Raw genomic sequence first — 278,839 nt, 5'->3', positions numbered from 1 at the left:
CCAGGCGGGAGGAAGAGGATGGTTCTTATCCTTCCCATGGCAGATTCCCCTAAAACACGGCCGGGAGTCCCAGGAGCATCCAACCCCTGCCAAAACCTGCCAGAGCACAGGCAGAGCCAAGGCAGGCTGCAAAGATAAAACCAGGGGGGAAAGGAAAGATGAAAAGGGGGGAAGGGAAGGAAGGAAAGAAAGGAAAGGAAAGGAAAGGAAAGGGAAGGAAGGAAGGAAGGAAGGAAGGAATTTTGGAAGGAAGGAATTTTGGAAGGAAGGAATTTTGGAAGGAAGGAATTTTGGAAGGAAGGAATTTTGGAAGGAAGGAATTTTGGAAGGAAGGAATTTTGGAAGGAAGGAATTTTGGAAGGAAGGAATTTTGGAAGGAAGGAATTTTGGAAGGAAGGAATTTTGGAAGGAAGGAATTTTGGAAGGAAGGAATTTTGGAAGGAAGGAATTTTGGAAGGAATTTTGGAAGGAATTTTGGAAGGAATTTTGGAAGGAAGGAAGGAAGGAAGGAAGGAAGGAAGGAAGGAAGGAAGGAAGGAAGGAAGGAAGGAAGGAAGGAAGGAAGGAAGGAATTTTGGAAGGAAGGAAGGAATTTTGGAAGGAAGGAATTTTGGAAGGAAGGAATTTTGGAAGGAAGGAATTTTGGAAGGAAGGAATTTTGGAAGGAAGGAATTTTGGAAGGAATTTTGGAAGGAAGGAATTTTGGAAGGAAGGAATTTTGGAAGGAAGGAATTTTGGAAGGAAGGAATTTTGGAAGGAAGGAATTTTGGAAGGAAGGAATTTTGGAAGGAAGGAATTTTGGAAGGAATTTTGGAAGGAATTTTGGAAGGAATTTTGGAAGGAAGGAAGGAAGGAAGGAAGGAAGGAAGGAAGGAAGGAAAGGAAGGAAAGGAAGGAAAGGAAAGGGAAGGGAAGGGAAGGACACAGGTGACCCTGGGACCCATCTCTGGGGGGACCAGCGGGATGGGGCAGCAGGAGCAGCCCGGAGCTGGCCAGGCAGGAGGCTGGGGGTGGCAGGAGCCCAGGGCAGGAGGCTGGGGGTGGGCAGGAGCCCAGGGCAGGAGGCTGGGGGTGGGCAGGAGCTCGGGGCTGGCAGCCAGAGCCAGCCGGGTGCAGATGGCCGGGACCGGGGGAGCTCGGGGCTGGCAGCCCCCGGAGAGCTCGTGGGGGCTGGAGCTGCCTCAGCCCCCCGGAAAGCACAGGGACACCCCCAGCTCCTGCAGGGACACCCCAGCTCCATCAGGGACACCCCAGCTCCACCAGGGACACCCCCAGCTCCTGCAGGGACACCCCCAGCTCCAACAGGGACACCCCAGCTCCAGCAGGGACACCCCCACCTCCTACAGGGACACCCCAGCTGCAGCAGGGACACCCCCAGCTCCAGCAGGGACACCCCAGCTCCTGCAGGGACACCCCCAGCTCCAGCAGGGACACCCCAGCTCCACCAGGGACATCCCCAGCTCCTGCAGGGACACCCCAGCTCCAGCAGGGACACCCCCAGCTCCTGCAGGGACACCCCAGCTCCAGCAGGGACACCCCCAGCTCCTGCAGGGACACCCCCAGCTGCAGCAGGGACACCCCCAGCTCCAGCAGGGACACCCCAGCTCCTGCAGGGACATCCCCAGCTCCAGCAGGGACACCCCCACCTCCTACAGGGACACCCCCAGCTCCTACAGGGACACCCCCGGCTCCTGCAGGGACACCCCCAGCTCCTGCAGGGACACCCCCAGCTCCAGCAGGGACACCCCCAGCTCCAGCAGGGACACCCCAGCTCCAGCAGGGACATCCCCAGCTCCAACAGGGACACCCCCAGCTCCAGCAGGGACACCCCCAGCTCCAACAGGGACACCCCCAGCTCCTGCAGGGACACCCCAGCTCCAGCAGGGACACCCCAGCTCCTGCAGGGACACCCCAGCTCCAGCAGGGACATCCCCAGCTCCAACAGGGACACCCCCAGCTCCAGCAGGGACACCCCCAGCTCCAGCAGGGACACTCCAGCTCCAGCAGGGACACCCCCAGCTCCAGCAGGGACACCCCCAGCTCCAGCAGGGACACCCCCAGCTCCTGCAGGGACACCCCCAGCTCCTGCAGCCCTGCGGCAAGAGCAGCCCCTGCTTTGGGCTCCTCCTGCTGCCCCGAGGATGCTCCCAGTTCGGGAGGGAGCCCAAATCCCTGTGCCTGGCTGGGAGGTGCCCCAGGGACACCGGGGAGCTGCTCCAGCACCTTCCAGACCCAAACTCCTTGTGCCAGGCTCCTGCAGCATCCCAGGGACCGGGACAGAGTGAGCCCAGGGACCGGGACAGAGCCCAGGGACCGGGACAGAGCCTTGGACCGGGACAGAGAGAGCCCAGGGACCGGGACAGAGCCTTGGATCGGGACAGAGAGCCCAGGGACCGGGACAGAGCTTTGGACCGGGACAGAGAGAGCCCAGGGACCGGGACAGAGCCCAGGGATCGGGACAGAGAGCCCAGGGACCGGGACAGAGCCTTGGACCGGGACAGAGAGAGCCCAGGGACCGGGACAGAGCCTTGGATCGGGACAGAGAGCCCAGGGACCGGGACAGAGCTTTGGACCGGGACAGAGAGAGCCCAGGGACCGGGACAGAGCCCAGGGATCGGGACAGAGAGCCCAGGGACCGGGACAGAGCCTTGGACCAGGACAGAGAGAGCCCAGGGACCGGGACAGAGCCTTGGATCGGGACAGAGCCTTGCACCGGGGCAGAGAGAGCCCAGGGACCGGGACAGAACCCAGGAACAGGGACAGAGAGAGCCCAGGGACCGGGACAGAGCCTTGGGCCGGGACAGAGCCCAGGAACCGGGACAGAGCCCAGGAACCGGGACAGAGCCCAGGGACCGGGACAGAGCCTTGGCCCGGGACAGAGCCGAGCTGCTCCCCGGGCTGAGCGAGCTGGACACGGCACGGATTTCCTCCTGCTCCTTGTGACGACACAGTTCCCCCCAGGAAGGCAATCCCGCCTCCTCGGCAGCCAGGAGCCCCTTCTGGCACGGCAAAAGCGGTGCCAGCAGCTGAGCCGGGGCTTGGCTGCAGCCCCGGTCACGTTCTGCCATTACCTCATGCGTGGTGTCACCTCCACAGCCACACTGCTCCCGTCCCCTTCCAACTGGGGCCGCTTTCATCATGTAAAAACATGTTATAAAAGCTTTAAAATAGAAATCTCTATTTATATCAGGCTGAAAGGATGAAAGCGTTCATCCAGGGGAGGTGGGGACTTCAGGCAGGACCTTTGCAGCCACTCCTGCACAGGCAGCTGAAGGTTTATAAACCACAGTGATTATTGACTTTCTTGAGCTGAAGCATTGCCGCTGTTTTAGGATCAGCTCTGAGGATGGAGGGAGGTTCATCAGAGCTGCCCTGGCCCCTGGCTGCAGCAGGGAGCCCCATGGGGTTGTCTCAAAGCAGGGACAGGATTTTCCACGTCTGGGAGGGAAGGGGAGCTGCCTGTGCTGGAGCAAAGCTGTCCCAGGGTGTGCATGGCAAAGACCCAGATCCAGCTGGGAGAGTGGAGATCCTGACATCCCTGACATCCCTGACAGCTCCCTGGGCACAGCCAGGTGAAGTCAGAGTGACCAGGGCCTGCTGGGCCAGCGATGCAGCCAAGGAGAGCTGGAGAGGAGAGCCAGGACCCCCAGGCCCATCCCCTGCTGGATCCCAGCACACCCCTCACAAGGCTGGGCTTGTGTTCTGTGGCCACTGGGGAACAATTCTGGCCACCATCCCGGTCCCCATGATGTCCTGAAGCTCCAAATTCCAGGGTCACTGAGCACTGCAGAGTGTTTTTGCCTTTGATTTACCCATGGTCTGGCCATTGCCTGGGCTCCCCTCCTCTCCTGTGAGGAGACAAATGGGGAATAATGGGATGGCACCCAACATTCCCACACTCTGATCATTGCCTGCATCCCTCCAGCCCCTCTTTCATTTCCTCAGGGCTCATTCCCTGAGTGCCCAGGGGGGTTTGTCACCTCCATGCCTCCGTGCCAGGGCTCTGGGTGCCTTTGCAGAGGCAGCAGCTGCCCCCAGTGAGGGGAGGTGCTGCGAGCACAAATCCCGGGGATCTGCCCAAGGTGATGCCGTGACTCATGCTGGAGCCAGGAATAGCTCGGGAGCAGGGCCCTGTACAGCTGGGGCCTCACCTGGGCACGGGGTCACAGCCCCGGCACATCTGGGGCACGGCCCCTGCACATCTGGGGCACAGGCCCTGCACATCTGGGCACAGCCCCTGCACATCTGGGGCACGGCCCCTGCACGTCTGGGGCACGACCCCTGCACATCTGGGGCACAGCCCCTGCACATCTGGGGCACGGCCCCTGCACATCTGGGGCACAGTCCCTGCACATCTGGGTCACAGCCCCGGCACATCTGGGGCACGGCCCCGGCACATCTGGGGCACGGCCCCGGCACATCTGGCCTTCCAGAGGGGCTGGGAGCACTGGGAGGCAGGGAAAGGCATTCAGAGAGGCCAGGGAGAGGCCCCCTCCTCTTTTCCAGCTCCTTTGCACCCCCCTGCATCCCCCCTGAGCTGCTGTGTGCTGGGAGCAGCGGGTTTGTCCCCCAAATATTTGTATGAACACTCACGGTGGGGTCGAGCCCTGCAGCCAAAATGCCCGGAGCAAACCTTCCCCTCCCCACCCAAACCGTGCCAGTGCCAATCCTGTCCCCAGAGCGTCCCTGCGTGCCCAGGATCGGCTCCAAATGTGCAAATCTGCAAAGCGAGCCGGGCCGGCAGCACGGCCCAGCACAGAGCCGTCACCAGCAGCGCCGGGAGGATGCTCAGGGTGCGGGTCCCTGCTGAGCTCCCCCCGGGGATGGAGGGGTTTGCAGCACGGAGCTGCCTCCCCCAGCAGGGCCGGGAGGATGCTCAGGGTGCGGGTCCCTGCTGAGCTCCCCCCGGGCATGGAGGGGTTTGCAGCACGGAGCTGCCTCCCCCAGCCCAGCCGGGAGGATGCTCAGGGTGCGGGTCCCTCTGAGCTCCCCCGGGGGATGGAGGGGTTTGCAGCACGGAGCTGCCTCCCCCAGCAGCGCCGGGAGGATGCTCAGGGTGCGGGTCCCTGCTGAACTCCCCCCGGGGATGGAGGGGTTTGCAGCACGGAGCTGCCTCCCCCAGCCCAGCCCCGAGCCAGCCTGGCTGGGATGGCTGAATGCCGGAGGGAGGGAGCTGCTCACAGCCTTTGCCTCCATCCTCCTCCCGCTGCACTTCCAGCAGCCGGGAATGCCAGCAGAGAGGATGGCAGATGCGGCCGGGAGAGGAGGGAATAGAAGGGGACAGGAGGAGCAAACCCGGCACCTCTGGCGCTTCTGGAAGGAACAAAAGGGAAAAAACAGCCCAGGGCGAAGGAGATGCAAACCCCCACGGTGGGACAGCGGCCAAGGCTGCGGAGCGAGGCCCGGAGCCGGGGATGCCCCGCAGCCTCCCGAAGCGCTGGGAGCCGCAGGGAAGGCAAAGCTCCATCCCGCACCCCTGGGGCTCGCACACCCGCGGGCTGCGGGAGGGGATGCTGGGCGCACACGCACACTGAGCGGCAGAGATTTGTTAAAAATATCGCGATTATTAGTTAAAAAGAGAGAAGGAAGGGGGGGAAAAAAATGAAAAACAGAGGGAGAGAAAAGGGGGAGGGGAGGAGGGAAGGGGGAGGGAAGGGGCATGGCGTCACGGGAGAGATTTCCTTATTGGGACTCCCTAGCCTACATCCTGAGTCCATGTATGGGCATTTACGTCACGGCAGCCTCACTGGGGACTCCAGAAATGGCTGCGGCGGAAGGTCGGAGCAGCCCCGCTCCCGCTATAAAGGGGGCGGCGGGGAGGGAGCTCCGGGTGTCCGCTCGGGCTGCGCCGCCGCCGGGCCCTGCCTGCCCCCCCCCGCCCCTGCACCCCCCGCACCGCCCCAAGCACCCCCGGCCATCACCCGCAGGGTCCCCGAGCATCCCTGGCATCGGGGCGGGCACCCCCCGGCTCATCCCCGAGCATCCCTGGCATCGGGGCGGGCACCCCGAGCGCTCCCTGCTCATCCCGGGCTCGCCCCGAGCACCGCCGGGCTCGCCTGGAGCATCTCTGGCCTCGCCCCTGAGCATCCCCCGGCTCCCCCCGGGCATTCCCCGGCTCATCCCGAGCTCCTCCCGGCTCTCCCCGAGCATCCCCGGCGCGTCCCCGCCCGCCCCCCCGGCTCCGGCCGCGTCTCCAGGGAAGATGCTCAACGTTATGGATTTCTCCTGCCCGGACCCGCTTTACTCCAAGTACGAGGAGAGCTGCGAGATGAAAACAGGAGACCTGCAGGGCTTGGGGCAGCCTGAGCAGCAACTTCTGGCAGAGGCCGATTTCCTCGGAGGTAAGGGAGGGGGGGAGCCGGGCAGGGATGAGGGACCCCGCTGGGAACGATCGCTGCATCCAGGGATCGAGAACCTTCCCCTCCTCCGCTCTCAGCCTCGGCCTGGGGGCTCGACAGTCCCCGCTAGCTCAGGGCGGGGGTGCCGGGGGTGCTGCTGGGGCAGGGGATGAATCCCAGGGCTCCCCGTGCGCTTTCAGGGACGGAGACCTCGCAGTGACGCACCAGCCTCCCGCTGCTCCCCGCATCCCGCCCCCGGCCCCGCATCCCTGCAGCCCTCTCACCACCCTGCTCTGTTTGCCAGGTGAGCTGCTGGGTGCCCCCGGCAGCGGCGGGGCCGTGGATTATTCGCTGCTGGGCAGCCAGCCCTCCCCTTCCCTCAGCTACACCGGCAGCTTCTTCATCAAGGCGGTACCGGAGCACCCGCAGGACCAGGAATCCCTCTTCAACCTGATGTCGGGGATCCTGGGCATCTCCCCCTTCGCCTCCTCCGAGGGCCACCAGAGGCACCTGGACGCTCTGTACCCGTGTCCCGAGGTGGCTCAGAGCCAGCTGGACCTGTACTCGTCGTGCCAGCCCGAGCTGAGCGGATCCAGCCCGGCCCCGTTCCCCGAGCCGGGCTACGGCGCCTTCCCCGCGGCCGAGGGCGCTCAGCCCCTGCCGGCACAGCCCGCCCTGGCCGGCACCTCCCAGTGCTTCTTCCAGCCCAAGCTCCTGGACAGCAAGCAGGACATCAAGCTGTCCTCGGGCTCTCCGCCGCTGGACAAGTTCAAAGCGCCGTGTGCGCAGTGGGAGCCCCTCTCCCAGCAGCACCAGGCCTACGTGCCCGCTGCCTTCCCCTCTCCCGAGGGCTTCCCGGCCCCCGAGGGCGGCCAGGGGCTGTTCCACCCGCTGGGCTCCAAGATGGAGAGCGTGCTGTCCGTCAGCTGCCAGTCGGAGCTCGGCGGGCTGCCAGAGGACCCTGCCTGCTTCGGAACCCATCTGGGCTTCGGCTGCGAGCCGGAAAACTTCCCGGCCCGCGGGGACTTCGCCGACGCCAAGCTCCACAACATCCCCGCGCCCTTAATGCCGGACTTCGACGCCTCCTTGGCCCAGCCCGAGGTCCTGCCGGGCCTGCTGGGCTCCGCCGAGCTCCTCCATCCTCACCCCTCTCCTTCCGTGCCCCCCACGGACTTTCTGGGCCACGCCACGTCCTCGTCGCTGCCGTCGCTGCTGCCCGCCGCCCCGGCCGCGCTGGCCGAGCCCAAGAAGAAGACGCGGCGCAGCAAATGCTCCTCCAAGTGCTTCTGCCCCAAGCCCCACGAGAAGGCGTTCGCCTGCCCGGTGGAGAACTGCATCCGCAGCTTCGCCCGCTCCGACGAGCTCAACCGGCACCTGCGCATCCACACGGGCCACAAGCCCTTCCAGTGCCGCATCTGCCTGCGCAACTTCAGCCGCAGCGACCACCTCACCACGCACATCCGCACCCACACGGGCGAGAAGCCCTTCTCCTGCGACACCTGCGGCCGCCGCTTCGCCCGCAGCGACGAGAAGAAGCGCCACAGCAAAGTGCACCTCAAGCAGAAAGCGCGGACCGAGGAGAAGCTCAAGGGCTTGGGGTTCTTCTCCGTGGGGCTCTCCTTCGGGGCACTCTGAAGCTGCGGCCTGAGCGCTGGCAGGCGGCTTTGCCGAGGTCCCCCGAGCGTCTCAGGGGAGAGCCGGGGTGGGAATTCCCTCCTGGGTGGTCCCGGAGGGGACAGCAGGCGGTGGAGGAGCCGCCGGGCACCGCAGGGAGCGAGGCGGTGCCGGGGCCGGAGCGCTCCCCGCGGGGATGCGATGTGGCAGCTCCGAGCCGCGGGCACTGAGCCATCCTACAGCTCCCGTTCCAAGGAGGGGGAAGGAAAACCCGTGTACAGACAGAAATCACCGCCGAGGTGGCTTTCTGGGACGCTCGGCGTTCGTAGCGCCCGGGCTGTGATTTCCCGAGCCGGCCCCTCGCAGGATGCTCCTGGCTGGAGATTTTCCGGCGGCACGGCCGGGGCTGCGGCTGCTCCGCTCCTTTCTCCCCAGGGAGAATCCGGGCTCTGACAACCGGTGCTAACAGGCCCTTGGGAAAGGTGATTTCGATATTATTATTATTATTATTATTATTATTATTATTATTATTATTATTATTATTACCATTCTGTTTGTAAAAAGAAAAGGCCTCTTTCAGGAATATTTCAAATTTGTGTCTATTTTTATAATTAAAGATTTGAGCTGATCCAAGACATCGATGAGGGTCCTCTCTGCCTTTCCATCCCCTGTTTCCATTGGGTTTTTGACCTCTGCTGCTGCATTTTGGGGGGAAAAAAAAGGTGTTTCCATAATTATTAGGGAGAAAAGACTCTGTCGGTGCAGCCTCCTGAGCATCCCCAAACCCAGAGGGGTCTCATCCCGAGGGGAGGTTTCATCCTGGGTGTCCCTCCAAACACAGGACGTGGCTCTGGGTTTGTTCTGATCAGTCCTGGAGGAATCTGCCCCTGTCCTGTGGGGACCCCAAAGCCCAGCCCGGAGCCCCCATTCCGGGATCCTGGTTCCCATACGGGATGTGGCTGTCCCTTGGTTCACCCCCAGGAAATGGGATCAGGTCCCCATTCCCCATTTCCAGCCTGGCTCAGCCCCAGGCACCGGCACAGAGGGAGGCTGCTCATTCCCTCCCTGCGGGAATTTTAAATGCTAATTTTAGATGCCGGAGGGACGCTGGTTCCCATCTCCCCGGGGCTGGGTGGCACTGGAGGCGCTGCTGCAGCCAGGAATGTCCCTCCCATGGAAGAACCTCCCTCCTCTGCTGGTTACAAGTCAGCTACGATCACCAAATCCCCAAACCTCGTCCTTCCAGTGGGAGATGCTGGGATGGGGCACGCTGGGCTTTGGTCTGGAATGCAGCAGGGCCAGGGCCATTGTCGTGGATGCTCGGGTGATTCAGGGGGCTTTGCTGGCAGAGGGAGGGAACCAGGCAGGGAAGGGCACAGCTGCAATCGGCTCTTTCCTTTCCTGATGGATTTTTGTGCAGCAGCCCTGGAGAGGGGGGATCTACTCCCCAACCATTTTATGAAGGAGAGGGGGTAACCCGGTTTTATTCCCTCGTGCCCCTCAGTCTTTTATCAACAGGAGGACTGGAGCATTCCAGGGATAAACACCAGCACTCCCAGCAGATCCAGTGTCCCAGTAATCCCAGAGGAATGCAGTGTCCCAGTAATGCCAGCAGATTCCAGTGTCCCAGTAATCCCAGCAGAGTCCCAGTGTCCCAGTAATGCCAGCAGAATCCCAGTGTCCCAGTAACCTCAGGGGAATCTGGTGTCCCAGTAATCCCATCAGATTCCAGTGTCCCAGTAATCCCAGCAGAGTCCCAGTGTCTCAGTAATCCCAGAGGAATCCAGTATCTCAGTAATCCCATTTGAGTCCCAGTAATCCCAGTTGAGTCCCAGTGTCCCAGTAATCCCAGTTGAGTCCCAGTATCCCAGTAATCCCAGAGGAATCCAGTGTCCCAGTAATCCCAGCAGAGTCCCAGCGTCCCAGGTGTCCCAGCAGAGCCCGAGCTTGCCTGGGCAGTGAGACCCTGTGGATTTGGGGTGGGAGGCTGGGCAGGGGATGTGGGGTTGGTAGCAGAGATGGGATATGGGAAGGAGCCAGAAGGAAACCTGGCTGAGGGGGAAATCCCAAATTTCTTCTCAGATGTGACCCTTGGGTGAACCCTCCCAGTGTGTGGGAACCCAATCCTGGGCCAGGACCACTCCAAGGGGTGCAGATGAGCCTGGACACCCAGGAAAACCTTTCTGGGGAGACACCCCAGCGTCGAGGGCCAGTCAGGAGCTCAGGTTTAGAGGAAACCTAAAGGAAGGGGCTGGGCTGGGCCCTCTCTGGGGGATGTCAGGTCCTGCTGGGAGCAGAGCCGAGCTCTCCCTGCACCGCTGGCCATGAATGATGCAGGAGGCCTTGATTAATACCCCTCAGGAAATCATCAATAATTGATGCTGAGCTGGAAGCTCTGCAGAGGCACCGCTCCAGCCTTGGCCCTCTGCTCCTCTGGCCAGCACTGGCAGGGAGGTGGGAGGGATGGGACACACCCCACAGCCACCCTCAGATACCCACAGCCACCCCCAGTCACCCCACAACCACCCTACAGCCACCCTACAGCCATCCTACAGCCACCCCAGAGCCAGGGTTAAACCAGAGTGCTCAGGGACTGTCTGGGCAACAAGGCAGGGCCCAACACTGATGCTCAGGGGTTCAGTCAGGACCAGGACAGGGATGAACCAGGGCAGACCAAGCTGGGAACCAGCCCAGGGTAATCAGTGGGTAATTAAGCCAGGGTAATCAGAGATTGGACTGGGACCAGGTCAGGGGGCTTGGAGACCTCCTGGGGACCAAGGCAGGGCATTCAGGGACCAACCAGAGCAGGACCAAGCTGGGAATCAAGCCAGGCTACTCGGGGACTGGATCAGGATCAAGTCAGGGATTAGGCCAGGGTGAGCTCGGGACCAAGGCAGGGACCAAGGCAGAGTCCTCAGGGACACCATCAGGACCAAGGCAGAGTCCTCAGGACACCATCAGGACCAAGGCAGGGTGCTCAGGGACACCATCAGGACCAAGGCAGAGTGCTCAGGACTCAATTAGGATCAAGCCAGGGATGAAGACAGGATGATCAGGGACTGTCCTGGGACCAAGGCCGTGCTCAGGCACCTGGGATGGGGCAGGAGCAGCTCAGGTGTCCCGGGGTGTGCCCACACACCTGGCACTGCATCCCCTGGGGAGGATGCTCGGGGTGATCCCGGCCAGGAGCAGCCGGGGCCAGGGGCTTCACTTCGGTGGTGGCGTCTGGGGGGTCTGGGCTCAGCTCAGGGGGTCTGGGCTTGGCTCAGGGGGTCTGGGCTCGGCTCAGGAGGGGTCTGGGCTCGGGGCTCAGGAGGGTCTGGGCTCGGCTCAGGAGGGTCTGGGGTTGGGGCCAGGGGGTCTGGGCTCGGCTCAGGGGGGTCTGGGCTCGGCTCAGGGGGGTCTGGGCTTGGGGCTCAGGAGGGGTCTGGGCTCAGCTCAGGGGGTCTGGGCTCGGCTCGGGGGGGTCTGGGCTCAGCTCAGGTGGTCTGGGCTCGGCCCAGGAGGGTCTGGGCTCGGCTCAGGGGTTCTGGGCTCGGCTCAGGGGTTCTGGGCTCGGCTCAGGGGTCTGGGCTCGGCTCATGGGGGTCTGGGCTCGGCTCGGGGGTCTGGGCTCAGCTCAGGAGGGTCTGGGCTCAGCTCAGGGGGTCTGGGCTCGGCTCAGGAGGGTCTGGGCTCGGCTCAGGAGGGTCTGGGCTCGGGGCTCAGGAGGGGTCTGGGCTCGGCTCGGAGGGTCTGGGCTCGGCTCAGGAGGGTCTGGGCTCGGCTCAGGAGGGTCTGGGCTCGGCTCAGGGGTCTGGGCTCGGCTCGGGGGGCTGCCGTGGCACACGCCGTGTTGTGGGGAGCAGGCAGAGGGAGCTGTGCGGGAGGAACCGGCAGCGCTGTGCGAGCAGCCCCGGCTCCGGCTGCAGGGGAGGAGGCGGCTGCCGGCGCTCGCCCTCCGCCTTCCTCCATCCCCGCATCCCTCCCTCCTGCCTCGCTCGCCGTGCTGAGCCCGCGCTGAGCCCCCAGCGCCCCGGGGACTCGCCATCCCCAGGGTGCCCAGAACCGCCACCCTCCCCGCACCCCGCCGGGGCCTTCAGCCTCGGCTTCCTTCCTTCCTCCTCCTCCTCCGCCTCCTCCTCCTCCTCCTCCCCCACCCGCAGCCACCACCCTCTCTCCCTCCTTCCCCAGGGCCTGCCTGGCATGGAGGTGCTGGCCGCAGGGAGCCGGGTGCTTCCCGCGGGCTGCATCCCTCCTGCCCCGCATCCCCGCGCCCGCATCCCCGGAGCCCCGCATCCCCCCGCCCCGGCACAGCCCTGAGCCCTCGGCATTCGCCTCCTTTGTGCGGCGGAGCGGCTGTGCGGGCTCCGGCCCCCTCCCCGCACCCGGCTGGGGGTGGCCCGCGGGCGAGCGGGAGGGATGCTGCCCTGGCCGGAGGAGCCCAGCGCGGCAGGTCGGCGGCCAGGAGCAGGTAAGGGGCTCTGGGGACGGGATGGAGCAGGGATGGAGCCCCGGGAGGGGGTGGCTTGTCCCCAGGATGCTCCTCACGCAGGGCCCCCGGGAGCGGGGGGACGCGTTGGGGACAAAGCCGCTGCCAGGATGCGAGGACGGACCCGCCGCTCCCTGCTCCAGGGGCTGCGAGGGGGCCAGAAACGCTCCCGGATTTTCATGCCCACCTCCCGCGAGCCCTCCTCAGCCCCAGCCGGGAGGGATGGGGACCAGCATCCTCCATCCCGGCAGCATCCCCCAGCTCCATCCCCCTCTCCAGCCAGGCAGGGGAGCTGCCTGCTGGTAATATTCTTTTTTTTTTTGGAGGGGGGGAGGGCAGAAATACGGTTAAACAATGCGAAGAAAGGCTCCATGATGGATGGCAGGTAGCGGCGCTGGAGCAGCCCGGGGATGCTGCAATCCCGGCAGCGTTTCCCGGCTCCGGGTCCTGTGGGTTTCGGGAGCGTGGCCGCCGTAGTAATGACTCCACGAATAATTCCCTCGAATCCCGGCTGTTGCCGTGGAGATGGGAGCGAGGAGAGGCTGTGCGGCCGGGGTAGGACCTGCCCAGGACACGGACCTGCGCTCCGTGCGCTTCCCCATCCACCTGGGCCGGATCCTGCCTTGCATTTCGGCCGGGAAATTGGGGCTGAGGCTGCCCGGGTGCCCCGGGGGACGTGGGCAGGGATCCAGGCCTGAGGCAGCACGGCTCCATTCCCCATCCCCGCGCTGGAAAAGCGCTTTCTCATCCCGAAGTTGCCGGACGCGCTTTGTGCTCGCCAGGCTCGGGTTCCGGCCGGCTGGGGCCGGTGTTCACCCAGGTGGGGTCAATGTGGAAGGGTGTGTTTGATAACGACCCCAAAACACAGCAGCCAGGCGGGTCTCAAACCCTCCCGGCTCACCTGGGGTTTATTTCTTTCCTTTGCTGATTTTTCCCTTTAAAAATGGTTTCCCATGCTCGTGGCCTGGCTGTCCCTCTGAGGGGATGCTGAGCCCACAGGGACGCTGCCCTGGGGACCAGCAGGGGTGGATGGAGCTTCCCTGGCAGCTCAGGGCTCACCAGCTGGTGGCTGTGGGGACTCTGAGGGTGCTGGGATGAGCGGTTTGTGGGATATGGCAGAGGGAAGGGCAGGGGATGCTCCCACCCTGGGTGTTCTGGGGTAAAAGCATTGCAGTTTTCATGTTTGAGTGAAAAATGAAAATATGGTGCCCTGAGGTGTGTCTGTGTCCCCCCAGGCTGGAGGGGACCGTGGGAGCCTCCTGGGGTGGATTTTCACTGGTTTATCCCATTTCACAAGGGTGGGGCTTCCCCACTGATCCCGTGGAGGATTCTGTGAGTGGGGGATGAACCAGGTCCCACAGGGACCCTCACCCACCCAGGCAGAGAGGCCACCCTGTCCCCTGCATCGAGCAGTGTGGGGTGCAGGGATGGATGAGAACCCTTGGGGATCAATCCCAGTCGAGGATCAGACAGTGTGGGGTGCAGGGATGAATGAGAACCCTTGGGGATCAATCCCAGTCCAGGATCAGACAGTGTGGGGTGTCCAGGGATGGATGAGATCCCTTGGAGATCAATCCCAGTCCAGGATCAGACAGTGTGGGGGGCTCAGGGATGGATGAGAACCCTTGGGGATCAATCCCAGTCCAGGATTGAACAGTGTGGGGGGCTCAGGGATGGATGAGAACCCTTGGGGATCAATCCCAGTCCAGGATTGGGCAGTGTGGGGGGCTCAGGGATGGATTGGAACCCTTGGGGATCAATCCCAGCCCAGCCTGGGTGGGCTGATCCAGCAGGAGCCTTTGCCTGGAGCAGCTGGATCCCAACACTTGCTCCTGGTGTGGGACACAGGGATGATCCTGGGCCTTGGAGACCCCTGATCTGCAGGGGCTCATTGGGTGGTGCTTGGGCAGGAGAGCAAAAGGGTCACCTCTGCCACCTCCTGTGACAAGCTCAGGGTGGAAGGAGCGATTCCCAAGGGCTGGGACCCTCCTGATGGCTCTGACCCTTCCTGAGGGGTGGGAGGCCTTCCCAGCCATTATAGATCTTCCCAAGGGTTCATTGAAACACAGAATCATTCCAGTTGGAAAAGACCTCTAAGATCATCAAGTCCAGGAGCTGTGGAGATTCCCAAGGGCTGTGGGTCTTCACAAGGGCTCTGGAGCTTCCCAAGGGCTGTGGGTCTTCCCAAGGGTTGTGGGTTTTTGCAAAGGTTGTGGAACTTCCTGAAAGCTGTGGATCTTCAAAAGGGCTGTGGAACCTCCCAATGGTTCTGGAGCTTCCCAGAGCCCTGCACATTCCCAGGGCCCTGCACCTTCCCAGGGCCCTGCACATTCCCAGAGCCCTGCACATTCCCAGAGCCCTGCACATTCCCAGGGCCCTGCACATTCCCAAGGCCCTGCACATTCCCAGGGCCCTGCACATTCCTGGTCCCCTGCACATTCCCAGGTCCCTGCACATTCCCAGGGCTCTGCACATTCCCAGGCCCCTGCACATTCCCAATAGTTCTGCACATTCCTGGTCCCCTGCACATTCCCAGTCCCTTGCACCTTCCCAAGGCTCTCACCTTCCTCAGCCCCACGTGCCCTCCCAAGGGATGCACATGGCTGGGAGGAACACGGGAGGGTGGCATGGAGGCACAGAAGAAGCACCAGGGAGGGATTTTGTGGACCCCCAGCCCCGTATCACTGACCCCCATCCCCGTATCACTGACCCCAGCCCCGTATCACTGACCCCCACCCTCGTATCCCTGACCCCCACCCCGTATCACTGACCCCAGCCCTGTATCCCTGACCCCCAGCCCCGTATCCCTGACCCCCAGCCCCGTATCCCTGACCCCCAGCCCATATCACTGACCCCCATCCCTGTATCACTGACCCCCACCCCCGTATCCCTGACCCCCAGCCCCGTATCACTGACCCCCACCCCGTATCCCTGACCCCCATCCCCATATCACTGACCCCCACCCCGTATCCCTGACCCCCAGTCCTGTATCCCTGACCCCCACCCCCGTATCCCTGACCCCCACCCCGTATCCCTGACCCCCACCCCGTATCACTGACCCCCACCCTGTATCCCTGACCCCCAGCCCCGTATCACTGACCCCCATCCCCGTATCACTGACCCCCAGCCCCGTATCCCTGACCCCCACCCCGTATCACTGACCCCCACCCTGTATCCCTGACCCCCATCCCCATATCACTGACCCCCCACCCCGTATCCCTGACCCCCACCCCGTATCACTGACCCCCAGCCCCGTATCCCTGACCCCCATCCCCGTATCCCTGACCCCCAGCCCCGTATCACTGACCCCCAGCCCTGTATCACTGACCCCCATCCCCGTATCACTGACCCCCAGCCCCGTATCACTGACCTCCAGCCCTGTATCACTGACCCCCACCCTGTATCACTGACCCCCATCCCCGTATCACTGACCCCCAGCCCCGTATCCCTGACCCCCAGCCCTGTATCACTGACCCCCAGCCCCATATCCCTGACCCCCACCCCCGTATCACTGACCCCCAGCCCTGTATCACTGACCCCCAGTCCTGTATCACTGACCCTCACCCTGTATCACTGACCCTCACCCTGTATCACTGACCCCCACCCCATATCACTGACCCTCACCCTGTATCACTGACCCTCACCCTGTATCACTGACCCCCACCCCATATCACTGACCCTCACCCTGTATCACTGACCCCCACCCCATATCACTGACCCTCACCCCCGTATCACTGACCCCAACCCTGTATCCCTGATCCCCATCCCCGTATCACTGACCCCCAGCCCCGTATCCCTGACCCCCAGCCCCGTATCACTGACCTCCACCCCCGTATCCCTGACCCCCGGCCCCGTATCACTGACCCCCAGCCCTGTATCCCTGACCCCCAGCCCCGTATCACTGACCCCCACCCCGTATCACTGACCCCCACCCCGTATCACTGAACCCAACCCCGTATCACTGACCCCCAGCCCCATATCCCTGACCCCCAGCCCCGTATCACTGACCCCCAGCCCCGTATCACTGACCCCCAGCCCCGTATCACTGACCCCATCTCTTGCAGCGCCCGGCACCGCTCGATGCTGACGGCTCCCCAGCACTGCCGGATCCCCCCCGTTCCATCCCCGCGCCATGTCCCAGCGCTGTCACCCCCCCTGTACCGGGGGCTCCCCGCCGTCCCCCACGCCATGAGCGGGGCCCTGCGGGGGCCCAGGGGAGCAGAGCTGAGCCATGGCCTCGCTGGACCTGCCCTACCGCTGCCCGCGCTGCGGGGAGCACAAGCGCTTCCGCAGCCTGTCCTCGCTGCGCGCACACCTGGAGTACAACCACACCTACGAGACCCTCTACGTGCTCTCCAAGACCAACAGCATCTGCGACGCCGCCGTCTTCCCGCTGGCCGCCGACGGGGCCCTGCTGGCCCCGGCCACGCGCAGGGACTACTTTGAGAGCACCTCCTTCCAGGGCAAGGACCAGCGCTTCTCCTGCGACCTGGTCCCCGCCGAGGAGCTGGAGCCGGCCCCGTCGGCCTCGCCGTCGCCCCGCTACGTGCACGAGATCGAGATCCCGCTGAGCGAGATCTTCACCCGCGGCAAGGCCGTGGCGCCCGCGCCGGCCCCGCCGGCCGCCGTGGACGCGGCCTACGAGGAGGGCCTGGCCCGCCTCAAGATCCGCGCCTTCGAGAAGCTGGAGGTGGACAAGAGGCTGGAGAAGCTGACGGAGGAGGTGGAGCAGAAGATCGCCTCGCAGGTGGGCCGGCTGCAGGTGGAGCTGGACCGCAAGAGCTCGGAGCTGGAGAAGGCCAAGCAGGAGAGCCTGCGGCTGAGCCGCGAGAAGCAGGAGCTGGAGGACCGGGCGTCGGAGCTGTCCCGCCAGGTGGACGTCAGCGTGGAGATGCTGGCGTCCCTCAAGCAGGACCTGGTGCAGAAGGAGCAGGAGCTCACCAGGAAGCAGCAGTGAGTCCTTTGTCCCTGTCCAGTGAGGGAAGGGGAGCCTGGCGCTGAGTCCTGGAGAGCCTGTGCTTCAAGGCTGGGTTGGATGGGGTTTGGAGAGGTGGGAAGAGTGGGAAGTGTCCCTGCCCATGGTAGGGGCTGGAATGAGGTGAGCTTTGGGGTCTCTTCTCATCCAAACAATTCCACAAGTCCAGAGGAGCCCAGTACCACCTCCAAACCCTCAGAGCTCAGGCATTGCCCCTTTGTGATCACCATCCCTGATCAGGTTCTGCACCTTCTCCCACCCCTCAGTGCCCACGCACACCTGGGCCCCTCCATGGCTGGGTCACGACCAGCCAGAGCTTGTCCCAGAGCCACCAGTGCTCCAGGACACGGCCAGCCTGGGCATCCCTGAGTTTGGGCTGAAGGAACCCTAAATCCCACCCCCTGCCATGGCCAAATTCCAGGTTTTTCTCCCAGAGGGAAGCAGGGTAGCCCCAGCAGCACCACCTCCATCTGTGGTGAAGCCTGTGACACTGCCCCTCTCATTTCCACCCCATGTTCCCCACTCAACACCCCCTACCTGCCCCAGTGCTGCTCCTGAGTGTCCCCCCCGTCCAGCACTGGGTCATTCTGCCTGCTGGTGGTGTCCAGGCAATCCAGACCTCGCTCCTCAGGGGTCTGAGCAGATCTGGAGGGGCCCAGAGGGGCACTGAGTGTCCTGGGGGACCTGCAGGGCTGGGCTGGGAGCACTGCTGGGATTCCTGAAGGAATTGCTTTAATTCCCATCTGAACATTTGTGAACCACTTTGGCTCCAAAATAATGACCTGGCTCAGAACAGGGCTCCCAGGGTGGGGGGATGTCCTGGGTGAGGAGCAGGGTGACCCTGGGGACGCCTCCAGGTTTGTGGGACAGGCAGTGGGGGGTTTGGGGGCTGCCTCATTGGGTGGGTGCTGCCCAGGGGATGTGTGGTGAGGGAATTAAGGACACCAGCGTGGATGAGTCTGGAGCAGGGCCTGGAGACAGCTAGACAGGGTAAATAGAGGGTCAGATGTCTCTTGGTGGAACCTGTTACCACCTAAAACCCCGGGTTTCTGCCCCAAAACTACCTCCTGGACCTCCCATTCCTCAGAGAAACCCTCCTGCCCCTCAGCTGTCCCCATCAGTCCCCAAAGTCCTCCAGCCCAAGGGACAGAATCCCCTGTGGGGCTGCAGGGAGAGCATGGGAACGCTGCTGGTGAGGGTGTGGGAAAATAATCAGAAATCATTTTAATGGGCAAAGCTTCCCCTGAAAACACTGTGGGGACACTTCCCAGCCCTGCCAGCTCCAAGACACCGTGAAGCCGTTGTCCTCCTGGGAGACCTTTGGCTCCTGGGCTCCATTTCCTCTGCCAGCAGTGTTTTTCCACCCAGTCCATGGGAATGAGAGAGATAACCACGATAACCATCAGCATCACCTTACAGCTGCTGCCCAGGCCACATTTGCCTTCCAAATCCCCTGGGGCCCCTTCCAGGAGCCTTCCCAGAGCACCCTCAGAGCTCCCAGCTGCAAGTGGCAGGCTGGGGCGAAATTAATTGATAATTAATTGATAATTAATTGGTAATTAATTGGTAATTGATAGCCAGAAGTGGGCATTATGTCACGAAGAGCTGCCCCCTCCTTTCCCTTTGTGCTTCTGAGCAGATCATTGTGTCCAGGTGTCCAAGGTCAGGTGTGCACCATCGGGTTTGGTGTCCAGGTGTGCATGGCCAAGAGGCCAGGTGTGTGTGGCTGGGTTTCTGTGCTCAGGTGTGCCAGGCCAGGTGTGTGTGGCTGGGTTTCTGTGCTCAGGTTGGTGTGGCTGGGTGTGTGTGGCTGGGTTTCTGTGCTCAGGTGTGTGTGGCTGGGTTTCTGTGTTCAGATGTGCCAGGCCAGGTGTGTGTGGCTGGGTTTCTGTGCTCAGATGTGCCAGGCCAGGGTGTGTGTGGCTGGGTTTCTGTGCTCAGATGTGCCAGGCCAGGGTGTGTGTGGCTGGGTTTCTGTGCTCAGGTTGGTGTGGCTGGGTGTGGTCAGTTGGTGTGTCTGGGTGTGTGTGGCCAGATGTCCAAGTTCAGACACCTGCCTGGTGCCCCAGCCAGACCTGCAGAGCTGTGTTTGTGCATCTTCAGGGGTTCCTGGATGCTGAGGGGAGGTGTGAGCAGCTCTGTGTGTGTGTGTGTGTGTGTGTGTGTGTACCTGGTGCACACCTGTACAGGGGTGCAGTGCCCAGGTGTGATTTGTGCCCTGTGTTGCCCAGGTCTGTTTTGGGCCATGTGTTGTCAGGTGTGTTCTGGGCCCTGTGCTGCCCAGGTGTGATTTGTGCCCTGTGCTGCCCAGGTGTGATTTGTGCCCTGTGCTGCCCAGGTGTGTTTTGTGCTGTGTGCTGCCCAGGTGTGATTTGTGGCCTCCCTGGGGTGTCTGTGCCCGTGTCCCCAGGGGCTCCCCCGGTTTTTGGGGAGCAGGTGAGTGTTTGTGCTGGGGTGGGGTCAGCTCAGGTCACGGAGCTGCTGTCACACTGCACGCAGGGCTGGAGAAACGTTTTTTGAGAAACAGCAGGCTCCGAGCTCCCGAGTAACTGCTAATTAATGTGTTAATGAGTAACTGCTAATTAACGTGTTAATGAGGGAGCCGGGGCCCTGCACCCACCAGGCCAGCAGGGTTTAAGGTGTCACTGCCATCCTCACCCTGTCACACCATCATCCTCCTCTTCCCTCTGCTCCACCGTGTTGGGATCCTGATTCCAGTCCTGGGGGCGGTGGATGAGGTGCTGGGGGTGTCACCTCACCTTTAAAAGAGGAGCAAAATCCCCCCTGCATGTAGGGAGCATCCCCTCACCCCTGTCCTACCTCAACCCGTGCCAGAGCCCACCTGGGCTGGCCCAGGCCGGGGATGGAGCAGTCCGGGTGTGCTGGCGCAGTCTGGGTGTGCTGGAGCAATCCAGCTGTGCCAGAGCAATCCAGCTGTGCTGGAGCAGTCTGGGTGTGCTGGAGCAATCCAGCTGTGCCGGAGCAATCCAGCTGTGCCAGAGCAGTCCGGGTGTGCTGGAGCAATCCAGCTGTGCCGGAGCAGTCTGGGTGTGCTGGCGCAGTCTGGGTGTGCTGGAGCAATCCAGCTGTGCCAGAGCAATCCAGCTGTGCTGGAGCAGTCCGGGTGTGCTGGACCAATCCAGCTGTGCTGGAGCAATCCAGCTGTGCCAGAGCAATCCAGCTGTGCTGGCGCATCCCTGCCGCGCTGCCGGCCGGCACACGGGGGTGAGGGATGATCGGGGACGGGTGGGCGAGCCCTGGTTTGTCTCCCCGTGCCAGGGAGGTGCTGCAGATCGACCAGTTCCTGAAGGAGACGGCGGCGCGCGAGGCCAACGCCAAGGTGCGGCTGCAGCACTTCATCGAGGAGCTGCTGGACCGCGCCGACCGCGCCGAGAAGCAGCTGCAGATCATCAGCAGCAGCTGCGGCACCACCCCCAACGGCAGCCTGGGCCGCTGCGGCACCCCGGCCACCAAGGCCATCGCCCGGGCCGTGCCACTGCGGGCACAGGCACGGCGGGGGTCGGGAACGCACCTGGGGATCGGGAATGCGCTGGGGACTTGGGAATGCACTTGGGAACTTGGGAACGCGCCCGGGGATCCGGGAATGCACCTGGGGACTTAGGAATGCACCTGGGGATCGGGAATGCACCTGGGGACTTGGGAACACACCCGGGGATCGGGAACGCACCTGGGGACTTGGGAACCCATCTCGGGATTTGGGAACACGCCCGGGGATTCGGGAATGCACCTGGGGATTCGGGAATGCGCTGGGGACTTGGGAATGCACCCGGGGATCCAGGAATGCACCTGGGGACTTGGGAACCCATCTCGGGATTTGGGAACCCGTCCAGGGACTCGGGAATGCGCTGGGGACTTGGGAACACGCCCGGGGATTCGGGAATGCACCTGGGGGTTCAGGAACCCGTCAGGGGATTCGGGAACCCGTCTCGGGATTTGGGAACCCATCCAGGGACTCGGGAATGCGCTGGGGATTTGGGAACGCGCCCGGGAATTCGGGAATGCACCCGAGGGTTCAGGAACCCGTCAGGGGATTCGGGAACATTTCCGGGGACTTGGGAACCTGTCCGGGGATTTGGGAATGCACCCATGGCTTCGGGATCGCGCCCAGGGGTTTGGGAACGCGCTGGGGATTCGGGAACATGTCCGGGAATTCGGGAAGGGACTCTGGGCTTTGGGAATGGACCCTCTGCTTCGGGAACACGCTCAGGGATTTGGGAACGTGCCTGGGGCTTTGGGAATACACCCAGGGATTGGTGAATGCATCCATGGCTTTGGGAATGCACCCAGGGATTGGGGAATGAGCGCTCTGCTTCGGGAATGCGCCTGGGGCTTTGGGAATGTGTCCAGGGCTTTGGGAAAGCGCCCAGGGATTCGGGAATGTGCCCCTGGGTCTCCTGTGTCAGGGGCTGAGCGGGGCAGTGTAGGGACCCCATCTCCTTCCCATGGGAAATGGGTATTCCTGGGTGGGGGATCCCAAAGAGAAGTTGTTTCTGGGTGGGTCGGTGTTCCCGTGGCGCTGGGCGGTGCTGGAGATGAGGGTGTCCCCCCAAAACCGGTGGGGTAGCAGGGTCCCCTCCCTGGCTGTCCCTGCACAGCTGGGTTGTGCCACCTGGGCTCCTCTTGTCCCTGTCCCCGCAGAGGGAGCGGCACCCGGGCCCGGGGGTGGCCGTGCACGGTCCCTACGGCGTGTCCAACCAGCGCTCCTCGTCCAGCACCGGGTGAGTGCCGGGCCCTGACACCTCCCTGCGATTGTAACGGGCTGAGGGGCAGGGGACACACACCCCGGCCAGCCCTGAGCTGGGACATGCTGTCCCCAGAGCCTCGAGCCGGGCCAAGGCCGTGTCGCAGAGCTCGGGCTGCTACGACAGCGACAGCGCGGAGCTGTGTCCCACGGACGACACGACGGACGGACAGCCGTACCCGGGCCGCGGCTCGGGGCTGCGCCGCCAGGCCATCCAGAACTGGCACCGCCGGCCCTACCGCAACAGCACCGAGGGCGAGGAGGGCGACGTGTCCGACGTGGGCTCCCGCACCACCGAGTCCGAGGCCGAGGGCTGGGAGCCGGAGGCGCCGGGATCCGCCGCGCCCCGAGCGCCCGGCAGCTGCCGCCTGACGGGTGAGGGCTCCTCGGGCTGCTCCGGCTCGGGTTCTGCTTGTTTTCTGTGTGTCCGGCAGTTAGCAGGTGCTGTGAAGTTGTTTATTGTAAGGGCACATCAGTTTTGAAGGGCGGAGTCACAGGGGTTAAAGTCCGTGCTAAAAGTTGTTGGTGTGGAGTTTTAAATAGAATTAAAGTCTCAGTTAGGAGTAGAAGCTGCTCCTGTTGAGGTCCTGGGAGGGCAGATCCTGCTGCTGCAGCTCCTGACTTCTTCTGGGTGATGATGATGCTGGTGAGAAGAAAAGTGAGAGAGCAAGAGCAAATTTTTCTTCAATATGCAAACTCTTATACACAAATTACCGATAAGCTAAAAACACAAACTTGAATAATTTTTTTTCTTAACCTATTAGAATTCTAGTTTCTTAGCACGCCAGGTTATGTTTGAACGACTCATATGGTCTGTCTTGTTCTATCTGAAAAATGTAAGCAACGTTCTTACTATAGTTTTATTATGTCTAAAGCTGTGTTCCTGGAGCCTGCACGGAAACTTGTTTTCAATGCTGGTATTTAAGATTAAGATTTTCAGTTTTCACTAGAACTTGTTGATTTCTTGCTGAGGAACTCAGAGAGATCTCTGTTTTCAGACTGTCACACTGGGGGGGTGAAGGTGGGGTGGCTGAAGCCGGGGGCAGGGATGGAGCTGCCCTCACCCCCTGCTCTCCCCATGCCCCAGTGGCCACCGACGCCGGGTGTCCCACAGCCAGACCCGAGGGCGCCGGGGGCAAGGTGTGCCGGCTGGACAGGGGCAGCCCAGGCCACTCCAGCGAGGTGATCAGCCCCGAGATCCTCAAGATGAGAGCGGCTCTCTTCTGCATCTTCACCTACCTGGACACCAAGACCCTGCTGCGCGCGGCCGAGGTGTGCAAGGACTGGAAGTTCGTGGCCCGGCACCCGGCCGTGTGGACACGGGTGCTGCTGGAGAACGCCAGGGTGTCCTCCAAGGTACAGGAGGGGTGGCACTGCCTGGGGCACGGCCCTTCTGCCAAAGGGGTACAGCTGTGCCAGCATCTCCCTGCTGGCCGGGGTGGTTGTGCCAGTGTGGGCATGGGGGGCACGGGTGGGCACTGGAGGTGCTGTGGGTGAATGTCAGAGGACAGGAGCTCACACCTGCACAGGTTTGCATGTGGCTTTGTGGTCAGGCCCGTGACTTTGTGGTCACACCCGTGATTTTGTGGTCACACCCGTGATTTTGTGGTCACACCCGTGATTTTGTGGTCACACCCATGAATTTGTGGTCACACCCATGATTTTGTGGTCACACCCATGAATTTGTGGTCACACCCGTGGCTTTGTGGTCACACCCATGATTTTGTGGTCACACCTGTGATTTTGTGGTCACACCCGTGGCTTTGTGGTCACACCCGTGATTTTGTGGTCACACCCATGATTTTGTGGCACATGCTCTGCCATGGCCTCGTACGCGCATCTTCACACATTTCTGCCATGTGCCCAGCCAGGGAGGGTGGTGTGGGACACGCTGGGGTGTCCCCCTCGGTCACTGCCACCCCTGTGCCCCAGTTCCTGGCCATGCTGTCCCAGTGGTGCACCCAGATGCATTCCCTCACCCTCCAAAACCTGAAGCCGCGCCAGCGGGGCAAGAAGGAGAGCAAGGAGGATTACATGAAGAGCACACGGTGAGTGCCCTGTCCCCGTGTCCTCCTGTCCCCGTGTCCCCCCTCCCACAGCCCTGCTGCTGCAGCTCCATGAGCTCCAACATCCCTTTCCATGATGCACAGCAGCTCCTGCCGTGGGTCTGGGTGTCCTGGAGCCCGCGGGATGTGTCACCTGCTGGGGTGGTGACAGGAGGGCGAGCAGGGGCTGCTGTGCTGATGTGATTCCCCCCCCAGGGGCTGCCTGGAGGCAGGGCTGGAGTCGCTGCTGAAGGCCACGGGCAGTAACCTGCTGATCCTGCGCATCTCGCACTGCCCCAACGTGCTGACCGACCGCTCGCTCTGGCTGGCCAGCTGCTACTGCCGCGCCCTGCAGGCTGTCACCTACCGGTGAGACAGCCACCAGCGCCCCGGGGACAGGGACAGGGCTGGCAGCACCCCCGGCAGTGCTGTGCTCATCCCTGGCACAGCACAGTGTGTGGCCCCACCCCAGTGTCCCCAGTGCCAGCTGTCCCTGCAGTTCCTGTCCCCTTCCAGGCTGTTCCCATGCAGGGTTTCACTGCCAGCCCCATTCCCATCATCCCATTATAATCCTGGAGCATGGCTGGAGTCTTGGCAAGGAGACACTGCTCTGTGGCAGGGAAGGGTGAGGAGGAGGTGCCCGGGGAGGTCCCACCTGGCTGTCACCCCTGATGGAGAATTCCAATGGAGACAGGCTCAGGGTCCCTCTCTCCTGGGAGGGAGGAATAGCTCTGCCACGGGAGAGCTGAGATTGAGCTTGGAGACCTTGCCTGAGGCTGAGGACACAAGATTCCTGATGATCCTGGAGGAGGTCACAGGTCCTGGAGGGCCTCACTGGCCATTCCTTAGTTTTGGCCACTTGTGGAGACAGGATTGGCTTTCCCTCCAGCCTCCAGGAGGATGATCCCTGCTCTGCTGCACCTGCAGACAGCCCCCCCAGCCAGGTGTGCGCTCCACCTGCTCCTCACCCAGCCAGACCCAGCTCAGCCCCAGCTCTGACCCACCCCACGGGACAGGAGACAGCCCAGAGCTGCCAGGTTGAGCTCCAGGGGCAGCAGAGGAAGCCTGAGCGCTCCTGGCACATCCAGAGTGACTCACGCTCTGCTGCTCTTGGCACCCTGCTCTTGGCACCCTGCTCTTGGCACCCTGCTCCAGCACAGATGTGCAAAGCTCTCAGATAACACCCAGCCTTATTTTTAGGCTTGCCTGAAGTTCTGAAGTGGGGCACTGAGACTTGGGAAGTGCAGCCTCAGTCCCTGGATGACTCCTGGTGTGGTGGCACAGTCAGGGCACTGTTTGGGCTGGTGGCATCTGGTGCTCAGGGCCAGGTCCTGTCCACAGTGACCAGATTGGTGCCTCTGGGTGCTCCAGGGGCAGGAACTGGGCTGTCCACAGTGACCAGATTGGTACCTCTGGGTTCTCCAGGGGCAGGTCCTGGGCTGTCCAGAGTGACCAGATTGGTACCTCTGGGTGCTCCTGAGCCAGGTCCTGGGCTGTCCACAGTGACCAGACTGGTACCTCTGGGTGCTCCAGGGGCAGGTCCTGGGCTGTCCACAGTGACCAGATACCTCTGGGTGCTCCAGGGCCAGGTCCTGGGCTGTCCACAGTGACCAGATACCTCTGGGTGCTCCTGGGCCAGGTCCTGGGCTGTCCACAGTGACCAGATTGGTACCTCTGGGTGCTCCAGGGGCAGGTCCTGGGCTGTCCAGAGTGACCAGATACCTCTGGGTGCTCCTGAGCCAGGTCCTGGGCTGTCCACAGTGACCAGATACCTCTGGGTGCTCCAGGGCCAGGTCCTGGGCTGTCCAGAGTGACCAGATTGGTACCTCTGGGTGCTCCAGGGCCAGGTCCTGTCCACAGTGACCAGATTGGTACCTCTGGGTGCTCCTGAGCCAGGTCCTGGGCTGTCCATAGTGTCCAGATACCTCTGGGTGCTCCAGGGCCAGGTCCTGGTCTGTCCATAGTGTCCAGATACCTCTGGGTGCTCCAGGGGCAGGTCCTGTCCACAGTGACCAGATACCTCTGGGTGCTCCAGGGGGGTGCAGACCCAGCCCAGGGGTGGCACCGCTGCTGGTGGGGCCATCACGTGTCCCCTGTGCTGTTGCAGGAGCTCCACGGACCCCGTGGGCCATGAGGTGATCTGGGCCCTTGGAGCAGGCTGCAGGGACATCATCTCCCTCCAGGTCGCACCTCTGCACCCCTGGTAAGGCGTGGAGCCACATGGGGTGGGTGGGAAGGGACCCTAAATCCCATCCAGCCCCCCTGCCATGGCAGGGACACCTCCCACTGTCCCAGGTGCTCCAGCCCCAGTGTCCAGCCTGGCCTGGGACACTCCAGGGGTGGAACTGGGTTAGGAGGAGGCCACCCTGAGTGTGAGGGCACCACGGAGCTGGAAAGGAATTTGTGTGCCAGAACCTGGTTTCCTTGGGGAGGGTCTCCATGGGATGAGCAGCAGCCTGTGAGAGCTGGAGCTCAGCCCCATCCCTCCCCGTGAAAACCTGGAGCTGCTGGGTGTCTGCACCTCCCTGCTGAGCGGGAATGTTCCAGGGAGGCTGGGATGAAAGGGATCTGGAGTGGCTCTGGGAGCTGGCACTGAACATCAAAGGGCTGTCTGAGCTCTCAGTGCTCAGCAGCAGCAGCAGCCCTGGAGGGGCTGGGTGTTGCTGGAAGGGTGTCACAGCCTAGGGGGGCCTGCAGCTGCTCTCGTTTGGGGAAAGCATTTTGGGGAGATGCTGCTGGAGCCTCATCTCCACCCCACCATGTGTGGGTGCTCAGGAGCTGATGGCTCACACAGCAGGACACAGCTCTGTGTCCCAGGAAACTGCCAGGGGTGTCCATGGTGGTGACAGTGTCCATGGCAGTGTTAGTGCCTAGGAGTGTCCATGGCAGTGACAGTGCCCAGGGGTGTCCATGGCAGTGTCCATGGCAGTGACAGTGCCCAGGGGTGTCCATGGCAGTGTCCATGGCAGTGACAGTGCCCAGGGATTGTCCATAGCAGTGTCCATGGCGGTGACAGTGCCTAGGGATTGTCCATAGCAGTGTCCATGGCGGTGACAGTGCCTAGGGATTGTCCATGGCAATGACAGTGTCCCTGTCAGTGTCCAGAGGTGTCCATGGCAGTGACAGTGTCCCTGTCAGTGTCCAGAGGTGTCCATGGCAGTGACAGTGTCCCTGTCAGTGTCCAGAGGTGTCCATGGCAGTGTCAGTGCCCAGGGATTGTCCATAGCAGTGTCCATGGCAGTCACAGTGCCCAGGGGTGTCCCTGGCAGTGTCCATGGCAGTCACAGTGCCCAGGGGTGTCCCTGGCAGTCTCCATGGCAGTCACAGTGCCCAGGGGTGTCCCTGGCAGTGTCCATGGCAGTGACAGTGCCCAGGGATTGTCCATAGCAGTGTCCATGGCAGTGACAGTGCCCAGGGATTGTCCATAGCAGTGTCCATGGCAGTCACAGTGCCCAGGGGTGTCCATGGCAGTGACAGTGTCAGTGTCCAGAGGTGTCCATGGCAGTGACAGTGCCCAGGGGTGTCCCTGGCAGTGTCCATGGCAGTGCCAGTGCCCAGGGATTGTCCATAGCAGTGTCCCTGGCAGTGCCCAGGGGTGTCCCTGGCAGTGTCAGTGCCCAGGGATTGTCCATAGCAGTGTCCCTGGCAGTGCCCAGGGGTGTCCCTGGCAGTGTCCATGGCAGTGTCAGTGCCCAGGGATTGTCCATAGCAGTGTCCATGGCAGTGACAGGGGTGTCCATGGCGGTGACAGTGTCCCTGTCAGTGCCCATGGGTGTCCCTGGCAGTGCCCATGGCAGTGACAGTACTCGGGGATGTCACCCAGCAGGACACCCATGGTGTCAGGGCTCCTGTCTGCCCTGGGGGAGCAGCCCATGGCTCGTGGCTTCTCCCCGTTCAGGGGCCCAGCACCTGCTGCTGCTTTGATCCGTGCAAGCAGCCAAGCTCTGCACCTGATTTGGGTCTCCAAGGTTGGAATCACAAAATCCTGGGATGGTTTGGGTTGGAAGGAACCTTAAACACCATCCAGTGCCACCCTTGCCATGGCAGGGACACCTCCCACTGTCCCAGGACGCTCCAAGCCACTCCAACCCAGCCTGGGCCACTTCCAGGGATGCAGGGGCAGCCACAGCTGGTTTGGGTTTGGGTTTGGGTTTGGGTTTGGGTTTGGGGTCCTGGTTTGGGGCTGTGGACGGAGCTGCCCTGTCCCAGTGCTCACATGGGGACACCCCCAGGGTCACCCTTGGGCTGGTGGGGTGGGGGGGCTCCCAGTGAATGCCAGCAGTGCCTGGGGGGCTGAGTGGCCGTGCCACCCCCAGCTCTTGTCCCTCCTGTCCCCAGCCAGCAGCCGACGCGCTTCAGCAACCGCTGCCTGCAGATGATCGGGCGCTGCTGGCCACACCTGCGGGCACTCGGCGTGGGAGGGGCCGGCTGCGGGGTGCAGGGGCTGGCCTCCCTAGGTAGGCACTGGGGGGGTCACGGGCTCACAGAACGGGGCACTGGGTTGGGAGGGGTCTGGGATTGCTGAGAACACCCTGTGCACAGTGCCCACCTTGTGCCCAGTGCAGCACTGGGGATCATGGGCTCACAGAACGGGGCACTGGGTTGGGAGGGGTCTGGGATTGCTGAGAACACCCTGTGCACAGTGCCCACCTTGTGCCCAATGCCCACCCTGTGCCCAGCACTGGGGATCACAGAACGGGGCACTGGGGTTGGGAAGGGTCTGGGATCCCTGAGATCACCCTGTGCACAATGCCCACCCTGTGCACAGCACAGCACTGGGGGGGTCATGGGCCCACAGAACGGGGCACTGGGTTGGGAAGGGTCTGGGATTGCTGAGAGCACCCTGTGCACAGTGCCCGCCCTGTGCCCAGCACTGGGGATCATGGGCTCACAGAACAGGGCACTGGGCTTGGGAAGGGTCAGGGATTGCTGAGAACACCCTGTGCACAGTGCCCACCCTGTGCCCAATGTCCACCCTGTGCCCAGCAAATCACTGGGGGTCATGGGCTCACAGAACGGGGCACTGGGTTGGGAGGGATCTGGGATTGCTGAGAACACCCTGTGCACAATGCCCACCCTGTGCACAATATCCACCCTGTGCCCAGCACTGGGGATCACAGAACAGGGCACTGGGTTGGGAAGGGTCTGGGATCCCTGAGAATACCCTGTGCACAATGCCCACCCTGTGCACAGCACATCACTGGGGGGGTCATGGGCCCACAGAACGGGGCACTGGGTTGGGAAGGGTCTGGGATTGCTGAGAGCACCTGTGCACAATGCCCACCTTGTGCCCACACTGGGGATCACGGGCTCACAGAACAGGGCACTGGGGTTGGGAAGGGTCTGGGATCCCTGAGATCACCCAGTGCCCACCCTGTGCCCAGCACTGGGGATCACAGAACGGGGCACTGGGTTGGGAGGGGTCTGGGATCCCCAAATTCACCCTGTGCACAATGCCCACCTTGTGCACAATGTCCACCTTGTGCCAGCACATCACTGGGGGTCATGGGCTCACAGAACGGGGCACTGGGTTGGGAGGGGTCTGGGATTGCTGAGAACACCCTGTGTACAATGCCCACCCTGTGCCCAGCAAATCACTGGGGGTCATGGGTTCACAGAATGGATCACTGGGCTTGGGAAAGGTCTGGGATTGCTGAGAACACCCTGTGCACAGTGCCCACCTTGTGCCAGCACAGCACTGGGGGTCATGGGCTCACGGAATGGATCACTGGGGTTGGGAAAGGGTCTGGGATTGCTGAGAACACCCTGTGCACAATGCCCACCCTGTCACCAGCCCAGAGCTCTGAGTGGCACCTCCAGGCCTTCCCTGCTCCCCTCCAGGGCTGGGGACTCCAACCCTCCCTGGCACCACCGCCCTCCTGCTCTGCTGGGACAGGCAGAGGGGCTGCTGGAGGCAGGGAGATGCTGTGGGGGGATCTGTGGGGATCTCTGTGGGTCTCTCTGGGATCTCTGGGGATCTCTGTGGGTCTCTCTGGGATCTCTGTGATCTCTGTAGGGATCTCCACCCACCCCAAGGTTGCGGGTGCTCCCTGCCCACCCTGTGCCCCCATCCCTCCCACCCCATTCCCCGCCTGCCCTGCCCCTCCCGCGGTGTGACAGGCTGCTGTGTCCCCCAGCCCGGAACTGCATGAGGCTGCAGGTGCTGGAGCTGGACCATGTGGCCGAGATCAACCAGGAGGTGGCTGCTGAGGTGTGCCGGGAGGGGCTCAAGGGGCTGGAGATGCTGGTGCTCACGTCCACGCCGGTGACCCCCAAAGCCCTGCTGCACTTCAACAGTGAGTAGCACAGCAGGGCCATCAGCAGGGCCAGGGCCATCAGCAGGGCCAGGGCCATCAGCACCACCCTGACACACAGCCCTGAGCACAGCCAGGAGCTGCTGGCACCAGGAGCTCTGGGGGAAGGTGTCAAACAGAGAATCCAGCATCCCCCCAGAAGGATGGGCTGAGGAGAGCTGATCTTGCCTTGGGCCACAGGGAGGATGGAGGAGCTCCCTCCTCGGTCCCCCAGGGTAATCATGGCCTCGGTGTTTGTGACACACCTGAGGTTTGTGACAGCCTGGGGTGGGTCACACCCTGTGCCGAACCAGGGCAGGAGGGTCACAGGCTCAAAAGGGTCTGTCCTGGTGTCACAGGCTCTGTCCTGGTGTCACAGGGTCTGTCCTGGTGTCACAGCTCTGGTGGCTGTGGCTGGACGTGCTGGGAGCCCACCCTGTGGGTGGCAGTCAGGGATTCCCAGGGACACCAGTTTGGGACAGGGCAGCCAGGCCCATCTCACAGCCCGTGGTCCTCCCCTAGCCAGGTCTCCTCCATCTTCAGGTGACATTCTCCAGCCACTGGAGGAGCCCAGGGTGGGATGTGGGGTCCCTGCTGCCCCCAGGTGTGCAGGTGCAGTGCTGTCTGTGCCCCAGGTGTGTGCCGGAACCTCAAGTCCATCGTGGTGCAGGTGGGGATTGTGGATTACTTCAAGGAGCCCCACAGCCCTGAGGCCAGGAAGATGTTTGAAGAAATGGTGAACAAACTCCAGGTAAGGGACCCCAGTCCCAGCTAGCACCAGAGTGTCACCAGCCCTGTGTCCTTCCCAGAAATGTTCCCCCTCTCCCTTCCTTGCCCCTTTCCTTCCCATGGCAGGGATTTGAGATGATGTTCCCTCCTCTTTCTCCCTCACCCCATGTCCTTCCCATGTAAGGGATTTCAGATGTTCCCCTCTCCCTCCCTGTCCCAAGGCAGGGATTTCAGGTGTTCCCCATTCCTTCCCTGTCCCAAGGCAGGGATTTCAGGTGTTCCCCTATCCCATGGCAGTGATTTCAGGTGTCCCCTCTCCCTCCCTGTCCCATGTCATGGATTTCAGGTGTTCCCCTGTTCCTTTCCTGTCCCATGCCATGGATTTCAGGTGTTCCCCTGTCCCATGTCATGGATTTCAGGTGTTCCCCTCTCCCTCCCTGTCCCATGGCAGGGATTTGAGGTGTTCCCCTGTCCCATGTCATGGATTTCAGGTGTTCCCCTGTCCCATGTCATGGATTTCAGGTGTTCCCCCCCTCCCTCCCTGTCCCATGTCATGGATTTCAGGTGTCCCCCCTCCCTCCCTGTCCCATGGCAGTGATTTCAGGTGTCCCCTCTCCCTCCCTGTCCCAAGGCAGTGATTTCAGGTGTCCCCCCTCCCTCCCTGTCCCATGGCAGTATTTCAGGTGTCCCCCCTCCCTCCCTGTCCCCACGGAGCAGTGGCACTGCTGGGTCCCCCCCAACCCCCCTGCCTGCTCCTCTTGCAGGCCCTGAGGAAAAGACCCGGCTTCTCCAAGATTTTACACATCAAGGTGGAAGGAGGCTGTTAGCCCTTCAGGGAGCCCAAAGCACATTCCCTGCTCTGCCTGGCAGAGCCCAGGGCCCTGAGACCAAACCGGGGCTGGGCAGGGACCCCCGGCTCGTGCACAAGGAACCCAAACTCTCGGGAGCGGCGGCGGGGCCGGCCCTGGGTGACAAGGTGCTACTCAAGGACAATTTTTGGCTGCCCCAAGAGCCAGGGCCGTGCTCTTTCCCAGGAGGGAAGATGGCTTTGAGCCCCTGTGGCTGCTCCTCGCCGAGGATCCGTGTTTGGGGGTGGCTTTTCCGTCGAACTCTGCTTTGGGGGATCTCTGAGCCCATTTGGGGGCTCCTGGGAGCGCTGGGCTGTCCCTGGCTGATGGAGGGGGCTGGAAGGGGCTGCTCCTCCCCAGGACCCAGCATTTCCACAGGGTGTTTCTGCTGGTTTTCATTTTGGATTTGCCAGAGGGGCACCCAGGGAGCAGCACAGCACCTCGGGGGCTTTGGGAGCCGCAGGACACCAGGAGAGATGGGCGCTCCTCCAGAGCTCTCCAGCCTCGCTTCCTCTCCACCAAACCCCTCCTGCCAAGGCAATAAACCATCTCCAAAGTCCTCATCCACCAGGAAACAGGGGCAGGCTGCTGTCCCCAGCTGGCACAGCCAGCCTCCACCCGGGGTCAGCTGTCCCATCTGGACAGGGACTGGCACAGGACACCACGTTTGCCATCCCACTGCCTTCCTGAGCAGCCTGGAGGAGAAACCCTGGCCAGATCATCCTGAAATCATCCTGGGAAAAGCACCAACCAACAGCCCTGGCTGATCTTTATCTGCAGCCACCATTTTCTAAATCTGATTTTTCTTCTGAGTCTCCTCTGCCTGCAAGGACATCATCATCCCCAGAATTTCCTTTTTCCATGGGAGAAGGCTTTGGAAAAGCATCCAGCAGGGTCAGCATCTCCACCCTGGGGAGAAGGCACCAGGAGGTGTCCCTGGAACTGGGGACACCCATCAGAGCACTGCCAGCAGTGGGGACACCCCAGGCTCACCCACAGCCCCAGTCCTGGGACCCAGCCTGAGCGGAGAGGAAGCGACTGGCAAGGTGGAATTGGGGCTTTTCCCTCTTCTCTGGAGCAGCACTGGAAGTTTTGGTGCTGGGCTGGAAGTTTTGGTGCTGGGCTGAAGTTTTGGTGCCTGCTGCCAGCGTGGCTGTGAGGGGTCACCTCGCAGAGCTGTCACCTCGCAGAGCTGTCCCCTCCTGGATCCATGGGCGCACACAGAGCATCCCCCAGGAGGATCAGGCTGCAGATCCTGCAGCACATCCCTCACCTGCGGCACAAGAGCTGCTGACCTCAGCTGGGGCTGCCAGGCAGCCCTTGGGGATCCCAGGGGAAGGAAAATCTCCCCAAATGAGGCTGCTGGGGCTCTGGAGGCAGCTCCTGCATCTCCAGCCCAGCCCAGCTGCCTGCCCTGGAGCAGGGTCAGGGTTTTGTAGCCCCTCTGCTCCCCTCCCATGCAGCTTTCCAGGAGAAGGCTGTGCCTGAATGCACAAAATGTTGAACCCCAAAACGCCTGTGAGAAGCTCCTGCAGCCCAGGACATCCCCAGGATGAGCTCCCCAGCACCGGGACCAGCTCCCTGCCGTGCCCACCGTGGCTTTACCTCCACCCCGGGGAGGCTGGGACACTCCAAACCCAGGGGCAAGAGGAGCAAGGGATGCCCCGACCAGCAAAAAACCACCCAGCAAAGCTGCAGCCCCCGGGGACCATCCGGCCCCACCCAGGGGAGATGTCACCACCACAGTGCAGGGACTTGGGAAATTCCCTCAAAAACAGAAACCAGAAACAAAGTATGTATTTATTTCTATAAAGAGAAGAAGGAAACAAAAAGATTTTAAAGGAGAATTATATACTCAGCATGTTTATACACTCTATGCTTAAAGACTCTGGTGGCCCAGAGTGGTGGCCCCAGCCCGAGGTGGCAGCTCTGGGTTTGTGGTGCCTGGAGCCTCTCCCGGCTCCTCGGGCCGTGGGGAGGCTGAGGATGAGCTGATGGAAAGGGTTGAGGACTCTCAGAGAAGCCTTTGTGCCGGTGGTTGTTGTGGTGACTCTGTGCCATCCCTCACTGCCAGCAGGGTTTTGGAAGGGACAGCAGCAGCCTGGCCTGGATTTGGAGTTTGGTGCATCCCAAGAGCAGATCCAGCCTCTCCTGGGGCATTCCCGAAAATTCCAGCTCAGCAAAGCCACCTTTTTACAGAAATCCTCTGAGGACACGGCCTTGGGCAGGTTCAAGGATTAGAAGATGGAGAGTGGGGGTTTCTCCCTGTTTTGCTTGGCCTTCAATGGATCCCTTCCTCCTCCTCCTCCTCCTCCTCAGCTGGGGATGAAGGCAGCGGGCACAGCCCCAGCAGTGGTGGCAATGAGGGCCCTCCTGCTGGCTCCTAATTGCCCAGCTCGTTAACGAGCTCATTAAGGGCTCTGAAATGTCAGCTGGGTCCTGCTGTGAGGTCCCCCAGGGCTCTGTCCCCACAGCCACGCTGGCCCTGGGTCAGGAGCCTCGGCCCCATTTCCTCTGAGCGATGGGAACACAGAAATCCCAAATTTCCTGGGAAAGCCTTCAAACCACACAGCACATCCAGCTCAGCCCCTCGGGAGAAGTGCCAAGGGGCTCTGCAATGACAATCCCCAGTGCAGTGCAGGGATCTGGGCAGAGGAGTGGGGTCAGTGGGGTCAGTGGGGGTCACTGGGGTCACAGCGATGGCCAGGGCTGGCAGGGGCTGCACGGACAATGGTTCTGCAGGACCAGTTTGGGGGAGATTTATTCCTTTTCCCAAAGTTTCCCCATGGCTGACATTGCCAGCATCACCCTTCCCCTGGGTTTGGGTGCTGGTCAGGGATTTCAAGAGAACAACATCACCAAAGCCCAGAGCTGTCCCAAATCCACGTTTTTGTGTCTCCCTGTGTTGGATTTCAGTGGTTTCCAAGCCCCAGGAGTGCTCTGGGGATCAGCTCCTGCCTTACCCCTCTGCCTTGGGGCTCCAGGCTCTTGGGGATTGAGGGAAAGGGGAGCCCCAGGCTGGCTCTGCCCAAGCAGGATTTCAAACCTTTGTCCCTCTTCTTGTCCCTGCTGCCACCAAGGGCACAGTGGTGGCAGGGGTTTGTCTGGATTCTCCAAACGAGCCTGGATTTAGGGAGGACAGAACAAAAAGGACCAGAAGTGTTGGTGATGGCTCCTGGAGTGGTTAACAAATGTTTTCCTTCAGCTTTTAGGGGAGGCCCCAGCCCAGGAGCTGGAGTGTTGCTTCAGCCTCCTTCTGGGGTGGAGCAAAAGCATTTGGGAATTGGTGCCAAATGAGAAAATGCTTTAAAAGGGGAAAGCAGGGAGCAGGGAGGTTTGGGAAACAGAGATGGGCTGTTGTGAGGTGGTGATGGACCTGCCCCATCAGCAGGAGGCAAAATAATCCTGGGGAGGCTGGGAGAGCACTGAGCAAAAGCTGCTGCAGCAGCCAGGAGAGAAAACTGCCCAAAAGCAAGGGAAAAAAGGAATTTTCCAATGCAGCCTCGGGACTGAGCCCCGTGGAGGGGAGCGAGGCAGGCTGGGGCCGGGGACAAGTGGGTGCAATGCTCTGGGGCAGTTTTGGGAAGGGAAGGGAAGGGGTGATGCACAGTTGCTTCGAGATAATCAGAGGAGATAATCAGTGCAGAGATAGAGATATATAAATCCAGGAACTGGAACCATTCCCTGCAGCCCTGGATGGGCTGAGGGGCCCTGTACAGCCACCTCCCCTCCCCAGGGTTCCCGTGGCCTCCCAAGTTATTTTTTTAACTCTATATAAATTTAGGTCTATTTTAGTCTTTCTGCAGCGATGTGCCAGTGTCTGGAGAACCAAACATCCCTTTTTTCCCCCATGCCCTGGTCCCTTGATGCTAAACCAGGCCCTTGGTGCGAGATCTGCTGGAGGTGAGGGCTGGGAGGGGGAGCTGTGCTGGGAGCAGGGCCCAGCTCTGCCCAGGAGTCCGTGGTTTTAGCACTTTGGTTGGAACTCTCACCTGTAGACGCACTTTGATGTTGTTGCTTTGAAACTTTGGCAAGTGTAAACAATGTGTATTTAAAGAATTACAGAGAAACAACCCCCAGCCAAGCGTGTAAAGAGCTATTTTATGATTCAGTGTTGAATAAAGACTCTGGAGATCCAGCTGGGTTTTCACTCTGGTCACACTGGACCCGCACCAGTGACACCAGTTGGTGTTTGGGACATACTGGGAGTGTCCTGACTCCCTCTGCAGGTCTGTGGGCTCCACTGGTCTGGCATTACAGGGCACTGGGACAAACTGGGATACAGGGGCAGCATGGGGGGAGCACTGAGGGTGCTGAGAGCACCCAGAGCAGCTGTGGCTGCCACCCTGAGCCTCCTCCCATGAAGCAAACTGGAAAATGAGAATGCCCCATTGGGCAAGAGCCAGTTGAGATGTCCCTGAGCAGCTCAGAGCTCCAAGCACACACAGAGCTGCTCCATCCCAGAGCACTCCTGGGATGTGCCTGCAGCCTGCCCTGCTCTCCAGCACAGCTCTGAAACACAGCAAAAAACAAAAAGATGGAACTCCAGTCCTGAGGTCTCACCGTGTGGAATGAAGCAGAGAACAGAGCACAGCCCAACCTGCCACAGAGACAAACTGGTTTTATTGTGAGCCTGGGCTCAGAGTGCCCAGCAGAACAAAACACAACCAGTATAAATAGGCCCAAAGCCCCTCCCTGTGCTGGCTGCTGCCCCCAGCAGGGAAATGCTCCAGGGAATGCCCAGGGCAGGGCCAGGAGCTGCCTCTGCCCAAACCCAGCCGGGGCTGCACTGATTACTGCGGTGTTTAACGAAGGGATGCCCTCAGTGGCTGTGGACAGGAGCTGCCTCTGCCCAAATCCAGCCAGTGCCACACTAATTACCAGGGGTTTAATGAAGGAATGACCCTCAGTGGCTGTGGGCAGGGGCAGCCTCTGCCCAAATCCAGCCAGTGCCACACTAATTACCAAGGGTTTAACGAAGAGATTCCTTCAGTGGTTGTGGGGCTGGCCTGGGGCAGGAGCAGCCTCTGCCCAAACCCAGGTGGGACTGTCATTAATTACCAAGGGTTTAATGAAGGGATGCCCTCAGTGGCTGTGGACAGGAGCTGCCTCTGCCCAAACCCAGCCAGGGCTGCACTAATTACCAGGGGTTTAAGGAAGGGATTCCTTCAGTGGCTGTAGGGCTGGGCTGGGGCAGGAGCAGCCTCTGACCAAACCCAGACAGGGCTGCCATTAATTACCAGGGGTTTAACGAAGGATGCCCTCAGTGGTTGTGGGGCCGGGCTGGGCTGGGCTGGGCTGTGGGCAGAGGCAGCCTGTGACAGACCCCAGGCAGGACTGTCACTAATTACCGCAGGTTTAACGAAGGATGCCCTCAGTGGTTGTGGGGCCGGGCTGGGCTGGGCTGGGCTGGGGCAGGAGCAGCTCTGACAGACCCCAGGCAGGACTGTCACTAATTACCGCAGGTTTAACGAAGGACACCCTCAGTGGTTGTGGGGCCGGGCTGGGCTGGGGCAGGAGCAGCCTCTGTCAGGACTGTCACTAATTACCATGGTGTTTAACGAAGGACACCCTCAGTGGTTGTGGGGCTGGGCTGGGCTGTGGGCAGAGGCAGCCTGTGACAGACCCCAGGCAGGACTGTCACTAATTACCATGGTGTTTAACGAAGGACACCCTCAGTGGCTGTGGGGCCGGGCTGGGCTGGGCTGGGCTGGGGCAGGAGCAGCTCTGACAGACCCCAGGCAGGACTGTCACTAATTACCGCAGGTTTAACGAAGGACACCCTCAGTGGTTGTGGGGCCGGGTGTGGGCAGAGGCAGCCTGTGACAGACCCCAGGCAGGACTGTCACTAATTACCGCAGGTTTAACGAAGGACACCCTCAGTGGCTGTGGGGCCGGGCTGGGCTGGGCTGGGCTGGGGCAGGAGCAGCTCTGACAGACCCCAGGCAGGACTGTCACTAATTACCATGGTGTTTAACGAAGGACACCCTCAGTGGTTGTGGGGCCGGGTGCGGCCGCGGCCCCGCGCAGCGCCGGGCGCTCCCTCCACGCTGGAGCGGGGGTTGCGGATGGTCTCGTCCACGGACACGATCAGGCACGCGGCCTCCGAGGCGGCCGTCAGCGCGTTGATCCGCACCACGGCCGGCTCCCACACGCACGCCGAGAAATTGTCAGCGATGTCCTCGTTGGTCACGTCCACGCCGTACCACATCCCGCCCTGGGGACACAGGGACAGAGGGGACAGGGATCAGTGACACTGCCACCCTGGGGACAGGGATCAGTGCCACATCCCGCCCTGGGGACACAGGGGACAGGGATCAGTGACACTGCCACCCTGGGGACAGATCAGTGCCACATACTGCCCTGGGGACACAGGGACAGATCAGTGACACTGCCACCCTGGGGACACAGGGACAGAAATCAGTGACACTGCCACCCTGGGGACACAGGGACAGGGACCAGTGCCACATCCCGCCCTGGGGACACAGGGACAGGGATCAGTGACACTGCCACCCTGGGGACACAGGGACAGGGACCAGTGCCACATCCCGCCCTGGGGACAGAGGGGACAGATCAGTGACACTGCCACCCTGGGGATAGGGATCAGTGCCACATCCCACCCTGGGGACACAGGGACAGATCAGTGACACTGCCACCCTGGGGACAGAGAGATCAGTGCCACATCCTGCCCTAGGGGAGAGAGGGGACAGAGATCAGTGACACTGCCACCCTGGGGACAGATCAGTGCCACATACTGCCCTGGGGACAGAGAGATCAGTGCCACATCCTGCCCTAGGGGAGAGAGGGGATAGAGATCAGTGACACTGCCACCCTGGGGACAGATCAGTGCCACATCCCGCCCTGGGGACAGAGGGGACAGAGGGACAGAAATCAGTGACACTGCCACCCTGGGGACAGATCAGTGCCACATCCTGCCCTGGGGACACAGGGACAGGGACCAGTGCCACATCCCGCCCTGGGGACAGAGGGGACAGAGGGACAGATCAGTGCCACATCCTGCCCTGGGGACAGAGGGACAGAAATCAGTGACACTGCCACCCTGGGGACACATCAGTGCCACATCCTGCCCTGGGGACACAGGGACAGAGAGATCAGTGCCACATCCCACCCTGGAGACAGAGGGACAGGGACCAGTGCCACATCCTGCCCTGGGGACAGAGGGACAGAGGGATCAGTGCCACACCCCACCCTGGGGATAGAGGGGACAGGGATCAGTGCCACATCCCGCCCTGGGGACACAGGGACAGATCAGTGCCACATCCTGCCCTGGGGACAGATCAGTGCCACATCCCACCCTGGGGACACAGTCCCGGGGCTGGTGGGCCTTAGGGACAGGCTGGGAGGGAAGGGCAGGCAGAGGAGAAGGGAGAGGCTGGAGCCTCCCTCCTTTTGCTGTTTGAGGAAAACACAAAAAGCCCAAACCGAGAAGTGTTTGCTTTCAGCCACCAGTGCAGCCACACTTCATGAAGAGGGAGCCTGTTCCAGTTTAGGATCACAGAGTCACCGAGGCTGGAAAAGCCCTCCCAGACCATGCAGTCCAAGCTGTGCCCAATCCCCACCTTGTCACCAGCCCAGAGCACTGGGTGCCACCTCCAGTCCTTCCCTGGACACCTCCAGGGCTGGGCACTCCGTGGGCAGCCCCTTCCATGACTGGGTTTTGCACCCTCATTGTGGGGCACTGCCCCATCAGCAGCAGCAGGGTGAAACGTGCTGGAGTGACAGAACCACTGGATCTCCACAGGAGCAGCACTCAGCACCTGCAGCTCCTGTGTAAAATGCTCAGCTCAGCCAACTCCTGCACTCTGCTCTTCCATGTTTAACACAGCAGCTCCTGACAAATGATGCTTTGAGAAGCAAATCACAACTCCCAGCTGGGATCAAAGGGAAAACAGCTCCTTTGCATTTACAGCAGCCTGTGCCAGGCCCACAGCTGATGGCAAACAAACACGGTGTTTAATCCAAGGGGACACGGCTGGGCCGAGTTACAGCCTCTGACAGGCTCCAGGAGAAAGGAGTCACACACACTGAACCACAGAACAACCAGGCTGGAAGAGACCTCCAAGATCATCAAATCCAACCCCTAAAACCTCAACTAAACCATGGCACTGAGTGCCACACCCAGTCTTTTTAAACACACCAGGGATGGTGATTGCACCACCTCCCCAGGCAAAGCATTTATATTCTCTATTACAGTAATTTCACCATTATAAACCACACTGAGAATGAGCCACACTTCTGGTTTTCAGCAACTTTTCATTCTCTGTCCATACACAAGCCACACCTGATTATAAGCTGCACATTACAATGCAGAGTGTGATAAAAGGTGTCTGTTCTGTCACCATCTGTTGAGGGTGGGGGCAGTGATCCTGATCTCCCTGGGAGATATTCTGCTAATGGGCATCCATTGAAACCAGGCAGGGCATTGTTCTTTATCTTTTCACAGCCCATCCTTCCTCCAGCCAGTCATTGTCTGCTCATGGCCATTGAGTCCCACTGTGGCACTGATAAAATTACTGCATCCCATTGGGAGTTGCTCCAGCCAGGGGGAAGACCCAAGCCTTTCCTACCAAGATAAAAACTGAGATTCTGAAACACCAGGGGAGCCCTTTTTCCACTGTATTCCAGAGGAAAACTGGACTTCTCCACATCATCCCTGAGCCTTTGGAAGGAAACTGCACCTTGTACAGGAGCACTGCTCCAGCTGAGCCACATCTGTCACTGCAGGAGGATGCAGCCACCATGGAATGGGACTGCTGCCAACACCCTGCCTGACAGGTGTCAGGCTGTACTCTGACTGTGTCAGGGTTTGGGGTTTGTTCTTTGTAGTACTGTATTTCTATTTTAATTTCCCTAGTAAAGAACTGTTATTCCTAATTCCCATATCTTTGCCTGAAAGCCCCTTGATTTCAAAATTATAATAATTTGGAGGGAGGGGGTTTACATTCTCCATTTCAGAGAGAAGCTCCTGCCTTTCTCAGCAGACACCTGTCCTCCAAACTAAAACAGCAACTTTTCATTCTCTGTCCATATATAAACCACACCTGATTATAAGCCGTACTTTGGGTTTGGACCAAAATTTTAGTCAAAATGGTGCAGCTCATAATGGTGAAAAACTTCTAACACCCAAGCTCCAGTCCCTTGGCCCCGTGTCCCCGGGCTCCAGGCCCCACCTGTGCGTGCTTGGCCCGCAGCTTGTTGAGGATGTTGGTGGCGTCGAAGCCGGCGTTGTCGCAGAGCTGCCGCGGGATGATCTCCAGGGCCTTGGCGTAGGCGCCGATCAGCAGCTGCTGCTTGCCCGGGATGGTGCGCGAGTAGTCCCGCAGGTACTTGGAGAGCTCCATCTCGATGGCCCCGCCGCCTGCCACCACCGAGTCGTTCTGCAGGGACACGGGGCTCTGTCAGGGCTGGGGAGGCAGATCTGCCCTGGAGGGATGGCCCCTGAACTGTGATCAGCTTATCTCAACCCTCCTGGAGGGATGGCCCCTGAACGGGCTGTGATCAGCTTATCTCAACCCTCCTGGAGAGATGCCCCTTACGGGGGTGATCAGCTTATCTCAACCCTCCTGGAGAGATGTCCCTTAGGTGGGGTGATCAGCTTATCTCAACCCTCCTGGAGAGATGTCCCTTAGGTGGGGTGATCAGCCTATCTCAACCCTCCTGGAGAGATGTCCCTTAGGTGGGCACATCCTCAATCCAAGAGCTCTCAGTGATCCCACCATGCCCATGGTCATCCTTTGTAACCCACTGGTCTTTCCCCCTCAGTACCACCCTTGCTTTCCCCCATAAAACCCCCAGCTTTTCCCCCAGTTCCCTAGGGAGCTGCTGTCCCTGACCCCCTTCAGAGAGCTGCTGGATAATAAAGGAACTCTGGAATTTGCCTTGCAATGGTTCTCTGTCCCGAGTCAGCCTGGGACAGCCTCGAAAGCAGGGCTGCAATCACTGAGCTGCAATCACTGAGCTGCAATCACTGAGCTGCAATCCCTGATCAGAGCTGCTGAGGTTTGTCTGGTGGCCAGAGACCAGCCAGGAGACCCCAGCAGCCTGTCCCCTGTGGGACCCTCTCTCTGGGAAGGCTGTGGCTTTACAGGCCAGGCAACAGAACCCCCCAGCCATCAACAGCCATGCACAGCCTGGGTGCTGCTGTCCCTGGGCTGTGTCACAGCACTGCTGGCAGTGGCAGGGACAGGCCAAGAACCTCCAGGGACAGCTCCAGCAGCTCAGCCCAGCTGTGCACAGGACAAAGGGGGGTTTGGGGACACTACACCCAAATTGAGGGATGGCAGCTCACAGAAATTTCCCTTCCATAAAGCATCCAAACCAAAGGTACTGGCAGCAGCACCATGCAGCTCAGTTCTGCTGTTAAGGAGATCAGGGCCTTCTGTCTAAAATCAAGAGCTCCAAAAATCCTGACATGATTCTCCTCAGCCCCTCAGGACATGCAGCCTCAGAGCTGCTCTTAACCAGAAGCCATTCCTACAGCCACAGGTTTTTGTGCAACCCAGAAACACCCAGAGCTGGCAGTGTCACCCAGGACCAAACACACACCCAGAGAGGCCCTGGACATCTCTGGTGCCCCCAGCCTGCCCCCAGAGCCAGGGCACTGCCATGCCCTCAGACTGGGCACCCACAGAGGGGTCAATGCCTTTTTGGGCATGGACACACACGTGCCATCAATCTGCTGTTCAGTGTCCTGAAGCACAGCCAGGTTATTTATTGTTCCCTCGAGGGTGGGGGATGGAGCAAGCACGAGGTCCAGCTGCACAGAAGTGCAGGCAAAGCCCAGGCGTGCCTGGAAAGCAGCTGGGAACGCTGCCAGAGCCAGCTGAGCAGCCAAGGAACTGCCCTTGAGTGATGCAGGGGATGAGCTCCCCTCACACAGCCCTCAGCCCAGCCCAGCGAGTGAGGAGGCTCCAGCAGCTCTGCCTGTGCCAAGGCACAAAGCCAGGGCTTGGGATGACTTTATGATGTTTGTACATCCCCAATTGTCTGTGCTGTTGGTGTTGGATATTGAGTTCTGCAGTTTCAGACTGATTCCAGGAGTGAGGGGCAGACAAGAGGTGCAGATTTGTTACCAGACTGCACTTGCTCCCCAGAACCCTTCTCACAGACTGGGCTGTCTGCAGTGGGCAGCAGGAGAGAGCTCTCCTTTGCTTCTGGTTAGTTTTTCGGGCTAGCTGAGACACAGAAATTCCCTGAACTGTGGCCTTTTTTCCTTTTTCTTGGAATTGTCTGAACGTGCTCTGAACTGCAAACCCAGAGGAGCACTGGGAGCTCACACCAGGCCTGGCCTGGGCTGTGACATTTCCCAGCACCAAAAAAACTAAAAACAGAGTGAGCTGGGCTGCAACCCATGGAAGGGACTCTTCTGAATTTTTCAGAATAGAGAGGTATCAGCAGTGAGAGGTTCTGCTGTTCATTGCTCATTTTTGTGCTGGGGAGTGCTCTGCCTGTTAAATAAACAGGTTTTTTCTACTTCTCTCCAAGGAACTATTTCCCTGAACCAGCTGGGGAGGGCCTGATGGGATCTGTTTCCTAGGGGGAGCCCACTGAGAGGTCTCCCAAAGCCCAAATCAGCCAGCAGGGCAGGGCAGCTCACCTTGATGGCTCTCCTGACGATCATGATGGCGTCGTGCAGCGAGCGCTCCGTCTCCTCCATGAACTGCTCGGCGCCCCCGCGCAGGATGATGGTGCACGTCTTGGCCTTGGGGCAGCCCGTGAACAAGTTGTACCTGCCACAGGGAGGGGGTGGGCATGGGGAGGCTGCTGCTGGGCACCCAGGGAGGCAACAGAGCCAGCCCTGTGCCCCTCTGATGTGGGTTGTAACACAGGATGTGACCAAAAGTGTCTGTTGTGTCACCGTCTGTTGAGACCAGGTGGGGCAGTGATCCTGATCTCTGTGGGATATCTCTGTTAATGGACAAGCTGCTAAAAACCAGCTGGGGCAGTGTTCTTTATCTCCATGGGAGATACCTTCTGTTAATGGTAATATTTTATAAGCCAGGCAGGGCAGTGTTCTTTATCTTTTCACAACCCATCCTTCCTCCAGCCAGTCATTTTCTGCTCATGGCCATTGAGTCCCACTGTGGCACTGATAAAATTACTGCATCCCATTGGGAGTTGCTCCAGCCAGGGGGAAGACCCAAGCCTTTCCTACCAAGATAAAAACTGAGATTCTGAAACACCAGGGGAGCCCTTTTTCCACTGGATCCCAGAGGAAAACCAGACCCTTCCACATCACCACTGGAGCTTTGGAGGAAACTGCACCTTGTACAGGAGCACTGCTCCAGCTGAGCCACATCTGTCACTGCAGGAGGATGCAGCCACCATGGGATGGGACTGCTGCCAACACCCTGCCTGACGGGTGTCAGGTTGTACTCTGACTGTGTCAGGGTTTGGGGTTTGTTCTTTGTAGTGCTGTATTTCTATTTTAATTTCCCTAGTAAAGAACTGTTATTCCTAATTCCCATATCTTTGCCTGAGAGCCCCTTGATTTCAAAATTATAATAATTTGGAGGGAGGGGGTTTGCATTCTCCATTTCAAAGAGAGGCTCCTGCCTTTCTCAGCAGACACCTGTCCTCCAAACCAGGACACCCTCACAGCCACAGTGGGTCCTGAGGAGCAGCCAGGGAATGCAGAAGTGAAATTCCAGCGAAATCTGTTCTCTTCCTGCTGCCAGGAATTCCCTGACCTGCTGCTCCCAGTCTGGCAGGAGCACAGAGTGCAGCCTCAAACAGGACTGCTCCTCCAGCAGCAGGAAGGACCACACTGTACTGTCCCCAATGACAGGGAAGTGTCAAGTGGGACATCACAAAAGTGCCACCATCAACCCCAAAAAGTGGTGGTTTTCCATTACAAATGCTACAGTACCACAGAAGTGCCATTATTAACCCCAAAATGTGATTGTTTTCCATTGCAAATGCTACAGCACCACTGTGTTCTTACAAGGCACTGCAGAATAAATGTGTATTTTTAAAAGCATTTACAAGAGGGATCTCAATGAAATCTTGCACCTGCCCCCTCCCTCAGCCTCAAAAAGCAGCTTTTGGCTACAATAAAATAGACATTTTTTAAACAATCTTGTTTTCATCTCAACAGCTTGAGAGATGTTGACCCTGCCAATGCTCTGAGCCCAACTTTTCCACCCCCCATGAGAAGGCTTGCACAGCACTATTTGCAGCTGGTGTTTTTACCTCTCTCCCCCAATCTGGGTCTCCTCAAAGAGCTCACAGCGGCCCAGCACATCATCTGACAGGGCATTGACACTGGTCTGGATGGATCCCCCACAGGCCTGCAGGGAATGGAGACAAACATGCAATTACCAGTGCTGACAACCCACACCAACCTCTGCAGGGACAGCCCAGCTTTGGGCTGGGGCAAACCCACCCTGCAGATTCAGGAAAACCCTCCCTCCCCTCCTCTAAAGGAGCCAGGCCAACCCTCAACAGCAAAATAAGTTTATGCAGCTTCAAGGTGCTGACACACAGGTTCCAAAGTCCAGGAGATACACAAAGAAAGCTCAGGGAAAAAAAATAAAAATTCATGCTGGAACAGGGAAGAACTCAGGAAAATAAATCTCTACTGATGCACTGATCAGATTTTTATATAAAACACCACACTGTCAGTGTGTGACTGCTCAGCCCACCAAGGAACAGCCTTGTCCTTTCAAATCCCTGGAAGGAGCAGTGAGAGCAGTGTTTGGGAATGCCCAGCCTGGGGGGCAGAACTGAGCAGAGGCTTTCCTCCAAGCCAGGGGAGCTCACCATCATGGTCCTCTTGAGATCCTCCTCTGGGACACGGCCAGCACAGAACATGTCCCTGTCTGCAAAGTACTGGGTGGCCACGTCCCCAATGGGGAGCTTGGACAGCACCACCTTGGCTCCTGACTTGTGGATTTTGTCCAGTTTGTCATACAGGATGTTCCACTCTGCATCCACGATGGCCTGGTAATCCTGGCAGGAGAGAGGGACACGTGTTCCTGTCACAGGGATGCCCCAGGTGCAGCTGCCAGGAGTGCCCTGCTCCCTGCACTGCCCAAATGCTGCTTGAACCTGAGCCTAAGGCCACCAGCACAGAGCTGGGGCAGGGTGACAGCTCCCAAATGTGTCCTGAACCTGCTGTGACTCCCAGCCTGCTGCACCCTCACCCCACAGGGCAGCACAACCCACCAGGTGCTCCCAAAGGTGAGGGATGGGCAGAAACTCCTTTAGCATGGAATGGTTTGGGTGGGAAGGGACCTTTTAAAGGTCATCCATGGGCAGGGACACCTTCCACCATCCCAGGGTGCTCCCAGCCCCAATGTCCAACCTGGCCTTGGACACTGCAGGGATCCAGGGACAGCCCCAGCAAATCTGGGAATTCCAGCCCAGGCAGGAATTCCTTCCCCACATCCCAGCCCAATCTCCCCTTTCCCAGTGAAGCCATTCCCTGTGTCCTGTCCCTCCAGCCCTTGTCCCCAGTCCCTCTCCAGCTCTCCTGGAGCCCCTGCAGGGACTCTGAGCATTCCCTGGCATTTTCCCTTCTCCAGGGGAACATTCCCAGCTCTCCCATCTCAGCCTCACCTGGGCTGTTGGCCCCAGGTGTGGCAGGGATGAGGAAGCAGCCCAGGCTCCCCTGTGCTCTCACCTCCACTGTGTTCACTCTGATCTCAGCATTGTCCTTCTCAGCTTTCAGCTCCAGCTCCACGTTGAGCAGGGCGATTTTGGGGGACTGGTACTTCTTGGGCTGCATCTCAAACCCAGCATAGGAGAAGGTTTTCTTAAAGGCAACTCCAGCCACCAGCTGTGAGTCCTGGAACAAAAGGCATTTGCCTCAGGCTCAGCCCTCAGGTTTTCTGCACAGGGTTAAGAACAACTCCCACAGGACACTCCCTGCCCCCAGAGCCTCATTTGCAGAGCCTTCCCTGCACTGTCTCCTTTATTAACCCACTTTCAGAGGAAACAAGCAGCAAGGATTTCTTTCAGCTCACAAAACAGCTTCCTCTCTATCCCTCAGAACTCAGCAGCCAAAAGCTCCTCACACAACCTGAAGATCAAGGAATGGAGCAATCAGTTCTCTCCCTGATCTCCCTCCCCTTTGAACTTCTGATATTTCTCATCCACAGCCCCACTGGGGGCTGGTTTTTGCTCTGGTTTGTCTTTCCAAGCTCCACCACCTCCTCCCAGATTTTCTGCAGCAGGACAGGCCTGTCCATCACCATTCCCTGAGCTCCTCCATTTCCTGGGTGTAGAAATCAGGATGTGCATCTCCCTCTCCTCTGGGGCTGCCCCACAGCCAGGAACAATCCCCCACCACATATCCACACACAACAGCTTTTCCAGCACTGTGGCATAAATCACATTTCCACCTGCCCTGCCACCACCACACCAGTTTCAGGAGGTTTTCCTTGCACTTTTCCAACCCAGTAATTCTACACACAGCCAGGAATTTTGGATCCAGAAGTAACAAAGACTTCCACAAAAACAGAAACATAACTTATTTGCAGAGAGAGAAATGGAATTTTATCAGTAACTTTTGCTGCAGTGAGGTGAAGAGTGTACTTAGCTCAAAAACCACAAACTCTACCTAAGGAAAAGAAACCCAGCCCTGTCTGCCAAGCTTCCTCCTCACACCAACAGCTTAGTTCCACTTTGGGAATTCCCACCAGGCACTGTCAAGCCAGGCTGCACTTCTGCTAGAGCCAGGCACCACCAGAGCTGGGATCCCTGTGCCCCATCCCTTCAGGAACTTCACTTACTTCCAAAGCTCCTCCTTGCACCTTCTTTATCCCAATCATCTTGAGCTGTAACAAGTCATCCAACATCATCACAGCATCCACAACCATCTTGGAGAAGAACTCCTTGCTCTGGGAGATCAGCTTGGAGCTCAGGGCTGTGGCTGCACACTTTTCCAGGAGACTCCTCTGCTCACTGCAGGAAAGGGAAAGCAAAGCTTTGGTTCCCTGCCAGATCTTTTCACAAGCCCCAAACACCCTACGTGGCTTCCTGAATCACAGGTTTGGGCTGGAAAATACCTTGGAGATCAATCAGCCCAGCACTGCCAGGGCCAGCACTGCCCCCTGTCCCAAGTGCCACATCCACAGGGATCTGAAATCCCCACAGGGATGGGACTGCACCCCTGCCCTTTCCATGGAGAAATTCCCCAATTCCCACCCTGAGCTGTTCCCTGTGTCCTGTCCCTGTTCCCAGATCCCAAATCCCCCCGGTGTCCCCTCCTGGCAGGGAGTTGTGCAGAGCCACAAGGGCCCCCTGAGCCTCCTTTTCTCCAGGCTGAGCCCTCCCAGCTCCCTCAGGAATTCTCCAGCCCCTCTGTCTTGTCATGAGGGGCCCAAAATCCTCTGTGACAGAGGCAAAGCTCAGTTCCCTGCTGTCATGGGAGAACAAGGCACAAATCCCAGACTGACAAATCCCAGGCTCCTCTTTACAGCTCGAGCATCAGCCCAGCACTGATGAGGCTGATCAGCTTTTATGGACCTAAAATCAGAAAAGTGCAGGTGCTTTCCTTCCTCCCAAGGCAGGAAGATGATTCTGTAACCCTCCAAAGGCAGCAGTTCCCTCAAGCACTAACTCAGGTAATAAATGTGCAGCAGGGTGGGTGACACAGAGAGATGTGGATCCACTCTATTTCCCATCACAGAACCACATTTGGCTTTTTTCCAGCATTTTTTTAGCATCTGGTTTGGACAACCCATTTTTGTTTATCCAAGATGCTTATGCAGTTGAAATATTTCAAATTAACTGCAGATATCAACAGGGTCAAGCAGACAAGAGCTTAAATTCCAGGGAGGAAAGGAACTGCAGCATTCTCACCTCAGCTGAAGGGATCACTGCTATGAGCATCTACCTTGGGCTATGACAGCTAAAAAGGGATCTGATGCTCAGGGAACTGCTGAGATTTAAACTGCCACTGACTGCAGCAAGAGCTCCAAGAAAAAGGAAATCAGGCCACTTATTTTGGTGCCCAGCTCCCTCCACGAGCACTGGGAGACACTGCCCTACATCATCCCTGCAGCCAAGGGAGAGCACTGCCCCTGGAGGAGCAGGGAATTCCAGGGAAATTGGGAACATCCCCAGTGTGGGGCTGCAGCTCCAGGTCCCAGCTCAGCACAGAACTCAGGAGCAGCCTCAGAGCAGCTGGGTGGAGCCCAGAACACAAGCAGGGCACCTCCAAGGGAAACTTACTCTTTATCCTCCTTCTTCACAGAGACAGCGATGTCTTTGATCTTGTTCACAGCCTGGCAAAAAGGCAACAGCTGCATTAATGATTTATTCTCCTGAGCTGGTGAGATCTCCAGCCTCTCTCTTTGTATTTTATCTTTTGTTCTCTGCTCCAACGTCACTGGAGTTTCAGGGGTTTAAGCTATTCCACCCCTGCCAGGGCAGTAATTCCAGGGAACACACCAATAAATGAGGAGTGGGAGGAGGCTCAGAGCTGCTGTTTCTGTTTTCAGCAGAGATCCTGGCAATCAAAGGGCTGTTGAGGAGTGAACCTCCAAAAATCACCTTAATGAGACCAAGAGGCTCCAGGGGACATCTGGTTTACTAAAAAGCAGCAGAGAACAGGAGAATGGGGAATGAGTTTCCCATTTATCCCTCCTTCCCTGGGAAAATCCCCAAAGGAAGCTGCAGCGTGGCAGAGGTGCAGGCTGGCAGTAGGAGATGGCTGGGGCACTCCCCATGCCCATTCCCATTCCCTGGCAGTGTCCCTGTCCCTGTGGGGTGGCCCAGAGCTGTCCCCCCGTGCCTCACCAGCTGCGTGGCCGTGCGGAAGGCGCGGATGATGATCTGGGGATGGAGCCCCTCCTCCACGTAGGGCTTCACCTGCTTCAGGAACTCAGCAGCCAGCAGGGTCACAGACGTGGTGCCATCACCCACCTGCACGGACAGGGGACAGTGTGTCACCCTCCTCACATTATCACCCTCACAGTGTCACCCTCACAGTGTCACCCCCACGCTGTACAGGCCACCTGAGAGCAGCTGCAGAGCCCCTCCAGAGATTCCAGGGAAACCAGAGCTCAGGATTTTCTCTGCTCTCAAATTTGTGGCTGAATTCCTCAGTGATTCAGAGCAGTCTGGATGGGAAGGGACTTCAAAGCCCATCCAGTGCCACCTCTGCCATGGCAGGGACACCTCCCACTGTCCCCAGTGTCCAGCCTGGCCTTGGACACTCCAGGGATCCAGGGGCAGCCCCAGCAAATCTGGGAATTCCAGCCCAGCCCCTCCCCATCCTCCCAGGCAGGAATTCCTTGCCCAGATCCCAGCCCAATCTCCCCTTTCCCAGTGAAGCCATTCCCTGTGTCCTGTCCCTCCAGCCCTTGTCCCCAGTCCCTCTCCAGCTCTCCTGGAGCCCCTGCAGGGACTCTGAGCATTCCCCGGCATTTTCCCTTCTCCAGGGGAACATTCCCAGTTCTCCCAGGCTGGCTCCAGGGCAGGCAGAGCCAGTCCCAGCACTCCATGAGCAGTTCCCAGTGCCAGAGCCCAGTTTCAGCTCTGGCACTACCAGGCCCAGCCAGGCTCAGCTCTGGCACAGCTGTGGCACTGCCAGGCCCAGTCAGGCTCAGTTCTGGCACAGCCAGGCCCAGCTCTGGTACTGCCAGGCCCAGCCAGGCTCAGCTCTAGCACAGCTCTGGCACTGCCAGGCCCAGCCAGGCTCAGCTCTAGCACAGCTCTGGCACTGCCAGGCCCAGCCAGGCTCAGCTCTGGCACAGCTCTGGCACTGCCAGGCCCAGCCAGGCTCAGCTCTGGCACAGCTCTGGCACTGCCAGGCCCAGCCAGGCTCAGTTCTGGCACAGCTCTGGCACTGCCAGGCCCAGCCAGGCTCAGTTCTGGCACAGCTCTGGCACTGCCAGGCCCAGCCAGGCTCAGCTCTGGCACAGCTGTGGCACTGCCAGGCCCAGCCAGGCTCAGCTCTGGCACAGCTGTGGCACTGCCAGGCCCAGCCAGGCTCAGCTCTGGCACAGCTCTGGCACTGCCAGGCCCAGCCAGGCTCAGCTCTGGCACAGCTCTGGCACTGCCAGGCTCCCCTCCCACCTCTGCATCCTGGGACTTGGCGATGTCCACCAAGGTCTTGGCGGCCGGATGGACGACGTCCAGCAGCTTCAGGATGGTGGCCCCGTCGTTGGAGATGGTGGCTTTGCCTGGGTTCAGGGAGAAAAGGAAGTTAAACACAGCTCTTCACTGCCAGGGGTAAAGCCCTGTCTCTGGGGGCTCCCAGGAGAGCTCAGCAGGTTCCTCTGCTCCACCAGAACTGAGACCTTTCAGCCCAATTGTGTAGCAGGTTCAGGCTGACAGCAGAACAACTTTCCACACCAACAAAGGTTTGGAATTCATTTCCCTCTTCTCAACAGCTTCCCCAGACAGATAAAACCATATTCTAGTCTGAGACTCATGAAAAAAGGGCCTAGAAATCATGTTAGTTATTAGATAAATTTAAATCCAATTATCCTTTTGAACAAGGATTTTATTACAGCTCCTATTTGTACAAACTACTTGAAGACAACACTTTTCACTCCACCCTTCAGGAACAAAAATATTGAATAATTTGTTTGGTGACTTCTTACACGTGTTTTCAGAATGAGGGCATTCAAGACTCTGCTTCTCCTGGGGCATGGACCTGCACTGGATACATCCAACCCCACTGACAGCAGGGGCAAATAGGGAATCCCAGGCTGGACTGGCAACTGTCCTTTACTCTACAGGGGACTGGAAATTGTCATTTATTCTATAGGGGACTGGAAATTGTCCTTTACTCTATAAGAGACTGGAAATTGTCCTTTATTCTATAGAGGACATCAATAGTCCTTTACTCTATAGGTGACTGGCAATTGTCATTTTTTCTATGGGGAGTATCAATTGTACTTTATAAGGGACACCAACTGTCATTTATTCTACAGGGGACATCAACTGTCCTTTACTCTATAGGAGACATTAATTGTCCTTTATTCTATAGGGGACATCAATAGTCCTTTACTCTATAGGGGACTAGCAATTGTTATTTATTCTATAGGGGGTATCAACTATACTTTACTCTATAAGGGATACCAACTGTCCTTTATTCTATAGGGTGTATCAATTGTCATTTAATTTTATAGGAGACATTGATTTTCCTGCATTCTACAGGAGACACCAACTGTCCTTTATTCTACAGGGGACAACAACTGTCCTTCATTCCATAGGGGACACCAACTGTCCTTTACAGGGGACAACAACTGTCCTTACTGTCCTTTATTCTACAGGGAACATCAACAGTCCTTTACTCTACAGGGGACATCAACTGTCCCTACTGTCCTTTATTCTACAGGGGACACCAACTGTCCTTTATTCTATAGGGGACACCAACTGTCCTTTACTCCCCAGGGGACACCAGGGTGTCCAAGTGACACCAGGACAGGCCATCAGTGCTGTGAGAGCCGAGCCCAGCGCAGGCTGAGGCTGCTGTATGTGACACCAGTGCCAGTGCAGGGCTGGACTGTGACTGCAGGGCAGGAAAGGCACGGGAATAACTGAGTGAAGGGCACAGGAATAACTGAGTGAAGGGCACAGGGATAACTGAGTGAAGGACACAGGAATAACTGAGTGAAGGGCACAGGGAATAACTGAGTGAAGGACACAGGAATAACTGAGTGAAGGGCACAGGGAATAACTGAGTGAAGGGCACAGGGATAACTGAGTGAAGGACAGGGAATATCTGAGTGCAGGACACACCCCGATCATCCACGATGAGCTTGTCCATGCCGCGCGGGCCCAGCGTGGTGCGCACGGCCTCGGCGATCACCTGGCACGCGTTGATGTTGCTCACCAGCTGCGGGATGCCCTGCGAGGTGTCCGTGCCCTCCTTGAGCAGGATAACCGGAGTGGGCTGCAGGGAGGAGCACAGGGCTGTCATCCCCACCCCACAGACCCCACACACCCCACAGACACAGACCGAAAATACAGATCTGTTGTGATTGCTCTGCTCTTCCCCCTCCCTGGCACTGGGAATTCCACCATAGTCCCGAGGTTCTGAGCTGATGCTGGCCTGGAGGAACCAGAACATGCAGAAATTACAGACACTGAGGAACCAAATCTGGGTGGTGGAAACACCAGAGCAGCTGTGGCTGCCCCATCCCTGGCAGCATCCAAGGCCAGGCTGGATGGGGCCTGGAGCAGCCTGGGACAGTGACGAGCTGTCCCTGCCACTGGATGGGTTTTAAGGTCCCTTCCAACCCAAACCATTCCCAGAGTGCTGCAACCAGCCCACAGGCAGAGCTCAGGCAAAGCCCAAACACAGCCAAAATTTGGGATGCATGGTTTGGAGCAGCTGCCAGCAGGCCCAGAGCAACATTAAACTGTGCTTGTCACACTGAGGGGTCACAAGAACAAAAAAAGGAGAGGGGTCAGTGATGGGCATAAAAAACATCTTTGGGGTCTGGAGCATCCTGCGGGAGCTGGGCCTGGTTAGGCTGGAGAAGGGAAGGCTGAGAGGGGATCCCATCAATCCACACAAATCAATCCACACAAATCAATCCACACAAATCAACCCACACACGGTGATGCCACGAGACTGGTGCCAGGCTCTTTCTGGTGGTGCCCAGCAACAGCACATAAATTAAAACACAGAAGTTCCACCTCAACATGACAAAGAACTCCTTTGCAGGGAGGGTGACAGCATGGGACAGGTGCACAGGGAGGGCCTGGAGTGTCCCCTCTGCAGACATCCCAAACCTGAACACCTTCCTGTGTCACCTGCTCCAGGTGCCCCTGCCTGGGCTGAGCTGAGCCATCTCCAGCCCTGCCTATTCTGTGAGCCTGAAACTTGGAGAGATTTTGTGGAAGAAAACGGACAGCTTTGCTACACACCCAGCAGAGCAGAAACCCCAAGAGAAAAGGAACCGTTTATCCCCGGGGCAAGCAGGGTGGAGACACATCCACCTCCCGCATCACCGCGGGGCTCGGAGCCGGGACCGAGGCCATGGGGCTGCGGGATGGAGCTCGGAGCTGCCCGCTCCCATCCCCTCCAGCACTGCGGGACGGAGCTCGGAGTTGCCGCTCCCATCCCCTCCAGCACTGCGGGACACAGCTCGGAGCTGCCCGCTCCCATCCCCTCCAGGTCTGAGGGATGGAGCTCGGAGCTGCCCGCTCCCATCCCCTCCAGGGCTGCGGGACGGAGCTCGGAGCTGCCCGCTCCCATCCCTTCCAGGGCTGCGGGACACAGCTCGGAGCTGCCGCTCCCATCCCTTCCAGGGCTGCGGAACACAGCTCGGAGCTGCCCGCTCCCATCCCCTCCAGGGCTGCGGGACACAGCTCGGAGCTGCCCGCTCCCATCCCCTCCAGGGCTGCGGGACACAGCTCGGAGCTGCCCGCTCCCATCCCCTCCAGGGCTGCGGGACGGAGCTCGGAGCTGCCGCTCCCATCCCTTCCAGGGCTGCGGGACGGAGCTCGGAGCTGCCCGCTCCCATCCCTTCCAGCACTGCGGGACGGAGCTCGGAGCTGCCGCTCCCATCCCTTCCAGGGCTGCGGGACGGAGCTCGGAGCTGCCCGCTCCCATCCCTTCCAGGGCTGCGGGACACAGCTCGGAGCTGCCCGCTCCCATCCCTTCCAGGGCTGCGGGACACAGCTCGGAGCTGCCCGCTCCCATCCCTTCCAGGGCTGCGGGACACAGCTCGGAGCTGCCCGCTCCCATCCCTTCCAGCGCTGCGGGACACAGCTCCGAGCTGCCCGCTCCCATCCCCTCCAGGGCTGCGGGACGGAGCTCGGAGCTGCCCGCTCCCATCCCTTCCAGGGCTGCGGGACGGAGCTCGGAGCTGCCGCTCCCATCCCCTCCAGGGCTGCGGGATGGAGCTCGGAGCTGCCCGCTCCCATCCCTTCCAGCCCGGCCCCGGCGGGGCGCGGCCCCGGCACAGCCCGAGCACGGCCAGGCCTGCGCGCCACGGCGGCTCCATCCCCGCGGCCCAAGCCGCCGCCAGCCCTCCACAGGCGGTCCGTGGGGCGCGGCGGGGACACGGCGGCCCGGGCAGGCCGGCGGGACGCGGGGACAGCGGCGGATGGCGGCGGATGGCGGCGGATGCGGGGGGCACTCACCATCATCGCGGCGGCTGCTCGCTCCCGGCCCCCCCACAATGCACCGCGCACGCCCAGAACCTTCCCGGGGGCGGGCGGGGAGCACAATTTGGCAGGGAGGGAAATGCAATGGAGCACTATTTGGCAGCGGACACCGCGGTGACAGCGAGCTGCCCGCGCCGCCTCGCGCGTGATTGATGGCGGCGCTGACCAATGGGAAGGAGCGCGGTGGGACCGTGCGCCAATGGGGAGCGTGGGTCGGGCCGGGGGGCGGGGCGCGGCGCAGCCATGCTGCTCTGGCTCTGGCTCTGGCTCTGCGTCTGCTGCTGGCCGGCCCGCGGTGAGTGAGCGACGGGGGGACAGAGGGAGGGACGGAGCGGGGACAGCGCCCAGGCCCGCGCCCCGACCTCCGGACCTCGAACATACCCCGAGTATCCCGGCCTGGCCGCATCCCCGCTTGGCGCACCCTGATCCGGGTGCGTTCCCCCTCCCGTGTCTCTATCCCGGTCTATTCCCCTCCCGTGTCTCTATCCCGGTCTATTCCCCCTCCCGTGTCTCTATCCCGGTCTATTCCCCTCCCGTGTCTCTATCCCGGTCTATTTCCCTCCCCTATCCCGGTCTATTCCCCCTCCCGTGTCACTATCCCGGTCTATTCCCCTCCCATGTCTCTATCCCGGTCTATTCCCCTCCCGTGTCTCTATCCCGGTCTATTCCCCTCCCGTGTCTCTATCCCGGTCTATTTCCCTCCCCTATCCCGGTCTATTCCCCCTCCCGTGTCTCTATCCCGGTCTATTCCCCTCCCATGTCTCTATCCCGGTCTATTCCCCTCCCATGTCTCTATCCCGGTCTATTCCCCCTCCCGTGTCTCTATCCCGGTCTATTCCCCTCCCATGTCTCTATCCCGGTCTATTCCCCTCCCGTGTCTCTATCCCGGTCTATTCCCCTCCCGTGTCTCTATCCCGGTCTATTCCCCATTTCCCCTCGGTGCTCCCCCCTCATTGCGTTTCTTCTCCTCCATCCCAATCCTTTGCATTTCCTTTCCTGCATCCCTGTGTGGGTGCATTTCCCCTCCTCATCCCAGTCCTGGAATTCCCTCCCTGCACCCTGCCCTAGCTGTGTTTGCCCGCCCAGCTCCCCGATCCCGCAGCATTTGCCCCTGGTGCAGTGAGGGTTTCCCCTCTGGGCTGTGATCCCGGTGCATTTCCCATCACTGCTCCCCACTCCACTGCATTTCCTGCTGCATCCCAGTGCAAGCACATTTCCCCTTGGTGCCTTGTGATCCTGGTGTGTTTTTTCTCTGGATGCCTATCACCCCTGTCCCACAGCACCCAATGCCACCCCCATCCCCTCTCAGCCCTGGGAACTGCCACATCTGCCCTTGCACACCCCAAAACCTTCGGGGCATTTTGGCTCCTGGGCCAGCCAGGATTTGGCATTGCTGAAGGGCATGTTCTCTCCCCCATCATTCAGGAGTGATAACTGAGACTTTTCCCCTTTTTCAGGGATTTTTCCTTTTCTCTGAGCTCTGTCCTTTCACCCCCAGGTTTACGCATCCATGAATATTTGTACTTCCAAGTGCTGAGCCCCGGAGACATCCGCTACATCTTCACTGCCACCCCAGCCAAGGATTTTGGTGGTGTGTTTGTAAGTATTAAAAACTGAATTTGTCATTTGGGTCCCTCCACCACAATGCTGCTCCTTGGGACTGGGTGATTTGGAGTTTTGATTAAAATGGAGCTCATCGCTCTTCCTCAAGCATCCTCGGCCTCAGCAGGATTCCAGAGGTGGGGATTGGCTGCAGGGCTGGCTCTGTACCTGGGAGCCCAAAATCTGCCCCAGAGCAGCCCCCAGGGGGATGAGCAGGGTGTGGGGTGGCTGGGGAGGGGCAGCAGCTCCAGAACCCCCGGCTCACCCCTGCCTGTCTCCTCGGAGAACACAAGGTACGAGCAGATCCACCTGGTCCCGGCGGATCCTCCGGAGGCCTGCGGAGAGCTCAACAATGGGGTCTTCATCCAGGACCAGATCGCCTTGGTGGAGAGGGGGTAGGTCTGGTGTCATGGGAGCTGCTGGGCAGGAGGGGAGCCCTGCTCACATCTCCCCATCACCTCCAGATGCTTTCTGTGGCTTTCCCCTACACAGATAAACCAGGGAAATGGGAGGGTGTTCCTACCCTGGAGAATTACATCTTGTATTTTTTAGGTAGAAAAAAAACCCTGTCTGGGTTCAGATTGAGACAGAGGAGGTTTAGATTACACAGTGGGAAAGAACTCCTCTCTGTGAGAGTGATGAGGCCAGGGCACAGGTTGCCCAAAGAAATCCTGGATGCCTCATATCCCTGGAGGTGTCAAAGGCCAGGTTGGACACTGGGGCTTGGAGCACCCTGGGGTAGTGGAAGGGGTCCCTGCCACGGCAGGGAGTGGAACTGGAGCTTTAAGCTTTAAACCATTCCAAGATTTTCTTTCCTATTTTTTTAGGGGTGTGGGTGGCTTGTGCTTAAAATAGAGACTCAGAGGAGTGGGGTTAGGAGGAGGTGTGGAGTCAGGGAGACAATCCCTGGTTTGGGTGTCTCCAGGCACGGGCAGGCTTTGGAGCTACCACCAGGGTGTGATCTCTGTGCCACAGGGGCTGCTCCTTCCTGTCCAAGACACGAGTGATCCAGGAGCACGGCGGGCGCGCCGTCATCATCGCCGACAACGCCTACGACAACGACAGCTTCTACATCGAGATGATCCAGGACAGCTCCCGGCGCACGGCCGACATCCCCGCGCTCTTCCTGCTGGGCAGGGACGGGTACGTGCCCAGAGTGCCCTGCCAGGGTGGCACAGCTCCCAGCCATGGCCAGTGACAGCCTTGTCCCTCACACAGGGAGGTCCCAGCGGTCAGTGTGGCCCTGCTGGCCTTTGGGAGCCGTGTTTTTCAGGGAGGTCCCAGCAGTCAGCGTGGCCGTGCCAGGCTTTGGGAGCTGTGTTTGTCAGGGAGGTCCCAGCGGTCAGCGTGGCCTGCTGGGCTTTGGGAGCTGTGTTTTTCAGGGAGGTCCCAGCGGTCAGCATGGCCCTGCCAGGCTTTGGGAGCCATGTTTTTCAGGGAGGTCCCAGTGGTCAGTGTGGCCCTGCTGGCCTTTGGGAGCTGTGTTTGTCAGGGAGGTCCCAGTGGTCAGCATGGCCCTGCCAGGCTTTGGGAGCCGTGTTTTTCAGGGAGGTCCCAGTGGTCAGTGTGGCCCTGCCAGGCTTTGGGAGCCGTGTTTTTCAGGGAGGTCCCAGTGGTCAGTGTGGCCCTGCTGGCCTTTGGGAGCCGTGTTTTTCAGGGAGGTCCCAGTGGTCAGTGTGGCCCTGCTGTGCTTTGGGAGCCGCGTTTTTCAGGGAGGTCCCAGTGGTCAGTGTGGCCCTGCTGCGCTTTGGGAGCCGTGTTTTTCAGGGAGGTCCCAGCAGTCAGCGTGGCCCTGCTGGGCTTTGGGAGCCGTGTTTTTCAGGGAGGTCCCAGTGGTCAGTGTGGCCGTGCCAGGCTTTGGGAGCCGTGTTTTTCAGGGAGGTCCCAGTGGTCAGCATGGCCCTGCCAGGCTTTGGGAGCCGTGTTTTTCAGGGAGGTCCCAGCGGTCAGTGTGGCACTGCTGGGCTTTGGGAGCCGTGTTTTTCAGGGAGGTCCCAGCGGTCAGTGTGGCCCTGCTGGCCTTTGGGAGCTGTGTTTTTCTGGGAGGTCCCAGTGGTCAGTGTGGCCCTGCCAGGCTTTGGGAGCTGTGTTTTCCATGGATTCAGCCCTGGTTAAGGGCAGGGTTGTGTCTGTGCTCGGTGTGGCTCTGCTGTCCCAGCCCTGGCAGTTGGGAACAGTCACCCCTCCCTCTCTCCCTGCAGGTACATGATCAGGCGCTCCCTGGAGCAGCACGGGCTCCCCTGGGCCGTCATCTCCATTCCTGTCAACGTCACCAGCATTCCCACCTACGAGATGATGCAGCCCCCCTGGACCTTCTGGTAGCAGCCAAAGGCTGTGGTGCATCAAGGACTTCCTGGTGGATCCCAGGATCCTGCCCTAAGGACCAGGTTTGAGGAAGGATCCCAACATGCTGCAGAGATCCCGCTGGACTCAGGCACAGGGAGATCCTTCTGCTGGCACCGGTGTGTGGCCCAGGGCAAACACCAGTGCCAGGGAGAACCTTGAGCCTGGCACCGAGCTGTGACTGTGTGGGAGGGAGGTGAGGGCCCAGAGCAGGCCAGCACTGCCCAGGAAACACTTGACCTTGTGCTGCTGATTTGGAGGGGTGCAGGGCTGGCAGGGATGGGGGAGAGCGATGCAGGCTTGGTCTGTACCAGCAGGGCTCACCTGATGTCTGTATATTTTTGTCTGAGCTAATGAAGTCTGATTAAGTTTTAGAGAAAGGGAAGTTTCTCTTTTATTTCTGGCAGTCAGCAGATGAAGGGATAAATCTCATCCCCAAATTTTTTCCTAGTTGAATTCCCCAAGTACCTCCTGCAGCTGGGGCAGGGCTCGGTCAGAGCCTCACAGACAGCACAGCCTCCAGCTTGGGTCCCCAAGGGTGGGCTGGTCACAAATCCAGAGCCCACACTCACACAGCTGTCTGCTCCCCCAGCCCCAGAGGCGTGTCCCCACAGGAGCAGCCCCTCTCTGCACTCAGCACCCACCAACACAAAGCACAGGTCCCCAGCTGTCACCAGTCTCGGTTTATTAGGAACACTGAAGGGGATGTGGCCCTGGGATGGCTGGGGACAAGCAGCAGGAGGCAGGGCTGGCAGTGATGGCAGTGTCACAGGTGTGCCACCCTCAGTCCCACAGTCCAGCTCCCAAGAATCCATGGAGGAAGAGAATAACCCTGGGTGCATCCCTGACCTGCTGCCCGTTGTCACTTGGAGCCGTGCTGTCCCTCCAGGGACACTGCAGGCTGTGGCCTTGAGGGTGGCAGCATGGGATGGATGACAAGGGGACATCCAGGGGGCCACTGTGCACTGGCACATCTCCATGTGGCAGCACTGGGAGCAGGGGAGCAGCCAGCACACACCCAGCCCACGCTGCATCCCTGGGCACGGCTGCTCCTGCACAGGCACATCCTCACCCCATGGCCGGCTGGAGGGAGGGACAACTCCCTCCTGCAAAACCCAAAATGTCCTCTGGATTTGGGATGGCACCACAGCCCAAGTCAGCTCCTGACATTCTCCATCCCCAGGCGGTGCTGCAGTCACTGCCCAGGGCTCTGTGTCATGGGAAGGATGGGCTGAGCTGGGAAGGCTCAGCTCTGGGCCACCCTCCAAGGCATCCCCTGCGAGATCCTCGTGCCCCTCAGTGCTGGCCAAGGCATGGAATGGAGGATATGTAAGGGCCCTGGCTCCAGAGTGTGTAGATAGTGCTAATATAGACATTAAATAGTACCCTCGTGCACAGACACACACACACACACTCACATTCCCCTCATCCCTGCAGGGTGGGAAGGACAATCCTCCACATCCACATCCCCATCCTGCACAGACACAGCACAGCGAGCTCACAGTGCTGTCCCAGGGCTGGCATCCTGCACAGACACAGCACAGCGAGCTCACAGTGCTGTCCCAGGGCTGGCATCCTGCACAGACACAGCACAGCGAGCTCACAGTGCTGTCCCAGGGCTGGCATCCTGCACAGACACAGCACAGCGAGCTCACAGTGCTGTCCCAGGGGCTGGCTGGGTCCCACTGTCCTCCAGTGTCCCCTGCAAGCACCAGCCAGCCCTGCAGGGAACTGGGATGTGGTGGAGGGCCACTGGCTCCCAGCTTGTCCTCACAGGGAGGACAGGGCCAGCCTCTCACACACACACACACACACACAGGGACAACACGGACAGGCGGGAGCAGGGCCTGCCTCCGGCACCCACCCGACCCCACAACACAACCCTGTTCTAGTAGTAAAGCTGCTGCCTCTTGGAGGAACCTCCAGGCCCTTCCCTTGCCAAGCCATCCCTTCCCTCTCCTCCTGCCCAGGGCCAGGATCACACATCAGTCATCTCATCCTCCAGCTCCGCATCGTCCGTCTCTCCCTCGCCCTCCTCCTCCTCGTCCGACGTCACGTCGGCGTCGTCGGCTTGTGCCAGGCACTTGGGACACGAGCAGGTAAACAAGTAGTTCTCCCTGCAGGTGGGCAGGCAGGAGACACAGGGTGGTGTTGGGACAGGTGCAGTCCCACACTGCTGCTGGGCAGGGCAGGGGGACAGGACAGCCAGGGAGGGGCTCAGTGTGTGACACCCAGAGGAGTTTGGGGTTCCACCCTGCTCAGGTGGGTGAAGGTGCCCTGGGTGGAGAGGGGCAGCTCTCAGCCCCAAAGGGGAGATGGGACAGGGAGGATCCCCCAGCAGGAACCTCTACCCTACAGAATCTGCAGGTGTAGCCTGCAGGGAGAGGAGGGACCCCAAATCCTTGGTGCCCAAGGCTGTGACACATCACAAGGAGCTCGAAGCACCAGGAGCACACACTCCCTGCCATGAGCCCACTGAAGGTCACAGCAGCCCGGGCACAGCCACAGCCCCAGGCACACACAGCCCCTGATGGGTTTTTTGGGGTGCCAGGGGCTGTGAGTTCCCCCCAGGTGCCCCCAGGCAGCCCCTACCTGAGTATCTTGTTGCGGCTGTGTCTGCTCCGCTCCCTCTGACAGCAGTCCAAGTAACTGATGCAGATTTCCTGTGAGCAGACACAAAAGGCTTGGGCTCAGAATCGCTCCCCAGGACCCCAAAGCAGCAGGATTGCCCCAGTCCCTCTCAGAATCAGGCAGAAACATGGGGTCTGGCAGCCCCTACATGGGATGGGGATTGAATTCCTCTGCCAAGATGATGACACAGGAGGGTTTGGGGCTGGGGTCCGTGGAGGATGTAGGGGACACAGGGATGATGTCACCTCAGGCACCCCCAGGCCCTGCTGTCTCACCTCTCCTGCTTCAATGTCCTCCAGAGCAGTGAGATGCAGGAGGAAGTTGTTTTCTGGGAAGGATGTCTCAGCATTGGGGATGCAGCTGTGGTTACCTGCAGGCAATACAATCTCTTTGCTAAATGCCTACGTGGCTCCTGGAAACACATCACAGCTGAGTGCATCCAAGGTGGGACTGGCCATTCCACAGCTGGGCAAGGTGCCAGGGGACACTGAGAGCAGTTCCCATCCCATCCCATCCCATCCCACCCCATCTCACCCATCCCATCCCATGCCATGCCATGCCATCCCATCCCATCCCATCCCATGCCATCCCATCCCAAGCACAAACCCCCTTCTCCAGAGGAAAAAGTGAGCCAGGACATTTCCCTCCCCACTCCTGCTTTTGCTCCCAGTCCTTGTGTTACTCACAGCAGCTCTGCAGCACGTAGAGCCCTGATCCCTCGCAGTTGAGGAACTCTCCTGACTCTGCAGCACAGAGAGAGGGGTTGGAGCCCTGCATGGCCCATCCCAGCTCTTGCACACAAAGCACAAAGGGATGTGCACGAACATGGAACACCCTCAGCCAGCACTGCTCTGGGTGCTGCAGGGTGGTTTCCCTGGCACTGGGAGGGGGTGGAGGACAAATACCCATGTGCTCAGGATTCATTGAGGCTCCCTGTCCTGCCCCTGCACCCCCACAGAGCCTCACCCTTCTCAATGTCCTTGTAGAGCTGGTCAATGAAAGCATCCAGCTCCTCCCGCTGCAGCATGGGCAGGTCCAGAGCATCGCACGCGTGCACCCACTGGCTCAGGGAGCTGGGGGGACAGGGGACACTGTCACAGGGCTGTCGGGGACAGGGGACACTGTCACAGGGCTGTCAGGGACAGCAGGACACTGTCACAGTCCCACAGGGCTGTCAGGGACAGGGGACACTGTCACAGGGCTGTCAGGGACAGGGGACACTGTCACAGTCCCACAGGGCTGTCAGGGACAGAGGACACTGTCACAGGGCTGTCAGGGACAACAGGACACTGTCACAGTCCCACAGGACTGTCAGGGACAGCAGGACACTGTCACAGTCCCACAGGACTGTCAGGGACAGGGGACACTGTCACAGTCCCACAGGGCTGTCAGGGACAGAGGACACTGTCACAGTCCCACAGGGCTGTCAGGGACAGGGGACACTGTCACAGTGCCACAGGGCTGTCAGGGACAGCAGGACACTGTCACAGTCCCACAGGGCTGTCAGGGACAGGGGACACTGTCACACTGTCACAGTGCTGTCAGGGACAGAGGACACTGTCACAGTGCTGTCAGGGACAGCAGGACACTGTCACAGTCCCACAGGGCTGTCAGCACACAGTGGGACCTTGCAAAGGGTGGCTCTGAGCAGTCAGGGTCTGGCAGAGGGATGTGAAAGGGTTGGACACAGGCAGGATGAAGGTTTTAAGCCTGCCTCTCCCTCCCCACCTGTTAAATGCAGCCATCCCACATCTGCAGTGCCCTGCAGGGAGCACCCACCAAGCCCCATTACCTGGTTCCTATGCCTTGGCCATTGGTCCCCACGAGGGCAAAGAGGGACCGAAAGCCTTCTGGAGTGAACCACTGCACAAAGGACAAAGAGCTGAGCCCGGGCCAGCTGCAGGAGCAGCTCCTCTGCAGTGCTTCAAAGGCCACAGGGAGCTCTGGGGAAGCAAGGAAGGAGCAGAGCCCCAGGGGAAGCCCTGGCCAAGGCTCCTGGGCTGCCTGGGAGGCAGAGCCACTCACCCTGCTGAGATACTCGTCATAAAGGGCTTCGGTGAAGAGCAGGCGCAGCAGCTCCAGCTGGCCCTGGCAGGACACAGCAGCACGGTCAGGCTGGGAGCTGCTGGGGGTGCCAGCCCAGGCTGAGCTCAGCCCAGCACAGGCCAGAGGCTCCACAAGGACTGGGGCTCCTCAGCCTGCCCTGCAAGGCTGGAGGCTGCTGCCCTCACAGCCTGAAATCCAATCATTTCAGCAGCAAAAGCCACCTACTCAGCAGCTACAAATCATGCTGTCCCAGCCCACAGCAGGAACATCTCCCCCACAGCAAGGAGCTGCACATCCCATGGAAGCATCACAAGGCCAAAACCCTCTGAGCAACAACAACCTCACTGTCAGGGCCCTCCCTTTAAGCCTGGACTCTCCAGTGTTTCCTATCCCTGCTATGAGACTTTTGCATCTGTGGGCTCACAGACACAGGCAGGAGAAGAAGGAAGGATCAAGGATTCAAGGGTCTTGCCTTAAATTTGTCCCCCAGCAGCTTGTGCACAATCTCCTCTTCTTCATTTGCTGTCTTGCTGCAGAACTGGGAGAAGGCCTTGATCCACCACTCCTTGTCTTTAGCCTGACAGAAGAATCAAGCAGAGGCATTGCACCAACACCACCTTCCTCCCCAGCCCAGAGAGAGGGAGGGTTGTCAGAATAAATGCTGAGAAAGCCAGGCCAAGGAAACAGAGCCTTGGGAATAACACCCACAGTGGGATAACAAAACCACCTGCTGTACCTGTTTGATGGTGGCAACCATCCTGGCCATCAGCATGATGCTGGAGGTCTCTGGGGGGTAATGCATGTTTCTGTGGGATCCAAATGGAAAAGAGATGAGCAGATCAGGGCTGGGAATGAAAAGCTGGAGGCAGCTGCCATAGGTGTGGTCATTGATCCATCACACCAAAGTGGTCAGAGCATCCCTGCTGTGTGGGGAGAGAAACCTGCAGCCACCTTCCTGCTCCACCCACACAAACAACCCCTTCCATCCTGCTCACTCTGCTGGGGCTTGGGACAACATGTGGGTCAGGGATGCTGCCTGTCCCCTCCAGGACCATTTTTTTTGAAAGCAAGGACAGGAATGGACCTGTGGGATGCTACAAGGAGGATCTCCCAGAGGCTGGAGGAGCACCATAAAACTGCAGGAGTGAGGGATGTGTGTCTCAGGGCTTTTAGAGGGAGAAAAATAAGGAGTGCTATCCTTATCCAATCAGCTGTGTGTGCAAACCCTGGGACTTCCAACACCACAACAGCCAGCCAGGAGGAAGAGCTGGGCAGTGTCCCACGGCCATCCCCACCCTCCAGCCACCTGTGCAGGGATGCACAGCAAGGAGCCAGCCCAGGAGAGCCACCTCCCCTGGCCGTGGAGCAGCAGGCAGGCCAGCCCTACCTCCATGCCTCCTGCAGCTTGTTGAGGGGGTGCGTGGGGTCGTCCCGGGACGGGCCGAGGCACAGGACCTGGTGGTACTGCTCCAGAGCTGCCTGCCTGCATTCTGCACTGCAGTACGTCACCTAGAGCCAGGGGACAGCGCTGTGGCAGCAGCAAAGGGGCTCCCAGACCCAGCTGTGCCCCTCCCAGCCCACAGCACCCTGGCTCTTCAGAAAGGCTGACAGCACAAGAGCCTGGTTGGATGGAAAGGATTCAGTGAGCCCAGAGGAGCAGGGTCCCTCTGGCAGCCGTACCTGGCAGCGGGGACACTGCTGGTGCAGGTCCTTGCGGATGCTGCACTGCTCCGGGTGAGGCAGCACCAGCGAGCTCCTCCCCAGCAGGCGCTGGGCGTTCTCCTCCGCCGTCTCCAGGGCCCGCAGGCAGTGATCACAGGCTGTGGGACACAGCAGGGGTGGTGGGTGGGTGGAGGGATGGGGGGATGGAGGGATGATGGATGGATGATGGATGGATGGATGGGATAGGGATGGATGATGGATGATGGATGATGGATGGATGGATGGATGGATGGATGATGGATGGATGGATCCATGGATGGATGGATGGATGATGGATGGATGGATCCATGGATGGATGGATGGATGGATGGATGATGGATGGAATGAATGGGTGGATGGGTAGATGATGGATAGATCCATGGATGGATGGATGGATGGATGGATGATGGATGAATGGATGGATGGATGGATGATGGACGATGGATGGATGATGGATGGATGGATGATGGATGAATGGATGGATGGATGGATGATGGATGATGGATGAATGGATGGATGGATGGATGGATGGATGGATGGAATGAATGGGTGGATGGGTAGATGATGGACAGATCCATGGATGGATGGATGGATGGATGATGGATGGATGGATGGATGGATGGATGGATCCATGGATGGTGGATGGATGAATGGATGGTGGATGGATGATGGATGAATGGATGGATGATGGATGGATGGATGGATGGATGAATGGATGGATGAATGGATGGATCCACAGATGGATGGATCCATGGATGGATGGATGGATGGATGGACGGACGGATGGGATGAACAGATGGATGCCACAGGAAATCCTCCAGAAAGGAAAGGAGCCAGAACCCAGGGCAAGAACCATTTGTGTAGCCACCCAACCGGCATCAACACCAGAGAGGAACAAGTGGATGGGTCTTGGAACAACCTGGGCTAGGGCAAGGTGTCCCTGCCCACGGCAAGGGTGAAATATGATCTTTAAGGCTCCTTCCAACCCAACCCAACCCATTCCAAGATTCTATGGTGGCACCTAGCACATTCCTCCAGAGCTGATGGAAGCCACCATCCCTCAGATGACACCTGAGCTTGCCAACAGTTTAGTGCAGCGGCAGAAAAGGCAGCAGGGCCACAAACCCAAACCCTTCCCCGGCATCGGGCAGCTGCTCTGGGGGCCGCGGTGACCGCACCGGACAGTGACAGCGATGGGGACACGCCACCAGCGCCAGCCGCTCACCTCGGTAGTTGTACAGAGCATTCCAGAGGAACTGGGATGACACCACCGGCCTCTCCACGAACACTGTCTCCCCTTTGCGGATGTTTTTGGTGGCGAACAAGCCCTTTCCCTGCCGAGGGACAAGCGCGGGTCAGGGACGCGCCCGAAGCCGAGTCATGCCCGGAGCTGAGGGAACAAATCCCTCCATGCCGAGGGGACCCTGCGGGTTTTGCTCCCCCTGCGCCGCCAGCCGGGCGGGAAGGGCGGGCCGCTCATGGAGCGGGGACCGCGGGCTGCTCACCTTGGCGCTGCTGATGAACCGCGCCTCCGCCGCAGCCCCGGCGTGTGGCCCCGCCGCGGCCGCCATCTTCGGGCGGCGACTTCCCCGCCCTGACCCGCCGGGCAGCGCCTCTTCCTCTTCCTCCTCCTCCTCCTCTTCCTCCTCCTCCGCCCCCGCCCCTGCGCCCCTCAGGGCCCCGCGCTCGCCATCGCCCCCTCAGCCGCGGGGCGCGGGGCCGCCGCCATCTTGGCCCCCCTTCCACAGTGTCTGAAAACACCCATAACATCCCCCAAAAACACCCCAAAAAAACCCCAAAACGGGGCAGGGGCGCTCCCTCCGACACCCCAAACCAAACAGGAGTTTGCTGTCTCTCCCCAGTCAGTTATTATTATTTAATAGTATAGGAACAGCCGTCACAGCCCTGTGACCAGCACAAGTTCCCCCCTCGCCTGAGGTCTCCCCTCATGGAGAGAGGTGTCGGCCACTGCACTGCGCACCCAAAAATGTCTCGACTTGCCCCAAAAAAATCCTTCAAACCACGCTGCTGTGGCCGCTCTGCCCTCGCTACCTCCTGCTTGGGGATCTGCAAGATTTAAAGCACAGGGAAATGCGTGTTTGCTTGTATTTACTAATTCACAGCGCTGCGGCTCAGCCCCGCTCCTCGCTGGCCAGGCGGCGGGAGCAGCGCTGGGATTTCGGGACCATATTCCGTGCTCGGGGCTTTAGGGAGTGATTTGGTGTCACTAGATGTCACTGTCGGCTCGTGGCGGGGACACCACACCGGGTGACAAGGCTGGAGGTGCCACCTCCATGGCTGGGGCAGCAGCTGGAGCATCGGGACTGGCCATGGCCCACGGTGTGGACACAGGACTGGACACCGGCCCAAGGTGTGGCCGCAGGACTGGGCACTGACCCCCAGCATGGCCTCAGGACTGGGCACTGACCCCCAGCATGGCCTCAGGACTGGGCACTGACCCACAGCATGGCCTCAGGACTGGGCACTGACCCAGGGCATGGCCTCAGGACTGGCCACTGACCAAGGGCATGGCCTCAGGACTGGGCACTGACCCATGGCATGGCCTCAGGGCTGGACACTGACCCACAGCATGGCCTCAGGACTGGGCACTGACCCACAGCATGGCCTCAGGGCTGGACACTGACCCACAGCATGGCCTCAGGACTGGGCACTGACCCACAGCATGGCCTCAGGACTGGGCACTGACCCACAGCATGGCCTCAGGACTGGGCACTGACCCAGGGCATGGCCTCAGGACTGGGCACTGACCAAGGGCATGGCCTCAGGACTGGCCACTGACCAAGGGCATGGCCTCAGGACTGGGCACTGACCCATGGCATGGCCTCAGGGCTGGACACTGACCCAGGGCATGGCCTCAGGACTGGCCACTGACCAAGGGCATGGCCTCAGGACTGGGCACTGACCCATGGCATGGCCTCAGGACTGGACACTGACCCCCAGCATGGCCTCAGGACTGGGCACTGACCCAGGGCATGGCCTCAGGACTGGACACTGACCCAGGGCATGGCCTCAGGACTGGGCACTGACCCACAGCATGGCCTCAGGACTGGGCACTGACCCCCAGCATGGCCTCAGGACTGGGCACTGACCCAGGGCATGGCCTCAGGACTGGGCACTGACCCAGGGCATGGCCTCAGGACTGGCCACTGACCCCCAGCATGGCCTCAGGACTGGCACTGACCCCCAGCATGGCCTCAGGACTGGCACTGACCCCCAGCATGGCCTCAGGGCTGGGCACTGACCCACAGCATGGCCTCAGGACTGGGCACTGACCCACAGCATGGCCTCAGGACTGGGCAGTGACCAGGGCATGGCCTCAGGACTGAGCACTGACCCACCCAGAGGGGGACAAGGGACAAACAAGGCCACCACGTTCGCAGGCTGTGCTCCATCACACTGTGCCCATGGCAGGATGACAAGGACAAGGGACAATGCTGCCGTGGCTCCTGTTGCCATTACATCCTCAGAGATTCATGGAGTATTGACATGGGAAAAGCCCTCTAAGACTAACGAGTCCAGTGTCCCCCAGCACTGCCAAGGCCACCACTGAGCCCCGTCCCCAAGTGCCACATCCACATTTCTAGATCCCTCCAGGGATGGAGTTTCCACCACCCAGCCAGGGCTGGGCACCCCTCCCTGTGAATGAATTTTCCCTGACATCCAACCTGAGGCCATTTCCTCAGCGATTTCTCCATGGGAAGGGGTGGAATGGGCATTGGCAGGGAGGTTTGCAGTGCCCATCCCTGGAGGTGGCACTCAGTGCTCGGGGCTGGGGACAAGGTGAGGATTGGGCACAGCTGGGACTCAGTGACCTTGGAGGGATTTTTCAGCTTCAATGATTCTGTGATTCCTCTGCTCCTGCCCCTGTTCCCTGGGATCAGATCCCAAATCCCCCCGGTGTCCCCTCCTGGCAGGGAGTTGTGCAGAGCCACAAGGGCCCCCTGAGCCTCCTTTTCTCCAGGCTGAGCCCTCCCAGCTCCCTCAGGAATTCTCCAGCCCCTTCCCAGCTCCCTCAGGGATTCTCCAGCCCTTTCCCAGCTCCCTCAGGGATTCTCCAGCCCCTTCCCAGCTCCCTCAGGGATTCTCCAGCCCCTTCCCAGCTCCCTCGGGAATTCTCCAGCCCCTTCCCAGCTCCCTCAGGAATTCTCCAGCCCCTTCCCAGCTCCCTCAGGAATTCTCCAGCCCCTTCCCAGCTCCCTCAGGAATTCTCCATTCCCTTCCCAGCTCCCTCAGGAATTCTCCAGCCCCTTCCCAGCTCCGTTCCCTTCCCTGGGCACACTCCAGCCCCTCAGGCTGGCAGAGCAGGAGCTGCAAGGGTTTGGCCACATCCACCTGCAGACACAGGTTCTTGTTCTCCAGGAGCCTGAGCACTCCATACTCACCAGGCATGAGTGCTCTTACTGAAAATGTAGTTTTCTCTCTGCAGGAGCTACCCCAGAAATAGTAACTCCCTTCGTCTACTTTGATATGGGGTCATCCATTAATTGAAAAAAAAGATCTTTATTATATATTTTGTCCAAAATAGTTTATTAAGAAAAAACCCCTCAAACTCTTTTGAGAAGGATGAAAAATACATTTGGATTTTTTTTTGGTCACTAATTTCAATTGAAAATTAAAGTGAATACTTGGAAATTTTTCCATCTGTTTATTTTTTTTTACACTCATTCCATCTCTCTTTTTAAAATTAACTCGACTTTTATCAAGAAACAATGCAAATAAATAAGTGACATGTATAAAGGAAGAAAAAAATATTTCTATAAATAACAATATAAGAGTAAAGTGATATACAGTGTTCTAGGTCCGAAAGAGACAGAATAAATTATCCTGAGCTGACGGCCCTGGGCAGCCGTAGGAAGGCAAGGTGACATCCTGAGTCCTCAGTCCTGGCCCCCCAAAGCCCTCCCCACCCAAAAATCCAGCTGTCAACTGCACGGGGCTGCTGCAGATGTGCTGGGAGCGCTGCAGCTGCTGATCCCAGGACACCTGCAGGGATAATGAGGGGAGAACAGCCCAGCTGCAGTCTGGGCGTGAACACACATCTGGCTGCGGGGCAGGGGGCTCTGAGCAGCAGAGGTGTTGGGAGCTGCTTTTTACTGCAGCCCCAGCCCTGCAGCCCCAGCCCTGCACCTCAGCCAGCCCCGGGGCTGCTCCCTGCAGCTGCAGCAGCAGCACACACACCCAGGGCAAGGACAGCAGTGCCAGGGCACAGAGAGGGTGCTGAATCCAGCTCAGGAAAGCATGGAAAAGGCACAGATACAGCAAGGCACCGACAGGAGGAGGCTCCAGGGCAGCATCAGACCCTGCTCATCGCATTGGGGGCTGTGGGTGCAAGCAAAGGGCTGCCCCGTTTGGGGGGGTTTGGTTGTGATTGATCTGAACATCAAACATGGGAGTTGAGTTAACGAAAAAAAGTGATCAGGGAGATTCTCCTCCCTCCTCCTTGGAGCACACAGGCACACCTAACATGAGTGACCCTGGTTTGAAATGTGCTCAGAGCCATCAGACAGCATCCCACTGCCTGCCCAGCATCAGAGACTCTGATTGTCACCCCAACATCAAAGTCACCCTCTGGTTGTAACCCCAGCACCTGAGCCACTCTCTGATTGTCACACCCACACCAGAGAAGCCAGCAGATTGTCACCCCAACATCAGAATCACTCTCTGATTGTCACCCTCAGAGAATCAGTCACTCTCTGATTGTCACCCCAACACCAGAGAAACCAGCAGATTGTCACCCCAACATCAGAATCACTCTCTGATTGTCACTCCAGCATCAGAATCATTCTGATTGTTACCCTCAGAGAATCAGTCACTCTCTGATTGTCACCCCAGCACCAGAGAAACCAGCAGATTGTCACCCCAACATCAGAATCACTCTCTGATTGTCACTCCAGCATCAGAATCATTCTGATTGTTACCCTCAGAGAATCAGTCACTCTCTGATTGTCACCCCAGCACCAGAATCACTCTCTGACTGTCACCCTCAGAGAATCAGTCACTCTCTGATTGTCACCCCAGCACCAGAAACACCCTGATTGTCACCCCAGCCTCTCTGCTGGAAGCTGCTTGTGTGTCCTGGTGCTTCATGAGCAAACAGGAGATCACCTGCCATCAAGTGATGAAACCCTGGGAATTACAGCACGTGGCTGCCAAACAGCAGCCAAAGAAATTCAGGGGTTCCTCCCAGCCCAGCTGCAGTTCAGTCCTGTAGCTCCAGCTCTCAGGTCAGTCTTGCTTGGACCAAAGCAGCACAGAAACGTCCCCAGGCATCCAAAGCCAGCCCAATCTGCTGGGCTGATCAAAGCTCCACGTCCACGGTGTCCTCCTGGTGCTCCTTGCTGTCCGTGGAGTCAGCACTCGCAGGCTGGATCACCCCGAACTGCGACAGCTTGGCTGCCTTCTGCTCCATGCTCTGCTTCCTCCACTTGATCCTCCGGTTCTGGAACCACACTTTCACCTGCATGGGAGGTGGCACAACAGCTTAACTCAAGGGCTCTGGGAGCCCTTTGCCAAGCCAGGTGTTTCTGAGGTGGATATCCCCAAAAAGCAGAGCTCCTTAAACGGGGACGGGCATTATTCCCTCAGGGAATAGTGAGTGGGGACAGAGGGCAGAGCAGGGATGGGAAAGGATCAGGGGAGAGGGGGATGAGAAGGGTCTGGGCAGGGAAGTGAAGGAAGCAGCTCCCTAAGGAGCCCCTGAAGCCATCCCCAGGACTGCAGTTGCCACAGGGTATAATGAGACCCCCTATAATTATCCCTTGTGCCCCCAAAACTGGCCTTGTTTTGCTCTCCCTTTTCCCCAGCTGAATTTAGATCCCACTGTGGACGATTACCTGGCTCCTTCTTTCCACACTAAACAAGCAGTTTACTGTGGGAGGAGCAGGAACTCACAGGGCAGAACAGAGGAAGAATTATATCCAGTGTCATAAAAGGAGGCTTGAAACAGTCTCCAGGGGATGGTAAAAATGCAGACCCAGCAACCAACCCTGCTCAAACTCTACAGCACAGCAGGGTTGTGCTCCTGAATGCTTTTTGTTCCACTTCATGGATTCAGAAATCTTATCCAGAAACCATCCAAACTCCAGGCACATCTCTTCAATGTCACCTGGCAGCAGGGTGTCCCCCAGGTCACTGCCACCACACTTCCCAGTGAGAACATCAGCACAGAGCAGAGAACATCAGCACAGAGCACAGAGAACATCAGCACAGAGCAGAGAACATCAGCACAGAGCAGAGAACATCAGCACAGAGCAGAGAACATCAGCACAGAGCACAGAGAACATCAGCACAGAGCAGAGAACATCAGCACAGAGAACATCAGCACAGAGAACATCAGCACAGAGCAGAGAACATCAGCACAGAGCACAGGGAACATCAGCACAGAGAACATCAGCACAGAGCACAGAGAACATCAGCACAGAGCAGAGAACATCAGCACAGAGCACAGAGAACATCAGCACAGAGCAGAGAGAACATCAGCACAGAGCAGAGAGAACATCAGCACAGAGCAGAGAACATCAGCACAGAGCACAGAGAACATCAGCACAGAGCACAGGGAACATCAGCACAGAGCAGAGAACATCAGCACAGAGCAGAGAACATCAGCACAGAGCAGAGAGAACATCAGCACAGAGCAGAGAACATCAGCACAAAGCAGAGAACATCAGCACAGAGCACAGAGAACATCAGCACAGAGCAGAGAACATCAGCACAGAGCAGAGAACATCAGCACAGAGCAGAGAGAACATCAGCACAGAGCACAGAGAACATCAGCACAGAGCAGAGAACATCAGCACAGAGCAGAGAACATCAGCACAGAGAACATCAGCACAGAGCACAGAGAACATCAGCACAGAGCACAGAGAACATCAGCACAGAGCACAGAGAACATCAGCACAGAGCAGAGAACATCAGCACAGAGCACAGAGAACATCAGCACAGAGCAGAGAACATCAGCACAGAGCAGAGAACATCAGCACAGAGCAGAGAGAACATCAGCACAGAGCACAGAGAACATCAGCACAGAGCAGAGAACATCAGCACAGAGCAGAGAACATCAGCACAGAGAACATCAGCACAGAGCACAGAGAACATCAGCACAGAGCACAGAGAACATCAGCACAGAGCACAGAGAACATCAGCACAGAGCAGAGAACATCAGCACAGAGCACAGAGAACATCAGCACAGAGCACAGAGAACATCAGCACAGAGCAGAGAACATCAGCACAGAGCACAGAGAACATCAGCACAGAGCACAGAGAACATCAGCATAGAGCACAGAGAACATCAGCACAGAGCACAGAACATCAGCACAGAGCAGAGAGAACATCAGCACAGAGCAGAGAGAACATCAGCACAGAGCACAGAGAACATCAGCACAGAGCACAGAGAACATCAGCACAGAGCAGAGAACATCAGCACAGAGCACAGAGAACATCAGCACAGAGCACAGAGAACATCAGCACAGAGCACAGAGAACATCAGCACAGAGCAGAGAACATCAGCACAGAGCACAGAGAACATCAGCACAGAGCAGAGAACATCAGCACAGAGCAGAGAACATCAGCACAGAGCAGAGAGAACATCAGCACAGAGCACAGAGAACATCAGCACAGAGCAGAGAACATCAGCACAGAGCAGAGAACATCAGCACAGAGAACATCAGCACAGAGCACAGAGAACATCAGCACAGAGCACAGAGAACATCAGCACAGAGCACAGAGAACATCAGCACAGAGCAGAGAACATCAGCACAGAGCACAGAGAACATCAGCACAGAGCACAGAGAACATCAGCACAGAGCAGAGAACATCAGCACAGAGCACAGAGAACATCAGCACAGAGCACAGAGAACATCAGCATAGAGCACAGAACATCAGCACAGAGCAGAGAACATCAGCACAGAGCAGAGAACATCAGCACAGAGCAGAGAACATCAGCACAGCACAGAGAACATCAGCACAGAGCACAGAGAACATCAGCACAGAGCAGAGAACATCAGCACAGAGCAGAGAACATCAGCACAGAGCAGAGAGAACATCAGCACAGAGCACAGAGAACATCAGCACAGAGCACAGAGAACATCAGCATAGAGCACAGAACATCAGCACAGAGCAGAGAACATCAGCACAGAGCAGAGAACATCAGCACAGAGCAGAGAACATCAGCACAGAGCACAGAGAACATCAGCACAGAGCACAGAGAACATCAGCACAGAGCAGAGAACATCAGCACAGAGCACAGAGAACATCAGCACAGAGCAGAGAACATCAGCACAGAGCAGAGCACATCAGCACAGAGCAGAGAACATCAGCACAGAGCAGTGGCACAATCAGCACACAGCAGCCCCAGGATCAGCTCCACACCCCTTACCTGGGTCTCTGTGAGGTGCAGGGTTGCAGCCAGGTCCACCCTCTCCGTGCCCACCATGTACTGCTGCTTGAGGAACTCCTGCTCCAGCCGCTCCAGCTGCTCTGGTTTGAACACTGTGCGGACTCTCTTCATCTTGCAGGGCCCCCCCGACCTCCAAGGCCCAGCAGGACCCAGCGAGTTGGTCCCAACACAGTGAGACAGCTCCAGACCTGCGAGAAAGCAGCAAAAATTCAAGGGGTCTGCACTAAAGGAGCTGGGAGAAAGTAGCACCAAACCCAGCAGGGATGTCCCTGCCCTGTCCCTACCCAGATAATCTCATCTAGGCTCCTTTTCCCCTGAGAACTTTTGAGAGTCTGTTTTATGGTTTTACCCCTCAGGGTCCATCAAGGACAGTCCTGGACATGCAGCCAGACCCAAAGAAATCAGCACTCTGTGAGGTGAGCAGGATTTGACCTTTGTAAGAGAATAACAAATTCATCAAGAGCTGCAGAACACAAAAATCCCACCTCTGTCTCCAGAACCCCTAAATCACAAAGGTTCAGAGTTTGGGGGAGTTTACCCCAGACTGGCCCCAGTGTCCAGGATCCAGCTCTCATGCAGGACCACATCCTGCACCTCTGTCCCCCATGAAGTTCCCAGGGGGTGCTGAGGATTTAGCAGGATTAACAAGTGTGTCTGACCTGTCTCCTCTCCAGCTGTGGCCTGAGGATAACCGTAATTAGCATAAATTAACATACAATCCACCACCAGCGCTGCCACTGGCACCTGACTGAGAGCAGGGCTCCTCAGTGCCTCACCGTCCCCATCCAGCTGATGTCCCTGCAGAGTTTGTTCCCTGGAAATCCCTTCCCAGCCCCACTCTGCAGTTCCATGCCCTGGTGATTGCCCTGCAGAGTTTGTTCCCTGGAAATCCCTTCCCAGCCCCACTCTGATTCCATGCCCCGGTGATTGCCCTGCAGAGTTTGTTCCCTGGAAATCCCTTCCCAGCCCCACTCTGTGGTTCCATGCCCCGGTGATTGCCCTGCAGAGGTTGTTCCCTGGAAATCCCTTCCCAGCCCCACTCTGCGGTTCCATGCCCAGGGCATTGCCCTGCAGAGCTCCTCCAGGGCTCAGAGCACAGCAGGGAGGGTTTGGGAGCCAGGGAAGGGCAGCCCTGGTGGCACCGCGGCTTCCCCAGCACCAGCTTCACTTAACATAACCCACAAATCACAACCAGAGGGATTTTCCATGTGCAAAGCACCGAATGCCCCGGCAGGATCCGGTCAATAATGATCCCCATCTCTGCTGTCCCAAAATATTGTGGCAAGGCAGGTTTGTGCAGCTTTTATGGAAATACTGCACATAACGATCCCCATTGACACCTGCTCTCCTTTAGTGGCTGATCTTGTCACGTTCTGCAGCACAAACTGCACCTTGACCTACTTCTTTTCATTAATTGGGTGTAAGTTCTGCGTGTGTTTGAGGATTTGTGGGACGGAGACCTGACAGCTTAACAGCTGTAATTGCACTTAAAACTATTTCCATCATTAAAATCTTTTCACCCATCACTTTTTGTTTCTATTTTAACACTGGAATAATAGCAAGTGTGATTTCCAACATGAAATGCTGAGTGGAAGTCGCTCTGCAAATTGTTTGACTGTGTTTTCATACCTGGATGTTTGATATAATATAAAGATTAACACAATTCTGCAGACGCTGTCTCGTGAAGGAAATAATATTTTAAATAGTTGTGCTAAGTACTTAATAAAAGACCAGCAAATCTGAATAGTGTAGCACGAGGATCAGAGCTGGAGTTCCTCAAACATGGAATACAGGCCTGGATTCAGGTTTTGCCTGGACTACAGCAAGATCATGGTCTGAATGTTAAAAAGGAATACTTAATTTCAAGAAAAATACTCTGAATAGAGATATTTTGTTAAAATCACTTGGCTGTTGTCCTTACAAAGTTCCAGTGAAAACAGAGCCTGACAGATCAGGCAGCATCATCCATCACCACGGTGTCAATTTTACCCACAGATCAACAAAAAACATTTTTCCTTAGATGCCTCTGCGCTAAAAAGATGAAGTTTTGAGGGCCACGTGCCGCAAAACACTTGGCAGTTTCACTCCTGTGAGTGAAAAATTACAAAGAAATCAAAATTAGAGAGGGATGAGGACAAGTTTGGGAGAAGAGGGACCCACACAGCAGCAGAGGTGAAGAAATTAATTTTGGGAGTGAGGCTTTGGGAAATTACAGGAGGATTTGATTAAAACTCTGGCAGTAAAATGCCTTCCTGATATATGAGAGGAGAAATAAATGGCAGTGTGTGTAAAGCCACCGTAAAATCTCCTGGAATCACCGATTGCTTTGGGTTGGAAATGTCCTTACAGATCATCCAGCCCCAACCTCCGCCGGCCCTTTTTAGCTCTGTCCCTTTACTATTGAATCTATTGCGAGTCTTTTGCTCCATCTCTAATGCAAAAGTTTGGATATTCTGCACCAGATTCGGAATATTTGATTGGTAAAATCCCGTAGCATCTTTAGGAATCAACTACAGGCTCTTTCTTTATCAAAGAGTATGCAGAGACATCAGGGGTGTTGGAAAATAAATGCCTAGCAATATAAAAAAAACTAAAAAACAAAAAAAAAACCCAAACCAAACCAAACCAAGACAACAACAACAACAACAAAAAACCCTCAACCAACCAGGTAAACAAAAACAAAAAACAAAAACCAAAAAACCTCCCCCCCAAAAAAAACCAAAAAAACTCCCACATAAAGCATTGGTTTTTGGTCTCGCTCTATGGATCGCTCACAGAGGGGAAAAGCCTCTAAGGACAATTTTCCCTGTCCCTCGCTCCTGTTCGCTGTCCCAGCATCCCGGCTCGGGGCTGCAGCGCTGTTCGCTGTCCCAGCGCAGCTCCAGGAGCTCCGGGGTGTCCCGACCCCGTTCCTGTCCCGTGTCCCGTTCCTGTCCCGTGTCCCGACCCCGTTCCTGTCCCGTGTCCCGTTCCTGTCCCGTGTCCCGACCCCGTTCCTGTCCCGTGTCCCGACCCCGTTCCTGTCCCGTGTCCCGTGTCCCGACCCCGTTCCTGTCCCATGTCCCGACCCCGTTCCTATCCCATGTCCCGACCCCGTGCCTGTCCCGTGTCCCGACCCCGTTCCTGTCCCGTGTCCCGTTCCTGTCCCGTCCCCGTTCCTATCCCATGTCCCGACCCCGTTCCTGTCCCGTGTCCCGACCCCGTTCCTGTCCCGTGTCCCGTGTCCCGACCCCGTTCCTGTCCCGTGTCCCGACCCCGTTCCTGTCCGGTGTCCCGACCCCGTTCCTGTCCCGTGTCCCGACCCCGTTCCTGTCCCGTGTCCCGAACCCGTTCCTGTCCCGTGTCCCGACCCCGTTCCTGTCCGGTGTCCCGACCCCGTTCCTGTCCCGTGTCCCGACCCCGTTCCTGTCCCGTGTCCCGTTCCTGTCCCGTGTCCCGGCCCCGTTCCTGTCCCGTGTCCCGAACCCGTTCCTGTCCCGTGTCCCGTGTCCCGACCCCGTTCCTGTCCCGTGTCCCGACCCCGTTCCTGTCCCGTGTCCCGACCCCGTTCCTGTCCCGTGTCCCGTGTCCCCGAGCCCCGCATCCCCGCTCCCCGCCCGGCCGGACCCGCTCACCTGCGCCGGGCCAGCCCCATCCCCAGCCCCAGGCTCCGGGCAGGGGTCCCAGCCCCGCAGCCGGGGGCACAGCCGGGGGCACTGCGGGTGCGGGTGCGGTTCCAGCCGGGGGCCAGCGCGGGGCCCCCAGCCCGGGGCTCCCGGAGGTGGCGGGGCCGCGGCGCGGCGGCTCCCGGGCCAGCAGCGCTTCGATGTGGAACGGGGTCTTGGGGGGCGGCGGGCCGGGCCGGGGGCACGCGGGGCTCTGCAGCATGGCCGGGCCGGTGTGGCCGCTGCGTCCCGGCCGCTTTTATGGAGGGCGGGGGTGGCCGGGGACAGCCGCGATCCTATGCAAAGCGGCGGCGGGGAGGGGCGGCGGGGGCTGCACACAGCCTGCTGGCCGCCAGCAGCACCCCAGCGACACCCCTGCTTCCATATGGATATCCCAGAGTCACCCCTGCTTCCCCACGGACACCCCATGGTCACCCCTGCTTCCCCACTGACACCCCAGAGTCACCCCTGCTTCCACATGGACACCCCAGAGTCACCTCTGCTTCCACATGGACACCCCAGGGTCACCCCTGCTTCCACATGGACACCCCAGAGACACCCCTGCTTCCCCACTGACACCCCAGAGTCACCCCTGCTTCCACATGGACACCCCAGAGACACCCCTGCTTCCTTATGGACACCCCAGCGACACCCCTGCTTCCACATGGACACCCCAGAGTCACCCCTGCTTCTACATGGATATCCCAGAGTCACCTCTGATTCCACATGGACAGCCCAGAGTGACCCCTGCTTCTACATGGACACCCCAGAGTCACCCCTGATTCCTCATGGATACCCCAGAGTCACCCCTGCTTCCCCATGGACACCCCAGAGTCACCCCTGTTTCCACATGGGCATCCCAGAGTCACCCCTGCTTCCACATGGACAGCCCAGAGTCACCCCTGCTTCCCCATGGACACCCCAGGGTCACCCCTGCTTCCCCACTAACACCCCAGAGTCACCCCTGCTTCCCCACTAACACCCCAGAGTCACCCCTGCTTCCACATGGACATCCCAGAGTCACCCCTGCTTCCACAGGGACAGCCCAGAGTCACCCCTGCTTCCACATGGACACCCCAGAGTCACCCCTGCTTCCCCACTGACACCCCAGAGTCACCCCTGCTTCCACAGGGACACCCCATGGTCACCCCTGCTTCCACATGGGCACCCCAGAGTCACCCCTGCTTCCACATGGACACCCCAGAGTCACCCCTGCTTCCCCATGGACACCCCAGAGTCACCCCTGCTTCCACATGGACACCCCAGAGTCACCCCTGCTTCCACAGGGACACCCCATGGTCACCCCTGCTTCCCCATGGACACCCCAGAGTCACCCCTGCTTCCACATGGACACCCCAGGGTCACCCCTGCGTCCACATGGACACCCCAGCGACACCCCTGCTTCCCCATGGACACCCCAGAGTCACCCCTGCTTCCCCACTGACACCCCAGGGTCACCCCTGATTCCACATGGACATCCCAGGGTCACCCCTGCTTCCACAGGGACACCCCAGGGTCACCCCAGAGTCACCCCCGATTCCTCATGGACACCCCATGACACCCCTGTTTCCCCGCTGTCCCCTCCAGTGTCACCTGCCCTGTACCTTCCCCTGCAGTGACCTGTGACCGCTGTTACTCCCTCCTTTCCCAAGGACACCCCATGGATGATGCTCCTTCCTCACGGACCCCAACACCTGTTCCCTCCTCAGCCATCCCCAACACCACCTCAGCTCCTTCGCACTGGACACCTCACAGCAATCAATCCCTTCCAATTCCCACATAAACCGTGTCCCCCAAACTCCCCAACATCCCCACCCCACAGCATCTCCTGGCCCTGCTCCTCAGGGCACAGGGACCCCAGGATGGGTTGTGCCAGCTCGTGGTGCCCCTGTGCCAGGGGAAGGTGCCTGTGCCTGCCCAGGTGTGCTGGAATATCAGGATAAGGGACAAACACAGGATTTGATGGGGCCATGCTCTGGGACTGGAACCGGGGCCATCCCTGTGTGACACCCCTGGAGCCTGGCACGGCCACATGGGCTCGTGGGGAGCTGTGCATGGCACACACACCTCTCCAGGTGGGATTCCTGCTCAAATCCCACCAAATTCTCACTGGAAATTCACTCTGGTGTGTGCAAACACAGAGAAATCCCGGAGTCTCCAGGTTAATAAACACGGAGCAAAAATCCCCTGGGGTTTAATAACCCAGCATTAACCATCTCTGCATGCACAGGCTCATGGGCCATATCCACTAAATCCTGCCTTAAACAGGGATTCGTGCCATCTGAAGTTCCTTTTGCCTGCACAATCCGTAAAAACAACGATCAAAATCTCTATTTTGGAGCATTTCAAAGCAGCTGGGAATACACAGGCAGGATTATCCTGCTCACGAGGAAGCACCCTGGTGATGGCTGCAGATCCTCAGGGAGGAGGATGCTCCAGGAGACAAAAGAGTCCCTGAAGTTTGCCTTTAAAACACTTTTTTCCCCCTGCCTTTTAGCATCCTGTCTTCCCCAGCAGCTTCCAAATAAGTGAATAAATACAGCTGCTGCTTTATTGCTCCTTGTCCAAACACACAGCTCTGCTCCCAGTGCCGTGGAACCGCGGCTTTAATTGGAATCACACGTTCAAAGCTGGGCGAGTGCTGAAGCCTCTCCCAAAAAAAGTCACCTTGGGGAAAAAAATGTCCTTGGAGATTCACAGCTCCTGGCTTTGCTGGCACGGATTGAACACAGGTGTGATTAGCTGAGGTTCAGGGTTATTAGGAGTTTATTAAATCAATTCATGATTTCTGCTCTTTGTAATAAATCCTGACTGCTGCTGTGATTCCCAAGGAAAGCGATGTTGGAGCTCTGCAGTTATTAAAGGATCTGTGTGGGGGTTGTTGGGATGGACGAGCTGGAGGCAGGGCAGGGGTGCTGATGGATCCCCTGGCAGGATGGGTGGACAGACAGATGGACAGGGAGCCACTGGGATGGACAGGGAGCTGTAGGGATGGACAGAGAGCTGCAGGGATGGACAGGGAGCTGCAGGGATGGACAGGGAGCTGCAGGGATGGACAGGGAGCCACTGGGATGGACAGAGAGCTGCAGGGATGGACAGAGAGCTGCAGGGATGGACAGGGAGCTGCAGGGATGGACAGGGAGGTGTCAGGATGGACAGGGAGCTGCAGGGATGGACAGGGAGCTGCAGGGATGGACAGGGATGGACAGGGATGGACAGGGAGCTGCAGGGATGGACAGGGAGCTGCAGGGATGGACAGGGATGGACAGGGATGGACAGGGAGCTGCAGGGATGGACAGGGAGCCACTGGGATGGACAGGGAGCTGCAGGGATGGACAGGGAGATGTCAGGATGGACAGGGAGCCACTGGGATGGACAGAGGGACCTGCAGGGATGGACAGAGAGCTGTCAGGATGGACAGAGGGATCTGCAGGGATGGACAGGGAGCTGTCAGGATGGACAGAGGGATCTGCAGGGATGGACAGGGAGCCACTGGGATGGACAGGGAGCTGCAGGGATGGACAGGGAGATGTCAGGATGGACAGGGAGATGTCAGGATGGACAGGGAGCTGCAGGGATGGACAAGGAGCTGTCAGGATGGACAGAGGGATCTGCAGGGATGGACAGGGAGCTGTCAGGATGGACAGAGGGATCTGCAGAGATGGACAGAGAGCCACTGGGATGGACAGGGAGCTGCAGGGATGGACAGTGGGATCTGCAGGGATGGACAGGGATCTGTCAGGATGGACAGGGATCTGCAGGGATGGACAGGGAGCTATAGGGATGGACAGAGGGATCTGCAGGGATGGACAGAGAGTCATTGGGATGGACAAGGATCTGCAGGGGCGATCAGGGATCTGCAGGGACGATCAGGGATCTGCAGGGATGGACAGAAGGATCTGCAGGGACCATCAGGGATCTGCAGGGACGATCAGGGATCTGCAGGGACGCACATTCGGCTGCCCCACCAGCCAAACCCCAGCTGAATTCTCACTTTGCCTTCCCCGGCGCTGCCTAACGAGCCGTCCTGTTTCCCATTAGTGCTGTGTGCTCAGCTAATGCATTTTGCTGGGAAAGCTGGAAATTTTCACCCGCTGGTAATGACTTGGGAAATGTAGCACCCAGCAGCCAGGCAGGGCGGGGGGCTCGGCTGGGACCCCCCACCTCCCCTGCCACGGCAGCTCCAGCCCCTCCCGAGGGGGGTGTGAAGGGATCTGATCCTCTTTGGTGTTCTGGTGGTGGTGATTTTATTTATTTTATTTTAATTCGCTATATCCTATTCATTATATTTTATTCCTGTTTTGTTTTTCAAGAGTGTAGAAAATAAAAGGGGAAGGAGGGGGGAATCTCTTAGGGGGAGTTTCTTAGGGAAGGGGTAAAAAAAAATCCCAACAACAAAACAACAACCCAAAAAGCCCCCCAAAAAGCCCCCAGCCCTTTGTAAACATCCCCCCTGAGCAAAGGGAAGGAGGTGAAAAGCATTTCCTGATAACTCCATTAAAGAATGAGGCTGCATTAACATTCCAAGTCCCTCGACAAGAGATGAAAGTGGGGAACTCGAGTTCAGCCTCTCCTGCTCCAGATGTTATTATGGGCTCCCTGAAAGGTTTTTTTATTTCTTTTTTTGCAAAGAGACAAAGATGTTGCCTACTTCAAACGGGGCTAATTGATGCTAATGACTATCAGATAGAGGGGGGGCGCTTTTCCCCCCTGCCAAGGGGAAAGAGAGAGCGCATTTTACAATCCCCCCATAGAAAACGCCCCACTCTTCAATCCAGGTTGGTGCTTTAGGGATTTTTGTTCCTCCCTGGCTGCTGCTTTCTCTCCTCCTCCTCATCCCCCCCTCCCCGCTTCATCTTTTCTGTCCCCCTTCTCCTGGGCACCCCGCAGCTCTCACTTGTTTGCCCATGAGAAATTTCACACCTCGCCTGTCGGTGAGGAGAGCCCGGCTCCGTTTCCATCCCCCGGCAGCCCCAGAGCCATCCCAGCGGGGAGAAAGGGGCGGCGGAAATTTCCCCAAAGCCACAGCAAGCACACGCGAAAACGTGACGGGGATTTGTGCAGCTGCGATCCCGGGATGGGGAAATCTCCTGCACCGGGAGCATCCTGCACTCGGGGATGGATGAGCCCGGGATCCCAGTGTTCTCTGGGATAACTGCCTGAGGGGGCTGAAAATTGCCTTAAAAATGGGATTTTAAACACCAGGGTTTGGCCTTGTGTCAGGTGTTTGCAAAGGTTCCTCCTGTGCTGATCCAAAGTGACAATAAATAATAACCCATGAACCAGTAATGGGCAATTAGGAATGTTCTGGAACCCCACGGCTCCTTGAGCTGCTGATCTGCTCCTTCCCAAACTGGATCCTGCTGAATCCTCTAGGGGAGGGGAGCAGGGATCCCTCTTTGCAGTGGGAAGAGGAGCAGGGCTTTTCTCTGAGGAGGATAAAGGATATGTTCCTATTAGGAGGATAAAGGATGTGTTCCTGTTAGTAGGATAAAGGATGTGTTCCTATTCCTCCACCACAACACCTGGAAAATACAAAATTCCTCTGGCTGACAAAGGCTGTGGGTGCTCTGTGCACCGGGAGCGCTGGCAGTGGGTGACAAGTGACCCTGCCTCAGCTTTGTCACCCTCTCCAGGCCTGGGGAGCTGGCAGTGGGTGACAAGTGACCCTGCCTCAGCTTTGTCACCTCTCCAGGCCTGGGGAGCTGGCAGTGGGTGACAAGTGACCCTGCCTCAGCTTTGTCACCCTGACCAGTCCCAGGGAGCTGGCAGTGGGTGACAAGTGACCCTGCCTCAGCTTTGTCACCCTCTCCAGGCTCAGGGAGCTGGCAGTGGGTGACAAGTGACCCTGCCTCAGCTTTGTCACCCTCTCCAGGCTCAGGGAGCTGGCACTGGGTGACAAGTGACCCTGCCTCAGCTTTGTCACCCTCACCAGACCCAGGGAGCTGGCAGTGGGTGACAAGTGACCCTGCCTCAGCTTTGTCACCCTCACCATACCCAGGGAGCTGGCACTGGGTGACAAGTGACCCTGGCTCAGCTTTGTCACCCTCACCAGGCTCAGGGAGCTGGCAGTGGGTGACAAGTGACCCTGCCTCAGCTTTGTCACCCTCTCCAGGCCCGAGGAGCTGGCACTGGGTGACAAGTGACCCTGGCTCAGCTTTGTCACCCTCACCAGGCTCAGGGAGCTGGCAGTGGGTGACAAGTGACCCTGCCTCAGCTTTGTCACCCTCTCCAGGCCCGGGGAGCTGCAGGGAATGCAGAACACGGGGCTGGGGTTGGGAAATCCCATTTCTTGTGGATCCCCAGCACCTCGCAGGGTCCCCAACAGCCCCAGTCTGGGTGAGGACAGGAGCAGGGGGAGCCCAGGTTCAGGTGACAAGGACAAGGCCACCCCCAAAGGACCCTGCCCAGCCCGGTGTCAGTCCAGTGTGGGATGGACGGGACAGTTTGGGGACGTTCCAGTTTGGCAGAACATCATCCCAAAGGCTGGCCCGGAGAGGGGTCCGTGCCCTTCTCTCCGTCCTTGTCACCTCGTTCTGTCAAACCTCCCCGGGTGCTGTCTCAACATGTCCCAGGCCGGGCTGGACACGGGTTTGGAGCAGCCTGGGACAGTGGAATGTGTCACAGCGGGATGTGTCACACGGCAGGGGACAGAACCAGACCGTCCCCAGGTCCCTTCCAGCCCCGAACATTCCATGATTCAGTGTTCATGGATGGGAAATGATCCCTGCGACCACCGAGACCCTCGGTGTGTGCTCGGGGGAGGCAGGGGACAGCAGCGCCCTGTCCCCAGCCCAGACGGCCAATACACACCCGAGCCGCGCTTCAGACAGCGCTGCCCGGCTTCATTGTCAGGTTAATTTGGGATAATGGCCTGCGAAGCACCGCAGCCCCATCCAGGCCTCATTAGCACTTGATAATATCGAGCATCCTGAGGAATTAGGGCTTGTCCCCCTCCTCCTCGCGGGCAGGGCTGATTCATCACCCGGGCATGTCCAGGCAGGGGCCGGGGGGCAGGACTGGCTCAGCCTCAGCTTTTCCTGGGGGGATATCCCGGTCCCGGCGGGTTCAGCCCCAGCTTTTCCTGGGGGGATATCCCGGGGGGCTCAGCCCCAGCTTTTCCTGGGGGGATATCCCGGTCCCGGGGGGCTCAGCCCCAGCTTTTCCTGGGGGGATATCCCGGTCCCGGCGGGCTCAGCCCCAGCTTTTCCTGGGGGGATATCCCGGTCCTGGCGGGTTCAGCCCCAGCTTTTCCTGGGGGGATATCCCGGTCCTGGTGGGCTCAGCCCCAGCTTTTCCTGGGGGATATCCCGGGGGGCTCGGTCCCAGCTTTTCCTGGGGGGATATCCCGGTCCCGGCGGGCTCGTTCCTGGATGCCACATCTGGCCCCGAATCTCAGCCAGATGTGGAATGAGGGAGCGGGACGTGCTGCACCCCCGTCCTCACCCCTGGGCTGCATGCTTGGGTCTCTGGACATTTAAAATCATCTCCCAAACCTGGAATTCCCGATTCTACATCCAGCAAAGCCTGGGAGAGCCCCAAAAATCAATTAACGCTCGAGATGCTGCGTGCCCCTCCCGTCACCCACAGGGGCTGCAATTCCAGGTGTCGAGAGCATCCCAAACCTGCGCATTTTAAATTAATTGGGAATTCTAAACGAGCCAAGCATTGAGGCAGCGCTGGGCCGGGCCTGAGTGCACCATCAGCCCGCTGCTCCCTTCAATTATCTTTTTTTTCCCCACATTGTTCTCCCCTAATGAGGAGACTAATGACCAAAGGATGGTTCATGAGTGGTTCCCAGACTCTCCTTGCCCAGGGCAAACACCGTCCACAATAGGATCACAAATTGTAGGGAGAAGCCCCGGCTGATCACATCAGAAACGGTGCGGGGATTTATCTCTCGGCCCCAACAATAACAGTATGTTCTTAATCGCCACTCCAAAGGGACAACTGGCGGGGGATCCGCCCGGCCTCATCATTAAAAGCTGGCAGCATCTTTGCTAGCGCTGCCCCTTTGTTCATCTTTCATTATCCCAATGCTCCGGCCCCGCTAATTCCTCTCCATCTTATTAAATCAATAGAGAAGGGCTGGGGGAAGGATGGGCAGCCCCGGGCTGGGATCCGGCTCCGATCTCGGCGGGGTGCGGGCTGGGAGGGGTGGGAGCCGCCCGGACCCCTGTGCTCACCCCGCTCCTGCGGGGGAAACTGAGGCACGGCGGGGAAACTGAGGCACAGCGGGGAAATTGAGGCACGGCGGGGGAAACTGAGGCACGGTGGGGGAAATTGAGGCACGGTGGGGAAATTGAGGCACGGCGGAGAAACTGAGGCACGACAGGGAAACTGAGGCACGGCGGGGAAACTGAGGCACAGCGGGGGAAACTGAGGCATGGGGGGAACTGAGGCACGGCGGGGGAAACTGAGGCACGGTGGGGGAAACTGAGGCACGGCGGGGAAACTGAGGCACGGCTAGGGAAACTGAGGCACGGCGGGGGAACTGAGGCACGACGGGGAAATTGAGGCACGGCTAGGGAAACTGAGGCACGGCGGGGAAACTGAGGCACGGCGGGGAAACTGAGGCACGACGGGGAAAACTGAGGCACGGCGGGGGAAACTGAGGCACGGCGGGGAAACAGCCACGGCTAGGGAAACTGAGGCACGGCGGGGGAAACTGAGGCACGACAGGGAAACTGAGGCACGGCGGGGGAAACTGAGGCACGGCTAGGGAAACTGAGGCACGGGGGGGAAACTGAGGCACGGCGGGGAAACTGAGGCACGGCGGGGAACTGAGGCACGGCAGGGAAACTGAGGCACGGGGGGAAACTGAGGCACGGCGGGGGAACTGAGGCACGGCTAGGGAAACTGAGGCACGGCGGGGAAATTGAGGCACAGAGGGGGAAACTGAGGCACGGCGGGGAAACTGAGGCACGGCTAGGGAAACTGAGGCACGGCGGGGGAACTGAGGCACAGCGGGGGAAACTGAGGCATGGGGGGAACTGAGGCACGGCGGGGGAAACTGAGGCACGGCTAGGGAAACTGAGGCACGGCGGGGAAACTGAGGCACGGCTAGGGAAACTGAGGCACGGCGAGGGAACTGAGGCACGGCAGGGGAAACTGAGGCACGGCGGGGAAACTGAGGCACGGCGGGGAAACTGAGGCACGGCTAGGGAAACTGAGGCACGGCGGGGAAACTGAGGCACAGCGGGGGAAACTGAGGGACGAGGGGGAAACTGAGGCACGGCGGGGAAACTGAGGCACGGGGGGAAACTGAGGCACGGCGGGGAAATTGAGGCACGGCTAGGGAAACTGAGGCACGGCGGGGGAAACTGAGGCACGGCGGGGAAACTGAGGCACGGCGGGGAAACTGAGGCACCGCGGGGGAAACTGAGGCACGGCAGGGAAACTGAGGCACGGCGGGGGAAACTGAGGCACGACAGGGAAACTGAGGCACGGGGGGAAACTGAGGCACGGTGGGGAAACTGAGGCACGGCGGGGAAACTGAGGCACGGTGGGGGAAACTGAGGCACGGCGGGGAAATTGAGGCACGGCGGGGAAACTGAGGCATGAGGGGGAAACTGAGGCACGGCGGGGAAACTGAGGCACGGCGGGGAAACTGAGGCACGGCTAGGGAAACTGAGGCACGGCGGGGAAACTGAGGCACGGCTAGGGAAACTGAGGCACAGAGGGGGAAACTGAGGCACGGCGGGGAAACTGAGGCACAGCGGGGAAACTGAGGCACGGTGGGGAAACTGAGGCACAGAGGGGGAAACTGAGGCACGGCGGGGAAACTGAGGCACGGCGGGGAAATTGAGGCACAGAGGGGGAAACTGAGGCATGAGGGGGAAACTGAGGCACGGCTAGGGAAACTGAGGCACGGTGGGGGAAACTGAGGCACGGCTAGGGAAACTGAGGCACGGCGGGGAAATTGAGGCACGGCGGGAGAAACTGAGGCACGGTGGGGGAAACTGAGGCACGGCGGGGGAAACTGAGGCACGGCGGGGGAAACTGAGGCACGGCGGGGAAACTGAGGCACGGCTAGGGAAACTGAGGCACGGCGGGGAAACTGAGGCACGGCTAGGGAAACTGAGGCACAGAGGGGGAAACTGAGGCACGGCGGGGAAACTGAGGCACGGCGGGGGAACTGAGGCACGGCTAGGGAAACTGAGGCACAGAGGGGGAAACTGAGGCACGGCTAGGGAAACTGAGGCACAGCGGGGGAAACTGAGGCACGGTGGGGGAAACTGAGGCACGGCGGGGAAACTGAGGCACGGCGGGGGAATTGAGGCACGGTGGGGAAATTAAGGCACGGGGGGGAAATTGAGGCACAGAGGGGGAAACTGAGGCACAGCGGGGAAACTGAGGCACAGAGGGGGAAATTGAGGCACAGAGGGGGAAACTGAGGCACGGCGGGGAAATTGAGGCACGCAGGGAAACTGAGGTACAGAGGGGGAAACTGAGGCACGGCGGGGGAAACTGAGGCACGGCGGGGGAAACTGAGGCACGGCGGGGAAACTGAGGCACGCGGGGAAACTGAGGCACGGCGGGGAAACTGAGGCACGGCAGGGGAAACTGAGGCACGGCGGGGAAACTGAGGCACGGGGGGAAACTGAGGCACGGCGGGGAAACTGAGGCACGGCGGGGAAACTGAGGCACGGCTAGGGAAACTGAGGCACGGCGGGGAAACTGAGGCACAGCGGGGGAAACTGAGGGACGAGGGGGAAACTGAGGCACGGCGGGGAAACTGAGGCACGGGGGGAAACTGAGGCACGGCGGGGAAATTGAGGCACGGCTAGGGAAACTGAGGCACGGCGGGGGAAACTGAGGCACGGCGGGGAAACTGAGGCACGGCGGGGAAACTGAGGCACCGCGGGGGAAACTGAGGCACGACAGGGAAACTGAGGCACGGGGGGAAACTGAGGCACGGTGGGGAAACTGAGGCACGGCGGGGAAACTGAGGCACGGTGGGGGAAACTGAGGCACGGCGGGGAAATTGAGGCACGGTAGGGAAACTGAGGCATGAGGGGGAAACTGAGGCACGGCGGGGAAACTGAGGCACGGCGGGGAAACTGAGGCACGGCTAGGGAAACTGAGGCACGGCGGGGAAACTGAGGCACGGCTAGGGAAACTGAGGCACAGAGGGGGAAACTGAGGCACGGCGGGGAAACTGAGGCACAGCGGGGAAACTGAGGCACGGTGGGGAAACTGAGGCACAGAGGGGGAAACTGAGGCACGGCGGGGAAACTGAGGCACGGCGGGGAAATTGAGGCACAGAGGGGGAAACTGAGGCATGAGGGGGAAACTGAGGCACGGCTAGGGAAACTGAGGCACGGTGGGGGAAACTGAGGCACGGCTAGGGAAACTGAGGCACGGCGGGGAAACTGAGGCACGGCTAGGGAAACTGAGGCACGGCGGGGAAATTGAGGCACGGCGGGAGAAACTGAGGCACGGTGGGGGAAACTGAGGCACGGCGGGGGAAACTGAGGCACGGCGGGGGAAACTGAGGCACGGCGGGGAAACTGAGGCACAGCGGGGGAAACTGAGGCACAGAGGGGGAAACTGAGGCACGGGGGGAAACTGAGGCACGGCGGGGAAACTGAGGCACGGCGGGGGAAACTGAGGCACGGCGGGGGAACTGAGGCACGGCTAGGGAAACTGAGGCACAGAGGGGGAAACTGAGGCACGGCTAGGGAAACTGAGGCACAGCGGGGGAAACTGAGGCACGGTGGGGGAAACTGAGGCACGGCGGGGAAACTGAGGCACGGCGGGGGAATTGAGGCACGGTGGGGAAATTAAGGCACGGGGGGGAAATTGAGGCACAGAGGGGGAAACTGAGGCACGGCGGGGAAATTGAGGCACGCAGGGAAACTGAGGTACAGAGGGGGAAACTGAGGCACGGCGGGGGAAACTGAGGCACGGCGGGGGAAACTGAGGCACGGCGGGGAAACTGAGGCACGCGGGGAAACTGAGACACAGCGGGGAAACTGAGGCACGGCTGGGAAACTGAGGCACGGCGGGGAAACTGAGGCATGAGGGGGAAACTGAGGCACGGCGGGGAAACTGAGGCATGGCGGGGAAACTGAGGCATGAGGGGGAAATTGAGGCACGGCGGGGAAATTGAGGCACGGCTAGGGAGACTGAGGCACGGCTAGGGAAACTGAGGCACGGCGGGGAAACTGAGGCACAGCGGGGGAAACTGAGGCACGGTGGGGGAAACTGAGGCACGGCGAGGAAACTGAGGCACGGCGGGGAAACTGAGGCACGGCGGGGAAATTGAGGCACGGCGGGGAAACTGAGGCACGGCGGGGAAATTGAGGCACGGCGGGGGAAACTGAGGCACGGGGGGAAACTGAGGCACGGCGGGGGAAACTGAGGCACGGCGGGGAAACTGAGGCACGACGGGGAAACTGAGGCACGGCGGGGAAACTGAGGCACGACGGGGAAACTGAGGCACGGCGGGGAAACTGAGGCACGGCGGGGGAATTGAGGCACGGCGGGGAAACTGAGGGACGAGGGGGAAACTGAGGCACGGGGGGAAACTGAGGCACGGCGGGGAAATTGAGGCACGGCGGGGAAACTGAGGCACGGCGGCTTCCTGGGAGAACCCCGGACGAGGTTTTAGCAGAGTTAGGAAGAGTTTATCTGCCCGCCAGTCCCTCACCTCATCCCGCAGCACCGGGGCTCGCTTGTTCAATGATCCCATCGGTTTTTACACTAAAATCGCACCGTGCAAAGGGTGGATGGTGCCGAGGTCACTCACGTTCATCCCGCAGCAGCAGAGACCGCTTGATTTAATGATTTAATGATTTATTCCGGTTTTACGATAAAATCACATCAGGCACAGAGGGTCTGGTGCCAGGGAAATCCTGGCTCGTCCATGCTGGGGTGACAGTGTGACAGTGCCACAGGGACGAGGGGTTCATTTTTTGCCACAAACCGTTTGCAAAGAGGGAAAATATTAAATCTCCCTTTTCTTTTTTTTTTAATTTTTTTTTAACAGCTCATTTCACCAGAACTGGTTTAAACCCAGAATTTATAACCTGAAGATTTTGTCACTGCAGTGCTCATTCCGCAGAGAACAATCCTCAGTTTATCGGTTCCTCTGCTGCATTTCACTTCATTTCATCCTTTCCGTGTATGCTGGGGAGTTTCATGTAAAAATGTGTAAAAATGTGTAAAAATGTGTAAAAATGTGTAAAAATGTGACGCCTTTCTCCTGGAGCAAGGCAGCCTGGGGTAAATTGATCCCAGACAGTCTGGAGATGCGGGATGCAGTGGGATTTCCTCCCAGCGCTCATGATGTCTTTTTTATATTCCCACAGAGGCGCGCAGCAGCCTCGGGAGCTCATTTGATGTTTCAATCGGGAATTAGCGGCAGGGAGCGGCCGGGGAAATGCTCCCGGACCGATTAACGGGATTACACGAGGGGATGGAGCCCGGAACGCGGGGCTGTGCCCTGAGCCGCGCCCGGCCCTGCTCGGGACACGCTGGTCCCGCTGAGAGGGGCGAGCGGCTCCGGGAATGGGCGAGCGGCTCCGGGAATGGGCGAGCGGCTCTGGGAATGGGCGAGGGAATGGGCGAGCAGCCCGGGGAATGGGCGAGCAGCCCGGGGAATGGGCGAGCAGCTCTGGGAATGGGCGAGCAGCTCTGGGAATGGGCGAGCAGCTCTGGGAATGGGCGAGCAGCCCGGGGAATGGGCGAGCAGCTCTGGGAATGGGCGAGCAGCCCTGGGAATGGGCGAGCAGCTCTGGGAATGGGCGAGGGAATGGGCGAGCAGCTCTGGGAATGGGCGAGCAGCCCGGGGAATGGGCGAGCAGCTCTGGGAATGGGCGAGGGAATGGGCGAGCAGCCCAGGGAATGGGCGAGGGAATGGGCGAGCAGCTCGGGGAATGGGCGAGCAGCTCTGGGAATGGGCGAGGGAATGGGCGAGCAGCTCTGGGAATGGGCGAGCAGCTCTGGGAATGGGCGAGCAGCTCTGGGAATGGGCGAGGGAATGGGCGAGCAGCTCTGGGAATGGGCGAGCAGCTCGGGGAATGGGCGAGCAGCTCGGGGAATGGGCGAGCAGCTCGGGGAATGGGCGAGCAGCTCGGGGAATGGGCGAGCAGCTCGGGGAATGGGCGAGCAGCTCTGGGAATGGGCGAGCAGCTCGGGGAATGGGCGAGCAGCCCGGGGAATGGGCGAGCAGCTCTGGGAATGGGCGAGCAGCTCTGGAATGGGCGAGCAGCTCTGGGAATGGGCGAGGGAATGGGCGAGCAGCTCTGGGAATGGGCGAGCAGCTCGGGGAATGGGCGAGCAGCTCGGGGAATGGGCGAGGGAATGGGCGAGCAGCTCTGGGAATGGGCGAGGGAACAGGCGAGCAGCTCCGGGAATGGGCGAGCAGCTCTGGGAATGGGCGAGGGAATGGGCGAGCAGCTCTGGGGATGGGCGAGCAGCTCCGGGAATGGGCGAGCAGCTCTGGGAATGGGCGAGGGAATGGGCGAGCAGCTCTGGGGATGGGCGAGCAGCTCCGGGAATGGGCGAGCAGCCCGGGGAATGGGCGAGCAGCTCCGGGAATGGGCGAGGGAATGGGCGAGCGGCTCTGGGAATGGGCGAGCAGCTCCGGGAATGGGCGAGCAGCTCCGGGAATGGGCGAGCAGCTCTGGGAATGGGCGAGCAGCTCCGGGAATGGGCGAGCAGCTCGGGGAATGGGCGAGCGGCCCGAGGAAGGAATTCAGGGTTTTCTGCATCTCTTTTTGGGGTGACATGTGGCTCTTCCTGCACTCAGCAGCTGCAGCTCCCTCAGCAGCGTCTGGGGCAAGCAGGAGCCCCAGAAACAGGGAAAGGGACACGGGAATTATGGAATGATGGGGCTGGACCTCAGAGCCTGTTCGGTGTCCCCAAAAGCAGGGAATGGGACACGGGAATTATGGAATTATGGAATGATGGGGATTGGATCACAGAGCCCACTCAGTGTCCCCAAAAGCAGGGAAAGGGACACGGGAATTATGGAATTATGGAATGATGGGGATTGGATCACAGAGCCCGCTGAGTGTCCCCAAAAGCAGAGAAAGGAAACAGGAATCATGGAATGATGGGGATTGGATCACAGACACTGCTCAGTGGCCCCAAAAGCAGGGAAAGGGAACGGGAATTATGGAATGATGGAATGATGGGGATTGGATCACAGACGCTGCTCAGTGTCCCCAAAAGCAGAGAAAGGGACAGGGAATCATGGAATGGTGGGGGTTGGATCGCAGACGCTGCTCAGTGGCCCCAAAAGCAAGGGAAGCAGCCGGGGCACAGGATGGGGGTCCCGCACCCCACAAAGGAATAATCCCGGCAGGAAGGAAAGCGGGGATGGGCACCCCCGAGCCCCAGCTCCGCCTGGTTATCCGCTCTCCGATCTCCCATCCCAATCCCATCCCAATCATTTCCCACCGGCCATTCGCACCTCTTCAGCAGCTCCCTGCATCCATCCCAGCCTTCCCCATCCCTGGGAGCCGCATCATTCCTCGGGGATCCTCCCCACGAGCATCTGGGGCAGATAACCTTTATCCCCTTAATAAAGCTGCTTAATTCTCACTTCCTCTTAATTATCTGTCGCTGAAAGCCACCTCGGCTTTTGCAGGCAGGTGAAAAATCAGCGTTTTTCTGAGAGATTGGGAAGGGTCTTTGGGATGTGGGGGGGTTTGGATAGGGACACACAGCTCTTATTCTTTATTCTTTATTCTTTATTCTTTATTCTTTATTCTTTATTCTTTATTCTTTCACTTTTATACCCAGACCTCCGGGAGGACGAGAGGACCAAGGCTGTGTCCCAAGCGCATCGATCCAGCTCAAAACGTTCCCAAGCATCTCTCCCTTATTTTCCACAGTGCCCAGACTTGATCCCGATCCCCGTGCCCGACCTGGGCCGAGCCGGGCTGAGCTGAGCTGAGCTGGGCTGAGCTGGGCTGAGCTGGGCTGAACCGGGCCGAGCTGGGCCGAGCTGGGCTGAGCTGGGCTGAGCTGAGCAGAGCTGGGCTGAGCTGGGCTGAGCTGGGCCGAGCTGGGCCGAGCTGGGCTGAGCAGAGCTGAGCTGGGCCGAGCTGGGCCGAGCTGGGCTGAACTGGGTTGAACCGGGCTGAGCTGAGCAGAGCTGGGCTGAGCTGGGCTGAGCTGGGCTGAGCTGGGCCGAGCTGAGCTGAGCCGGGCTGAGCTGGGCTGAGCTGGGCCGAGCTGAGCTGAGCCGGGCTGAGCTGGGCTGAGCTGGGCTGAGCTGGGCTGAGCTGGGCCGAGCTGAGCTGAGCCGGGCTGAGCTGGGCCGAGCTGGGCTGAGCTGGGCTGAGCTGCAGACCGCAGCATTGCAGGGGAAGGAAGCTCATTCCTACCCCTGCCCAGGCTGGAAGGAGCTCAGGAAATGTCCAGGATGAATCCAGATTTTCTACAAGCCATCATCTCCATCCCACAATGGGACAGACCTGGGGGCTCGGCTCTCTCATCCCAGCAATTCCTGCTTCGTCCCCCGTCCCTTCCCCACCCTCAGGAGCCCCCGGACAGGGCAGAGCTGGCAGGGAGGGGACAAGGGATGGCACTGCTGTGACTCAGCTGTCCCGAGGGCACGGAGCCACCCCGCACCCCCCCGGGGTTATCCCCGCCGTGACAAACCCCGAGGTGCCGGAGGAATGTGATTTAATCCATGCCGTGCACAAGTACATTTAGAAAGCCCGATCAATTTTAATTAAATCATTGCCGGGTCGGACGTTCCCCGCGGGAGGGGCAGAGCTCCGGGAGCATCCCCGGAGCGGGGTCGGGTCTGCCGGGAGGAGCCGAGTCCTGCCCGGGGCTGAGCTCCCGGGGGATTAAAGGTGTCCTGAGAACAAGGAAAGTGCCGCAATCAGCTCAGCCCCCGGCCGGGCGGGATTGAAGCAGCCCCAGAGCCCTCTTGTCTGGGGGCTGATTGGAATGAGCCCCCGGCATGCGAGATTAGCGCCTTAAACCCGCGCCCAGCCCCAGACAGACATGGGAAGGCATTAGCACAGTTTGGGCTCTTTGAGATGTGCCGGCTAATCCCCGCGGCGGCCGGGACAAAGGGCAGCTTCGACACTTGTCCCCTTCCTTCTGCATGTCCCCTTCTTTCTGCATGTCCCCTTCTTCCTGCATGTCCCCTTCTTTCTGCATGTCCCCTTCCTTCTGCACTGTCCCCTTTTTTCTCCACTGTCCCCTTCTTTCTGCACTGTCCCCTTCTTTCTGCATGTCCCCTTTCTGCATGTCCTCTTCGTTCTGCATGTCCCCTTCTTTCTGCACTGTCCCCTTCTTGCACTGTCCCCTTTCTGCATGTCCCCTTCTTCCTGCATGTCCCCTTCTTCCTGCACTGTCCCCTCCTTGTGCTGTCCCCTCCTTGCACTGTCCCCTTCTTTCTGCATGTCCCCTTCTTTCTGCATGTCCCCTTCGTTCTGCATGTCCCCTTCTTCCTGCACTGTCCCCTTCTTCCTGCATGTCCCCTTCTTTCTGCATGTCCCCTTCGTTCTGCATGTCCCCTTCTTTCTGCACTGTCCCCTCCTTGCACTGTCCCCTTCCTTCTGCGCTGTCCCCTTCTTCCTGCACTGTCCCCTTCTTCCTGCACTGTCCCCTTCTTTCTGCATGTCCCCTCCTTGCACTGTCCCCTCCTTGTACTGTCCCCTCCTTGTACTGTCCCCTCCTTGCACTGTCCCCTCCTTGCACTGTCCCCTTCTTCCTGCACTGTCCCCTCCTTTCTGTATGTCCCCTTCTTCCTGCACTGTCCCCTTCTTTCTGCATGTCCCCTCCTTGCACTGTCCCCTCCTTGCACTGTCCCCCTTTCCCTGGATCTCCCCCTGGCACCCTGCCCTTCTCCCTGCACTGTCCCTTCTTGCATTGTCCCCTTCACATCAGCACATCCAGGCGTCATTCCCCTCTGGGGGCACCATCCCCTTCTCCTGATCCTGTTCTCTTTCCTGGCATCATCATCCTCCTCCTTGAATTATTCCCTTCTCCTTGAATTATTCCCTTCCTGCACTGATCCCTTCTCCTTGCTGTCCCCTTTACTGTCCCCCTTTCCTGGACTGTCCCCTCCTGTCCTGCTCTGAGAGCCCTGGACTCAGCCAGCACTGCAGGGAGCTCTGAGCTGTGGTGAACAAATCCTCCCTCAGGATTCAGTGTCCTGATCTGGGAGATTTCCCAGCTCCCAACCCCTCTGGGATGAGCTGAGGCTGCAGGTGGCTCCCACTGCCCCAGGAGCCAGCCCTGCAGGAATGGGGTTATTCCTGCAAAGATCAGCCCAAGAGTTGCATAAATAATTTATTTCACCCCCAAACCCCGGGGGTACACCCTGTAGATATATATATATATAGATTAGATATTGGCAGCTATGATACATGCTATAATACACACACACAAAGGGCCCCAGGTGGCTCAGCTGCTCTTTGTCACAGTCTGTGCAGGGGCTGTCCCTGAGCTCGTGTGCTCCTGGCTGTCCCCTGGGCAGTCCTTGTCCCCCTCGTGGTGGCTCTGTGAGTCTGGGCTCCTCTGCTGGGTGCCCAAACCCACCTGGGCCAGTCTGGCTTGTTGCTGTTCCAGGCTTTGCTTCCTCCACTTGATCCTCCTGTTTTGGAACCAGACTTTCACCTTGCAATCACAGAATCATGGAATTAATAAATTTGGAAAGGTCGTGGAGTCCAACCCTTAACCTGGCACCCACCCACGTTTTTTAACATTTTCAGGGGTGGTGATTGCAGCCATCCCCTTCCAGTCTCCCAGTTAGGAAAGGGTAAAGCTTGGCTTTCCAAATCTGGCTGCTCCAGGGCTCAGGCAGCTTCCAGGGTGGAAAACTCCTCCCTGCATCCCAGCAGCTGGACCTGCTGGCAGAGGAGGAATCCAGCCTCAGGAGGGACACAAATCACAAATCCCTGTTCCCACACAGCCACGCTGTGCCTCAGTTTCCCCCCTGTGATGCTTTGCCAGGCTTGGCTTTGAGCAGGGGCAGGCAGCACTTGGAGATCAGGAAGCCTGGAGGGGACACAGAGAGGGGCAGGGTGGGGAGGTCCCCTCTGGAGTGGGGTCCCTCCTTGGGAGGTTCTTTCCTGGGGAGCAGAAGGAATCTCCGCTTTTGGAGGTGTTCTCTTTAAAGGTTTTCTGTTGTTTTTCAAGGCCCCCCGCATTTCCTGAGGGTCTCCTTGGAGAGGTGGATGCAGGTCCCTCATGGAAAAAAATCCCTTTGAGGGGATTTCCCATGTAGGAGCTGTCCCACATCTGGAGTTGTCCCTTTTTGGGGATTCTCCTGGAAGAGATCCCTTTGTGGGGCTCCCCTGGAGAGGTGAGAGCAGAACCCCGCCTGCAGATGTGCCCATGGGACAGGAGGACTCAGGGCCCCGTTTGGAGACTTTCCCGTGGGAGAGGAGGGCAGGACCCTCCCTGGGAGAATTCCCCTTGAGAGGGGTGTCCTGGGAGAGGCAGCCAAGGGTCTCCCCTGAAGAGATGGAAGGAGATTTGGGGATATTCCCCCTGGAGAGGGGGCTGTGGGTCCCTCTGGAAGGGCTCCCCATGAGTGGGGTCCCGTTTGGAGAGGTGGCCAAAGATCCCCCGGGAAGGGGGTCCCGATTTGGGGGTGTCTGCCTGGGAGAGATGGGCGAGTCCTGCTTGGGGAGGGGTCCCCAGGGGGGTGTCCCCAGGAGAGGGGGCTGTGGGTCCCCAAAGGAGAAGGGTCCCCCTTGGGGCGCGGGCAGGGTCCCCCCTTGGGGACATTGTGGGGTGTCCCCGGGGCAGAGGAGGGTCCCGGGCCGGTTCGGGGAGCGGTACCTGTGGCTCCGAGCCGGGTGACCCCACAGCCGGGGGTGACCCCACAGCCGGGGGTGACCCCACAGCCGGGGGTGACATCGCGGGGCAGCGGGCAGAGCCGCACGAACATTTATAGAGCCCGGGGACACCGGGGGCGGGACCGCGACATCGCCCCTGCCCCGCCCGGCCCCGCTCCGGTCCCCTCCTGTCCCCCTGCCCGACGGGGCCATGTCCCCATCCGTGCCCGCTGCTCGGCGTGGGGTGTCCCCTCCTTGTCCCCATCCTCAGCAGGGATGTGCCACCGCAATGTCCCCATCCTCAGCAGGGATGTGTCACTGCAATGTCCCCTCCATGTCCCCCATCCTCGGCAGGGATGTGTCACTGCAATGTCCCCTCCATGTCCCCCATCCTCGGCAGGGATGTGTCACTGCAATGTCCCCTCCATGTCCCCATCCTCAGCAGGGATGTGCCACTGCAATGTCCCTTCCATGTCCCCCAGCCCTCGCTGGGATGTGCCACTGCAATGTCCCCTCCTTGTCCCCATCAACAGGGATGTGTCACTGCAATGTCCCCTCCATGTCCCCATCCTCAGCAGGGATGTGCCACCGCAATGTCCCCTCCTTGTCCCCCATCCTCGGCAGGGATGTGCCACCGCAATGTCCCCTCCATGTCCCCATGCTCAGCAGGGCTGTGTCACTGCAATGTCCCCATCCTCAGCAGGGATGTGCCACCGCAATGTCCCCTCCATGTCCCCATCCTCAGCAGGGATGTGCCACCGCAATGTCCCCTCCATGTCCCCCATCCTCACCAGGGATGTGTCACGGCAATGTCCCCCAGCTCTTGATGGCAATGTCCCCTCCCCATGTCCCTTAGCTCTCGGTTTGGTGTCCCCCCCATGTCCCTCTGCCTTCAGTGGGGTACCCCCCATGTCCCCCTGTCCCTGGCTGGGTGTCCCCGTGTCCCCCTGTCCCCATTGGGATGTCCCCGTCCGTGGGGCAGAGACCCCCCCGTGTCCTCCCCCAGCGTGACATCGGCCCTGAATTGCTCCTGCAGGAGGATCCGGACACACAGGAGCCCAGTGTCACCCCGAGGCCACCAAATCCCCGGGCAGGGACTCGGGGTCCCCTTGGGCGCTGTGAGCTCTGTGCCCAGAGCTGGGGACAGCCCCAGGGGTGCCCTGGTGACAGCGGCGGGGCCGGGGGGCTCTGCCCGCACCCCCAGCTCGGCTGATGGGATTCAGATGGTCATTAGGGGCTGAGAGCCTTAAAAACCCGCGGTTCTTCCTAATGAGCTGGGAAAAGTCACACCTCGGCCGGCCAGAGGGCCAGAGCCTCCCCCGGGGCTCGGGGCTGTACTGGGGAGGAAACGGGGAGCGGGGCTGGGGCCACATCTGCACCACAGCAACCCCACCTTCGTCTCTGCCCGGGACAGACCCGGGCTGGGAGCCGGGACAATCCTCCCGGAACCGGGACAATCCTGCCGGGGCTGGGACAATCCTCCCGGAGCTGGGACAATCCTCCCGGAGCTGGGACAATCCTCCCAGAGCTGGGACAATCCTCCCGCCGGAGCTGGGACAATCCTCCCGGGGCTGGGACAATCCTGCCGGGGCTGGGACAATCCTCCCGCCGGAGCTGGGACAATCCTCCCGGGGCCGGGACAATCCTCCCGGAGCTGGGACAATCCTCCCAGAGCTGGGACAATCCTCCCGCCGGAGCTGGGACAATCCTCCCGGGGCCGGGACAATCCTGCCGGGGCTGGGACAATCCTCCCGGAGCCGGGACAATCCTCCCGGAGCCGGGGGACAATCCTCCCGGAGCTGTGACAATCCTCCCGGAGCCCGGGGACAATCCTCCCGGAGCCCGGGGACAATCCTCCCGGGGCTGGGGACAATCCTCCCGGGGCTGGGACAATCCTCCCGGAGCTGTGACAATCCTCCCGGAGCTGGGACAATCCTCCCGGGGCTGGGACAATCCTCCCGGAGCCGAGGAAATCTTCCCGGAGCATCCCCTGCTCTGCTCTGGAGCACCTCGTGGTGCCCCCAGATCCACACCAGGGGGTCTGCACACCAAAAAAACCCCCAAAAAAACCAAAAATAAAATCCCATGATGGGCACCGTGCCCGGGCAGTGCCACATCCCCGGGGCAGCACAGGGACCCCTCCCAACCCCCCTGCGGCCCTGGGCAGAGGGCAGGGATGAAAAGGTGGCAGATTTGGTGTTACCGAGTCCTAATGGGAAGATAAAAAGGCAGGAGGCCCTCGCTGGGCTCGGCTGTGTTTGGATAGGAGGTGCTTTCCCTTTTTTATTCCCTTTTTCCCCTCCTGTGTTTGATGGAGCTCAGCAAACACCCCGGAGCCCTCCCACGGCTGGGTGGTCCGGGATGGGGGTGCTCACATCCCTGAGCTGGGAGGGGGCTGGTGGCACCTGTGGGGTTGGGATCCGGGTGGGACGGGGCCAAAATCGGGATCCTGGGACCCAGAGGGGCTTTGGGATCCAGGGGGTTGGGTTCACATGGTCTGGAGCTGAAATGGGGCTCTGGTGTCTCCATGTGGTGTTTGGGATTTATGGGGGTTGGGTTCATGTGATCTGGAGCTGAATCAGGGTTCTGGTGTCCCCATTTGGTGTTTGGGATCCATGGGGTTCGGTTCAGGTGGTCTGGAGCTGGAATGGGGTTCTGGTGTCCCCATTTGGGATTTGGGATCAACACACATGGTCTGGAGCTGAAATGGGGTTCTGGTGTCCCCATTTGGGATCCATGGGATTGAGTTCACATGATCTGGAGCTGAAATGGAGTTCTGGTGTCCTCATTTGGTATTTGGGATCCGTGGGGCTGGGTTCACATGATCTGGAGCTGAAATGGGGCTCTGGTGTCCCCATTTGGGATTTGTGGGCATTGGGTTCACATGGTCTGGAGCTGCAATGGGGTTCTGGTGTCTCCATTTGGTATCCCTGGGGTTGGGTTAACATGATCTGGAGCTGAAATGCAGTTCTGGTGTCCCCATTTGATATTTGGGATCCATGGGGCTGGGTTCATGTGGTCTGGAGCTGAAATGGGGGTTCTGGTATCCCCATTTGGGATTTGTGGGCATTGGGTTCACATGGTCTGGAGCTGAAATGGGGTTCTGGTGTCCCCATTTAGGATTCATGGGGTTGGGTTCAGGTGGTCTGGAGCTGCAATGGGGTTCTGGTGTCCCCATTTGGGATCCAGGGGGTTGGGTTCAGGTGGTCTGGAGCTGAAATGGGGCTCTGGTGTCCCCATTTGGGATCCAGGGGGTTGGGTTCAGGTGGTCTGGAGCTGAAATGGGGCTCTGGTGTCCCCATGTGGTGTTTGGGATCAACGCACGTGGTCTGGAGCTGAAATGGGAGTTCTGGTGTCCCCATTTGGGATCCATGGGGATGGGTTAACACGGTCTGGAGCTGGAATGGGGTTCTGGTGTCCCCATTTGGTATTTGGGATCAACACACATGGTCTGGAGCTGGAATGGGATTCTGGTGTCCCCATTTGGTCTTTGGGATCCATGGGTTGGGTTCATGTGGTCTGGAGCTGAAATGGGGCACTGGTGTCCCCATTTGATATTTGGGATTTGTGGGCATTGGGTTCACATGGTCTGGAGCTGCAATGGGGCTCTGGTGTCCCCATTTGGGATCCCTGGGGTTGGGTTAACATGGTCTGGAGCTGAAATGCAGTTCTGGTGTCCCCATTTGATATTTGGGATCCATGGGGCCGGGTTCATGTGGTCTGGAGCTGAAATGGGGCTCTGGTGTCCCCATTTGGGATTTGTGGGCATTGGGTTCATGTGGTCTGGAGCTGAAATGGGGGTTCTGGTGTCCCCATTTGGGATTTGTGGGCATTGGGTTCACATGGTCTGGAGCTGAAATGGGGCTCTGGTGTCCTCATTTGATATTTGGGATCCATGGGGCTGGGTTCACATGATCTGGAGCTGGAATAGGGTTCTGGTGTCTCCATTTGGGGATTGGGATCAGCGTCATGTGGTCTGGAGCTGCAATGGGGCTCTGGTGTCCCCATTTGGTGTTTGGGATCAACACACATGGTCTGGAGCTGGAATGGGGCTCTGGTGTCCCCATTTGGGATCCATGGGTTGGGATCCCCAGTGATTTGTGCCACACTGGAGCTGTTTGGAGGTGCCCAGCAGGGTTTGGTTCCCTTTGATTTGTGCCACACTGGAGCTGTTTGGAGGTGCCCAGCAGGGTTTGGTTCCCTGGGCTCTGTCCCAGCTCTCAGGATCCTGTCCTGGGGACGGAGGGGAGGTGTCAGAGCTCGGGCAGGTGCTGCTGTGCAGGTGAGGGGCAGGCAGAGCTGGAGCTGGGGTCACTGCCCACAGAGCCAGGGTCTCCTTCCAGCAGGAGGGGGGATGTGAGTCCTGGCACCTCGTGCCTCATTTTGGGGATTAATTGCCAAGGCTCCGGCTCCTGAGCTAATTAATGACAAAGCTGCTCGTTAGTCCCGGGCCAGGCCGTCTGGGCAGGTGTGGATTGTGGAGGGGGGAGGCTCCAGGACCCCTGGACAAGCTCAGGGTGACCCCAGGACCCCCCCTTTGTGTCCATCCCTGTCCTGGAGCATCCCTCTGTCCCCTGTCCGTGTGTCCATCCCAGCTCTGGGAGACTTTCACCCCCAAAATCCTTCACAGCCAGCCCCGAAATGTGGGGCCAGGGACACCCCCAGTCTCTGGGAAAGGAGATTTTCTACCGGCTCAGCCGAAATTACTGGAAAAAACGGGAAGGGTTTGGATCCCCACTGCCATCAAGTGGCCGAGCAGGATCCAGCCTGACCCTCGTCCTCTGTGGGGTGGTTTTATCGGCGTGCCATGAAAATCCTCCGTGTTTTCCAGTTATGAAAGGTCTGCCACCCGCATTTGGGATGCAGAGCAAAGCTCTCCCTTAAGCACCCTGAGATATGCAGCTCCACTTCTCCTCTCCACAGAGCTGACCCAGCTCCGGGAGCTTCTCCCGAGGAGGGCTTGGACGTGCACAGGTCACCCCGGCTGCTTGAGGGTGAAAATGCAGGAAAAATAAAAAAATTAAAATATTTTAAACCCTGGCAGATTTTCCTGACCTGAGAACCTCCTTGCACAGCAGCTTTTGGAAGCTGGGAGCTCCACCAGAGGAATTTCTGTGAATAGCTGAGTGATGGGGGATAGAATGTGCCCCAAATCCCAGACTGGGGGTGTCCTGCAGCAGGGCTGGGTGCTGGGAAGGGATGGGGGATAGAATGTGCCCCAAATCCCAAACTGGGGGTGTCCTGCAGCAGGGCTGGTGCTGGGAAGGGGATCCTCGGGACTGGGACAGGTTCCCCAGAGCTGATTTGGTCACCCCAGGAATGGGATGGGTTTGGTCACCCCAGGAATGGGATGGATCCCCCCAGAGCTGGGTTTGGAATGGGATGGGTTTCCCAGAGTTGAGTTTGGTCACCCCAGGAATGGGATGGGTCCCCCCAGGGCTGGGTTTGGTCACCCCAGGAATGAGATGGGTCCCCCAGAGCTGGGTTTGGAATGGGATGGGTTTCCCAGGGCTGGGATGGATCCCTCAGGAGTTGAGACAACAGGGGAAAGTAATTTTCAAAGCTTTTTCTGTGCACCTGAAGGGAAAATTATGATTTTATTCTTTTCACCACAATCTTCCTTTTCTCTGTTCTGTTTTGGAACTGGGGTTCTTTCTCCTGGGCTTTGCTCCTGCTCTGTACCCAAACTCCTTTGGGTGATGGTGGTGTCAAAGGAGCCACACCCAGAAAAAAATAAAAATAAAAATCACTTTTTGGAGCATCTGGGTGTGATGCATCTGAAGGCATCTGAAGGGCTGAGCATCTCTGATCCACAGGGATCCAGGGATCCCAGTTAGTGACAATCCCAGTTAGTGACAATCCCAGTTAGCAGAGATCCCAGTTAGTGACAATCCCAGTTAGTGACAATCCCAGTTAATGAGAATCCCAGTTATTGACAATCCCAGCAGGGATCCCAGTTAGTGACAATCCCAGTTAGTGACAATCCCAGTCTGCAGGGATCCCAGCTGGGGAACATCCCAGTTAGTGACAATCCCAGTTATTGAGAGTCCCAGTCAGCAGGGATTCCAGTTAGTGACAATCCCAGTTATTGACAATCCCAGTTATTGACAATCCCAGTTATTGACAATCCCAGTTAGTGACAATCCCAGTTATTGACAATCCCAGCAGGGATCCCAGTTAGTGACAATCCCAGTTAGTGACAATCCCAGTTAGTGACAATCCCAGTCTGCAGGGATCCCAGCTGGGGAACATCCCAGTTAGTGACAATCCCAGTTAGTGAGAATTCCAGTTAGCAGGGATCTCAGTTAGTGACAATCCCAGTCAGCAGGGATCCCAGTTGGGGAACATCCCAGTTAGTGACAATCCCAGTCTGCAGGGATCCCAGTTGGGGAACATCCCAGTTAGTGACAATCCCAGTCTGCAGGGATCCCAGTTGGGGAACATCCCAGTTAGTGAGAATCCCAGTTAGTGAGAATTCCAGTTAATGACAATCCCAGTTAGTGACAGTCCCAGTTAGCAGAGACCCCAGTTAGTGACAATCCCAGTTATGGATCCCAGTTAAGAGCAGCCCTGGCAGTGGATCCCAGAGGATCCCAGCTGGGAGGAGCCACGGGGCAGGGTCCCAGTGGGGTCCCATTGAGGTCCCAGTGCGGTCCCATTGAGGTCCCAGTGCAGTCCCAGTGCGGTCCCATTGAGGTCCCATTGAGGTCCCAGTGCGGTCCCAGTGCGGTCCCAGTGGGATCCCAGTGCGGTCCCAGTGCGGTCCCAGTGAGGTCCCAGTGCGGTCCCAGTGGGATCCCAGTGCGGTCCCAGTGCGGTCCCCGGAGCTGTTCCCGCAGTGACCGCCAGAGGGCGATCCCAGACCGCGCTGGGGGCCGGTGGCGGAGGGGACAGAGGGACACAGGGACAGAGGGACGGGGACAGAGAGATGGGACAGGGGGATGGGGACAGTAGAATGGGACAGAGGGATGGGATAGAGGGACAGGGACAGGGCGATGGGACAGAGGGATGGGGACAGAGGAGACAGAGGGATGGGGACAGAGGGACAGAGGGACGGGGACAGAGGGATGGGGACAGAGGGACAGAGGGATGGGGACAGGGGGACACAGGGATGGGGACAGAGGGATGGGGGCAAAGGGACAGGGGGATGGGGACAGGGGGATAGGACAGTTGGGATGGGGGTACTCTGGTGTGTGACAACAGCATGGGGACAGTGGGAGAGGACACACCAGGCTGGGACACATGGGGATGGGACACAGCAGGATGGGACACACGAGGGTGGGACACAGCAGGATGGGACACACGAGGGTGGGACACAGCAGGATGGGACAGTGGGATGGGACACACGGGGATGGGACAGTGGGATGGGACACAGCAGGATGGGACAGTGGGATGGGACACTGGAATGGGACACAGCAGGATGGACACCCCAGGGCCAGCAGGTTTTCCCTGGATGTTTATCACAGAGGTTTATCCCGATGGATAAAGGGGGTTCTGAGCTGTCCCCTCTCTGTACTTCGGTGCCATCGAGCCACACGAGCTCTGGCTGAGCCTTTGGGTGTCCGTGTGGGACGTGTCCCCACCACCCCATGGGGACCGTGGGGAGATTTGTCCTTCCCTGCTGGTTTGGGACAGCAGGACCGAACTCTGTGCATCCCTGGTGCAGTGTCCCCAGGGCCAGCAGCCCCGCTGGGTCCCTCCCTCACCATCTGCCCCCAGGTGTGGGGGGGTCGGCTCCCTCCATCTGCCCCAAAGTCACCCGCGGTGTCATTGCCAAATCCAGAGGCGCCCGCGGAATTGATGGAGCCGGATTTCCACCCCGCTCTGTCAACACGGCCCCGTGGCCTCCCCCGGAGCCCCCTTAATCCCGCACACAATTGCGCTTTGCTGTGCAAACAGCTCGGGGGGGCCGTGCATGACAAACGCCAGCTCAGGGGGGGCCGGGAGCGAACCCCGGCATCGCTCACCGGGATTGAGCTGAGCCCTGCCCCGAGCCGGGGGGGCCGCTCTGCCGCTGTGCCACCTCATCATCCATTGATTGACTTCTGGGAGGGTAATAACAGCCGGAGATTGATGCTCGGAATCCCGGCCGGGGATCAAATGGAGCCAATTTCCCGTGTGCGACCCGCGGGGCAAAGCCCCGAGCGTCCCCTGGGAGGGCGGGGGAAGGGGACAGGGGACAAGGAGAAGGGACAGGGGACACGGGAACAAGGACAGGGGACAGGGGACAGCGGAGGGAGGACCCTACAGCCCTCCCCGCCGCACCAAACAATCAGAATAAAAGCAAATTATTTCTCCCATTTCCCTTGCCGAGATGAGCGATAAAGTGTCCATCCCGAAAAGCGCCTGATAACGCTTTAATTTCACTGCGAGGACTAAAAATGCCATTTCTACGCAAAGCAGGGCCCCGCTCTCCTCCCCGGCCGGCTTTTGATAAATGTTGGGTGATTTTTTCCTTCCTTTTTTTATTTTTTTTGCCCATTCCCCGTTCGGTTGGCGCAGGGGAAATGCCCCCGGAGCTACGAGCGCCGCGCAATAAAGCAAAATCATATTTTAGTCAAAATAGGCAGACGGCGCTCGCAGCCAACTTTCAAATTAGCATTTTGAGGGCAAATATGCAGCAATTTGAGATAATGAGGCCTGATTATTCAATCCAATGAATGTTAAATAGGCAGCGAGGGCGCCCGCGCCTTATCTCCCCCGCTTTCCATTTATTTGACTTTAGTTTAGTTTTAATCGTTTCCCATTTGAACTCTTTATTTGTCTCGGCTCAGGTCCCTTCCCCCACAGCCCCGGTCCCCTCCTGTCCCTCCTGCACTCCCGGGCATCCCCGCTCTGGGATCGGGAACCTGCGGGGTTCGGGAACCTGCGGGCACAGCCCCTTCCCCAGGGCTGGATCGGATTCCAGTTTGGATTCCCGGGAATTGGGGCTGGGGGAGCCGTGGGTGCCGCTCTCCGGGTCTGGGTGTCCGGGCTGGTTCGGTTTCGGTTGTTTTGGGGATGTTTGATCCTTGGGGAAGGGATTCGTGGATCTGTGGGATGGTTTGAGTTGGGAGGGATCGTAAATCCCATCTAGTTCCATGTTCAGGGACAATTCCCACTGTCCCCATGTCCAACCTGGCCTTGGACACTCCAGGGATCCAGGGAATTCTCTGGGAATTCCAGCCCAGCCCCTCCCCACCCTCCCAGGCAGGAATTCCTTGCCCAGATCCCAGCCCAATCTCCCCTTTCCCAGTGAAGCCATTCCCTGTGTCCTGTCCCTCCAGCCCTTGTCCCCAGTCCCTCTCCAGCTCTCCTGGAGCCCCTGCAGGGACTCTGAGCATTCCCTGGCATTTTCCCTTCTCCAGGGGAACATTCCCAGAGCAGAGGGGCTCCACAATCCTGGCAGCATTTCCATGAGCTCCTCTGGGCTCTCTGCAGCAGCTCCACGTGCTCCTGGATTTGGGATGCAGGGCTGGGGCAGCTCTGCAGGTGGGGTCTGACCTGAGCAGGGGGCACAGGGACACAATTCCCACCTTTCCTTGGGATCAGCCCAGGGCTGGGGGGTTTGGGGTCATTTCCAGCCTCTCACACCTTGAGGTGCTGCATTCCCAGCTCTGGGCTCCAGCACAAAACTGACCCAAAATCCAGTGAGCTCTGGGAATGGGATCCAAACTGGGAATGGGATCCAGCCCTGGAATGGGATCCAGCCCTGGGAATGGGATCCAGCTCTGGGAATGGGATCCCAACTCTGGGAATGGGATCCAGCCCTGGGAATGGGATCCAGTGAGCTCTGGGAATGGGATCCAGCTCTGGGAATGGGATCCAGCCCTGGGAATGGGATCCAGCTCTGGGAATGGGATCCAGTGAGCTCTGGGAATGGGATCCAGCCTGGGAATGGGATCCAGCTCTGGGAATGGGATCCCAGCCCTGGGAATGGGATCCAGTGAGCCCTGGGAATGGGATCCAGCTCTGGGAATGGGATCCAGTGAGCCCTGGGAATGGGATCCAGCTCTGGGAATGGGATCCAGCCCTGGGAATGGGATCCAAACTTGGGAATGGGATCCAGTTCTGGGAATGGGATCCAGCCCTGGGAATGGGATCCAGCTCTGAGAATGGGATCCAGCACTGGAATGGGATCCAGCACTGGGATGGGATCCAGCACTGGAATGGGATCCAGTGAGCCCTGGGAATGGGATCCAGCCCTAGGAATGGGATCCAGCTCTGGGAATGGGATCCCAACCCTGGGAATGGGATCCAGCCCTGGGAATGGGATCCAGCCCTGGGAATGGGATCCAGCCTGGGAATGGGATCCAGCCCTGGGAATGGGATCCCAGCCCTGGGAATGGGATCCAGCTCTGGGAATGGGATCCAAACTTGGGAATGGGATCCAGCTCTGGGAATGGGATCCAGTGAGCTCTGGGAATGGGATCCAGCTCTGGGAATGGGATCCAGCCTGGGAATGGGATCCAGCCCTGGGAATGGGATCCAGCTCTGGGAATGGGATCCAGCCCTGGGAATGGGATCCCAGCCCTGGGAATGGGATCCAGCTCTGGGAATGGGATCCAAACTTGGGAATGGGATCCAGCTCTGGGAATGGGATCCAGCTCTGGGAATGGGATCCAGTGAGCCCTGGGAATGGGATCCAGCTCTGGGAATGGGATCCAGTGAGCCCTGGGAATGGGATCCAGCCCTGGGAATGGGATCCAGCCCTGGGAATGGGATCCAGCCCTGGGAATGGGATCCAGTGAACCCTGGGAATGGGATCCAGCCCTGGGATTTCTCCCATCCCCGTTGGGGGCAGCTCCAGGCTGGGAAGCTCCTGGGCTGAGAGCTCTGCTCCCGCTGGGATGGAGAGCGGGATTTTGGACAAAATACGGAAAAAGAGACAAAAAGTCACTTTATTTGTGTTGTTTTCCAGCTTCCTGCCAGGAGGGGAGCTGGGTTTGTTGGGAGTCCACATCCAGGATGCCACTGCAGCATTTTAGGGGAGGGAGATTCCGTGGAGCAGGAGGAGGAATAAAAATTTAATTAATCAAAAATGGAAGGAAAGGTTAAAGTTGAGGGAGAAACTTAAGGAAAAAAAATTAACTGATCAAAAATTGAAGAAAGAGTTAAAGTTGAGGGAGAAATTAAGGAAAAGAAAATTAGGGAAAAAATTAAATTAAAATTGAAGGGGAAAAAAAATTATAGCTGAAAGTAAAGCCAAAGTAAAAATTGATGTTAAAACAAAAATTGAAGTTGAAGGAAAATTTAAAGCAAAAAAAATTAAAGTTGGAGCAAGAATTAAAGGAAAATTTCACTCAGCTCAGGCTTGCTGCAAAGGATCCCTGTGTTCCCTTTGATTCCAGAGTGGAATAAAAAATACAGTAATTGATTTCAGGGGTAATTAAAAACCCTCCTTATGCATCGAATGCAGAGGTGAGCGTGAAATCAAAGAGGTGAATAAATATGAGAGACATAAACAGGAGCAGGGCAGGGGAGGTGAAGGGAGATGGAAAAAAATCCCAATTATGGAGGTAAAAGATGGGAGAGGAGGAGATGTGGCGGGAGCAGAGATAATCAGAGCATAAAAAACAGGGAAAAACAATCAAAAGAAGGGAAAATCAAAAGCAGATGCTGAGTAGGGATAAGGGGCAGCGGGAGCAGGCCCTGGACTGGAGGGATAATTGGATTTTAGCTCATCTCAGGGGCGATAAGAAATTCCTGGGGTAGGATTTTTATTCTTGTATGAAGCATATTTTAATGGGGTATTTGAATAGGGCTGGGGCAGCACACCCCGACTGAAAATGCAGGATTTGCTGCAGCTCGTGCTTGGGAGCTTTTTGGGGTGAAATGGGGCTCTTCCTGCAGTTTGGGGCAAGCAGGAGCCCCAAAAATAAGGAGAGGGACATGGGAATTATGGAATTTTGGGGCAGGAAGGGACCTCAGAGGTCTTGTGGTGTCCCCAAAACAAGGGGAATTATGGAATGATGGGGGCTGGACCTCAGAGCCCACTCAGTGTCCCCAAAAGCAGAGGAAGGACATGGGGATTATGGAATGGTGGGGCTGGAAAGAGACCTCAGAGCTGCTCAGTGTCCCCAAAAACAAGGGAAGGGACATGGGAATCATGGAATAGAGGGGCAGGAAGGGTCACAGAGCCTGCTCAGTGTCCCCAAAAGGAAGGAAAGGGACTAAGGAGCCATGGAATGTCTGTGCTGGAAGGGACTTCAGGGCTGGCTCAGTGTCCCCAAAAACAAGGGAAGGGACACAGAAATCGTGGAATGATGGGGGCTGGACCTCAGAGCCCGCTTGGTGTCCCCAAAAGCAAGGAGAGGGACACGGGAATTGTGGAATGTCAGTGCTGGAATGGACCCTGGGTCTGCTCAGTGTCCCCAAAACCAGAAGGGACACGGGAATTCTGGAATGTCGGTGCTGGAAGGGACCCTGGACCCCGCTCAGTGTCCCCAAAAGCAGGAGAGGGACATGGGACTCATGGAATGTTGGTGCCAGAAGGGGCTCAGGGCCCGCTCAGTGTCCCCAAAAGCAGGAGAAGGAACCCTGGGGCCCACTCAGTGTCCCCAAAAGCAGAAGGGACACGGGAATTGTGGAATGTCAGTGCCGGAGGGGCTCGGGGCTGGCTCGGCGCTGTCCCCAAAAGCAGGAGAGGGACACAGGAATTGTGGAATGTCGGTGCCGGAGGGGCTCAGGGCTGGCTCGGCGGTGTCCCCAAAAGCAGAAGGGACACGGGAATTTTTTGTGGAATGTCGGTGCCGGAGGGGCTCGGGGCTGGCTCGGCGGTGTCCCCGCACTGGAGCGGAACGGGCGCACCGGGGCCAGCGGAGATGGCAGCGATAGCGCAGGGCCCGCACCGAGCCCGCGGCCCGGCCGCCCCTTATCGCGGCGGGATCGGTCGCGATAACGGCACCGCGACCTTGCCCCGGGCACGGAACGGGCACGGAGCGGCGCGGGGTTAATTACGGGGGTTAATTGGCACTGGGGCCCCTTCCCTCACCTGGGAACCTCCGCAGGGAGGGGACGCGGGCACGGCTCGGTGCCACCGGGGAGGATCCGCGGGGACACCGGGAATGCGCGGGGACACCGGGAATGCGCTCCCGTGGGCACGGGAGAACGGCCCTGGGGGCACACGGGTGTGCGGGGCGCAGGGCACGGGTGGGCATGGGAACAGCTGGATATGGACACGGACATAGCTGGGCATGGGAAGAGCTGGGCATGGAAAAACCTGGGAATGGACGCAGCTGGGAATGGACACACCTGGACATGGAAAAACCTGGGAATGGACTCACCTGTGCGGGGACACACCTGTGTAGGGACATACCTGGGCATGGACGCATCTGTATGGGGACACACCTGGGCACGGACACACCTGTGCGGGGACACACCTGGGCATGGACACACCTGTGCGGGGACACACCCGTGCGGGGACACACCTGTGTAGGGACATACCTGGGCATGGACACATCTGTATGGGGACACACCTGGGCATGGACATACCTGTGCAGGGACACACCTGGGCGCGGACACACCCATGCTGGCACTCACGTGCACACCACACCCGTGGCGGGTCTGGGGACACACCGGCAGAGTCACGCCGGGGATGCGGGGCCGGCAGTGTCCCGGGCCGTGGGGATGCGCGTGTCGTGGGTGTGACCGCACGGGGGTGACCACACCGAGAGTGACCACACGGGGGTGACCACAGGGGGGTGATCGTACCGAGAGTGACCGCACCGGGAGTGACCGCACGGGGGTGACCACAGGGGAGTGACCACACCGAGAGTGACCGCATGGGTGTGACTGCACGGGGGTGACCACATGGGGGTGACCACACCGAGAGTGACCGTACGGGGGTGACCACAGGGGGGTGATCATACCGAGAGTGACCGCATGGGTGTGACTGCACGGGGGTGACCACATGGGGGTGACCACACCGAGAGTGACCGTACGGGGGTGACCACAGGGGGGTGATCATACCGAGAGTGACCGCATGGGTGTGACTGCACGGGGGTGACCACATGGGGGTGACCACACCGAGAGTGACCGTACGGGGGTGACCACAGGGGGGTGATCATACCGAGAGTGACCGCATGGGTGTGACTGCACGGGGGTGACCACATGGGGGTGACCACACCGAGAGTGACCGTACGGGAGTGACCGCACCGGGTCTGGGCGTCACCCCGGCCCCGCCCCGGCCCCGCCCCCTGCGCTCCCCGAGCCCCGCCTCCCCCTCTGGGGGGCGGAGTCAAGACGGGGTGGGGCAGCAGTGGGGCGGGGCTAGAGCCGCTCGCGGGGCGTGGCTACGCGTGGGGGCGTGCCCCAGCGCGAGGGTGGGGTCGGTTGGGGCGGGGCTAACGCCGGTGGGGGCGGAGCCGGAGCGCGCTGTGGGCGGGGCCCGCCCGCCGGTGTCGCTCGCGCTGCGGCAGCGGCGGCTCCGGAGCGGGGCCCGGCCCGGCCCGGCCGCTTCTCCCCGGCCCTGCCCCGTCCCGCACGGCCCCTTCTCGCAGCCCGGCCCGGCCCGGCCCCGCCCGGCCATGGCGCTGCTGCGGGCGGCCGCGCTGCCCTCCGAGGGCTGCCCGGCCTGGCTGCCCACTCACGTCCAGGTGACGGTGGTGCGGGCCCGCGGGCTGCGCTGCAAGGGCGGCGGCGCCGGCAAAGGCAAAGCGGGCGGCAGCGACGCGTACACCGTGATCCAGCTGGGCCGCGAGAAGTACAGCACCTCGGTGGCCGAGAAGAGCGGCGGCAGCCCCGAGTGGAGGGAGGAATGCGCCTTCGAGCTGCCCCCCGAGCCCGGGGCCTGCGCCGGGCTGCTGCTCACCGTGATGCACCGGGCGCTCGTGGGCATGGACCGGTTCCTGGGCCAGGCCCTGGTGCCGCTGGAGCCCGGCCGGCAGCGCGGCCGCGAGCCCGACGAGCGGTGAGTGCGGGGCACGGCCCGGCCCGGGCTGCGGCACCGGGGGTGGCGGCTGGGGACCGGGGATGGGCACATGGACCGGGCTGGGCACACGGACCGGGCTGGGCACACGGACCGGGGATGGGCACACGGACCGGGCTGGGCACACGGACCGGGCCGGGCACACGGACCGGGCTGGGCACACGGACCGGGGATGGGCACACGGACTGGGCTGGGCGCACGGACCGGGCTGGGCACACGGACCGGGGATGGGCACATGGACCGGGCTGGGCACACGGACCGGGGATGGGCACACGGACCGGGCTGGGCCATGGGATTGGTGTTCTGGGATCCTGTCACGGCATCCCTGGAGGGGCAGCGGGGTCACTGTGTGCCCCGGGCTGGGCACATGGACCGGGCTGGGCCATGGGATTGGTGTTCTGGGATCCTCCTGTGTCCCAGGGTGCTGTCACAGCATCCCTGCAGGGGCAGTGGGGTCACTGTGGGCCCCAGGGTGGGCATATGGAACCTGCCAGTGCCCTGGCATGGCTGTCACTGGGTCACTGTGTGTCACTGGGGGGTCACTGTGTGTCACTGTGTGCCCCGGGGTGGGGACATGGAACCCCCAGTGCCCTGGCACGGCTGTCACTGGGTCACTGTGTGTCACTGGGGGGTCACTGTGTGTCACTGTGTGCCCCGGGGTGGGGACATGGAACCCCCAGTGCCCTGGCACGGCTGTCACTGGGTCACTGTGTGCCCCAGGGTGCCCAGGGTGGGCACATGGAACACCCAGTGCCCTGGTATGGCTGTCACTGGGTCATTGTGTGCCCCAGGGTGGGCACACGGAACCTCTCATTGCCCTGGTGTGGCTGTCACTGGGTCACTGTGTGCCCCAGGGTGGGCACACGGAACCTCTCATTGCCCTGGCATGGCTGTCACTGGGTCACTCTGTGTCACTGTGTGTCACTGTGTGCCCCAGGGTGGGCACGTAGATCCCCCAGTGCCCTGGCACGGCTGTCATTGGGTTACTGTGTGTCACTGCAGGGTCTCTAGGTACCCAGGGTGGGGCACAAGGAATGCCCCAGTGCCCTGGCATGGCTGTCACCGGATCACTGTGTGTCACTGGGGGGTCACTGTGTGCCCCAGGGTGGGCACATGGAACCCCAATGCTCTGGCACGGCTGTCACTGGGTCACTGTGTGGCTCAGGATGGGGTCCCTGGGTACCCAGGATGGGCACAAGGAATCCCCCAGTGCCCTGGCATGTCTGTCCCTGGGTCCCTGTGTGTCACTGGGTCCATGTGTGTCACTGGGTCCCTGTGTGGCTCAGGATGGGGTCCCTGGGTACCCAGGCCAGGTGCTGGAGGAGGAAGGGCATCACGAATTGCATGGACAGCCTGGGGACGTGCCACAGGGATGAGGGTGTGGCAGGTCCTGGGGGCTCACCTGCCATCCCTGGGCTGTGCCTGCAGCAGGAGGGGTGGCACAGGCTCCCTGGTGCCCTGGGGACGTGTCCCGAGGCTGTGCTGGCATGTGTGACCCCCGAGGGACTCGGGGCATCGCAGGGCCCGGAGATGCTCCAGGAAGGACATGCTGGGAGGGGTGGGACATCACGGGTGCGCCAGGAAGGTGTTTGGAGCAGGGGCTGGCTCGGGTCCCTCTGTCACCCTGGGAGGGAATCGTGCTGGACAAGGCACCAGGGCATCCATCCATCCATCCATCCATCCATCCATCCATCCATCCATCCATCCATCCATCCATCCATCCATCCATCCATCATCCATCCACCCCCTGACAGGATGGCCCCAGCTCCATCTCCATCCTGGCAGGGCTCTCCTGGCACAGCTGCACCTCGTGGTTTGTCCCCTGATGGCTGCGGTGGCTTTGCAGCCCCCCCTTTGTCACTGGTTTGTGACCCCCAGTTTGGGGGTGCTGCCTCCAGCCCGAATCCCTGGGCATGGGGGAATTGCTGATCCTCCCCCTTCCCCAGAAGGGTTTAAAACAATCAGAAGGTTTTGGAGCCTTTGCCAAGCACAGAAATGCAGGAATGTGGCTGGAATTCCTGCAGGGAAGGACTTTTGGGGGTTTGTTGCACACAGACCTGGCTGGGCTGGTGGAGCAGAGCAGCCCCCCTGCTCCCTGGCCCCCCGGATCCCGGGAATTGTGCTTGGCTGGCTGCCCGAAGCTGCGGGCTTGGAGAGGAGCCTCCCTCGCCCTCCAGCCCGGGCAGTGCAGGGATTGGCAGCAAAAGGGGCTGCAAGAACTTTTCCCGTGGAGAAACGCAGCTCCACAGCCCTGGAGGCTCCGGCTGCCCCGAGATGGGAGCGTGGGCAGGAGCAGGAATGAGTAACCCCGCAGATCCTGGCTGGGAGTTTCCCCCCAGGGTTTATTTTGCTTTTCTAAGCCAAATGCCGGGAGGCCGGGCGGTGCCGGAGGAGCTGGGTCAGGATTTTTGGGGCCTAATTGAAACCAGCACCGACTGCAGGGCTTTGGGAGAGACACGGGGGATGTGGAACTGCTCCATGGTTTGGGGAATGAGCTGGGGCAGGGGCTTGGGGAGAGGATTTAGTGGAGCTGTGCAGAGCAGGAGCCTTGTGAGGCCCTGCCAAGGCTTGGTCTTTGCTCTGGGCTGTCTCAAAGGTCTCGACAGGGGCTGTTAATCCCACGGGAGCAATGTCCAGCCTGGCCAGACCCCGTGTCACAGCTGTGGTGACCCTGTGACACCGCTCCTGCAGCCAGGGGGATCCAGGCTGCCAGGCTGGGACATCCCCAGGGGGGTGGGGAAGGCTTCAGGGAGACCTTCCAGCACCTTCCAGGGGCTCCAGGAGAGCTGGAATTGGGGACAAGGCTGGAGGGACAGGACAGAGGGAATGGCTTCACTGGGAAAGAGGAGATTGGGCTGGGATGTGGGCAAGGAATTCCTGCCTGGGCTGGAATTCCCAGATTTGCTGCTCCTGGATCCCTGGAGTGTCCAAGGCCAGGTTGGACGTTGGGGACAGTGGACAGTGTCCCTGCCATGGATGGGGTGACACTGGATGACCTCCCAGGTCCCTTCCAGCCCACCCCATTCCAGGATTCTCTCATTTGCTGTCTCCCTTCCTCCCTTCCTGTGGCTTTGCTTGCATAAGGAAAATTCACTTCCCTTTGTGGCATTCAGCTTTTAAAACTCTTTATCTTCACCCCTGGCCCCCCAGGATGGAAGTGAGCATGGAAAACACGACAGAAGCTCTGAGCCTGTGTCCCGAGGGTGGTGCCAGCTCTGCAGCCTGGCTTTTGGAGCAGAATCCCAGGGGCTGGAGCTTGTCCAGCCAGGTGGGAGAAGGATCATGGGGAGCTCAGGGGGGTTTGGCTCTTTGGGAGCTACCAACCCGCTCAGACATCTGGAAACAACTTTGTTCAGGAGGAAACTTTGATTCCCAGATTAAAAAAGAGCAAAACAAACAGAGGGTGCCACCCTCGGGGCTGGCCCTGCTGAGCCCACCCAGGCCTGTGCTGGGGAGATAACGGGGCTGTGGGGCCGAGCCTCGGGGATCCCATCCTCACCCTGCTGCCAGCTGCAGCAAAGGATCCATTGTCACTGTGCTGACCTTGCTCTCATTTCCCTGCCGGTTTTTATTGCACAGAAACTCCACCGGTGATAATTATTATCCTTGTTTTCGGCCGGGTGGAAAATGTTCCGTCAAACTTGGACTCTTGTGCGGGAAGGAGCCGCCGGCGAGGCCGGGGGTGTTTACGAGCTGCCTCGTGCAGTTTAGTCTGGGTCATTTCAGTGCTCTGCCAGGGGAAAATCAACTCCTGCACTTGCACAAGAGCGGCCTGAGAGCTCTCATGGCCTTTTTGGGCATCCCAGGGTTTGCCCCATGCTCAGGCAGCTCCAGGATTGGGTTTGGCAGGCAAAGCAAGCTCTGAGCACTTGGTTTTTTGTGTGCCCAAAGAACCCTGGGCAGCATCTCTTGGTGCTCACCTCCCTCCCTGTCCTGTGCTCAGTCCCAGCTAAACCAGGGTGCAGCCCAGGAAAAGAGGCATTTTTGGGAACTCACAAGGCAGCTGCACCTTCTGCTTCCCAACATCCAGGAAATGTCCCTGGAGTCCCCTGTGGGACAGGGGGCTCATCCTGTGGGGTGGCAGCAGCCAGGGACTGTCCCCTCCATACCCAGCCCCTCTGCAGGCACCTGGGAGAGCTGGGAGTGCCCCAGGGATCCATCCAGCAGCCATCAGGCTGGGTTTGCATGGAATCAGAGAATCCCAGGGTGGTTTGGGTTGGGTGGGGCTGTAAAAGTCATCCAGTGCCAGCACTGCCAGTTCCATGGGCAGGGACACTTCCACTGTCCCCAATGTCCAACCTGGCCTTGGACACTCCAGGGATCCAGGAGCAGCCCCAGCAAATCTGGGAATTCCAGCCCAGGCAGGAATTCCTTGCCCAGATCCCAGCCCAATCTCCCCTTTCCCAGTGAAGCCATTCCCTGTGTCCTGTCCCTCCAGCCCGTGTCCCCAGTCCCTCTCCAGTGGATTTGCAGAACTTTCCTTTGGGAGAGCAGCATGGGAGGGGACATTGAGGGGACACAGGAGCTGCCTGAGAACCCAAAATATCCTTGATTTTGCTGTGTGCATGTGAGGTTGGTGGTGGGAGGAAGCAGCAAAAGTCCAAGATTTCCTGGGCTGGCTAAAGCCAGGCCTTGGTTGCCATTCCCTGGTCCCTTTGTTGCCATTCCTCCCTCTCTGAAGTTCTGTCCCACAGCTCTCCCAGCCCCTGGGACATGGGGGAGGTTAAAGGAGCAAACCCTGACCCAAACCCCAGGGCTTTGCAGCACAGGGCTCTGGGTTTGAGGGACAGGGAGGGCAGCAGGGATCAGCATTCCTGGCTCTGCTCTCCCTGCAGTGACTTGCAGTTGCTCCCTGGCTGCTGTCTGGGCTGGGAGCACAGGGAACTCGTCTGGGGGAGTTGTTCCCTCTGCAGAAATAGCTCAGCTCTGACTTCCCCAAAGCCCTTCCTGGCTGCACTTCCCTCTTCTTGTTCCTGTTCTGCCCAGCTGTGGGGACACAAGTGAGAGAGTCTGGGCTGCTGTGGGGCTGCAGAGGGTGGGACCCTCCTCTCCCCATCAGCCAATTTCCTTTGGCTGCCAGAGTCCTTGGGGCCACCAGGGCTTCTCTGCTCCACTGCTGATGGAGCTCCTCTGGTGAGCTCAGTGGAGAAGGGACAGAAAATTCCTTGGGTTTGGGGGGAGAGGTCATGGAGCCAGAGAGAGCACAGGGGGTTGTGAGCCCCAGCACTGGCACAGAGCTGGGACAAGGAAAGGGCTGAGGCAGAAAGGGCTGCCCAGTGATGGATGCTGCCCATCTGCTCAGTGCTGGGGCCGTGCAGGGGTCCCTCAGAGCCAGGGATGGTCCCAAATCCCCCACAGGGCTCCCTCACTCAGCCCCACACTAGGCACTTGTCCCTTCCCCTCCTTGTGGCAAAAGCTTTCCCTGGCACTGCCCTCGTGTTCCCCCTGGAATGGACCCGCTCTCATCTCCTCCTCCAGCCCCTCTGGACCTGTCAGCCCACGCTGTGCTGCTGCTATCTCCCTCCCTCCTTTAATGAAGATCATTAGCCCTGGAATGAGGCGGTGGCAGCCTGCAGGCTCAGGCTGGGGCATCTCCCTGGGGCTCTTTTCCATTCCCAGCGTGGCCCTGGCTCCTTGTCCCTCTCCCAGGGGACATTCTCCCACCCAGGCTTGGAGCTCTCTCTGCTCCCTCTGCAGCTCTGTCCTTGGCAAGTCTGTCCTCAGGCCCAGGAGAGGGAGAGACCTTGCAGTGGGGTGGGGAGGAAATTGCTGCTCTGGGAGAGATTTGGGATGGGAGGTTTCAATCCAAGGGCACAGAGCCCTTTTCCCTGGGGTCAGGGTGCCCAGCAAGGCTGGGGAGGGACTCTGAGGGGGCCAGGAGCTCCTTGGATGCCCTGACAGGGATGGCTTGGGGCTGAAAATGCAGCTCTGAGGCGTGGATGGGTCTGAGGAAGGAAACGCCCTGGTGTGTGGAAATGCTGCAGGGGAGGAGGGGGTGGAGCTGCCAAAAAGTGGGGCAGGATGCTCTGCTGAGAGGGGCACGGAGCCACCAGGGCTGGGGAGGGAGCTGTGGTGTCACCAGGGCTGGGATAACATCCATGGTGACACCAGGGCTGGGATAACATCCATGGTGACACCAGGGCTGGGATAACATCCATGGTGACACCAGGGCTGGGATAACATCCATGGTGACACAGGCTGGGATAACATCCATGGTGACACAGGATGGGATAACATCCATGGTGACACAGGCTGGGATAACATCCATGGTGACACAGGATGGGATAACATCCATGGTGACACCAGGGCTGGGATAACATCCATGGTGACACAGGATGGGATAACATCCATGGTGACACCAGGGCTGGGATAACATCCATGGTGACACAGGATGGGATAACATCCATGGTGACACAGGATGGGATAACATCCATGGTGACACAGGCTGGGATAACATCCATGGTGACACAGGATGGGATAACATCCATGGTGACACCAGGGCTGGGATAACATCCATGGTGACACCAGGGCTGGGATAACATCCATGGTGACACAGGATGGGATAACATCCATGGTGACACCAGGGCTGGGATAACATCCATGGTGACACAGGATGGGATAACATCCATGGTGACACAGGATGGGATAACATCCATGGTGACACAGGCTGGGATAACATCCATGGTGACACCAGGGCTGGGATAACATCCATGGTAACACCAGGGCTGGGATAACATCCATGGTGACACAGGATGGGATAACATCCATGGTGACACAGGATGGGATAACATCCATGGTGACACAGGCTGGGATAACATCCATGGTGAGCAGGATGGGATAACATCCATGGTGACACAGGCTGGGATAACATCCATGGTGACACAGGATGGGATAACATCCATGGTGACACAGGATGGGATAACATCCATGGTGACACCAGGGCTGGGATAACATCCATGGTGTCACCAGGGCTGGGATAACATCCATGGTGACACAGGCTGGGATAACATCCATGGTGACACCAGGGCTGGGATAACATCCATGGTGACACCAGGGCTGGGATAACATCCATGGTGTCACCAGGGCTGGGATAACATCCATGGTGACACAGGATGGGATAACATCCATGGTGACACAGGCTGGGATAACATCCATGGTGACACCAGGGCTGGGATAACATCCATGGTGACACAGGATGGGATAACATCCATGGTGACACCAGGGCTGGGATAACATCCATGGTGACACAGGATGGGATAACATCCATGGTGACACAGGATGGGATAACATCCATGGTGACACCAGGGCTGGGATAACATCCATGGTGACACAGGCTGGGATAACATCCATGGTGACACAGGCTGGGATAACATCCATGGTGACACAGGATGGGATAACAACCATGGTGACACAGGATGGGATAACATCCATGGTGAGCAGGATGGGATAACATCCATGGTGACACCAGGGCTGGGATAACATCCATGGTGACACAGGATGGGATAACATCCATGGTGACACAGGATGGGATAACATCCATGGTGACACAGGATGGGATAACATCCATGGTGACACAGGATGGGATAACATCCATGGTGACACAGGCTGGGATAACATCCATGGTGAGCAGGATGGGATAACATCCATGGTGACACAGGCTGGGATAACATCCATGGTGACACAGGCTGGGATAACATCCATGGTGACACCAGGGCTGGGATAACATCCATGGTGTCACCAGGGCTGGGATAACATCCATGGTGACACAGGCTGGGATAACATCCATGGTGACACCAGGGCTGGGATAACATCCATGGTGACACCAGGGCTGGGATAACATCCATGGTGTCACCAGGGCTGGGATAACATCCATGGTGACACAGGATGGGATAACATCCATGGTGACACAGGCTGGGATAACATCCATGGTGACACCAGGGCTGGGATAACATCCATGGTGACACAGGATGGGATAACATCCATGGTGACACCAGGGCTGGGATAACATCCATGGTGACACAGGATGGGATAACATCCATGGTGACACCAGGGCTGGGATAACATCCATGGTGACACAGGATGGGATAACATCCATGGTGACACAGGCTGGGATAACATCCATGGTGACACCAGGGCTGGGATAACATCCATGGTGACACAGGCTGGGATAACATCCATGGTGACACAGGCTGGGATAACATCCATGGTGACACAGGATGGGATAACATCCATGGTGACACAGGATGGGATAACATCCATGGTGAGCAGGATGGGATAACATCCATGGTGACACCAGGGCTGGGATAACATCCATGGTGACACAGGATGGGATAACATCCATGGTGACACAGGATGGGATAACATCCATGGTGACACAGGATGGGATAACATCCATGGTGACACAGGATGGGATAACATCCATGGTGACACAGGCTGGGATAACATCCATGGTGAGCAGGATGGGATAACATCCATGGTGACACAGGCTGGGATAACATCCATGGTGACACAGGCTGGGATAACATCCATGGTGACACAGGATGGGATAACATCCATGGTGACACAGGATGGGATAACATCCATGGTGACACCAGGGCTGGGATAACATCCATGGTGTCACCAGGGCTGGGATAACATCCATGGTGACACAGGCTGGGATAACATCCATGGTGACACCAGGGCTGGGATAACATCCATGGTGACACCAGGGCTGGGATAACATCCATGGTGTCACCAGGGCTGGGATAACATCCATGGTGACACAGGAAGGGATAACATCCATGGTGACACAGCATGGGATAACATCCATGGTGACACAGGATGGGATAACATCCATGGTGACACAGGATGGGATAACATCCATGGTGACACAGGATGGGATAACATCCATGGTGACACAGGATGGGATAACATCCATGGTGACACAGGATGGGATAACATCCATGGTGACACAGGCTGGGATAACATCCATGGTGACACCAGGGCTGGGATAACATCCATGGTGACACAGGCTGGGATAACATCCATGGTGACACAGGCTGGGATAACATCCATGGTGACACAGCATGGGATAACATCCATGGTGACACAGGATGGGATAACATCCATGGTGAGCAGGATGGGATAACATCCATGGTGACACCAGGGCTGGGATAACATCCATGGTGACACCAGGGCTGGGATAACATCCATGGTGACACCAGGGCTGGAATAACATCCATGGTGACACCAGGGCTGGGATAACATCCATGGTGACACAGCATGGGATAACATCCATGGTGACACAGCATGGGATAACATCCATGGTGACACAGGATGGGATAACATCCATGGTGACACAGGATGGCATAACATCCATGGTGACACCAGGGCTTGGATAACATCCATGGTGACACAGGATGGGATAACATCCGTGGTGACACAGGCTGGGATAACATCCATGGTGACACAGGATGGGATAACATCCATGGTGACACCAGGGCTGGGATAACATCCATGGTGACACAGGATGGGATAACATCCATGGTGACACCAGGGCTGGGATAACATCCATGGTGTGCAGGATGGGATAACATCCATGGTGACACAGGATGGGATAACATCCATGGTGACACCAGGGCTTGGATAACATCCATGGTGACACAGGCTGGGATAACATCCATGGTGACACCAGGGCTGGGATAACATCCATGGTGACACAGGCTGGGATAACATCCATGGTGACACAGGCTGGGATAACATCCATGGTGACACCAGGGCTGGGATAACATCCATGGTGACACAGGATGGGATAACATCCATGGTGACACAGGATGGGATAACATCCATGGTGACACAGGCTGGGATAACATCCATGGTGACACAGCATGGGCTCAGGATTCATTCCCTTTTCCCTTTTATTCATGTTTGACTCACTCCTGAGCATGAGTTGATGTGATGGATGAGCAATCCATGTGTCACCTGTTCCCAGAGCGGGTGTAGCTGCTGTTTGAGCCTGTGTGGGGCTGCTGTCCCTTCCCTGGGGTCGCTGTCCCTTCCCTGGGGCTGCTGTCCCTTCCCTGGGGTCCCTGTCCCTTCCCTGGGTTTTCTGTCCCTTCCCTGGGGTCACTGTCCCTTCCCTGGTGTTTCTGTCCCTTCCCTGGTGTTTCTGTCCCTTCCCTGGTGTTTCTGTCCCTTCCCTGGGGTCGCTGTCCCTTCCCTGGGGCTGCTGTCCCTTCCCTGGGGTTTCTGTCCCTTCCCTGGGGTTTCTGTCCCTTCCCTGGGGCTGCTGTCCCTTCCCTGGGGCTGCTGTCCCTTCCCTGGGGCTGCTGTCCCTTCCCTGGGGTCTCTGTCCCTTCCCTGGGGTCTCTGTCCCTTTGGAACAGGCATTCCCAAGCCCCTGGGTGCTGGTTCTGTGTGCAAGCCGTGCCATGGTGCTTCTCCCAGCTGGAAGTGGGAAGGATTTCCAGCAAATGGAGCTTGTCCTGTGCTCCCTGTGCCAGGAGTGGCTGCTCTGGGGGAGCCTGTGCAGCAGCTCCTGGTGCTCTGCAGTCACAGAGTCACCCCAGGGCTCCTCCTGGTTTAACTTTGGGCAGGGGCTCACAGCACTGCCAGTGTGACACAGGGACCTTGTCCCCTGTGCTGTGGTGTCTGGGCAGCTCAGGTCACTGGGTGACCACTGGGGTGGTTTATTGGCTGCTGGGGGTGCTGTGGAGTGTGAGCAGATAAATCCAGCTGAGCTGATATGTCCTGACTCCTGCTGTAAATGTTTGATGGTGTTTTACAGCTCCTTAAACCTCCCCTCCTTCCCTCTTCCCTCCTGCCCATCTTGTGCTGGAGAAAAGCCTCAGATTTTCTTAGCCCAGAGCAGTTTGAGGTGAAGCTGCTGCCCGTGCTCTTGTGCCAGCACTGTCCTGGTGGCTCAGGGCTCTTTTCTATCCCTGGGGTCTGTCCTGGTCCAAAAGCTCCATCCCATTATCCCAATCCCCATCCCAATCCCATTATCCCATCCCATCCCTCTGCTTGCCTCTGGGCCTTGCCCATGGAGCACCATCCCAGTGCTCCCAGTGCTCCCAATGCCATTCTCACACCCTTCCCAGTGCTCCCAGTGCCATTCCCACACCTTTCCCAGTGCTCCCAGTGCCATTCCCACACCATTCCCAGTGCTCCCAGTGCCATTCCCACACCATTCCCAGTGGTCCCAATGCCATTCTCACACCATTCCCAGTGCTCCCAGTGCCATTCCCACACCCTTCCCAGTGCTCCCAGTCCCATTCCCACACCATTCCCAGTGCTCCCAGTGCCATTCCCATACCATTCCCAGTGCTCCCAGTGCCATTCCCACACCCTTCCCAGTGGTCCCAGTGCCATTCCCACACCATTCCCAGTGCTCCCAGTGCCATTCCCACACCATTCCCACACCATTCCCAGTGCTCCCAGTATGCCATTCCCAGCAGGAAGGGGCAGCCCTGGGCCCAGCCCAGCCCCACAAGGAGCAGCTCCCTGTCTGGAGCACAGCCTGGGGTGCAGCAGCAGCTGGGACACAGCAGGGCTGGGTTTCCCTGCTTTCCAGGCTGTTCCTGCCATCGTGTCCCACTGCAGTGACAATGTCTCTGTGAGCGCAGCCAGTGCCATCTGTGCTGGCATTTTCTCACCTGGCTGTCCCAGTGGAGCACCAGCACCATGCCCAGCAATTCCTGCCCTTCCCCAGCTGCTGCTGCTCATTGCTGAGCCCTCTGGAGCTGTCAGGGGAGCAGGGCTGGGCTGTGCAAGGAGCTGGGGGCTGGTTCTTGGAGCTTGTTTGTGAGCACTTCTGGGAAGAACATTTGGAGAGATGAACTTCCCACCTCAGCTGCTCCATGGGCAGGGGAATCAGCCTGTGTTTGTTTTCCATCTGTGCTCTGAGCAGCTCTCAGGGATCACCTGGCAGGATCAGCCATCCAAAACAGCTCTGGAGCCAGCCCTGCTGACACCAGCACAGCACTGGTGGGGGAAGCTGGGCCAGGAACACACAGCCACACTGAAAAACACAAAATTCCCCGGGGCTGGGCTGTTTTCCACCCTGTGCTTCCCCTCCTGGGTAGGTGAGCTTCCTGCTGGCCCAGCTGCAGGCTCAGGGCAGTGTTGTTGTGCTGGGCTCTCAGGGGCTGTGCCAGGAGGAGCTGGGCTCTGCTTTCCCTGCCTTGGCTCCTCCGTGCCCTGCCCTGCCCTGCTCTGTCACTGTGGCAGCCCAAGGCAGCTGATTTAAGGCTGGGGCTCTCGTGCCCTTGTTGCAGGGATGAATCAGCAGATCCTGCCAGGCTGGAGCAGTCTGGGAGAGCCTCTGGGATGTGTCTGTGTCTGACTGCAGCTCTGAGCTGGGCAGGGCACAATTCCTGCTGGGGTTGAGATGCTTGGTGCTTTTGGGAGGCTGTGGGGGGCTCCTGAAGGGGAAGGTGAAGCTCCAGCTGTGCCTCCTTCCCTGGGGCATCCCTGAACCCCAGGAGTCACCAAGGGACTGCATTCCCTGAGGAAACTCCCTGGAGCTCCCTGCTGGAAGAGCACTGGGACCAGTCTGAGCGGGGAACTGGAGGCCCTGGTGCCCAGGGTGTGGTGAGCAGGGCTGCTGGGGCACAGCAGCTGAGCTGGAGCTTGGAGGGGGATCTTCTGGGGACCCCAGACAGAAACAGCAGAGGCTCTATATCCTCCCTGGAATAACCCATGTCCTTTTGGGAATAACCCAGGTCCTTTTGGGAATGACACAGGTCCTCCTGGAATGACCCAGATCCTTTTGGGAATGACCCAGGTCCTTTTGGGAATGACCCATGTCCTCCTGTTATGACCCATTGCTCTCCTCATCCCAGTGTCCATTGGTGATCCCAGACCAGTTTGGATCAGCCCAGGGATGATTTGGGATGCTGTCCTGATCACCCCAGGCATGGTTTGGGATGCTGTCCCAATATCCCAGGGATGGTTTGGGATGCTGTCCCAGGAAGCTGCTGCTGGGGGGGAGGCTTTGTCTCTGTGCTTGGCTTTGTGCTGAAGGAGTTCCTTGGCTTTGTGCTGAAGGAATTCCTGGCTCCAGAGGGGTGTGGAAGGGACAGGGTGATGGAAACCTCGGGGCAGGGTTGGTGTTACCATCCTGTTGGGCTGGCTCTGTGTCCCTCCCCACCCCAGAGGTGCTGGGGCAGTGCTCCCAAGCCCTGAGGGGTTTCTCACAGATGGGGAGAGCAGTGCCCAGGCAGTTCCCCCTGCAGCTCTGAGACCCCTGGCACTGTTTCATTGGGCAGGGGGTCCCTGTCCCTCCTTAGCCACATTCCCATGCTCCTGTTTCCCCATGGCTCAGCCTGTCCAGCCCAGGATGCTGCAGGAGGAGGAGGCAGCTCTGTTTTTGGGAGCTGCAGCAGCTCTGTGTCTGCTCTCTGTGCCTCTCACTGATCCTGACAGCAGCAGATGTAAAAATAAACCCTGGGTGCTGTGCCCAGGCTGCCTCTGGCAGTGCTCACGGAGCAGAGGGGTTCCCAGCAGTGTCAGGGAGAGCTGGGCTGTGCTCATTAACCACCCTGACCTAAATGAGAGGGGTGGGAGCTGTGCCACACGTGGCTTTGCCAGTCCCTGTGCCAGCCCAGGAATGGGAGCTGCTCCCCTGGGAGCCCCCAGCAGCTTCCCCTTTGCAGGGAGCTCTCTGTCTGAGGTTTCTCTGTGCCCAGCTGGGTGAGGCACTGCTTCCTTCCCCTCTGCCAGCCCAGGCTGCTCCCCAGACCCTTCCCTGTGCATGGGTGACAGACCCTGGGGTCCCTCACTGTGGGGATGCACACACAAAATGTGCATTCGGTTTGTATTTAATGTTTGTGTTCTCTCTATTACAAATGTTACACAGTTCTCAGCAAGAGCAAACTTCCCCAGCCTGTTCTTGTGCCTTCCACCTGGCTGGGGCTGCATTCCCTGGATGTGTCACCCTGGAGGTGTCCCATGGATGTGTCACCCTGGAGATGTCCCTGGGCTCTCCATTCCCTGGATGTGTCACCCTGGAGGTGTCCCTGGGCTCTCCATCCCATGGAGGTGTCCCTGGGCTCTCCATTCCCTGGATCTGCCACCATGGGTTTGTCACTCTGGAGGTGTCTCATGAGTGTGCCACCCTGGATTTGTCCCATGGATTTGTCACTCTGGAGGTGTCCCTGGGCTCTCCATTCCCTGAATTTGTCACTCTGGAAGTGTCCCTGGGCTCTCCATTCCCTGGATTTGTCACCCTGGAGGTGTCCCCATGGATTTGTCACCCTGGAGGTGTCCCTGGGCTCTCCATTCCCTGGAGGTGTCCCTGAGCTCTCCATTCCCTGGATTTATCACTCTGGAGGTGTCTCATGAGTGTGCCACCCTGGATTTGTCACTCTAGAGGTGTCCCTGGGTCCTTCATTCCCTGGATGTGCCACCCTGGAGGTGTCCCTGGGCTCTCCATTCCCTGGAGGTGTCACCCTGGAGGTGTCCCTGGGCTCTCCATGTGCCACAGGATGTCACCTATAATTTTTACAGCCAGCAAAGGCTGTGTGGGGCTGGGAGCCCTGCAGACCTTGGGAGGATCCCTCAGCCTGGGTGGCTGTGAGTGGTTTGTGCTGGGTGTGCAGGAGCTGATCCCTCCAGAACACCCCAGATCAGATCCCTGTGCATCCCTGGGGCTGGGTGTGAGTGTTTGTGCTGGGTGTGCAGGATCCCTCCAGAACACCCCAGATCAGGTCCCTGTGCATCCCTGGAGCTGGGTGTGCTTGGCACAGCTCCCTCCATCCCCCTGCACTCCAGAGTGTGACTGATGTAACCCAGTTCTGCTCCTTCAGACACAGAAAAGGGATTTTGTGTTTGTTTTCTGTGTTTGTTGTCTATTCACATAAAAAATGTCTTGTCACTCTCCAGGGTGTCACCTTGGGTGGTTCTAATTCAGATCCCTCCAGGGCAGCTCCTGGAAGGAATTTGGGAAACCAAGGGCTGTGGGATGGGGTTCCTGCTGAAAAGCTGCTGTGGGAGTTTGGGTGTTGCTGTCTGGGATTTGATCCCTCCCCAATCCCAGGAGTTTGCACCTCCTGTTTCCACTGGGGCTGATTCATAAAAAATCCCAGGCACAGGACCTGGAACAGCTGAATCCTCCCAAACCCTCCTCCTGTGCCCTAAACTGAGAGCTCAGCCTAAAAATAGCCCTGTTGCCTGTTGGAGGTGTAGCCCTGAGTGTTGGTGAGCTCTTGGGAACCAAAAATAGCTCCAGGCTCCCAGCACAGCAGAGGTTTTGTGGGGCAGCTCAGGCTCAGCCCCCCATTCCCTGGATGCTCCCAGGGCTGTGATGGGCTGGGAGGTGCTGGGGCATGTCCAGCTATTCCATCCCTCCCTCCTTTCCCTGGGTTAATTCTCCCTGGTTTTTTCATGGGGTGATGTAAGGTACAAAAACTCCTTTCAAGAGTTCTTTCTTTTTCCTGTGTGCTGCTCCAGCCCTCCCCAGCTGCAGCCCTTCCCTCCTGAGCTGCTTCCAGCTCCTGCATTAAAGTGAACTTTGAAGTGGGGTTTAAAAATGGGATGTTCCAGGCAGCCTTTTCCCCTCCAGCCCTTTGGGAAGTGTCCTCCTGCTGCCCCTGCTCCTGCTCCCTCTTCTGTGCTTCAGCCTCTTCTGTTCATGTGCCTTGCTCTAAAGGGTTAATGCTGCCTTTTTCCATGGATTTGGTTTTTTTTTCCTGCATGGATATTGTCAAGCTTGCAGCCTGGGTACTGAACATTTTACAGTGGGATGGGATAAGTGAGTGGTGGGAATTGGAGTGGATTCACTGGGATTTAATTTTGTGTCTGTGCCCAGCAAAGTCCCTGCAATTTGTGTGGTGAAGGACCTGGGTGCTTCCAGCTGTGCACCTGGAATATTGGGATATTGGGATATTGGAATATTGATCAGGGAATTGAGGGATTCTGTGTCCCCCTCATAGGATCCCAGATTGGTTTGGGTTGGAAGGGACCTTTAAACCCATCCAATCCCCCTTTCAACACCTCCCACTGTCCCAGTTCCTCCAAGACCTGTCCAGCCTGGCCTGGGACACTTCCAGGCTGTGGGGTGGCATTCCCAGCTCCTCCCTTCATCCAGGCTGTGAGAACTTCCCTGGCAGAGATTCAGGAACTCCTGGAGGACACAATTCCAATTTTCTCCTCACCTTGGTGATTCCAGCATGATCCCATCCCATCCCATCCCATCCCATCCCATCCCATCCCATCCCATCCCATCCCATCCCATCCCATCCCATCCCATCCCATTTTCCTTCCCATTTTCCTTCCCTGTTTTTTTCCTTCTCAGTGACTTCACTCTCCAAGTAGATGTGAGACACCACTGGGATTTTTATTTTCTGGGAAGTTGTTAATGCATGTCAGAGCTGTCTTCACCTCCCATTGCTCCCAGGAAGCAGAGCATGGAGAAATGGGATCTGTCCCAACCCTGCACATTTCCTTGTGCCTTGTTAAGTGGAATTTGAATCAGAAATTCGTTGAACACTTGGTTCTGGGCAGGATCAGGGCTGTGCTGTGCTGGGTTCCTGCTCATCCTGCTGCAGCTGCCTGGAGCTGGAGATGCTGTGGGGAGAAGGAAGTGATTTTTGGGAAGGAACATTTATTTCCCCGTGGCCTGTGTTTGGTGCTGCCCCATTGGGATGTGGAAATGGAGAGCCAGAGGGTGGCTCTGGGTGTGTCCTGTGTTGGTGTCCCCAATTCCACCGTTCCTCCCTGCTGGCAGCAATCCATTCCCCCTCCCCTCCCATTCCAGAGGCTGCTCCATGCCCTGAGGAGCTAAAGGAGCTAAAGGGAGTTGGGGGTGTGTTCACCTTGTGCAGTGAATGTTTTCCATTTCCATGGCAGAGTTTGGAGCAGTCTGTGCTGTGGGTTTTGTGTGGGCTGGGACAGCAGGAAGCATTCCCAGTAATCCTCTGGAATCAGTGGGGGTTTGTGCTGGATGTGGCTCCTTCTGGAGCTGTCACCATGAGCTGCGGTGGGAATGTGGGAATTGCCCCCAAATCAGCAGCCTGGCAAGGGTGGGGCTGTGTTGGGTGGGGAATTGCCCCCAAATCAGCAGCCTGGGAAGGGTGGGGCTGTGTTGGGTGGGGAATTGCCCCCAAATCAGCAGCCTGGCAAGGGTGGGGTTGTGTTAGATGGGGAATTGCCCCCAAATCAGCAGCCTGGGAAGGGTGAGGCTGTGTTTGGGCTGGAGCTCCTGGGATGCACCATCCTTTAAAGCACTTGGTCCAAGGACACTTCAAACCTGAGCATCTGTATTGGAGTGGGACACAGCAGGTCTGGCAGAAAGTTGATTGAATGCATGCTGCTGAGTTCCTTTGCCATTCTGGGTCAGTCTCTGCTGGAAGGATCCCTGAGTCACCGGCTCTGGGATATTTAAATCATGAGCACAAAGCGCCAGTGGCTTTGTCTCCTTCCCAGCACAGCCCCCAGCTCCCCCTGGAAGATCACAGTGGTGTCTGGCAGGGTGAGTGAGGTGGAGTTTGCAGGTTCTGTGGTGCATTTGGGGTAAGGATGGGGTGGGGATGGAGCTGCAGTGTCAGGGAGGGCCAGGTCCCGTGTACCACTCTGTGTGCGGTGTCTGTGTCTCTGACTTGGGGTTTAGGTGACACCTGGGACACTTGGGCTGGAATCCCAGCATCACTGAGCTTGGAAAAGCCCTCCTGGATCACTGAGCCCAGCCTGTGCCCAATGCCCACCTCCAGGGATGGGCACTCCAGCCCTCCCTGGGCAGTTCCAGCATTTCCCAGCCCTTTTCCTGGAGAAACTCGTGCTGGACACTGCTGGTGCTTTCTCCCAGCCAGCAGAATTTCCTCTGGAGATGACAGAGGGCCCTTCCCCTTGTGTCCCCTGTGGCTGCAGGTGGCACAAGCTGCACTCCAAGGCTGGGAAGAAGGAGAAGGAGCGCGGTGAGATCCTGGTGAGCATCCAGTTCACGCGGAACAGCCTGACTGCCAGCATGTTCGACCTGTCCGTGAAGGACAAGCCCCGCTCGCCCTTTGGCAAGCTCAAGGACAAGGTGACAGGCAAGAAGAAGTATGAATTGGAGTCAGCCTCTGCCATCATCCCCAGCAGCATGGCAGCCCTGGATGTGGAGGATGACTTTGAGCTCGGGGGCAAGAAATCCAGAGTGAAGGGGTTCTTCCTGAAGAGCAAACTGCGCAAATCCTCCCTGAGCCAGTCCAACACCTCCCTGGGCTCTGACAGCACCATCTCCTCTGCCAGCCTGAGCCTGGCAGCCACTGCCCCCGAGGCCACCAGGTCCCCCAGCAGACAGGGCAGCCTGTCCACCGAGCGCTCTGGTAAGAGGATCAGGGATAATCCCCCCCTGCTTTTCCCCTTTCCTTTCTTTGCAAGGGGTGTTGAGACTTCCCTGCAGCTCTGTTAACTGATTGTGTACCCAGGCACAGAGTCAGGGAATTGTGCATTTGGTTGGGTTGGGAAAGCCCTTCAGGGTCATGGAGTCCAAATGTTCCCCCAGCACTGCCACCACTGTCTGTGTCCCCAAGTGCCACATCCACAGGGCTCTGAAATCCCTCCTGGATTGGGGACTCCAGCCCTGCCCTGAGCAGCTGTGCCAGCCCTGCCCAGCCCTTGCAGCCCTGTTAGTGGAGAAATCTTCCCTAAATCTCCCTGAGGCCGTTCCCTCTCCTCCTGTCTCTGTTCCCAGAGCCTGACCCCCCGGTGTCCCCTCCTGTCAGGGAGTTGTGCAGAGCCACAAGGTCCCCCCTGAGCCTCCTTTTCTCCAGGATGTCACTAAGAGGTGACATCCTGCACAAACCCCCAAGACCTGTGTGCTGGCACTGAGGTGTTTGCCAGAACAGGAGAACACCCCAGATTTTGCTTTAAGTGTTTGTACCACGAAACCCCAGGATCTGGAGGTTCTTCAGGGGCTGTTCCTGCTCAGTCCCTGCAGGAGGGGCCGGGCTGGGCTGGGCTGGGCTGGGCTGGCCCTGCCCTGGGTCATTGCTGTCCCTAATGAGCTGAAACGGGGCTGGCTCCAGTGATTAAAACAATCTGAACTCTTGGCACTCCCAGGGCAGTGATTTACAAACAAAAAAGGCCCTTGTAGGGAATTAATTCTGCCTTGGAAACAAATCTATAATTGAATGGTTCAGCTGGCTGCAGACAGCTCATTGCCAGGGTGGGTGGGAGTCCCTGGGGAGCAGTGTGGCTTCTGCTGGGTGACATTCCCATGCTGGTTCCATCATCCTTGGGATCAGCCCTGCAGCTACTGGGAGTTTCCCTTCTCATGCAGGGCTTGGAACTGGGTGATCTTTAGGGTCACTCCCTGCCCAAACCATCCAGGATCCTGTGAAGGGAGCAGCATCTCCAGCTGGGAGCAGTGAGCAGCTGTGCCAGCTGTTTTCCTTGGGTTCTCCATGACTTTTACCCCCAAAAACTGGCAGTAGCCACAGGGTCATAGAATCATGGGATTGTTAAGGTTGGAAAAGATTTTTGGGATGGTCAAGCCCAGCCCTTGAGGCAGTGGGAGGGAGGTGGAGGCACTCACTGGACCCTCCTGGCTGCTCACAGGGGTCGTGGCCCCATCCTCTCTTGTTCAGTGCAGACTCCTGAGTCACATGGAAGCTTTAAAACCCTTCATGAGGAGCTTCTGGGGAGTTCCTTGTGTTTATTACCAACCTGAGATCCTCTCAGATCCTGGGTTTGTCACCTCACAGAGCCTCCCCTGGGGCTCCTCCTGTGTCTCCTGTATGGCTGCACACCTGTGAGCTGTGCTTTGCATGTCCAGGAGTTTGGAAAGCCTGGCAGGGAGCAGGCTGTGAGGGACAGGTCTGGAATGATTTCACAGGTGGGAGAGGACGATGCTGTACCCACGGCCTCACTTGTTCTGTTTGCTTCCCCAGTGAAAGAGCTGCTGGCCTCGCCGAAGCTGAGCCACAAGAGAGCCTTCAGTGACGACGTGTCCCAGCTCAGCCCGGCCCAGCTGGAGCCCAGAGCCCCCCAGAGCCCCCAGGGCAGGCAGGAGCCCCCGGGCCGCTCCTCGCTCTGCATCAACGGCAGCCACGTGTACGGGGAGGACTCGGCCCCGCGGGTCCCCCCCGGCTCTGCCCCGCTGCCCGTGCCTCCCCGCAGGCAGGACGAGCCTCTGGCCTTCACCCCCCTGCCCCCCGAGCCCCAGGAGCTGCCCTGGGGGCTGGGCAGCCTGGAGAGGGCCCAGCAGAGGGACGAGCCCAGGTTCATCCCCTCCCCTCCCAGCCTGGCGCTGCAGGAAGAGCTCAAGGTGTCCACCAAGGCCGTGACCCTCAGCAACCACCTGGGCAGGGCCAGGATGGAGGAGAGCAGAGCCAGCCAGGCTGCAGCTCCTGCTGCCACCTCCACGGAGCCAGGCAAGGACACAGCAGCTGAGGACAGCAGGAAGGAGGACAAGAAAGCCAAGGGAGGCTTCTTCCACCACGGGGGCGCCCGGAGCGACGCGGGGGGCAGAGGGGACAGAGGGACCCCCGTCCACCCTGCGGGGGAGGAGAGGAGTAAGAGCAGCTGGTTTGGGTCCAAGGAGCCCAAAGAGTCTCCTCAGAAACCCAGGTCAGTGCAAGGGGCTGTGGAGGTCCAGGCTGGTGATTCCTGCCCCAAATTCCCATCTCCTGGCTGCTCCTGGGACTGCTCAGGCAAGGTCAGGGCAGGGAAATGATTCCTTGCCCTGAAATGTCTCAAAGGGAAGAGGATTTCCCTGGATCCTCTCCTGCTTTCAGGAACCACCTCTGCTGGATGTGGGCTGTGTTTTCCTCTGTGGGAAGGGAGGGATTCCCTCCGTGGAGAGGTTTCCCTCAGCAGAGTGAGGCTCACTGTGGTCACACCAAGTGGTTCTGTGGCCTCCAAAGGAAGGATCATTATCCTTGAATGAGCTGGAAAAGCTTCCCTGGCAGTCAGGCTGGGATGTGGGATATTGGGATGTGTGATCACATTCTTGTTGTGAGCCCCACACCCCTGACAGGGCCTGCTCAGGGTGCAGCACTTTGGTTACATGAGGTATCACCAACACTCCCAGAGTCACTAATCCCAACCCTGCTCCTTCCTCTTCTCATCCCACCCAGCCTTCCCTTCTCCCAGTTACAAATCTCTAACTGTTCTTGCTTTGTGTGGTGATTCATCCCTCCAAACCCTCGGGTTTTGTGATGTTTGTGCTGTTCCTGTGAGGAATTTGTCACTCCTGGAGCTGAGCTGGCAGTCCAGAGGTCGAGGGTGTTGTGAGTGAGAGGCAGGAAATGGGGTTAAAATCAGCCAGAGCAAAGAGCCAGCACTCAGAGCTGCTTCACTCTGCTTGGTTTGCTAGGGGGTTTTCTAATCTGGGCTGACTTTAACCTAATGTATTCAGCAGAAGGATTTGAGTTCAGTCTGAGTCTCTAATGAAAGGGCACTCCTGGTTTATTCCCATAACCTGGCTCCCACATGGGTTAAACCTGCAAAGGGATGAGCACATCCCTCAGGCTGGCTCCAGAGCCAGCCCCAAACTCCTCCTGTCCTCTGGAAGGTGTCATGCTGCTGGTGAGGCAGAGCTGGGGACACTGGGGCAGGAATATCAGGAATGTCCCATCCCAGAGCTCTGTCCCACAAAGTCCATCCTTGGGAAGGACCAGGCAGGATGTGTGAGATGTGTGAGCTCTGTCCCACTCCAGCAGCAGGAGAAACAAGTGTGAGGTGTGGGGGCTGCTGCTCTCTGCATCCTGTCCTTGAGGAAGGACAGACTATTCCCACTCAAGATCCTTTTAATTTTTCTTTCTAATTTTGGGATAAGAAACCTGCTCATTAGGGCCTAGAATAAAAAATCAAGGCTTAAAAATCCTGCTGTATCCAGGCAGTGACTCCAAAAGTGCCTGAGGAAGCCAGGGAAGCACCGTGGGGATGGGGTGGGGTGGGATGGGATGGGATGGGATGGGGCAGGGCTGCCCTTGGCATCTCTCTCTGGGGCCTTTTCCTTGGGAAATGAGTGAGAAACCAGCAGGTTTTCCCCTCTGGGCAGCCCTGGGAAGGAGGCAGGGAGGGCTGTGCCTGCCCAGGTCCTCAGTGGATGCTGATCTCGAGGCAGGGGTGTCTGATCCTGCTGGAATTCAGCTCCCTGTCCATCCAGCCCAGGATAATCACCAGGAGTGCCCCTAAACCCTGCTGGTTGCTGACAGCTCCCTGCCTTCCTGGGCTCATTCCCAGCACTGCTGCTTTCCCAGAGGCTTTCCACTCCATGGGTTTTTTTAAATCCACTTCAGTGCTTGCAGTTTAATCTCAGGCTCAGCCAGAGCTGAGCTTTGCTTGCAGCTGCTTTGCCAAGGACTTTGCCTTGTGAGGAGAGACCTGGATGAGCTGTGTGGCTGCAGCTCCTCTGGCTGGGATTTTCTCTCCCCAAAATTGGAATGGATTCCATGCAGCACGAGCTGGAGGGAAGGAATTCCCAGAACCCCCTTTTGGGGTGCTCAGGAACATCTGAGTGGGCTTAAAGTGCAGTTTGAGAATGAGAAATAATGAGTTTAAACTGGAGCAGGGGGGACTGAGAGTAGGAACTGGGAGAAGTGGCTCCTGCTGGATGGGAAGGGATTTCTCCCTCCCAGTGTCCTGGATTTGGCACTGGGATAGCTGAGAACCTTTGGGGAACATTGCAAGAATCATTTGGTGACTGAGTGTGATTTGCTGCAGAAAGGCCCTGTCCACCCTCCCAGGGACAGGGTTTGTCTGTGCCCTGCTTCTCCTGGCCATTCATTAGGACATCATTACTCACTGTAATTACACAGAACTGACTTCTCTGATTTTATTTTGCTTCCTCACACTGAGCAGCCTCGTGGACCAAGCTGGTGATTCAGGACAAAGCTGTGGAAGGGCTTTTAGGGCTTGGTGGCTTCAAAGTGCCAGAGGGCAGGGTCAGATGGGATCTGGGGAAGGAATTCCTGCCTGGGAGGGTGGGGAGGGGCTGGGCTGGAATTCCCAGATTTGCTGGGGCTGCCCCTGGATCCCTGCAGTGTCCAAGGCCAGGCTGGACATTGGCAGGGGTGGGACTGGATGGGCTTTGAGGTCCCTTCCACCCAACCCATTCCAGGTTCTCTGGGGGTTCTCTGATCCCCACCTGTGGTGTTCAGTACCAGTCACTTCTAGACCTGGATTAACCCTTGCTCTGGAGAGAAGCAGCCTCTGAATGGAGCAGTTTTAAGTCTTGACTTATTTGCAGAAAGGACTTTTCCCCCTCCTACTCTCCTGATTCTGGAAACTTCAGCTTTGTGGCTCCTGCCAGCAGCACCTTCTCACCTGTTTGCCCACCTTGGATAGGCCAGGTTTAACCCAGAGCAGAAGGTGGTGAGAAAGCATCAAAATCAGTCCCTTTGCAGGCCCTGAAACCTCAGGCTGTAATTAGTTAAAAGGTCTGTAATTAGAAGGGTGGTTTGAGTTTGCCTGCAGCAAAGCCCAGCCTGGCACAGCTCAGCTTCACCCACTTGCTGTGCCAAACACACCCAGCCCAAAATAAGGAGCTGCTGCCTTTGGGCTGGGTTTAACTGGGGCTTTATGAAAAGGGTTTTGTTGTGTGCTGGGTGGGTTTTGCTGAGCCCTCAGTGTGGGAGCTGGCTCTGCAAACCTGTCCTTGCTCTCACTGGGGACAGAACTGGGCATTTCTGCCTCCAGCCCTTACTTACACCCCATTTCCCCTGATTCTTCTCAGGGCAGCAGGTCCCAAAGGCTCTGCTCCTTATCCCTGGCTTTGCTAATCCCTGGGAGCTGCAGGCTTTGGTGGTGGAGGGGATGGGAGCAGTAGGAAGATGGTGTTTGCTCTGTGCAGGCTGAATGGAAGCCTGGCTGGGGGTTGTTGTTTTGAAGGTCAGTGGTTAAGGGCTGTGTGTAAGGAAGAAGCTCAGCAGGTTTATTTGAGGCAAGGCCTGGGGCTGAAACAATCCTTTAAATGTTTCCAGGGTTTCCTCCAATGTTATCAGAGCTCTGCAGCTCCTGCTTCCTGTGGAGAATCCTGATGATAAAATGGGGCTGCATCTCAGGCCTGGCAGCAGGAGAAAAAGGAAATTGTGTTCTGTCCTATAAAAACATCACTTCCACCTTCAGCTTCGAGCCCCTTCCCAGAGTCCACAGCCTTGGATCCAGCAGTGAGGCCAAATATTGACTCAGTTCCTCCCTGTTCCTCCTGTGCTCCCAAAAAAGTGACACTGGGAATGGGAGGGAGGGTTGGAATGGCTGGAACAGAGTCCCTGGCCAGGCTGGCAGAGGTGGGATGGAGCAGGGATGTTGTGTGCCCCTCCAAAGGCAGCAGGACTGGTGGAGCAGAGCCTGGCAGGCTGCAGAGGCTGAGGAGGAGGGAGATGAAGGCCATGGTGTGAGAGCAGGGTGTGTGGATGGATCCAGGACAGGCTGCAGCTCACACTCTGGCACTGGGAGGGTACCCAGGACACAATCCACCTTGGAGCAGCCCCAGGGATGCAGTGGGATCAGTGTCAGGAGCTGGACAGTGGCTCTGTGCTGCTGAGCCTGCACTCCCAGCATGGGCAGTGCACCCAGAGCTGGCCCAGCTCAGCCCTGCTGTGCTTTGGGACCATCCAGGGGCAGCACAGCCCCACTCCTGCTCCTAAAAATGGGAACTGGGGGTTGATGTTTGCATCTCCCTGGCTTCCTACTGCCCAGGTTTGTCCTGTTTTTTAAAATTCCTGTGGTTTTGAGGGCAATGTCAATAAAGGAAGATTTATCCATGTGAATGGGGATGATGGACAGGTGAGGCCCAAGGGAAGAGCAAAGTGGTTATTGCACAGATAATTATTATAGATAATTTATAGGTGATTTATTATAGAGAAAACCAGTCCTTCCACCTCTGGAATTCCTATTTAAAATACATTCCCTGACTCCTTCCCTCTGGTGCTCCCACCCTGTACAAAAATGTCCTGGGCTGCTGTTCCCAAGCCCTTCTTGCACAATTCCTGCTGTGCCAGCCCTGCTCACACCGGTGGGAGGAAATTCCTGACCCTGCTGCAGGATGCTCCAGCCCCTCAGTCCTGCTGCTTTTGCAGCCCACTTTCCCAGAAGCAGGTTGGGAGTGGCACATCCCTGGACCCAGCCCTCCTAGGAGGGATTTTCCACTTGAGCTTCAGCACAGCACCTCAGGGCTGGGTTCATCCCTGCCCTTGCCAAGCTGCTGCTTGTGCAGCGCATGTGCTGTTTGCTCCCCCAGGCTGGCACTGCAGAGCTCTGCCCTGAAACCCAGGGGAAAATCTCCCTGCATTGAACAAGCTGTTTCCAGTAGACTTGTTCCATTAGGGGGTTGCTCAGCAATATTTTATTTCCTTTTTTTATATATATATATTTTTTTTTTTTTATTGCTGCGAGGCTCAAAGGCGTCTGTGAAGCTCTGCCAAACAAATAAATGAGGGCAGGAAGGTACCCGAGATTTATTTTGGCTGGCAGAGCAGTGTGCTGGGAATGGGAGGGGAAGGAGGAGAGGGAGGAGGAGGAGGAGGAGGAGGGTGAGTCAGCGTTTCAGTGCTGCAAAGAGCTGCTCCCAGCAGGCTGCTGCGAGTGTAGGCTTCCCTCTAGAGGAATCTGCAGCACTTCAGCATCCCTGCTCAGGGAAAGGGGCATTTCTGGGGGCAGAGCAAGCTCCAGGCTGCTGCCAAGGATGTACATCAGGGCTTGAGCAATTGAAATCCCAGTGCAAAGTCACAGCTTCTCTAACGGCCTCAGGCTGTGCCAGGGGAGGGGCAGGTTGGATATTGGGAAAATTCCCTCCTGTAAGGTTTGTCCAGCCCTTGCAGGTTGGATATTGGGAAAATTCCCCCCTGTAAGGTTTGTCCAGCCCTTGCAGGTTGGATATTGGGAAAATTCCCTCCTGTAAGGTTTGTCCAGCCCTGGCACAGCTGCCCAGGGCAGGGTGGAGTCCCCATCCCTGGAGGGGGATGTGACACTTGGGGACGTGGGTTGGTGGTGGCCTTGGCAGTGCTGGGAGTGGGTGATGGTCTCAGAGGGCTTTTCCAGCCTCTCAGAGGAGTTCCATGATGCCTCTGCCTGGAATTCGTGGCCAAGAGTCCCTGAACAAACCCCAGTGGGTCCCAGCAGGAATGGGGGTGAGAAGCAGACAGGAAATTTCCACAGGGGAGCTGAAGGAGGAGAACAAGAACCAAGCAAAGATGGATTCAAGTTCTGCCTGTAGCTGTTGAACCAAAATCAGCAGGTCCATCAGGATTTCAGAAGGGAAGGAGGGACAGGACTCAGGGAATGGCTCCCACTGCCACAGGGCAGGGCTGGATGGGATTTTGGGCAGGAATTGTTCCCTGGCAGGGTGTGAGCCCTGGCACAGGGTGCCCAGAGCAGCTGTGGCTGCCCCTGGATCCCTGGCAGTGCCCAAGGCCAGGCTGGACACTGGGGCTGGGACACTCTGGGACAGTGGGAGGTGTCCCTGCCATGGCAGGGGTGGCACTGGATGATCCTTAAGGCCCCTTCCAACCCAAACCACCCCATGATGAGCTGGGGAATGAAGACAGGATCATGTCAGGGATTTGAGTTGGCCTTGGAGCTGTCCCTGCCCCTGTGCAGGTGGGATTGGTGCAATTGGGGCTGTGGCCTCAGTCACCCCTGAGCTGGGAACTGCACCCCTCAGCTTGTGGCAGCTGGGAGGGTCATTAGCAGCCAGTGCTCATTAGGAGCCTGCAGCTGATGAGTGCCCTGCAGCCTTTCAGAGCTCCCAGCAGGGCTGGGTCAGCCCTGGATGCTCTTACTCAGCACAGAGGATGTTCAGGATGGATCTTGGGCTGGAGCAGAACGTGGGGCCGGTGGCAGCAGGACAGGCAGAGGTGGGGCAGGGCCCTGTGCCCCTTGCAGCCACCCCAAGGTCGTGGTGATTGGACCCTGTCACCGTCCCCTGTCACCTTCTCCTGTCACCTTCCCTTTCCAGCTGGGCAGGAGCTTTTGCCACGGTTTGCCCTGTTAAAATCTATCTGTGGGCTTTGTGAACTCATGCAGCTGAGTGGTCACAGTGAGCAGCTGTTCTTCTCTTCTGGGGAGCTTCAGTTTGAGAGGGATTAGGGAAAATTGGGGATTAGGAAAATGTGCTGATCTCCAGACTGGGAATGCCAGGAGAGGTTTCCCTCCACACACAGAGTGGCTGCTAGTCTGGAGTGGTTTGTGCCTCAGGGTCCATCAGCTTCTCCCAAAACTCCTGGAGACTTTGTGTGCTCACCCAGAGCTCAGAAGTGCTGTGAGGAGCTGGGTGCAGCTGTGGGGTGAGTCCAGGCTGTTCCTCCCTGGCCAGGCACAGGAGCACACAGAACAGGGGGACCAGGCTGGGCATGGCAGCACTGCTGCTTTGTGGCAGCAGGAGAGGGCACCCACGAGCTGTGTGTGCCCCAAAGGCAGCTGCAGCTTTCAGAGAGGGAGGGCTCGAGGCTTTTCTTTGTCCCAGGTCCCTTCAGTGGTGTCTGGGTGCTGTCCCATGGGTGCTGGAGCATGGGGAGCACTCCAGGAGTGTTCTCAGCCCCCAAACTGGGATGGGGCACTTTGGTGGCATGGATGGCTTCAAAGGGCTCCTTCCCCAGGGGATCCACCCCAGAGGGGGATGTGGGGAGGGGCTGTGGAGCTGCCAGCAGTGGGGGCAGGGGGTCCCCATGCTGGGGACATCCCTCCTGGGCCGAGGTGCTGCCAGCCCAGCGCCCTCCCTGCTTTGGGACCGACCATCACCAGCGTCAGCTTTTGCCTCAAGATGGCATTTTGTGCTTCAAAATGTGTCTGAGGCGTTTGCTGGATGCACAATAACATGGAAATAGTTGTCCAAGCAACTGTGTGATCTTGCAGTGCCACCTCAATCCCTGCTGGCAGCTGGGCAGGGAAATGCCAGGGTGTAGCCCCAGGGCTGGACATACCCTGGGCACCTTGGCAAAGCAATTAATTTATTCCTTCCTCTTCAACTTGGTGTGCCAGAGCTGCCATGCCCATGTTTCTCCCCAGCCAAGAGGGGAACTCTCTGAAGCTCAGCAATCCTCTGGTGCAGGAGGCACCAATCCCATGGGATCTGTTATGGGGCAGGGCCAGGTGCCCCTGTCCTGGGGATGGGATTGCTCCTCCCAGGGGAGGGATGGGCCCAGGAGGGAGTGTGGGGACCAGATGTGGGGTGTCCACACCACACACCCCTTTGTGAAGTGAAAACCTCTGAGCCTGGTGAGCCTGCTCGGGGTGGTGACTGCACATTGCTGGAGTTGTTCCCAAAGGAAAAGCAATGACATCCCAAAGAAAGATCAGTGAAATTTCAAAGAAATGTCAATGAAATCCCAAAGAAAGACCAATGAAATCCCAAGGAAAGGTCCCTCAGTCCTGCCTGATCAGGCAGCAGGGCTCTATGAGACTCACTTGGGGTGAGATTCTGAGTTCCAGATGTGCTGAATCCCTTCCAGCTTGGGATCCCCCTGGGGTTTCAGGGATCTTGGGCACAGGTGGTGTGACAAGGGACATGTGAGAGGTGGGACAGAGTCCAGAGTGGGGACAGGGCCCTGTCCTGTCCTGTCCTGCTCCTTCCTGCTGGGCTCTTGTTCCTCGCCCTCCCTCAGCCCTGCCCTGAGCTCCTTGGTGCTCCCACCCTGGTCATGCTGGCAAACCAGTGAGGAGGCACTGGGGTGAACTGGGCAAGTTCTTCTGTGTGCCTGGACTGGTCCAACCCTGATCCAAGAGCTCTGGTGGCTCCACCTGCCCTGGGTGCCACCAGCACCGGGCCAAACCCACCGAGCACATCCTCGGGCTGCAGGAGGTGGGGAAACCTCTGTGGCTCCTGGGCTTGCAGAGGCAGCGAGGGGAGTGTGGAGGAGTGTCCTGGGAGCAGGGCTGCCCTGGCTGTGTGTCGTGCATGCCCTCTCCACGCCTTGACTCCATAATCATTGCTCTGCCTAACAAGAGCCGGGCACGGATTTGGTCATTGCTGCTTGTGGTGTGTGTGGTGTGTGCTTCCAGCTCTGTCACAGCATTAACCAGGAGGACTGTTCTGTCTTCCCTCCACAGCCTGGAAGTGTCTCCTCAGGTAGAAACCAGCTCAGATGCTCCTTCTCATTCTGCTCCCCGCTCCCCCGCCCCGTGCCCTGCCGCCCTCCCCGCTGGCATGCCGAGCTCTAACCTCCCTCCCGCTCCTGGAGACAGACAGGCCGGATGCTTGTCCCCCACCAACCCATTCCTCAACTCCCTGCAGAGCAATCCCTTCTTTGAGGAGCTCCTCGCTGACCAGGTACTAAATTCTCCTTCACCTACTCACTTTCTCTCTAGTTTCCCGCCTGGGCCGCGTGCTGCACCAGAGGTCGCTGGGAGCTTTTATTCCTCTGAGGATTGCAGTCCCTCTGCCTCCCCAAGGCAGGCAGACCCCGAGAGGGAGCCTCCAGCCCCAAGCATTGGTGTGCCCGTGCCAGAAACCGGTCCCCCAGCACCGGGAGAGCTCCCTCCTGCCGACACCGACACCGACACCGAGCCCGCCGTCCCCCCGCTGCCCTCGGAGTGGGACGACACCTTCGATGCCTTTGCCACCAGCAGGCTCAAACCAGACAGGAAGAAGGAGAATTTCTTTGCCTCGGTGGCAGCAGAGGGCATGGCTTTCATCGACGACCCCGACAGAGCCAGCCCGAGCAAGAGCCCGGCCCAGCCGCCCTGCCAGCAGGGCTCCCAAGCGTTTGAAAAGGCCGAGTCGCCCGTGGGCGCTGAAATCCCCGCAGCTCTCCGCTCCTGGACAAATTTCTCCGCTTTAGACGTGGGGGCCAACCTGGTGAGCACCACCCAGGAGGCCACGGTGATCGAGGACGTGCTGAGCCCCGTGTCCGCCGGGTCCATGGCCAGGAGGAGGAAAAGCAGCACGCCCATGGTGTGGGCAGCCGCCTTTACCTCGGGCAACCCCGGGGACAACGAGGCATCGACAGCGCTGAGCGCGGAGAACAGCGCTCGGGAGGAAGGGGACAGCGGTGAGGAGGAACCCTGCAGCGCAGGCACGAACGGCTGGATGACCATAGCCACCGAAACCGCTGCCGAGCCCTCGCAGAGCGCCCCGAGCGCGGCCCAGGAGCGCGCGGCTCCCCAGGGCGCCTTCGGCCCGCGCCCGCCCTTCCTGGCCGAGGGCGCCTCGGAGGCCCAGAGCTCGGCCCGTGCCACCAGCTGCGTGCTGCCCAGGAGCTCCTTCCCCCCCGAGGCCGAGGCTGGCGGCGCGGTGCCGCCCGTGCCCCCGCGGGTGCTGGGGGACGCGGTGACGCCGAGGTTCCCCGAGGCGGGCGCGGAGCCCGGGGGCGAGGGCGCCTTCGACATCCGCAGCTCGGTGTTCCGGCTGCAGGCCAGCATGCGGCTGGAGGCCAGCGACGGCCTGCTGAAGCTCAGCTCTGACATCCGTGAGAGGCGCGTGGTGATGGCACCGTGGGCAGGCCACCAGGGCCACCAGGAGCCGGCGGTGCCACCCCCCAAACCGCCCCGGTGGTTCGCAGCCGCGGGCGCTGCGGGGGACAGCGAGGAGGGGGAGCCTGGGGACACCCAGCGAGGCAAACAGGAGCCGTGGCCAGACTCAGAGGGCCCGGGAGCAGAGATGGAATTGCCAAGGAGCCGTGGCAGCAGCGAGCCCTCCGTGGCAGCGCCTCCCACAGCGGGAGCGGGCGCCGCTGAAGCCGGGAGCGAGTTCCAGGGTGCCAGAGCTGCCACTGCGGACTCAGCAGCTGGCCTGGGGACAGGGGACACCTCTGTGGGGGAGCACCCATCAGAGATCAACGAGGCAGATGTGGCCGAGCAGTTTGAGACTTGCACATCCAAGTTGTCCCTGGATGGACTGGAGCAGTCCGGTGCTGAGGAGAGCTGGAGCCAGCCCCGTTTGTCCCCTCAGATCCAGGAGGCCACACACAGTGCCAAGTGGGAAATGGCCTCCAAGCAGGAGCTGTTCCCCGAGGAGCTCAGTGTTTCAGAACTAAAGCCACCTTCCAAGCTAGACCTGGGCCAGCTGGGCAGCTGGACGGTCCTGGAAGAGCAGGAGGCAGCTGGGCATCCACAGCCACGGCCCCAAAGGTCAGAACGTGGGCAGAGTCCATCCCAGCTGGAGCTGGCGTGTGAGGATGGTGAGGGGCGAGCAGAGCAGCCCGAGCCCTGTGCCCCTCCCGAGGAGGCAGAGGAGCCCGAGGGGCACTGGGCACAGAGCAGGATAGACTTCAAGAAAGCCGATTTCTGGAAGCCAGATAGGGCAGAGGAGAGGCACACAGCCCTGAGAAACCCCTTCACCCTGGCCCTGAGCCCCATTTCCCCCAGCAACCCCTTCATGGAGAAGCCCCCAAACCCCGTCCCTGTCCAAGCTGTGCTGCCCAAAAAGCTTGAGCAGGGCGACTTCAGCTTCCACTGCAGCCTGCAGGAGGAAGCCCCCGGGCACGGCTTGCCGCCCACTAACGCTTCCCCCCTGCATGCCAGCCAGCCCTTGGCCTTCTCCACCCCTTTCCTCGTGGCTGCCACTAACCCCGAGCCGTGTGGCCCCCCCCGGGCCCCCGCGGGGGTCCCTGCCAGCCGCGCCGCCGCCCGGCCCTGCCCGTGCCCGCAGCCCCGGGACGCACAAGCTTCAGCGCTCCTGGTTCTGCCCAGGGAGACACGGCCGGCTGAGGAGCCCCTCGGCCTGCAGACATCCAGGTGAGCACTGCGGGGAAGGAGAAGGGTGTGTGTGTGTGGGACAGGTGAGCCCTGGTGCCAGCTGCGCCCAGCTGGGCTGGCTCCACATGGTGCTGCAGCTCCTCTTCCCTGCTCCCAGAGAGCCCAGGCTCCCAGCAGCTCGGGCTGGGCTCTCTGCGATGCTGGAGGAATGGCTGGAGCTGTCCTGGTGTGTTCCAAAGGGTTCGATGCACCCACGACCTGGAAGTGCAGAGCTGCACCCACGTTTCACTCAGTGCTGATTTTGGCTCCATCATCTTCCCCGTGCTTGCAGAATAAATGATGCCTTCCCCGTGGCTGTCAGGAGAGCTTGTGGCTGTTCCTGCTCTCCTCAGCTCCCTCATGGCATGTGCACAGCTGCTGCCCCTGCCCTTGCCATCCATTCAGCTTTGGCTGCTTTCCTTCCAAGTGCCCTTGGGGTGCTGAAAACCTCCTTCTGTCCATACCCCAAAAAAAGAGAGTTTTTCCCCCAAGGCAAAACGCCCTTCTGCCCTCCCTCCTGCCGAGATGCCCGTTGGTGATGAAGCAAGTGGGATTTAGCCTTGGGAATGGGAAGGGTGGAAAGATGGGCTGTTCCTCCTCCCAGCTCAATCCTGGGTCTGTACAAATGCCATGAAGCAAAACTGGTGAGTTCAGGGCATGGAGTCTCGCTCTGTGTCCTTCAGTTCATCTCATTTTCCTGGAACTCCTTCCCCTGGTCTGCCTGGGCTCTGCCAGCCCAGGGACCAAGCTCTCCAGTGATTTACCAAGCTCCAGCAGGGATTTATTGATCCCTCACTGACCACGAGGCAGATGGAGCTTCCTGGGGGCACTGGAGTGGTGAAATCCCACCTGCCCCAAGAGCAAGATTGGTTGTGGCCCTGGGGAGACGAGGGGAGGGGAGGGTGGGGCCAGCAGAACTCACTGAGCTCCAGTCCTTCCACGAGGGGATCCCTCCTTGGGTTGAGCACGAGGTGCAAAGTGATCTCAGGAGCAAAGAGCAGCATCTGGCTGGCTCTGACAAGTGAATTTTTTTCTTCTTATTTGGGCCAGATCCTCCAATCATTTTTAATTGGATTATTCATCCTCCAGCAGATAGTTTATTCAAAATTTGCAGAGATGCTGCAGAAAATCAGGAATTTTGTTATGTTTCATGGAAAGAGAAGTGTCCTGCAATCCCAAAGGGACAGCTGGGGCAGTGAGGGAGGTGCAGGGATCTCTGTGTTGGTGGTACCTGCTCGTGGTCATCCCCAGCCCTGCCTGTGCATCCTTCCAGGCCTGGAAGGAGGATGGAATGGGCTGGGATCCAGGAGCTGGATATCCTGGATATCAGTGCTGGCTTCTGTCGTGACACGTGGCCTGGAGGTCCTGGAACTTCCCTGCTCAGGTTCCTCCAGCACATTTTGGGTATTTGCTGTGACTGAAGATCCTCTGAAGAGCTCCTGCTGCCTCTGGGGAAGGCTCTGAACTGCTTTATAGGGCTGGAGAGATGTGAGAACTGTCCCAGGGTGAGGGAGGAAAGCTGGAAGGGATCTTTCCCCAATCCCCATGGTGATGCTTCTCTTCCCAGGATCATCTCCTTGGAATGGCCAGAGGCACAGAGATGAGGGACAGACGGCGGAAAAAAGGTGGAAGGAAAAAGGAAAAACTTCAGACTTGGGATGGGCACTAAGGGCTGGCTGGGACAAAAGTGTGTGCAGGTGAAGGGGAGCAGTACCTGGTGATGGGGAGAGTTTGGGGTCAGGGGGTTCAGGGCTCAGGAGAGCAGGGAACTGGGAGTGGGTTTGGGCCCTTCCCAAGTGCCCAGAGGCTCTTTGGTCATTTGTGTGGCTGCTGGGGCAAGGGGGATCAGCTGCAGCTCCCAGGTGTGTGTGCAGAGCCCTTTGCTGCTCTTGGGGCTGGGGCAGGATGGGGCCTCAACTGCTGGGGAGGTGTCACATCCCCGGGACAGGAGGGACCCCAAGGACAGCCTGGGACTGTGCCTTGGGAGGCAGCTGTGCAGCTCCTGCTGCTCTCCCCTGGAATGCAGCAGCTGTGCAGCTCCTGCTCCTCCCCTGGAATGCAGCAGCTGTGCAGCTCCTGCCCTTCACTGGAATGCAGCAGCTGTGCAGCTCCTGCTGCTCCCCTGGAATGCAGCAGCTGTGCAGCTCCTGCTCCTCCCCTGGAATGCAGCAGCTGTGCAGCTCCTGCCCTTCACTGGAATGCAGCAGCTCTGCAGCTCCTGCTGCTCCCCTGGAATGCAGCAGCTGTGCAGCTCCTGCTCCTCCCCTGGAATGCAGCAGCTGTGCAGCTCCTGCCCTTCACTGGAATGCAGCAGCTCTGCAGCTCCTGCTGCTCCCCTGGAATGCAGCAGCTGTGCAGCAGGAGGCATCATCGTGGTGTGAGAGGATTTCCACATCCCTGGTGTGTCCTGATCCCGTCACCATGGACAAGGCACGAGGACACAGCACAGCTGGGACACAGCTGGAGGGGTTGTCACCTGTGGGAGGCTCTGCAGAGCTCCCACGTGGAGTTTGGATGTTTCCATCCTGATGAATCAATGTTTGGATGTTTCCATCCCAAGCCCAGCCATTCCTGTTCCTCCCTGGAGAGCTGGCCTTGGCTGCTGGGTGCTGCTCCAGGCACAGCAGCTGGGCCATGGCAGAGGGAGCCCCTTGGATTTGTCCTCTGCTGTCTGGTTCTCTGTGAGGAACATTGCCATGAGCAGTTAAAGGCTTCCTTTGGGGCTTGCTGAGGAAATTGCACCTGATTTTAACCTCTGCTCTACAGTGACCTTGGGAGCACCAGTGAAAGCTGGGACAGGGCAAGGCTGGCTCAGAGAGGGGCCAGGGCTGGCCCAGTGTCACCCTGAGATGTCACCTTGGCCTTAAATCAGATCCACTCAGATCCATTTGGGATGCAGCTCTGGTTTAGGATCCTGTGAGCAGCTGATTCCACACTCGAGTTGATGTTCGTGGACCAGGAGAGGAAACTGGTCCAGCTTCTTCTGGCAGGTCCACCAGGACTTCAGAGCTGGCTGTGAGCTGTGAAGCTCCCCTGGAAGGATGTGGTGTCACCATCCCAGGACAAACCCAGCACGAATGTCTCCATTGGATCCTCAATGACAAACAGTGGAGGCAGAGCCCTGCACGCACCACCCTATAGGAGGCAGCAGGATGATGATTTATTTTCAAGGATGATGATTTATTTTCAGAAGTTCCTTTTCCAGCCCTGAAGCAGTGACTGTCCCCACTGGCTATGGGGCCAGCAGCTGCCTGTGACCACACCTGGCTGGAACATCCCCTTGCTTTCCAAAACATTCCAGCATTCCCACTTCAGGAAGGCTTCTCAGGCCAGCTTGGTCCCAGGGAGGTTCCCAGCCACGCTCTGGCTGTAGCCTCTGTGCTGGCTCTGGGATGCACAAGGTGACAGTGACACTTGGGGCTCAGGCCTGGCTGTGATGGGCAGCCCTGGTGGCTCCCCCAGCCCTCTCCTCACCCCTGTCCTGCAGTGGCTGTAGCTCCTGGTCAGGGTTTAGTCCCAGTCCCCTGGCACTGTCAGTGCCTCCACCTGCTGTGGGATCCTCTCCATCCTTTCCAGCTGCCCAGGAATCCTGGGCTCTGTCCATGTGCTTGGACAGCTCTGCCAAGGGATCAGAGAATCACAGAGTGTCCTGAGCTGGGGGAGACCCTCAGGATGATCCATCCATCCAGCCCCAGGCCTTGCCCAGACCCCCCAACAATCCCCCCTGGGCATCCCTGGCAGCGCTGTCCAAACACCTCTGGAGCTCTGGGGGAAGAACCTTTCCCTAAAATCCAACCTAACCCTGCCCTGGCACAGCTCCAGCAGCCCCTGGGCACCAGAGGGAAGAGCCCAGAGCTGCCCCTGTGCTGCCCCTCGGGAGGAGCCGATCCTTTGGCTGTTTGGAGCAGGTTGGTGGCTGCCAGTGCTGTCCCCTCCCAGCACAGGGACAGCAGGAGGCACCATCGTGGTGTGAGAGGATTTCCACATCCCTGGTATGTCCTGATCCCATCACCATGGACGGGGCACGAGGACACAGCACAGCTGGGACACAGCTGGAGGGGCTGTCACCTGTGGGAGGCTCTGCAGAGCTCCCACGTGGAGTTTGGATGTTTCCATCCTGATGGATCAGTGTTTGGATGTTTCCGTCCCAGTGGATGGATGTTGGATGTCTCCATCCCAAGGATGGATGTTTGGATGTTTCTATCCCAAGGATGGATCAATGTTTGGATGTTTCTGTCCCAATGGATGGATGTTGGATGTTTCCATCCCAATGATGGATCAGTGTTTGGATGTTTCCATCCTGGTGAATCAATGTTTGGATGTTTCCATCCCAGTGGATCAATGTTTGGATGTTTCCATCCCAATGGATCAATATTTGGATGTTTCCATCCCAATGGATGGATGTTGGCTGATTCCATCCCAAGGATGGATGTTGGATGTTTCCATCCCAATGGATCAATATTTTGGATGTTTGGATGTTTCCATCCCAATGATCAATGCTTGGATGTTTCCATCCCAATGGATGGATGTTGGAGGTTTGGATATTTCCATCCCAGTGGATGGAGGTTTGGATGTTTCCATCCCAATGGATCAATGTTGGATGTTTCCATCCCAGTGGATCAATATTTGGAGGTTTGGATGTTTCCATCCCAATGGATCAATGTTTGGATGTTTCCATCCCAGTGGATGGATGTTTGGATGTTTCCATCCCAGGGGATCAATATTTGGATGTTTGGATGTTTCCATCCCAATGGATGAATGTTTGGATGTTTCCATCCCAGTGGATGGAAGTTTGGATGTTTCCATCCTGATGATGGATCAGTGTTTGGATGTTTCCATCCCAGTGGATGGATGTTTGGATGTTTCCATCCCAAGGATGGTTGTTGGATGTTGGATGTTTCCATCCCAGTGGATCAATATTTGGATGTTTCCATCCTGAGGATGGATGTTGGATGTTTCCATCCTGATGGTCACAGCTGTGCCTGCTCCTTGCAGGAGGGAGCATCAGGTCACTTCTCTTTCCATCTTGCTGAGAAGGAACTGGACTTTGTTCAAGCCCAGGAGGAGCCTTTTGGGTGAAAATTGAGGCAAACCCAAATGAAAATGTAATTCCCCCTTAACTGGCTCCTCACCCTCCTTTTGGCCTCGTGGAGGGGGACAAACTCTGTGGTGGCTTTCAGGCAGGTGACATCCACCTCTTGGGCTGGAGCATCAGTGGTGAGCCCAGACTCCTCTGGGGGTTCCTGGGCAGCCAAGAGCTGCTCTGGGCAGTGGGTGCAGCATCCTCTGCTCACCTGGAGCTGTGTTTGAGCCCCAGAGCTGTGCCCCACAGTGCTCCCAGTCAGGATGGGCAGTGCAGGTGTGGGCACCAGTATCTCAGCCATACACCTGTGCTGGGGCTCTTTATCTCCTGTGGGGAGGGGAGCAGCTCCAGGGCTCTGCCCTGCCCTGCTGGGAGAGCTTTGGGCAGCACAGCCTGGGGGTTCAGGCTCCTGGCTGCTGCCATCCCTGTCCCTGGCAGGAGGAGGGAGCAGCTGGGGGTGCTCACTGTGTCACCCTTGTTCCCTGCAGCCCCCACCCCGTGAAACCCCTGAGTGCTGTGCAGGAGGGCTCCAGTGAGAGGAAGCAGCAGCCCAGGAGCAGCCTGAGCTCAGCCTTCAGCAATGGCCTGGAGAGGCTGAAGACAGCGACCACGAGCAGCGTCCAGCCCGTGGCCCCGGCCTCCCACCCGGACAAAAGCGAGCCCAAGGTAAGGGCAGGAGGCTGGCCCGAGGGGAGGCTGTGCCACAGCTGCTCCAGGTGTGCTGCTGAGGGGGGAGGCAGGGCAGGGTCCTGCCATGGTGTGTGCATCCCTCCTGCCATGAGCACAAGGGCTCTGCAGCTCCTGCCCCCGTGGTTCTCCCATCAGCTGCTTGGCTTTGGGGCTGCTCTGTGCCATGAATCCCTGCTTGTAGGAACGTGGAGTGGCTTGGGTTGGGTTGGAAGGGACCTCACAGCCCACCCAGTGCCACCCTGCCATGGACAGGGGCACTGCCACTGTCCCAGGGGGCTCCAAGCCCCAGTGTCCAGCCTGGTCTCCATGCAAGGTGGAAGGTGTAGCAGCTGCTGCTGCTCTGAGGGGTTCCCAGTCCTGGCAGGGGGAAGGTCCTTCCTGGAGCTTTGCTGAGCTGGGTGTATCCAAACACTGCTGTGTGGGGGCCAGCACAGCACCTGTGACACCTCTGAGGACACACAGGGTGTTCTGAGGGTGGCTCCTCCATCCCTGTGTCCGCTCCCACTCCATGTCCCTCCCCAGTGTCACATGGAAAACACTCTGAGGGCAGGACAAGCCCAGCCCTGCAGCTCTCAGTGCCCTGGGGGTGCTGCAGGGAGTTCAGAGGTGTTTTATGAGCACACCAGGTCTCTGTGGGTCCCACATGGAAAGCAGGAGTGCTCTGGCTGTTGCTGCATCCTGCAGACATCACCAGGAGCAGAGCTTTTAATTCCAGTGCCTGTTTTCCCTCTTGGCTCCCAGCAGGAGCCTGCCCAGCCTGACCAGGCAGCCAAGTATTACCACCTGACCCACGACGAGCTGATCCAGCTGCTGCTGCAGAAGGAGGGCGAGCTGAGCAAGAAGGAGGAGCACATCCAGGAGCTGGAGAACTACATCGACCAGCTGCTGGTGCGCATCATGGAGCAGTCCCCCACGCTGCTGCAGATCCCTCTGGGGCAGGGCCAGGCCCCCTGAGCCTGCCAGGGCAGAGCTGTGCCCCATAACCTCGCTGCCAGCCCCCCCTGCACCCCCTGCTCTCACCCGGGGCTCCAGAGGCTCCTGTTGCCACAGTTAGCAGGAAGGGCTCCTAACTCTGCTCCTTCCCAGCCCCAGCTTAGCCCAGCTCCAGGGAGCTGTAGGGTGAAGGGCTGCCAGCACCCTATGGGGAGGAGCAGAGCCCTCCCCACCAGGCAGGTGCCACCCTAGGCTCCCGTGCTGTCACCAAGTGCCACCCCCCGGGCACGCCTCCTGCCAGAGCTTTAATGACCCATGGACATCTGAGAGCTGGAAACCATCTCCCTGTGAGTGACTTCACCCTGCTGCTGCCCCTCTGCCCACACTCCTCCTCCTCTCTGCCCTGTGTTGGACTGGTGGGTGGTGTTGGGGCACTCAGACCCAAAGCAGAGCCCGTGGGTGCCTCTCCCCTGGTGCCCCAGTTACCCCAGTGAAGGGTGAGGAGGCAGCTCCAGCTGGTGCCACTCCCTGAGCACAGGAGATGCTGCACAAAGGGACAGCCCCAGAGTCTGGGAGGGGTCAGAGCCTGGCTGGCCCTGTCACAGCACTGGAGCCAGGGGGACACTGCCATGGCTACACTGGGAATGTGGGAAAGGGAACGTGGGATCGTGGCCCAGGAGATCCCTGCACCCCGCACCCAGCACAGGAGTGCAGAATCCATACAGAATTTCACTCAGTGTTCCCAGGAGTGGCTGCTCACAGCTGCCCTGCCCTGCCTCTGCCTTGTCTGGCCCAGCAGAGCAGGAAAACACCCCCAGAGCCAGGCCTGGGGGGGCTGACCCCTCTGCAGGGCACCCCAAACACTCCTGCCCCCAATTCCCAAATCCTGCGAGGCAGGGAGTGCCCAGCCTGGTCCCCCTGGGCACATCACACCCTGGGATCAGCTCTCCAGGGCTGGGACAGCTCTGGCCACTGCTGACCCCAGAGTGACACCCAAAGGGCTCTGACTTACCTGGAACCATTGATTTGGAGGTGCTGGGGAAGGGATAGGAAGGATGTTGTTCCCTCCCTCATCCTGCCAGGATTTTGGCTGTTGGGCAGGACTTTTGCCTGTTCAGGAAGGGGGGCAGTTGGAGTGGGATTTCAACATGAAAGGCATCTTCTCCCTCTCTGTCTCCCAAAGTTACTGGGTTCTTTCAAAACCTCCCTGTTCTTCCCTTGACTCGTTTCAATGCAGACCATGACTTTGAAGAATGGTGCCTTTTGCCACAGGCCAGTAGCAGCTTCCTACCCAAAAATGCTCTGAAATCCATCTCAGTCCCACACAGCCTGCCTGGGGCAGGTTCCTCCTCTGTTTTCCTTCTCATGCACGAAAAGGGAGTTAATTGTTACCCACAGGCAGCAGAGCCTCCCCTCCTGTGCCCTGCCAGGAGTTCTGCACAGCAGCTCAGGAGGAGTGCAGAGAGATCAGGAGGGAAGGGCAGGCTGAGTGTTCCACGTTAAAATACAGCTGGGGACAGATGTGGTTGGGTGAGGAGAAAAGGAGCTCTGGAGGAGAACACCAGCCTTGAACCTCCCACTCCTTCCTTCCTTCCTTCCCTCCTGGGAAATACCTGAGGGCTTGCACTGCTCCAGCTGCTCCTCCCTGCTCCTGTTCCTGCTCCCTCTCGTTCCTGGGGTGGGCTGGCAGTGCAAGGGAAGGAGTTTGTGCATTTCAGAAAGTGCCAGGAACCTCTCTGCAGGATCAGATCCATGTCCTGGCAGCTCTGTGGGTGCCCCCTGTGAGCTGTGGGCACTGGAATAGGGAGAGGAATTCCTCAGGAGGGCATTGATTACAGGAGGAGGTGCAGAGCCAACACCTCCCCCAGGAGCCAGGGCCCCTCTCTGGCCCCCACCCCACACAAACACGCAGTTCTTGGCCCTGTGCCCTGCAGGGTGGGTGCTGGTGCTCCCCACACAAGTGCCAATGTTTGTATGGATCCCACAGCACCTCCTGCCCACCTCTCCCTCCTCTCCCGTCGTGTCTCACCGCCTCCCTCAGCCCCCTCTGCCTTAGTCAGCTCTGCCTTGTTTTGCTCCAAAAGCCTCAATGTTTTGCACTTGAATATCAAAAGTTACTCTCAGAGCTCAGCAGGTTGTACAGGTGTGCAGCCCTGCCAGCAATAGGTGCTTCCACATCTCCTGGTTTTAGCAATAGGTGCTTCCACATCTCCTGGTTTAGCAATACCTGTTCTATTCCCTCATCTCCTGTTTCCAGCAATACCTGTTCTATTCCCTCATCTCCTGTTCCCAGCAATACCTGTTCTATTCCCTCATCTCCTGTTTCCAGCAATACCTGTTCTATTCCCTCATCTCCTGTTTCCAGCAATACCTGTTCTATCCCCTCATCTCCTGTTTCCAGCAATACCTGTTCTATTCCCTCATCTCCTGTTTCCAGCAATACCTGTTCTATTCCCTCATCTCCTGTTTCCAGCAATACCTGTTCCCCCTGTCCTGCCTTTCCAGCAATAGGTGCTTCCACATTTCTTGCCTTGCCAGCAATAGCTGTTCTGTCCCCTCGTCTCCTGCCTCTCCAGCAGTAGGTGCCTCGACATCTCCTTCCTTTCCAGCAATTCCTGTTCTGTTCCCTCATTTCCCACCTTTGCAGCACTTGGTGTTTCCATATCTCCCATTTCCAGCAATACCTGATCCTTCCATCTCCTACCTTTCAGCAATTCCTGTTCCTTCATCTCCAGCCTTTCCAAGAATGCCTGTTCCCTCATCCCCTCCTTTCCAGCAATTCCCATTGCCTCATCTGCCTTTTCAGCAATTCCTGTTCTATTCTCTCATCTCCTGCCTTTCCAGCAATTCCCATTGCTTCATCTCCTGCCTTTCCAGCAATTCCTGTTCCTTCATCTCCAGCCTTTCCAACAATTGCTGTTCTATTCTCTCATCTCCTGCATTTCCAGCAATTCCTGTTCTATTCCCTCATCTCCTGCCTGTCCAAGAATTCTTGTTCTCTCATCTCCAGCCTTTCCAGCAATTCCTGTTCCTTCATCTCCTGCCTTTCCAGCAATTCCTGTTCCCTCATCCCCTCCTTTCCAGCAATTCCTGTTCCCTCATCTCCAGCCTTTCCAGCAATACCTGATCCTTCCATCTCCTGCCTTTCCAGCAATTCCTGTTCCTTCCATCTCCAGCCTTTCCAAGAATGCCTGTTCCCTCATCCCCTCCTTTCCAGCAATTCCCATTGCCTCATCTGCCTTTTCAGCAATTCCTGTTCTATTCTCTCATCTCCAGCCTTTCCAGCAATTCCTGTTCTATTCCCTTATCTCCTGCCTTTCCAAGAATTCTCGTTCCCCCATCTCCTGCCTTTTCAGCAATTCCTGTTCCCTCATCTCCTGCCTTTCCAGCAATTCCTGTTCCTTCCATCTCCTGCCTTTCCAGCAATTCCCATTGCCTCATCTCCAGCCTTTCCAGCAATTCCTGTTCCCTCATCTCCAGCCTTTCCAGCAATTCCTGTTCCTTCATCTCCTGCCTTTCCAAGAATTCCTGTTCCCCCATCTCCAGCCTTTCCAACAATTGCTGTTCTATTCCCTCATCTCCTCTCTTTCCAAGAATTCTTGTTCCCCCATCTTCTGCCTCTCTAACAATTCCTGTTCCCTCATCTCCAGCCTTTCCAGCAATTCCTGTTCCCCCATCTCCAGCCTTTCCAGCATTCCCTGCTCCTTCCCCCTCCTGTCTGCAGCATTCCCTGCCCCTCCCCTCCAGGAGCCGAGGTGTTCCCAGGTCCCTTGGTGCTGGAGCTGAGCAGGGCTGCCCTGGTGGAGCAGCGATGGATGTTCTGTGTCTGTCCCCAGCAGCCCAGAGGCCCCTCCCTGTGTTTGGGAAAGGTGTCACAGATGTTCCTGTTCCTGTTCTGTCTCCCCACCCGGCTGTGCTGAACATTTGGGATTTCCCCTCCCCACAGTTTTTGTTGTGTGCAGCACAGCAGCCCTGCAGTGGAGGCTGCAGTGGTGGTGTCAAACCTCCACGTGCCCAAGGGAATGGTTTTGAGGACCTGAATGCTTCCTCAGAGAGGGAGGGGGTGAGGAAGAGAATTGAGAAATGTTCTCCTGTTGCCCATCTGGGATTTATCTCCGTGTTTAGTGACTGAATCTCCTGTTTAGTGGTTTCTCTGGGGGGCAGGAGCAGCGCTCCTGCTCCGTGTCCTGGCTGTGCTCTGAGCTCTGTCCCTCTCTGCTGAGCCCAGCACACCCCAGAGGTTTCCTGGGCCAGCAGCAGCTTCTCCCTGTTCTGTTCTCAGCACAGCCATTACAATTCCCTGTGGTTTTGCCTTTCTCTGGAGTTTGTTTTTCCACACTCAGGGCTGCAGCAGGGCGCTCTGCCTTTGCTGCCTGCCCACAGTTGGTTTTTTGCTTCTCAAGAACTTTGGCCAATGATTTCTTTTCCCCTTGCCTGGTCCTCCTGGCCACGTGTGGGCCAGAAGAACCACCAGGGTTTATCCTCAAACTGGAACAAACCTGAAGGGATGTGCATTCTCCAGCGTGTTTGGGGTTAAAAACCTGGAAGAACATCCCCAGGTGGGAGAAGTGTCAGGGTTTCTGGAGTTGGTTTCCCCGTTCTTCACGTCCGCAGGAAGTGGGTTCTGTGCGTCTCATGTTTTAAGAGTTGCAACTAATGTTTATAAAGAGCTTGTTATTTACGTTTTAAGCACTTTAAAAAAAAAAATAAAAGTTGTTCAAGCTGTTCCTAGACACTTCTGATTCATTGACAACAGCGTCTGTGCTGACGGCGCCTGGACACTGAGTGACATTTCTGTTTGTTTGCTGCAGGAGGAGGAGGAGGAGGACGAGGAGGAGGGTGTCCAACTCCTCCAGCAGCTTTTCCACCTGCCCTGACAGTCCCTGAGGAGTGGGAAGGCTGCAGGAACCTCGAGTTCCTCCCCAAATGCTGCTCCTGGCTTTGGGCTGGGGGTTCAGGATCCTTTTGGGTTTCGTGGCTGGGACTGGGGTGAGCTGGAGCTGGGGGTCAGGGTGGATATGGGGGAAATTCCTGCCTGGAAATTCCTACCTGGAAATTCCTGCCTGGAAATTCCTGCCTGGAGATTCCTGCCTGGAAAAATTCCTGCCTGGAAATTCCTGCCTGGAAATTCCTGCCTGGAAAAATTCCTGCCTGGAAATTCCTGTCTGGAAATTCCTGCCTGGAAATTCCTACCTGGAAATTCCTGCCTGGAGATTCCTGCCTGGAAATTCCTACCTGGAAATTCCTGTCTGGAAAAATTCCTGTCTGGAAAAATTCCTGCCTGGAAATTCCTGCCTGGAAAAATTCCTGCCTGGAAATTCCTGCCTGGAGATTCCTGCCTGGAAAAATTCCTGCCTGGAAAAATTCCTGCCTGGAAATTCCTGCCTGGAGATTCCTGCCTGGTCCAGCTGCCCAGGGCAGGGCTGGAGTCCCCATTCCTGAGGGATTTCAAAGCCCGGTGCATGTGGCACTTGGGGACAAGGGGCAGTGCTGGCAGTGCTGGATGGGCTCAGGGGGATTTTCCAGCCTGAACAATTCTGGGATTTTACAGGAAAAGGAAAAGGACCTGGCTCCATTGGTGCTCCCAGGAACTCTGCTGTTCCTCCCTGCCCTGTGCACTGATCCCTCCCCAGCCCTGCTCCTGCTCCCCCTCCCTCCCACCTTTCACAGCTCAGCTCTTTTCCTTCCCAGCTCTCTTTTCTCTCTCCATTCAAGCCTTTTCCTCCAAGAAAATTAACTCCCCTTAAGCCCCTGTAAATGACTCTGCTGCTCCCACAGAGGAGCTTCCTTTGCTCTAATCCTGGTTTATTTTTGCTGGGTGGAGGATCACATTAACCCTGTGTGATTCAGGAGGGAAATGAGGGGTGGGCTGTGGGCTCAGGGTGCTGAGCTGTGACCTGGGAAAGGGGATCCACCCCAGGAAAGGCAGCCTGGATCAGCTGGGGCAGTCCCTGGGACAGCTGGGGTCTGGAATTTGGGAAAGCAGAGATTTAAAGCTTTTATTTCTGCTGCAGCCTCGTGCCTGACTCCATTGAGTCTGGAATTTAGGGAAACAGAGAATTAAAACCTTTATTCCTGCTGTAGTCCTGTGCCTGACTCCATCAGGTCTGGAATTTGGGAAAGCAGAGATTTAAAGCCTTTATTCTGCTGAATCCCTGTGCCAGGCTCCATTGAGTCTGGAATTTGGGAAAACTGACATTAAATCTTTTATTTCTGCAGCAGCCTTGTGCCTGACTCCATTGAGTCTGGAATTTTGGGAAGGCAGGGATTTAAAGCCTCAATCCTCGTGCCTGACTCCACGTGATCTGGAATTTGGGGGAACAGAGATTTAAAACCTTTATTCCTGCTGAATCCCTGTGCTTCACTCCACAGGGTCTGGAATTTCAGGGCACAGAGATTTAAAGCCTCAATCCCTGTGCCTGACTCCATTGAGTCTGGAATTTGGGAAAACAGGGATTTAAAGCCTCAATCCTTGTGCCTGACTCCATCAGGTCTGGAATTTGGGAAAGCAGAGATTTAAAGCCTTTATTCTGCTGAATCCCTGTGCCTGACTCCATAAGGTCTGGAATTTGGGGCACAGAGATTTAAAGCCTCAATCCCCATGCTTGGCTCCACAGGGTCTGGAATTTGGGGTACAGAGATTTAAACCCTCAATCCCTGTTCCTGGCTCTGTGGGGTCTGGAATTTGGGAAAAAAGAGATTTAAAGCCTCAATCCCCATGCCTGACTCCATTGAGTTTGGAATTTGGGGTACAGGGATTTAAACCCTCAATCCCCCTGTCTGACTCCATTGAGTTTGGAATTTGGGGTACAGAGATTTAAACCCTCAATTCCCATGCCTGGCTCTGTGGGGTCTGGAATTTGGGGTACAGAAATTTAAACCCTCAATCCCCGTGCCTGACTCCATTGAGTTTGGAATTTGGGGTACAGAGATTTAAACCCTCAATCCCCGTGCCTGACTCCCCAGGGTCTGGAATTTGGGGTACAGAAATTTAAACTCTCAATCCCTGTGCCTGACTCCGTGGGGCACACTCAGCACAGAACAATTCCCATCCCTGCAGGAGGAGCTGCCTGGGATCGCTGTTCCAAGCTGGAGTTTTGCTGCCCAAAGCAAGTTTGCTCCAAATCTGGTTTCCCAGATGGAGGCTGACAGGGAATGTTCCTGTGAGTGTCCCGGAGCCAGCCCAGCCCCACGGGCAGCTGTCCCCAAAACTCCCTCACCAGGGCCCCCAAAGCTGCTCAGCTGGGCAGGGAGAGAAAATAGAAATACAACAAAATCCCTTTTTGGATAAGGGCAGGGAGAGAAAACACAACAAAATCTCATTGTTGGGGTAAGGACAGGGACAGATTCAGTCACCCAGTACTGGCACGGGCAAAGAGATTGAGTTTATTAAAAATAGATCATTAACATAGTCTATTATTAATAATTAATCTTTAATAATCAGTTCTAGAATACAATAATATATTATACTATATACTCATTAACATAGTCTATTTAAATAATTAATCTTTAATAAATCAGTTATATAATGCAATAATATACTAGATACTATCTTATATATATTACATTATAAATTATATATTTATAAAAATATGTATTATGTAATAGATATAATATATAAATAGATAAATATAAAATAATATAACTATAATACAATTATTATAATTAATATATTATTTTATATTGCTATGTATATATGCTGTATATATCAATCTGTAAATATAATATAATAATAATTTTAAAATCACTTTATTACCAATCAAATCAGAGTAGGACAATGAGAAATGAACCAAAATCTTAACTCACTTTCCCCCCACCCCTCCTTTATTCCCAGGCTCAATTTCCCTGTCACAGCCTCCAGGATCCTCCCCAAACCAGTTTCTGGATGAGCTCACACCATGGCTGGGGAATTGTTTCACCACCCCCCAACCCTCCCCCCTAAAAAAAAATGGAAAAAAGATAATTTTTGAGAGGAGAAGCAACCCCCCCTCCTTCCCCAAACCAGGGAAAACACAAGTTGTCAGTCAGGAGGGATCTGGTGGGGCTCGATATCAGCCAAAGAATTGATATTCTTTCTGGTATTTAACCAAAAAAGTGATAGTCTTATGTCACTCCAAATGTGGTTTGAGATAAACAGATTCTCTCCCCTCTGTTGTTACCCAAACATTTCGTGTGTCAACACTGGGGACTCAGCGATGTCTGGCTCGGGCTTCGGGAAGTGGAGGGAGGGGATCCCTGAGGGGTTTGGGGCAGCACCGCATCCCACATTCACGGGTTGGGGTGGGACCTTGGGAGGGGAGAGAATTCACAAAGGGTTCGGCAGAGCTGCTGGGTGGGGAGGATGGGACAGGAAAACCTGATCAATATCATTGCCTGGAAAAGATTCTGAGAATATGGAAATATAAAAGAGAATGAAATGAAAGCCATCTCTGAGATACCAAACCTTGGTTACTAAATAACTAGAAACAATAGAGTGGCAGCTGAAAGTCATCCCCTCTGGAGTGAGCAATCCCCTCTGCCTGCAGACAGCCCCAGGCTCAGAGCAGACCCTGCTGGCCTGGCAGGAGGGGTGCACAGAGAAGTTTTTGGGGTTTAAAGTGTAACCCAGTGTGGCAGTGCAGTGATTCTTACAGGCTGTGTGTGAATGCTGTAGGATTTGTACCCTGTGTTGGATTGGTCAGTGGAAATGAGAATGTCCAGAGTTTGGGGCAGGGCTGAGTTTGGGTTTGGGATCAGGGCTGAGTTTGGGGTCAGGGCTCAGTTTGGGGTCAGGGCTGAGTTTGGGGTTAGGACTGAGTTTGGGATCAGGGCTGTGTTTGGGGGCAGGGCTGAGTTTGGGTTTGGGATCAGGGCTGAGTTTGGGGTCAGGGCTGAGTTTGAGTTTGGGGCAGGGCTGAGTTTGGGTTTGGGATCAGGGCTGAGTTTGGGGTCAGGGCTGAGTTTGAGTTTGGGGCAGGGCTCAGTTTGGGGTCAGGGCTGAGTTTGGGGGCAGGGCTGAGTTTGGGTTTGGGATCAGGGCTCAGTTTGGGGTCAGGGCTGAGTTTGAGTTTGGGGTCAGGGCTGAGTTTGGGGCAGGGCTGTTTTGGGATCAGGGCTGAGTTTGAGTTTGGGGTCAGGGCTGAGTTTGAGTTTGGGGTCAGGGCTGAGTTTTGGGTCAGGGCTGAGTTTGGGGTCAGGGCTGAGTTTGAGTTTGGGGTCAGGGCTGAGTTTGAGTTTGGGGTCAGAGCTGAGTTTGGGGTCAGGGCTGAGTTTGAGTTTGGGGTCAGAGCTGAGTTTGGGGTCAGGGCTGAGTTTGGGATCAGAGCTGAGTTTGGGATCAGGGCTGTGTTTGGGGTCAGGGCTGATTCTGAGTTTGGGGCAGGGCTGAGTTTGGGGCAGGGCTGAGTTTGGGGCAGGGCTGAGTTTGAGTTTGGGGTCAGGGCTGAGTTTGAGTTTGGGGCAGGGCTGAGTTTGGGATCAGGGCTGAGTTTGGGGCAGGGCTGAGTTTGGGGTGTCCCTGCAGGGCTCTGGGGTCAGGGCTGAGTTTGGGGTGTCCCTGCAGGGCTCTGGGGTCAGGACAGCTTGGGGACACCTCGAGGTACAGCCAGCAGCCCCTGAAATTCCAGCAATGTCCACCCCTGTCCCTGTCCCCAGCATGGTGCTCGATTTTAGCAATAGCTCTGAGGAATATCAAACAGAAGTGATAAAATACCGTGTCCCTGCTCTTTTCTATTCACTCCTCACCCTTCAGACACAGCCAGAGCCCCTTTCCCACCCGGGGCTGCAGGAATTTGGGATTCACCGATCTGGATCGGTGCTGAATTATCCCAAAGTCAGAAATCGCTTTTGCAGGAGGGAAGAGAACAGGGAATTACCGGCTCTGCAGCCACAATGGCACCTTCACAGTTTTCCCTGGGTACAAAACCAGCGGATCTTTTTTCCAGGTGTATTTTAAATTCCTCCTGAGATGGAAATCCTGCTCCCGACCTGCTCTGTCCCCGCTGCCTTTGCTTCTCCTCCAGCAGCCCTTCCCCTCTGTTTGCTGTCCCTGCTCTTCCTCGGGGAATTGATCCTAATCCTCCGAACGATTTCGCCGGCATTTGGAGGTCCAGACACTTCTTATCCCACTAATCTGGGCAGGAGAATTCCGAGGAGGGCTCGGGGTGCCCCCGGTGCCCCCAGCCCCGCGCGACCTTGGCTTTATCTGCACGGATCGTTATCAGCCCCAGCTCAGTTCTGTGCTTGTGAGCTCCAAAGGGCAGCGCTGATCCCAGCAGGAATCGGCAATTCCACCGGGAAACAGAGCCAGGGAATGCTGGGGTGGGGAAAGAGCTCTGAGCCCATCCAGTGCAGCCATCCCAGCAGTGTCACCCTGTCCCCAAGTGCCACCCTGTCCCTAAGTGCCACCCTGTCCCCAAGTGCCACATGCACAGGGATTTAAAACCCCCAGGGATGGGGATTCCAAACCTCCCTGGGCACCTCCAACCCCTGCCCCCCCTTTCCATGGAGAAATTCCCCAATTCCCACCCTGAGCTGTTCCCTGTGTTCTGTCCCTGTTCCCAGATCCCAAATCCTCCCCGGTGTCCCCTCCTGGCAGGGACTTGTGCAGAGCCACAAGGGCCCCCTGAGCCTCCTTTTCTCCAGGCTGAGCCCTCCCAGCTCCCTCAGGGATTCTCCAGCCCCTTCCCAGCCCTTCCATGTCCTTCTTGTCATAGATGATGGAGGGATGAAAATTCAATAACATTTGATGTATTTTCTCAGAAGTTTCTGAGCTTTCACCTGTCTGTGCTTTATCACTCGCTCAGTCTATTGCACAATTAAGGCAAAACCCATTTTCCCATGTCCCGTTCACGGTCCCCCCTCCCTCTGGACTGTCCCCTCTCCCCGCCCGCTCCCGCAGTCCCTTTGGGACTACATTTCCCATGGTGCCCCGCGGGCAGCGCGCTCCCCATTGGCTGGCGGAGCGGGCGCGGCCCCGCCCCCGCAGCGGCGGGCGGACTCCATGTCCCGGCGTGCCCCGCGGCAGCTGCGGTTGGCCGCAGCCAATCAGCGCGGGGCCGGCAGGGGGCGGGGCCCGGCGGCGGGGGAGGCTGTTTAAAGTGGCGCTTGCGGGATGGCGGAGCCGGCGGACTATCCCCCGTTCCAGCTGGGGAAGCCGCGCTTCGAGCAGGTACGGCCGGCGTCGGGAGGCGGCGGGGGGGACACCGGGAGCGGCGGCGGGAGCTGCCCCCGCCCCGCGCGCGGCATCGCCCCCCCATCCCGGGAACGGAGCCCCCCGCTCCGCGCTCCGCTTCGCCCCGCCCCTCTCTGAGTACCGCGCGCTGATTGGCCCGCAGCCCCCGCGCCATTGGCCGGCTGAGCTGTCACTCAGAGCCGCCGCCCCCTGCCCGCGGCGGGTCCCGCGGCGCGCGGGCACTGGCGCGTCCCGGGCGCCCCTGTGGCGCGGGCGCAGCGCGCCGGGCCGGGGGCCCGAGGGTCGCGGGTTCGAGCCCGTGGGCGCCGCGGGGACACGCAGGGAGGGTCCCGATGTCGCACGGCGCGGGCTCCCCCTTCCCCCGAGGGGCTGGGGCGGGCGGACGGGCTCTGTCCAAGGTGCCTGGCGGGGAAGAGCAGCTCTGGGATGGAGCGATGCAGCTCCCCAGCTGCAGGGTGGGATGCAGGGATGCTCCGGGTGGGCGCCTGGCCAACCTCACCCGCAATGTCAGCATTTGGTGCCAGGGGGTTGAGGGTGGGTGTGACACCCAGGACGATGTACAGGACAATAATTGTGTGTCCTCCTCGCGGTCAGGTCACTCACCTGTCCCCAGGTGAGCTGCAGGTGTGGGGACAGTCCCTGCTGCCACCACCCAGTGTGGGTGCCCAGGGAGCACTTGTTGTGCTTGTGGAACCGGTCAGGGTGATAAAAAAGACATAACACCTCCTTCAGTCCCTCCTGAGCCGGGCAGGACACCCTGCAGCTCACTTGGGTGTGTCAGTGTGTCCCACCGTGGGACAATGCCAGGGCCACCATCACCACTGCCCACAACAACCCAGAGCCCAGTTTAGAATCCAGACCCCACTGACCCCATCCCAAAGGATGGGGATTGCCCTGGGAGCCGCTCCAGGTGGATGTTCTGCCTCTTCCCACACCCCACATCAGCCTGTAGGGAATGGGAACACCCTTGGGAATGGGAACACACCCTTGGGAATGGGAACAGCCCCCTTGGGAATGGGAAGGGCTCTGAGATCCCTTGGGAAGGGCTCTGAGATCCCCTCCAACCCAACCCCATCAGTGCAGGAAGTCCTGGGAGTGCCTCCCTGGGAATGGCAGGGATGCTCCAGCTCCAGAGGGAGCTTTTAATGAGGAGGAGGAGGAGGAGACGTTTCTCCCTCCTAGACAGCACAGACGATTCAGGCACGCTTGGCAGCGAGTCAGGCACGGGATCTGGGTGTTCTGTTCACTGGAGCAGCCTGCAGGACACGTTCCAGGGCTGGGGCAGGATGCTGGGAGCGCCCTTGGGATGGGTTTTTTGGGAATGCTTTGCCAGAGGATCACTGTGATCATGGATCAGCCCCTCCCTGCTTCAGGGGCTCTTCCCTTCCCTGTAAATGTTCAGGGAGCTGAACATTCCCTGTTTTCCCCTGCTCCCTCTGCCCTGTTGAACATCCCTGACAGCCTGGTGGGGTCACAGAGGAAGGGGGTTGGAATTTTCAGGGTTTATGGATGCTGTGTTGGCTCAGGATGCAGCAGCACCCCCAAATTCCCACTCCCACCATGGGCTGGGAGACCCCAGCTCCTCCATCCCTGGAGACCCCAGCCCCTGATCCCTGGCTCAGATTCCTCCATGGAGACCCCAGCCCCTGATCCCTGGCTCAGACCCCTCCATGGAGACCCAGCCCCTCCATCCCTGGCTCAGCCCCTCCATCCCTGGCTCAGTTCTGCATTTCCCCCTCCTGACCTTGGCGTTTCCTTCCAGCCTTCACTGCTGGAGAGGATCCCCAGTGCATCCATTCCCCAGGGATCAGCCATTCCAAACCTTCCCTGCCCGGTGTTCCATGCTCTCCCCACCCCTGCCTGCCTTTCCTGTTCTTCCCAGATTTTATCGGTGTCTGGGATCTCAGTTTAGCTGACAGAGATGCCTGCTGGTTCTGGGCAGGATCAGCGAGCTGGGGTGGTTGAAATTCCGGCTGTGTCCCTGTGGGATGGCAGTGATCCTTTGTGCTGCCTGGGAGCAGCTCTGGGGCTGAGCAGAGATTTGGGATGGCAGGGTTTGGGGCAGGGACATCCCTGGGGTTTGGGATTGCAGGATTTGGGGCAGGACAGCCCCTGAGGATTTGGGATGGCAGGATTTGGGGCAGGGACAGCCCTGGGGGTTTGGGATTGCAGGGTTTGGGATTGCAGGGACAGCCCCTGGGGGTTTGGGATGGCAGGGTTTGGGCAGGGACATCCCTGGGGGTTTGGGATGGCAGGATTTGGGATAGCAGGGACATCCCTGGGGGTTTGGGATTGCAGGGACAGCCCCTGGGGGTTTGGGATTGCAGGGTTTGGGATTGCAGGGACAGCCCCTGGGGTTTGGGATGGCAGGGTTTGGGATTGCAGGGACAGCCCTGGGGTTTGGGATGGCAGGATTTGGGGCAGGAACAGCCCCAGCCCAGGGTTTGGGATTGCAGGATTTGGGACAGCCCCTGGGGGTTTGGGATGGCAGGATTTGGGACAGGGACATCCCTGGGGATTTGGGATTGCAGGATTTGGGATGGCAGGATTTGGGACAGGGACAGCCCCTGGGGGTTTGGGATGGCAGGAACAGCCCCTGGGGGTTTGGGATTGCAGGATTTGGGGCAGGGACATCCCTGGGGGTTTGGGATGGCAGGATTTGGGATTGCAGGATTTGGGATTGCAGGATTTGGGACAGGGACAGCCCCTGGGGGTTTGGGATGGCAGGATTTGGGGCAGGGACAGCCCCTGGGGGTTTGGGATTGCAGGGTTTGGGGCAGGGACATCCCTGGGGGTTTGGGATGGCAGGGTTTGGGGCAGGGACAGCCCCAGCCCAGGGTTTGGGGGTTCTGAGATCCCTTTCCCTGCTCTCCCTGCTCTCCCTGCTCTGCCAGCCCCTGTTCTGTCGAGTCACCTTTTGCAGCTCCCTGCAGGAGCAGCTCCATCTCCCAGGGCTATTTTTAGGTGAAAGAAGAAATGAGGACGTTGGGCTTGAGAATGTGTGATAAAGACTTAATTTTCTGACAAGTAGGGCTAATTTGTTAGAAATATTTTTTTTTCCCGTCTTTATTTCCTCATTTTATTCCTTTTCCTGTGAGGATTTGCTGAGTGCTCCCTTCTCCAGGGAATCTCAGCTCTTCAGCTTTGCAAAACCAAGCCCTGGAATGGCACAAACCTGTTTGTGCCTTGGCACAGCCCCACTGCTCAATGGTTTCAATTGTTTTAATTCTGTTTGCTTCACCTTAAATCCCTCCTAATTAATTTAAAGCCGACATGAGCCTGGCTTTGAGCTCAACCCCACCCAAGCCTGGCTTAATTAACTCCCGTTTAAAATCAGGCTGTAATTAAAGTGGTGGAGTTGTCCCTGCACGGGCTCCTTGGAATTCTTTTCCTCCATAAATGAGAAACAAAAAGTCTCAATTTTCAGCAAAATTTAGATTGTTTTATTTTACATTCACAGAGCAAAGCAGTGCTGGGGAAGGTGAGGGGTCACTGCCCACTCCTTGCTCTGTCCAGTCTTGGTTTGCAGCCTCTTATAGCATGGTCCTTCATTGTAATCAATAATTTTTGGTTTCTTGCTGTCATAATTTTGCCAGGTGAGCAGTGTTGGCTGAAATAAATATCCATGTAAAGTTTCTGGGAGTCAGTCCCATGGATAACCACATGGCCTTGGTGGATAAAACCGGCAGAAATTGGGAAGTTCTGGTCTTGTAGATGGGCAGCATTGATAAAACAAAGGGAGGAAGTCTGAGTTTGCAAAATCAATCAGACTATTGGAAACTCTGATTTTACAAACTGGCAGTAGATACAAATTATTTAGGAACATAATATTAATGACAGGGGATTTAAAACAGAATGATTTAATCACATTTTTCCTCCATCAAGGGTCCATGCTTCACTTCACTTTGTATTTTGGTTTATACAAACCCCAATATTTCTGTGATTAACTCGAATCTTTAATCAATTATCACATCCTGCAGGTGATTAACACCTCACTAATCACCTCTGGGCTTCCCTCACATCCCTGGGATCGTCCCCTCGGTTCTTGGGGTCAGCTGGGATCCAGGACACCCCGAGCTGCCCTGGCAGGGAATTTTCATTCCCTGAAGTGCTGAGAAGGGCTCCCGAAATAGGCGCGATTAATCACAGGAAATCGGTGATGTTCACAGCGCTCCAGCAGCTGCTCGGGAACTGCAGGGGAGGAATTTGGGAGGGGAAGGTCAAACAGTGACATCTGCCGTGCCTGGGATGGGGATGGGATGGGATGGATGGGATGGGATGGGATGGGATGGGGGCACTGAGCTGTTCCTGGCTCCTGGGCTGCATCCTCCCATCCCATTTCCATCTCCTGACAGCTGCTGGTTTGCTGCAGCACGGAATCCCAGACTGGTTTGGGTTGGGATCCCACCCCATCCATGTCCCCAATGTCCAGCCTGGCCTTGGACACTCCAGGGATCCAGGGGCAGCCCCAGCAAATCTGGGAATTCCAGCCCAGCCCCTCCCCACCCTCCCAGGGAAGAATCTCCCCCAAATTTCTGAATTACTGGGAATTGCTGGGGCTCTTTTGGTGTTTTTTTCCCCTTGTGATTGGTATGCAGCTCTGTGCAAACCAATCTTGAACTGAGAAATTTGGCTTCTGGTCAGGAGAACAAAGTGGGAGGCAGGGAATGCCCTGGATGAGGGAAGCCAAGCAGGGAAGCAGCTCTGAAAAATCCTCTGCACAGCCTCTGAAAAATCCTCTGCACAGCCTCTGAAAGGGAAAAGCTCCAAGGGCACAGCTTGAGCCTGGCTCTGAGCTGGAGCCCAAGGAGCTCCCGTGGATCTGGGTTTGAGCCTGGCTCTGGGTTTGAGCCTGGTTCTGGGTTTGAGCCTGGTTCTGGGTTTGAGTCTGGTTCTGGGTTTGAGTCTGGTTCTGGGTTTGAGTCTGGTTCTGGGTTTAAGCCAGGCTCAGAGCTGGGGCCCAGGGAGCTCCCATGGCTCTGGTTTAAGCCTGGCTCAGATGTAGAGCCCAAGGAGCTCCCATGGCTCTGGGTTTAAGCCAGGCTCAGATGCAGAGCCCAAGGAGCTCCCATGGCTCTGGGTTTAAGCCAGGCTCAGATGTAGAGCCCAAGGAGCTCCCATGGCTCTGGGTTTAAGCCTGGCTCAGATGCAGAGCCCAAGGAGCTCCCGTGGCTTTGGTTTAAGCCTGGCTTTGCTGAGCTGGCTCTCAGAGGGCTCTGGGTGTGGATATGAACCCTGACTCACCAGTCTCACAGAACCAGGGCAGACCTGCTCAGGCTCAGTCCCTGCTGGCTTTGGTGTTCTCTGAGCACAGGCTGGACAAGTCCAGGCAGCAGCGCCCCAAAACCCAAACCAAACCCAGAGCCTGGAACAATTCCCAACCCTGCAGAGCCCAAACCAAACCCAGAGCCTGAACAGTCCCTGCACAGCCCAAACCAAACCCAGAGCCTGGAACAATTCCAACCTGCACAGCCCAAATCAACCCAGAGCCTGAACAGTCCCTGCCCTGCCCAAACCAAACCCAGAGCCTGAACAGTCCCTGCACAGCCTAAATCAGAGCCTGAACAATCCCTGCACAGCCCAAACCAAACCCAGAGCCTGAACAGTCCCTGTACAGCCCAAACCAAACCAAACCCAGAGCCTGAACAATCCCTGCACAGCCCAAACCAAACCCAGAGTCTGAACATTCCCTGCCCAGCCCAAACCAAACCCAGAGCCTGGAACAATTCCAACCCTGTACAGCCCAAACCAAACCCAGAGCCTGAACAATCCCTGCACAGCCCAAACCAGAACCTGAACAGTCCCTGCACAGCCCAAACCAAACCCAGAGCCTGAACAGTCCCTGCACAGCCCAAACCAAACCCAGAGCCTGGAACAATTCCAACCCTGTACAGCCCAAACCAAACCCCAGAGCCTGGGTGCTTGGAAATGGGGATTGGTGATTCTAAATGACATTTCTGTGCTGCCCCTTTGAACCTCAGGTCTCCTTCCCCCCCTTTGTCATTTACTCCTTGGTCAGGTGGGTGTAAAACACTGATGTTCCATTTCATTCTATTTAATTCCATTTCATTCTATTTCATTCCATTTTATTCTTTCATTCTATTTCATTCCATTTCATTCTATTTAATTAAATTTATTTTATTTATTCTTATTTAATTCCATTTAATTCCATTTAATTCCATTTAATTCCATTTAATTCCATTTGATTCCATTTATTTCTATTAATTTTGATTTATTTCAATTAATTTTGATTTATTTCAATTTATTTTGATTAAATTCTATCTATTTCTATTAAATTCTATTTATTTCAATTAAGTTCTATTTATTTCTATTAAATTCTATTTATTTCTAATAAATTCTATTTACTTCTCTTTAATGTTGCTTTTCTCAGTGTGTCACAGTGCTGAAGGCAGTGGGGAACTCAGATTTGGGATCAGATTTGGGATGGCCCTGCCCTGCTGTTGTTTGGGGCAGGGAGCCTGAGTGCTGAGCAGTGACTGCAGCAGCTCGGGGTCTGTGGGGTGAGCAGAGGGGTGAGCAGTGGGATTGCTGGGGGATGATCACTGGGATGATCAATGGGATGAGCAGTGGGATTGCTGAGGTCTAACTGAGGGATTGCTGAGGGATGAGCAGTGATCAATGGAGTGAGCAGAGGGATGATCACTGGGATGAGCAGTGGGATGATCACTGGGATTGCTGAGGGGGATGAGCAGTAGGATTGCTGAGGCTGACTCAGGGATTGCTGAGGGGTGAGCAGTGGGATGAGCAGTGGGATGATCAATGGGGTGAGCACTGGGGTGAGCAGTGGGATTGCTGAGGAATGAGCACTGGGATGATCAATGGGATAATCAATAGGGTGAGCAGTGGGGTGAGCACTGGGATTGTGAGGGATGAGCAGTGATCAATGGGATGAGCAGAGGGGTGATCAATGGGATGATCAATGGGATGAGCAGAGGGATGAGCAGTGGGATTGCTGAGGGATGATCAATGGGATGAGCAGGGGGACTGCTGAGGGATGAGCAGTGGGATGAGCAGTGGGATTATCGATGGGATGAGCAGAGGGATGATCACTGGGATGATCAATAGGATGAGCAGTGGGATTGCTGAGGCTGACTCAGGGATTGCTCAGCCCCCTGCACCCCTGGGCAGCGGTGCTGGGAAGGCTGCTGCCATCTGTGGGATCCTCAAACCCACAGGGAAAGGGAGGCAGCAAAATGTCAGGCTGAAAACAGCTCCCAAGTACCAGAATTAGTGTTAATTAGATCCATGCTCATTAAAAACCGCTGTGCTCTTTCCCTGGAGTTGTGTGGAGCTGTTTTGTTCCATGGGGTTGGGTTTTTTTCCTAGTGCAGAATGTGGAGGAATTACAGAGTTTGGTGAGAGAGGGTGCAGTGAGGAGGTCAGCAGGGAATTGTGCTGGGATCAGGGAACAGAATCCCTGCACAGCAGTGTCCTGGCCAATCCCTGGACAGGGATTTCTGCTGGGACCAGGAGCAGCATCCCTGGAGGAGCAGGGAAGCAGCAGCAGCACGTTCTGGAAGCGGTGCCAGCAGTGATTAAACGCTGTTCCTGCTGCTCCATCCACACTCCAGGCCTTTATTTATAGCCCATTCCTGCAGAACAAACCCAGCAGGAGCTGGGCCACGTGAGGATGGAGAATTCCCTGGATCCCAGAGCTCCAGGGTGGGCTCTGGGCTGTGTGGAGAGGCCACCACACCAGAGGGCTGAGGGTTGGAATTCCTGCCTCTGGCTCATGGAATCCAGCTGGTGTTGGAGTGATGATGTTCAGGTGTCCCAGGGGCTCCTAATCCCTCAATATTTCATTGCTTGGTGCTTGGGGTTGGTACAAATCCCACTGATATTGGGTTTTCACTGTAAACACTGAGTGTCCTTTCCTCTGGAGCTGCCATGCTTCTTCTGATCCTTCCCCTTCTCTGTTCACAGATCCTTTCCCTTCTCTGTTCACAGATCCTTTCCCTTCTCTGTTCACAGATCCTTTCCCTTCTCTGTTCTCAGATCCTTTCCCTTCTCTGTTCACAGATCTATTCCCTTCTCTGTTCACAGATCCTTTCCCCTTCTCAGATCCTTTCCCTTCTCTGTTCTCAGATCCTTTCCCTTCTCTGTTCACAGATCCTTTCCCTTCTCTGTTCACAGATCCTTTCCTTTCTCTGTTCACAGATCCTTTCCCTTCTCTGTTCTCAGATCCTTTCCTTTCTCTGTTTCACAGATCCTTTCCCTTCTCTGTTCTCAGATCCTTTCCCTTCTCTGTTCTCAGATCCTTTCCCTTCTCTATTCTCAGATCCTTTCCCCTTCCTGCAGACATTTCCTGCTCCTGGAGGTGCTCAGGGTGGAGCCCTGCTCAGGTTCTTGGTGGGACATTGGATAAAATCCAGGCTGGGTGTGTAGGGATAATAACAAAACTGCTGGAGAGTTGTGGTTTTTTTTTGGGTTTTTTTTGTTTTTTTTTTTTTTTTTCTGGATCCAGGGAATCCTGGAGTGGTTTGGGTTTCCTATCCCAGTGAAGACCTCCTATACCATTTATTTTCAGTTGATACTTCATTCTGCAAAGCAAACAAACCCTGAAAGGCAATTCCTCACTGAACATGGCTTTTTGTTTTGTTGTTTATTTATTTATTTTTTTTTTGTCTCCTGTTTTCCAGAGTTCATTTTATGGCAGATTCAGGCACTTCCTGGACATCATCGACCCCCGCACTCTGTTTGTGACTGAGGTAATGTGCACACCTCTGTTTGGGGCAGGGCTGGTGATTATCCAGCTGGAAGGAGAAACAATCTCTGCAGAGAGCAGCAGCACTAATGGAGCCGTGTTTGCAGTGGGTTTGTGTCTCACAGCTCATTGATTGCCCCGAGGAGTGCTGGCAAATCTGCAACACAAACTCACATCAGAGCCACAGCCCAGCTCCCTCTGCCAGCTGGGGAGACCTGAGCTGGATTTTGGCAAAATTGCCACTGGTTTTTATTTCTCAGAGGAAAATTCCTGCAGGTTTTCATGGCAGAAATGCAGGTGAGGGATGAGGGAGTGAATTTTAACTCCATGGAGGAGTGAGCAGGGTGGAAATCCAGAAGATTTTGCTGTTTTTTTTTTTTTAGTTTCTCCTGACTTGTTGCCCTGATTGTGACAGGATTTGGGGACCCTGCCCCTTTATTTCCATTCTGTGTTTGTCCATTTTACTGCAGCTCTTGGCTTCCCTCAGACAATGACTGAGGATGATGGGGAGCCCTGGGGAAGGAGAAGTTCTGCTCCTGCTCTGGAGCTCTGCCCTTTGGCCACAAAACTTTGGATTTTCAGTGAAGAGCAGCTGCTTTTCCTTTTTATTTTCTCTTTTTTCCACCCTGAGGCCGTTCCCTGTGTCCTGTCCCTGTTCCCTGGGATCAGATCCCAAATCCCTGGCTGAGCTCTGGGCTCAGACCCTGCTCTGAACCCCATGGGGTGACCCCTGGCTCACCCACACACCTCTCCACCTTCCCCTGGTCACCTTCTGAACCTTGCCAGGTTTTGGGAGGGTGGGAGGGCTGTGGATTCAGAGGGATCAGCTGGTGTCACTTCATTTTCCCTGACTTTCAAGGAGGTGAAACCCAGGGATAAAAAACAACAAAGTCTGAGTGGCCCAGTTTGATCCTGGGTGAAAATGGAGCAGGTTTGGGTCCAGAGGGGACCTGAACACAGCAGGGAGGGCTGGGGTCCATCCCTGGGGCTGGGGAGGACAGGCTGAACTCCAGCCGTGGCCTGGGGCTGTCCAGGAGGGAATTCCCTCTGGAAGCTGGAATTGCATGGCAGGGATGCTCAGGGGACCTGCAGCACCTCTGGTGATGTCCCCACCAGTTCCCTTTCCCTGGGGAAGCCTCTTGGCCAAATAATCACCTTTTTGGGGCACAAAATCTGCTTTTTGCTTGCTCTGCTCTGTGTGTTTGCAGTAGTTGGGGTGTGCAGATGTAAACTCGGGTTTTTCTGCTCCCCTGTGATAACTGAGGGGCCAATGCCAAGGTGGGCAGGGTTTGCTGAGCCCCAGGCTGTGCAGGGAGCTCTTCCCTGACAGATGGCTGCATCTCCCAGCCCAGGGCTCCCAGGAACAAACAAATCCCTGGGAAAAGGGGGGATGAATGAGTGTCTGCTGGGAGTGGAGCTTAATCCCGTGGAAAATGCTGGGAAGTGGGGTGATGTTGGATTTCTTGCTGGCTGTGTGTTCCATTCCACATCCCTGCTGGTGCAGGGTGGATCCTGAGGAGGGATGGATGGAGGGATGGAGGGATGGGGGGATGGAGGGATGGAGGATGCAGGGATGGAGGATGGAGGATGCAGGGATGGAGGGAGGGATGGAAGGATGCAGGGATGGGGGATGCAGGGATGCAGGGATGGAGGGAGGGAGGGATGGATGCAGGGATGGGGGGATGGATGGAGAGATGCAGGGATGCAGGGATGGAGAGATGCAGGGATGGAGGGATGGAGGGAGGGATGCAGGGATGGAGGGAGGGATGCAGGGATGCAGGGATGGATGCAGAGATGCAGGGATGGAGGGATGGAAGGATGCAGAGATGCAGGGATGGAGGGATGGAAGGATGCAGGGATGGAGGATGGAGGGATGGAGGATGGAGGATGCAGGGATGGATGCAGGATGCAGAGGTGGAGGGATGGAAGGATGCAGGGATGCAGGGATGGAGGATGGAGGAATGGAGGGATGGGGGATGCAGGGATGGAGGGATGGAGGATGCAGGGATGGATGCAGGGATGGAGGGATGGAGGATGCAGGGATGGAGGGATGGATGCAGGGATGGAGGATGCAGGGATGGAGGATGCAGGGATGGAGGGATGGATACAGGGATGCAGGGATGCAGGGATCTCCCCACGGGGGGAACTGAGAGGTGCTGGGATGATCAGTGCACTGACACTCATCCCTCCCTCGTTCATTTTTCAATAAAGCAGATTCTCAGCACAATTAGAAACCTCTTTAGAGGTGCTGGAGGCCCTGGGGGTGTCACTGAGCACTGGGTGCTGCTGTGCCTGTGTTTTCTGGGGGACAGTGACCCCCATCCCCCTGAGCAGCAGCTCCTGCTGCCTTTTGGGGGGCTGGAGCACAGAGGGGTCCTGGCCTGGTGTCAGTGCTGCAGCCCCCTCTGAGAGGGGCTTGGGTGGATAATTCCTCTAATCCCTGCCCCTCTAACAAAACCATCCCCTGGCAGCTGCACATTTGCAAACTTCTCCAGTAATGGGAAATGTGTCACTGCTGGGGTCACCCCCAGATCCCCCTGGGAGGGGAAATTGATGGGAACAATGCTTTTAATTGCTGTGTAATGAAGGTCCATGGGGCAGCAGGTCAGGGTTTGTGTTTGGGTTGGGTGCACTCAGCCCATGGGGCAGCAGGGGCAGGGTTTGTGTTTGGGTTGGGTGCACTCAGCCCATGGGGCAGCAGGGTCAGGGTTTGTGTTTGGGGTGGGTGCACTCAGCCCATGGGGCAGCAGGTCAGGGTTTGTGTTTGGACTGGGTGCACTCAGCCCATGGGGCAGCAGGGTCAGGGTTTTGTGTTTGGACTGGGTGCACTCAGCCCATGGGGCAGCAGGGGCAGGGTTTGTGTTTGGGGTGGGTGCACTCAGCCCATGGGGCAGCAGGGGCAGGGTTTGTGTTTGGGGTGGGTGCACTCAGCCCATGGGGCAGCAGGGGCAGGGTTTGTGTTTGGGTTGGGTGCACTCAGCCCATGGGGCAGCAGGGTCAGGGTTTGTGTTTGGGGGGTGCACTCAGCCCATGGGGCAGCAGGGTCAGGGTTTGTGTTTGGGGTGGGTGCACTCAGCCCATGGGGCAGCAGGGGCAGGGTTTGTTTTGGGGTGGGTGCACTCAGCCCATGGGGCAGCAGGGGCAGGGTTTGTGTTTGGTTGGGTGCACTCAGCCTGGACACTGCTGGCACTCTGGGATCCCCTCCTGGAGGAGGAGCTGGTGACAATCCCCAGTGGGATCAGGACTCAGAGCTCTGCCTTGCCTGCCTGTGCCTCATCTCATTGTTCAGAGCCTGGAGCTGAGAGCATCTTGCACTCCCATATTTGGCTTTAAGATGGAAGCAGGATTAGATGTATGTTATTTATACCAGCGATACCTTCTTACTCAGCAGATTGCCTGTCTGTGTTTATTCAGTGTCACATCTGCTGGCTCACTCTGAACAAAAAGTTTGGCTCCTGTTGTCTGTCACTGTGGATCCAATACAATGGGGCCAGCTGGAGTCAAGTCTGCTGTGTGTGTCATCCTGGGGAGCAGGGAGACACAGCCCCAGGCTGGGCTGTGCCTGGTGCAGGGCACAGCTGGGTCTGCACAGCTGGGTCTGCACAGCTGGGTCTGCACAGCTGGGTCTGCACAGCTGCAGGGAGCTGCTGCTCTGCTGCCCACAGGACCCTTGGGTGGGGCCATGTCCCCCAGGGCATGGCTGGGCTGAGGGTGGGACCTGTGGAGCTCAGGGCAGACAGAAATGATCCCCAAAACCCCAGAGTGAGGCCAGAGTGAGAGGCTGGCCCATCCTGGATGTCCTGGCTGGGCTCTGGGCAGTCCTGGCTGGGCTCTGGGCAGTCCTGGCTGGGCTCTGGGGAGTTCTGGGCAGCCCTGCTGGGCTCTGGGGAGCTCTGGGCAGTCCTGGCTGGGCTCTGGGGGGTTCTGGGCAGCCCTGGCTGGGCTCTAGGGGGCTCTGGGCAGCCCTGGCGGGGTTCTGGGGGGCTCTGGGGGGCTCTGGGCAGCCCTGGCTGGGTTCTGGGGGGCTCTGGGCAGCCTGGCTGGGCTCTGGGGGGCTCTGGGCAGCCCTGGCTGGGCTCTGGGGGGCTCTGGTCAGTCCTGGCTGGGCTCTGGGGGGTTCTGGGCAGTCCTGGCTGGGCTCTGGGCAGTCCTGGCTGGGCTCTGGGGGGCTCTGGGCAGTCCTGGCTGGGCTCTGGGGGGCTCTGGGCAGTCCTGGCTGGGTTCTGGGCAGTCCTGGCTGGCCTCTGGGCAGCAATGTGCCATGCTCCTGGCACAGGGACTTGCCTGTGCTCTGTGTGTCACATATGGGGCTCTGCTCCCAGCCATGTGCAGGCACCCGTGGCATCCAAGAGGAGACAAGGCAGGGATGTGCCAGGCAGGAGCAGCCCAGGGCAGGGATGTGCCAGGCAGGAGCAGCCCAGGGCAGGGATGTGCCAGGCAGGAGCAGCCCAGGGCAGGGGGATGAGGGGAAGGCTCAGGGCAGAGCTCAGGGCTGGGAAGGGGGCTGTAGGATGGGGCTGAGCTCCTCTGGGGCTGTTCTTCCTCCTCCTGAGCTCAGCCTGGAGAAAAGGAGGCTCAGGGGGCCCTTGTGGCTCTGCACAACTCCCTGCCAGGAGGGGACACCGGGGGGATTTGGCATCTGGGAACAGGGACAGGACACAGGGAACAGCTCAGGGTGGGAATTGGGGAATTTCTCCATGGAAAGGGGGTCAGGGGTTGGAATTGGGGAATTTCTCCATGGAAAGGGGGGTCAGGGGTTGGATGTGCCCAGGGAGGTTTGGAATCCCCATCCCTGGGGGATCTCAGAGCCCTGTGCATGTGGCACTTGGGGACAGGGCAGTGCTGGGCATGGCTGCACTGCTCTCAGGGATTTTCCCACCTGGATGTGGTTCTGTCACTCTCCCTGAGCAGTTCTGGGGGTGCTGCAGCAGCTGCTGGGGTTTGTCCCCTGCTCTCCCTCTCCCAAGGTCCCTGCAGGTGCTGTCCTGGCCCCTGGTGACTCCAGTCTGTGCCCAGGAGCCCTTGGCAGAGAGCTGGAGCTCTGGATCTGAGCCGTGCCAGGGTTCCCATGGATGGAGGCTCAGCCACAGGCACACACCCGGGCTGGGGACAGCCCTGGGCACTCCCTGCTCCTTCCCGAGCTGCAATTCCACCCTGGGATGTCCAAATGAGCCCAGGTGAGGGCTGTGACCAGGTGAGGGCTGTGACCAGGTGAAGGGCTGTGCCCAGGTGAGGGCTGTGACCAGGTGTGGGGTTGTTCTGGGTGCTGTCCCCAGGTGAGGGCTGTCCCCAGGCTGTTCTGGGTGCTGTCCCCAGGTGAGGACTGTCCCCAGGCTGTGCTGGGTGCTGTCCCCAGGTGAGGACTGTCCCCAGGCTGTGCTGGGTGCTGTCCCCAGGCTGTTCTGGGTGCTGTCCCCAGGTGAAGGACTGTCCCCAGGCTGTTTTGGGTGCTGTCCCCAGGTGAGGTGCTGTCCCCAGGCTGTTCTGGGTGCTGTCCCCAGGTGAAGGACTGTCCCCAGGCTGTTTTGGGTGCTGTCCCCAGGTGAGGTGCTGTCCCCAGGCTGTTTTAGGTGCTGTCCCCAGGCTGTTTTGGGGGCTGTCCCCAGGCTGTGCTGGGTGCTGTCCCCAGGCTGTTCTGGGTGCTGTCCCAGGTGAGGGCTGTCCCCAGGCTGTTTTAGGAGCTGTCCCCAGGTGAGGGGCTGTCCCCAGGCTGTTCTGGGTGCTGTCCCAAGGTGAGGGTTGTCCCCAGGCTGTTTTAGGAGCTGTCCCCAGTGAGGGGCTGTTTTAGGAGCTGTCCCCAGGTGAGGGGCTGTTTTAGGAGCTGTCCCCAGGCTGTTTTAGGAGCTGTCCCCAGGCTGTTTTAGGTGCTGTCCCCAGGTGAGGGGCTGTTTTAGGAGCTGTCCCCAGGCTGTTTTAGGAGCTGTCCCAGGCTGTTTTAGTGCTGTCCCCAGGCTGTTTTAGGTGCTGTCCCCAGGTGAGGGGCTGTTTTAGGAGCTGTCCCCAGGCTGTTTTAGGTGCTGTCCCCAGGCTGTTTTAGGTGCTGTCCCCAGGTGAGGGGCTGTTTTAGGTGCTGTCCCAGGTGAGGGGCTGTTTTAGGTGCTGTCCCCAGGCTGTGCTGGGTGCTGTCCCCAGGCTGTTTTAGGAGCTGTCCCCAGGTGAAGGTGCTGTCCCCAGGCTGTTCTGGTGCTGTCCCAAGGTGAGGGTTGTCCCCAGGCTGTTTTAGGAGCTGTCCCCAGGTGAGGGGCTGTTCTGGGTGCTGTCCCCAGCTGGTGCAGCCAGGCTGAGCTGGGTGGGTGCTGGCAGGGCTGAGCTCTGGGAGAACATCCCCGGGTGCAGATGTCTGTCTGGCACCCTATTGTGAGAGCTGAGACCCCAGCAGCCCCACTAGAAGTGCTCGAGGTTTTTTCTGAGGGAAGGGGCTATGCAAGGAATGAGACACTCCGGGAGGAAAAAAAAAAAAAAAAAAACCAACAAACGTGGTTGTGGGGTTTTTTTTAATCAAGGATGCTGTAAAATCTCGAGTGACACTTCATCCCACAGACAGCAGCAGAGAACCAAGCAACAATAAATATTGAAGCAGTAGCACAACCTTGCAGACAGACCTCGTTCTTGCTGTTAAAAAGGAGTGAAGTGTAATCTCAGACATCAGCAGCTCCCGAGTGGAGCTGCATGGTGCTGAACGCCAGCGAGGGGAGCTGCTTGGCATTTGGAGCTGTTGCATGTGGGAAAGTTTGCTCCTATTTTTTTTTTAATTTCTTTTTTTTGGTTCTGCTTAGAAGAACGTGCTTGACTGTTCCAGAAGGAATAGAATCTTTTCCCTAAATTTGGAGGCTGGGGGGTGTTGGCTGAAATACCTGAGCAGCTCAGGGTGCTGTGAAAGGATGCCCTGAGCTCAGCTGAACACTTTATTCACTTTCTGTGCCACCCTTTTGTGCCCCCAGCTCCCCCTGGCACTGCTGCTCCTTGCTCTGCAAAAGTTCCTCTGTGTCCCCAGGGAGCTGGGACAGGGAATTGGTGCAGACTGAGATTTTTTTAAAAGCCAGCCCCAGCTTTTTTGTTTGCTGTTTGTCACCGTTCTGAACGAGATGGGATCTGGCCAGGGTTGTTATAGTAACTACTCAGATTTCCTCAAGAGAAGGGGGAAAAAATAGCATTGGGGCCCATTCATGCCGTGCTGCAGCTCTCCATTCAGAGCTGCTCGGGGAGAGTGGTTTCAGGGATTTCAGGGATTTCAGAGATTTCAGGGATTTCAGATTTCAGGGATTTCATGGTTTTAGGGATTTCAGGGGTTTCAGGGATTTCAGTGGTTTCAGGGATTTCAAGGATTTCAGGGTTTTAGTTGTTTCAGTGATTTCAGGGATTTCAGAGGTTTCAGTGGTTTCAGGGATTTCAGGGATTTCAGTGATTTCAGGGATTTCAAGGATTTCAGGGATTTTAATTGTTTCAGTGATTTCAGTGATTTCATGGTTTCAGAGATTTCAGGGATTTCAGAGGTTTCAGAGATTTCAGGGATTTCAGTGGTTTCATGGTTTCAGTGATTTCAGTAATTTCAAGGATTTCAGGATTTTAATTGTTTCAGGGATTTCAGAGATTTCAGTGATTTCAGGGATTTTATGGTTTCAGGGATTTCAGTGATTTCAGAGATCTCAGTAATTTCAGTGGTTTCAGTGATTTCAGGGATTTCAGAGGTGTCAGTGATTTCAGGGATTTTAATTGTTTCAGGGATTTAATTGTTTCTGAGATTTCAGGGATCTCAGTGATTTCAGGGATTTCAGATTTCAGGGATTTCATGGTTTCAGGGATTTCAGAGATTTCAGGGATTTCATTGGTTTCAGAGATTTCAGAGATCTTAGTGATTTCAGTGTCAGGGATTTCAGTAGTGTCAGTTTCAGTAGTGTCAGTGATTTCAGGGATTTCAGTGATTTCAGGGATTTCAGTGATTTCATGGTTTCAGTGATTTCAGTAATTTCAGGGATTTCAGTAATTTCAAGTATTTCAGTGGTTTCAGGGATTTCAGTGATTTCATGGTTTCAGTAATTTCAGTAATTTCAAGGATTTCAGGGATTTTAGTTGTTTCAGTGGTTTCAGAGATCTCAGGGATTTCAGTGGTTTCAGGGATTTCAGAGATTTCAGATATTTCAGTAATTTCAGGGATTTCAGAGATTTCAGGGATTTCAGTGGTTTCAGTGATTTCAAGGATTTCAGGGATTTCACAGGTTTCAGTGGTGTCAGAGATTTCAGAGATTTCAGTCATTGCAGTAATTTCAGGGATTTCAGTAATTTCACGGTTTTCAGGGATTTCACAGTTTTCAGGGATTTCATGGTTTCAGAGTTTTCAGGGATTTCATGGTTTCAGTAATTTCAGTGGTTTCAGAGATTCAGAGATCTCAGTGATTTCAGGGATTTCATGGTTTCAGTAATTTCAGGGATTTCAGATATTTCACAGGTTTTACTGGTTTCATGGTTTCAGAGATTTCAGAGATTTCAGATATTTCAGTAATTTCAGGGATTTCAGAGATTTCAGGGATTTCATGGTTTCAGTAATTTTAGGGATTCAGTGGTTTCAGTGATTTCAAGGATTTCAGGGATTTCACAGGTTTCAGTGGTTTCAGAGATTTCAGTCATTGCAGTAATTTCAGGGATTTCAGTAATTTCAGGGATTTCACAGGTTTCAATGGTTTTATGGTTTCAGTAATTTCAGGGATTTCATGGTTTCAGGGATTTCAGGGATGAGCAGAAGGATCTGCAGGAGGTGCTGCTCACTCCCTGGATCTGCAGTTTGTCACCTGGGGACTGTGATCCTGTGACAAACAATTGTCACTGCTCTCTGCTCCCGAGAGGAATTCTGGAATATCCCAAAGCTCTGAGCAGGTCCTGCTGTGACCTGTGGGATTTGCTTCTTGCAGGGTGGGATTCCTGGAACACCCCAAAAACCCAGGAATTCCTGCAGGAATTCCCAGGAGTTTCCCTGGGTTGGATTTCCTTCCCTGTGTCCTTTTCTCCTGGGGCAGACCCCAAACCCTTCTGCAGGAGCAGGACCTCACACAGGGGTGGTTTCTGCCCCCCCAGTTCAAAACTCTCATTTTTTCCAGTGTCAAGAGAGCTTGGTTTGATTAATGGCTCATTTCTCTGTTGGAGATATTGGATAGACCTGGAAAATGATGCCAGTGCCTGCCCTTATCCATGGAAGCATCCAGGACACATTTAAAGAATTTCTCTTTCCAGGAAATACTCACTCTACCACTTCCATGTTGGTTTTTATTAAGCTAAGCTTAATTTTAATGTCAGATTAAGCAAGTGTGGATGGATTTTTTTTTTTAACCAGTCATGAAATCTTTTATATATTCAATACTTTGCTGATTTTGGAGCAAGGCACAGTGATTGATGTGGAATGGGGTTGCCATTTGGGAATTTCTGAACACATTCCATCCATGTCTGGCACTCCAGCATCTGTACAGGGTGATGGCTCTGGAGTTCCTGAATGCCCCAACAATTGGGAATAGAAAACAAAGGGAATTGTCACACCTGGCACTAATACAGTGTAAAGCTGGCTTTGAGTGCTGATTGTGGAGATTTTTTGGAGATCCTCCCCCAGGCTGGTCCTTTTGGGGTGGGAATGAAGGAGGCAGCAGGGAGGGGGATCCTGGCCCTGCTGGGAGAAATCCCAGAGAGCAGGAGCTGGGCTTGGGCAGGATGGCTGGGACATGGGATTTGTTCTGGGATTTAACCCCAAACAGGACTGGGAAAGGGCTGGGAGGGACAGGGACCAGGGCCATTCCCTGAGCAGGAGCTGGGACATTGTCACCTGTGCTGGGAGACACAGGGAGTGTCCCTGGATCCATGGATCCTGGATGTGACCCAGGAATTCAGGATGGAGGTTCCCTGGATCCATGGATCCCTGGATGGGAGCCCAGGAACTCGGGATGGAGGTTCCCTGGATCCATGGATCCATGGATGTGAGCCCAGGAACTCAGGATGGAGGTTCCCTGGATCCATGGATCCATGGATGTGAGCCCAGGAACTCAGGATGGAGGTTCCCTGGATCCATGGATCCCTGGATGTGAGCCCAGGAACTCAGATGGAGGTTCCCTGGATCCATGGATCCCTGATGTGAGCCCAGGAACTCAGGATGGAGGTTCCCTGGATCCATGGATCCCTGGATGTGAGCCCAGGAACTCGGGATGGAGGTTCCCTGGATCCATGGATCCCTGGATGGGAGCTCCTGATGAGAACTCAGAACTTGGGATGGAGCCTGGATCCATGAATCCATGGATGTGAGATCCCAAGGAACCCAGGAACGAGCCTGGATCCATGGATCCATGGATCCCTGAATGTGAGCTCCTAATGAGAACTCAGAGCTGGGAATGGAGTTTCCCTGGATCCATGGATCCCTGGATGGGAAATCCCAATGAACCCAGGAATTCAGGATGGATCCATGGATCCCTGGATGTGAGCTCCTAATGAACCTGGGAATTTGGATGAAGGTTGGATCTATGGATCCTGGATGTGAGCCCAGGAACTTGGGATGGAGTTTCCCTGGATCCCTGGATGGGAAGTTCCAATGAACCCAGGAATTTGGGATGCACCATGGATCCCTGGATGTGAGCTCCTAATGAGAGCTCAGAACTCAGGATGGAGTCTGGATCCATGGATGGGAAATGCTAGTGAACTCAGGAATTCAGGATGGATCCTGGATCCTGGATGGGAGCCCAGGAATTCAGACTGGAGTTTCCCTGCATCCCTGGATGGGAGCTCCAAGGAATCTTTCTGACAGTTTCTGTCCTGGCAGGGTTTTACACTTCAATAAATACATATATTCTATGGAAATCTATTCTATGGAAATATCTATTCTTTCAAGATGAAATGTATGTATTGATATGGATATGTGTGTGTATTTTATATGGTCTCTATATAATGGTAAATATGTAATATCTATTATGTATACTAGATATACTAAATATAATAGGAAATATAATATTATACAATATATTTAATAGTTAATATAATACAATGCAGTATATAGAACAGATAATGTAATAAATATAGTGTAATGTAATATATACATATAAATAAGTTAAAATAATATAATGCAATATATTAATAGATAATATAGTATAGTGTATTATATCATATGATAGAATATTTTTAATAGTTAATATAATGCAATATATAATAGATACTATAATGTAATGTAATATATAATATAATGTAATGTAATACAATGTAATATGAAATAGCATAAATAACAGTTAATATAATAAAATGCAATATAAGTAATAGTACTAATATAATACAATAGTTATTATAGTACAATTAAATATATAGAATTGTTATTATAATATAATTCAATATAATTAATACAGTATAATGTTATGCAATATGTGTAATAGATAATGTAATATAATGTGATATAATGTAATATATAATGTGATATATAATGTGAAATATATTATGAAACATATAATAGTTAATATAATGCAATACAATATAATGCAATATAATATATATAATAGATAATGTGATGTGATATGATGTTATATGATGTGATAATATAATATAATAAATGTAATTAATTTAATGAGCACCCAGGGCAGTGGGAGTTTTCCCTGCCCATCCAGCTGGAACCAGCTGATCCCTGGGGTCCTTCCCACCCCACCCCACAATTCCTGCTGGGATTTTATTTAATTCTATTGCTGTGAGTTTAACTCCATTGCCGTGAGTTTTTAACTCCTCCATTGCTGTGAGTTTTGAACTCCATTGCTGTGAGTTTTTAACTCCTGGCTGGGAGTTTGAGTTTTTAACTCCTGGCTGGGAGTTTTTAACCCCTGGCTGTGAGTTTGAGTTTTTAACTCCTGGCTGGGAGTTTTTAACCCTGGCTGTGAGTTTGAGTTTTTAACCCCATTGCTGTGAGTTTTTACCTCATGGCTGTGAGTTTGGGTTTTTACCTCGTGGCTGTGAGTTTTTTAACTCCATTGCTGTGAGTTTGAGTTTTCACCTCCTGGCTGTGAGTTTGAGTTTTTAACTCCATTGCTGTGAGTTTGAGTTTTCACCTCCTGGCTGTGAGTTTGAGTTTTTAACTCCATTGCTGTGAGTTTTTAACTCTATTGCTGTGAGTTTTTAACCCCACTGCTGTGAGTTTGAGTTTTTAACCCCATTGCTGTGAGTTTTTAACCCCACTGCTGTGAGTTTGAGTTTTTAACTCCATTGCTGTGAGTTTGAGTTTTTAACTCCATTGCTGTGAGTTTGAGTTTTTAACTCCATTGCTGTGAGTTTGAGTTTTTAATTCCACTGCTGTGAGTTTTTAACTCCATTGCTGTGAGTTTGAGTTTTTAACTTCTGGCTGTGAGTTTGAGTTTTTAACTCCACTGCTGTGAGTTTTTAACCCCTGGCTGCGAGTTTGAGTTTTTAACTCCATTGCTGTGAGTTTTTATCCCCTGATTGTGAGTTTGATTTTTCCCTCGTGGCTGTTTCCCTGCAGAGCCGCCTGAAGGAAGCAGTGCAGCTGCTGGAGGATTACAAACACGGCACCCTGCCCCCAGGAGTCACCAACAAACAGGTCAGGCTTGGGCAGCTGCCACCTTTTGGTACCTCTTGTTAAAGTTTGTTAAATTTGTTAAAGTTTGTTAAAGTTTGTTAAATTTCTACTTCTCCCTGCAGTTCAGTGGGGAGATGAGGGGGGCTCTGCTGAAGGACATTTCTGTGTTTCTATGGTGAAATACAAACTTCTTGTACTATTAATAGAAAAAAAAACCAAAACCAGGAAGGATTGGGAAAGAGACAGGATTGGGAAGGAAGGTTGGGAAGGAGAGAGGATTGGGAAGCAGAAAGGATTGGGAAGGAGGAAGGGTTGGGAAGGAGGAAGGATTGGGAAGCAGCGTTGGGAAGCAGGGCTGGGAAGCAGGAAGGGCTGGGAAACAGGATTGGGAAGCAGGAAGGATTGGGAAGCAGGATTGGGAAGCAGGACTGGGAAACAGGATTGATTGGGAAGCAGGGTTGATTGGGAAGCAGGGTTGGGAAGCAGGATTGATTGGGAAGCAGGATTGGGAAGCAGGAAGGATTGGAAGGGTTGGGAAGCAGGATTGATTGGAAGGAAGGATTGGGAAGCAGGGTTGGGAAGCAGGATTGATTGGGAAGCAGGATTGATTGGGAAGCAGGATTGGGAAGCAGGATTGGGAAGCAGGATTGGGAAGCAGGGTTGATTGGGATGCAGGATTGGGAAGCAGGAAGGATTGGGAAGCAGGATTGGGGGAGGAAGGATTGGAAGGATTGGGAGAAGCAGGATTGATTGGGAAGCAGGATTGGGAAGCAGGATTGGGAAGCAGGAAGGGTTGGGAAGCAGGATTGGGAAGAAGGATTGGGAAGCAGGATTGATTGCAGGATTGGGAAGCAGGCAGGATTGGGAAGCAGGGTTGGGAAGCAGGAAGGATTGGGAAGCAGGAAGGATTGGGAAGCAGGAAGGATTGGAAGGGTTGGGAAGCAGGATTGGGAAGCAGGATTGGGAAGCAGGGTTGGGAAGCAGGATTGATTGGGAAGCAGGGTTGATTGGGAAGCAGGATTGGGAAGCAGGAAGGGTTGGAAGGATTGGGAAGCAGGATTGGGAAGCAGGAAGCTGCAGGGCTGGCAGGCAGGCAGGCAGGCAGGGAAGAGCAGCGAGGCTGAGCAGTGACTCAGTCCCATCTGCCTGAGGCAGATGACACAGAGCCACTCTCTGTGACAAACCAGACTTGTGACCTACATTCTGCACAGTGACAAACCAGGCTGTGCCCAGGGTTCATTCACAATTCCACAGGGACCTCCTGGCTCCTGCCTGGAGTGCAGGGAGTGAGGCTGAGCAGGCTGGGAGGCTCTGAGTGGAAATCCAGCTGAGGAAATGGGGAAAAACCTGGAAATCCAGCTGAGGAATGGGGGGAAAACTTGGAAATCCAGCTGACAAATGGGGGGAAAACCTGGAAATCCAGCTGAGAAATGGGGGAAAAACCTGGAAATCCAGCTGAGGAATGGGGGGAAAAACCTGGAAATCCAGCTGAGAAATGGGGGAAAAACCTGGAAATCCAGCTGAGAAATGGGGGAAAAACCTGGAAATCCAGCTGAGGAAATGGGGGAAAAGCCTGGAAATCCACCTGAGGAAATGGGGGAAAAGCCTGGAAATCCAGCTGAGAAATGGGGGAAAAGCCTGGAAATCCAGCTGAGGAAATGGGGGAAAAAGCCTGGAAATCCAGCTGAGGAAATGGGGGAAAAGCCTGGAAATCCAGCTGAGGAAATGGGGGAAAAAGCCTGGAAATCCACCTGAGGAAATGGGGGAAAAGCCTGGAAATCCAGCTGAGAAATGGGGGAAAAACCTGGAAATCCAGCTGAGAAATGGGGGAAAGCCTTTCCTGGGAAATGTTCTCACATCAGCTGAGGAGGATGGGTTTTGTGGTGAGATGGTGCCACAGCTCCTTTTGGCAGAGGAGTTTGGGTGGGTTTTGAGTGGGTTTGTGTCACAGTTCCCTTTGGCAGAGGGGTTTGGGTGATTTTTGTGCCTCAGTTCCCATTGGCAGAGGGGTTTGGGTGATTTTTTTGCCTCAGTTCCCTTTGGCAGAGGGGTTTGGGTGGATTTTGGGTTGGTTTTGTGTCACAGCTCCCTTTGGCAGAGGGGTTTGGGTGGATTTTGTGCCACATCTCCCTTTGGCAGAGGGGTTTGAGTGGTTTTCTCCTGCAGGAGCCTGGGTGCAATTACAGCTTGTGTTCAATAATTGAATAATTAATTCAATAATTGTTCAATAATTAATTTAACCAAACTCAGCAGCAGCTCCATCCCTGGCAGTGCCCAGGCCAGGCTGGGCAGGGCTGGCAGCACCCTGGGCTGCTGGAAGAGATCCCTGCCCATTCCCAAACCACTCCAGATCCAGGCTCTGGGGCAGGAATGTTGTCCCAGGGTGGCTGTGGCACTGTGGGGATGGCAGGGACTGTCCCAGGGGAGGATCCCTGGAGCAGCAGCTCCTGGTCCTTCTGGCTCTGTGGAACAGGAGGGGAGCTGGGCAGCAGAACCATGGAATTGTTCAGGTTGGAAAAGCCCTCTGAGATCATCCATCCCAGCACTGTGTCCCCAGGTGGGCTCTGAAATCCCCCAGGGATGGGACTGCACCCTGTCCTTTCCATGAAGGAATTTCCCCAATTTCCACCCCAAATTTCATCCAAAGATACCTGGAAAATGCAGTTTTGCTTCCCTGGAGCTGGGACTGACAGCTGTCCTGGCTTTTCTCTCTGCAGGGCAGGCTCTGGCTCAGAGGCAGGAACAATTTGCAGTTTTCTGCTCTGGGTTTGAGCCTGATCTGTGGCACACCTGCAGGGGCTGGTGCTGGGTGAGGGACTGAGGCACGTCCTGAGCCTGCCACGAGTGCCAGGACACCAGCAGGTGGAGGCAATTGGATTTTAAACTCATTTTTGGGGGTTTTACCCCTCTCTCAGTGGGATCTGAGCTCATCCCTCTGTGTCCTGGAGGCAATTTGATTTTTCACTCATTTTAGGGAGGTTTTACCCTCTCTGAGTGGGATCTGAGCTGATCCCTTTGTGTCCCCAGCAGGACACCAGCAGGTGGAGGCAATTTGATTTTTCACTCACTTTGGGGGGATTTTACCCCTCTCTGAGTGGGATCAGCTCAGATCCCTCTGTGTCCCCAGCAGGACACCAGCAGGTGGAGGCAATTTGATTTTAAACTCATTTTTGGGGGTTTTACCCCTCTCTGAATGAGATCTGAGCTGATCCCTCTGTGTCCTGGAGACAATTTGATTTTTCACTCATTTTTGAGGGGATTTTACCCATTTCTGAGTGGGATCTGAGTTGATCCCTTTGTGTCCCCGACAGGACACCAGCAGGCAGAGGCAGTTTGATTTTTCACTCACTTTGGGGGGATTTTACCCCTCTCTGAGTGGGATCAGCTCAGATCCCTCTGTGTCCCCAGCAGGACACCAGCAGGTGGAGGCAATTTGATTTTTCACTCATTTTTAGGAGGTTTTACCCCTCTCTGAGTGGGGTCTGAACTGATCCCTCTGTGTCCTGGAGGCAATTTGATTTTTAACTCATTTTTGGGGGTTTTACCCCTCTCTCAGTGGGATCTGAACTGATCTCTTTGTCCCCAGCAGGACACCAGCAGGTGGGTTAGGGTTAGGGAGGCAATTTGATTTTTCACTCATTTTGGGAGGTTTTACCCCTCTCTGAGTGATATCTGAGCTGATCCCTTTGTGTCCCCAGCAGAACACCAACAGGCAGAGGCATTTGATTTTTCATTCATTTTTGGGGGGTTTTACCCCTCTCTGATGGGATCTGAGCTGATCCCTTTGTGCCCCAGCAAGAGTGGATGTCGGAGCCCTGACCTGCGAACAGGGAATCTTTGAGGAGAGCGGAAAAATTCCATTTATTGCTGGTCAGAAAGGCTGAAAGGGTGGGATTGCAGTGATCTCAGGGCAGAACTGACTTTATCTCAGGGCAGAACTGACTTTATCCCCTGGGCTGTGTGAGCCCCTGGGGAGCTCCGGACGCGGCACAGCCCAACGCAGAGAACCGGCAGAGCGCGACTGCACACCCTGGGAAGGAGAGCGAGCTGGAACGCAGCACTCTGCGAGCAGGCAGCAGTCCCCCCCCGAGGGAGCAGCTCTGAGGAGTTGTTTTGACAGAGCTCTTCAGCAGGCTGAGCATCCCTGGTGCAGCAGCGTGACAGAGCCGGGCTCCGCGCGCCGCGCTCCCCGACGCGCAACGCGGGCGCTGCAGCTCCCAGCACCGTCCCTGGCACTGCTGAGAGGCTTCAGCACATGGAACACAGAAACACAGAGCCTAGAGCTATGTCACAGCAAGCAGCTCCTCCACACGCAGCTCCTGACAGGGCTCTGCTGGAGCCAGCCTTGCTCTGCTGCATCGCCCAGGCAGCTTTTTCCAAATGAGCTGGAATGGCACAGCTAGGGGCTAGCTGAAGAGAAAAAAATCCTCTCAAAGAGTGCTGTCAGCACTGCCCCAGGACTGGCTCTGAGGCAGTTTGCAGAAGGAATGCTGGAGCTGGACAGCAGCAGTGCCAGCTCCTGCCCACCCAGCCAGAGCCTCCTGCTTGGTGGGAAAGATGGATTAGGAAAACCTGATCAATATGATTGCCTGGCAAAATTTCAAGAATATAGAATATAAGAGAGAATGAAATGAAAGCCTTTTTCAGACCAAACCTTGGTTACTACATAACTAGAAAACAACAGAATGGCCAGTGAAAGTCATCCCCTCTGGAGTGAACAATCCCCTCTGCCTGCAGACAGCCCCAGGCTCAGAGCAGACCCTGCTGGCCTGGCAGGAGGGTGCACAGAGAAGATTTTGGGGTTTAAAGTGTAACCCGTGTGGCAGTGCAGTGATTCTTACAGGCTGTGTGTGAAATGCTGTAGGATTTGTACCCTGTGTGAGATTGGTCAGTGGAAATGAGAATATCCAGCACAGATTTATTGTGCTGTGAGGGGAACCTCGCTCTCTGAGCTTTCCCTCTCACAGCTCTCAGCTCTCTCTCAGCACCCTCCTGCCTCTTTCTCTTCTCTCTCCCTGCCCTGCTCTGAGCTGTTTTGCCCTTTGCACTGAGCACAAGTTCCAGACCTGGCTTTACAGCTCTGTCTGTCTGTCTGTCCTGCCCACCATCACTCCTCACCTGCTCCTCCTCCTGAGCTGGATTTCACTGCTCAGGAAAGTGCCCATTAACCCAAGGTGGGAAAAACCCATTTCTGGGGCCTCATTAGCCAAAATGAAGAATTGATCCCTCACCTGTCGATAGCTGCTGCACTGCTGAGAGCTCCTTATTGAGGGGCACTCTGGGGTTTGTTCCTACATTAGAAAGATGTTTTTAAAACAGCGCTTTAGCCTGCCTGTATCAATTATGTGCTCAGCAAAACAGAGGAGAAAGAGCTGCTTGATCAGTATTATTCAGTGGAGCAAGAAAACACACTCCATTGCTTCAGCTGAGATTATTTCCTTGAGTTTTTATTGAAAGATTTAAAAGCCAGGTTTGGTTTTTATTAAATATGCAGCTGAGTGTTTGTTAAAAATGCCCCAACCTCAAATGTTCTGGGCAGTGGGAATAGCCCACACTGTCCTTAATCCCCCTCTCCAGCAGGATTTCCTAATTCTTCTTGAAATGAGAAGTTGTCTTTGGCAATGCACCTGCTTGGGGTGTTCTTCTGCTCTCCTGGTTGTTTGGGTTAAATATTTGAGGAGGATTAGAGAAGATGTTTGGAGGAGAAAGCCCCTGATGGGTTTGGGGAGGTTTGGTCTCCTGGGGAGGGGGATTTGGGTGATGGAGCTCCATGGACCCAGAAATGTTTGAGCTGTTTCTTTGCAGGGCTTAGAAGCTTTGGAAATTTAGAAATTTTTTGCTGTGAAAAGCCCAAGGGAATTGTTGGGTTTGGTGAAATTCCTCCTCCCTGGTTCTGTCTGTCCCCCTGGGGCAGCTGCTGGTCCCTGGGTCCCCTTTGATCCCCTGGCCTGGGGAAGGGGGAAAAAGGGTCCTGAGAAGGGAGGTGAAGAGGGGAGGGAAATGTGGAGTTGTATTTATGTACCAGCATTGCAGCATTCATGGAACCATGGAATGGTTTGGGAGAGCTGGAAGGGACTTAAATCCCACCCAGAGCCACCCCATCCATGACAGGGACACTCCCACTGTCCCAATGTCCATCCTGGCCTTGGACACTCCAGGGATCCAGGGGCAGCCCCAGCAAATCTGGGAATTCCAGCCCAACCCCTCCCCACCCTCCCAGGCAGGAATTCCTTGCCCAGATCCCAGCCCAATCTCCCCTTTCCCAGTGAAGCCATTCCCTGTGTCCTGTCCCTCCAGCCCTTGTCCCCAGTCCCTCTCCAGCTCTCCTGGAGCCCCTGCAGGGACTCTGAGCATTCCCTGGCATTTTCCCTTCTCTCCCAGGCTGCCTCCAGCCCTGCAGCAGCTCCTGGCTCTGCTGTTTCCCTTCTGTAAGTTTTCCTTCCCCCTCTGCACTTTGTGCTCCTCGTTTACCCAGGGAATCCCAGACTGGTTTGGGCTGGGAGGGACCTCAAGGATCATCCAGGGCCACCAGGGACAGGGACAAGGACACTCCCACAGCCCAGGGCGCTGCTTTAATGGTCCCATGGAACCTCAGGTGCCTCTGCAGCCAGAATCCCTCAGGGCAGGGAGGGGGATGTGCTGAGGGTCCCTCCCTGTGCTGGCTGTCCCTGGTTTTAGATGTCCTGTTTTTGGTGTCCCTGCCCTGGATGTCCCCATGCTGGATGTTCTTGGTTTTGGCTGTCCTGGTTTTGGGTGTCCCTGCTCTGGATGTCCCCATGCTGGATGTTCTTGGTTTTGGCTGTCCCTGGTTTTAGATGTCTCTGTTTTGGGTGTCCCTGTTTTTGGTGTCTTTCTTTCTGGCTGTCCCTGTTTTTGGTGTCCCTGCCCTGGCTGTCCCTCTTTGTGACTGTCCCTGTTTTGGCTGTCCCTGTTTTTGGTGTGGTGTCCCTGTTTTTGGGTGTCCCTGGTTTTGGGTGTCTCTCTGGCTGTCCCTGTTTCTTTTCTGGCTGTCCCTGTTTCTGGCTGTTCCTGGTTTTGGCTGTCCCTGTTTTTGGTGTTCCTCTTTTTGGTGTCCCTGTTTCTGACTGTCTGTTTTTGGTGTCTCTCTTTCTGGCTGTCCCTAGCTTTTTGCTGTCCCTGTTTTGCTGTCCCTGTTCTGGCTGTCCCTGGTTTTGCTGTCCCTGTTTCTCTGGCTGTCCCTGGTCTTGTGTCCCTTTTGCTGTCCCTGTTTCTGACTGTCCCTGTTTCTGGCTGTCCCTGTTTCTGACTGTCCCTGTTTTGCTGTCCCTGTTTCTGGCTGTCCCTGTTTCTGACTGTCCCTGTTTTGCTGTCCCTGCCCTGGCTGTCCCTGTTTCTGACTGTCCCTGTTTTGGCTGTCCCTGTTTTGGCTGTCCCTGGTTTTGCTGTCCCTCTTTTGCTGTCCCTGTTTCTGGCTGTCCCTCTTTCTGACTGTCCCTGTTTCTGACTGTCCCTGTTTCTGGCTGTCCCTGTTTTTGCTGTCCCTGTTTCTGGCTGTCCCTGTTTCTGCTGTCCCTGGTTTTGCTGTCCCTGTTTCTGGCTGTCCCTGTTTCTGACTGTCCCTGTTTCTGGCTGTCCCTCTTGCTGTCCCTCTTTATGCTGTCCCTGTGTCTGGCTGTCCCTGGTTTTGCTGTCCCTCTTGCTGTCCCTGTGTCTGGCTGTCCCGCCTGTCACCCCTCCCATGGCCACTCCCGGGCTGGCAGCTCTGGCAGCTCTGTCCCCACAGCCCCGGTGGTGGCTGCAGAGGGGAAAGGTGCAAATGACACCACGGGGGCCCTGCAGCCAATTTGCAGCAGAAGGCAGCGCCTGTAACATATCCAATTCCAACCGCAGGCAGGGCTGGCCATTCCCAAAGTGCCTCCTGGAGGGATCTCCGTGCAGGGAAAAGTTCCATTTCAGGGGATGGTTTGTGCCCTGAAACAAGGGCTGAGAAACACCAGCCTGGCACACAGGGATGAGCAGCCAGCTTGGTTCAACATGGACTTTTCCCTGTTTTGGGGAAATTTGGGGCTGAGCTTCAGCCTCAAACCAAAGGCAGCACCAGCTGTGGGGTGCAGTGATGGGGTTCTGTGCTTTGTGCTCGGCTTCTACCGCCCTTTGTGGGGCTGTGTCTGTGTGAGTGTGAGTGTCAGTGTGAGAGTGAGTCCCTCTCAGCTTCTCCCACCCTTTGTGGGGCTGTGTCTGTGTGAGAGTGAGTCCCTCTGAGCTTCTCCCACCCATTTTTGGGATTGTATTGTATCTGTGTCCTGTGTGAGTCTCTCTCAGTTTTCCCACATATTTTTGGGACTCATTTTTGGGATTATATCTATATCCTGTGAGTGTGAGTCCTTCTCCCACCCATTTTTTGGGGTTCCATCTGTGTCCTGTGCCCTGTGTGAGTCCCTCTGAGCTTCCCCCACCCATTTTTGGGGTTCCTCCTGTGCCCTGTGTGTGAGTCCCTCTGAGCTTCCCCCACCCATTTTTGGGATTGTATCTATGTCCTGTGCCCTATGAGTCCCTCTCAGTTCTCCCACCCATTTTTGGGATTGTATCTGTGTCCTGTGCCCTATGAGTCCCTCTCAGTTCTCCCACCCATTTTTGGGGTTCCCTCTGTGCTCTGTGTGAGTGTGAGTCCCTCTCATTTCTCCCCATTTTTGGGGATCCATTTGTGTCCTGTGTCAGTCCCTCTCATTTCTCCCACTCATTTTTTGGGATTGTATCTGCGTCCTGTGTGAGTGTGAGTCCCTCTCATTTCTTCCCCATTTTTTGGGTTCCATCCGTGCCCTGTTGTGAGTCTCTCATTTCTCCCACCCATTTGTGGGATTGTATCTGTGTCCTGTGTGAGTCTCTTCTCCCACTCATTTTTGGGATTATATCTATGTCCTGTGAGTGTGAGTCCCTCTCAGTTCTCCCACCCATTTGTGGGGCTGTATCTGTGCCCTGTGTGTGAGTCCTTCTCCCACCCATTTTTGAGGTTGTATCTGTGTCCTATGAGTGTGAGTCCCTCTCATTTCTCCCACCCAGTTTTGGGTTCCAAATATATATATTATATATATAAATGTATTTACAATTACCAAATATAAATGTAGCTATCAAATATCAAATATATGTAATAAAAATGTATTTATAATTATCAAGTATTAGTGTAGCTATCAAATATTAATATATATAATATATAAAAATGTATTTACAATTATCAATTATAAATGTAGCTATCAAATATATGTCTATATATAATATATAAAATGTATTTATAACTATCAAACATAAGTGCAGCTATCAATATCAAATATATATATTACTAAATGTATTTACAATTATCAAATATAAATGTAGATATCAATATATGTATATATAATATATAAATGCATATATAATTATCAAATATAAATGTACACATTTGTTGATATATAATATTGTCATATACATTATATATCAATAACATAAAAATATACTTATATATCAATTTAAATATTGCCCATGGTGCTTGATAGCTGCTGGAAATTGGGATTAATGCCCTGACACCCCCAATTTTAGGTTCCTACAGCTCTGTCCTAAAAACAGCAGTGGGGAGCAGGGTGGAGAATGCAGAGGTGGAGATTTCTCATCCCCCTGTCCCTGGGCTGGCACCTCCTGGAGCTGCTGCCTGATTTTTAAATTTTTTAAATTATTTTTAAAGGCACAGCTCATTCGTAAATGCCCCATTGGGAATTTATTAATTTATTAATTTAATTACTATATATTTAATTATTTAATGAATTTTATTAATAAATGCCCCCCTGGCATTTAATAATAATGAAAATACCCCATTGGTATATTTAATGCCAGCAAGGGGTTTAAAAGCACAATTCATTAATAAATACCCCCATTGGGATTTTTAATGCCAACAAGGGGTTTAAATTTCTCCCTGCATTTAATAAATAATTAAAATACCCCATTGGTATTTTTTAAAGCCAATGAGAGGTTTAAAGGCACAGCCCATTCATAAATGCTCCCATTGGGATTTTTTAATACAAATATAATCCCAATTTTAAATTTTAAATTTTTTTAAAGGCACAGCCCATTCATAAATAACCCTGTCAGGATATTTTAATGCCATGAGGATTTAAAATCACAATTCATTATAAATGCCCCATTGGGATTTTTAATGCCAGCAAGGGGTTTAAAGGCACAACTCATTCATAAATTCATAAAAAAAATTAGATTTTTTTATGTCACCAAGGGCTTAAAAGTCTCAGTTTATTACTGAATGTCCCCTGGCAGCTGGAATTCTGCCTGCTCACCTGGGTCACAGCTGGATTTGCAGCTGGAATTCCGCCTGCTCACCCAGGCCACAGCTGGATTTGCAGCTGGAATTCCGCCTGCTCACCCGGGTCACAGCTGGAATTTGCAGCTGGAATTCCGCCTGCTCACCCAGGCCACAGCTGGATTTGCAGCTGGAGTTCTGCCTGCTCACCTGGGTCACAGCTGGATTTGCAGCTGGAGTTCTGCCTGCTCACCTGGGTCACAGCTGGATTTGCAGCTGGAGTTCTGCCTGCTCACCCAGGCCACAGCTGGATTTGCAGCTGGAATTCTGCCTGCTCACCTTGGCCACAGCTGGATTTGCAGCTGGAATTCTGCCTGCTCAGCTGGGTCACAGCTGGAATTTGCAGCTGGAATTCCACCTGCTCACCCAGGCCACAGCTGGATTTGCAGCTGGAATTCTGCCTGCTCACCCAGGCCACAGCTGGATTGGCAGCTGGAATTCTGCCTGCTCACCTAGGTCACAGCTGGATTTGCAGCTGGAATTCTGCCTGCTCACCCAGGCCACAGCTGGATTTGCAGCTGGAATTCTGCCTGCTCACCCGGGTCACAGCTGGATTTGCAGCTGGAATTCCGCCTGCTCACCCGGGTCACAGCTGGATTTGCAGCTGGAATTCTGTCTGCTCAGCCAGGCCACAGCTGGATTTGCAGCTGGAATTCCACCTGCTCACCTAGACCACAGCTGGATTTGCAGCTGGAATTCCGCCTGCTCACCTGAGCGGGTGTTTACCTGTTTTACCTATTCCTGCAGGTAAAAAAATGCCAGAATACCGATTTGTGAGCAGGCAAGAGGAGCTCAATCCCTGATTTTGTACCCTCAGCATCAGGGGGAGGAAAAAAAAAATTTAAAAAAATTTAAAATGCCCCCAATCAGCGTCCCTTGCGGACAGAGCCCTGCTGCTGTGCCACCTGTGACTTGTCACTGCTCGGCCGTTTGAGGCTGTGTCATTTCTCCCCCGGGAGGGTGGGTGAGGTGAGAAGAGGCTCAGCGCCCTAATGGGCACGGATTTATTGCGGTGTTGGTGCCTCAATCAGCTTAGCAGCGGGGAGAGGCGCTCCCGCTGCCCCGGGCTCAGCAGAGAGCAGCCAATCCATCAGGGGCTAAGAGCCTCCCTTTTGGCGAGTAATGGCTTTTCCTGGCGGTGTTGATGAAGAGAGAAGAGCTCCATTTGCAGTAAACTGTAATTTTTTATCCCCTCTGGTCTCCTGGAGCCGGGCTGGATCCTTGTGCTGCTGCTGCTGCCTTTTCCTGGCAGGGCAGTGTCCCCTTTGCTGGGTCGCTTTGGCTTTTTGGTGTCCCTGGGGTCGGTGGGGTCACTCAATTCACACTCTGGGGGCTGGGAGGTTTTATTAAAGCACAGCTCCCATCAGCCAGCCCACGCTGAATCCCAAATATTGGGTGGTGCAGCAAAGCATCCTCCTGGAGCACACCCAGCTCCCTCCCTGCCCTCGGGAGGGAAGGGACAGCTCCAGCCCAGATGTGCTTTCCCAAAAATCCCAGCTGTGCAAATGGCTGAAATAAGGGGGGATTTTTAATAATTTTATTATATTTTCATTATATTTTTTTATATTTCTATATTATTTTATTATATATTTATTATAATTTAATTGTATTTTATTATATATTTATTACATTTTATTATATTTTATATATTTTATTATATTCTTATTAAATATTATTATATTAGTATAATTTTAATTTTTACAATATTTTAAAATGTTTGTATTATATTTTTATTACATTCTCATTATTTAATTATTTTTATTTTTATATTTATTATATTTTTTATCTTAATTTATTTTTATATTTATTTATTTTATATTTTAATTAATTTTAAATATTTTTAGATTTTTATATTCCATATCTGTGAGCAACTCCAGCTGCTCACAGATACGGAACCTGCTGCCTGGCATTCCTGAACAAACCTGGAAAACTCTGAGAACACCATCTGATGTCTCTTGGTGTCCCTCCCAGGGAATCTCCCCTCAGCCCTGCTCCCCAAACCTGCCCTGGAAAGGTTTGGGTTCCTCAGGACACAGAGCTGAGCCCAGCCCGGGGTGGATAAATCCCAAAGTGCTGGCACTGAGGGGAGGCAGCGCCACAGGCACCTGAGGCTCCTGCTGGGTGCCAAAGGGACAATCCTGGGCCATCATTTCCCGGACAAAAGGGGGGAGCTGCACCTCGAGAATCCTCCCTGATCCCTGATCCCAGATCCCTGGGAGGATCCTCCCTGATCCTTAATCCCAGATCCCTGATCCCAGATCCCTGGTCCCTGGGAGGATCCTCACTGATCCCTGATCCCTGGGAGGATCCTTACTGGTCCCAGATCCCTGGTCCCAGATCCCTGGGAGGATCCTCCCTGATCCCAGGTCCTTGATCCCTGATCCCAGGGAGGATCTTCCCTGATCCTTAATCCCAGATCCCTGGTCCCAGATCCCTGGGAGGATCCTCACTGGTCCCAGATCCTTGATCCCAGATCCCAGCAAGGAACCTCCCTGATCCCAGATCCCTGGTCCCTGATCCCTGAACCTCCCTGATCCTTAATCCCTGATCCCCGATCCTAGGAAAGAACCTCCTTGATCGCAGATCCTCAATCCCTGATCCCACATCCCTGATCCAGGTCCCTGATCCCAGAATCCTGATCTTGGAGAGAATCCTCACTGATCCCAGAACCCTGGTCCCTGATCCCAGAAACCAGATCCCTGATCCCAGGGAGAATCCTCCCAGATCCCTCATCCCTGATCTTTGATCCCTGGTCCCTGATTCCAGGTCCCAGATCCTTGATTCCAGGGAGGATCTTTCCTGGTCCCTGATCCCAGGTCCCTGATCCCTGGTCCCAGATCTTTGATCCCTGATCCCTGGTCCCAGATCCCTGGTCCCAGATCCCTAATTCCCGATCCCTGATCCCAGGGAGGATCCTCCCAGATCTCAGATCCTTGATCCCAGATATCTGATTCCTGATCCCCAATCCCTGATCCCAGGGAGGCTCCTCCAGATCCTCAATCCCTGGTCCCAGATCCCTGTTCCCAGATCCTGTTCCCAGATCCCAGATCCCAGCTGCTGCTGCTCTCCCCCATCCCAACCCCCCATTTTGTCTCATTCCTCTCGGGATTTCGGGGTTTATCCCCCAGGTTACAGAGCAGGTTCCATTTGTGATTTTGGTGTGGTTGGAACGAGATGGAACAAACCAGGCCTGGGGCAGGGTTAGGCCAGGCTTACCCAGGCAGGGTTGGGCTCCTCTGAAGGTCCCATCCAAGCCAGACCATTCCAGGATCCCTGTGCTGCCCAAACCCTCCTCCAGCTCTCCAGTGAATGATTCTCCCTCTGCTGAAGCCTTTCCAGGAGAGTGCTGGGAGGATTAATTAGTTAATGTTTATTGAGTGCTGGGAGGCACTGTGGTATTTCAGAGCTCATCTGAAACTTGGTTCTGGTTCCACCCACACTTGGGTTGGGATTGGCAGCAGCTCCTGGTGCTGGAATCAGCAGGGCCAGGGCAGTGTCATTGTCCCCTGGGCTGGGACAGAGAGAGAGCCCTGCTGGGGCTGGAGCGAGCCCAGGGACGGGAACAGAGCTGGGAATGGATGGAGAAATCCTGAGGGAGCTGGGAAAGGGCTGGAGAATTCCTGAGGGAGCTGGGAAGGGAATGGAGAATTCCTGAGGGAGCTGGGAGGGCTCAGCCTGGAGAAAAGGAGGCTCAGGGGGCCCTGGTGGCTCTGCACAACTCCCTGCCAGGAGGGGACACCGGGGGGATTTGGGATCTGGGAACAGGGAACAGGGGCAGGACACAGGAACAGCTCAGGGTGGGAATTGGGGAATTTCTCCATGGAAAGGGGTCAGGAGTTGGAATTGGGGAATTTCTCCATGGAAAGGGGGTCAGGGGTTGGAGGTGCCCAGGGAGGTTTGGAATTCCCATCCCTGGGGGATCTCAGAGCCGTGTGCATGTGGCACTTGGGGACAGGGTGGCACTTGGGGACAGGGGTGGCACTGCTGTCCCTGGCACTGCTGGGTGTGATTATCCAAACTTTTCCATCCCAAACAATTCCCTGATCCTCTGACTGCCCTCAAGGACTCAGCATGGCCAGGATTGTTCCTTTGCACCCAGCAGGAGCCTCAGGTGCCTGTGGCGCTGCCTCCCCTCAGTGCCAGCACTTTGGGATTTATCCACCCCGGGCTGGGCTCAGCTCTGTGTCCTGAGGAACCCAAACCTTTCCAGGGCAGGTTTGGGGAGCAGGGCTGAGGGGAGATTCCCTGGGAGGGACACCAAGAGACATCAGATGGTGTTCTCAGGGTTTTCCAGGTTTGTTCAGGAATGCCAGGCAGCAGGTTCCGTATCTGTGAGCAGCTGGAGTTGCTCACAGATGTGGAAATAAAAATAAAAAATTATTTAAAAATAATTAAAATATAAAAATAATTAAAATATAAAATAAATAAAAATTAATAAATTTAATTTTAAATGTAATAAAACTAAAAATATTATAAAATACTGTAAAAAATGAAAATTATACCAATATAATAATATTTAATAAGAATATAATAAAATAGAATAAGAATATAATAAAAATATAATTAAAATATAATAGAAATATAATAGAAATATAATAAAATATGATAAAAATATAATGAAATTATTAAAAATCTCCTCCCCCTTATTTCAGCCATTTGCACAGCTGGGATTTCCGGGAAAGCACATCTGGGCTGGAGCTGTCCCTTCCCTCCCGAGGGCAGGGAGGGAGCTGGGTGTGCTCCAGGAGGATGCTGTGCTGCCTGCCCCGTGCTCCACCACCCAATATTTGGGATTCAGCGTGGGCTGGCTGATGGGAGCTGTGCTTTAATAAAACCTCCCAGCCCCAGAGTGTGAAACCACTGGCAGCTCCTGACGGGGTGCAAACTCCAGGCTGTTACCTCGTTAAAATCTGCATTTCCTGGGTGAGAACATCCCTGGTGGAGCAGGAAGGGAACAGCTTTTGGGATGGAGCTGGACAGATCAAACAGATTCACTGAAATCATTCATTTTTCCATTATTTCCTCTTCAGCCTGGTCCTCACAAAGGTTTTGTTGTGTCCAAGTCTAACCCAGGCAGACTCTCTGCAGGATTTAAACCTCGGGGTTTTCCTTTTCAGCTGTTTGGTTCTTTGTCTATAATTGTGCCTCGTCATGATGAGTGATTAATGAGTGATTAATTTCTCCCCAGGGAGTTATTCCTGGCGTGGCACAGGCAGAGCAGGCACCCAGGGATTTGGGATCAGCTCCTCCAGGTGCTTTTCAGCTGAAGGAGGGTTGGTTTGGGTTAGAAAAAGCAGAGATTTCTGTGATAGGGGTGACAGATGAATTCCCTGAGCCTGTGAGTGAAATGTTCCTGTTTAATGGCAGGCTGATCCATTAGGGAGAACTGGAACCCTCCGTGCTGCTTTTATGGTGACAGGTGTTGGTGAAGGGATGGGGCTGGATGGATTCTTTAAATAAATTCTTTTTTTTTTTTTTTAAACTATCTCCAAGCTACAATTCTGCTGCTAAATAAGGATTGCTAATGAATGTCCTGACAAGCAAAGATCAGATCTATTCCTGAGATTTATTCCAGTCTCTGTCTGCTCACCACAGCTTTGGTTCTCTTCAGATTCTGGAGGTCTTTGAGACCTTGAACAGCACCATGATATTTAATGTGGTGTTTCTGATAACTGAATTCAGTTTCTGAGTTCATAGAATTCCAGAATTCTGGAATGGTTTGGGTGGGAAGGGACCTTAAATCCCATCCCATCCCATCCCATCCCATCCCATCCCATCCATGGCAGGGACACTCCCACTGTCCCCAGTGTCCAGCCTGGCCTTGGACACTCCAGGGATCCAGGGAATTCTCTGGGGATTCCAGCCCAGCCCCTCCCCACCCTCCCAGGCAGGAATTCCTTGCCCAGATCCCAGCCCAATCTCCCCTTTCCCAGTGAAGCCATTCCCTGTGTCCTGTCCCTCCAGCCCTTGTCCCCAGTCCCTCTCCAGCTCTCCTGGAGCCCCTGCAGGGACTCTGAGCATTCCCTGGCATTTTCCCTTCTCCAGGGGAACATTCCCAGCTCTCCCAGCCTGGCTCCATCCCCTGGGGCCCCTCTGGATCCCTCCAGCACCCCCGAGCTCAGGGCTGGAATTCTGCTGCAGGTGGGGACAGAAGTGGTGACTGTTCCTCGAAAAAAAGTGCAGGAAAATCAGAACTCTGGGAAGGAGGGTTGGAAATGTCCAAAGGTGGATCTGGGACCCCAGATCAGCCTGGAGCTGATTCCAGAGAACATCCCCAGTGGGGTGTGAGGAGCATCCCAGCATGGCCAGAACGAAATCCCAGCAAAGCCAGAGATTCCCAAGGGCTGGCAGCTCCCGGGGAGCTGGAGCTGCTGGAAAACGCTGCAGACAGAAGAGGAATTAGAGGAGAAAGGAGTGAAAATGAGCTGGCAGAACGCTGAGGTGACTCATCAGGTGCATCTTGTGAAGTCTCTTTCGGAGAAGTAATGAAACCGCGTGTTCTAACAATATTTGCACTGCAGCAGGGAAAGGCATAAATATTGGGATCAATTAATGAAATTAGAGAATTTGACCAAAAAAGCCCTCGTGCTGGCTCAGAAACCATCCCTCTTCCTTTTTGCTGGTGTCAGTGCCTGCAGTTGGAGAGGAAAATCCTGCAGTTCTGTTTCCCAGCATGGGGAAAGGGGATCAGGGATGCTCTGGGGTCACTGGGATGTGCTGGGAGGGCTCCTGGGAATTCCAATTTCACCCCAAGGAATTCCAATTTCACCCCAAGGAATTCCAATTTCACCCAGGGAATTCAAATTCCCCAGGGAATTCCAATTTCACCCCAAGGAATTCCAATTTCACCCCAGGGAATTCCAATTTCACCCCAAGGAATTCCAATTTCACCCCAGGGAATTCCAATTTCACCCCAGGGAATTCCAATTTCACCCCAAGGAATTCCAATTTCACCCCAGGGAATTCCAGTTTCACCCCAAGGAATTCCAATTTCACCCCAAAGAATTCCAATTTCACCCCAGGGAATTCCAATTTCACCCCAGGGAATTCCAATTTCACCCCAGGGAATTCCAATTTCACCCCAAGGAATTCCAGTTTCACCCCAAGGAATTCCAGTTTCACCCCAGGGAATTCCAATTTCACCCCAAGGAATTCCAACTTCACCCTATAGAAGTTCTGTGCTGGGCAGGCAGAGACTGGGCACTGTGTGGAGCCTCCTTCCCTTTGGGATTTGGGATTTGGGATTTGGACCCACCTGGTTTTACCACCCTCAAGGTTTGTCCTTTGTGTCCCCCAGCCTCTGATTTCCACCTGGAAAAGGGGGAATGGTGATTTTCTTCAGGAAGGGAATTTTTCCTGTGTGTCTGTGACATTTAGATGCCAAATTCCTCGTCACAGGCAGTGGAGTTCACCACAGAGCTTCATTCTGGAATGTGGGATGAACTGGGAGTGAAATTTGGGATTGTTGGTATCAGTGGGTCAATTAATTCAATTTACAGCAGATTAATTACCTCATTCCAACCGTATTTTAATGGATTTCTATTTGGGAATGGCAATAAACCTGATGCTTAATTAACAGCCTGGCACTGACGAGCTCAGCAGCGTCAACCCCTGATTTCCAGGACCAGCCCCAAAATTTTGGGATGGGTTTGGGAGGGCAAATGTGAGCCCAAAAGAGCCATCAGCAGGCTGGCACCCAGCAGCAGGAGCAGAACTCCCCAGGTTCCCCTGGGCTGGCTCTGGCACAGCTCTCCTTGGAATAATTCCCCTGGGATGGTGACAAATTGGAGAGGAGCGAAGAGCCACGAGCTGGGGAGGGATTGGCACAGCAGCCCTACCAGGCTCCTGGCTCACAGAAAATCTGGGGTTTTTCAGTCTAAATGGGGGTTCAGGGCTGGAATTGCTGCTCCAAGAACCTGGGGAAGAACAAAGCCCAGGCAGAGGTGCTGGGGCTGAAATGAGATTGAAACAGCAAACCCAGAATGTGCTGGGGCAGGGCAGAGTCCTGGCTTGGGGCATCCCTGGGGTGAGAGACAACAGCACTGTGGGGTTTGGGGATTGAAATTTGGGTTTGGGGGCTTGGTATCCTTCTCTGGGGTGAGGGACATCAGCACCTGCTGGGTTTGGAGAGTGAAATTTGGGTTTGGAGACTGAAATTTGGGTTTGGGGGCTTTGCATCCATCTCTGGGGTGATGTTGATCAGCTCCTGTGGGGTTTGGAAACTGAAATTTGGGTTTGGGGACTTAGCATCCATCCCTGGGTGATGCACATCAGCTCCTGCTGGGTTTGGAGACTGAAATTTGGGTTTGGAGGTTGAAATTTGGGTTTGGGGGCTTGGCACATGTCTGGGGTGATGTTCATCAGCTCCTGTCATGTTTGGAGATCAGAATTCAGGTTTAGGGGCTTTTCATCCATCTCTGGGGTGAGGTACATCAGCACCTGTGGCGTTTGGAGACTGAAATTTGGGTTTGGGGGCTTGGCACCATCTCTGGAGTGATGTTCCTCAGCTCCTGTGGGGTTTGGAGGGTAGAATTTGGGTTTAGGGGTTTGGCACCATCCCTGGGGTGAGGGACATCAGCACTGTGGGGTTTGGGGATTGAAATTTGGGGTTGGGGGCTTGGTATCCTTCTCTGGGGTGAGGTACATCAGGTCCTGTGGGGTTTGGAGACTGAAATTTGGGGTTGGGGGCTTTGCATCCTTCTCTGGGGTGAGGCACAACAGCTCCTGTGGGGTTTGGGGATTGAAATTTGGGTTTGGAGATTGAAATTTGGGTTTGGGGGCTTTTCATCCTTCTTTGGGGTGATGTTCATCAGCACCTGTGGGGTTTGGAAATCAGAATTCAGGTTTAGGGGCTTTGCACATCTCTGGGGTGATGCACAACAGCTCCTGCTGGGTTTGGAGGGTAAAATTTGGGTTTGAGGGCTTGGTATCCTTCTCTGGGGTGAGGTACATGAGCACCTGTGGGGTTTGGAGATTGAAATTTGGGTTTAGGGATTTAGCATCCATCTCTAGAGTGATGTTCATCAGCACTGTGGGGTTTGGAGATTGAAATTTGGGTTTGGGGCTTTGCATCCATCTCTGGGGTGAGGCACATCAGCTCCTGCGGGGTTTTGCAGGGCAGAATTTGGGTTCAGGTGGAGCAAACCCCTCTGCCTTGGGAAGGAGGGCAGCTCTGGGGCTGGGGCTGTGCCAGGACATCCCTGGGGCTGCTGTCCCCTCCTTGTCTCTCTCCCAGAGGATTTTTCCTCCTCACTGCTCCCACCCCCACCCTCTGAGCCAGGATTGGGGATTTTTGAGGGGTCAGGAGAGATTTAAATGAGATTTTTCCTCTCTGTGAGCATTTCTTGGTGTGTTTAAAAATGAAAACTGGTGGCTGTTTGTTAAAAATGAAAACTGGTGGCTGTTTGTTAAAAATGAAAACTGGTTTATCCCATTCCTGGGGAGCCCAGGGTTTGTTTGAAGAGCTCCTGTGTTCCCTGCCCCACCTTTGTTCCTGCAAGGCTGTGCTGAATTTACCTTGAGTGCAGCAGAGAATTTGGGATTTGCAGAGCTCTGAAGCTGTTCCTGTTCTTCCATTTAATACAAATTTAATATTGGCTCTGGCTGCCCACACAGGTGTGCAAAGGATCTCTAAACCCATCCTGGTGGGCTGCAGAAAATGAGGTTTTTGTCCCAATCCCTTGTGTTTGTTTATAACAGCAGCTAAAAGATGAATATTCGGGATAAAACTACACTGTTTTATTTTTTTTTTTTACATTTCATGTTCTCTTTTTGTTTTTCCAGCTGTGGGGAGCTCAAAAAATCAAACAGGTAATGCACTTTAAAAATGTTTTCAATTTTCCTTACTATTTTGCAGTATTGCTGCTTTTCCCTGTCCTCCCCCATTCCCTTTGCCAGTTGCTGTTTTGCCTTCCCATGGAAATGTAAATGCAGAGAACACTCTGCCATCAAAGAGCCTGATTTTCCTTTTTTTATATATATTTATATATTTTGATGTCTTCATTTTCTCCTTCCTGTCTAGTCAAGAGCTTTCTTGTCTCCAGTTTTTTGCAAATAGTTTGACAGTTCCTTGGGAAGGTTTGTGCCTGTGCTGTACCTTCCTCCCTGCAGCCCCAGATCCCTTGGGAATTGATTTTTATTTCCCTTTTCATTCCAGTGCAGCCTGCTGGGCTTGTCAGAAAATCTGGGGGAGGGGAAATGTGGGTAAAAATGGGCCAAAAATGGGCAAAAAATGGGCCAAAAATGAGCTGTTCATCTGAATGCAGGTCTGTGGATCTCAGACACTCCTGGAATGGGGAGGAATTGTGGGATGGGATCCTGGATCTGAATCCACTCCTGTGGATCTGAATCCACACCTGGAATGGGGAGGAATTCTGGGATGGGATCCTGGGGAGGAATTGTGTGATGGGATCCTGGATCTGAATCCACATCTCTGGATCTGAATCCACACCTGGAATGAGGAGTTCTGGGATGAGATCCTGGATCTGAATCCACATCTCTGGATCTGAATCCACTCCTGGAATGGGGAGGAATTGTGGGATGGGATCCTGGATCTGAATCCACATCTCTGGATCTGAATCCACTCCTGGAATGGGAAGAATTCTGGGATGGGATCCTGGATCTGAATCCACATCTTTGGTTCTGAATTCACTCCTGGAGTGGGGAGAAATTCTGGGGTGGGATCCTGGATCAGAATCCACTCCTGTGGATCTGAATCCACACCTGGAATGGGGAGGAGTTCTGGGATGGGATCCTGGAGAGGAATTGTGTGATGGGATCCTGGATCTGAATCCAGGTCTGTGGATCTGAATCCACTCCTGGAGTGGGGAGAAATTCTGGGATGGGATCCTGGGGAGGAATTCTGGGGTGGGATCCTGGAGAGGAATTCTGGGGTGGGATCCTGGAGAGGAATCCAGGTCTCTGGATCTGAATCCACTCCTGGAATGGGGAGAAATTCTGGGATGGGATCCTGGGGGGAACTGTGTGATGGGATCCTGGATCTGATTCCACTCCTGCAGTGGGGAGGAATTCTGGGATGGGATTCACACCTGGAATGAGGAGTTCTGGGATGAGATCCTGGATCTGAATCTGGGTCTGTGGATCTGAATCCACACCTGGAATGGGCAGAAATTCTGGAATGAGATCCTGGAGAGGAATTGTGTGATGGGATCCTGGATCTGAATCCAGGTCTGTGGATCTGAATCCACTCCTGGAGTGGGGAGAAGTTCTGGGATCGGATCCACGCCTGCACTGGGAAGAATTCTGGGATAGGATCCACAGCTGGAATGGGGAGAATGTCCTGGGGTGGGATCCACACCTGTAATGGGATTCACAGCTGCAGTGAGAATTTCTGGGAGAAATCCACACCTACACTGGGGAGAATTTCTGGGATAGAATCCACACCTGCATTGAGGGGAATTTCTGGGATCTGAATCCACTCCTGCATTGAGGGGAATTTCTGGGATCTGAATCCACTCCTGCATTGAGGAGAATTTCTGGAACAGAATCCACACCTGCATTGAGGAGAATTTCTGGGATCTGAATCCACACCTGCATTGAGGAGAATTTCTGGATCTGAATCCACTCCTGCATTGAGGAGAATTTCTGGGATGGGATCCACACCTGCATTGAGGAGAATTCTGGGATCTGAATCCACACCTGCATTGAGGGGAATTTCTGGGATAGAATCCACTCCTGCACTGACCCCAGTCCCCCCCCCTGTGTTTTGTTTGCCTTTGGGGTTTCCCCTGTGACCCCTTTATTTCCCCAGCAGCACAAAGGGATTTTTCTCCTCACCCCCCACTCCACAGCCTTGCCCTCCCATCCCATCCAGGGCTTTCCCAACTTCCCTTCCAGGACCTTCCAGCCTCAATGGAGCTGCTGCAAACAGGCAGGGACAGAAAACGAATTTCCTTTCCCCTCCTAAAGCTGCCTGTGCTGGGGTTTGGGTACAGCTGGGTGGCTTTGGGGACACAGAGCTGGGACAGAGCCACTGTGTGTGTGTGAGGGTCAGTGATCTCCTCCCGAATCATTAATTAATGTTAAATTGGGCTGGGGCTGTGTGAGGCTCAGTGATCTCCTCCTGAATCATTAATTAATGTAAAATTGGGCTGGGGCTGTGTGAGGCTCAGTGATCTCCTCCCGAATCATTAATTAATGTAAAATTGGGGTGGGGCTGTGTGAGGCTCAGTGATCTCCTCCCGAATCATTAATTAATGTTAAATTGGGGTGGGGCTGTGTGAGGCTCAGTGATCTCCTCCCGAATCATTAATTAATGTTAGATTGGGCTGGGGCTGTGTGAGGCTCAGTGATCTCCTCCCGAATCATTAATTAATGTAAAATTGGGGTGGGGCTGGGTGGGGCTGCTGAGCCCAAACCTTTGGTGGGGGGTCCCAGGTGGGACAATCCCAGGAATTCAGTGCTCTGGGAGCTGTTTGGAGCTGAGGGGTGGCCTGGCTGTCCCTGTCCCTCACTGGGTGTGTTTGTGACGTTTTCCAGGCCATCATCCACCCCGACACCAACGAGACCATCTTCATGCCTTTCCGAATGTCAGGTACGCTGGGTCCCTCCCTGGGGTTTGTGCCGAGTGCTGGGGTTCTGTTTTATTTAACTGAACTTTTGTCAGTGTTCAGAGGGTTCTGTTTTATTTAACTGAACCTTTGTCGGTGTTCAGAGCAGGATCAGGGAGGGATCCCAGCACCAAACCCCTCTGCAGGCAAGGAAAATGATCCTAAATCCTGGTGTGAAATTTAGTGCTTCATGTTTTCCTTTTTCCTTCTCCTTTTTCCCCTTCCTCCTTTTTCCCCTTCCTCCCTTTTTCCCCTTCCTCCCTTTTTCCCCTTCCTCCCTTTTTCCCCTTCCTCCCTTTTTCCCCTTCCTCCCTTTTTCCCCTTCCTCCCTTTTTCCCCTTCCTCCCTTTTTCCCCTTCCTCCCTTTTTCCCCTTCCTCCCTTTTTCCCCTTCCTCCCTTTTTCCCTTCCTCCCTTTTTTTCCTTTTCCCCCCTTTTCCTCCTTCTCTTCTGTTTGGGCTCTGTTTGAGCTCAGTTTTTTGGGATGATGCTGGGGGTGATGCAGGCCCCTCTGCCCTGTGTTTCTCTCCCAGATTTTCCTCCCTCTCAGCCCTTTGCCCTCTCTGGCTGTAGGAAATGAACTCAGCACCCTTGGGAGGATGCTCTGAGCCCTTCCAGGGGAAGTCAGAGATGAATTATAATCAGCACAGGAGCTGGCAGGTGCAGCAGGGCGAGGATGTGAAGAGTTGCATTTCTGTGGGGATCAATGAAATCCCAGGGGAAGAATTTGGGGAGCTCTAAAATCCCCCAGAGGGTGGGGAGGGCAGGAGGAGCTGCAGGGGTTGGTTGGGGCAGCTCCCCTGAACTGGGACATTTAAATTAAAACCCATTAATTTCTGTGTTTTGTTTTGTTTTGTTTTGTTTTTTTCCCCACAGGTTACATTCCCTTTGGAACCCCCATTGTAAGTATTTGGTTGTGGGCAGCCAGGAATGAAATTCTGAGCAGGATTCTGCACATGGCACCTCAGGGCTGGGACATTCCCATAGGGCTGGGACATTCCCATGGGGCTGGGACATTCATGTCCCCAGCACTGCCACCTCCCCAGCTCCTGTTTGCATCCTGGGGCATCCAACCCCTTATTGGGGGGTTATTTATTCATAGACTGAGGTTATTTATTTTTTATAGAGGTTATTTATCTATTATTGAGGTTATTTATCTGTTAATAGATTATTTATCTGTTATTGAGGTTATTTCTCTATCTATATACTGAGGTTATTTATGAATTACCACAGCCTCTGAGGTTATTTATTTGTCTGTTATTGAGGTTATTTCTCTATCAATATATTGAGGTTATTTCTCTATCAGTATATTGAGGTTATATCTCTATCGATTTTTGAGGTTATTTCTCCATCAATATATTCAAGTTATTTATTTGTTACATTTTGGGTTATTGATGAATTAAACCAGCTCCTATTTGAGGGTATTTATCTCCTATTTATGAGATTATTTATGAATTAACACAATCTCTGAGGATATTTATTTATCTATTATTGAGGTTATTTCTCTATCAATATATTGAGGTTATTTATTTCTATCAGGTTATTGATTAATTAAACCCACCCCTATTGAAGGTTATTTACCAACTATTGGGATTATTCATTTATTATTATATTGGTGTTATTTATCTATTCTATATCAGAATATTGATGAATTAATCCAACCTCTGGATTTTATTGAGATTATTTATTTATTCATATAGAAAAGTTATTTTTCATTATCTATCAGGTTATTGATGAATTAACCCAACCCCTATTCAAGGTTAATTATCTCCTATTGAGATTATTTATTTATTTATTCATATAGAGAGGATATTTTTCATTATCGATCAGGTTATTGATGAATTAACCTATTTGATGTTATTTATCTCCTATTGAAGTTATTTATTTATTCATAGAGATATTTTTTAATTAAATACCAGGTTATTATGGATGAACCCAACCCCTGTTTGAGGTTCTTTATCCATTTAACAACGTTCCCACAAACTCCTTCAGCATCTTCCCCTTTCCCTCTGCAAAGCTGAGCTCGCTGCCAGCACAATGTGGCTCTGGCCACTCTCAGATTTCATTTCTGGGCACTTTTATTTTGCATTTCCATGGTTTAAGGGTCTCCTCCAAGGTGAGGAGCTGCAGCCCAGGCTGCTGCTGTGAGCTCTGGTTTGGGTTCCTTGGGGCAGAGTTGGGTTCCTTGGAGCAGAGTTGGGTTCGTTGGGGCAGAGTCGGGTTCGTTGGGGCAGAGTCGGGTTCCTTGGGGCAGAGTCGGGTTCGTTGGGGCAGAGTCGGGTTCGTTGGGGCAGAGTCGGTTCGTTGGGGCAGAGTCGGGTTCGTTGGGGCAGAGTCGGGTTCGTTGGGGCAGAGTCGGGTTCGTTGGGGCAGAGTCGGGTTCCTTGGGGCAGAGTCGGGTCCGTTGGGGCAGAGTCGGGTCCGTTGGGGCAGAGTCGGGTCCGTTGGGGCAGAGTCGGGTTCCATGGGAGCAGAGTCGGGTTCATGGGAGCAGAGTCGGGGTTCGTTGGGGCAGAGTCGGGGTTCGTTGGGGCAGAGTCGGGGTTCGTTGGGGCAGAGTCGGGTTCCTTGGGGCAGAGTCGGGTTCACTGGGGCAGAGTCGGGTTCGTGGGAGCGGAGTCGGGTTCGTGGGAGCGGAGTCGGGTTCGTTGGGGCGGAGTCGGGTTCGTTGGGGCGGAGTCGGGGTTCGTTGGGGCAGAGTCGGGTTCCTTGGGGCAGAGTCGGGGTTCCTTGGGGCAGAGTCGGGGTTCCTGGGAGCAGAGTCGGGTTCCTGGGAGCAGAGTCGGGTTCGTTGGGGCGGAGTCGGGTTCGTTGGGGCGGAGTCGGGTTCGTTGGGGCGGAGTCGGGTTCGTTGGGGCAGAGTCGGGTTCGTGGGAGCAGAGTCGGGTTCGTGGGAGCAGAGTTGGGTTCCTTGGGGCAGGGTTGGGTTCCTTGGGGCAGGGTTGGGTTCCTGGGAGCGGAGTTGGGTTCCTTGGGGCAGGGTTGGGTTCCATGGGAGCAGAGTCGGGTTCCATGGGAGCAGAGTCGGGGTTCGTTGGGGCAGAGTCGGGGTTCGTTGGGGCAGAGTCGGGGTTCGTTGGGGCAGAGTCGGGGTTCGTTGGAGCAGAGTTGGGTTCCTGGGAGCAGAGTCGGGTTCCTTGGGGCAGGGTTGGGTTCACGAGAGCAGAGTTGGGTTCGTTGGGGCAGAGTTGGGTTCGTTGGGCAGAGTTGGGTTCGTTGGGGCAGAGTTGGGTTCGTCGGGGCAGAGTTGGGTTCGTCGGGCAGGGTCGGGTTTGTCGGGGCAGGGTCAGGTTCCTGGGAGCAGAGTTGGGTTCGTTGAGGCAGGGTTGGGTTCGTTGAGGCAGGGTTGGGTTCCTTGGGGCAGAGTTGGGTTCCATGGGAGCAGAGTTGGGTTCCTGGGAGCAGAGTTGGGTTCCTGGGAGCAGAGTTGGGTTCCTGGGAGCAGAGTTGGGTTCGTTGGGCAGAGTTGGGTTCCTGAGAGCAGAGTTGGGTTCCTGAGAGCAGAGTGTTCTGCTGAGTTTGTGGCTGGGACTGATTTCTCCTTGGTTTTGGGAATTTTGGGAGTGTCTGGGTGCTCTCCATGGCCAAAGGCAGCAGGGAGGGAATTCTGTCTGCTCTGCTCCTGATTGAACATCAACAGGAATGGATCACTTAACCCAGTGTGGTGGGAAACACAAAAAATTGGGAAGTTTGCCCCCAAAATTGCTGTCACTTTATCCTCAGAGCCCCCAGCTCTTGGTTCAGTTTATCACATCCTCTAAAAAAAAAAAAAAAAAAAAAAAAAAAAAAAAAAAAAAAAAAAAAAAAAAAAAAAAGCAGAATACCCTGAATTTAATCTCCATTTAATCTGGACCCCAGTGGTGCTCCAGGCTTGGCTCCAGGCTGAGCCTTGCCTGCAGTGCCCAAAAGGAGCGTGGTGACCCCAAATGCAGGGATGTGGGGGCTGCTGCTGTTTGTTGTGGTGGGTGAAGCTGTGCTGGGAACTTTGTGTGGGGCATTTTGCGAGAAAAGGTTAAACAAAAACGAGTTAACGAGCACATTGACAATGAAATCGGCCCCAATCCAGAGCTGTCAGAGCAGCCGAGAGCTGTCAGATGAGCCCAATTTCAGGAGCTGTAAAGGATAAACTGGAACCTCTTGTCATTTAGGAAGAAAAAAAAAAAAGAAAAAAAAAAACCCAAACGTTTCAAATGTTAAAATTAAAATGTAACATTTATGCCAATCGATCTGTGAAATTTAGTGACAAAATTGGCAGCCTGCTCCAGCATAAAAACAGTTTGAGTCTTGTGTTCCACAAAGGGGGATGGGATTTCCTGAAGAGAGGCTGTGCTGGGCTGGGGCTGGGCTGTCCTTGTCCCTAGGGGGATTTGGGATTTGTCCTTGTCCCCAAGGGAGATTTGGGATTTGTTCTTGTCCCCAAGGGGGAATTTATCCTTGTCCCCAAAAGGGGATTTGGGATTTGTCCTTGTTCCCAAGGGGGATTTGTATTTGTCCCTAAGATTTGTCCTTGTCCCCAAGGGGGAATTTGTCCTTGTCCCCAGGTGGGATTTGGGATTTGTTCTTGTCCCCAAGGGGCTTTGGGATTTGTTCTTGCCCCCAAGGGGGATTTCTCCTTGTCCCCAGATGAGATTTGTCCTTATCCCCACAGGGGAATTTGGGACTTGTCCTTGTCCCCAGGTGGGATTTGTATTTGTCCCCAAGGGGTTTGGGATTTGTCCTTGTCCCCAAGTGGGATTTGTCCTTGTTCCCAACATGGGATTTGTATTTGTCCTCAAGTGGGATTTGGGATTTGTCCTTGTCCCCGAGGGAATTTGGGATTTGTCCTTGTCCCCAAAAGGGGATTTGGGATTTGGAGCTGTGAGTGGGGTTGGGATCAGCAGTTCAGGGCTGTCCTGGAATACCCCAGGGGCATTTCCCCTGCTCAGTAATCCAGTCTGGGGCAGCTCATTGTGCAGGGTTTGAGGATTTGGGGCACTAATGGGATCTTGGCTCCCCTGACACCTCCAAATCCCAGGAATGTTTGTTTTTCCCTGTCACTGCCCTGGGCTTTGCCTCCCATCCTCTCCGTGCTGGGTTTGGGGCTGAGCTCAGAGCAGGGATGGGATGGGAATGGGAATGGGATGTGTGTGAGTGTGCAGAGTTTGGCTTTGCCTTTTTCCATATCCAGCCCAGCAGGGAGAGGTTCCAGCCCCTGGAATTGTGTCCCTGCAGGGCTGGGGTTCCAGCCCTGGAATTGTGTCCCTGCAGGGCTGGGGGTTCCAGCTCTGGAATTGTGTCCCTGCAGGGCTGGGGGTTCCAATCTCTGGAATTCTGTCCCTGCAGGGCTGGGGGTTCCAGCCTCTGGAATTCTGTCCCTGCTGGGCTGGGGGTTCCAGCCCTGGAATTCTGTCCCTGCAGGGCTGGGGGTTCCAGCTCTGGAATTCTGTCCCTGCAGGGCTGGGGGTTCCACTCTGGAATTGTGTCCCTGCAGGGCTGGGGGTTCCAGCCCCTGGAATTCTGTCCCTGCTGGGCTGGGGGTTCCAGCCCCTGGAATTCTGTCCCTGCAGGGCTGGGGTTCCAATCTGGAATTCTCTCCCTGCTGGGCTGGGGGTTCCAGCCCCTGGAATTGTGTCCCTGCAGAGTGGGGTTCCAGCCCCTGGAATTGTGTCCCTGCAGGGCTGGGGGTTCCAATCTCTGGAATTGTGTCCCTGCAGGGCTGGGGGTTCCAATCTCTGGAATTCTGTCCCTGCAGGGCTGGGATGTGCAAGCAGCTGCTGGGCTGGAGCCTCCTCCCTGGGCTGCTGTTTCCTCCTCTGGGGGAGGATTTATCCAGATTTAGGAAATTCAGTTTAAACCTCGGCCTTGAGGACAGAGTCCTGCTGCCCCCACAGCTTTTAGCACCAGATTTCCCCCAAATCAGGATGGGTGAGGTTTTAAAGAACCTCTCAAGAGCCAGGTGGGAATCTGGGGCTGTCCCAGCTCAGGCAGGGTTTGGGTTTGAGCTGGGGCTGCTCAGAGCTCCCTGATGTCCAGGGGTGGCTTTGGGTGCCCTTCACACCTGGTCACCAATTCACTTCAGCCACGGACACTTCACCAGTGTTCAGGAGCTCTTTTTTCCTTTTCCTTTTTTTTTTTCCCATTTTTTTTAATATATTTTGTTTTCCCTTCTTAGTTATTTTTTCCCCTGCCAGTAATTAAAAGTGAAATTGTACATTTCTTGACAGACTCTCGCACATATGGAGAGTTTGCATTTAAACGTGCCTCTTTCAGTCATGCACATTTTGGGTGCTCTTTTTTTTTCCCTTCTTCATCCCTTCCCTTTCCCGCCGGGACCTTCCCCCGGCGCTCAGCCCCAGCCTCTGCCTGGCCCTGGCTTTTTTCCTGAGCCTTCATCACCATCCTGCTGCCTGAAGGGCCACGAGGTGGCCGAGGGCCAGCGAGGTCCCGGCCCCGCGCCTTCGTTTGGGGCCGCGCTAATTAACGCCGGGCTCCGCGTGGGGGGACGCAGCCGCAAATTAGTGGGAGCTGGAGCTGGGCCAGGGAACAAAGTCACTGCAACTCCACCAGAGTGGGAGGAAAAGCTGCAGGAGGAGGAGGAGGGAGAGAGATGGGAAGGCAACGAGCAGCGCCAACCCCACTTTGGTGCTGCTTCTCCGCGCCCTTCCAGATGTTTCCTCCTCTCCAGATGTGCAGGGGTGGCTCCAGCTCGTCCCTGACCCAAGGGGAGCCTCTCCCTGCCCAAATTCCCTCTCCCTGCCCTAATTCCTGGGGAGAAACAAAGAGGAAAAGCGTTGGGGGAAGAGCTGAGGGTGGGGATGAACTCGCGGCTTTCCCGAGCGGGCTGGAAATGAAATATTCGATATAAATTAAATGTTAAATGTAATTAAAGGGAATGTTTTAATAAGGAGTCTGGGTGGGTGTTCAGGGCTCAGGGAGTGATGGCAGGGATGCTCTTGTCTGGCTGAGGGTTCATGGTTGGGATTTCCTTCCTGCATCCCTTTCTTCTCCTTCAGCTTCTAATGCTCTGCAAGGAAAAATGGCACTAAACCAGGAAAAAACGGCCTTAAACCTGGAAAAAATAGCACTAAACCAAGAAAAATGGCCCTAAAGCAGGAAAAATGGCCTTAAAACAAGAAAAAAAATGCATTAAACCTGGAAAAACTGCCTTAAACAAGGAAAAAATAGCCTTAAACCAGGAAAAAATGGCCCTAAAGCAGGAACAATAACCCTAAACCAGAAAAGCTGCCTTAAATCCGGAAAAATGTTCCTAAACCAGGAAAAAACTGCCTTAAATCTGGAAAAACTGCCTTAAACCAGGAAAAAATGGCCCTAAACCAAGAAAAAACTGATTTAAACCAGAAAAAAACTGATTTAAACCAGGAAAAAAGGGCCCTAAAGCAGGAAAAATGTCCCTAAATCAAGAAAGATGGCCATACAGCAGGAAATCTGGCCCTAAACCAGGAAAAAGTGGTCTAAAAAAAAGAAAACTGACCCTAAAACAAGAAAAACTGCCTTAGACCAGATCAAATGGGTACCTGAGCCAGGTGCTCAGTGTGTCAGGGATGGGGTTTGCAGAGCTCTGACCCCTTGCTATCCGGTTCCCCAGCAGGGAACATCTGGCCAGATGTGCTGGGGATGAGCCTGGGGGTGAGACACACCAAAATTAATTAATTCCAATTAATGCCAGGCTCCCAGGGGGCTCTGCTGTCCTCAGGTGTCCCAGGGGGAATTTTTCTGCTGCCCCAAACAGGGAATGTTCCAAAGGAAAATGAGAATTTTTGAACTCTTGGCTCTGTTCAGTGTTTGTGTTTCCCTCCAGAAATGCCTAGGTTAGGAAATTGCTGGGATTTTTAATGCTGGGATTTTTAATGTTGGGATTTTTAATGGTTGAGATTTTAATGTTGGGATTTTTAATGTTGGGATTTATAATGTTGGGATTTTTAATTGTTGAGATTTTAATAGTTGGGATTTTTAATGTTGGGATTTTTAATGTTGGGATTTTTAATGGTTGGGATTTTTAATGGTTGGGATTTTAATTGTGGGATTTATAATGTTGGGATTTTTATGTTGAGATTTTAATTGTTAGATTTTTATGGTTGGATTTTTAATGTTGGGATTTTTAATGTGGGATTTTATTGTTGGATTTTAATGGTTATTTTAATGTTGGGATTTATAATGTTGGGATTTTAATTGTTGGGATTTTAATTGTTGGGATTTTAATGTTGGGATTTTAATTGTTGGGATTTAATTGTTGGGATTTTTAATGTTGGATTTTTAATTGTTGGGATTTTAGTGTTGGGATTTATAATGTTGGGATTTTAATGTTGGATTTTAATTGTTGGATTTATAATGTTGGGATTTATAATGTTGGGATTTTAATTGTTGGGATTTTTAATTTTGGGATTTCAATGGGATCTTGGGGCAGTGTCAGCTGCCAGGGGATTTTCAGGGCGTATCACAAGCAGATAAAATTGTATAATAATTCTAATATTAATGAATAAGATCATTAATTTAATTTAATTAGATCATTAAAGGTGCAGAGCTTTCAGGGGCAGTGACATCAACCCTGGAAAACTGAGGACAGGAGGCTGGTGATGGAAAAAAAATACCGGGGATGAAATAAAGCCAGAAATGAGGATAATTGATTGCAGTGCCTGGGAAGCAGCTTGGCTGTTTGGGGGATGCCTCAGTCACCAGGGAATCTCTTCCCCTGCAGGTTGTTGGTCTGCTCCTGCCCAACCAGACCCTGGCCTCCACGGTGTTCTGGCAGGTAACTCGGGCAGGGGGGGGATGTGGGCAGGGGAGGGCTGAGCTCTGCTCTGCAGGGACAGGATGTGTCTGCATGCAGCCAGGGAAGGAGCTGGGAACAAATCCTGGCTCCCCTTCCCATCCCACACCTTCCTGGGCTGTGGTGGGGAAGGGGAAGGACAGGGCAGCACCAAAAAATCTGCTTTTTGGAGCTGTTTTATCCAGGTGTAAATGCTCCTCCCATGGCCCTGGGGGGACCAGGAGCTGGGATTTCCCTGCTGGAAGGACAGCACCAGTGCAGGGCTGGGGATTCCTGGGAATCTGTTCCAGCAGCTTTGGGAAGAGCTGAGCATGGCAAAGCCCAGGGGGGAAAATGATCTGTGTGCAGGGAGCTGCTGCTGTGATCTCCCAGGAAAATTGTGGGAATTAAAGAGGAAGGGGAAGGAGAGATCCATGGTAAACACACCAGGAGAGTGATTCCATCAGCAAGGAAATGAAGGAACGAGTTCTTTTCAGCTCCTTTCCAGTGGCAAATGCCTTTTTATATTGCATTAAATGGCTTTTTTGTTGTGAGTGGGGATGGAGCTGTGCAGCCAGGGAGGCTCTGGGACCTGCCTGGAGCACAGCAGGACAGTGTGCCAGGAATTTGGGATTTGAGGAGGGGCTGGGCACCTCCTGAGCCACTCAGGGGTTTGAGGGGCACTCCCTGCCCTGGTTGGGGGCATCTGGGATGGAATCCCAGCCTGGCTTGGGTGGGAAGGGAGCTGAAATCCCAGCCCAGGTGGGCAGGGACAATTCCCACCATCCCAGGCTGCTCCAAGCCCTGTCCAGCCTGGCCCTGGGCATTCCCAGGGATCCAGGGGCAGCCCCAGCTGCTCTGTTCCTGTGCCAGCTCAATGTGTGTCCATGAGCTGGGACCTCTGCTCATCTCCTGGGAGCCTCTGGAGCTCAGCAAGTCCCTGCTGGAATTGCAGCTGGGTTTGGCTGCACTCCAGGAGGGATTTCTGCACATGGAGGGGTGGCTGGGTACTGGCAGTGCCATCTCTGGAGGTGGCACTCAGTGCTCTGGGATGGGCACAGCTGGACTCAGTGACCTTGGAGGGGATTTTCCAGCCTCAGATCCTGGGGTTCTGTGAGATTTAAACCCCAGAGCCCTGAGGGAGATGGGGCAGGAGAGGAGCAGAGCTGCCCTTGCCCACCCTGGGATTTCCATCCCTGCATCTGGAGGGCACCAAGCCAGACCCAGCCCCTGCCCCAGCGAGGTGCTGAGCTGGGAGCAGCCCCAGGGCTGCTGAGCTGTCCCTCAGAGCTGCCAGCACCCAGGATTTGGTGGCTGTGTGCTGATGCTGTCCCCTCTGTCCCGCAGTGGTTGAACCAGAGCCACAACGCGTGTGTGAACTATGCAAACCGCAACGCGAGCAAGGTGAGCTGGAAACACCAACAGCACCAACAACAGCAACAACAGCAACAACAGCAACCCTGCCCTGGCCAGGAGCCTCCTCTGCAGGGCCCCTGAGCCTCTCCAGGGCCCCTGAGCCTCTGCAGGGCCACTGAACCTTCCCACACTGGCCATGGCCCCAGCTGGGGCTCAGTGTCCCCAGCACCAGGGGCTGGCAGTGACTCGAGCACAGAAATGAGGCTGGACCAGCCCAGGGTCCAAACTGGTGTGGAATGGTTGGACTGGGAGCTGCAGGAGCACGGGGCAGAGCAGGGCCTGGGAGGGGGGAGCAGGGGGAGCTCCATGATCCCAAATCCCAACTCCCAGATCCCAATGGTTTTGTTTGTGCTGGTGGCACTGGGGTGTGCTGGGAATGTCACTGGGCTGTGCTGGGGCAGTTCTGGGGCAGTTCTGGGGTTGCTGGGATGTGCTGGGGCAGTCCCTGGGATGTGCTGGGTCAGTTCTGGGATGTACTGGGGCAGTTCTGGGATGTGCTGGGGCAGCTCTGGCTGTGCTGGGAATGTTCTGGGATGTGCTGGGGCAGTTCTGGGCTATGCTGGGGGCAGTTCTGGGCTATGCTGGGGCAGTTCTGGGATGTGCTGGGGCAGTTCTGGGATGTGCTGGGCTGTGCTGGGGCAGTTCTGGGTGTGCTGGGATGTGCTGGGGCAGTCCCTGGGATGTGCTGGGGCAGTCCCTGGGCTGTGCTGGGGCAGTTCTGGGATGTTCTGGGTGTCCTGGGTCAGTCCCTGTCCCTTCCTGCCCCCCAGCCTCCCCTCACCCCGTGCTGTGTGTGGGAAGCTGGGCTGGAACCCCCAGCTCCCATTTCCCAGACAGAACATCGCTGTGGCGAGTTTGGGGCTCAGCACTGAGGGCAGCAATGCTGATTGGGAACCATTTGCTGCATTTCCCTCCTTTGAGCTGCTATTACTGCAATTTCCTGGTGCCAATTAATTCTCCCTTCCCCGTGCCCCTGCTCAGGAGATCACAATTCCCTCGCTCCTGCTCTCGGGATGACAGCCCATGTGGCACAGAACAATGTGACAAAACTAAACCTGTCTCTGCTTTGAAACAAACGCACCAAAACCAGCACAAACAAACAAAAAACGGGTTGAATGTTAATAACCAGAAGTTTGTTTATTGAAAATGTGTTTTGTTTTTCTTTCCAAAGCCTTCCCCGACGTCCAAGTTCATCCAGGGCTACTTGGGAGCTGTCATAAGTGCTGTCTCAATAGCAGTGGGTAACTCTTTAAAAAATCTCTGCATTCATCACTCAGGGGCTGCTGGAGATGTTGTTTGGATTGTTTTTATCTTTTTTAATTGTCTCAACTCTGTCCTGGTGCCAGCTGAGGTGTGGCTGTCCCAGCAGAACCAGAATCCTAGGGAGCACCTCGTGCTCTGGGAGCTCTGCATTAATTGGGGGGGATTAATTAACCAGGCACAGTCAGAGCCCTTGAGGCTGCAGGGGTAGGAGAGGACAGGAGAGTTCTGGAATGTTCTCCTGGGATGGAATTGCCTCTTCTCCTGGGGATGTTTCAGGCTGGAGGCTGCTGTTCAGGTCATGGAATCCTGGAATGGGTTGGGTGGGAAAAAGACCTTAAACCCCATTAAACCCCATTAAACCCCATTAAAACTCATCAAATCCCATTAAACCCCATCCAATCCCACCCATCCATGGCAGGGACACTCCCACTGTCCTTGGGCACTCCAGGGATCCAGGGGGCAGCCACACAAATCTGGGAATCCCATCTCTAATATCTCTATTTCTGTGATTATAATTTATTTTTATCCCTCTCTCCCCCCACCAGCCTCTTCCCTGCCTTTTCTTTGCTCCCTCATTTTGCTGCTGTTCTCTACAGTGATAATGTAATTTTTTTTCCCCACAATTGGGTGGATTCCTGGGATTAGGCTGCAGTTCCTGATATCTGGCTGCTGCTCATGCTGGTGGTGCATGGAGTGCAATTCACACCAGCTGGTTTTCCTAAACAAGGCAAACAAAGGCAGGGAGAAGTAAAAAAGGCTTGAGAAGGACCAAGTGTGTTTAAATGTTTGGAATTTTTTATTCCCCCGGTGTTGCAGTGCCAAGAGCTGCACAGATCAGGGGCTGTGATGAGACAGAAACTCTTTCCAGCTGACACCCTCACTCTTGCTCTGCTTTTTTTCACACTTTTAGAAGGTTAGAAAAGCTGCATGAAGCCGATTTGATGGGTAATAATTGCTTTTCAGATATTTTAATTTTATGTAGACGATAATTATTGATGACAATTTGATTATCTCTATGTGGATGAAGTTTTTTTGCCCAGGGAAATCGGGGCTGGCCCATCCCTGGCACTGCAAGGTGTCCCTTTTTTTTCCCCCTTTTTCCCCCTTTTTTTCCCCCCTTTTTTTCCCCCCCTTTTTTTTCCCCCCTTTTTTTTCCCCCTTTTTTTCCCCCCTTTTTTTCCCCCCTTTTTTTTCCCCCCCTTTTTTTTTCCCCCCTTTTTTTTCCCCCCCTTTTTTCCCCCCTTTTTTTTCCCCCCTTTTTTTTTCCCCCCTTTTTTTTCCCCCCTTTTTTTCCCCCCTTTTTTTTCCCCCCTTTTTTTTCCCCCCTTTTTTTTCCCCCCCTTTTTTTTCCCCCCTTTTTTTTCCCCCCTTTTTTTTTCCCCCCTTTTTTTTCCCCCCTTTTTTTCCCCCTCTTTTTTTCCCCCCTTTTTCCCCCCTTTTTTCCCCCCTTTTTTCCCCCCTTTTTCCCCCCTTTTTTCCCCCCTTTTTTCCCCTTTTTTCCCCCCTTTTTTCCCCCCTTTTTTTCCCCCTTTTTTTCCCCCTTTTTTTCCCCCTTTTTTTCCCCCTTTTTTTCCCCCCCTTTTTCCCCCTTTTTTTTCCCCCCCTTTTTCCCCCCTTTTTTCCCCCCTTTTTTCCCCCCTTTTTTCCCCCCTTTTTTCCCCCCTTTTTTCCCCCCCTTTTTTTCCCACCCCTTTTTTTCCCCCCCTTTTTTCCCCCCCTTTTTTCCCCCCTTTTTTTCCCCCTTTTTTTTTCCCCCCTTTTTTTTCCCCCCCTTTTTTTCCCCCTTTTTTTTCCCCCTTTTTTTTCCCCCCTTTTTTTCCCCCCCTTTTTTGCCCCCCCTTTTTTTCCCCCCTTTTTTTTCCCCCTTTTTTCCCCCCTTTTTTTTCCCCCTTTTTTTTTTTCCCCCTTTTTTTTTTCCCCCTTTTTTTTTCCCCCTTTTTTTTTCCCCCTTTTTTTTTTCCTCCTCCTTTTTTTTCCCCTTTTTTTTTTCCCCTTTTTTTTTTCCCCTTTTTTTTTTTTTTTTTTTCCCCTTTTTTTTTTCCCCCTTTTTTTCCTGGCAGCACAAACACAAAGATTTGGTTTTCCTGGCAGCACAGACACAAAGATTTGGTTTTCCTGGCAGCACAGACACAAAGATTTGGTTTTCCCTGGCAGCACAGACACAAAGATTTGGTTTTCCTGGCAGCACAGGCACAAAGATTTGGTTTTCCTGGCAGCACAGACACAAAGATTTGGTTTCCTGGCAGCACAAACAAAGATTTGGTTTTCCTGGCTGCACAAACCAAGATTTGGTTTTCCTTTTGACAGAAGCAGGTGCTGTGTCCTGTCCTGGTGAGGGGACAGGCAGTGACAGTGACAGTGACAGCTCAGGGCTGGGGGATGTCCCTGCCCTTCCAGCCCCAGGATGTTCCTTTTCCTGCACTGTGTTAAAGCCCAGGTGATTAATGCCATTAACTCCAGCTCTAATGAGCCAGCCTGGCTCGCTGCTGGCCCCAGGAGGGTGGTTAAAGCATGGGCACACCCAGAGCTCTTCATTCTGGGCTTTTCCTGCTGCCTGAGCCCCAATCCTGGCTCTGCAGGAGCCCGGGGGGATGGGAACAGCTGCCAGGGGGATTTGTGGTGCTCTGGGTTCTCTGGGACATCGGGTGTGCTTGGAACCAAACCAGGTGAGGGCTGGGGAGAGTTGGAGTGTGCTGGTCTGTCTGCTCCAGGTCTGCCTGGATCCTGGGGCTGCAGCAGCTGGGGGAGCTGGGGAGGGGGCTCAGCCAGCAGCCCCATCCCACAATCCCATTCCACAATCCCATTCCAGCAATCCCATTCCACAACCCCATTCCTTCCCTTTCCAGCAATCCCAATCTCTCCTTTTCCATCAATCCCATTCCTTGCCTTTCCAGCAATGCCATTCCTTCTCTTTCCATCATTCCCACACTTTTCCCTTTCCAGCAATCCATTCCATACAATTCCTTCCCTTTCCATCAGTCCCACTCTTTCCCTTTCCAGCAATCCCACTCTCTCATTTTCCATCAATCCCATTCCTTCCCTTTCCATGAATCCAAACCCATCTTTCATTTTCCAGCAATCCCACACCATCAATCCCAATCCTTCCCTTTCCATCAATCCCACTCTTTCCCTTTCCATCAATCCCAATCTTTCCCTTTCCATCAATCCCAATCTTTCCCTTTCCATCAATCCCAATCTTTCCCTTTCCATCAATCCCAGTCTTTCCCTTTCCATCAATCCCAATCTTTCCCTTTCCATCAATCCCAATCTTTCCCTTACTATCAATCCCACTCTTTCCCTTCCCAGCAATCCTATTCCTTCTCTTTCCATCATTCCCACACTTTTCCCTTTCCAGCAATCCCATTCCTTCCCTTACCATCAATCCCAATTTTCCCTTTCCAGCAATGCCATTCCAGAAATCCCATTCCTTCTCTTTCCGTCAATCCCTTTCCTGCAGTCCCATTCCTTCCCATTCCATCAATCCAATTCTTTCCCATTCCATCAATCCAATTCTTTCCCTTCCCATCAATCCCACTCTTTCCCCTCAATCCCACTCTTTCCCATTCCCTCAATCCCACTCTCTCCCATTCCCTCAATCCCACTCTTTCCCATCAATCCCACTCTTTCCCACCCCCTCAATCCCACTCTTTCCCACCCCCTCAATCCCACTCTTTCCCTCGCTCCCTCTTTCCCTCTCCCTGCGCTGTTCCTTCCCCGCACTCTGAGCTCTCCGTCTCCGTTTCTCGCTCCCCTCCCCAGGTGCGGGTGTCCCCGCGGGTGTTCCAATCCCATTCCCGATCCCGATAATTGTCTGCGAGGCCGCGCTGACAGCCTGTGAATGGGCTGTGATGTCCCTCGCAGCCTCCCCTGCCTGCTCTGCCCTGCTCCGAGGGGTGGGAGGGGTGGACACGGCTCCATGGAGCAGGAAAACCCCGGCGGATCCAGGAGCTGCTTGAAATGGAGTTTAGGTTTGAAATGGAGTTTAGGTTTGAAATGGAGTTTAGGTTTGAAATGCAGCGGTGCTCTGAGCTCTGCATCTCTCTGCTCCCAGGCTCCTGTCCCTGCCCATCCCTGTCCCTGCCCATCCCTGTCCCTGCCCGTGCTCAGATTCCAGCAGGGAGGGTTTGGGTGTCTCAGGCTGGACCCTCAGCCTGGCAGCTCCTCCAGGGAGCCCAGAAAGGGCTGGAGCTGGAGCAGCCATTCCCAAAGGCACAGCCTTGAGCTGGGCACTGGGAGACAAGGACCTGGAGTTCTCTGGGACTGTTCCCAGTGCCCATCATCATCGTCATCCTGTCCCTCTGGGAATGCTCCCGGTGCCCGTCATCATCATCATCATCATCGTCATCCTGTCCCTGATCCTAGTGCCCATCATCATTGTCATCATCATCATCATGATGCTTTCACTCTGGGAATGCTCCTAGTGTCCATCATCATCATCATCACCATCATCATCCTGTCCCTCTGGGATGATCCCAGTGCCCATCATCATCACATCATCATCATCATCATCATCATCCTGTCCCTGATCCCAGTGCCCATCATCATCATCATCATCCTATCCCTTTGGGACTGCTCCTGGTGTTCATCATCATCATCCTGTCCCTGCTCCCAGTGTTCATCATCATCATCAATCATCATCCTATCCCTGACCCTGATCCCAGTGCCCATCATCATCATCATCATCCTGTCCCTCTGGGAATGCTCCCAGTGCCCATCATCATCTTCATCATCATCATCCTTTCACTCTGGGAATGATTCCAGTGTCCATCATCATCATCATCATCCTGTCCCTGATCCCAGTGCCCATCATCACCATCACCCTGTCCCTCTGGGAATGCTCCCAGTGTCCATCATCTCATCATCATCACCATCACCATCATCATCCTGTCCATCTGGGAATGATCCCATTGTCCATCATCACCATCATTCTTTCACTCTGGGAATGATCCCAGTGTCCATCATCGTCACCCTGTCCCTCTGGAATGCTCTCAGTGTCCATCATCATCATCCTTTCATTCAGGGAATGCTCCCAGTGTCCAGCCCCGTCCTGTCCCTGGGGTCTGGAGCTCCTGGTCCCTGCTGGCTGCTGCCCAGCCCAGCCCTGCAGTGTCCCTGGAGGGGCTGGGAGCAGCCTGGGGCAGTGCAAGGTGTGTCCCTGCCCTGGCAGGGTGTTGGAACAAGATCATCCTTCAGGCTCCTGCCAGCCCAGCTCACTCTGGGATTCTGTGACTGTCCCCTCCCAGACTCCCTGTGCCTCTCTGCACCACTTGCTCTCGTTTCCCTGGGATGTCTCCATCTCCAGCAGGTTTTTCTCATCCCTCCCTTCCCCTCTGCCCCAGCCCATCCCCACAACCCCAGGAGTGGGGTCCTGCCTCTGGGCAGGATCCATGGAAATCCTGGTATGAGACAAAACCCTCCTGTCTGGGCATGGCCCCTCACCCTCCTTTCCCACCATCTCCCAAGCCAAGTTTGTCTTGTTCTCATCATGATTGTCTTGTTCTCAGCATGATTGTCTTGTTCTCAGCACGATTGTCTTGTTCCCAGCATGATTCCCACTCCTCTCCAGCCTTGCTCCATCCTGCACCTCTGTCTTCCCTGGAATCACCCAGCTGTGGGGCTGTTGTGGCCATCCCTCCTGGAATTGCCTTGGCAGTGATGTTCCCTCCTTCCCTCACTCCTGCTCTTCTCTGCATTGCTTTCCCTCCCCTGAGACTCCTCCATTCTGTTCTCCTTGCCTTGGGAAGGCTCCAGTTGGGACAGAGCCCAGTTTTCCATCTCTCTGCCTCCATCCTCACCTCCCAGCCCTAATGAATGAGTTTTTTCCTTCCTTCTCCTAATGCTCTTTTCTCCAGCTTGGCTGGATGGGACTCACCAGATCCAATTAGCTCTAATCCAATCTGGAGGCTGGGGATGAGGGATAACCTCCCTTGGAGCCAGTCCCTCTTTCCAAGTTGACTTTCCAGGGCCTTTGGAAGAGGCAGCTCCAGCTGCAGAGCTCAGGGATGTCCCAGAGCTGAATCCTTAAATCAGTCCATGAAGTCTGGAGAGTGGCTCACCACGTTTGGGTGGTGCCATCTACCAGCTAATGCTTGCTGGACTCCTGAGATTCCTTTATTTTATAAAAATTCCCTCTCAACATGAAGTGGAATAACTCCTTGGGTGGATTTACTGCTCTAGGCTGGGTTTAAGAGGTGTGGGCTTGGTCATTGCCAGTGTCAGGCATTCAAAACCATCTTCAAAAATCTTCATAAAAAGGCAGGAAAAAAATTAAATTCCCATTATTTTAGAATGGGTGTCTTGGTAGACATGAGGTCAGAACTTTGTGAGATAAGGAGAGGAAAAGGGATCAGAAATGTTGGTCCCTGACAGTGTCTGATGGGTCTGACTTCTCACAAACCCCCTGCTGAGGGAATGCTGTTGGTGCTGGAACAAAACTGGGAGTGAAGAAATGGCAGGAATTGGAGTGGCACCTGAGGAGGAGGAGGAGGGAGGGAGGAAGGTCAGAGTGCTGCCAGGGTCACGGCAGAGCCCTGGGGGACGTTTCTGTGCCACTGATGGTTTGAGCCCAGATTTGTGTTGTGGGGTGTTAGGAGGTGCTGGTGTCACAACAACAAACCTAGGCTTGGTTTTTAATGATGGATTCACCTCAACAGCATCTTGTGGCCAATCTCAAGTAATTAAACTCCTTCCCATCTCCCTGATGACCCTTTTGCTTTGGTGGCCTGAGGCTGAGCAGTTCCTGCCCTGTTTGCCCTCATCCCACTCCAGGCTGTGGGAAGGAGCTCACAGAGCAGCCACAGCCATTTCCAAACTGTGCCAAACAAACCCTCATTAGCTTCCCTCATCCAGTCCTTGTGTTGAGGATTTGGGAGATGGGATTTCATCTCCAGCAACATTTAATTTCATCTTCCCTGCAGGGGGGTTGCTGCAAGTGGGGACTGAGTTCATCCCATTAAATCTGGAAGGGAAATGTTTTTATTTCCCTGCCCTCACAGTGCTGGCTCTCCCAGACTCAGCTTTTCTCTTTTTAAAGCTGCTGCTCTTCCACTCCATTGTCAAATCCCCCCTCAAACCTCCAAGCAGGGGCTGCAAACCTGACAAAATGTGTCATGGGCACAGATTAACCATATCCAGACTGAATACCTAAATCCAGCACTTTGGATAAACCCAACTGTTGGGTCCAACCCTTCATTTAAACCCAAAGGTTGGGTTCAGTCTTTCCTATAAACCTGAGCTGGGTTCAACTCTTCATTTAAACCCAAAGGTTGGGTTCAACTCTTCATATAAACCCAAGAGTTGGGTTCAACTCTTCTTTTAAGCTTAGAGATTGGGTTCAGTCTTTCATATAAACCCCAAAGTTGGGTTCAACTCTTCATTTAAACCCACGTTGGGTTCAACCCTTCATTTAAACCCAAGAGTTGGGCTCAACCCTTCTTTTAAGCTCAAAAGTTGGGTTCAATCCTTAATTTAAACCAAATGGTTGGGTTCAACTCTTCATTTAAACCCAAGAGTCAAGTTCAGCTCTTTATTTAAACCCAAGAGTTGGGTTCAATCCTTCATTTAAATACAAATTTGGTTCAGTCTCTCATATAAACCCCAGAGCTGGGTTCAACCCTTCGTTTAAACCCAAGTTTGTTTCAACTCTTCAAGGGTTGGGTTCAATCCTTCATTTAAGCACAAATTTGGTTCAGTCTTTCATATAAATCCCAGAACTGGGTTCATCTTTTCATTTAAACCCAAGAGCTGGGTTCAAAACTTCATTTAAACCGAAGAGCTGGGTTCAACTCTTCATTTAAACCCAAGAGTCAAGTTCAGCTCTTTATTTAAACCCAGGAGTTGGGTTCAATCCTTCATTTAAATACAAATTTGGTTCAGTCTCTCATATAAACCCCAGAGCTGGGTTCAACCCTTCATTTAAACCCAAGTTTGTTTCAACCCTTCAAGGGTTGGGTTCAGTCCTTCATTTAAGCACAAATTTGGTTCAGTCTTTCATATAAATCCCAGAACTGGGTTCATCTTTTCATTTAAACCCAAGAGCTGGGTTCAACACTTCATTTAAACCGAAGAGCTGGGTTCAGCACTTCCTACAAACCCAAGCTGGGTTTAACCCTTCATACAAACCCAAAGTTGGGTCCAATCCCTCATTTAAACCCGAGCTGGGTTCAACCCTTCATTTAAGCCCTAAGGTTGGGTCCTACCCTTGTTTTAAGCCCAGCAATCAGATTTAACCCTGTATTGACCAAAGGGTTGAGCCCAGCCCTGCCCTGGGGGAGGTTCAGCTCTCAAACTCTGCCCCCAAGCTGTGCCCTGGCCTTTAACCCTGCTGCTCTGCTTTGCTTGTCCCGTTCCAAGGTGGGCCTTAACGTTCTGATCCAGAGAGCCAACAAGTTCACCCCGGCCACGCGGCTCCTGATCCAGAGGTTTGTGCCATTCCCTGCTGTGGGTAAGGAAAAATTCCTTCTCTTTCTCTTCCAAGGGGTGGCTGCAAAGCTGCAGGTGGCCAGAAGGACACAGGGGTGGACACAGCTCCTTCCTTCTGCTCATGTCCTCTCAGAGCTGGTGCCTGAGCTGGTGGGGATGGGACTCTGCAGAGCAGAATTTTGGCAGAAAAATTCAGAAAAATTCAGAAAAAATTCAGAAAAAATTATAAAAATTCAGAAAAATGCTGCAAAGCTGCTGGTGAAGGATTCTCAGCTGCTCTGTCCACTCTGAAGTAGCCAACGTGGTCAGCAGTGACCATTCCAACCTGAGAGCATTTATTTCATCTGCAAGATCTGGGCTGAGCTGTGTCAAGTCCTCAGACAAGCAGCAGCACCGTGGTTATTTTGCAATAAGATGCGTTGGTTATTTTATAATAAAATGCAGAGGAATGGTTCTGCTCAGAATGTGCAGATTGCTGAAAAGCAGCCCCAAGTGTGGGCAGGGCTGAGGCTGCTCCTGGCTTGGTGCAGGATTTTGTTGGTGTTTTATCACCAAGAAATGAGTTTGAGGGAAGGGATGGGCTCAGCCCTGCAGAAATCCCCGCTGGCTTTGGGGTCATTTTTTGTGCAAGCTTGTTTATTTACAAAGGTGGTGCAAAAATTGCCCAGGTGTGGAGGAAATTATTAAAAAATGGGATTTTCTCCAGGCTCCTTTTTAAGCCATTTAATGCTAAAGTCTCCTTTCAGGTTTTCCCTTTGCTGTGCAAGTGCCACATCCTCAGAGCTCTCCTGAGCCCCCTCACCTCTGCTGCTCTCACTTTCTCTGCTCCCTTTTATCAGGGAACTGTTTGTTGTGTCCCCCCAGCCTCAATTCCTGATTTCCCATCCTCATTTCTGCCAGAAAAGCAGAGAACAAAGAGCAGGGGGGACAGGGATTGTGCTCTGGGGTTGTGCACAAGGGATCTGGGGGGAACTGTTGTTGTTTCCTGGCACTTTTCTGGGATCTGTTTTATTGGGATTCTGCTTCCCTTGGGATTTTCTGCCCAGGAGAGCAGCAGGGATGAGTTCAGCCCCAGGAGGGAGCTCTGAGGTGGGGCTGGACTCCAAGGCACTCAGGAAATCCCTGCTGCAGGCTGGCTCTGTTTTCACACCCAGGTGTTTGTGCTGGCATCGACTGGGGACCCATCATTAATTTGTTTAGCCTGTAATTAATTCTCCAGCTGATATTTTGGATCCTGGTTTGGAGGACAGGTGTCTGCTGAGAAAGGCAGGAGCTTCTCTTTGAAATGGAGAATGTAAACCCCCTCCCTCCAAATTATTATAATTTTGAAATCAAGGGGCTCTCAGGCAAAGATGTGGGAATTAGGAATAACAGTTCTTTACTGGGGAAATTAAAATAGAAATACAGCACTACAAAGAACAAACCCCAAACCCTGACACAGTCAGAGTACAGCCTGACACCCGTCAGGCAGGGTGTTGGCAGCAGTCCCATCCCATGGTGGCTGCATCCTCCTGCAGTGACAGATGTGGCTCAGCTGGAGCAGTGCTCCTGTGCAAGGTGCAGTTTGCTCTGAAGCTCCAGGGATGATGTGGAAGGGTCTGGTTTTCCTCTGGGATCCAGTGGGAAAGGCTGCTCTGATGTTCCAAATCTCAGATTTTATCAGGGTAGGAAATGTTTGGCTCCTCCCCTGGGTGGAGCATCTCAAATGGGATGATGGAATTTTATCATTCATCAGTGGGAATCAATGGCCATGAGCAGAAAATGACTGGCTGGAGGAAGGATGGGTTGTGAAAAGATAAAGAACACTGCCCCACCTGGTTTATAAAACATGATCCATTAGCAGAATATCTCCCAGAGATCAGGATCCCTGCCCCACCTGGTCCCAACAGATGGTGATAGAACAGACACCTTTGGTCACATCCTGCATGGCAATATTCCATGTTTCCCTGTGAGCCAGGACATCAGGGATCCTCCCACTAATTTCTGGTTTGTGCCTGGACAAACCCTTCATTAGGATCTCTCAATTCCTTTTGAACCTCCAGCAGGAATTCTCTTTTTCTCCATGAAAAGCCAAACCCTGCTTGGAGCTGTTGCTCCAAGAACCCCAAGGCTGTGATCCTCAGGGATGGGGTCAGTCCTGGCTCTGGCAGGGATGGTTGGTGGTTGGGTTTGATGCTCTCAGAGGGTTTTTTCAGCCTCAATAATTCCGTGATTCTGTGGAATCAAAGAGGATTTGTTCAACACCAGTGGTGCTGGGGCAGACCCTGCCCTCACTCTCCTCCAGGGATGATTTGTGGCAGCTGAAAATCCTAAAATTGTTCAAAAAAATCCCAAAATTGTCCAAAAAAAAAGCCCAAATTGTAAAAAAAATCCCAAAGTGTCAAAAAAAAAATCACAAAATCGTCCAAAAAAAATACTAAATTGTAAAAAAAAATCCCGAAATTGTCCAAAAAATCCCAAATTGTCAAAAAAAATCCCAAAATTATATATAAGAAATCCCAAATTATCAAAAAAATCCCTCCCAGCTCCAGGGAGCAGCTCCTGGAGGTGGCCAAGGCCCTGCAGAGCCACAGGTTGTCCCAGTTCACCCTTTTCTTCCCCAGAACTGGGTGTGAGCAGCTGTCCCCAAGGCCAGGTGTCCCTGGGGAAGGTGTTCTTTATCCTGGAGATGTTCATGGCTGACAAAAAACCCTCAGAAAACCCAAAAATCCCCTCCCAAACCTGATCTGAAGGGAGGGAGAGCTGACAGAGAGATCCTCACTGGAGAGAAGGCAGGAAGGATTTCTCCTCCTTGGGCTTTTTTGTGGTTAAAATTGTTGTGTTCAGGTGGTGCCCAAGGACAGATTTAGAGTGTGGAAAGCACCCTGGGATGGAAAAAAAAAATCTCCAAACCCCCAGAAGTGGGGTGGTGGCTTGGTTTGAGGCTGAACCCAGCTCCTGGTGTGCTCAGAGAGCTTTCACAGCACAATTCCCTCCCAGATCCTGCAGAGCTGCACATAGATGTATTTATTTATTTATTTGCTTGCTTACTTATTTATTTATTTATTCGCTTATTTATTTATTTGTTTGTTTATTTATTTTTTTATTTTTTATTATTTTTTATTATTTTTTTATTATTTTAAAATTATTTTTTATTATTTTTTTCTTTATTTCTCACCCCAAGTTCAGCCCCAGCCAGCAGCATCCTCTGCTCTCCCAGGAGCAGGAGGGGAGCAGGGGCTTGGCTCAGCCAGGGCTGGGAGCGGCTCAGGGAGCCCCAAAATCCTTGGGAAATCATCTTGGGAGCATCAGTGAGGTGTGGGCAGCCCCTGCTGAGGCTGCCAGGAGCTCTGTGCCAGGCCAGCCCTGCCCAGCTCTGATCTGTGCTGATTGATGCTGAGGAGGACGGGGCGTGTGTGTTTAAAATTATTAAAAAAAAAAAAACAAAAAAAAAAAAAACAAAAAAAAAAAAAAAACAAGGGCTAAACTTTCTGTAAATGAAAGGCCTTGTTTTGTTCTTTCCCTGGGATTCAGGGTTGGGAACACAGATATTTTGATAGATGGGAAGAGGGGTCTGGGAGCTGGAATATTAAAGAGAGAGACAGAGTGTGCGTGTGTGTGTGTTCCTCTCCCCGTCGAGTGGAAGGAGCATTTGTCACCACAAATCATCCCTGATTGCACAGAGCTGCCTTCAGAGAGGGCTCACCCACCCACCACCCTCAAAAAATTAGACATTTGTTATATGACATGAATTGAGATTAATTAGCGAATATTAACCCATCAAGCAGTGCACAAACACATTTTTGGAAGGCGCTCGGTGCTTGCAGCAACAGTGGGTTTGTCTCAGCTCTGGGTGGAAAGTTTGCAGGGAAATGTTGGGGAGGGGAGGAGAATGGAAAAGAATGGAAAATGCCACTTGATCAGCACCAAAGTTGAGTGGGAATTTGCAGCTTTGCCTTGGGAGAAGCTGGGAAGTGCCTGAACCAACTCTTGATTGGATTTGGGGACAGAATTTGGGGTCACCTCAAAAGCCACAGCTGGGAGAGGAGCAGGGCTCAGAAAGGTCTTGGAGCACTGAGCCATTTTTTCCCCCAAAAAAATGGAATTATTTGGGCTGGAAAGGACCTAAAGAGCATCGAGTTCCAAGCACACCTTGCACTTTATTGCCCAAAAGAGACAGAAATAAAAATTGGGGATTGTTCTCTTTGGGAATCCCAGCTTTTCTGGGGATCAGGACAATTCCCCTGGGGGGTTTCAGGGCAAGCAGCAGCTGCTGTGGGGATCTGAGAGCTTTGTTTGTGGCTTGGATTTCTGTTTTGTTTTTTTCTTAGAGTCAGGATTAAAGCACGAAAGAGCTGGATTTTTTTTTGTGTTGTTTAGTTGTTTATTAAATGTTATCTGCAGTACAAAGGGTTTTGTAGCACTTTTAGCTAAAAGTGAGCAAAAACTGAGATGTATCCAGCTAGTTACAAGGTCTTTTAAAGCCCAATTAAAAGCTAATACTGGTATTATTTATACTTTTGACCCAATAACCAAACCCACAGTGCAGCACTAACTGTCCAACCAAAAATCAGGAAGAAGGAAGAGACAATGCCCAGTGTCCCATACCTATCACTACATTCTAAAAACCCTCAATAAACCCTAAATAGACCCCTAAATAAACCCTAAATAAACCCTAAATAGACCCCTAAATAAACCCTAAATAGACCCCTAAATAAACCCCAAATAAACCCTAAATAGACCCCTAAATAAACCCTAAATAGACCCCTAAATAGACCCCTAAATAAACCCTAAATAAACTCTAAATAGACCCCTAAATAAACCCTAAATAGACCCCTAAATAAACCCTAAATAAACCCTAAATAGACCCCTAAATAAACCCTAAATAAACCCTAAATAGACCCCTAAATAAACCCAAAATAAACCCTAAATAGACCCCTAAATAAACCCTAAATAGACCCCTAAATAAACCCTAAATAAACCCTAAATAGACCCCTAAATAAACCCTAAATAAACCCTAAATAGACCCCTAAATAAACCCTAAATAGACCCTAAATAAACCCAAAATAAAACCCCAAATTCCAAACCCTTCACCTGTGACACCTCCATTCAACTCCACACCTGTGATTTTAACTCCATCACTCAAATTTGGAGCTTTCTCCAATTCCTCAAATCAGAAGCAGTGTTCCTTTGGGGTCAGTGTCAGGAAGCACAAAGTTTCCAGCTCCAGGTTCCAGCTCTGATCCTCCTGCCCTTGTGCCCCCAGCCAGTGCCAACATCTGCAACGTGGTGCTGATGAGGCACACGGAGCTGGAGGAGGGCATCGATGTCCTGGACAGCAATGGGAACGTGGTGGGATCCTCCAGAGTGGCTGCCAAACACGTGAGTGCGGGCTGGGGGGGCTGGAAAAGGGCTCAGCTCAGCCCTCGGGTGATGTAAGCCAGGCTTAGGAGTGGGGATGGGGCAGAGCCCGGGTTTGGGGATGGGGATGGGGCAGAGCCCGGGTTTGGGGATGGGGCAGAGCCTGGGTTTGGGGATGGGGCAGAGCCTGGGTTTGGGGATGGGGTAGAGCCCGAGTTTGGGAATGGGGCAGAGCCTGGGTTTGGGGATGGGGCTGATCCCAGATTTGGGGATGGGGCAGAGCCCGGATTTGGGGATGGGGCAGAGCCTGGGTTTGGGGATGGGGCAGAGCCTGGGTTTGGGGATGGGGCAGAGCCTGGGTTTGGGGATGGGGCAGAGCCCAGATTTGGGGATGGGGATGGGGCAGAGCCTGGGTTTGGGGATGGGGCAGAGCCCAGGTTTGGGGATGGGGCAGAGCCTGGGTTTGGGGGTGGGGCAGAGCCCAGGTTTGGGGATGGGGCAGAGCCTGGGTTTGGGGGTGGGGATGGGGCAGAGCCCAGATTTGGGGATGGCGCTGATCCCAGATTTGGGGATGGGGATGGGGCAGAGCCCAGGTTTGGGGATGGAGCACACCCCAGATTTGGGGATGGAGCAGACCCCAGATTTGGGGCTGGGGCTGATCCCAGATTTGGGGATGAAGCAAACCTCAGATTTGGGGATGGGGATGGGGCAGACTCCAGATTTGTGTTTGCTGGGGATGGGGCTGATCCCAGATTTGGGGATGGAGCACACCCCAGATTTGTGTCTGCAGGGAAATTTGGAGCAGATCCCAGATTTGATTCTGCTGGGAATGGAGCACAACCCAGGTTTGGGGATGGAGCAAACCCCAGATTTGTGTCTGCAGGCGAATTTGGGGCAGACCCCAGATTTGGGGATGGGGCAGAGCCCAGATTTGAGGATGGAGCAAACCCCAGATTTGGGCATGGAGCAGACCCCAGATTTGTGTGCTGGGAATAGAGCAGACCCCAGATTTGTGTCTGCAGGGGAATTTGGGGCACACCCCAGATTTGGGGATGGAGGAGACCCCAGATTTGGGGATGGGGATGGAGCAGAGCCCAGATTTGGGGATGGAGCACACCCCAGATTTGATTCTGCAGGGGATAGAGCAGACCCCAGATTTGTGTGCTGGGGATGGGGCAGATCCCAGATTTGGGGATGGAATAGACCCCAGATTTGGGGATGGAGCAGAGCACAGATTTGGGATTGGAGCAGACCCCAGGTTTGGGGATGGGGCACACCCCAGATTTGGGGATGCAGCACACCCCAGGTTTGGGGATTTGGCACACCCCAGATTTGGGGATGAAGCAGAGCCCAGGTTTGGGTTTGGGGCACACCCCAGGTTTGTGTGCTGGGGATGGAGCAGACCCCAGATTTGGGGATGGGGCACACCCCAGATTTGGGGATGGGGCACACCCCAGATTTGTGTGCTGGGTTTGGGGCACACCCCAGGTTTGTGCCTGCAGGGGAACTCGGGGCACACCCCAGATTTGGGGATTGGGCAGACCCCAGATTTGGGGATGGAATAGACCCCAGATTTGGGGTTGGGGCACACCCCAGATTTGGGGATGGAGCAGAGCCCAGATTTGGGGATGGAGCAGACCCCAGGTTTGTGTCTGCAGGGGATGGGGCAGATCCCAGATTTGGGGATGGAGCAGACCCCAGGTTTGTGTCTGCAGGGGATGAGGCAGATCCCAGATTTGGGGATGGAGGAGACCTCAGATTTGATTCTGCTGGGGATGGAGCACACCCCAGATTTGGGGATGGGGATGGGGCAGACCCCAGATTTGGGGATGGAGCAGAGCCCAGATTTGGGGATTTGGCACACCCCAGATTTGGGGATGGAGCACACCCCAGATTTGGGGATGGGGCACACCCCAGATTTGTGTCTGCAGGGAAATTTGGGGCAGATCCCAGATTTGGGGATTGGGCAGACCCCAGATTTGGGGATGGAATAGACCCCAGATTTGGGGATGGAGCAAACCCCAGATTTGTGTTTGCTGGGGATGGGGCTGACCCCAGATTTGGGGATGGTGCAGACCCCAGATTTGTGTCTGCAGGGGAATTTGGGGCACACCCCAGATTTGGGGTTGGGGCACACCCCAGATTTGTGCCTGCAGGGGATGGAGCACACCCCAGATTTGGGGATGGGGCACACCCCAGGTTTGGGGATAGAGCACACCCCAGGTTTGTGCCTGCAGGGAATTCAGGACTGGCCCCGGTGGTTTGGGAGGACACAGTGCCACCGAGGGCAGATCCCGTGCCTGATGCCTCCACAGGAATTCCTCATGGAATACCCACCAGAGATCCCTCCCAGCTTTTCCCAGATGAGCTGAGCAGCTTTCCAGCCCTGCCCTGCCAAAGCTGCATTAAAAACTGCCCCAGGCTGGGTGAGGGCAGCCAGATGTTCCCACATCTGCTCTGCTCTGTGCCCTGAGTGCCTGGAGCTGCTCCCTGGGGGCTCCTGAGCACCCCTGAGCTGCTGCCTCCGAGTGGGCTCTGAGCTGTGGAGCTGCACTGAGCACACGCCCAGGCACAGGAGTTAATAATATAACGTTTGGCATTTCCCTCCCTCCTTCTGGCCAGAGACAGCAATTAATGCACAGCTCTGCAGGAGGGGGAGAGCTCGAGAGGAGCTCCATATTGTTGGGTAACAGGGGGATTCAAACAATCTGCTGGAGGGCTCAGACACACTTCTTGGAGCCAGTTTTCCTCACTTCCATTCACTCCAGGACCTGCTTTCCCCTCTCCATCCTGATGGTTGAGAGAGAAAATTAAAGATGGGAAGGGAAGGTGCTGTGAGAGCGATGGAGGTGGAGCTTCAACATAAAATTTGGGAGTTCTGGGAGCTTCTGCTCAGCTGCCATCCAATCCCTGGATAATTAATTCCTGGATAGGTTAATCCTGGGTTTTGTCATGTAAAACGTGGCAGATCCTCAGTGTGACACAGCTGTCCCTGTGTGAGGGTTTGTTGTGACATAAAATCGTGGAATGTTTTGGGTGGAAGGGATCTTAAATCCCATCCCATCCCACCCATCCATGGCAGGGACAATTCCCAGTGTCCCAATGTCCATCCTGGCCTTGGACACTCCAGGGATCCAGGGGCAGCCCCAGCAAATCTGGGAATTCCAGCCCAGGCAGGAATTCCTTGCCCAGATCCCAGCCCAACCTCCCCTTTCCCAGTGAAGCCATTCCCACAACCTCCCCAGGCATCTCCCATCTGTGCCAGCCCTGCCCTGTGTTTCAGGACTGTTTGGGATGTTTGGGCAGCTTTGCTCACACCAGGTGGGGCTGGCTGAGCTCTGCTGGTCTCTTTATTCTGCTGGCTCTGTCACCCACAGTGCTGTGAGCAAACATCTGGAGGCACAGCTGGCAGTGCCTGCAGACCCTGTCCTTCCCAGCAGAGCCATTTCTGAGCCTCCTGGGTGTGGTTGGGGTGTCTGGATGTGGTTGGGATCTCTGGGTGTGGTTGGGATCTCTGGATGTGTTTGGGATCTCTGGGCTGTGGTTGTGATCTCTGGCTGTGTTTGGGATGTCTGGGTGTGGTTGGGATCTCTGGGTGTGGTTGAGATCTCTGGGTGTGGTTGGGATCTCTGGATGTGTTTGGGATGTCTGGGTGTGGCTGGGATCTCTGGGTGTGGCTGGGATCTCTGGATGTGTTTGGGATCTCTGGATGTGGTTGGGATCTCTGGGTGTGGCTGGGATCTCTGGATGTGTTTGGGATCTCTGGATGTGTTTGGGATCTCTGGATGTGTTTGGGATCTCTGGGTGTGTTTGGGATCTCTGGCTGTGGTTGGGAACTCTGGGTGTGGTTGGGATGTGTGGGTGTGGTTGGGATCTCTGGCTGTGGTTGGGATCTCTGGCTGTGGCTGGGATCTCTGGGTGTGTTTGGGATCTCTGGGTGTGATTTGGATCTCTGGGTGTGGCTGGGATCTCTGGGTGTGGCTGGGATCTCTGGATGTGTTTGGGATCTCTGGATGTGGTTGGGATCTCTGGCTGTGGCTGGGATCTCTGGCTGTGGCTGGGATCTCTGGCTGTGTTTGGGATCTCTGGATGTGTTTGGGACGTGTCTGTGTGTTTGTTTTCCCCCAGGCTCTGCTGGAAACAGCCCTGACCAGAGTGGTCCTGCCCATGCCTATACTGGTTCTACCTCCCATCATCATGTCCGTGCTGGAGAAGTGAGTCTGGAGGGGAATCCCCGGGGCAGGGAGGGAGGGAGGGTCCCCACTGGGTGTCAAGCACTGGGATTTCATGGGATCATGGAATGGTTTAGCTTGGGAAGGTCCTGGAAGGTCATCCAGCCACCCCCAGCCCTGCCCCGTGTCCCCAAGGGCCACATCCCAGGGGTGTGACATCCCTGCAGGGATGGGAGCTCCAGCCCTGCCTTTCAATCCTTAACAATCCTTGCCATGAAGGAATTGTCCCCAAATCCAACCTGAACCCTCCCTGAGGCCATTCCCTCTCCTTCTGTCCCTGTTCTGTGGGATCAGATCCCAAATCCCTCCCCTCCTGTCCCTTCCTGTCCCCTCCTGTCCCTTCCTGTCCCCTCCTGTCCCTCCTGTCAGGGAGTTGTGCAGAGCCACAAGGTCCCCCCTCAAATTTCATCCACCAAATAGACCAAACAGATTTTTTTGTTTCTTTTTGGGGTTTTTTTGGGTTTTTTTTCGTTTTTTTTTTTTTGTTTTTTTTTTTTTTTTTTTTTTTTGCGGGGGTTTTTTCCATATTGAATTTCCCCATTCCATCCTTTGGGACCCCTGCCCAGCCTGGTGAAGTTTTCTGTTGCTGGGGTTGTTTTAACTCATCCCTGACACCCCAGCATTTTAGATATCCCATCCTGGATGGGCAGTGAGACAAAACCCTCTCAATTCAGTTCAGGATGGAAAACTGTCCATGATTTATCCACTCAGCAAACATCAGAGATTAATGGTGTTCAGCCAGAGATTATCATGGAATTGTTTGGGTAGGAAGAGACCTTAAAGTCCTTTTAATCCCAAAGAGGAGCAGGTTCCAGCCCTAATTTTGTGCAAAACATTTGATTTTTATTTCATTTTCCTTCTGGACATAAATCTCTGCAGCCTGTTCCCTGCTCCAGGTCCCTTTGTCACCCACCTGGGCCAGGATTTCCCTGCAGGATCTGCTGGGAATGTGCCAGGCCTTACCCTGGAGTAATTTACTCAGGGTTTACTCCAGGCTGTGTGTAGGAACCCAGGCTTTGCACTGAGGTGGTTTTGTGTGTTCCCACTGGTTTAATTGGTTCCCATTTATCCATCCCAAAAAAATCAACACCAGGACAAATGATTTTATTGCCACAAAGGACACCCACAGATAAAATCCTTTATGTGCAAACAAATTTGGGGAAATCTGGAGAAAACTAAATGAATAAATGATTGTGTCCAGCAGTGGGGGCCCATCCTGGGCCATCCCCAAGCTGAAATAAACCTGGCAGCAAAATGGGATTGGAGAAAATAAAACTGAGATTTGCTCCATCCTTGCAGCAAAGCAGAAGCAATGAATCATTTCTTTGTGCTCAGGGGCATCATAAATCCTTGGGCTGATCCGAGTTTTGCTGAATGCTCCTGTGCTCAGTGCAGGCCTTACTAAAACTGATTTTATCTGTGAACTCACAGGAGAGTGTCCTTAAAAAACAAAAATCATCATTTTGATTTATTGAAAGCTTTAATTCACATTTGTGAATTAAAGGAACGAGGGAATTTTGCTTGTCACTGCCACGAAACTCCGTGGGTATAAAAATATCCAGGCTCTGCTTTTTCCTGCCTGAGCTTTGTGCCTGCTCCCTTTTCCATCAGAAATCCTTGGATCCCTGAGGGCTGGCATGGAGCAGCAGGGATGGGGAGGGACGTGTGGCTGGGGGTGGTGGCACCTCTGGAGCCCCCCTGGGACATGGGACTGTCCCTGTGTGAACCCACACTCCCTAAAACTGTCCCTAAAGGGATCACACAGAGCTGAAAGCTCATTTTGGGGAAAAAAACCACCTTTGGAGCATTTGGGGAAAAGTGTAACTTCATAAATTCAGTAGGGTTTGAGCTCGAGGAGGGGGTGAGATCCTGGCAGGAATTTATTGTTTATTGTTAATTAATTTATTGAAATCCCTGTGCATGGGAAGGATGAAGGGGTCACTCATTATCTGGGGATTGCAGAGATGGGATCAGGAGTCACAGTGTGCATTGGGGAATGTGGGGAAAGAGGGCAGCAATTCCTAAAATGGATTTGAATTTGGGATTGTGGGGAAGAGGGGATGATTCCTCCAGTGGATTTGTATTTGGGATTGTGGGAAGGAGGGGATGATTCCTCCTGATTTTCATTTGGGATATGGGAAGGAGGGGATAACTCTTCCAATGGATTTTCAATTGGAATTTAGGAAATAGAGGATTTTCATTTGGAATTGTGGGGAAGGTTTCTCCGAGTGTTTGGAATTTGGGGTGAGGAAGGAAGGGAACAGTTCCTCCAATGGATTTTTGGGAAGTAGAGGATGATTCTTCCAGTGGATTTGTATTTGGAAATGTGGGAAGGAGGGGATGATTCTTCCAATGAATTTGAATTTGGGAATGTGGGGAAAGAGGGCAGCAATTCCTCCAATGGATTTGAATTTGGGATTGTGGGAAGTAGAGGCTGATTCTTCCAATGGATTTTCTTTTGGAATATGGGAAGGAGGGGATGATTCTTCTAATGAATTTGCATTTGAGTGTGAGGAAAGGGGGCAGGAGTTCTTCCAATTGATTTTCATTTGGGATATGGGAAGGAGGGGATAACTCTTCCAATGGATTTTCAATTGGGATATCAGAAATAGAGGATGATTCTTCCAATGGATTTGCATTTGGGATATGGGAAGGAGGGGACAATTTCTCCAAGTGGTTTGGATATGAGGTGTGGGGAAGGAAGGGAACAGTTCCTCCAATGGATTTGTGGGAAGTAAAGGATGATTCTTCCAGTGGATTTGTATTTGGGATTGTGGGAAGGAGGGGACCATTCCCCCAGTGGATTTTCTTTTGGGATATGGGAAGTAGAGGATGATTCTCCCAATGGATTTGTGGGAAGTAAAGGATGATTCTTCCAATGGATTTGCATTTGGGAATGTGGGGAAAGAGGGCAGCAATTCCTCCAATGGATTTTCATTTGGGAAATGGGAAGGAGGGGACAATTCCTCCAAGTGGTTTGGATATGAGGTGTGGGGAAGGAAGGGAACAGTTCTTCCAATGGATTTGTATTTGGGATATGGGAGTAGAGGATGATCCTTCCAGTGGGTTTGTATTTGGGATATGGGAGTAGAGAATGATCCTTCCAATGGATTTGCATTTGGGATATGGGAGTAGAGGATGGTTATTCCAGTAGTTTGCATTTGGGATATGGGAGTAGAGGATGGTTATTCCAGTGGTTTGTATTTGGGATATGGCAGTAGAGGATGGTTTTTCCAGTGGATTTGTATTTGGGATATGAGAGTAGAGGATGGTTATTCCAGTGGATTTCTTTTGGGGTGTGGGAAGGAGGGGGCGATTCCCGTGCTGCAGGTGGGTGATGCTGCTCAGCTGGGTGGGACCCCCACCCCTCCAGGGCCCAGCCCACCCCTCAGGGCCCAGCCCTGCTCCCAGCAGGGTCCCAGACCCCAGGAATTCTCCCAGCCTGGGCTGCCCCTGGCTGCTCCCGAGGTTTATTTTAAGTGGCCGGTTCCCGCTCGCCGTCTCTCCGCGCGGATCCAGGTCTTTCCTCTCTCCCAGCCATCTCTCCATCTGCATGTTTTAACTCCCCCAGCTGCCTCTCTCGTCTCTTGTGCCATTTTTTTCAGCTCTCTTGGCTCCTCTCGTCTCTGTGCCTGCTGTGTATTTTAACTCCCGGGGCCGCCTTCTCTGCTCTCCGAGTGATTCCATGTTCCCTCCCACTGCCGCGCTCCCGTTCTTCCTTCCCCATGTTTCATGCATTTCCTGCTGCTTGGACGCTCTGCTGGAGCAGTGAACATATAGAATCAATGTTTATTTTCAGCCTGCATATGCCACGCAGGGAACACGGTGTCAGCTCTTTTGTGCAGATGTATTTCTCGTGGAGGTTTTATAAATGATGTCCGTGCCGGCGACTTTGATGGGGGGAGATGTTGTGTTGTGTGTGAGTCTTCTGTGGCATGGAGCTGGCAGTGGGAGTTCTTTGGTGGCTCTGTGTCACCTCCCACTGCAGGAAGTTGGGCTCTTCAAACCCATTTCCCTTTATTCCCTTTATTCCGTGAATCCTCGGTTTGGCCGTTCCGGTGAAATTTGGCAAGTGGAGCTGTTTGCTCCCAGCCACCATCCCAGGCTTCCCCAGCCCATCCTGCAGCTGCTTTGGGTGGCACTGCAGCAAAAAGTGCAGCCCCAGCCTGAGCTGTGTGCTGGCAGAGCCCAGAATTTTGGGCTGGCCAAGAGCTGGAGGAGCTCAGTCCATCCCCGGCGTCTGCTGGGGATCTCTGAGTGGAGAGTGGAGATCCTGAGCATCCTTATCTCACCTTAAACCTCCTCTGTGCCCCTCAGAGAAGACCTTTCAGAGGGTCTGAGGCACAGGGCAGGGCTGTTCCAAGAGCTCAGGATGCTCTGGGTGAGGGCTTGGGGCTGGCTGGGCAGGACAAAGCTGGAAGTGCTGGGCATGGGCAGGGAGCAGAGCAGCTGTGCCCATGGAACAGCAGCATTTCTGCTCTTCTTCATCTCCAAACCCTCCTCATGCAGCACTTCCCAGGGCTGTTCCCTGTAAATCCCATAAAATCAGGCTGGATCAACGCTGCAGAGCTGCTCTGGCTGGGCTAAACCAGGGGCACAAATGGATTTTCCTGGGGGTTTTGCAGTGCTGGGAGGGAATTTTCCTGTGGTTGAGCCACGTTTGTGAGGGCAGGAGGCCCTGCTGGCCCTGTGCCCATGGATTTTTCCTGGGCTGCTCTGCCAGGGGTGCAGGAGCTCCCACAGGTGCTGTTCCTCCCCGTCCAGCCCCGCTCCCTGAAGTTTGTTTGGGCTCAGCAGCTGCCAGCAGTGACACCTCCAACTGCTGGGGCTGTTCCCAGAGTAAACACGGAAACTGCTCCTTTAATGGTGTCAATCAAGCACAAAAAAACCCCTCAGCCTCCCTCTGGGCATCTGCTGTGTCCTGTGCAGGGACAGGACAGCGCTGGGTGGGACAGCAGAGCTCAGAATTCCCAAAACCACCCCAAAACCACCCCAAAAACCAGTGGGAAAAGCTGGGGAGCAGGGCAGAGACACCTGGCAGGATCTGGGCATCCCAAACTCCCTTGGCACATCAGAGGGGGGCTCTGAGGAGCTGGGGATCCCCGGGGACCCCCGAGCTCCATCCCCGGTGTCTGGCGCTGCCTCTGAACCTGCAAACAGCCCCAAAACCCCGAATCTGTCAGCTGGGAGACTCGGGTTCACTCCTGTCATGTTTAGTTTAGCATCTGACACCTCCTCCCAGACAAATACAGCCCCGGTTCAGCGCACCCGATAGCTCCTTGGGAGTGACTTCCATATGGAATGGATTACAGCACCTCCTGAAAAACGCCACAGGCAGCTGCCAAATTATGCAAAATTCGAAGCACTAATGAACACTGTGATGAAAGTTGAATGAAGGTGTATTTACAAGAGCTCCAACACCCCGTGCCCGTGCAGCAGATGCACTGTCTGTGTGTGTTTGTACCTGAGCATCCCCTGCAAAAATTGTGGGGGAAAATCGCAGGAGGAAGAGGCGTGGGGGGGTTGGGAGGGTAAAGGAGCAAAGCTTGATGAGAAAGAGGAGGAGGAGGAGGGAGCTGGTGCGAAATTTCCTGTTCTTCACCATGCAGAGGTCAGGGGAGGAACGTGGATTGGTGATGCCAGTGAGACACATCAAAAAAAATTGGTTATAAAATTGGGGACAATAAAATAAATGTGTTAGAGGGGGGTGATGGAAGGCTGGAGAGGGGGATTTCCCCCTCTGAAAGGACAAGGGATGGTCTGCAGCTGAGGGAGGGGAGGTTTGGATCCCATCTGGGGAAGGAATTCCTGCCTGGGAGGGTGGGGAGGGCTGGGCTGGAATTCCCAGGGGAGAATTCCATTCCTGGGGCTGCCCTGGATCCTGGCAGTGCCCAAGGCCAGGCTGGGCTCTGGGACAGTGGGAATGTCCCTGATAGGATTTAGGGTCCAACCCCAACCATTCCATGATTCCCTGATTCTCTTGTCCTCCTTTCCAGTGTGAGAGCTCTCAGTGCAAACTTTCCAACTCCTTGTTGAATGATCTGAGCCAGGGTTTCACTCCATGTCCTGTGTGGTCTCTAAAATCCTGTTCTGTGGAGCAGCACCAATAATTCTGCAGAGTCCTGCTGGGGAGGGCTTTGCTCTTGGGAATAAATCAGGCTCCTTCCTGTGCTTTGTGATGTTCAGCAATTCCATTTTTAATATCTCTTTTGTGAGCATTTTTTGAGATACTCAAAATGCATCCCTTGAGCACGGAGGTTGGACTGAGCCCTGCTCACCCTGGGGTTGTTCAGGCTCCACAAATGCCAGAGTTGGGCTCTGAAGGTGCAGAGCTCCCAATCCCTGACCCAAGCCTTGGCAGAGCAGTGGTGTAAATGAAATCCCTCCTCACCAAAGGGATGTTAATTTTATTTATTTTCAGTCTGTGCTGAAAGCCTTTGGAAGCTCCTCAGCACTCCCTTCCGGGGGGTTAATGGGTGAAAAGAGGGATTTGCATTGCAGCTGACAGCTCACAAAATGCGATATTTAACTCCCCATCCTCCCCAGCTCGGTGTCGGGAGCAGGGATCCCAGGGACAGGAGAAAACCGGACCTCTTGGCTAATTATGAGTCATTTGTGTGAACCACACAAATTCTCCGATCTGAATCCCAATTAAGACATTACACTACATGTGTTAATTAGCCTGCTCTCCTTTTTAAATCAAGCCATAACTCTTCCTAATTAGGAGGTCGGCCCTTGTAATTTGAACTGGCCTGAGCTGGAAGCAGCCCTGGAAGTCACACCTGGGGGCTGGACCCGGGATCCTTTTAAATTGGTTGAGGTTTTACTTGGGTGATTACGAGGTCCCCGACAGGGCAATAATTACAGAGGGTGCAGCTCCAAATTGAGATGTCGGGGGTGCTGTCAGCAGCCTTGTCCTGGCTCTGAACTGAGCCCCAGGGAGGCTGTGAGGATGCTGCTCCTGGGATTGTCCCAGCCAGGGCTCTCAGGGAGCACAGCAGCTTCAGCAGGAGCAAAACCAGCTCCAGGAGCTGCCCCTGTGCAGCCAGGGGTTATCACAGCCTGTCCTGGAGCAGGGCAGCTGCTAAAGGGGGTGGGCAGGTCAGGTGCTTTCCTGTTGGGACAAATCACCTTCCCTGCTGGGACAGATGACCTTTCCTTGCTAGGACAGATCACCTCTCCTCCTTGGACAGGTCACCCCTCCTGCTGGGACAAATCACCATTCCTGCAGGGACAGATCACCTTCTCTGCTGGGATAAGTCACTTTTCCTGCTGGCACAGGTCACCTTTCCTGCTGGCACAGGTCACCTTTCCTGCTGGGACAGGTCACTTTTCCTCCTTGGACAGGTCACCTTCCCTACTGTGACAAATCACCTTTCCTGCAGGGACAAGTCAGCTGCTTTCCTGCTGGGACAAATCACCATTCCTGCTAGGACAGGTCACCTTCCCTGCTGGGATAAATCACCTCTCCTGCTGGGGCAGGCCACCTTTCCTGCTGGGACAAATCACCATTCCTGCAGGGACAGATCGCCTTCTCTGCTGGGACAAATCATCCTTCCCTGCTGGGACAGGTCACCATTCCTCCTTGGATGGGTCACCTTTCCTTCTGGGACAAATCACCTTTCCCTGCTGGGACAGGTCACCTTCCCTGCTGGGACAGGTCACCTTCCCTGCTGGGATAAATCACCTCTCCTGCTGGGACAGGTCACTTTTCCTCCTTGGATGGGTCACCTTTCCTGCAGGGACAAATCACCTTCCCTGCTGGAACAGATCACCATTCCTGTTGGGACAGGTCACTTTTCCTGCTGGGACAGGTCACCATTCCTCCTTGGATGGGTCACCTTTCCTGCTGGGACAAATCACCTTCCCTGCTAGGACAGGTCACCTCCTTCCCTGCTGGGACAAACCTCCTTCCCTGCTGGGACAAACCACCTTTCCTTCTGGGACAAATCACCTTTCCTTCTGGGACAGGCAACCCTTTCCCTGCTGGGACAGGTCACTTTTCCTTCTAGGACAGGTCAGCTCCTTCCCTGCTGGGACAAATCACCTTTCCTGCAGGGACAGGTCAGCTCCTTCCCTGCTAGGACAGGTCACCCTTCCTCCTTGGATGGGTCACCTTTCCTCCTTGGACAGATCACCCTTCCTGCTGGGACAGGTCACCTTTTCTTTTGGGACAGGTCACCCCTCCTGCTGGGACGAAGCCTTGCAGCTCCTCTGTGAGGCTCTGAGCTGCAGCCATGCTCTCTCTGTGCAGCACAGAGCAGTTCAATATTGGAGAACAGAAGCTTGACTTTCACAGCACAAATTGATAGGATCAACTCCGTCTCGAGAGCTTATTAGCGAGGAGCTGTGCTGCTGGAGGATCACACTCTGCTGCTTGCTCTCCCCACGTCTCCCCAGCTCCTGGAGAGATGAAGGCAGCTCTCAGCAAGGCTGAGTGAGCCCAGACAGGAGCAGGGGGTGAATTCCTTCCCTTCAGATCCCCCAGGTGTGTTTGCAGCTGGCACTGGGCTGGGGTGTGCTGGGCTCCAGCCTGGCTGCAGCCCTGGGAGTGGCACCTGTGGCTTGGGAGTGGTTCAGTGCCACTGGTGTCACCACAGGGATGGGTGTCCAGGGCTTGGTGTCGTCTCTTGTGCCTTCCCTGGCCAAGGAGAGCTCCTGAGACTGCTCTAGAGGGAAGGAGATCATGGAATCAAGGGATATCCTGAGCTGGGATCCATCCAGGATGTATCCATCCAATTCATTTCCCTGCAGAGATCCCCCAAAATCCCCCCCTGTCCATCCCTGGCAGTGCTGTCCAAACTCTCCTGGAGCTCTGAGGGGCTGTGCCCATTCCCTGGGAGCCTGGGCAGTGCCCAGCACCCTCTGGATGAGGGAAGAACCTTTCCAAAATCCATCCCAAATCCCCTGAAGCAGCTCCAGCTGTTCCCTGAATAACCCAGCAGCAAATCCACTCCCTCTCCACCTTGCTCACACACACCAGACATTCCAACAGAACTCCCTGTCCAGTTGTTGGTTTGTATTCCCTTTGAATGATAGGGATCCTTTTTGTAAATGGCTCCAGAATAAATCCTTCACAATTATATTTTCCTCTTTAATACTGGTGAACTGCCTGAGACCCCATATCTGGAATTTATTTAATATACCAGCTTTCAATCAGCCAAATATTGTCCCAGTTTTGCAGAGTTAATTCCACCAGAAGGGTCACTTTTGGGTCATTTCCAGACCCTGACCTTGCAGGTATCTTCAGGAGTTTGCTGTTAACAAGTCTTGAACTCATAAACATCCCCTGGGAGCAGCAGATGTTAGAGCATCCTTGTCTCCCACTGCAGGTGCTGGATTTTAACAAATTGAGGGATTATCAATGCTGTGGCTTTAAGAAAGGTGTTTGTGCCTCCTCCAAAGCTCCCAGGGCCTCTCAAGGCCCTGATTTCCTCCTGCTCACTGGGCACCAGCTGCACCTTGCTGCAGGTGTCACCTGTGGAGGGTGCTGTGCTTGGAAAGAGGTGTCTGCTGAGGAAGGCAGGAACCTCTCTGGAAATGGAGAATGTAACCCCCTCCCTCTGAATTATGATTATTTTGGAATTAAGGGGCTTTTAGGCAATGATGTGGGAATAGGAATAGCAGTTCTTTACTAAGAAAAATTAAAATACAGTAATACAAAAAAATCAAACCCTGCCAGAGTCAGAATCCAACCTGACACCCGTCAGGCAGGGTGTTGGCAGCAGTCCCATTCCATGGTGGCTGCATCCTCCTGCAGTGACAGATGTGGCTCAGCTGGAGCAGTGCTCCTGTACAAGGTGCAGTTTCCCTCTGAAGCTCCAGGGATGATGTGGAAGGGTCTGGTTTTCCTCTGGGATCCAGTGGGAAAGGCTGCTCTGATGTTCCAAATCTCAGATTTGATCAGGGTAGGAAATGCTTGGCTCCTCCCCTGGGTGGAGCATCTCAAATGGGATAATGGAATTTTATCAGCCATGCCCTGGGACTCAGTGGCCATGGACAGGAGAGATCTCCTGGAGGGAGGATGGGCTGTGTAGAGATAAAGAACTGGATTTACACGTGGCCATTAACAGGGGATATCTCCATGGAGTTGTGAGGGATGGGTCCTGGAAGAGACAAGAATCCCTGCCCCAGCTGGATTTACACATGGCCATGAACAGGAGAGATCTCCAGAATTCCAAAGAGAATCCTGGAAGAGATAAAGATCAGTGTCCCACCTGGTTTTAACAACTGGTGATGAATGGAATAGAAATAGAAATGAATAGAATAGAAATAGAAATGAATAGGATAGAATAGAATAGAATAGAATAGAATAGAATAGAATAGAATAGAATAGAATAGAATAGAATAGAATAGAATACTGGTTACATCCTGCATCACAGCTCAAGACACAGGGTTCCCCTCGTGCCTCACCCCAGTGTGGGATGGGTGGAACTGGGGATTTGTGTGGGGGAACTCAGTGCTGACCTGCTGAGGAAGAGGTGTCCACTCCTGGCAGTGTCCAGGGTCAGGCCTGGAGCACCCTGGGATGGGGGAAGTGTCTCTGCCCATGGCAGGAGGAGGAATTGGATCATCTCTGAGGTTCTTTACAAGCCAGCCCATTCCATGATCCTCTGAGGAAGGGGGCCAGCAGGTCCAGGTGAGCTGTGTCCATGCAGGGTGTCCATGCAGGGGTGTCCATGCAGGGTGTCCATGCAGGGGTGTCCATGCAGGGTGTCCATGCAGGGGTGTCCATGCAGGGTGTCCATGCAGGGTGTCCATGCAGGGGTGTCCATGCAGGGTGTCCAGCAGGTCCAGGTGAGCTGTGTCCATGCAGGGGTGTCCATGCAGGGGCTCCTGCACTCCCCTGGCCCTGGAGAGCTCTAACCTATGTGGATAAAGACAGTAACATGGCAACTTTCTTGCACAGAGCAGGAAAGAGCAATTTTATTCAAGAAATCATAGGTTTAAATAATATACATCGTGCAAAACAGCATCAGAGACAATGGGCAGAGGAGGAACACCCCTTTAGAAACACAGTTTGTGAAAAACAGCACGTCCTCCAGCAGGTGTTTATCTGTGGTGTTGAATTCCCTGAATCCTTCCTCCTGGGAGAGAGAGCTAAAGCTTCTCTGAAGAAACTTTCTCCTGGGAAAAGAGTCAGAGCTGAGAGCAGCCTGGGAGAAACCCTGGCTGGGTTTTTTTGTTTTCCCTGGGTCTCTGGCACTTGCCCACTCTAACCCACCCTTCCCCTTGCAGAACTTCGCTGCTGAGGTCGCGGCCCCGGATGCTGCTGCCGGTGCAAAGCCTCGTGTGCCTCGCTGCCTTTGGGCTGGCCCTGCCCCTGGCCATCAGCCTCTTCCCGCAGATGTCCGAGGTCAGTGCGTGTCTGGGGTGTCCAGGGGTGACAAACCACGGCCCCTTTGCCTTCCTGTGAGTCCTCCACTCTGCAGCTGGTTTCAGTACTCCTGAGCAGTGCAGCTTCACAGTGTCCTGGTTTGGAGGACAGGTGTTTGTTAAGAAAGGCAGGAGCTTCTCTTTGAAATGGAGAGTGTAAACCCCCTCTCTCCAAATTATTATAATTTTGAAATCAAGGGGCTCTCAGGCAAAGATATGGGAATTAGGAATAACAGTTCTGTACTAGGGAAATTAAAATAGAAATACAGCACTACAAAGAACAAACCCCAAACCCTGACACAGTCAGAGTACAACCTGACACCCGTCAGGCAGGGTGTTGGCAGCAGTCCCATCCCATGGTGGCTGCATCCTCCTGCAGTGACAGATGTGGCTCAGTTGGAGCAGTGCTCCTGTACAAGGTGCAGTTTCCCTCCGGAGCTCCAGTGGGGATGTGGAGAAATCCGGTTTTCCTCTGGAGTCCAGTGGAGAAAGGGGCTCCCTTAGTGTCCCAAAACCTCTGTTTTTATCTTGGTAAGAAATGTTGGGCTCTTCCCCCTGGCTGGAGCAACTCCCAATGGGATGCAGTAATTTTATCAGTCCCACAGTGGGACTCAATGGCCATGAGCAGAAAATGACTGGCTGGAGGAAGGATGGGTTGTGAAAAGATAAAGAACACTGCCCTGCCTGGTTTCAATGGATGGCCCATTAGTAGAATATCTCCCAGGTAGATCAGGATCACTGCCCCACCCTCACAGATGGTGACAGAACAGATACCTTTGATCACATCCTGTACTGTAACCCCAGGCAATCAGGCAGGTGAAGGCTCCTGTCCCCCACAGTGGGGTTGGCTTGCAGTTAAAATATTGAATCCAAGCTCTGTCCATGGGGCTGAGAGCCTGGACCAGCCCTGGATGTGCTTCCCCAGAGCTTCTCTGCTTTTTCATCTCCTGGGGGTGGAGGAAGGAAAACCAGCCAAGGACACGGGGCAGGAGCAATGCACTCACTCAGACCAGCTCAGCTGAATTGCTTGGGTGGATTGATTTCTAAGCCATTAATTTTGGTGATTGGAGCTTTTCCTGATTGTAAATCTGTGCATTTCTAGGGAAGGTCTCTATTCCTAAGGGAGAAAACCTCTGATGAAGCAGGGGCTCTCTCACCAGGTTCTTTTTGTGTCAGCTGCAAGAACTGATCAGGGCTTTGTGTCACTGTCTGCAGGTTAATTCATATTTTTTCGGTCTGGTTGGGTTTTTCCATGACTTCCAGCCAGGCAATCTTGCTGTACACTTGTGTGCTGAGTGACAAACACGTTGGGAATTCTCTGCTGTCCTTGTTGCTGTCTCCAGGCTGAGAGAAAACCGTCCCTTCCCTCTGAGAACCTGAATTTATCTCAGTCTTGGAGCGTCTTGCTAAAAGACGTGTTTGCTGAGGCTTTAATGATTCATATGGCTCTTCCTTAAACTTTTTCTAATTAGTCAACATCGTGTTTGGAGCCCTTCCATCAGGAGCAGACACAGCACTGCAGTCAGGAGCTGCACAAGCCCCAGTTGCAGCAGCAATGTGATTTCCTGCCTCTCCTGGGCTCTGGCAGTGCTTTTGGCAGGAGCTCAGCCCCATCCTGGCCACCAGCTCGGTGCTCTGATCCCCAGCTCTGCTCCAGGCTGTGCTGGGGAAAGGCTGAGGAGCAGTGCCAGGTGCAGGTGGAGCCTGGAGCACGGCCAGCCTGCCCTGTGTGGGCACACAGCATCCCTTCTGCTCCTGTTGCAGAGAATCACGGGGTTTCTGAGGCTGGAAAAGCCCTCTGAGCTGATCCAACCCTGCCCTGACCCTGTCCCCAAGGGCTTGGAAATCCCTGCAGGGATGGGGACTCCACCTGCCCTGGGCAGCACCATCCAGTGCCTGACCACCCTTTCCATGAAGAATCCCCCCTAATATCCAGTTTAAACCTTCCCTGGTGCAATTTTCCTGGAAATTTCCAATTTCCTCCCTATTTCCAGGAAAAATCTTTCAGGAAGATCACAGCAGGCACCACCAACCTCATTTATCCCAAAGGTGACATTGCCACTGTTCCTGCAAAACCCTGGGATTCTGAAATGGTTTGGGTTGGAAGGACCTTCAGCACCCTCTCTTTTCATGCCATGTTCAGGGACAATTCCCACTGTCCCCAGTGTCCAGCCTGGCCTTGGACACTGCAGGGATCCAGGGAATTCTCTGGGAATTCCAGCCCAGCCCCTCCCCACCCTCCCAGGCAGGAATTCCTTGCCCAGATCCCAGCCCAATCTCCCCTTTCCCAGTGAAGCCATTCCCTGTGTCCTGTCCCTCCAGCCCTTGTCCCCAGTCCCTCTCCAGCTCTCCTGGAGCCCCTGCAGGGACTCTGAGCATTCCCTGGAATTTTCCCTTCTCCAGGGGAACATTCCCAGCTCTCCCAGACTATTTTCCCATTAAGTTTACATTTTCTATAAACATTTGAGTGTTTCCAAAGGACATTCCCCTCGTTCTCCAAAATCTCTGTGGAGGTTTCTGTGGTGATGCTCAAGAGAGCAAAGTGAGATTTTACCTGGAACAATCTGGATCCATTTCTGGGTGGGAAATGCAAATCTCCTTGCAGGGAGTGTTTCTCAGAACCTGTGAATAATTTTGTGGCACTCATCACCAGCCCAAGAACTTCAGTGGCTGGGCTCAATGACCTTGGAGTCTTTTCCAACCTGAATGATTCCATGTTTCTGTCAGACAGGGAATTCAGAGGTGATCTCTGTGCAGGTGGGAATGTCTCTGGTTTTCCATGGACACAGCAGGACAGGACCAAGCTGCTGTGCCAAGAACAGGGAGCAAATCAGCACCAGGGTGCAAGAGATGTGTTCTGTTATAAAAACAGGGCTGTGGGCTGGCACAGGAGTTTGGGGGAGCCAAATCCTGCCCTGGATCCCACACTCACAGCCTTGTGTCAAACACTGAGGGTGTGTTTGGGGGTTTGTGTGGCCACCTTTGAGCCTCTCTGCTAACAGGGCTCAAACTCACAACTGATTTTCCAGCAGAGCTGAAGCCTTGCAATAATTTAAATAAATTTGCCACCCTGTCCCATCAGCAGCAATTCCAGTGCAATCAGAGCTCAGCTCTGGCTGCAAACAGAGGCACCCACGGCAGGGAAAGGTGAGAAAACCTCCACGTGCTGGGAAGGTGAATGCACCCTGAGCCTTTTTTGGGTTTTGGAGGGATGAAATTCCACTTGGATTTCTGCAGTGGTGCTCCAGAATCACAGCTTGTTCCTGGGTATTATGGCTTTAAAGAGAACATTATAAAAATAAACCCCTCGTAGCAGCCATGAAACCATGGAGCCTTGGGAATACTCACCCTGGAGCTGCTGAGAAACGTTCTTGTCATCCCAGGATAGTGTTAACTGTGCTACCTCAGCCCATCAATATGCATTGAGTAATTCACTGCTGCGAAGTTTAGGAGAAACATGTAGTTAATGCATTTAGCCCACAACCTCCAACTGCCTCCCATGCCCCCCGGGGAATCTCTTCCCTCTCCCAATCCCGCAGCATCCCCACTGACAACTCCTACTCAGCTATGCACTGCCAATGGAAACAGCTGTGACAGCTCCAAACCGAAAATGGGACTTGTGCAAATGAAATTCAGTGTAGCAGCAGCAGAAAGAGCCACGGGGTTGCTCCTCTGCTTTCCTGCCCCGTGGGCTCTGCTCCCCCAGGTTCCTCCAGGTTCCTCTAAGCTCTTCCAGTTTCCTCCAGGCTCCCCCAGGCTCCTCCAAGCTCCTCCAGGCTCCTCCAGGTTCCCCAAGGTTTCTCCAGCCTCCTCCAGGTTCCTCCAGGTTCCTCCAGGCTTCTCCAGGTTCCTCCAGGCTCCTCCAGGTTTCTCCAGCCTCCTCCAGCTTCCTCTAGGCTACTCCAGGCTCCCCCAGGTTCCTCCTGGTTCCTCCACGCTCCTCCAGTTTCCTCCAGCCTCCTCCAAGCTCCCCCAGCCTCCTCCAGGCTCCCCCATGTTCCTCCAGGCTTCTCCAGCCTCCTCCAGCCTCCTCCAGGCTCCCCCAGCCTCCTCTAGGTTCTTCCACGTTTCTCCAGCCTCCCCCAGGCTCCTCCAGCCTCCCCCAGGTTCCTCCAGGCTCCTCCAGGCTCCTCCAGGCTCCCCCAGGTTCCTCCAGCCTCCCCCAGGCTCCTCCAGCCTCCCCCAGGCTCCCCCAGGTTCCTCCAGGTTCCCCCAGTCTCCTCCAGGCTCCCCCAGCCTCCCCCAGTCTCCTCCAGGCTCCTCCAGGTTCTTCCAGGTTTCTCCAGGCTCCTCCAGGCTCCTCCAGCCTCCTCCAGCTTCCTCCAGCTTCCTCCAGCCTCCTCCAAGCTCCTCCAGGTTCCCCCAGGCTCCCCCCAGCTCCCCCAGGCTCCCCCCAGCTCCCCCCAGCTCCCCCAGGTTCCTCCAGCCTCCTCCAGGTTTCTCCAGCCTCCCCCAGGTTCCTCCAGCCTCCTCCAGCCTCCTCCAGCCTCCTCCAGGTTCCTCCAGGTTCTTGCAGGTTCCTCCAGGTTCCTCCAGCCTCCTCCAGCCTCCCCCACACTCCTCCAGGTTCCTCCAGACTCCTCCAGACTCCTCCAGCCTCCTCCTGGTTCCTCCAGCCTCCCCCAGGCTCCTCCAGGTTCCCCCAGCTTCTCCAGCCTCCCCCAGGTTTCTCCAGCCTCCTCCAGGTTCCTCCAGGTTTCCTCCAGGTTCCTCCACGTTTCTCCAGCCTCCCCCAGGTTCCTCCAGGCTCCCCCAGGCTCCTCCAGACTCCTCCAGGCTCCCCCAGGCTCCCCCAGTTTTTTCAGCCTCCTCCAGTTTCCTCCAGGCTCCTCCAGCATGGGCATGGGCAGGTGAGGGATGGAGAAATGGAGCTGGAGGATGGCAGAGAAACCTCCCCCAGCACCTGAGCACGGCAGCTCCCACCTGAAGGGCGATTTTTGGGTGATGCTCGGTGATTCCAGCCTTCCCTTTAAAATAATCTTCCTTTTGGATCCCCAGGACAAGGGGAATAAACAGCCTAAAATCCAAGGCTGAGCTATTGTTTTCCAATCTGTTTTAGCCTTCATCTTGTTGGCAGGCTGCTTTAGAAAAGCAAAAGGTTAATGAGCCAATGTGCAGTGGGATTATTGCAGTAAAGATGACAGTGAACCAGTAATTACTAATTAGATGCAGTTTAACAGGAGGAACAAGTGAAATCTCCTCTTCACCAACTGTCAATAATTAGCAGATTTGGTGAGGTTGAAATGTGTCCACAGTTAAAAGGCTGATTTTTTAATGAAATGGCACTTGACAAAAGAGCTGTGTGGAGGTCACAGCCACAGCCCTGGAGACGCTTCCCCATCCCATGCTCAGGAGGGAAATCAGATGCAATGCAGCAGGGGGTCCCCGAGGAACCATCCCTCCCTCGGGATTGCTGGGCACAGGGGGAGGGGAGCACCAGGGATTCTCTGCAGAAATTTTGTCCAAGTTGGATGAGAAGCCAGGCAAGGAATTTGCCAGCTGCCATGGGGGAAAAACGTTTGGGAAGTGAGAAGTTCTGCTTTGCTTCTGGGGCTGGGGAAGGGTTTCCTGGGAGGCTGGGAAGCCTTGGGGTGGAGGCTGGGCTGGGAAGGAGCTGCTCTGAGCACAGAGAGGCCCTGAAGGGCTGGCAGGAGGCTGGGGCTCCCTGGGAATGTCCCCCAAAGGCTGCACAGGACTGAGCTGTGCTCAGGGATCGGCTCCTCCTGCTCGTGGTGGCTTCAGAGCACCAAGAGGTTCATCCAGGGTTCCTGTCCTGAGTGCTGACCAGCTCATCTCCTGCTTCATCTTCTGGTTTATCTTCTGATTTATCTCCTGGTTCATCTCCTGGTTTATCTTCTGATTTATCTTCTGGTTCATTTCCTACTTCATCTTCTGGTTTATCTTCTGGTTCATCTTCGGGTTTATCTTCTGATTTACCTCCTGCTTCATCTTCTGATTTATCTCCTGGTTCATCTCCTGGTCTATCTTCTGATTTATTTCCTACTTCATCTCCTGCTTCATCTTCTGGTTTATCTCCTACCTCATCTCCTGGTTTATCTTCTGATTTATCTCCTGCTTCATCTTCTGGTTTATCTTCTGCTTCATCTCCTTGTTCATCTTCTGGTTCATGTCCTGCTTCATCTCCTGCTCATCTCCTACTTCATCTTCTGGTTTATCTCCTGATTTATTTCCTACTTCATCTCCTGCTTCATCTTCTGGTTTATCTTCTGATTTATCTCCTGCTTCATCTTCTGGTGTATCTTCTGATTTATTTCCTACTTCATCTCCTGCTCATCTCCTGCTTCATGTCCTGCTTCATCTCCTGGATCATCTCCTGCTTCATCTCCTGTTTTATCTTCTGCTTCATCTTCTGGTTTATGTTCTGATTTATCTCCTGCTTCATGTCCTGCTTCATCTTCTGGATCATCTTTCTGCTTCATTTTCTGCTTCATCTCCTGCTTCATCCTCTGGTTTATCCTCTGGCTCATCCTCATCTTCTTGCTTATCTTCAGGTTAATCTTCAGGTTTATCTCCTGGTTTATCTTTTTGCTTATCTTCTGCCTTATCTCCTGGTTCATCTCCTTGCTTATCATCTCCTTGCTTATCATCTTCTTGCTTATCATCAGGTTAATCTTCAGGTTTATCTTTTTGCTTATCTCCTGGTTCATCTTCTTGCTTGCCATCTCCTTGCTTATCTCCTTTCTTATCTTCTGGTTTATCTTTGGGTTCATCTCCTGGTTCATGTCCTGGTTTATCTTTTTGCTCATCTCCTGGTTCATCTCCTGGTTCATCTCCTTGCCTTCCCCTAGCTGACAGAGGCAGGAGTGTCTTTGTTCTCTGAGTGCAGAGGTGATTCTTTAGTGCCCATGGAATGAGGGTTTGAGCAGAACCCCCAGGGTTTCTGTGACAGTGAGGGGCTGGATGCTGACACCGTTCAAGCAGGACTGGAGGGGAATCTGAGGTGTTTGGGGAAGTGTTGAGCCCCTTCCTGGCCTTCAGGTGAGGGGTGCTGGTGCCCAGTGAGGCTGCTGGGGGTCCCTGGTGAGGATGGAGTCACTCCTGTCCCAGCTGGAGGATGGGGACCCTCCAGAGCATCCTGGCAGGGTGGGAGGGGAGGTGACATTGGGGACAGCAGCCTGCTGCTGCCCTGGCTGCACACAGAGGCTGCACAGAACTCCAGAGGAAGTTCCCAGCCCATCCTTGATAGACAATCATGGCCTAAGGAAATCCCAAACTGCATCTTTGCCCCCAACCCAGCACAGCCTGGGTGCTGGCCATGGCTGTGGATTGTCCCCTCCTCCCTGGAGCACTTTGGGGTCCCAGCTGCTCCTGGGGGTCCCAAAAGTGAAGCCTCCCTTTGGATGGACACACCCTGGTGTTCCTGCAGGAGTTCAGGGAGCTGTGCTGGGCTGGTTTATCCTGGCATCTCTCAGGACAGGATTTATCTGAGCTGGGTTTTAACATCACAGACCAGAATTCTCCATGGAGAGGTCCCTGCTCCAGGACAGCCCCAGCTGAGGGTTGGAGGGCAGAGATCTCAGGTTTTGCTGCCAGAGTCACAGGTGAAGGGCACATCTGTCACATCTGGTGGGACCTGCCCTTGCTGCCACCTGGGCGTGGCAGCTCTGGGCTGCAGGATCTGCCCCAGCCCTGCTCCCACCTGGAATTCCTCTCATCAACATCAGAGACACCTGGGGCTGGATTGGCTTTAGAGCTTGTGTGGGGGCCACACTCCCTGGGATAAACTCCAGCCCAAGGGGATGGCAGAGCTTTGTGGGGAGCTCAGGTGCATTTGAGGAAAGGTCAGAGGGGTTCAGGTGTGTTTGAGGAAAGGACAGAGGGGTTCAGGTGCATTTGAGGCAAGGACAGAGGGGTTCAGGTGCATTTGAGGAAAGGACAGAGGGGTTCAGGTGTATTTGAGGAAAGGACAGAGGGGTTCAGGTGCTCCAAACCTCCCCAAGGCAGCTCAGAGCGTTCCTGGGAATGGGAACATGGGAAAGGGTGCCAGGCTTTGTCCTCTCCTGCCCTTCCAGTGCTGCTGATCCAGCAGCCTCCAGCTCCTCCCTGCCTCAGGGAGGGCTCTGGGTCAGCCTGGTCCTTCTGCACCCAAACATTCCAGACCCTGCATGGAGTGTTCCAGTCAGGAAACCCCCAAAATTCTCATTTTTGTGTGGTAACTCCTCAGTCCCACCACACGATGTTCTCTGAGCTCCTCCTGGGATGTTACAGATGTTGTGTCCCTGTAATTCCCTTCTACCTGGTGGAATTCCAGCTGCAGATCCATGGTGGTGATCCCACAGGAGCTGCTCTTGCCTTGTCCCAGGGCCTCCCCCATGTCCCAAACTCGTTTGGAAGCTCTTCCCTGCAGAGTCCTTTGGAATTGTGTCCCAGCACCACTGGAGCTTGACCAGGAGAGAAGGAACTGTTTTGGCACAGCAAAAAACATTCTGGATTGTGACATCTCCCATTCCCATGGGGTTTTCTCCTCCAATTATTCCCCAAAATCTCAGCACCAGAGCATTTCCCTGCTCTCTCCCAGTGCTCTGGAGCTGGGAGATCTCGGTCCCTTCTGGGAGCAAACGCCTTTCTGTCCAGAATCCTGGGAAATCCTGGGATCAGGGGATGGTCTGAGTGGGAGCTGACCTGGGAACTCATCTGTCCCACCCCTGCCTGGCAGGGACACCTCCCACTGCCCCAGGGGCTCCAAACCCTGCCCAGCCTGGCCTGGGACACTCCAGGGACCCTGGGCATGGCCAAGGGGAAGGGAAGGAGGAGGAGAAGGGGAAGGAGAAGGGGAAAAAGAAGAAGGAGAAGAGGAAGAAGAAGAGGAAGAGGAAAAAGAAGAGGAAGAAGAAGAGGAAGGGGAAGAAGAAGAGGAAGGGGAAGAAGAAGAGGAAGAAGACAGAGAGGAATAAGAAGAGAAAGAAGAAGAGGAAGAGGAAAAGGAAAAAGAAGAGGGAGAAGAAGAGGAAGAGGAGGAAGAGGAAGGAGAAGAGAAAGAAGAAGGGGAAGAAGAGGAAGAAGAGGAGGGAGAAGGAGAAGAGGAAGAAGAGGAAAAGGAAGAAGAAGAAGTGGAAGAAAAAGAGGAAGAGGAAGAAGAGGAGGAAGAAGAAGAGGTAGAGGAAAAAGAAGAAGGAGAAGAGAAAGAGGAAGGAGAAGAAGTAGAGGGAGAGGAATAAGAAGAAGAAGAAGAGGAAGACGAAAAAGAAGAAGGAGAAGAGGAAGAGGAATAAGAAGGGGAAGAGGAAAAAGAAGAGGGAGAAGAAGAAGAGGGAGAGGAATAAGTAGAAGAGATAGAGGAAGAAGAAGAGGGAGAAGAAGAAGAAGGGGAAGAAGAAGAAGAAGAAGAGGAAGAAGAAGAAGGGGCAGAAGAGGAAAAAGAAGAAGGAGAAGAGGAAGAGGAATAAGAAGAGAAAGAGGAAAAAGAAGAGGGAGAAGAGGAAGAAGAGGAAGAGGAAGAAGAAGAGGAAGGAGAAGAGGTAGAGGAAAAAGAAGAGAAAGAAGAAGAGGGAGAAGAAGAAGAAGAGGTATAGAAAAAAGAGGAAGGAGAAGAAGAGAGGGAGAGGAATAAGAAGAGGGAGAAGAAGGAGAAGAGGAAGAGGAAGAAGAAGAGGAAGAAGAAGAGGGAGAAGAAGAGGAAGAAGAAGAAGGGGCAGAAGGCGAAGAGGAAGAGGAATAAGAAGAGGAAGAGGAAAAAGAAGAGGTAGAGGAAAAAGAAGAGAAAGAAGAAGAAGAAGAAGAGGAGGAAGAGGAAGGCTCTGGCCTCCAGGGGCTCCAGCAGCCCTGCCCAGGAGCCTGGGACGCTCAGGGTGGCTCCGTTTGCACCTGCCCCGCCTGTTTGGGTGATGTGGGCTCGGTGACACCTCGGGCCAGGTCAGGGTGAGCAGAGCCCTGCTGCCCTGGGGCTGTGCTTTGTTCTCCTCCCCCGTCCCGCAGCCTTTGATTTGTGACCCTGCTGCTTTTTGATGTTTTGTTCCCCCGCTCAGGGGTGCTGAACATTTTGCAGAGCTTTAAAAACAGCCCGGCTGGAGCTTGGGGTGGGCAGCAGGGCTGGCAGAGCGTGGCTGTGCTCTCAGGGTGGGAGAGCAGCGGGGCTCACCCTGCCAGACAGGATCTGGTTTCATGTTTATACCCCTGGCCCTGGGAGACAGGTTCAAGTATGTAAAATATCCCCTGCGAGCACAGGCTGCTGCAGGTGTGTGGGTGCTGGTGGGTATAAAAAAACATTCCTGACACCAGCTCTTTTGAGGAGTCTTCACCTCCTGATGGCTGTAAGCCATTAGGAGTCAAAAGAAAGAGCTGACATCCGACAAGTCCGGATAAATAGCTAAACATTAACCCTTAAAGTGGCCCGAAAAACAGACTTAAAAGGCTCTTTGTGGAAAGAATCCATTTTTTTTCCTTTTTTTTGGTGGGGCTGTTAATTGCTGTCTTTCTTCAGGACACCTTTCAGCAGCACCTACTGTAAACAGAGGGGCTCCTGCCTGGATTCCTGCACTGCCAGAGCCATTCCTGAGCCCTTGGCTGCTTCATCCTGGGCCAGGAAACCAGCCCTGAGCACCCTGGGAATCCTGGAATATTCCCTGGGATGGTGAAGGATCCCCCAGGATCACTGAGTCCTGCTCAGGAATCATTAAATCACAAAATATCTTTAATATCATCAAACCCAACCATTCCTGGTCTTTATTTGTTTCACCCCCAGATCCTCCCTGCCCTTTTCCTGTCGCACAGGGTTGGATTTGTCCTTTTTTTGGTGTGTTTGGGGTTGTTTTGGCTCTCGGGGATCAGCTGTCCAGACTTGCCTGCTCAGGGCTGGGAGTGCCTTATTAATCACACCTGTAATTATCTGTAATTGCTTTTTGAGTTTCCTGTTCCTGGTGGTGCTCTGCTGGGGAAGGAAACGTGCTGAGGAATTTGCTCAGCCCCCCCAAAGCACCAGGGACATCCCTAAATCCTGCTCAGCCTCCCCAGGGGCATCCCCAAATCCTGCTCAGCCTCCCCAGAGCACCAAGGGCATCCCCAAATCCTGCTCAGCATTCCCAAATCCTGCTCAGCCTCCCCAGAGCACCAAGGGAAATCCCCTAAATCCTGCTCTCCCTCCCCAAAGCACCAAGGGCATCCCTAAATCCTGCTCAGCCTCCCCAAATCACCAAGGGCATCCCCAAATCCTGCTCAGCCTCCCCAAATCACCAAGGGCATCCCCAAATCCTGCTCAGCCTCCCCAAATCCTGCTCAGTCCCCCAAAGAACCAAGGAAATTCCCTGAATCCTGCTCAGCCCCCCAAATCCTGCTCAGTCTCCCCAGAGCACCAAGGGCATCCCCAAATCCTGCTCAGCCCCCCAAATCACCAAGGAAATTCCCTAAATCCTGCTCAGCCTTCCCAAATCCTGCTCAGCCTCACCAGGGGCATCCCTAAATCCTGCTCAGTCCCCCCAAATCACCAAGGAAATTCCCTAAGTCCTGATCAGCCCCCCCAGAGCACCAAGGAAATTCCCCAAATCCTGCTCAGCCCCCCAGATCACCAAGGGCATCCCTGAATCCTGCTCAGCCCCCCCAGAGCACCAAGGAAATTCCCTAAATCCTGCTCAGCCTCCCCAAATCACCAAGGGCATCCCCAAATTCTGCTCAGCCTCCCTAAATCCTGCTCAGCCTCCCCAGAGCAGCAAGGGCATCCCCAAAGCACCAAGGGCATCCCCAAATCCTGCTCAGCCTCCCCAAATCCTGCTCAGCCTTCCCAAATCCTGCTCTCCCTCCCCAAAGCACCAAAGAAATTCCCTAAATCCTGCTCAGCCTCACCAGGGGCATCCCCAAATCCTGCTCAGCCTCCCCAAAGCACCAAGGAAATTCCCTAAATCCTGCTCTCCCTCCCCAAATCACCAGGGACATCCCCAAATCCTGCTCAGCCTCCCCAAATCCTGCTCAGCCCTTCCAGAGCACCAAGGGCATCCCCAAATCCTGCTCAGTCTCCCCAGAGCACCAAGGGAAATTCCCTAAATCGTGCTCAGCCTCCCCAAATCCTGCTCTCCCTCCCCAAAGCACCAGGGGCATCCCCAAATTCTGCTCAGTCCCCCCAAATCACCAAGGGCATCCCCAAATCCTGCTCAGCCTCCTTAAATCCTGCTCAGTCTCCCCAAATCCTGCTCAGCCTCCCTAAATCTCCAAGGGCATCCCTAAATCCTGCTCAACCCCCACAAAGCACCAAGGAAATTCCCTAAATCCTGCTCAGCCTTCCCAAATCACCAAGGGCATCCCTGAATCCTACTCAGCCTTCCCAAACCCTGCTCTCCCTCCCCAAAGCACCAAGGGCATCCCCAAATCCTGCTCAGCCTTCCCAAATCCTGCTCAGCCCTCCCAAATCACCAAGGGCATCCCCAAATCCTGCTCTCCCTCCCCAAAGAACCAGGGACATCCCCAAATCCTGCTCAGCCTCCCCAAATCCTACTCAGTCCCCCAGATCACCAAGGGCATCCCTAAATCCTGCTCAGCCCCCCCAAAATCACCAAGGAAATTCCCCAAATCCTGCTCAGCCTCCCCAAATCACCAAGGAAATTCCCCAAATCCTGCTCAGCCTCCCCAAATCACCAAGGAAATTCCCCAAATCCTGCTCTCCCTCCTGCCCAGCAGAGAATTCAGGGCTCCTGTCCTCAGCAAAGAGCAAATCCTTCATTCCTTGGCACAGCAATTCCTGGAATGGGCCCTAGAGCTCCTTTGGGACACTCTAATAGTGTCCACTACAAAAGTGGGATTTTTTTTCTCTTCCAGGAAAGGAGAAGCTCAGTGTCTGTGTGGGTGCTTCCCTTTGCAGCAGGGATCAGGAATTTTGTGCTGGTGACTTTTCCATAAAACATCAGCACCCTGTGATGGGAGGGCTCTGCAGGGAGAATTTCCTTCTGCCCTCTCCTGATCTGGGTCCTACCCACAGCTCAGCCCCTTCTGGAGCTGCTGGAAATGGATTTACTGTGGGAAATTCGGATTTACCCCGTGGGCACCCATCCCACCCTGAGCACAGGGAGGAGCTCCCACAAGGAAAAGGGCAGGGAGGGTCTGGGGTGAAACAAATAAAGACCAGGAATGGTTGGGTTTGGTGATATTAAAGATATTTTGTGATTTAATGATTCCTGAGCGGGTCTCAGTGATCCTGGGGGATCCTTCATCATCCCAGGGAATATTCCAGAATTCCCAGGGTGCTCAGGGCTGGGTTTCCTGGCCCAGGATGAAGCAGCAAAGGCTCAGGAATGGCTCTGGAACATTTCTGATTCCAACAGCAGGATCAGCTTGGGTGTCCCCTCTCTCTGCAGAACACACAGGGAACTTTGTGATCTTGCTGATTGAAATCTTGCAGTCTCAGGGATTTTATTTGGGTTTTTTGTGGTTTTAACAGCTGAGGTTTCTGTGCTGTGGGCAGCCCTGTGCTGCCCCAGAATCTCAGAGTGTGCAAGGGAGGTGCTGCCATGCTGGGGGTTCCAAATTCCGTAAATCTGGGAGTGCTGAGAGCTCAGTGGGAACAAAAAAAACTTAAATAAAGGTTTGGGAACCTTAATGTTCCAAACAGCGGGAGCAAGAAGTTCCTGGTGTGTGCCAGGTGTGTCCCAAGTGTGTCCCAAGTGTCCCAGGTGTGTCCCAGGTGTATCCCAGGTGTGTTCCAGATGTTCCAGATGTCACTGGTGTGTTCAGGGTGTCCTAGGTGTGTCCCTGGTGTGTTCCAGATGTGTGCCAGGTGTCCCTGGTGTGTGCCAAGTGTGTTCCAGGTGTGTGCCAGGTGTTCCAGATGTGTCCCTGGTGTGTCCCTGGTGTGTCCCTGGTGTGTGCCAGGTGTGTGCCAGGTGTGTGCCAGGTGTCCCTGGTGTCCCAGGTGTGTGCCTGGTGGGTCCCAGATGTGCTCCAGGTGTTTGAGGTGTGTCCCAGGTGTGTCCCTGGTGTGTCCCTGGTGTCTCAGGTGTGTCCCAAGTGTGTCCCAGGTGTGTTCCAGGTGTCCCTGGTGTGTCCCTGGTGTGTCCCAGCTGTCCCTGGTGTCCCAGGTGTCCCAGGTGTGTGCCAGGTGTGTTCCTGGTGTCCCTGGTGTATCCCAGGTGTGTCCCAAATGTGTCCCAAGTGTCCCAGGTGTGTCCCTGGTGTCCCTGGTGTGTTCCAGATGTTCCAGGTGTGTCCCTGGTATGTCCCTGGTATGTCCCTGGTGTGTCCCTGGTGTGTCCCAGGTGTCCCTGGTGTGTCCCTGGTGTGTCCCTGGTGTGTCCCAGGTATCCCTGGTGTGTCTCAGGTGTGTCCCAGGTGTCCCTGGTGTCCCAGGTGTGTCCCAGGTGTGTCCCAGGTGTCCCAGGTGTGTCCCTGGTGTGTCCCAGGTATCCCTGGTGTGTCTCAGGTGTGTCCCAGGTGTGTCCCAGGTGTGTCCCTGGTGTGTCCCAGATCTGTCCCTGGTGTGTCCCAGGTGTGTCCCAGGTGTCCCAGGTGTGTCCCTGGTGTGTCCCAGATCTGTCCCTGGTGTGTCCCAGGTGTGTCCCAGGTGTGTCCCTGGTGTCCCAGGTGTGTCCCTGGTGTGTCCCAGGTGTCCCTGGTGTCCCTGTGCAGCCCCAGCAGGGTCCCTGTGGGTCCTGGGGTTGGTTTGGGGGTGACCATGGGGCAGGAGCTGTGCTGGGACAGGCAGGGGACAGGGGTCACCTGTCCCCAGGTGTGGGGTCACCTCCCAAATATTCCAGGACAGGCAAATATTCCAGGGCAAAAAGTCTCCTGAGCTTAACAACTCTCAAAAGCCAAAACAACCAAATATTCCAGAGCAGCCAAATATTCCAACTTTCCTTCTTTGGTTTTTTTTCTTGTTTTGTCTGAAAATGATGTTCTGGGTAGGCTTCAAAAGCAACAAAGCATCCGTGGCAGAAAAAGAAAAAGGAAAAGAAAAAGAGAAAGAGAAAAAGAAAAAAAAAAGAGAAAAAGAAAAAAAAAAGAGAGAAAAAAAAAGAGAAAAAGAAAAAGAAAGAAAAAGAGAAAAAAAGAGAGAAAAAGAAAGAAAAAGAAAAAGAGAAAAAGAGAAAAAGAGAAAAAGAAAAAAATAAAAAGAGAAAGAAAAAAGAAAAAGAGAGAGAAAAGGAAACAAAAACAAAAAGAAAAAAAAAGAGGAAAAAATAAAAAGATTTACCCATTCCAGGTTTTTCTGGGTTTTTTGCCCTGGATGTTTTGACCTCCAGCTGCTGTAGGACAGGGTGGAAATGAGGGGATTTTTAAGGTCCTTTCCAGCCAAACCATTCCATGATTTGATGATTCTGCCCCTGAGCTGACAGGAGGATTTCCAAGGTTTTGTGAAAAACATTTTGGCAGTACAACATTTTTTTTTATTATTATGAAAACTGAACATTTCTTTCCAAGATGGGTCAAAAAGACTTGAGAGAAAGCTAAAATGAAGAGAGCTGCTCACCTCTTAAATTCAAATTTTCTTATTAATTTGAAGGAAATCTTCACATAATTTGGGTTTCTCTCAAAACTTTTCCCCCTAACTCTGTGATTTGGGCAGAAAACTGAATATCAATCATTCATGAATTATTGATTTGTACTTCTCCCAAGCAGAGTGTCCAGTTTTGGGACATGGAGGGATTTTAGAAAAACTGGAATTTGTCAGGAAAGCTTTCACAGCTCATTTCAGGCTCAGATCTGCCTTGCTGGGCAGAGCTGTGAGCTTTGCCTGCCAGGTTTAACAGAGCTGAGCTCATCACCTTTGGGCACTGGCATGGGGAGGAAATCTGTCAGGAGAGAGCTCCTGAGGGCAGCCAGTGGGTAAATGGGGAGCTGGAATTGTGGATTTGGGGAATTTTAGGGAATTTTAGGGAATTTTAGGGAAGTTTCACCCTGGTGCTCTTTGGGACAGGACATGGAGAGGCCTTGGGGCTCCACAGCTGCTTGGGCTTGGGAGCAAGGCTGGAGATCCAATCAAATAAATAAATATATATATATTCTGGGGTGTGATCAGAAGGGTTTTGCAGTGTTTCCTGAATTCTCTCACTGCAGGTCAGCTTCAGCTGCTGCAGCTCTGCCCCACTGCAGAGCACTGCTGTCCTTCCAGGGACAGGGACACCCTCCAGGGACAGGGACAAGGACAGGGACACTCTACAGGGACAGGGACAGGGACATCTTCCATGGACAGGGACACCTTCCAGGGACAGGGACAGGGACAGGGACATCTTCCATGGACAGGGACAAGGACAGGGACAGGGACACCTTCCATGGACAGGGACAAGGACACCCTCCATGGACAGGGACAGGGACACCTGCCTTGGACAGGGACACCCTCCAGGGACAGGGACAGGGACACTCTACAGGGACAGGGACACTCTCCAGGGACAGGGACACGGGACAGGGACACCCTCCAGGGACAGGGACACCCTCCAGGGACAGGGACACTCTCCAGGGACAGGGACACCTCCCAGGGACAGGGACACCTGCCTTGGACACAGACAGGGACACTCTACAGGGACAAGGACACCCTCCAGGGACAGGGACACCCTCCATGGACAGGGACAAGGACAGGGACACTCTACAGGGACAGGGACAGGGACAGGGACATCTTCCATGGACAGGGACACCCTCCAGGGACAGGGACACCCTCCATGGACAGGGACAAGGACAGGGACACCTGCCATGAACAGGGAAAGGGACACCTGCCATGGACAGGGACACCTTCCAGGGACAGGGACAAGGACAGGGACACGGGACAGGGACACCTTCCATGGACACCTTCCAGGGACACCCTCCGGGGACAGGGACAGGGACACCTTCCGGGGAAAGGAACACCTTCCAGGGACAGGGACAAGGACAGGGACACCTTCCATGGACACCTTCCAGGGACAGGGACACTCTACAGGGACAGGGACAAGGACAGGGACAGGGACAAGGTCAGGGACACCTCCCAGGGACAGGGAAACCCTCCAGGGACAGAGACACCCTCCATGGACAGGGACACCTTCCAGGGACAGGGACACGGGACAGAGACACCCTCCAGGGACAGGGACACCTTCCATGGCAGGGACATCTCCCAGGGACAGGAACAGGGACAGGGACGCCTGCCTTGGACAGGGACGTCTTCCATGAACAGGGCCATCTTCCAGGGACACTTTCCATGATCAGGAACACCTTCCATGGACACCTTCCATGAACACATTCCAGGGACACCTTCCATGAACAAGGACACCTTCCAGGGACAGGGACACCTTCCATGGTCACCTTCCATGGTTGGGGACACCCTCCATGGGCAGCCTCCACCAGCCAGGTGCTCCAAGCCCCACAGTCCAAGGGGAGCTGCTCAGTGACCCGAAATGCTGCTGAGACACCCACACACCCATGGGACAGGATGGATCCATCCCCAGGGGCTGGGGGAGGCACTCAGGGAGACATTGCCATCATTTATCAGCATCATTTATTGTTTATCAGCACTCCTGGGAAGGGAATGGAGCTGGGAATTCCTGAGGGAGCTGGGAAGGGAATGGAGAATTCCTGAGGGAGCTGGGAAGGGGCTGGAGAATTCCTGAGGGAGCTGGGAAGGGGCTGGAGAATTCCTGAGGAGCTGGGAAGGGCTGGAGAATTCCTGAGGGAGCTGGGAGGGCTCAGCCTGGAGAAAAGGAGGCTCAGGGGGCCCTTGTGGCTCTGCACAAGTCCCTGCCAGGAGGGGACACCGGGGGGATTTGGGATCTGGGAACAGGGACAGGACACAGGGAACAGCTCAGGGTGGGAATTGGGGAATTTCTCCATGGAAAGGGGGTCAAGGGTTGGAGGTGCCCAGGGATGTTTGCAGTGCCCATCCCTGGGGGATTTAAATCCCTGTGCATGTGGCACTTGGGGACAGGGGTGGCACTTGGGGACAGGGGTGGCCCTGCTGGGGATGGTTGGACTCTGTGATCTCCGAGCTCCTTTCCATCCTCAAGCATTCCCTGATTCCACAGCCCCTGGCTGATCTCCCCCAGCTCTCAGCGATCCTGGGCTTTGCCCTGGTGACCATCTCAGGGCCAGGAGCCCCTTCCCAGGCTCCAGAGGAGCAGCACCCCTGTCCCAGTGCCAGCAGTGACCACGGACTGTGCTGCTCCTCCCTTCCCCCAGCCCCGAGCAGCATCCTCAGCTCAGTCCCTGTGACCCTCCCCCTCCCAAAATTGGCTGCTTTCTCCCTTCTTCTTCTCCCCCCATCCTTTTTTTTTTTTTTTTTTTTTTTTTTTTTTTTTGGCTGAGTGATGAGCTGTATGCCAAATCCATCTGCTCCTGTCTCCCCTAGCTGCCTTCCATATCGTTCCAGGCTCCCTGGCAGCGAGCCTAGACCTATCTCTCTCCCTGCACTCTCCGGAGCACATTCCTTTCTACACCTTTTCCCGAGCTGGGATAGAAATGAGTATCAACCCCAAACAAAAAGCATCTGCTTCCTGCCTGCTGCTGCCTCACCGGCCTGGCCTGCACGTTACACCCGTGTCAGCCCGTGCTAAACACACACAGCACACACCCCCTGCTCAGAGCCCAGCCTAGCCTAGCCTAGCCCAGCCCAGCCCAGCCCGGCCCGGCCCAGCCCAGCCCAGCCCGGCCCAGCCCCGCAGCACCAGCTGTGAGCACCGCACCATTTGTTCCTCCAGCCCACGCCAGCACTCGGAGCCAGTTCTTTATCACCCCAATTAGCCTTGTCTGAGCTGATGAGTTAGAGAGGCTCCCACTGCAAGGCAGGGATGGGGAAGGATGGAGAGCGGTGGGTGCCCGCCAGCGAGCCCGGCTTTGTTCCCTGGGATGCAGGGATGGGTTTGACCAAGTCAGGGAATTCTGAGTTACTGGGGCAGGGTATTCTGAGTTACCTGAGCAATTCCCAGCTTTGTTCCCTGGGATGGATGGGTTTTACCAGGTCAGGGCACTCTGAGTTACCTGAGAGATTCCCAGCTTTGTTCCTTGGGGTGCAGGGATGGGTTTGACTGGGGCAGGGCACTCTGAGTTACTGGGTCAGGGCATTCTGAGTTACCTGAGCAATTCCCAGCTTTGTTCCTTGGAATGGATGGGTTTTACTGGGGCAGGACACTGGTGCTGGCGCTGCTGCCATCGTGCCAGAATTACCTGAGAGATTCTCAGCTTTGTTCCCTGGGATGCAGGGATGGGTTTTACCAGGTCAGGGCACTGGTGCCTGAGTTACCTGAACAATTCCCAGCTTTGTTCCCTGGTATAGATGGATTTTACCAGGTCAGGGCATTGGTGCTGGCACTGCTGCCATCGTGCCCAAGTCACCTGAGCAATTCCCAGCTTTGTTCCCTGGGATGGATTTTACTGGGGCAGGGCACTCTGAGTTACCTGAGCAATTCCCAGCTTTGTTCCTTGGGATGCAGGGATGGGTTTGACTGGGTCAGGGCACACTGAGTTATCTGAGTGATTCCCAGCTTTGTTCCCTGGAATGGATGGGTTTCACTGGGTCAGGGCACTCAGTTACCTGAGGGATTCCCAGTTTTGTTCCTTGGAATGGATGGGTTTTACTGGGGCAGAGCACTCTGAGTTACCTGAGAATTCCCAGCTTTGTTCCTTGGGATGGATGGGTTTGACTGGGGCAGGGCACTCTGAGTTACCTGAGCAATTCCCAGCTTTGTTCTCTGGGATGCAGGGATGGATTTTACCAGGTCAGGGCACTCTGAGTTATCTGAGTGATTCCCAGCTTTGTTCCTTGGAATAGATGGATTTTACCAGGTCAGGGGCACTGCTGAGTTAGCTCAGTGATTCCCAGCTTTGTTCCCTGGGATGCAGGGATGGGTTTTACCAGGTCAGGACATTGGTGCCTGAGTTACCTGAGAGATTCCCAGCTTTTTTCCTTGGAATAGATGGGTTTTATCAGGTCAGGGCACTCTGAGTTACCTGAGCAATTCCCAGCTTTGTTCCCTGGTATAGATGGATTTTACTGGGGCAGGGCACCAGTAATGGCACTGCTGCCATCGTGTCCAAGTTACCTGAGCAATTCCCAGCTTTGTTCCCTGGGATGCAGGGATGGGTTTTACCAGGTCAGGCACTCAGTTACCTGAGCAATTCCCAGGTTTGTTCCTTGAGGTGCAGGGATGGGTTTTACCACGTCAGGGCACTCTGAGTTACCTGAGGGATTCCCAGTTTTGTTCCCTGGGATGCAGGGATGGGTTTTACCAGGTCAGGCACTCTCAGTTACCTGAGCAATTCCCAGCTTTGTTCCTTGTAAGCTTTCTTTTGTCCCTGGTAGCTGTTTTAGCAGGAGCTGAGAGTGCTGATATCCATCAGCCATCTCTCAGGAGCTCACACCAGACAGCAGAGAAAGACCTGAGCCCTTCCTTGTGTTCCACAAGAATCTTTATTTCATGCCAAGGGTGGTCCAGCAGCATCCCCAGAGACAAATTTGAGACAGACATGTTTATAGGTTATGGGGGATTGAAACTATAGCCAATGAAAGTTTATACAGAGAACAGCATCCAATCCAAGTGAGAAGTTCTAAAGGTGAACTGACCAATTACACAAACTAATTTCTAACCAATTATCTTCCAAAGTGTCAGAGAGTGACCAAATTAAGGAGTTTGGCTCAACCTTGGTGTCTAGGATACCTTATCTATTATAGCAAGTTCCAGGGGCAGGGGAAGGTGGCTTTGGGGGAATTGTGTGATCCACAGTTCCCTGGGATGGATGGGTTTTACTGGGGCAGGGCACTCTGAGTTATCTAAGCAATTCCCAGCTTTGTTCCTTGGAATGGATGGGTTTTATTGGGGCAGGGCACTGATGTCTGAGTTACCTGAGTGATTCCCAGCTTTGTTCCTTGGAATAGATGAGTTTTACCATCCTGCCAGAGTTACCTGAAGGATTCTGCCCCATAAACCCTTAACAAAGGTCAGGGCTCAGCGTTTCTTGGTTTTTTTCCCCTTTTTTCCCTCGTGCTCTTGGCTCTCTTCCAGAGGGAAAGGAGCATCCTCAGGCTTCACCTTCTCCTGGGGCTGAGCTAGGATGGGCTGGGATGAACTGGGATGAGCTGGGATGAATTGGGATGAGCTGGGATGAGCTGGGATGAGCTTGGATTAACTGGGATGAGCCAGGAAGAGCTGGGAGCTGCACCCTTCTGGTGTCCCCAGCAAGGCTGTCCCTGATCTGTGGCAAAGCTTCCAGCAGCCTCTCAGGGCACTGAAGGAATTCCTGCTTCCCCCACAGCCCCACTGGAGTTTCCCATGTTGGATACCAAGCTGTCAGTGCAGCCTTCAGCCCCAAATCCTGGGGTTACCCCAAACTCCCCCTGGGGTGATGCTTCCCACCCTCTCAGAGCTGCCAGGAGCTTCTGTCCCTCCTGGATTCCTTGGGGAGGAATTCCTGGTGACAGCCACCATCCCAAAGGCAGGAAGGGATCCCTCTGAGCCCTGGCACAGACAGGACTGGGAGGAAGAGTTCCATGGCCACTGGAGCTTGGCTGAGCAGGTCCAGGGTTCTACACAGCAGGACCTACCCCAGAATGAGTGCAGTGACACTTCCCAACAAAAAACTCCAGCCAGGGAGTCAAGGCCTGGCCTGGTGCTCAGCCAGGTTGGGATTTGATGTTGTTTGGACACCTGTAATCCACCTTCTCCACCTGATTTCCAGCTGGGAGGAGGAGGTTCCTGATTTCTGAGCAGCTTTCCCAATTTCCTGGACACCCAGATGTACCCCCAGTTCCTCCAGCCTCTTCCCAGGCTTTGGGAAGGTTCTGGAGTTTTTGAGCACTGCCCATGTCCCCAAGTGCCACATCCCTGTGGTTTTTGAGCACTGACCTTGTCCCCAAGTGCCACATCCCTGTGGTTTGTGAGCCCTGACCTTGTCCCCAAGTCATTTTTGTGATTTTTGAACACTGACCTTGTCCCCTAGTACCACATCTGTGTGATTTTTGAGCAGTGCCTATGTCCCCAAGTCATTTGTATGGTTTTTGAGCACTGACCCTGTCCCCAAGTGCCACATTGCTGTGGTTTTTGAACACTGACCATGTCCCCAGGTGCCACATCCTTGTGATTTTTGAACACTGACCATGTCCCCAAGTGCCACATCCTTGTGATTTTTGAGCACTGTCCATGTCCCCAAGTCATTTGTGTGATTTTTGAGCAGTGACCTTGTCCCCAAGTGCCACATCCCTGTGGTTTGTGAGCACTGACCTTGTCCTCAAGTCATTTTTTTGATTTTTGAACACTGACCATGCCCCAGGTGCCACACCTGTGTGATTTTTGAGCTCTATATCCCCAGGTGCCACATCCCTGTGGTTTTTAAGCACTGTCCATGTCCCCAAGTAATTTGTGTGATTTTTGAGCACTGCCCATGTCCCCAAGTGCCAAATCCCTGTGATTTTTGAGCACTGACCTTGTCCCCAGGTGCCACATCCCTGTGATTTTTGAGCAGTGACCCTGTCCCCAGGTGCCACATCCCTGTGGTTTTTGAGCACTGACCATTGTCCCCAGGTGCCACATCCCTGTGGTTTTTGAGCTCTATATCCCCAGGTGCCACATTGCTGTGATTTTTGGGCACTGTCCCCAGGTGCCACATCCCTGTGATTTTTGAGCACTGACCTTGTCCCCAAGTCATTTTTATGATTTTTGAACACTGACCATGCCCCAGGTGCACAGCTGTGTGATTTTTGAGCTCTATATCCCCAAGTGCCAAATCCCTGTGATTTATGAGCACTGCCCATGTCCCCAGGTGCCACATCCCTGTGGTTTTTGAGCATCATGTCCCCAAGTGCCACATCCCTGTGGTTTTTGAGCACTGTCCCCAGGTGCCAAATCCCTGTGGTTTTTGAACACTGACCATGTCTCCAAGTCATCTGTGTGGTTTTTGAGCACTGCCCATGTCCCCAGGTGCCACACCTGTGTGATTTTTGAGCTCTATATCCCCAGGTGCCAAATCCCTGTGATTTTTGAGCACTGACCATTGTCCCCAGGTGCCACATCCCTGTGATTTTTGGGCACTGTCCCCAGGTGCCACATCCCTGTGATTTTTGGGCACTATTCCCAGGTGCCACATCCCTGTGGTTTTTGAGCCCTTCCACCTCAGACCTGATCTCCCAAGCCCTGCTCAGCCCCAGAACGATCCCACCTCCCCCTCCCCACCCCTGATCCCACCCCAGACCCCCCTGCAGTCCCTCCATGGATGCAGAACTCACCCCCTGCAGCAGAGGAGCTGCTCCCCCTGCACCAGGGGATGGAAGCTGGAAGGATCTACAAACAATTATCTCATCTCTTCCTTCCACCTCCACCACCCCAGCTCTGCCTGCTCTATTCCTGATGGGTTCCCTGGAGCTGAAAACTTCCCAGCACAGACGCCCCACACCTTCCCAGCCGTCGGCTGCGAGATTTTGCTCTTCCCACCAGGATACTCATCCTGCTGTTAGCTTGGATTGTGCTGCCTGCTTTTCTTGAATTGTGTCCCAAGAGAGCGTGAGCACAGCCCTGCTCCCTCCTCCCTGCACATCCCAGCACAGCAGCTCAGCCTGCCAGCCTGGCACAGCCCATCCCAGAGCTGATCCAGGCTCCTCTGGGCTCTCCTGGAGATCCAGACCTCTGGAGAGGTGGCACTGGGGCTCTGGGAGGCTTCCAGCAGGCTGGGTGGAGCTGCCCCATTTCCCAGGGTGGAATTTATTTCAAAGCTCAAATCCCAAGATCACTGAGGTTGGAAAAGCCTTCTGAGATCACAGAGCCCAACCTGTGCCCCATTTCCCAAGGCAGAATTAATTTCAAGTCTCAAATCCCAGGATCACTGAGGCTCTAAGGTCATAGAGCCCAGCTTGTGTGTCATTTCCCAAAGTGGAATTCATTTAAAATCTCAGGGTCACTGAGGCTGGAGAAGCCCCTTGAGATCACAGAGCCCAGCCTGTGCCCCATCTCCCAAGGTGGAATTCATTTAAAATCCCAAAATCCCAGGATTACTGAGCCTCTGTGATCTCAGAGTCTCAGTGATCTTGGATTTGAGATTTTAAATTAACCTGTGCCCCATCTCCCAAGGTGGAGTTAATTTATAATCTCAAATCCAGGATCACTGAGTCTCTGAGGTCACAGAGCCCAACCTGTGTGCCATTTCCCAAGGTGGAATTAATTTAAAATCCCAAATCCCAGAATCACTGAGTCTCTGAGATCACAGAACCCAACCTGTTCCCCATCTCCCAAGGTGGAAATAATTTAAAATCTCAAACCTCAGGATCTCTGAGGCTCTGAGGTCACAGAACCCAACCTGTTCCCCATCTCCCAAGGTGGAATTCATTTAAAATCTCAAATCCATGATCACTGAGGCTGGAAAATCTCTCTGAGATCACAGAACCCAACCTGTGCCCCATTTCCCAAGGTGGAATCAATTTAAAATCCCAAATCCAGGATCACTGAGGGTCTGTGATCTCAGAGTCTCAGTGATCCTGGATTTGAGATTTTAAATTAACCTGTGCCCCATCTCCCAAGGTGGGATTCATTTAAATTCTCAAATCCAGGATCACTGAGGCTGGAGAAGCCCCCTGAGGTCACAGAGCCCAACCTGTGCCCCATTTTCCAAGGTAAAATTCATTTAAAATCCCAGGATCACTGAGGCTCTAAGGTCACAGAGACCAACCTGTGCCCCATCTCCCAAGGTGGAAATAATTTAAAAACTCAGAATCCCAGGATCACTGAGATCTGTGATCTCAGAGTCTCAGTGATCCTGGATTTGAGATTTTAAATTAACTTGTGCCCCATCTCCCAAGGTGGAAATAATTTCAAATCTCAAATCCAGGATCACTGAGTCTCTGAGATCACAGAACCCAGCCCATGCCCCATCTCCCAAGGTGTAATTCATTTTAAATCCAGGATCACTGAAGTTCTGAGATCACAGAGCCCAGCCTGTACCCCATCTCCAAAAGTGAAATTAATTTAAAATCTCAGGATCACTGAGGCTCTGAGGTCACAGAACCCAACCCATGCCCCATCTCCCAAGGTGGAATTAATTTAAAATCTCAGGATCACTGAGATCTGTGATCTCGGAGTCTCAGTGATCCTGGATTTGAGATTTTAAATTAATTCTGCCTTGGGAGATGGGGCACAGGTTAATTTAAAATCTCTAATCTAGGATCACTGAGGCTCTGAGATCACAGAGCCCAACCTGTGCCCCATCTCCCAAGGTGGAATCAATTTAAAATCTCAGAATCCCAGGATCACTGAGGCTGTGAGATCACAGAACCCAACCTGTGTCTCATTTCCCAAGGTGGAATTAAATTAAAATCTCAGAATCCCAGGATCTCTGAGGGTCTGTGATCTCGGAGTCTCAGTGATCCTGGATTTGAGATTTTAAATTAATTCTACCTTGGGAGATGGGGCACAGGTTAATTTAAAATCTCAAATCCAGGATCACTGAGACTCTGAAATCACAGAACCCAACCTGTGCCCCATCTCCCAAAGTGGAATCAATTTTAAATCCCAGGATCACTGAGGCTCTGAGGTCAGAGAACCCAGTCTGTGCCCCATCTCCCAAGGTGGAAATAATTTAAAATCTCAAATCCAGGATCACTGAAGCTCTGAGATCACAGAACCCAGCCTGCACCCCATCTCCAAAAGTGAAATTAATTTAAAATCTCAAATCCCAGGATCACTGAGTCTCTGAGATCACAGAGCCCATCCTGTGCCCCATCTCCCAAGGTGGAATAAATTTAAAATCCCAAATCCAGGATCACTGAGGCTCTGAGGTCAGAGATCCCACTCCGTGCCCCATCCCCACCCTGTCACAGCTGTGCCATCCCCATCCATCCCTAACCCCACCTGGGTATTTCCCTGCCCTCCCAAACCCCCTGGAGCATTTCTGTGCAGCAAACCCCGCAGCAGGGGAGGAGAGGCTGCGGCAGAGGCAGGGCAGGGTGGATCCTGCCGGGAAGGAGCCCTGGGATCCGGGTCCCCTGCACCTCTCCCGGTGCTCTCCCGGCACAATGCTTCACTCGGTGCTGCAGCACCGAAAGCAATGCTCGAGTTGCTAATAATGGCACTAAAAGAAAATATGCTACATCTGTTATGGATAGCAGTACAAAATTAGCTGATCACACCTCTGACACCCAAGATGTCTTCACTTAAAATACTCGTTGGCTTTACTTTACATAATTTGCTGATTATATTTAAAAGAAATACAATTTTGCAATTACTGTTCTTTCTGGTGTGCTATCTATGCATCATTTTCTTTTTATGTTTATATATTTCTCCTTCATTAGTGCAGTCTGAAGGGTGATTAGATCCCTTCAAACATTTTACAGAGGTTAAACGTTGATTAAGATTTAATTATTACTGTAAATAGCTTGGAATGACATATGGTGCAAAAACCTGACATATGTGCATTTGAATAAATGAAGTGCTATTTCCCATGATGCTTCAGTAGCTGTTTAACAGCTTTGCTGAAGGGTTATGTTGCACCTCATGTTAAGATTGCTTTGATGTTATATTTTGTTGGGTTTTTGCAGCTGAAAGCTAAGAACAGTTTTTCCAGTTTTTAAAAACATTGAATATTTTAAATACCTAAATTGTTTTGCACAAATTTTTGCTAATTTGTCTAACTAGGTTAAACATTTTTTTCGAAAGCATTTCGATTTTTAACGTGGGCTCCTCGCATTGTGTCGGCACCGGCGTGGGTTCCGTGGGAAGGGTTTGGAAAATTCCGGATTTTCTGAGGGTCCTGTCCCGCCCGGAGCGGGGTCTGCGCTTCCCTGGGATCCCTCCCAGGGATGCAGAAATTCCAAACCATTCCAGAGCAAGGGAAAGCTTCAGGAGGGGTTAAAATGAGGGAAGGGATGGAGATTTCCTGGGGATGGAGGAAGGGCAGGAGGGGTTTGGCTGTGAGGGTGGAGCTGAGCCGGGCTCTGCCCTCGAGGCTCTCGGGCTTTGCCAGGTCCAGCCTTGGGCACCGAGCTGCAGGGGGAGGGAGGGATGGGAAATGGGATGGAAATGGGATGGGAAATGGGATGGGAAATGGGATGGAAAGGATGGGAAATGGGATGGGAAATGGGATGGAAATGGGATGGGAATGGGATGGGAAATGGGATGGGAAAATGGGATGGAAATGGGATGGGAAATGGGATGGGAAATGGGAAAATGGGATGGGAAATGGGATGGAAAGGATGGGAAATGGGATGGGAAATGGGATGGGAAGGATGGGAAAATGGGATGGGAAATGGGATGGGAAATGGGATGGAAATGGGATGGGAAAATGGGATGGGAAATGGGATGGGAAATGGGATGGGAAGGATGGGATGGAAAGGATGGGAAAATGGGATGGAAATGATGGGCAATGGGTTGGAAAGGAAGGGAAAATGGGCTGGAAAGGAAGAGATGGAAAACTGAGCTGGAAAAGAGGGGAAAATGGGCTGGAAAGGAAGGGATGGAAAAATGGGATGGAAAGGAGGGGAAAATGGGATAGAAAGGATGGGAAAATGGGATAGAAAGGAAGGGAAAATGGGATGGGAAATGGGATGGAAAGGATGGGATGGGAAAATGGGCTGGGAAGGAAGAGATGGAAAACTGAGCTGGAAAAGAAGGGAAAATGGGCTGGAAAAGAAGGGACGGGAAATGGGGCTGGAAAGGATGGAAAAACTGGATGGAAAGGATGGAAGAATGGGATGGAAAGGAAGGAATGGGAAACCGGGCTGGAAAGGAAGGAAGAATGGGCTGGAAAGGATGGAAAAATGGGCTGGAAATGAAGGGAAAATGGGCTGGAAATGAAGGGACGGAAAAATGGGCTGGGAAGGAAGGGATGGGAAATGGGATGGAAAGGATGGGATGGGAAAATGGGATGTAAAGAATGGAAAAATGAGATGGAAAGGAAGGGAAAATGGGCTGGAAAGGATGGAAAAAATGGGATGGAAGGGATGGAAAAATGGGCTGGAAAGGATGGAAAAATGGCCTGGAAAAGAAGGGATGGGAAGCTGGGCTGGAAAGGAAGGGATAGGAAATGGGATGGAAAAGAAGGGATGAGAAGCTGGGCTGGGAAGGAAGGGATGGGAAGCTGGGCTGGGTGGGAAGGGAAGGGAAGCTGGGCTGGGTGGGAAGCGCTGCAGCCTCAGACACTCTATAATTCATCATCTGTAATTCTGAGATTCCTGGAGCTCTGGCAGGCAGGGAACGTGTGCCACAAACCCCTGCACAGGGGAGGGGGGGCTGGGGCACGGCACCTGGAACCCAGGAAAGTGTGACTGACACAGAATTGTCCCCATCCCCTCCCTGTTGGAACCCCAGAAAGGTGTGACTGACACAGAATTGTCCCCATCCCCTCCCTGTGCTCGCTCCTGGACCTGCCCCGCTCTGATCCTGCTCCTCTCTGCCCTCGCAGATCGAGACGTCCCAGCTGGAGCCCGAGATCGCCATGGCCACCAGCAGTAAGACCGTGGTCTACAACAAAGGCTTGTGAGGCAGGAGGAGAATCCCAGCCCAGAAGGGAACCCCAGACCCGCCTGGGAGGAAGCAAACAGCAAGAAGAAGATGAGATAATAGAGCTCAGTGCTAGGAGCTGCTCCCGGCAGCCCGGGAGGGAATTAACACCTGCACAGAACTGACACCTCACACCACTCTAAAAGATTAACATTAAAACTTTTAACCTAGCAACAGCAGCGACTACAACAAATAAAACCCCGTTGAAACACTTTAGAACTAGCTCACAGAAGTCAGAGTCACTGGCACTGCTCGGAGGGAGCTCGGGCTGGGCTCTCCAGGACGCAGAATCACCCAGCACAAGTTGTGTCACAGCTCTGATCCCACTGATGCTGCACAGCAGCGACTGCAGAGACCAGGGGTGCGTGGATGACTGACCAGGGAGTGCCTGGGATGGATTTCCTCCCGTCCCACCCCAGCAGTCGGGCACTGAAGAGGAATTCCCAGCTGGGTGTGCCCCCTCCATCCCTCCTCCTCCTCCTGGATCCTTCCCACCATCAGGAATTCCACCAAGATGCTGCAAAGCCAAGGTGCCCACACGTGGAGTGATGCTGGAGCTGCTCTGTTCCTTTGCCCAGCCCTGGGGGGTTTGTCCCACCCAGCACCCTCTGACAGAGATGTTGTTAATCTGAGCTGGTTGGCTAAGCCACACTTTGCTGAGCTGGTGTCCAAGGACAGGATGTGGATTAAGTTTGGATCAGTCCCCAGCTGGGCAGGCAGTGGGACAAGGATCATTGCAGGGCCCTTCCAACTGGAATTCTTCATATTCTTCATCTCCTCCTTCTCCTCCTTCTCCTTCTCCTTCTCCTCCTCCTTCTCCTTCCTTCTCCTTCTCCTTCTCCTTCTCCTTCTCCTTCTCCTTCTCCTTCTCCTTCTCCTTCTCCTTCTCCTTCTCCTTCTCCTTCTCCTTCTCCTTCTCCTTCTCCTCCTCCCTCCCATTTTTGCCAACCCCTCCACCAGCTGTGCCCAAAGCCAGGTCCTGGCAGCTGTGCTGAGCTGATGGCTGTGCCACTGCACCTTCAGAGGGGACACTGCCCTCTGGGGACATCTCTGTGTGTGTGTGTCCCTTCAACAGCTCCGCTCTGGGGTGGTTGAAGGCCTGAGTCAGCCCCACACTGCACCCAGTCCTGCCCTCCCTGGCTTTGGGGACACAGTTTGGCTTTCTGGAACCTCAAAAAATTCAAAATTCCAACCTGAGGGACTCGCTCAGGTTCGTTTGGAGCGTGGTCACCAGCAGAGCATTCCAAAGGCAGGATGTCCCTGCAGGATCCTTGTCCCTGTAGGATCCCTGTCCCCTGCAGGATCCCTGTCCCTGTGAGATCCCTGTCCCTGCAGGATCAGTGTCCCTATGGGATCCCTGTCCCTGTAGGATCCCTGTCCCCTGCAGGATCCCTGTCCCCTGTAGGATCCCTGTCCCTGTAGGAGCCCAGTCCCTATGGGATCCCTGTGACTGTGGGATCCTTGTCCCTGCAGGATCAGTGTCCCTGCAGGATCAGTGTCCCTGCAGGATCCCTGTCCCTGCACAATCCCTGTCCCTGTAGGATCCCTGTCCCTGTAGGATCAGTGTCCCTGTGGGATCCCTGTCCCCGCAGGATCCCTGTCCCTGCACAATCCCTGTCCCACAGGATCCCTGTCCCAGCAGGATCCCTGTCCCTGTGAGATCCCTGTCCCTGCACAATCCCTGTCCCTGCACAATCCCTGTCCCACAGGATCCCTGTCCCCGCAGGATCCCTGTCCCTGCACAATCCCTGTCCCCACAGGATCCCTGTCCCTGCACAATCCCTGTCCCCGCACAATCCCTGTCCCTGCACAATCCCTGTCCCTGCACAATCCCTGTCCCTGCAGTATCCCTGTCCCTGTAGGATCCCCGTGGGGACAGATCCATGCTCCTTCCTTTCCATGCCCATTTCCTGTGGGGTTGGGGAGGGTGGGGGGAAAGAAGAGACCAAATCACCACTGACACCGAATGTATTTGATGGATTTACTGCAATGCCTGGAACTGGGGGCCTGAGCCCCTCAATGTGGAGTCAGACCCATGGGAATGGGAACCACACAGTGGGGCAGCTCAGGGCTCCTGCTCTGCCCTGCCCTGCCCTGGTGGAAATCAGGAATAACTGCACAAAAGGGAGCAATGCTGTGGATTTCCACATCAGCCCTGGTGTAAATCTGGAATAATTGCACAAAAGGGACCAATGCTGTGGATTTCCACATCAGCCCTGGTGTAAATCAGGAATAATTGCACAAAAGGGACCAATGCTGTGGATTTCCACATCAGCAAACGGGACAGCAGGGACCAGCTCCAGGCCCTTCACTGTTCCTGGGACAGCTGCCAGTCCCAAACCCTGCTGGAGCCCCAGAGTGGGCCCAGCTCACCCCTGGCTGCTCTGGATTTACACCAGGGCCAGCACAGCTGCACTTGGCCCCGTGGAGTTCCTTCAGTGCACTAGATGAGATGAATGTATGTCCCAGAGGATGAGGCTGGGACTGGGGAGGCCACGAGGAGGTGACAGCTGTCCTGGGGACACTTCCATGGCTGTCTGTCCTGGGGACACTTCCATGGCTCTGCCCTGAGGACACTTCCATGGCTCTGCCCTGGGGACACTTCCATGGCTCTGTCCTGGGGACACTTCCATGGCTGTGTGTCCTGGGGACACTTCCATGGCTCTGTCCTGGGGACACTTCAATGGCTGTTTGTCCTGGGGACACTTCCATGGCTGCCCTGGGGACACTTCCATGGCTCTGCCCTGGGGACACTTCCATGGCTCTGTCCTGGGGACACTTCCATGATGTTTATCCTGGGGACACTTCCATGGCTCTGTCCTGGGGACACTTCCATGGCTGTCTGTCCTAGGGACACTTCCA

The 278,839-nt window shown here is 55.4% G+C and overlaps 8 protein-coding genes across 12 annotated transcripts; 5 read left to right on the top strand and 3 right to left on the bottom strand.

Moving 5' to 3' along the window:
* Positions 1-6,139: 6,139 nt before the first annotated feature.
* On the top strand, positions 6,140-8,463 carry EGR4 (early growth response 4). The gene is made up of 2 exons (XM_033060501.1): positions 6,140-6,341; positions 6,643-8,463. The coding sequence occupies exons 1-2, from the start codon at positions 6,203-6,205 to the stop codon at positions 7,971-7,973; spliced, it is 1,470 nt and encodes a 489-aa protein (XP_032916392.1). The 5' UTR covers positions 6,140-6,202; the 3' UTR covers positions 7,974-8,463.
* Positions 8,464-12,308: 3,845 nt separating this feature from the next.
* On the top strand, positions 12,309-33,449 carry FBXO41 (F-box protein 41). Its single transcript, XM_033059697.1, has 13 exons — positions 12,309-12,405; positions 16,488-17,376; positions 20,678-20,906; positions 22,058-22,137; positions 22,237-22,535; positions 23,248-23,516; positions 24,093-24,208; positions 24,422-24,574; positions 26,313-26,408; positions 28,544-28,662; positions 30,343-30,501; positions 31,134-31,249; positions 31,992-33,449. The coding sequence occupies exons 2-13, from the start codon at positions 16,655-16,657 to the stop codon at positions 32,052-32,054; spliced, it is 2,421 nt and encodes an 806-aa protein (XP_032915588.1). The 5' UTR covers positions 12,309-12,405; positions 16,488-16,654; the 3' UTR covers positions 32,055-33,449.
* A 3,227-nt stretch (positions 33,450-36,676) lies between these two features.
* On the bottom strand, positions 36,677-55,256 carry CCT7 (chaperonin containing TCP1 subunit 7). 2 transcript variants are annotated; one of them, XM_033059699.1, is made up of 13 exons: positions 55,152-55,256; positions 52,797-52,950; positions 51,123-51,229; positions 49,842-49,967; positions 49,275-49,327; positions 47,831-48,002; positions 46,720-46,884; positions 45,858-46,046; positions 45,288-45,385; positions 43,693-43,825; positions 41,267-41,473; positions 38,063-38,292; positions 36,677-37,952 (listed from the first exon to the last, which is right to left on the bottom strand). In XM_033059699.1, exons 1-12 carry the CDS (start codon positions 55,155-55,157, stop codon positions 38,065-38,067), a joined length of 1,638 nt encoding a protein of 545 aa, XP_032915590.1. In that variant the 5' UTR covers positions 55,158-55,256; the 3' UTR covers positions 36,677-37,952; positions 38,063-38,064. The 2 variants fall into 2 exon arrangements, with proteins under 2 accessions (XP_032915590.1, XP_032915589.1); XM_033059698.1 differs by having other exon boundaries at positions 36,677-38,292.
* Positions 55,257-55,412: 156 nt separating this feature from the next.
* PRADC1 (protease associated domain containing 1) lies at positions 55,413-59,500 on the top strand. Its single transcript, XM_033061327.1, has 5 exons — positions 55,413-55,470; positions 56,674-56,774; positions 57,063-57,172; positions 57,753-57,920; positions 58,979-59,500. The coding sequence occupies exons 1-5, from the start codon at positions 55,419-55,421 to the stop codon at positions 59,097-59,099; spliced, it is 552 nt and encodes a 183-aa protein (XP_032917218.1). The 5' UTR covers positions 55,413-55,418; the 3' UTR covers positions 59,100-59,500.
* A 1,190-nt stretch (positions 59,501-60,690) lies between these two features.
* Positions 60,691-67,098, bottom strand: SMYD5 (SMYD family member 5). Its single transcript, XM_033061346.1, has 13 exons — positions 67,004-67,098; positions 66,724-66,832; positions 65,478-65,617; positions 65,185-65,306; positions 64,534-64,603; positions 64,270-64,374; positions 63,777-63,839; positions 63,544-63,614; positions 62,718-62,824; positions 62,438-62,494; positions 62,027-62,121; positions 61,713-61,783; positions 60,691-61,237 (listed from the first exon to the last, which is right to left on the bottom strand). Exons 1-13 carry the CDS (start codon positions 67,067-67,069, stop codon positions 61,099-61,101), a joined length of 1,215 nt encoding a protein of 404 aa, XP_032917237.1. The 5' UTR covers positions 67,070-67,098; the 3' UTR covers positions 60,691-61,098.
* Positions 67,099-71,817: 4,719 nt separating this feature from the next.
* On the bottom strand, positions 71,818-78,780 carry LOC116996865 (homeobox protein not2-like). Its single transcript, XM_033060887.1, has 3 exons — positions 78,528-78,780; positions 74,893-75,101; positions 71,818-71,976 (listed from the first exon to the last, which is right to left on the bottom strand). The coding sequence occupies exons 1-3, from the start codon at positions 78,778-78,780 to the stop codon at positions 71,818-71,820; spliced, it is 621 nt and encodes a 206-aa protein (XP_032916778.1).
* A 34,047-nt stretch (positions 78,781-112,827) lies between these two features.
* RAB11FIP5 (RAB11 family interacting protein 5) lies at positions 112,828-151,541 on the top strand. Of its 3 annotated transcripts, none has more exons than XM_033059987.2 (6): positions 112,828-113,210; positions 131,073-131,512; positions 133,079-133,757; positions 142,440-144,200; positions 150,378-150,555; positions 151,321-151,541. In XM_033059987.2, exons 1-6 carry the CDS (start codon positions 112,828-112,830, stop codon positions 151,531-151,533), a joined length of 3,654 nt encoding a protein of 1,217 aa, XP_032915878.1. In that variant the 3' UTR covers positions 151,534-151,541. The 3 variants fall into 3 exon arrangements, with proteins under 3 accessions (XP_032915878.1, XP_032915877.1, XP_032915876.1); XM_033059986.2 differs by having other exon boundaries at positions 142,440-144,806; positions 151,324-151,541; XM_033059985.2 differs by having other exon boundaries at positions 142,440-144,806.
* An 11,003-nt stretch (positions 151,542-162,544) lies between these two features.
* Positions 162,545-276,048, top strand: SFXN5 (sideroflexin 5). Of its 2 annotated transcripts, none has more exons than XM_033060818.2 (14): positions 162,545-162,661; positions 171,346-171,414; positions 183,889-183,966; positions 204,032-204,058; positions 206,747-206,801; positions 207,693-207,718; positions 215,512-215,565; positions 216,910-216,966; positions 218,150-218,215; positions 226,594-226,661; positions 231,908-232,023; positions 236,131-236,216; positions 247,473-247,590; positions 275,880-276,028. In XM_033060818.2, exons 1-14 carry the CDS (start codon positions 162,605-162,607, stop codon positions 275,927-275,929), a joined length of 927 nt encoding a protein of 308 aa, XP_032916709.1. In that variant the 5' UTR covers positions 162,545-162,604; the 3' UTR covers positions 275,930-276,028. The 2 variants fall into 2 exon arrangements, with proteins under 2 accessions (XP_032916709.1, XP_032916707.1); XM_033060816.2 differs by having other exon boundaries at positions 162,546-162,661; positions 226,594-226,684; positions 275,880-276,048.
* Positions 276,049-278,839: the final 2,791 nt, after the last annotated feature.

The sequence above is a fragment of the Catharus ustulatus genome, chromosome 5 (assembly GCF_009819885.2).
Source record: "Catharus ustulatus isolate bCatUst1 chromosome 5, bCatUst1.pri.v2, whole genome shotgun sequence".
NCBI classification, from domain to species: domain Eukaryota; kingdom Metazoa; phylum Chordata; class Aves; order Passeriformes; family Turdidae; genus Catharus; species Catharus ustulatus.
The sequence above is the reverse complement of the archived record's forward strand: the minus strand, read 5'-3'. Positions and strand labels throughout refer to the sequence as shown.

Coding starts and splice junctions, on each gene's coding strand:
- EGR4 (XM_033060501.1), top strand. CDS start 6,203: ATGCTCAACGTTATGGATTTCTCCTGCCCGGACCCGCTTTACTCCAAG. Junction 6,342..6,642: donor AGAGGCCGATTTCCTCGGAG/GTAAGGGAGGGG, acceptor TCTGTTTGCCAG/GTGAGCTGCTGGGTGCCCCC.
- FBXO41 (XM_033059697.1), top strand. CDS start 16,655: ATGGCCTCGCTGGACCTGCCCTACCGCTGCCCGCGCTGCGGGGAGCAC. Junction 17,377..20,677: donor GAGCTCACCAGGAAGCAGCA/GTGAGTCCTTTG, acceptor TCCCCGTGCCAG/GGAGGTGCTGCAGATCGACC. Junction 23,517..24,092: donor ACGCCAGGGTGTCCTCCAAG/GTACAGGAGGGG, acceptor CCTGTGCCCCAG/TTCCTGGCCATGCTGTCCCA.
- CCT7 (XM_033059698.1), bottom strand. Junction 49,968..51,122: donor CCAAGTCCCAGGATGCAGAG/GTGGGAGGGGAG, acceptor CTGTCCGTGCAG/GTGGGTGATGGCACCACGTC. Junction 46,885..47,830: donor TGCAAGGAGGAGCTTTGGAA/GTAAGTGAAGTT, acceptor CTTTTGTTCCAG/GACTCACAGCTGGTGGCTGG.
- PRADC1 (XM_033061327.1), top strand. CDS start 55,419: ATGCTGCTCTGGCTCTGGCTCTGGCTCTGCGTCTGCTGCTGGCCGGCC. Junction 55,471..56,673: donor CTGCTGCTGGCCGGCCCGCG/GTGAGTGAGCGA, acceptor TTTCACCCCCAG/GTTTACGCATCCATGAATAT. Junction 57,173..57,752: donor ATCGCCTTGGTGGAGAGGGG/GTAGGTCTGGTG, acceptor TCTGTGCCACAG/GGGCTGCTCCTTCCTGTCCA.
- SMYD5 (XM_033061346.1), bottom strand. CDS start 67,069: ATGGCGGCCGCGGCGGGGCCACACGCCGGGGCTGCGGCGGAGGCGCGG. Junction 64,375..64,533: donor TGGTTGCCACCATCAAACAG/GTACAGCAGGTG, acceptor TTCTTCTGTCAG/GCTAAAGACAAGGAGTGGTG. Junction 61,238..61,712: donor AGCCGCAACAAGATACTCAG/GTAGGGGCTGCC, acceptor GCCCACCTGCAG/GGAGAACTACTTGTTTACCT.
- LOC116996865 (XM_033060887.1), bottom strand. CDS start 78,780: ATGCTGCAGAGCCCCGCGTGCCCCCGGCCCGGCCCGCCGCCCCCCAAG. Junction 75,102..78,527: donor ATGGGGCTGGCCCGGCGCAG/GTGAGCGGGTCC, acceptor GCTTTCTCGCAG/GTCTGGAGCTGTCTCACTGT. Junction 71,977..74,892: donor TGCACCTCACAGAGACCCAG/GTAAGGGGTGTG, acceptor CCTCCCATGCAG/GTGAAAGTGTGGTTCCAGAA.
- RAB11FIP5 (XM_033059985.2), top strand. CDS start 112,828: ATGGCGCTGCTGCGGGCGGCCGCGCTGCCCTCCGAGGGCTGCCCGGCC. Junction 131,513..133,078: donor CCTGTCCACCGAGCGCTCTG/GTAAGAGGATCA, acceptor TTGCTTCCCCAG/TGAAAGAGCTGCTGGCCTCG. Junction 144,807..150,377: donor CTCGGCCTGCAGACATCCAG/GTGAGCACTGCG, acceptor TGTTCCCTGCAG/CCCCCACCCCGTGAAACCCC.
- SFXN5 (XM_033060816.2), top strand. CDS start 162,605: ATGGCGGAGCCGGCGGACTATCCCCCGTTCCAGCTGGGGAAGCCGCGC. Junction 204,059..206,746: donor GAGCTCAAAAAATCAAACAG/GTAATGCACTTT, acceptor GACGTTTTCCAG/GCCATCATCCACCCCGACAC. Junction 215,566..216,909: donor CCTCCACGGTGTTCTGGCAG/GTAACTCGGGCA, acceptor TCTGTCCCGCAG/TGGTTGAACCAGAGCCACAA.